We start from the raw sequence: 288,358 nt of genomic DNA on the forward strand, positions 1-288,358 counted from the left end.
TGTCAGGACCTTTGACGTGCTTGAAGCCTTCCCTGGTGGCAGGAATTGCTTCCACACTATTTGTACACTATGTCCATTATGTAGCTCACATCTGGGTTTGTCACTGTGCACAAGATGTGGTCACTTGGTTTTGTATAGGGCTGAAGAGTGTCCTTTCTGTTGCTTGTAGCATGGTCCAGACACATGGCACTGACTGACCAGAGCCTCACAAAATAACCAAATGAATAAATGTTATTTTGGTATTGCTTTATTGCTTTATGGAATAGTCTGGCCATGCCCGTAGTTAGAAGGATTAGCTCATTATCACAAAAATGCTTTCAGTGTGATTATGCCAAAAGATTCATGCCTTGTATCAGTGCTGTAATATGTGCCATAAAATACAGGATACCTTTGCCATCCATCCTTCTATCTTCCTTCAGTCTCTATTCTGCCTGTGTTCCAGGACAATTCTGGAGTCACACTCACATCCAGGATCTGAGTGATGCAGACTGAGAAATAATTGTAAGAGGTTTTGAGGAAGAGAGCAAGTAACTTGCAAGGAGCTGGCAGTGAGAGGTAATGTCACACACAGCACAGCTAAAGGCTGTGCAGAAGGGCTAAAGTACAAACCCTAAGGCACGATGGGGCTCCTAGGAAGAAGGGCTGGGAGACCCTTAGTCATGCTGTCAAGCACAGATCATGCAGGGAAGGTGACCACTAGTGGAGAAGCTGGAAAAAATCTCTGTGGTTATAGTGCTGTGGTCACTGAACTCCTGAAGAGTTGCTGACGCTGGTGGGTGGACAGAGAAAAGGGAGCTGGCTGGAAAGCACGTCTACTTTACAAAGAGCTTTGTGCAATTCTGGGCCCTGTTCTCATTGCATGGTTGGAAAAGAGGAGCACAGCCTTACTTGCTAAAGGACAGAGGCAGGTATGCACATAAGTCTAATGCAAAACTCCCATTCACCCTTGTGCACATCATCCTGAAGTTTTGTATATGCACCCAGGGTAACAGTGAGCAGAACACTGTGACTCCTATGGCTTTGACAGAGTTTCCTGGTGATATTTTCTCGACCTGTCATAACACAGAGATGAAGCCAGATGAAGTCGTGCATCTTTCCCTGTTTGTCCCCGACAATCTGAAATTTCATTTTAATTTCTGTTCAGTGGGCACCTTCCATTAATAATGCGAGGTGTGAATGTGTTCCTCTCTGTATTTCCACTTGGCTCTGTGCAGAAGGAACTTGTCTGTCTGTCTGGCGCATCACGACTGTGCCTGGCTTCGCCCAGCAGCTCACACTATGCTGCTCTCTGGCTGCACCCGCGGATGGCACAGTGCATAGGAACACACAGCAGCAGTTTCCTTGTGTGCCAAATACACATAAGGTTCCTTTGCATTCTTCTGCCTGTGGAAGATGGCAAGGATGATTTCTCTTCATGCAGCTAACTTCAGTTTGTGCTGTGCTTCCTTCTGAACTCTCAGAAATCAATGCTGCTGATAAAACGTGTCTGTAGCCTTTAGTTCCCAAGGACTTATCACATAAGCTATTTCATTTTCTTGCCAGTGGCCAACTAAGATAGCAATATAATGAGACAGATCACATCTGCAGAGTGTATACAGCCAAAGAAATGTGCTCTCACTACAGTCAGTATTGCAGTAACGGACACATTAACTTCTCAAAAGTATTTTCTCTTTTCATATGGTGATTGTAACCAGAGCCATAAATCTGGGGGACACTTTATATGCTGCGTTAGAACTTGACTGAAATTCCATTTAACTCACTGAAAGCTTTCTTATTGACCCTAGTGGGCTGAGTGCTTGTGAATAAGGAAAAGCCAGTCTGTTTTAAAATAAGAATTCTATCTATGTCATCATGGTTAGCAAGAAATAAAACAACCTGCATATTGTTCACCAACAATACCACTTATCTGCTGCTTCCATGCACCCAGCTCTCACATGGAGTGCAGCAACAACTGCTCAGAGATTCCTACTCATCCCAGTGGTGTTTAGAAACACAGGTATAAGAGGAAGAAGAAAATACCCATACCTGAGTGATGTGGCTATTCACATAAAACGGAAATTACACAAAAGTTAAACAGCCAACAGAAGTAAGCATCACAGCCTGCTTCTGAAAGCCTTGATGGAGAAGCTCCCTTGTAGCCTTATTTCTACACAATTCTGCGTAGAAAATACTAATTTTTTTAACGAATCACACTTTCTGTGGATAATGTTAGGAAACCTTGATCTTCGTTTTTAAACTGCAATACAGCCTGCGGCTGTGACCTGATTATAAAAGCACTCAGCCAAAAAATAAAAAAAAAAGGTTATGAAGATTTAACAATTACACTTGTCTAGATAATTAAATATGATTCAGGAGACTGAAACTAATGTGCTGCTGCTGGTCTGCCATCTGCATGTTACTCTGTGGGCTAAAGCATTAGAGTGTACCGATGAGCTCATTGCAAGCCTTCCGACTCCAGGGATTTTATGGAGATGTGAGGACACTCAAGAAGCTCTTGTCAGAACCCTGCATGGCAGTGCCAATTAATACTGAAAATAATTACAGCTGTGCTACTGCAAAATATTATTTTGCAAAGACTGTGTTTAAACATAATTCAGATTTCCACATGCTGACGAGGAAAAGAGGAAACAACGCGGACGGGTCTGTGAAGTGCATGCAGAAACAAGTGCTTCATTAATGATAAAATATTTAATAGTGCCTTTATCGGCATGCAGTCATGTGTTTAAATAGCATGAGCCACAGATGACTGTTTCAGCTTCTCATCTGCCTTATGGGAGGCAAGAAAGGGCTCGTTGTTTGATTTGTAAGATGAGACAGCTTGTTGCACAAGGCAATGGAGGAGACTGCACAGAGAATGCTGCAGCCAAGCATTCCCTGAGCTGCTTTGGACTCCTGCCACAAGGAAGTTCAGTGGGTGCAGCCACCGTGCAGGGAACGTGAAAGGGATTAGAAAGGAAACGTACCTCTAAAGCAAAGAAAATGAATGACCCCACCTGGTCAGTAAACAACAGAGGTGGTAACTACACATGTGTGCAACACAGGGCTCTGAAACAGAAATGAAATCCTAGGATTAAAAAGAAAAAAAAAAAGTGATGGGTTTCTCTTACTTCTTTTTTGCTTGTCTTAGATGTTAACGTAAGAGCTTCTGACATGAATCAAGCATAGATAAATCCCTACTGATAAGTTCCTGATTTCTTCTCAGGTCATGGTGTTCCCAAATGCTGGCAAACAATCTGAGAGCTGCTCTGGGGTCACTGGAAGCACTGAGTGGGAGGCACAGGGGAGCTGCTCTGCAGATGGAAAGCACAAACGTGTCTTTCTGGAAGCCAAGAGATGCAAACCTTATTTATGTTTCCTTGTGATTAACAGAAAATTGCAACACTCAGCTAAACCCAAATTCTGTGTCTGAATGGGCCGTGCTCACCACCCTGGGCAGCTGTTCTGTGCCCACCGCCCTCTGGTGCAGACCCTTTCCCCCAATCCCCACCCACCCCTCCCCTCACACAGCTCTGTTCCCTCGGGCTCTATCGCTGTCACAGAGCAGAGCTCAGCACTGTCCATCTGCTCCCTGTGAGGAGCCGTGGGCTGCCCTCAGCCTGCTCTGCTCTGGGCCCAACAGACCCATGGAGCTCAGCGCTCCTCACACACCTCTTGCCTTCCAGATCCTTCACCATCTTTGCTCCTTTGGACGCTCTCGAGCAGTTTTATGTCCTTTTTGTATTGTGGCACCCAAAGTGCACAGAGTACTCGAGGTGAGGCCACAGCAGCGCAGTGCAGAGCAGGACAACCCCCTCCCTCGACCACCATTCCGTGTGACAGATGGCAGCAGAGGGGCAGTCTGACAGAACGGCGTCCGACATGGAAATGCATTTGAAGCAAGTGTCACTGAATTCCTCTATGCGGAAAAAAAATGGCAAAAAATGTCACTCGTTGATATCCATTGACAGTTACTGAATATTTATAGAAACCAAACAGCGGACGCCAGCACAGCGAGGCAGTGGGCAGTCACTCTTAAAGGAAAGGAGACATTATTCGTTTTGCCGCCCGAGAAGCGGAACCCCGATTCCACCCAGGCGCCCCTCACAGCCCGGCCACGTGCCGCGCGCCACGCGAGCGCAGCCCCGCCCACTTCCTCTCCGTGCTCCAATCACCGCACGGCATCTCCGGAACTACGCTTCCCAGCGTGCCCCGCGGCACGGCTCCCTTGCCTTCTTCCGCTTTCCGCCTGCCGCAAAGTGTCGCGCCACGGCTCGCGGGCTGTGCCGGTGGCTGCGGGCCGTGCCGGGAGCGAGCCGCGGTGGCGGAGCGCGGCCGCCATGGGTGGAGGGCGCTGACCCCGCGCTGCCAGCGGCGGCGGCATGGAGGAGGAGAGCATGGAGGAGGAGGGCGGCGGCGAGGCCATGATGGACGACCAGAACCACAACAACTGGGGCGCCGGCGGCTACGGGCGGCACCTGCTGGGCCCCGCCACCGCCGCTCCTCTCGGCGACCGTCTCCTGCGCGGCCCCGCGGTGCCCCCGGCCGGACCGCTGCTGCCCGTGGAGCCCGAGGCCAACGGCGTGCTGAGGAGCTGCGACCCGGCGGGCGCTGCGGGCAAGGGGGGGCCGGGAGCCATCGCCGCCGCCATCAACATCAACGCCTCCACCTCCAAGTTCCGTGAGTGAGCCCCGGCTGGCGGGGCTGCCCGCTGCCTTCCTCCTTCCCTCGCTCGGAGCTGGGCTGGCCGGGGGTGGGGGCTCGGAGCCTTCGCGAGGCGCTTCATGGAGCGTGGTCGGCGCTCGGCTGGGAGGGAGAAGTGCCTTTCCGAACGCTGCCGCGGCTGATGAGCTGTGTCACGGGCCGGGGGTCGGCACTGCGGGACCGTGTGGCCTGGCCTGGGGCTCGTGACTTGGGGAACTGAGCCCAGTAACAGGGAGTGTTGCAGGATGGTGAGAAACCCGTTGGCTTGCTGGAGAGGAAATGCGTGCAGACCCGTCCCCAAAAGGTTGCATGTGTCTGTAGAGGCCTGGGAAGAGAAGCAGAGAGCTAGATTCAAACCATCGTTTGCAGTATGGTTTTAGCAGCAATGGTAAATGTAGACCTTTTTCTGCCGTCTTGCTGAGCTAAGGCTGAAGGAAGGAAAGGCCTTTCTGCTGTTCTTTTTGATTCTACTTTCATTTCTAGCACTCATATCTCTGGGCAAAGTACACCCTTTTCCCTATTGGCTTTCAGAAAACTTGAGTTTGGTGAATAAATTCCTCGAACTATAGCCATGTAATTGCCATGATGAAATTTTGATGGGAAGTGTACTTCTTTTTTTCCTTCTTCCCTGTGCCAGCTCACCTGCATAGCTCCTCAGAAGCCAGAAGTTCAGGCTCCCTGCAGCCCCAGCTCCGTGGCTCTTGGCACACTGCCAGGGCCGGTTGCTTTGAAGCCGAGGCTCCCAGACTCCCTAAGCTTGCTGGCTCGTTGCCTGCCCAGCTGTCAGGGCCCCAGGTACTTTGGGGTGGCTTGTAAATGCTTGGGAAGGTTGCAGAGAAACGGTACTCGGCTTCGCTAAATGGAGCCCTTCAATTCCCAATTCAGAAGTTGAGAGCTGGAGTTTTTCCTTCTATTTCAGAATGAAAATGCTTGCAAGCTCTGGATCTTACACAAATGGGAAGGTTGTTTCCTAGCTAGTTTGTAGCATGTATGTAAGGGGCAGGAAAGGCAGCTCTGTGTGATTTTGCTTAGTGTGTGCTTTTTGGAGTTCTAGATTTTGCTTCTCCAGCATTAATATCCAACATCCCAATTGTCTTACTGGTATTCAGATATTTTTAAAAAGAAAATGAAGAGTCCTTTAAAATACAAAAACCTGTGAGGTGTTATATCTGGTACAACTTTTCTGCACCTTTACCTACTGTTGGTAATTGTGTATACAATCAGCACAAATCCAGTGAGACAGTGAGGACAGAGAAAGTACAGCAGCTGAGCTGGGGTCCTGCATGTTCCAATCCTCATACTGACGGAGGACTCTTCCATCTCTACTTAATTATCACATATGAATAAAGGGAGAGAAGTTTCCTCAGGGGAAAATGGGCAGTGAATAGGGAGGCAGCTGTGCTCGTTCCCCTCCTGTCTGCTGTGCTTTTGCAGTGGCTGAGCACACGTGCAAAACTGCCTGTCAGTGCTGAGCTTGACAAGAAAGTTGTCTGCTCTGTGCAGCATGAAGGGGTTCTTCAGAGAAGGGCTGTTCTCTGCTTCTGTCAAGAAGCTGAGACTTCCTTTTGGATAGGTTGTCCTGCAGTGACATGAATAGCTTATTTCCTGCAGTGCTCTGGTAAATCAGAGCTCTGGTGACATTCATATTGGTTTATTCCTTTGTATTTTTCCTCTAAAGCAAACAAACAAACAAATCTATCACCTGTGTTTTAGTATGTAATTTATTGCAGCTTATTGCTTTTGTTCATGTTTTTAGTTGCAGACTAATGTGGTCTAATGGTCCCTTTTTGGTCTTATTCATCTTGTAGATAAATGGAAGAAGAAGGTTAGAAAGATTTAGAAGTTTCCATCTGGAGGGTGCAAGTAAATTCTCCTTCCTTTAGATTTGGATAAGGCTGAGAACTGAGATGTGGTAATGTGTTATCTCCTTTAATAGCTTTTATGCAAGTTAGAGCAACGTAAGGAAATCTTCCATGCTGTGGTGGACTTACCAGTAAACCTATTTCCAGTTGATTAGATTCAATCCTTGCTAATGATTTGTAAAGCAATACTGCTATGAAAAATGTTTCCTCATTGTCATAAAGGAGGAAGTAAGAAATTTTATTGCTGTAAGAGAAACTTCTTCCACACTGGTAACTGAGGGCATACCCTGGTTGTGGGGAGAATGTACAGTCTTCTTTTTTCATCCTTTTCAAACGAGGGTGAATATGAATATATGTAATCCCAGTCCCATTTTGGATGGGCACGTGGGGCTGTGTCAGCATATCCAGTAAACCTCTGCCTGCCCTGTTGCATAATGTACAGTGCTTTGCACGTGGCTGCATACACAAATAGTATGATGAGAGGGGGAAAAAGACGTTGAACATTATATTTACTCACCAGTCTTAGTGCAGATAGAGAAACCTGTCATTAAAGACAAACGGATTGAAAGCTGCTGTGATGCAGATCCATGCACTTGCTGTATTCCCTCTCCAAACTGTTGTGCTGTGCTCAGCAAGTCTCTTGTCAGGCTGTGTGAATACAAGAGAGAAGGGAGAAAAAGAAAGACGTGGGTCTACAGCGATGGCTGCAGGTCTGCTCAGCACTCTCAGGTGTCTATCTGATGTTCTTACGCTTGCACAAAATGTTTTTAGAGTTGTAGTGCACATTGCTAGTTAGGCGGTAAGGCTTAACGTATTTCATTTCTGAGATGAAATAATCAAAGCTTCTTAAAGACGTCTTGCTTCTTTCACACTTAAATTTTTATTGACTCAGTAAATGACAGATGATGGACAGACCATGGTGTGCCTAGCTGGCAGCAGGTTGGGTTCCTTTATGCTTTCTTCCCTTCCGTTTTCAGCCATGGCTTTAAAAGAAGGGTGGCTTTTCTGTGTTACTGTAATAAACTTTTGGAGTGCTTTTCAGGTAAAGTTGCCTTGCATAAATAACAATCAACAGGATCATTGATTGTTACTAATATTGTTCTCACTGTTCTGTATTATGGCCTTTCATAGCCCCTTCTTGGGCTATGCAGAAAATTCTTACATTTTTCCTATCACTCGGGTGAGTGATCCATGCCTACTTTTGGATTTTCTTCTTCTTTTTATAATTCTAACTGTTGTTGTTTTGCTTTTTGTTTTTTTTTTTTTTTTTCCATCCTTCTGATAGACAGTTTGGAGAAGGCTGTATTTAGGTTCTGGCTATGGTACCAAACTATTTAGGTTATGCTATGAAGCTCATGCATATTCTTTTTCACTTACTTGATTTCACTGCTGCATTTGACTTGCACAGTTTTTCTTTTGAACTTCTCAGCGCATGGAAAAGCAGCAGTTGCTTTTCTAGCTTTGCTTGTGAAATGTAATTTGCTGGAGAGTATCAGTGTCCATTGAATCAGATTTGGGTGGAGCAGGGAGAGAAATGAAATGTGTGTGTTGTTACAGAAAACACTGCTTCCCACAAACTTGACCAACCTCAAGAAAATCAAGCTCGTCTTCTAGAATCACCCTTACCCTGCAGGTTGGAAATGGAGACAGTTGGATGCATATTCTTTGAAATGTTGGATGCCTGTTGTAGGGATAAACTGTTAAGAACACCATCCTGAAAAGATGTGGGGAAAAAAGGTTACAGATGGTTTTAGAAGGGTTGTTGTAGTTTTTGTAAGGTGAGTGTGGTTCCTTTGCTTCCTGGTCCTGAGGTTGTTCTCGCAGAGCTTGCAGTAGCAGGATACTGCCTTCAAAAAGGCTGTTGCTGACTTGGGACAGTTGCTGAAACCTGACAGTAATCTGGTTTCTGGATTAGAAGAACAAAAAATAGTGATTGTTTGATGGGTTGGCCTTGGGTTCTTAAAGATGTAAATGTTGTGCCTGGCCTGTCTTCAGAACTGAAGTGTGGGAATCAAAGCTTTTAGGAAGTTAGGTGGAACCCATGAATGTTTCTTATGCAAATCTGATGGGGCTTTTGTAGAAAGCATTTTGTGCTTGAGCTGAGTAGTGTTTCTAGGCCTCGCTGCTGCTGCTGCTTTCTCCTTCTGTGTGCATAGGAAATATATAGATTAGGCATATATATTAGGAAAGCATCCTAACTATGACTGAAGACAAAGGAAACTGTATGGTATGAAGGTTTAGGCCAGGTGAGCTGCTGGCCTCGTCTGGGGTGCATAACAGCTGCTGGGAAGGACATTGGAAGAGGCAATCTATCCAGGCACCATTTGGCAGATTTTTTTCTTTTAATTTAAATAAAAAGATGCAAATTGAAGTATGGGCTTTATTTGTAGATGAGGTTATCTTAGCAGAACTGAGTTGTTCCTTATTTTTTTTTCTGCAAGCTCAGAGGTGTGTTTTGAAATTGCACCTCACTCATTTACTCCTGATTGTTTAGCTTAAAGTCACTAAATATAATTTTCCTCTTTTCCTTGTAGTAATGAATGTTATAACAATTGAAGACTATAAGAGCACATATTGGCCAAAGTTGGACAGTGCCATAGATCAGCTTTTAACTCAGAGTCCTGGTGACTACATCCCTATCTCCTATGAACAAATATACAGGTAAGGAAATCTTTCAAGTGTTTCATGATTTCCTTTTTGTATGTTAATGTTCTGTCTTGCAGCCTATGCATGTGTCATATTTTGTATTTATGTGGAAGGAAGAGAAGGTTCAATAATGTAGAACATTGTTTAAATCATTTGAATGGGTAAATATCAGATAAATAACTTTATATTCCATATTGTCAGAAGTAAGTACTGAAGGGGAGAAAATACGTGAAATGTTGATGCAAGAGTAATCTCCACCACAGTTGCTTAGTGTAATGTATTACGAAATGTACTGAAGTCTCAACATCCCTTTCCTCAAAGGGGAAGAGGAGAAAGGCATGGTAGGTGTCTGACTTAGTATTTCAAAAGAATTTTTTGTCAAAGCTAGCAGGAGTTGACCTGGTGCAGTAGAAGTGCAGGAGTAAATTGTGGTGCTGAGGTCCTTTCATATAAGGTGTCACTTGTGTGCTTCACATGAGATTGGGTCTGATTCCTTTTTGACCAGCGATCTTGCTGCTGCATGTGTGGTAGGGGCTGACATGGTTCAGTCCCTTATGCCTGCTTTCCTGTCTGGAGAGCACCTGACTTGTGCCTGGCCTGGAGATTTGCCTTGCTTTGCTCGGAAAGGAATCTTGTCACTCAGCAGTGTGCTGCAGACACAGCTAATGCCCGGTTGGTTACAGCAGGAAGGTTTGCTTCAAAGCCATGCTAGTGCTCCAGACAAAAATACTAAATGCTTTTGAGACCTGTCAGTTTCTTAGGAGATTGACTAAAGTGGACGTTTTTGTTCTGTAGGTGACAAGTATCCAGGTATAGGTAAATAGGGCAGAAACTGGGGGGCTGCTGCTGTTTGCTGGTCCTTGCCTGCAGCACAGCTAGTAGCACAGTGTTGCACGCTGAGGAATAACACAGGCATTTCAGTCAATGCCTGCTCTTTTCAGAAAGTTTCAGCTGTGTCTCCTATTCACTTGTTCTTAGCTGTTGGTCCATCTAGTTTGAAACTCTGGATTGAAGAGCCAGATACCAGATTGGCAGACCTTTGGTCTTCCATCTTAACTCCAGTTAAGAATTTCAGTAAAACTCCTCTTTCCTCTTCAAGCTTCTGGAGCTGCTTTTGTCAGGATTCAGACATCAGCACATGTATAAATAATAATGGTAGTCAATTTGACTTGGGATGGGTTTTGCAACTGTAGTGTGGGTAATGAAGCATGTATTTTTAGTATTATCAAAACAAGTCTGTAACATAGCATTGCTGGGAAAGCTGGCATGCTGCTTTTGGAGTTTTCTTTTAAAGCTGCCTATTTACACTGACACAGCCTTTTCCAGCGTGGAGATTTATTTATTGTGGTGTCCCTTTGCCTGAGTTACAATCTAGACAAGATAGATTGAGGATGGAAGAAAGTTCCTTTTTGTTAAACTTATTGATGATGCTTCCATGGAATATCACAGAAAGTAAGTAGCAGACTTAGGGTGTAGATCCTCTCTGCTTCTCTATGCTAGTTCTTTGCTTTGAAAATTAAGGTGTTTTTTTGTTGTTTGTTTTTTTTGTTTTAGTTTCAAGCAGCGAGATATCTTTTTTTTTCCTCAGTGAGATTGAGCAGAAAATCAGCTTGTCTGCTTTGATCATCTTTGTGCTGAATAAAGGAATTGAGGTTTCTTTATTGCAGACTTGAAATGTCTTATTAGATACACAAGCTAGAGTATTTTCTGTGGTCAGTAACTGTAGGTGAATACTCCACAACAGTGAAAGCTAGGTGATAACTTTAGAGGTGTGTATGCTGATATTTGCTGTGGATCAGTTTAGATATAAGCTACCGAAATGTGATCAGTGACTGTTCTCATCTTTGAGTCCAAAGCTTGCCTGTTTATAGTTGCTTCCTCTTAAAGGAATGAAGTTAACAGAGTTGTAACAAAGTGAGATGAAGAAAATGTGGGCAACCAAGCTGTGTTTTTGACAATCCTTACAAGTGTTTCTTCAGGCTAATGCAAGTAGATCACTGTTCCTCAAGACACCTTACAATCTCAAAACTTCATTCCTCCCACTAACTGTCCTACTTGAGTGGTGCTGAGCTGTGCTAACAGGCTAACAAGTCAGTGGCTTCTTTGGGGGTAATAGAAGGGCAAGGATGATTCACAGAGTCAGCCTACAATCGGGAAGTGAAAACAGGATCTGCAAATGGGGAAGTAACATCTAAATATAAATGTTCAGATAAAGTATAAACATGTCCTACGTGTACTTATTAAAAACTGGTGTTTGACTACAGGATATGTTGCAGAAGTACAGTGATAGTGCATGTAGCAGTAAGCAGACCTGCTTTAAAATTCAGTTTAGTTATGAAGTTATAAATGAAGCTGTCAGCTTGAGGAAGCAGCTGTATGCCCATTGGTGATGCAGCAAACAAACATCAGGCCGTTGTTGCTGTTGGTATGCTGGCTGGTTTGTAAGAGATCACAGTAGTCATTTTGTCTTTTCTTACCAATGTTTCTGTCTTTGATCTAAATTAAATTCATATGCTTGCTGTTGCAATACCGTAATGAAATATCTTCTGCTCCTGATGGTTTCTGGTAGACTTCATGTGAAAGAATTAGGTTTTTTGACTACTTTTTTTAAACAATACCACACTGCACATTATTTTCAAAATATATAAGAGAGGGAGTGGTGTAGGATATCTTTTTTCTTTAAAAAACAACAACAGTGGCTTTACATAAGGGTGAACAAAATATTTTTGGTGCTTTTGAAGTTGTCAAAGGGAATTGTAAAAGATAAAGGAATATTAAATCTGTTACTGGTAGTCTGCATGTCAAACCTTCTTCCAGAAGGATTTAAGAATGGCAGTTACTGAAGTACGTACTGTCTTGGCCCCTGAAGTCACTTGTGTTGGTGCTTTACCTTTTCTTTGCATTACAAAATTAGAGTAGCCCTGAGCTGTGTCAGTGCCACCTTCTCAGTTTTTTTTTTCCTGGAATCACTTGCTCAGTTAGGAATCACATGTGATTATTCCCTTGGAGGGATGTGTTGATTTTCTTTAGCCTGTAGGTATCATTAAAAACATACCAGAATTGTAGTCTGGGTTCTGGACATCTCATTAATTTCTGTGCATGTTCTAAGGAACAGTTTTTGGCCTGAAGTACTTGTTCTTGCAGTACTCCACGTAGTCAGGGAGAGAGGGGCAGGAAAGAGGCATGGGGAGGAGGTTTGGTCTGACCAAGGTCCGGATGAAGGCTTCCTGTGCCTCTTAGGTTTTGGCAGCTATCTTTCAGGGGCTGACTTCAGAGAATGTAAGCACTGTAGTGAAGCAGAAGTTACTTGGTGCTGATAATGCCCTGAAGATGACTGCCCTAATGCTACTTGCTGCTTAAAATTGTGTGTGTGTGTGTCTTATAACCATTGTAAACGTTTTACGTATGTAGACCTACTGCAGATATGCTGTTATTGCAAAATGAGAGCAGTAAAATGTTCTTAAAAAGCAAAAGTGACACTGAAGAGCAGAATTAATACTGCCAATCCATGAAGTGGAGAACAAAAGTTGTGTTTCTCTGTGCACGTCTTTGTTTATTGTGAAATATAGTTGTTGGTTGTTTTTTTGTTTTTAGGTTTTAAGTCACAGAAGATAGAACAACATGCGTAGGGCTTTATTTTCAGAACTTCTGCTGGTCTGTTCAGAAGTGCCCTGTTAGAGTTCATTGTAAGTTAAGCTGTAGTTAGGTGGGGCTGAAGGGTGATGAAGGCATGGCTGACTTAAGAGTCTACTGCAGTAGGGCTGCATTTAGAAGTTCAGCAATCATTCACTTAAGTTTGTTAGCATCTGAATTGAGACTTGAACGAAATATTTTGAAGTCTGTTACCCTTCATTGCAAACTGTTGTAAGTTCATTGTTTGTTCCTATATTTGTTTCTGCAGTTGTGTGTATAAGTGTGTATGCCAGCAGCATTCGGAACAGATGTATAGTGACCTAATAAAAAAGATAACTAACCACTTAGAGAGAGTCTCAAAGGAGCTGCAGGTAAGAAGCTGCACAATCTAATTCTATCTTTCCTGGGATCTGTGCTTATATTGGAGCAGCATGGAGATGGCCTATGGAGGGTGTTTCTGTTAATTCTAATTTATGCCAGTTTACTAAATTGAGGACTGCCTCACGCACTGATAGAATACCAACTACTAGGTCTGATTGGATGGCACCAATTAGCCTTAGGACAGCAGTGCCTAAAACTTAATATAATACAGAATCAAAGACTTGAGAAGGGGAAATCTAAAGTGTAACCTGGTATGTAAACACTTCAGTGAAATATAATCTGAGCATGACTTGGATATCTGCCATTGCTTTGTTAATCTTTATCAACTGCTTTATAGTCTTTGTGCTTCATAAGCAGCGCAAAAATAAATTTAAAGGAAGAAATTAAAGTGAATTAAGTATGCAGTAATGCATAACTGGTATTTCATAATCCATGTGAAGATTGCTGCAGTTTATTCTGCATTTTTCTTGCCTATCTCTAGATGTCAGTGGTTTACAGCAGTCCTAATACAACTTGTATATACCTATCTTTACATCTTATTTGTGCATCCATGTTTGTTTTTGTGTGCGTTCCTCACTGAAAATCCCTTTTGGGTTAGAATCTCCAGGCACATGCTTGACTTTGTTGTCACTGGCAGCAACACGTATTTTCTTAGTTGGTGTCATTTTCTGACTGATTTTTGAGTTCTGTACTGACTTGTGTTGAGTCAAGCAGAGATGCCAAATGCATAGGAAGCCTAAATTATAGCAGTTCTTTCAGTGCTTCTAATAACTGATAGGTAATTTCGGTCCGTCGTGTGCAGTCTTACTGCTAAGTGCATCAGGTACTTCTGGCTAAGCTTGCATATCCATCAAAATATACCTCACTGTAATGGTTCTGATGTTCTGCTCACATGTCATGCTTTTCCTCTTATTGCATTCTTTAAAAACACAAAAACCAAAAGGAGCCAAGACCCCAAATGTAGTGGATGTGATGTCTGGGACAGTCTTTAACTATGAAATATCTAGGTCAACTTGAACTAGATTTCTTGCTGCTTTTCTGTTTTATGATTTCTTTATTCCTCACAAAGAGACAGCCTCAGCTGTTCTGTAACTGCTTGTCAGTGCTGATATTCATAATGTTTAGAATGAAGTCTTCCCTGGGTCCCGCTGAACTGGTGCAGCCTGTATGTTTTTCCTCTGATTGTGAGAAGTAAGAATCATTGCAGCTGTACAGGTTTGGCCAGTTCTTTTGATACATTCCCTAGGAGAGTACTATACTGCTTTGAATTTGGAAATACCCAAATTCTTTTCTTTGTAGCAGTCCTTGATGGCTTCCTCAGTCCTGAAACTGCAGGTTTTGATGTTTCCCTTGGCAAATACGTGCATTCAGTTCTTCTGCCTAAAAACAAGGTAGTCTTCTGAAGCTGAGTAGTGGAAGGAGTAATTGACAACTGTGTAATGCAGCCTTTGTCTTGCAAAAGTTTTCATAGGTAGGGTAGACACACCTTATGGCAGGTGGCAGGAGAGTGCTAATACAACTGTACCATCTTCAGGTGACTGTTTTTGGGTAAATGGTAAATACATCTTTTTGAGCTGCTTGAAGGAAAAACCTGTATGCCTTAAAAAAAAAAAAAAAAAAAAAAAAAATTGTTCTGTAAAGAAACCATGTTAGTTATTGATTGTGATGTTACTACAGTGCATTTTATTATCCTGTGTCTTTGCTCTTTGTTCCTTTTGGTGACATGTAGTCACTTGGGTTTAGGGCTGAAGCATGGTGGTAGATCTTTACCCTACAATCGCCAACAAAAAATCACTTTATAAATGTTGGTCACTTGGAAGTTTCCGGTTCACACAATATAAATAGGATGTATGCAGATCCTTTCAGTGCACAGTATGTGATGTTTCACTTTCTCTGACGTAAGCTCATTCCACCTGCCAACAATATTTAATTGAATTGTGGAATTCTCTTGAGTTGGCGAGGTGTGACTTAATGAGAGGTAATATTTTTATGTATAGAGAGGCCAAGGTTGCTCAGGACAAGCCAGGGTTTTTGTGTGAGAACACAGATCATCACAGCAACTGATATGGCGGGCAGTTGCAGTGTCTTGTTCTGGACAAGCTGAACAGCTTCTTTGCGTAGAAGTGCAATGGTTTCATGGCAGGTGGATTGCAGAATATCTACGTGTAACCAACATGCCAGAGCAAGCCATTCCAATAGTAGGAGTGCTCAGCAGCAGTAAAACTGTCAGATACCAAATGGTGGAAGTGGAGCATCTAAGGAGACCAGTTCGACCTGCTTTTGCTAGTTCCTCGTCATACTGAAGTTTATCCTCTTACCTTGCTGCATTTATTGCAGCACTCTCTATATTGAACTCCCTATGTATTTTTTTTTTTTTTTCCTCTGCTTGTCTGGTAAGCCTGCCTTTGGCTGAAGTTGGTGAAAGGATGGAGGTGGGCAAGGTTGGTCTGGGTGCCCCAGGTACTGCTGAGGATGCAGTGGGATATGCGCACCTTCCCAAGTCGTCATCTGCTCGCTTCTGCTGTCGCTGACTGGGTGTTGTGTTGGGTGGCGCTGGTGTTTGTTCCCCTAGTACACCTGAAGGGCTGCCCCACACATTTTCGGCTTGAGAAATTAATTTGTGGTGGTGAGGGAGGAGTTAGGAAAATATGAGTGGGCTGAATGCACACTCAGCGTGTTCGGCATTGGGTGAAAAGCCATGAACATTGCCTGCTGAGAAGTACATTGAAATGAGGTGAATTTCTTATTGCATCATCACTCCTTTGAGATGGAGACTTATATATCTTGAGACATGTCTTACTCCCTCCTGGCTGTGCAGGTCAATGATCCTCTCCTCCGCCTGTTTCACTTAGGGAGAGGCTATGAGCAAGGGTTGCCTTCCTTTCTCCCAGCTGATGTTGGACCAGCTTTTCTGCATTAGTACGATGTGAGTTTTGTTAGGAAGATGAAGGTTCCCTAACTCCTAGTTGGTCAGAATTCTGGTTTGTGTTTTAAAGAGAGTGATGGCAGAACACACAAATGGATGTACTTGCTGTTGTCCTGAGGCCTATTATGCCTGTATGCCTACTGATGATTTTTTTTTTTTCAAGGTGCTTTATTTGGAAACTTTTTATTGGTAATGGACATAGCCCATTATGCTGTGGTTTAAAATAGTGACAGCTGTTTTTGTGGGTGAGTGCTGAGTCATTCAGATGTATGAGATAGGGTGAATATGTAGACATAAGTTCAATTTAAATACATTTCCTTTTAAAAAATAGTGTAACTATAAGACTGTATTTGCATTAATGATGAGTGTTTGGCCTAAACATGTCGCTTGTGCCTTGGTAAAGTCATTTGAAATTAATTTATCTGTCCATTATGTATCTCTTTAGGAAGTGACGCTGGAAAGGACTTTGAGAATTGGCAATCAAAATGTACCCAGGCATTGAGCAGGCCCATGACAAAGTGCAAGTCCAGTTAACCTATTATTGGTTTGGTTAGAAAAATCTCAGTAAATCGCTTAGGAAATGACAGTGAGGTGAAGAGCAATAGTTTGTTGTGTTACAAGGCTTTTATTTTAGAGCAAAGGAGTAAAAGGGTTCTCTTGATTCTAAGTCTTTATCAGAAACAGTTCTGTTCACTGACTGTAATTCTTGTGTTCAGTGAAGTTACTAAGAGAAGTCCTGTGTTTCTTTAAGTAAATTAACACTAGTTTGCTTGCATGCTGTTTATTTTGAACCAAACAGAGCTAAAATGGCAGAATTTCTTGCTTAGATTCCACCTGTCTAAAAGCACTGTATCGAGTGTGGAGCCAGTTGCTGATAGCTTGTTTACTCTCTTGGATGCTCTAGAGAGCTTGAGGTTTTTCTCCTTTGTTATATGATGAGAGGAGTGTGTTTATTATGAACAACACTATTTTATTATGAACACAAGGGTGCTGAACAGTCTCTGGTGTTGGTGGATGCTGTATGTTGTATAGTCCCCATCACCTGCAGGTTGAGTCTTTGCTGTGCAATGGCAGAGAGCTTTCCTGCCTAATATGAATCCTTGCAGCTTCTGAGCCTTCTTTGTTGCCAGCTTTCAAACCGACTGGGGCTGCATATGAGAAAATCTTTTCTCATCTTCCAATCTATTGATTACTTGGAAGAATATGCATTAGCATCTGGTTACCATCAAGTCATTCTGCTGTCTTAAGAACTGTTCTCTAGGAACTGAGTGCCTTGTATTGTGCTGTTGTCTATCATCTCCTGTCCTTAGAAGTGTGTCAGCAGTTATCCTTTGTGGACAGCCTGTTCCTTCCTTGCCTCTTCCTTTCTTTATCATGTTTGTCTCCTGCTTGTTCCCTGTGGTTTCAGGGAATTTTGTCTTCCATTGATGAGTGGGCTGTCATTTCCTTCCCCAGTTTTTTCTGAAATACTAATCTGATAAACATGGCAAGGCTGTCAGATGCCTGACCTGGAACTTCAAATTACCTTCTGAATTTTGTTTTTGTTTGAGAAACTGTTGTGTAACTTTCAGTATTTCTGCTGATTGCAAGAGTAGATGTGAAGCTTTAGGTGGTTGTGTTTTGCTTATGAACTTTACTATAGTCACCATGGTGTTATAAAGTGCAACCAGGTAGAACTTTCAGTGCATGGTAAAACTGAACTGGGCAGTTCATCAGCACTGCATCATTAGGTACAGCACTGCAGTTCTTCTTAGTATACTTTAAGTTTTAGCCCAAACTGTTTTGTAGATGCTTTGCTTTCTTTCCAAGGTATGTTGAAGGTTACATGTGTCAGAAATTCCATCATACAGCCGGACAACGCCATCTCTGCCTATTTTTTTGTATGGAAGGTCAGGCTGGGCATGCCACCTGTGTGAAGAATCCCATTCTTGTTCCACTGTTTGTATGGGTACTGCTTGGTTTGATGGCTGAATGAGAGGAGGTAGCAAGCCTTGGTGGTTGCTACAAGAGATGAAACATCAGGGAAGTAACACTCAAAGGAGTTCTTACTATTTAAAAATATTTGATTCATTCCCTGGAATACTTACCACAGTTACTGGAGTTTCTCAAGCACTGATTTAAGAAAGAAACTGCCACCACTGTGTTCTGTGTGTAGAAAAGAGCATAAGTTGTGCTGGAAAACAAAGTGAGAACCTTCATTTCTCAAGTCATCTTATGTATGCTGGTATTTCTCAGCATTCTTCTGGGTCAGGTAATATGTACGTATTTTTAAGAGGAAACTCAAACTGGCCATTTTTCTGGTCAGTGATATTTAAGGGGCAGAAGAATATCATTCTGCTGCTGTAGGTGTTCATCCAGCAGTTTTACAAGGGAACATTACTTTAATTGCCTGTAAAACAGGCTGTTAACGCTCTGATCACATGGAACTGAATCAGATCAAATGAGTAGTACTAGAAGTTTCTCAGAAACCAGATGTAGAAATATGTTCATCTTGGTGTGTGGATGTCAAAAAGATGAAGACAGTTATGAGTATTTATGGTGTACAGCTTGAGGGCAGGCTTTTAATGGATGACAGTCTTTGAATAAATTGAACTTTGGCTTAAGTGTTTTTCATAAGAAGTTTTGATAGCGTGTTTGGCTGGTGAGACAGACCTGGGAATCTCCTATATCTGCAGGGCAAAGTAAGCAAATGGTGCTTTACTGAGGAGGAACAAAAGCTGCTTTAAAAGAGTCAGAGTGCTTACACAGATAACGAGTTAGTTCATGTAGTTATAGCTTCACTCTCTTCTCACTTGGCAGGCATGGGAGGGATGCTGCAGCATGTGTGCTGGCATCCTGGCAGTGAGTGTTCCCAAGAAAATGGAACTGTGCAGCAGTGTAAGAATGCAGGCCTTACTGAGCATGTTGCTGATTGTGCCGGATGAGTATTCATAAACAGATGAGTTTTGTGTTCTGAAACAAAGACCTGTTGTCATTGTTTCTCTCTTAATGAGCAGTTTTGTGTTGAGCCAGCAGCCTGCCTTCTGCTGCTTGTTCTTTTGTGTGTTTAGTCCAAGTATGATATTCAGATCGCAGAAAAAAAAGTAACCCATATTCACATATATGTAAGTTCAAATGACTAGATATTATATTAGATGCTAGAGTTTTAGGGAAGGCCACTTTAGTATACTGCATGTCATTGCTTGTTAGGGATGACGTATAAGATGTAGACGTCATCTTTCTCAAATGTGCTTTTAATTCTCATATCTCTTGGTGCTGAGATGTCTGTTATGTGGAAGGAGATTTAACGATGTCCTTAGCATCAATCTTTAAAAACAGCCACAGTATTTTATGCTGGGAAAGTCTTCAAAAACAAGTTGAAGAAGTTAAATGAATGCATCTCCGTCGTTTGAGAAATCTGACCTCATTTAACATCTTCAACTTGTTTTTTAGTACAACTTGATCACAGTTTGAGAAATCTGACCTTGCTTTCTCCTGTGAACAGACACGTTAAATGGTTGCTGCTGGAAATTGTACTTAACTGTGAATGGTAGGTGAGACCTTTTGTAGGAGAAGATTTGAGCTGTTTTTCCATATGGAGCCAACTGAAAGGGGAAATGAGTTCTCAGATTGATGGGTTTCAGAATGAGGAGTGGAGGAATGAGGTTCCTCTTTTGGGAAATCCTTCGGCTGGCAGTACATTTTTCTTTCTTTATATCGGTAGATGCTTTAATACATCCCTCAGGTATGATAGGAATGGTTTTTAAAGACTTAGTATTTTCTAGAGGGTTGTGAGGAATAAATATTCTTATCATTTTTCTCCCTGTGTAATTAAAAGCTGAATGGATGTGTTACTGTTTTTGGACTAAGACCAAGAATAAAAAATCCCAGTTCAAGCAGTTTCTTTATTTTCTTATAAAATCACTGATGGATTTTTTTTTTTAAATGCTGGCCATTTAATAGAACAATCTTAGAACCTCTGTTTGTTCACAAAAGGTTGTTTGGTTGACTTAGTGCAGTGCTTTTTTAAAAATATAAATAAAATTTGTGTTTATATGAAGCTAATCCCAATCCAGTTATTGTCATACTAGCATGAATAGAGAACATGGAGAAAGTTCCTGTGCTCAGACAAATTATTGCTATCAGTATGGCTGTTTTGAGCAGCTGTAACACAGTAAGCAGAAGACATAGAGCTGGTTTTATTTTCCCCACACAGGTTGCAGTGACTGTGAAAATGGATGACCTGTGAAAATACTGTTTTTGAGTTCTTTGGCCTGTGCTTGTGAGTGGTTTTCTTTAAGTTTACAAATCAAGCAATAATTCAGGAGAGTTTGGTTGTTGAGCTCTTGTTTTTTCTTTTGAAACAAGTGGGATGAGGTTGTTGATGCTCTTCTGTTTGCATCTCCAGCGCTGAAATGCTACCAGGAGAATAAGACTCAGTGGTAATGAGATGTTAATGTCATGATTTTGCTTTCTAGAGGTTAAGAACAAAGCTGAATGCTTGCCTAGTGATTGCTTCCCTTGTAGCTCTTAGGGCTTCTCTCACCCTCTTTTGTTTGGACCTAGAGCTCTCATTTTCTGCTTGGTTGTAGGGCAGTGGTAGCCAACAACTTCCTGGTATTTTCTGATTGAAGACTTGAGGTTGTTCTTGGAAGGCAGCTGGGTGTGCATTTGTGATTCCTTCTTAACATTGCTCTCTGTATGACACAGGCTTTGTGTGGTGAGCAAATGGTGTTCTTCAGTGCAGCAAAAAGGTATCAAACTTGATGGCCCCTGTAAACAGGACTGGCAAATTGTCCGGATGCTTTCTGTATTTTGTTTCAAGTGGAAAGTGTGGACTGTCAGTGTGAGAAAAGCATTGCCCTGCGTGAGGCTGTTGTTGCCTGCTGTTTGACATGCTCTTTGAAGTACAATTTTCCTTTTTCTTTAATCTTAGAAGTTGCCTACCAAGCCTTTATAAACCAGAGAGTCTTAACCATATTTAAAGTTGAGGTTAGAAAGGACTGAAGCAGGAATACGTTTTGCTTAGAAATACAGATTTCATTGAATGTTATTTGCCATAAATTATATATCTTCATATACACATACATATGCATACGTATGCACATACATGAAAAGGAGTCCCTGGGGTTAGTTGACACTTCTATACATTGTTGGCATTTTGCACTAAAATTTGTTTGGCTGTCCCTGAGAATGGAATGTGCAATAAGATTAATAACTTCTATATCGTTATTCCTCATTTTGATCATAACCTTTGGCAATGAATGTATAGAATAACACTCTTTATTTCTCTGCCAGGTTTACTTTCCTTCCTGAAATGTGTGTTCTGTATTGGAGTTAGCTGTGAAAATTACTCATGTGTTCATTAAACATATTAAGAAGGGGAGCTAAGGAAGCCAGCATAAAGAAAAAAGGTTTTGTAAATGGAGACCACTTAATAAGCAAAACACCAATGTGAATTCTAACTGTTCTTTGTAGGCCTCTGCTGAATGTTTGTGCAAATGTTGAAAAATCTGCTGCTTAAAGATAAGAGCTGTAAGTTGTGATAAGGTAGTTGTGGTGTAGTCAGTTGTGAGCATTTCTCACATTGCAGATGCTTTGTGTGAGATATTAGAGCGTGTTTTCTTGCAGGCTTTTTGTTGCTGCTGCCTTTTTACACTCTCTTGAATAGAGCAGTAGGAGAGGAAGATGATGCAAGAGAAAAGAAGCTGTGCTGCTTGTAAGCGAGCATCACTTTATCCATGGGCATGTGGCGGCTGAAGCTCAGGCAGCCACTCTACTCTAGTGAAGGGAGCACAGGAGGAGAGCAAGAGGTGGCCAGTGGTGGGGACATTGGGTTTGCATGGTCAGGATGGAGTGCAGATGAGTGGAGGAATGCTTTGTCCCAGCTCTGCAGATATATCCATCCTTGGCTTAGTGCACTCCTAAGTGCTCTGATGTGGCTCCTTGAATCTCAAGTATCTATAAAGCAAGCAGTGCTTAGTACTTCCTATTTTCTTGCTTCCCCTCACAATTTAACTTAGCTAAAAAAAGCCTGTTCTGCAGTGAGCTTCCATGTTTTTCCTTTAGGAAAGAAGGTATTTTGCACAGCAAACAGCAGCTGTCATAGTGGTGCTGCAAGGCCTGTCAGGGAGATGGCACTTCCAGTTTTTGTATGGCAGCTTTGCTTGGGGCTACAAGGTTGTGCAGTAGATTTGTGTAGGTTTCAGATGCAGAGCTCTCTGAAGATATTACTTCAGTCCTTCTGACTCAACACCCTAAATATTAGCCTTGCTCTGTGTGACCCAGCTGAAACGAAAAATGCTTTCTGGGAAGGACAGTGCTCTCAGAAACTGGAGGATATGCTCCGTGCCCACTGAGGAGCCAGGCAGCTGCTCAGCATCACTTTGCTGTCTCAGGGCAGCAGGATCAGTGCACACACTGCAATGCTGTGAAATCTGGTTGTGGATCATAGACTTGATAGAGAGCATTTTCAAAAAGAATATCTACTCTTTAATAAGTGTTTTTATTTGCATATGCTAAATATTATTTTGCCACAGGCATGAGGTATTTCGTACTGAATGCACCTGTTCTCACACACAGCCCTAAGCAAAATCACTTAGTGGTGAAAATCCTTCTTGCCACAGGGAGTGATAGTAGAAACTCTGGAAAGATGTGTGGCTTGCTTTTAGTGGATCACATGCCGTGTAGTTTTTGAGTTGGCTGTGAAAGCATAGCCCATGCTGTTCCAGATCTTTCTCTTGTTCAAATTATAACCTGACTTTTATGGTTTCTTGCAGGCCAGCCCTCCAGATCTCTATATTGAAAGATTTAACGTAGCTCTTGGACAATATATGGGAGCATTGCAGAGCATTGTGCCTCTTTTCATATATATGGTAAGTTTTCTAAAAGTATGTTCAAATAATTTATGTCCATGCACAAGATTGTGACTAAAAGCTGAAAGGAGTAAAATGCACTCTACCAATTTTTCTTGCAGCTTTTACCATTCAGGCCTTGTTTTTCTACCTGTATAGCAGTTCTGATAAAGATGTGTGGGAAGAAGAAGGGAAGCTATGCTGCTTAATGCAGACTTCTGGAATTGATTTTCTGCCATAGTATTGTATTATTGGAAATAGGAGGAATTACTTTTATTTTGACTTGAAAGCAGCCTTACCAAATAGGCCATTATTTATATTTTTTTTTATATGGTCTATTGACTTGTCATGTATTGGCTTGGTAGTTTGGGCTGGTTATAAGGATGATTTTATTGCTTTTAAATTGCACTAATTAAGACAAGATGGACTTCTTGTGCCTGAAAGAAATATCTCTTTCAAATGTTTGTATTGGTTGGTAAAGCAATTCTGACTGCTGACTGGGCATGGGCAAACTTTCATAGTTCTGTCAGGCATGCTTGCAGAGGTTCAGGAGGCATTGACTGTAACTGTTGTGCAGATTGTGTACTTTATGATGTCTTCTATATCTCTGAAAAAGTCTGTAATATGCATAACTTTAGTCAAAATGCCAAGTTTCTTGTTGCTTTTTTTAATGGTAAAGAATAATTAAAGCTTGCCTTCCTCCCAGAAATTATCCTTACATTGATTTGCTTAGAAATAAATTTTTTAGCAAAGAAATGCATTAAAAAAACAAATTGCTTTATATTTCATAACATTGCTTCAAACTCCTCAGAAGTAATTTTCGTTGGTAGCATCCCAATGTTTGGGAAACAAAGACCTACATTGTAGTGGGTGTACCTGAAACAGAATAGTTTGCTATAGTCTTTCGGCATAGGTTCACCATGTAGATTTGTTGCACTACAAGAGGAAATTGTCTTTCTTGAACTAGGTTTCTTCTGATCTACTCTTCTCCTAGTTCATACAAAATGAAATCCTGTTTCTACAGCACCACGTGTAAGCCACGGAGTGTGTTCATGGTGATAACTCTTGTTTTTCTTGCAGTTCTTGTCATGATTTAATATCACAATCTGCTTACAAATGGAGATAAGCTGCTCAGGTTTGTACTTTATTGAATGCTTAGATCTGTCTCAGAGGCTCTTCAATCAGAGGTCAAAATCTTCAAAATTAAGACTGCAGTACCTGTAGCATCCGATTATGTTCATGGTAGACACAGACTGTCTTTATCATGCCTATATAAATAGGCTAGTTATAATTGAATAGATTTCCATATCCTTCTTTGTACACCTTAATTTTTACAGTTTGAGTCTAACTGATAGGTGAACATAGACAAAATCATTAAAGAGTAATAAATCTCTAAAATGATTACTTGCATAGTAATTGTAATATAGAATGTTTAAAAAAAAGTCCACAGTTGATATTTTAAAGGAGCAATATCTTTGAAGCAAGAGTAGAGATTTATTCAGGCAGTAAAACTCTGTTCCTGCAAATGAGAATAGACCTGAGAGCAACTTCTGTGCTTGTTCCTCTATCTGCCAAATGCAGTGCTGTTGTATCAATTATTTAGTTGTTTTGAAGGATAATATCAAGTTAAGACTCATTGTTCCCTGATATCTCAATCAGTTGCACATGATGTGGAAGATGCTGCTAGAAAAGTCAGGATGGAAAACATTCTCTTCTTAGTTTGTGTATATTGGGAGGTATTTATATGTACAGCCTCTTCTGCAGTCTTAAATTATTGCATCTCATTGCGTTTTCTGTCATGCAGCAGCAGTGTCCTTTATTTAGACAAGAAAATAAGATTACGAAACAATTGCAGGAGCTGAAAGCCTAGTTATTCTCCAGTATGAATTACAGCTTTGCAGTTGGTTTAATAGGTACTTCCAAGGAGCATTTAATAGAAGTGGACTAAGTTGTTGGATTCTGCCTTTTTGTTCACAGTGCCACTGCTTTACTTTTTTGATAGCGATGTAATTGTTTTAATCAGGAGTTTCTGAAGTTGCTGATTTGCACTAATAAGCTTTGTTCTAAAGAGATGGTTATATTAATGCTTAGGAAAACTTCAGACATGCATTTACATGTTTAAAAATCTAGGAAGCTAAGGAAAATATGAAGGTTTTTAATACAACTGGAATGTGTTTTTGTCTTTTGTTGGCCACAAGAGATGTAATTAGCCTTAGGGCTCAGTGCTGTGCATTTGAAATCTACAGCAGTAATTCTCTTTGCTGGTCTGTACCAAACCATATTCTTGTGTGAATGGTGGAAACACAGGACGGGAGTTTTCTTAGCGTGCTTTTATGTGGTGACCAAGCCCTTGGGTGACAATTAAGAGGGCTGACTTTGCAACTGGGGAATTGTTCATTCTTTCTTTGCTAGGAACATTAGTGGTTTTCTTCTTCTAATGATGTTGCTACATCCGTTGCTACGTCGAACTTTTCAGGAAAGCATGGAGAACTAACTAAATCACTGTTCTGACTCTAAATTCAGTGGGTTTAATCTCCTTCAGAAATTCTGGTACAGAAATGCAGATGAAGCAAATGAAGCTAGAAGTCGGCTTAGCACAAAGATCTTTATGTCCAAGGATAATACCCAGTAAATAATTGGATTCTGTATGATGAATAAGTCTAAATGAAGTTATTCTAGATGCTTGCAGCCCTTGCATGTGACAGTACACTGCACACATTAATGAATAAAGATATGTATTCAAAGAAAAATTAAAATCAGTGCTTAGAAGATAAGTTCTTGCTGGCTAATTATAGTTATGTAGATAAAAATCTATTATTTTGTGGTATGAGGTGGGCCTAATTCTTGTGAACCCTGTGGATTTGAATTAGTTGAGATTAGAACCTTATTTATCATTTGTCTCTAAAACGTTGTTCTTACTGGGTGGCTTTGCACTTGCTTATTAGCTGGGGGCATCTTGTGCGTGTATACATGAAGAGATGTTTGTATACATACATGAATGAGGTAATAAACACCTATGTACTGTTGGTTTTTTCTTTCTGAAGAGTGTTTTGCTCTCCTGTTAATGATTTCAACAGAATTGTGTCTTCTAATGTTAGTCAGGATGGTTTCTAGAAGAAATGCTTGCATTGTATCTGTGTTTCTCAGGTGCTAGTATCTATTTACTATTTATTTATCTGTCTGCTAAATCACTTTTCAATAAATACTGGTAGAGCCAAAGTAGTGACATCTTATGTGAAAGGTGTTCCTGGTTTTCCACTAACAAGAATGAGACACTTATTCTGCTATCTCCTTTCAGCACTCTGGGCTGGAAATGAAGTACTTGCTCTAGGTTTTTCAAGTGTTGCATAAGAAAATAGCATCACTTTTTTTGCATGTCTTTGTCAGCTGCATTTGTAATGTAAGACAGCTTTGAGGCTGTGAAAATAAAGAAGGTAGCATCTCCTCTGTCGGCTCTTAGGAGAATGTGGTTAGCTTGACATTGCCCTGTGTTGGTTGAGGTCACTGTGTGTTGTAGAGGAGCCTTAAGAAATCAAACTGATAGAAGGCTGAAGTACAGTGTGTAGGTTGGTACTTCCTAGTAGTAGAGCTGCTTCTGTTACTGTGAATTTCTGTTGCTGTTAATGACAGTTAACCATCGGTGGAAAAAAGCAGTATTGTGTAAGTGTTCTACTGTGTACCTTAAGATTAAGTTGATTTTCTAGTAGCATGGCTGCATAATACTATGCAGGTTGTCCAGATGAGTTCAGTTGGCCTATTTCCAAGTTAGTATTGAAGTGATAGGAGATTTTTTCATGGAACAGCTATGCTTTTGGGTGTTTAATGCCCACGCATAAAATACAGTCAGGGTATCTTGCTATGAATTGCAGTTTTGGAACTGGGGAGTAATGCCAAGTGGTACACTGGGTTTAAGGTCCCTCGGGGAAATCACGAGTAGAATTTTTTCTGAGGGCAGAGGAGACAAATTTATTAATGCTGAGTGGGTCAAGATAATTGAATCCTAAAATTTTTAATGTAATTTAGTTTAATACAGGTTTGTATATATCACTTAATTTCACAGTACATTAATTTTGAGTATCTGTCTTCTGAGATTATCAATGAACCTCAGGAGTGAATAGCTCTACTGGTAATTTATTACTATAATATACCTATTTTAATGGCTTAATCACAGTTAGGTATTTTAAATGTGATATCCAGCCTTATTTTACTATTTATGGTGTTTATGATGTTCTAAAACACTGGGTTTTTTTTTCTACAGATTCTCATGTGGATCAATATGTAGATGTATCTGTAGATGCATTTAAAAACCAAGCATCTGTAGATATTTGACTTTATTAATGCTGTAGTACCAAATGCAGACTCAATTTTAAATACATGTCTTTTTGTTGTACAGGGCTGTTCTATGCAATATAAAAGTGGGCACCAAGGAAGCATTTTGCGGGTTAAATATTCTACAGTTTTAAAAATATAAACTATTTTATTCAGGATTAAAAAGGTTTTTATTTCCTATTATGAAAACCAACCACTAATATTTCTGTCTTATTTTCCAGAATAAATTTTACATAGAAACCAAGCTTAACAGAGACTTAAAAGATGACCTTATAAAGCTGTTTACGGAACATGTTGCAGAAAAGCACATTTACAACCTAATGCGTAAGTACCCTTAGTGGCTTTTTCTTGTAATGGGAGTCTGGAAAACTGCAGTGCTTTCAGATATTGCAGAAATCCACAGCAAACAGAAAATGGCAGATGGTTAAGAAGGCTCAAATACAAATTCCATTTGAAGGCATAGGAAGGAATGTTGTTTCTTCTGTGTTAATTTTCAACCATAAATGAAAAACAAGTGTATTAAAATTAGGTTTTTGTTACAAAATTTGTGATTTCTTATATACCACATCAAGGGGTACAAGTCAACAGTTATTTTAAAATGTTTTTGTGTATGAAGTAATGATTGGTCTGGTATTTACCTTGAAGCAATTGGTGTGTGTATGCTGCATCCAGATGATGAGTGGCAAGGGTTGGGTTTTCTTTCTGATTTCTCCTGGTTAGTAATGCCTGTCTCCTTTGACTGAAGGGTTTGAGGTACACCAGAATAGTGGGAGATCATCAGTTTAATTTCATCATTTTCTTGCCGTCTGGAAAAGTCTGTGATGTAAAGCTTTTAGGCATCAGATCAGCTAGGAAATGTGAGGTCAGTGAGGAAGGTCCATCCATCACCTAACATTGTATTTTGGGCCAAAGGCATTTACTGAAGTGTGGTATGATGATTCCTCCAAGGAAATCATGGAAAATTCAACTGCTGTTAGATTTAAGTGTGTGCATGTTTCAGGCAATGAAAATATGAATGTGATTTTTTTTTTTTTCCAATGAGAAAGTAAAGGTCATGCTTTGAATCAAATCTTCAGGATGTAAGTACTGTCAAATTTGTTGCTGTGTAGTTTTCTGTGAATTGATGTAGGAGAATTAAATAGAAGCTACAGATAATGCATTGCAATGAAAGGAGGGAAAAAAAAGCTCTTCCCTTGCTCTGTGGTAGTTACAGAATTGAAATGGAAGGAAAACACTGAAATCATCTGCCACCTGTCTGGCTGCTCTATATGGAGAGTGTTGTTTATGAATACCTTTCTTGGATTTCATTTCAGTCTACTTTCAGCTTAGCAAAGCAAGTCATTTCATTACTGTTTTACTCCTAAGACTTGCATAAACTCTTAACTGATCTGACTGGTTAAACCTTGAGTAGTGGGATCTTTAAATTCAGATAAAGTATGCAAAATAAAATTCCAAACTTATGAACAAATTTTGAAGAAATAACTGAATATGCACAGTATGTGTAATACTGTTGAGGTACAGAGGAAATTCTAGTGTTATATTTTCTCAACTGTTGTAGATTGCTGATTTTCATACCAGAAAGATTGATATTTCCTTAATGTTCAGAAATATGACAGGTCTGAAAATAGGATGTGTATATGGGCTGTGTGACTTTAAAACATCACTTTCAATGTGTGATACTGTTTTTTCTAAAGTTTTATACAGATTTGGTTCAATAGGGAAATGTTGGTGTGTTATGAAGGAAGAAAACAACATTTTGAGCAGGCATACATAAATCAAATTCTATGATTTGTGATCTGTACTGAAAAAATTGAGTTCTGGTTGTGCTCAGCATGAAGAAGTGAGTCCTCCAAGAAAGAAGAACCAAAACATTTGTTGAATCAGCTTGTGATTTAGACTCAAGGAATATAGTAACACCTGCTCTTGAATTTGTTGGTATGTTTTTCATGGGCAGGCATTTCTGTTTGTAGTGCCTTCTTATTCCATCAGAGCCTGGCAGCTGGCTCTTCCATCCAAGGCTATGTTTGGGAGGCGACTGTAGGGAAACTGCAGTTCCATCTACAATTTCCTTCTCTATTTCAAATTAAAAGAGAGAAAAAGAAGTGTCAGGAAGTGAGTGTAACATACATGTGTTTCTCAGTGTTTGATACTGCTCAGGCTGCGAGGGGCTCCTAGTCCTCGTGCTGTGGTTGGAAGCAGGAGGATGCAGAAGGGGCTTCTGACAGAATGGAGAGTGTGTCTGAGAGCTTAGTTGCAGGAAATAAAATACCTCTTATTAGGTAAGAATTCTTTATTTGCAGAAAAAAATGCAGCGTATGTGGACAAGATCTTGCCTGCAAAGCTTGGGCTTCATAGCACTTCTGAGCTAATTTACAATTTATGTAAATTACATGAAAACATGGTTGTGTTTTTGTGAAGTATATTTACACTGGCAGTTGTTTATCAAGTCAGTGCTTTTCAAATTAAAGTGATGCATACAAACTACGTGAAAATAACCTGGTGATTTTCCTTATGAGGCCTAAAGCTGGCTCTTGCTGATAAGGGTGCTTTATAAAATGGCTTAGGAGAAGTTGTCATGTGCAGAACTACTGAAGTGAATGTAACAGAGATACAGCATCTTATTTACAAGAAGCCTCAGAAGTAAATAATGCAGAGGATACCTACTTGTCAGTCGAAGAATGTTGCCTTTATTCATTCTGGGTTCCTGCAGTCGTTGTCACCTCTGGTGGCTTTCTTGGGTTGTAATTGCAGTGTCCTGGAAAACACCCTGAATTGTGTCTTTAAAAAAAAAAAAAAGGTCATTACTGAGGTCTTTAAATGTCTTCAGTTGTGGAAGTGGCTAACAGCTCCTCATGCTCCCCAATTTTACTACTACAAATAGGTAAAAATCAGTGGGGGGGGAGGGTGGTTTTAACTAATTGCTGTGTTATTTCCTTGTAAGAGTTTTGTGAGCTTGATACCAAAAGCAAGGTTGCTCTATAGTAGCTCTTTTTGTTTGTTCCATTTGCAGTGTACTGTTGTTTCTGCTTGGTGGATAGATCAGTTGCTTTTAATTACCCCTGTTCTCCTTAGAGAAGCTAAACAAAGGGAGATTTGGGCTGGAATCCTGCTGTGGAAGTTGACAAGGTCCCAGCTTCTCAGTGTTGAGAGGAAAAGAAATAGTAGCTTAAACAAGTCAGAGAGAAGAAAGTAGCTTTAGAAAGATCTGTCACTTGGATTCAGTGAAGGTGAAGGGATTTTGCTGTTTCATCTCTTTATTTTTTGGTTGTGAAGATGTACTTCAAGAGAGAGGTAATTTGTTACAAAAGATTCTTCCTTTAAAGTGGCAGGAAAGGTATTTCCTGTGTGGGTGGTTTCTGCAAGATACTGGGAAAGCTGACCTGAAATCTGAAGAGGGCTGCTACCAGCTTCTGGTGATGTGCTTATGAAGTCTGCTTTTTGGTTGCAGCAGGTACAAATGTAATAGAAAATGACAGAAAATGAAGCTATGGCTGTTGTTCTCTGCTGCAATTATCAGTGTCTGTGTTTGCCTTGCAGAGATGTGTGTGTTGTGTAGGCTGTGGTTAAGCAGGAAAGGTGTGCTGGCGTGTACAGCCCTACGTTGCTAGCAACTGATTCTTATTGACCTCCAGAGACACCATAATGGCAATGAAGCAAGGGACCATCATCTCTGGCTGCTTACTGCTATGGCATAACTTTAGCAACAGCATTCCAAATCAGACTTTCCTTTGTGAATACTCCAGAAGAACGGTAGTGCAAAAGGTTGAGAGAAAGACTTCGAGCCAGGTTTGTAGCCTGACAGTACAGCTGTGACACATAACATGGGTTTCAGGTTGGTTTTTCCTTTACTCCCCATGCTTCACTCTTTGGTAGTTGGATAAGAAGATGCAGGTTGACTTCTTCCCTCCTTAGGCTGGTGTTCATTTTTTCTCCATTCTAACATTGATCTCAACCTGCTTAAGAGAAGCAGCTAATCATCATCTTGACTCTCAGACAGCAGAGAGAATCCCCTGGGAGGAGAGAAGCACTCTACTTTTCTGTTTTTTTTTTTTGTTTTTTTTTTTTTTCTTTTCCAGAAAGCATTGCCCACAGCCTTTTTATATGCTGTGTGGACTTACTCTGAAGAAGTCTTTCACTGTTTAAGCTACATCTGCATCATCAGGTGATGATCTAGAGTGTAAACAGCCAATATTCTGCTGTTGAAAACCTGGTGTTGGTTCATGTTTATGTGCGTTTTGGGAAGTTTTTACTTCACACTTGGTTATGTCTTCTCCCGTGGATGCAGTGTTATTTGAGGGTGTGAGCACAACTGGTTTAAGTTTACACCAAAAGAATTGCTGTGCTCCAGAGCACCTCTGTCACATGAAGCACAGCGCAGTAAATGATGATCAGCGAGTTTGCTTCGAAAGTATGTTTCTAATCTGAACTAAACCATGAATGTAGAATGGGCCCTTAAGCATTTGAAATCACTGTATTTTTCTTTCAGAGAGACACAGCAACAGCTGTAATGGCAGAAGCAGTGTGGTGCAATAAGGAAAAGGTGCAGCTCCGTTGCTGAGACGCTTTCCTTCTGTAACACTGCATGTTGCTCTGCCCTGTGACACTGCTTTCCTTTTCCTTTGTGTGCAAAAATCAATAGCAAAAGAGAATCTGCACAACTTCACCATCTTCATACAATTGTCTTGTTGTTTTTTTTTTTTAAGTTTGATATGAAAAATAAATGGTAGATTTATTAAAAGGAAACTTCAAAAAAAAAAAAAAAAGGGGGAGAATAAGTCTCTTGTGGTGAGACTTGCTGTGTCTGAAGACTCAGAGTGGGTGTCTCGATAGGTTAAATGAGATGAGAAGATTCCTTTCTAAGGGTCTTAAAAGTAAAGCAAGGTAACACAGTACAAGGAAAAAACACTGACCCTTTCCAGTGTGTTTGATAGTACATTTTATGGGAGTTGCAGTGTTTCTGTTGTATGAAACTGAAGGTCCTTCTCAAAATGTGTTGGCAAGTTCTTTGCTGGAGGTCACAGAACTGTGATTTGGTTTGCAGTGTTTAATTTCTAGGCTAAGATATGTAGGCAAGCAGTATCATCCTATCACCTCAATTTCAAATTTCGATTCTAAACCATAAAACAGTATTTGTTTTATTCAGAGGCAAACTATTTTTGAGTTCTTATTAAAAATCTCATGCTCTTCTTCCCAAATATTGGAAGACACAGGTGATTGCTAATGGCCACCAATTGCAGTTATGTTCTTTTCTAATGCTGGGGCATTGCTATTGCAGGATAGTCAGCCATTCCTTCTTTAAGACATTGAACTGACACATTTATGTCAGTCTGTTCTTATACCTCAGAGGGTACTTCTGCACTCACAATACTCAACAATACTCAACAATAGTTTGTTCAGCAACCAGTATTCTTTGTACTTTGTGCTCCACAGACCTGATGGAATAATCAAGAGCAACACCCACCAGTTTAAGAGTGGTAACAGCAGTGTTGAAATGGTCGTTGTGATTTGGCAGGGCTCAGTAACTGTAGAGTAACCATACTGCTAGCAGTGCTGTTAGCAGGTACTGTGCACTCATTCTCTAAACAACACTTGAACTACTCACAAATTTTGTCAGTGAAGTAAACTTTTAATTAAAAAACAAAGTTCCTTTGGAAAGTTGCAGCTGTTCCTTATTTTTCTTGTTTCATGTTGCAGCACCACAAAGCAAGGAAATTTTCTAATCAGAAATGTTATTCCCAAGTAATGACTGTTGTTTAACCTGGCTCACTGTAAGGGAATAACAAAAATGTTCCCATTTGATAAACCTTCATAAAACTGTAAACATAAAAAAACCTCTTCCCCAGTTCCTGAATTCTCAAAGTCCATATTTTTCCATTTACAGCTTTGTTTTTCATACTTACTTTTTATTAGCACTGAATATTTTCCATGTGATTAAGACTTGAAAGCTTTAGATTGTAGCATTTTTTATTAGATATTCAATAAAGCTTTTGGGCTATACCATGAATACTTTAAAGTAATCTGTGGTCTCATTAGAATGCCTAGTGGCAAATGCTTAGTAATAGATCCAGCTTCTTCATGTTTTTCTCTAACTTAGTTTTAGCTTATTTCAGGCTTCTGAAGAATTTAAATGACCAAAAACTATTTTGATTTAATTTCAGAAAATACAAAGGCAGTATCATGAGAGTTAAGCCAGAAGGAGGGTTGCTTTCATGCTGGAGGCTTTTAAAGACCTAAATCAGCGATTAATGTGTACAAATATATTAATACTGAAGAGATGATAATGCTCTAATATTATTATAAGGGCACGTGACAATGCCCTTAATAGCAGGTTGTAGTATTTGGTTACCCCTGAGGGGGTCTGACAGTTGGACTCTTATCTTTGTGGTCCCTTCCAAGTGAGCTGTTGTATTCAATTATACATGGGTTAAAGTAATGAACAAGTAATACATGCTCAAGCTTCATTAGTTAATTTAATAGCAAAATAGGCAGCAGGCTTGTGAAACAAAACCAAAAATCCAGTCAACCAATAACAAAACAATCTAACAATCCACATTTTGTGGACTCTGTTCATAGCAGTTCTGTTCTGTTTGGTGGGATGCTTTGCATGGACTGGGTTTGAGAGTAAGGACTGAGATTTGAATCCAAGGTGAATGTGACATTGTGAAGGAGAAGAAGGGTGTTTGGGATCAGATGGATCCACTTGGATTCAGCTGAGAGAAGTAATTTGTTATACTGTTGAGTTGACTGTGTGAGAACTGATGAGATTTTGAAAGGGCAAAAGTGCTAGTAAGCTTTGTTTAAACTGCATTGGCAGTAACTCCTTTCTGTTGCTCTGCGTCTCTGTATTTCTCACTGATTTCTCAGAGCAGTGGGAGGGCTCTAACTCTGGGAATATCTGTTACTATTCTGCAGTGTACTGTAAATATTGTATACATTACTAAATTTAAGTACTAAATAGTATACTTTGCTTGATGGAGTAAGAACCTCATTAATATACTTATTTTGTAGCTTAGTTAGGCACTCAGTTCTGTTCCTGTTAAGAATTTATAATTTTTAGGGCACTGTTGAGTAATTACAACTTTGAACACGTCTACCTAAGTCAGACTTAAGCACAATTCATTAGCATATCTTATTAGTGGAAGTTCTAAAGATCTTGTGAGCTAACATACAAAGCCGCACTGTTTTACTAGAAAAATCACATCTGCCAAGCAAAATTAGTATTTTGAAGTAATGTTGAAGGACATAGAGATTTTTTTTCTGAGTGGTTAACTTAGCTTTTTGTAAGTAAATCTTGAACTGCATACAGTTAAGTATGAACTTGCAATGTATCATCTACTACTCATTTAATCCTTGGGTCCTTGGTCTTGCCCCAGGTGCCCCTTGTAATTACAAAGTAACTTGAACCTTTGTTAAGGAACAGGCTGTGTGAGCACTGCTATGAGGGGTGGAGAAACTTGGTCACTGCGGAGTCAGTGAAGGGCTGTGGGATCAGTGACAAAAATCCCAAGGCCCTTACGGGTATTGGCTTCCCTCAGGTTAGCGGTGTTCCAAAGCATCTCATATCTCTCCCTGTACTCAAAGCATTTCATCACGGGAACCCACACTCCACTTCTTTGATTCTGCTGCGAGTCATTTTCAAGACTGTTTGCAGGTTAATTAACTTCTTTACATGTTGGTTACTTAGTCTGTAAGATGCAGTATTAGTTCAAAGGTGCTGCGGAGGTGGTCAGATGGTATCATGGAGTCATTACTGCTGTCAATCACCCAAGGCTTTGCCTCGCCCTGCTCTGTGTGCGTGCCACCTCCTGGCACTGGGTCATAGAATCACAGGTTGGTTTAGGTTGGAAGGGACCTTAAAGACCATTGAGCTCCAACCTGGTGCTGTGAGCTGGTTCCCTCCCACCAGATCAGCTGCCCAGGGCCCCATCCAACCTGGCCTTGAGCACCTCCAGGGATGGAGAATCCCACTTCTCTGGGCAGCTGTGCCAGTGCCAAGGGTTGAAGGAGCCCATGCAGCTCCAGTGTTTTGGATTCTCTTTAACTGCTCCAAAAAGCAGGAGTGAAAGTCTTCATATCTGGAGATTTTTTTTTCTAAGGTCAGTATTGTAAAATAACAGTATAGCATTTTTGGGGTGACTGGCACAGCTGTTTCTGTTAGGTTTAAGTAGTTTTCTTAGGATGTAATACAGGAGTATACGGAGTATACATCCAAATGCTTCTACAGGAAAAATGAAGTTTTAATAAGAACTAAGTTCAAATAGGTGGCTGTTTCCTTTGAGGACATCTGATAACAAAAAGGACGCAGTTGCTGTATTTCTTTCAGACTAAAGTATGTGAGTAAAACCCTGCTTTTTAAATTAGGAAGATGGGTAATTATACTTCTCTTCATTTTATTTCAGCTTTACTTTTGGAAGCTCAGTCAACACCCTTTCAAATAACTCCATCAACCATGGCAAATATTGTGAAAGGCCTGTATACACTAAGACCAGGTAAAAAGAGAAATGCTTCAGTCTCTCAATGCTGTTGTTCTGATATATTTCACTAAATACATACGTTGCTGCTAGCTGTCTTCTATGTTTTTTACCATGCATGTGTGTTGTGTTCTGTCAGTCATAATGCTTTGTTACACTGTGTAAGGAGTCCAAGGACCCACTGGTTCTTGCTGCCCATCTCTGTGTCCTGCACTAAGTGAAATGGTAACCACCTAGGTACTAAAGTTTTGTGTTTTTTTTTTTTGTTTTGTTTTTTGTTAACCCAAATAACACAGCAACAAACACTCTGCTCTGAAGGCTGTAGGAAGATCTTTTTCTTGCATTCTGTAGCAATAAAGAAGTTTTTTTTGTTGATTAAGTTGATTATCACAGAGGTTTTGAAGGTGATGCATTAAAATAATGAGTTACTGACAGCAGCTTTTCAAAAGGTCAGATCTTTGATGTAAAAAGAATGACAGTTTCTTCTCTGAAGCCATTATTTGAATGGTATTGTTTTATGCAGGACCTTAAATTAGTTTCTGACTACATCACAGTCATCTTATGCAACAATAACTATATCTGTATAGGAGTGTGGATAGGAATATCTTACAGAAAAGCCCCTAATTCTGTAGTGCAGTGTTCAGTATTTATACAGACCAGAAACATAGTGGACCCTCTATTTACAAAATGCATGGATAAATCACTTTTAGTAAGCAAGATTTACCTTTATGACAACAGAGTTATTGTAACATTTTAAAAATGAAGAATATAATTTCAGTAAACTGCTCAGTACCACAGAAGAGTATATAAGTGTAAAAGTGACTTATTTTTAAAGCAGTCCCATGTGGTTCTGTTGTATTGCACTTAATAAGATAGATGTTGAGCTTGTGATTTCCTTACTATCCATTTCAGTTGGTTTCTGCCTTGCCTGTTAACTTCTCAGGCTAGCTTGGGCGGTATCACAGGCCTCATCACATTTTGAATAGTTGTCTTACATCTGCATGGCCGTACCTACAACTTGTGAAATTTCCTCTGCACAGCTGGGTAGGAAGAGCTGGGTAAAAGATGCTGTAGTCTTTGAGAGATGCAACAAGAACTGAATCTTGTTTTGATCATATGGTTGACACACAAAAAAATCCTACCATCTACTTGCAAGCATGTGAATATTTATTCTAAGGTTTTGGGTTTTTTAAATTCAAAGTACTAGAAGTTATTTCAGACATGGCAGAAGTCCATACCAGATCTGCTGGTAACTTCTAAAGAGTAGAATTTCACAAATGATCTCATCCATGTATTTTGTTGTTGTTTTCCTTCTTACAGAATGGGTACAGATGGCACCTGCTTTATTTTCTAAATTCATCCCGAACATTCTACCCCCTGCTGTAGAATCTGAGCTTCAGGAGTATGCTGCTCAAGACCAGAAACTTCAAAGAGAACTTATGCAGAATGGGTTTACTAGGTAACGATTGCTAGTCTTCTGTAGTAATTGTGATGGACAGTAAAGGTGAATACAAGTAAAACTACTGAAGGATTAATTTAAGAGTTAATAAAGAACCTTCAAAACTCAGTACCTAAAATACAGCCTAAACTTGCATGTGTTTTGAGGGCTACCAACCCTGCAGATGGGAGCCATAGCCAGAAGATTGGAAATCTTAAAGCATTTTCGTGTCCCCTTGTCCTTTGATTGTACTTCCAATGCACAATCAGGTTCTTTTTCAGGCTTTTATGTTGGTCATTTATTTTCTCTTAGCTGGTGTTTTTTTCCATGGTGCTCCTGAAAATGTCATTTAATGACTTCTCCTTATTCCGCTTCCAGAGCTATTTATACAGCTAAGGTATTTATTTTAAATGAGAATTTCCCTTCTGAGCCTTGAGCTGAGGTGGAGGGGTGAAACAGAAGATGAAACAGTGGAAATTTTTTCTTCTTGTTCAGTCTGAGCTGTGCCAGTTGCTTTATGCTTTCTATCAAACTGGTTTGGTGGAGGTCAGAATGGATATTGTCCACGTAAGGGGCAATGATTTGTCTTGTGATTTTACAAAATTGCACTAGCCTGTGCTTTGATGCAATTGCTCTTTTGGCATAGCTTGCTTTCAATTTAATAAATAAAAAGTGCAAAATACAACTTTGTAGTGGCATAACTGACAGCATTAAGTCTGAAAGTGTTTCGCAAAGTATTCTTTGTGGTGTTGTATTTTCAGGATGCTTGGTGTGTTCTACTAAGAATGAATGGGGCATAGAGTCTGTCATCATTAAGAGATAAAACTGAAGTGCAGTTGATATATTTGCTTCATAACATTTTGCATTGATATTTGATATGCATTTTGCCATGAAACGCATTTCAAGATGTAATATGCTGGTTACTTTCATAAATATAGCTGTATGTGTATGTATGTATTGAAGGGTTGTTTTTTTTGTAATGAAGGAGCATGTCAAGTCTGTTCTATTCTGAGTTCTTTGCTCTCCTCTAATTACATCAAAAAAATGAGGAATGCAGCACCACAAAGAGTCTTGAGCAGCGTTAATGACCTGCCAGGCTGCAGTTGGAATTGTCAGTTGATCAGCACCATTACGTGCTGTTGCTGCAAAAAGTGGGAACACAAACCAATCACTCAGTGGCATTTCTCTTGTGAACGACCTTAATCAAGGTATACTCAGCAAGTCTATCACCCTAGGACTGGCTTTAGAGGAAGAACACTTTGTATTATTAGAACTCCCAATTTCAACCAGTTTCCAGCAATTAAGTGTGGAATTATAACTACTGTGATGAAAACATGTTGCAGTCTCTATTCCTTATATAACAGATTCATCAGCAAGGCTATCATCATGGAAAACTTGGGAAAGCAGCAAGATTTTTCAGCTTTGAAGAGCTTGTGTGCATAAGAACAAAAGGAGGTTTAGAGGGAGATTGTGGGGTTTTCTTTTTTCTCCTTTTTTCCCTACATGGGTGCTAATATTGCTTTTGAGTTTTCAAGGAGGAATGATGTCAATCTGCATTTGTAGAACTCTGCAGTTGTTGCAATATTCTCCTTGGAGAGGGAGTGCTGTCAGCTTGAGCTGACATAAAGTCTGTTTGTTGGGTTTCCAGGCATGCCTTAGTGCCTTAGGTTGATAGGTGGAGATTTCTCAAAGTTTTAAAATTTCTCAGCCAAACCTTCTAGAACTAAAGAAAGCAACTTTATATGTGACTCGAGGAAAGTGCTCACATGCACCATGATATTTATCTACATTTTGTTAAAAAATACTATGAAATTGAACTATTTTTTACTGATTAAGTAAATAAAATTAGCTAATACTTATTGTAGTAATCTGAGAATCCTGAAGTCATTTTGTGTAACTCCTGTGTTTTTGTAGTTAGTTTCTATAAGTCCATAAGAAGTTGATTGTGCTGAGGAATTTTGTTATTGTTTTCATTTTGGCAAATAAACATACCTCTCTTGCTCCTCTTTTCTAGAGGTGACCAGTCACGGAAAAGAGCTGGAGAAGAGTTATCTTACAGTAAGTATGAATTTTCAACTCTGATGACATTACTGAGCTGGGTATAGTTCTTCCCAACAAATAAGAGTAGGGGATATTTACCTGTGTGTATTTCTGTACCTTCTGAACTATGCTGTTTGTACTTTATAACAAATCTTGTTTCCTTTTACAGTAGACTAGTAGGCTTTATAGGCAGCTTAAGAGGTGATAGTTATGGCTTTATTTGGCTTCAGTGAGAGTTGACTGTATTGCCCAACAGTCTTGTAAATATTTTGCCAGGAGATAATTTAGTCCCATATATTCTAGATTAAAGTATGGGGTCCTGATTGCTTATCATTAAACAGCCCTGGAATTTGGTAATAGTATCTATTTCTGATGCTGCTGTTAATTTCAGCCTGTTTTATTGCATTCTTTCCACTAAGATTCTTCATGTCCTTTCAGCAGAGCATGTTTGCTTCCTTTCTGACTGTAAAATGTTATACAGTTCTATTATGATTCTATGATTATGAACACTTACTACAAACTGAAATACATGAGTGTTTATCTAGTGTATCATCTTCAGGTTACACTGTTAATGTTTTGCAGGCACTGCTGTTTTTAGGGTGGTTAGGGAAGGCGGGCAAAGAACCTAACATGGAACCTTAATGTGGGAATATCTTCAACTTTATTTTTATGGTTTCAGATGGCTCATCAGCTTGTGCAAGCTCCAGGGGATACAGATAGTGAATATACTGGATCAGCTTCTATTCCTAGCCACAACAGACACTGGAGGAGCGCAAGTGATATCCGGAGCCTTCTTTGGCAACTGATGATACTTGAGCTCTGACATGAACTATGCCTCGAAGAAGAACTTTGGACTCTCTTCTTCATATAATGTCAGTTGCTGCTACAATTGGGATGACTTTGAAAGACGTATCTCCTTGGTCTAGTCTCTCAACAAGTTCATGCTCTACGATTATTGTGAGGAACGCACCTTGAAAAATAATCCTTTCTAAGTGGGAATGGGCAGCCAAAATCAGCAGCTTCCAAAAACATTAGAATGGAAGAACCTTTTTTGCACTCTTTTCTTAATATTAAGGACGTTCTTAAAACTAGTTAACATGTCAGTGAATTAGTTTTTAAACTTCAAGGTATTTTCTGGAGCTTTTGATTAAATAATAGGAATAAATTTTCATTATTTTGCAGTATTTGTTTGTTAGTATAAAAATCGTCACCTTTTAAGAGTTGGTCCCATATAAATGTATCTTCTGTCAGGGAGTCTTAAATTCCAGGTTTTTTTCTTATTTTGAACTCTGCTTTCCTATATGTTTGTACTCTGTGCCTTCAGCTTGTGCACTTTGCAACTTTATAGACCATATTTTGTTACTGCAAAATGTGTTCTCGAGGAAAAACTTGATGTGAACAAACATGCTGCAAAGTTGCACTTTTCTCTTGCATCAGTAGGAGGTGAATTTAAAGAGGAAGGAAGAAAAGTTGAACGTATTACCATCACTAATCATGACTCAGAAGTTTGTCCCTTTTCATTTTTTGTATGTATTAGTGTTCAGTGCTGGGACCAACTCTTGTAGAACCCCTCTCTAACTCTTCATTGGCCTCTGTAATTGCAGTTGTTTGAGATGTGAATTCCAGACTGAAGGAAATACCATGATGTATTTTAGGCTGTGTCATGTGGAAACAATAGTTGCCACGGCTAAATTTTTTAGAGTGGATCATGGAGAAATTCTCCACTGTAGTAGGTCTGTAAACTACATCTCCGTCAGCACAAACCAGATTTGCACCTGGTCGATCAGTCAATACCACCTTTCCAAGATCACTGTGTGTCTCCTGTGCCATTTCTCCTGGTGCAGGGATGTGATGGGGGTGTGATGGTGGATGTAGTCAGAATCAGGGAGTTCAGAAGTGGTGTAACGCATGCATGTGTACCTGCTTCCAGTCCTGTGTGGGCTCAGCAGGATGTCCAGCTGAGCCCAGTTCTAGGAGGTCAGGACCTATGGTCTGAATCCTAATGATTGTGACGTGAGATTTTATCCATACATGGCTGATGTAATTCCTTTGAGGGGAAAAACATACTTGAAAGAGCAGTTTGACTAAGTTTTTTTTTTTAATTACTATGGATTTATTTTTATCACTTTTAGTTATAAAGGTAAATGAGTTGGTAATATAAAATCTTTCTGAAATGAAACAATTTTTAGTTATGTCTTGCACAACTCTTATTCCTGTTTTTAAAAAAAACAAGGCAGAAACCCCTGTATGCTTGCATGTATTCATTCTGAAACGCAAGAAAAAGATTTAATAATAATATGTGCGGCAGGGATAAACTTTGTTTTTCTTTATGCTTTGTAGCCAGACTTCATGTGAGTTTAATGTTATCAGTTTCACATCAACCATTTTGGCAATACCTTTAGTTTGGAGGGGGGAAGAAAGTGGAGAAGGAAAAGGACACTGTGATTGACACCATGACTGACAGTCTGATTATACCTATGTATGGCTTTGCATGCATGCAAAGAAAATTTAATTATGAGGAAGTTTTAAAATTAAAAATGAGTGCATTAGTGTTTTGTTTCCAGAGAGAGCAATGCCAGCAGTCAGACCCTGTAGCTAACAGTGGAAAAGCAAACCAACCTGAAGAGGGATTTTCAAATGCTTGTAGCATTTGTTTCAACTTTCTACCAGCCACTTAAGTTGAAGCAACATTAAACAGAATCAGGTGTATTTGTTGCTGGTACGTGGTGGAGAAATTAATGAGTGCTAGGAGGGAATAAAAAAAGATTCGTCAGCTTCCTGATTTGTATCAGTTTTGGCTTTAAACAAAAATAAAACCTCTAGTAGTGTCCTTAGCTTTAAAAATCACTCTGCTGAAATGACAGCACTCAAATTCAGAGTAGATGTGTTAACCTAACCTGGTTAAAGTCTGTTTACAACTTCATTCTCATTCACATAGTACGTACAGTAAGTGAGCTCTATCATCTTTGTCATCTGATTACAACTTTTTCTGTTTTTCAAATGTTTTTACTGGTTTAGGTTTGTAAATAACATAGTGCTTTTGCTTCGTTTGAGGCAAGAGTTTTAACATTTTATGTCACATTATGCTTGGGGCACAAACTTGTAGCACGGCAGTTCCTTCAGAACAGAAAGCATTCCTGTCGGCGCGGTTCACTTCATACGCACTACAAGCAGCGCTTGGATGCTTCTCAGTCCTGTGCAGCATTCTCACTCGGCCAACATACAGGAGAAATCTGTTTGTTAATCACTGTATTACGTTGTAAATTTGGCATTAAAAATTGTGTGTTTTGGCATTATTAACATAATGCTGAAATCGTGTTTGTCTAAGAGTTTATCATTGTGACTGAGCATGAAACGGAGTACAGCATACTATACTAAATTATTTGTTTCTCTGTAAACTTGCATTTTACAGTAAAACTAACTCAGCCACCTTGAGCATTGGTACTGTAAAGCCACAGCAACTATGAACAGCATGACCCTAACTGCAGTATTTAATTTAACCAAATAACTTGTGGTAAATCCGTTGCATCTGTAGCTTACTCTGTTAAGATTAAGCAGTAAAGTTGGTTATGCAATGGGTGTCCTCTCTATGTTGCACTGGTTCTATAGCCAAACTTGCTACATTAAAATATTTTTAGATGAATTTCAGTTCTTGATTTTGAAAGTTGAAATATTGAAGTTCATGATGATTGTGATGGTAGGGGATTGCCAATATATATTTAAGATGGACTTTGATACAAATCATAAAAGGGAACCCACGTAGATAAGCGCTAGTCTCTTCTGTAGTTGTATTTCCTTGATGTCTTTCAGCAGTTATTGAGGAAGTATTTGTAAAATGAATGGTTTCAAGCAATAGTGTTTTGACCTCGGGTTTAAAAGCAGAATAACCAGTAACACAAAGATCATGCTCTGAGTGACAGACAAATATCTTTCATGTGTACTGTGGCAGCCCTGGCAAAAGGACTGTTTTATAGAACTACGGAATAGTAAAAGAAACACCCACCTACTTAAATCTCTACTCTTGTCATAACCCCCAGCTCCTGCTGAGAGAAAACCAAAAGTGTTTTGACATCTTGAAATGCACCAGGTGTCATGCAGTAGAGCTCACAATATGTTGGTTTGAGTACCTTTATGACTGGTACATTTTCTGACTGCAACCAAGAAGTACTGCTCGTGAGGAATGGTCTCTGCTTGGGTTGTAAACTTCCTTATCTGTTCTGCTGGGATGGTGTGTGTAGCAAAAATGCTAAGGAGTGGCTTGAAGCAGTGATTGAACACCTGGTGGAAAGGCAGAGCCAACCCCGGGGGGGCTCAGGTGCATGCAGTGCAGCTGAGTGACCGGAACGGATGGAGCCAGGATCCACCCCTTCCCAGCCTCATTTAAGGGTTGGCAGGGGAGGTGAGGAGATCTTGCTGGAGATCCCTGCATACCTGAGGCCTTCTAAGGGTAAGCAAATTTTTCTTCCCTTTGCTTCTTTGTCTACAGCTGCTGTGTTTGGGCTTGTCCTTACTTGCTGCAGCCTAGGACTTTGCTACACTGCTATCATTGCTGTGCTTTCCATCAAGTTATAGCATTACAGGGCAGTAATGTGGGAATATTAGTTGAGTATAGTAAAATGTACCTCACCAGAAGGTGGCTGGGCACTGGAGGAGGCTCTCAGGGTAATGGTTGCAGAGCTGAAATAGTACTTGGATCCTGCTCTCAGCCATGGGATTTGAAGGTAGATTCTCAATCTATAGCTATTATGACTTTTGTGAAAGGAATGAAGGTTATATTTAAAATTTTATCTCTAGCTAAGAGGAGAATTAGTAGGTAATCAGGAATCTTGCCTTCAGAAGGTTTATCTTGAGGTGTTCTCTGGTAGAAAAAGCTATTTTTTTCATGGCAAAGCTATGGGTATTTGCCTATTGGTCTCCAAGGTAATGGTACAAGACAGTAGCACTGAGGGTACTGTGCTTGTAGCACTGCAGCACTTGAATTCTGGGTTTAGGTAAATGATTTTTATTTTTTTTATTTTTTTTTTTTTTTGGCTTACAAGCTTCAGATAAAGTGACAACCAGGGAAGATGTGTACTGGAGTAGATTTCCCAGTAACTGTAGTAGAGGAAGTTTTGTCCAATAGGACATTACTTTTTATGTCATCAGTTGGTGTGATATGGTCCCAACAAAATATTTTTATGCTCCAGTGCCTGTTAACAGAAGTTGTTCAGAGAATCCAATCTTTATTGGTATGTAAATACTCTGCCTTTGGCTTGGGTGCTGAGCCATGTCTGAGGGTAGGTGGTAACTGTTGAGTCTGAGCCTGAACCACTGATTGAGCAGCTGGGGAAAGGACCTGGTCAGCCCTGGGAGCACAGGTGAGGGCAATTCAGCTGTGTGACCAGAAGGGCTGGAGCCTGGCTGCACCTCTCTTAGACCCCATTTAAGGTCTGACTGCCACTGGGGAAGGTTCTCTTCCTGGAGATCCTTCCTTGGTGAAGCTTTCTCATGTGAACCTAGAATCTTTTGATATGGGTGAACAATCTTCTTCCCTTCCTTTATAGCACCTTTCTGGTGTGCTAGTCCTGTCATCACACCTCTGTAGCAATGACTTTCCCATTGTGTTGATCTGTCCAGTTCCTGCAGAGGGGAACCTCAGCTTCTGTCAGGGGATGCAGGAGAATGATGCTCCAGCAGTACAAGGCAGACCACCTTGATGATCTGGCCTCAGTTGAAAGCTCCTTAACAAAGTACTTCACTGGGGGGGGGGGTGGAAGGATTAAATTTGAGTATTTTGACCTAACGTGAGTGACTGGTTTAAGGGGATTCCAAAATTTCATGGGCAATGAGCATTCTGAAACCCCTTCTGGCTCTCCCTCTCTCTCTCGCTGAGGTGCTGTGGTGCATCTGCTTAAGTTGAAATTATTGTCCCATAGAAGCACCTAGTGACTGAAACTAAATTACTCTGAGCATACACCCAGAAAGAGTCTGCAGAGGCAATTACCATGGAACAGCTGTTGTACTACAAATTCGCATCTTATCTTTGCAGTAACTGTGGCAAATAAGGCTGAGCATCACCCTTGAAATGGGTCAAGGTGTGAAACATTAAAATTGCCTATTATAGATGCATGACGTGAATTTCCTCTATGGACAAAGTGAAACAAACAAGAATTTCAGCAGTTCCCACATAGCACTGAATACATATCCTTCATGATTTCAGCTGTTGAATCTGTGCATTGCTAGCCATGGCATGCTGGTACCAGAACCACTCTCATTAAAGGAGCTTGAAGCAAATCTTGCCAGGCAGGACCTGTCTGACCATGCAAGGAAACAGGCCCAGTTGGTTCCTTTTTCATGAGTGGATTCTGTGTTCAGTCTTGAGGAAACACCTACTGCTCCCTGTTGCTTTTTGTAGCACATATTTTTCAAACTACACAACTTTGACTGCTACACACCTGCAGTTCCCTTGAAGTTCCCTTTAAATTTTACTATGTAAAGATAGTGTGGTATATAATCATACCAAGGGCTTTTCCTGCTGTGTCTTGGTAATGGCTGTGGTTGTTTTACTTGTGCCTTGCTTTCATGCTGACGATGGTTTGATCTGTTACAATGAATGTTAGGAAGAATTTCATTCAAGCTATGGAACCATTTTCTTAAAGTAGAGAGATGCATCATACCTAGTGATTATTTGATTATAATACAAATAAACTAATCATTGTATTTGTTCCCTGGGTTACAACGTCTGCAAGCATGTTCGAGTGATTGTATGCCTTCTAGTTATGGCTCCAGTTTTCTGCTTCAGAGGATGTCATATTTAAGTACAGATAAGCAGGGGGGATCCTTGAGCCATGCTTCTGTTCTGAGTATTCCCCCATGCAGGTGTTGTGACTTGAAAAACTGCATGTGCTCTTGTTGATATAAATCCTTTATCTGATTCATGGTTTTATATGGAAGTCTTTCCTAATAATTCCCACCGTAAAATTTGTCTTTCCTTAATAACTGGTGCTAATGTAGTGCTAATGCTTCTTAGAGCTGTCATAGTCCCAAGATCTCATTTCTGGCTAACTGCAACTCAGAGCTCCTCCTTGTGAAAAGAAAACTAGGATTGGGTTTTTCTGATGAGTCATTTTGACATTTGATATAAAAATGAGTGATCTGGATTGCTTACCCTGTTGCTTACTGTAATGTTATCCTATAGCTCTTTGTAGCCAATCTTCTTTACTTCCCTGGGTGCTCGTTTTGCTGTTTCTCTTTTTCAGCTTTTGATGAGCACAGCAGTTGGCACATGGTCTTCTGCTGGTCACCTCTGTCTTGTAAGAGCTGCCTGTGCCTACTGCATGGCTTTCAAATGACAGTTTATTAATACAAGCTTCCCCATTATTGCTATCAAAGGCTCTTGCTGCATGCTTGCTGAATAATTTGCTCTAATGTAACCCAGCTGTGTTTATTGCCACATGAATCCGTGGCCATTCTGTAAACTATAGAATCAAGCCTCTGTCATTTGTGCTCACTGTTTTAGCATATAGGTGTTGCTGGACAGACTCATGTCTGAGCTTGGAGATGACTAATTCAAATGGGAATTTGTGATACCGCGAACTGATCCTGCTGGTGAATTGGGAGTTACCAAGTTGATTTCCTTCAGTAGAAGTAAATAGGAGAGACGTCTAGCATGAGAATACTTCATTTTATTTAGCGAAGAGTTGCTACACTGGAAATTGCACCAACTACTGCAGATTCTCTGAGATCAGACTAACTGATCATCTGGACTTCATGATTATCCATTATAGGATAGCAAGCAAGCTTGTAATCTGCCAAGTCATCTTGCCAGCCCAGCAACTCATCTTCTAAGCACCTGTTTGCATCTGAAGATCCAAACTGAGCAACTTCATTATCTTTAAGGTCCCTTCCAGCTGAAGCCATTCTGTAAGCAGGGCAGTTCAGCAGCAGCTCAGCTGCTGTGGCTAAAGTTTGGTTTTGCAGTTATTGTTGCAGAATGTTCTCCTTCATCTACAGGGTGCTTAATTCCTTGTCATTTAAATTGTTTGTCACCACACTTGCACCTTCACATGTTAAATTAAACCACAGTTGGTGTTCAAGTTTCAGGAGTTGCCTTTGAGGTGAATTTATTTGCCAGGGCTGCTGTGTCTTCCTGGAGTGTGTCGTCTCTAGGCTCTGCTGTAAGAAATCAGTCATGGCTGCTTCTGAAATGTCAGAGAGAGATGGGCACAGCTGCTCTGAGCTCTCCAGTGCAGTATGGGAGGGCAGGGTGAGCAGTGGGACCCACAGCCCCGATGCTGAGCTTTTAATTAATGGTGTAACAGCAGTGTGCATGTAGCCCCTGGCTAACCTTTGGGGTTAGGGGCTCCTCTGCCTTATAAGCAGGGAGACAGAAGATTGTCCTCTGCCCTTGAATTTACTTAACTAAGCAGGTAGGTGTGTACTGGGCACTGGAGGACATTATTAGTTGTACCACCAAATGGTGCCTGTTTCAGTTCAGCAGTTCCCAATGCAGAACAAACCTCTGCTCTTAGGTTGGTTTAGCAGCAAATCTCTGATTGTATTTAAACCATTTCAAGAGCGTTATTGATTTTGGAAAGCATTCTGGAAGATAATGCATGTGAAGCTCATTCTCACTGGAGCTAATTTAACTTGGTTTGGGCTGCATCCTCAGAGTGAGTGACTTCAAGCTTAGCTCAATCTGATGAATTCCTTTTGTGTTCAATACAAATGCTTTAGTGATTATTAAGTTACTTTTCTTCATCCACAAGCTATCTGCGCACAGGAAAGAGGTCAGATCTGGCTGTTTTTAATTAAGCCAGTGTAGCTTTAGTTATGTATCAGTCAAATTGAGGCTTATGAGTGGAATTCTAAACCACAGAATGCAACTGGCTCATGAATACTGATCTCTAAGAATTTTCAGAATTTCAGAGAGATGAAAATACAGCTGCCAGGTCACGTGGAACATGACAGCCCATGAACAGAGGAGGGAGTGCACAAGGTGTGTGCCTTCATAAGCTTAATTTCAGCATCCTTTTCTTCTCCAAAGCATTGCCTGGATTCTGTCCAAAGCTCATAGTTTTCCATGTAATGTCAAATGCCAAGACTGTATTTCAGCTCAGCAGCATCTTCTGAGTTGCAGCTGCTGAGCACCTTCCGAAAGGGCTTAAGGCCAAGTTGGATGGGGCCCTATGCTGTCTGATTTTGTGGGTGGCAACCTTGCCTGCAGCAGGGGATTGGAACTGGACAGGTCTTGAGACCCCTCCCAGCCCAAGCCATTGCATGAGATCCTCCTGCTCCACTTCTGGGTTTGCTGGAGTGGGTGCTCAGGGAAGGGCAACAGTGCAATTGTAGGGCTCTGTCCCTTTATGAGGAGAAAGATTATGACCTGAATTCCCCTGGGCTTAGTAATCTCCCTGCAGTTGCAAAAGCAGGTTTAATTGCTCTCTTCTACATGGATGATGTACTGGCAGTCATTTAGCAGAGTGGCATTTTAATTCCCCTAAATTGTCATGTTGCAGAAAGGATTAAAATGCTGGTAGCTTGATGTTCCAAAACAGATAGAAATCTGTTATGAGGAGTGATGGGAGCGCTGCCTGTGCTATCCCGGAGTGGAACTGCCCCATGAAATCCCAAAGGCTGGGAGTTTGACATAAAGTGTCTGTTCAGTAAGTGCTCAAGTGTGTGACTGCACCCACTGTTGTGCAAAGACGGAAATGGCATTTGTCTGTTCCTTGAATGATAACCAACAGAGTAGGGATGTTGTGTGAAACTGTGACTCGAGTGAAGGGTTCCGCCATGCTGAAACTGGGTTGGACAGTAAGTTAGGCAAGAAAATAGAGTTTGCTGGAGTTGCGGCCCTCAGAGGATTCAGGGCAGATCACTTCCTTCAGCACGAAAGGGTGGTGGAGGTGATATGGGCTCTGAAAGTGGGTGTAAGATGGGAGAAACCAAGAGAGACTTTACATTCCAGTCACAAAATTGTTTTCTTTTCTAAAATTAAATTTTTCTTTGTGTATTTTGTTAAGCTCCATAAAACACAATTTGTTCATGAGCATAAAAATTGATGTGAATGCTAGAGTAATGCAATTTATAAGCAATTTTTAGAAGCATTCGCCCCTAATTTATGATGAAGTTATAAGTTTAAAGAAGCTTACAGCTCTGCTTTTCCTCACTCTGATTGCTGGTATGACAGCCTCTTGCACAACTGTTCCACGCATCCTTCTAGAATAAGCCGTATACCCTGTTTGGTTTTTTTTTGGCAACGATAACATATGTACCTGCTGCACTGTCCATCTCTTTCTCCATTGAGAGAGCCTGGGAGTATCAGAGTACCCCATGCCCCATAATTTGGAATCTGCACTGACTATGGAGATTTGAATGCAATTTTTTTAATTGTTAAATGACAGCGTGATGAGAAGGAGGATGGTGGTGATCTGGGGAATTTGTATTGTACTTCTTGATGCACCTCAGCCAGAGCCAGTCCCTTCGGTACCTGCTTCAGCTTCAGGAAAGAGCATCCTCGTGATGGAGATGTGCCTGGTATTGGGTAATGTTAGCCCTCTTTTGTTTAGTAATGGAGATGCTTTTTGGAGTATTCATAGAATCATAGAATCACCAAGGTTGGAAAAGATCATCCAGTCCAACCGCTCACCTATATTCCCGCTCACCTATATTGAGGTACTTAACTTTAAAAGTACATTTTTTCAGTCATACTATGCCTTCATTTCTCATCTATGAAGAGGCTGTTACTGCTTTTCCTCATCTCCATTTTGAATATTTCACAGACCAGGGTAAAACCTCAGTCCTGCCAGCTCTGATTGCCCTTAAGTGATGCTGCACAGATGAAAAATCTCTTTTTGCCTCATTAAGTATTTTACAAGCTTGAAGTCTTCCATCTGCCTTTGATGTCCTCTGCCTTGCTATATGCCCATTGTCTGGCTTGTCCTGGAAGTTCTCTGATGCACAGCAGGGTTTTGGTGTGGATTGCATCCTGCAGCATGGGTCTGGGGCCACTTGATCGCTAGAAATGACATTTTTGGGACTGAGATAATCATCTATTTCCTTCAAAAGAGCAGTTGCATAGCATGGCTGGTAGAAATCTCTCTATTGTACCCTTGGCCTGTGTTTGCCGTTGTGCCTTGGTATTAAATGAGTTTTCTGAAGGCTGATTGAGCCTTTAGCAAAGATTCCCCATTGGATTTCAGTAGCCAGTAGTGTAAAACCAATAGCAGGCAGCTGGACTTCCAAATGTTGTGGCTCTGTGTTCTTGTTTTATATTAATTCACCTTGTGATATGCGTTTATTCTCCTGTAATGCTCCTGGGCCACCCTAAGGAGCTCTATGTGCATTAACATCCATGAAAGGTGCTTCTTATTCACCACTGACTCTGTAAGCACACGACTGATACGCAGAGTGATGATGATATTGATGCTTTGTATGTTTGGTCCTGGGGTAAGCAGCTTCAAAGACCTAAACCAACAAAGAAACGGGCCAACAACAACAAAAGATTATTTTCTGAATTTTCTAGTTGGATATCAACAGATCAAGACCAGAAGTTTTGTTGTTTTTTAAGTGAAATGGCTTTAGCAAAATGAATCAACATTTACTTTTAATGAACCATTTCTTTTGAGTTCATTTTACCAACTCTCACATTGCTTTCTGATGGTGAAAGGATGATGTAAAATGGCTTGCTGCAAGATCCTAGTCTCAGCAAGCCTTGTTCTCAATTGAAAGTAGGTGAGCAATAGTCTAGAGGATGCGCCATCTTGGTCTGTGATCAGAAATAGTTGATTGGCAGCTGGAGGATTGCCCAGCATGAAGTGGTATCTGTACTCCCATTTTGTTCATGGGGCACTCTGGCTTTTCCTCTGAACTGCCGAAATCGCAAGAAAAAAATTCATGACACGCATTGCCATAAATGCTGTTCCTAATAAATGCACAGCTTTGTCTTGGACCTGCAGCTATGACCTTGTACAAATGGAGATGAGAATCTCTGGACAGGTGTTTTTGTTGGATCAAAGATAAGTAGAATGGTACACTTAAAATCCAGCATGACTTCAGTTCCTATGGAATAGAGCAGTGCCCAAATTTGTGCCTGAAGTGGCAGCCTAAATAGATATAGCAGGTAACCAAAGGCCATTAAGTTTTTCATGATTCAGAAATGTATTGATCTGCTTTAGAGACTTTACAATGAACAGTCATTAGTAATTTCCATGGACTGTCTTTGGTGCAAACATCGTTCCAGTCCAATGTTCTTGATTTTTGTGGTGCTGACTACAAATTCTTCCTCTCTATTTTTGGCATTTATTTAGTATTAACAAACTTCCTGGTCCCATGCTTCTTACTAAAGATGTACTTAAAAAGAGTGACACAAATTGGTATTAGTTCCCCATCGACTGTGAAATAGCTTTTAATTAGTAGTTGCCACAAAAGCAGTACTTGCTTTAATCAACTCTAGTCTCATTGTTTGGAAAGGCTTGCAAGGTTGACTGGCTTTCTCTACTTGAACTGTGTTCACAGTTATGAGGCATCAGGCTAATGAGACCACTACCATTACAATTACCATCTTATTAAACCCTAATTAAGGACCCAATTCTGCTAGGTGCTTAGTGCTCTTTGTAAGTAGCTGAATATCTCTGTATACCCATTTTGTGATCGCTAGTTGAAAGTGATACTTGGAGAAGATTGAAGCTCTCTGTTCGTGCGTAAGGAATCTGTGGTTTGTTTCAGTGCTAATGGGGTAATTGACCCTAATGATGTTGGCTGCTATGTAAAGAACTGCCTTTCCTTCCTCAGAACAGCCCAGCATCAATGTCACTGTTAAATGGGCTGTGATCCACATGGCAGAAGGCTGCATGTCGCTGGATTTTCTATAAAATGCTCAATGGTAGATTGCCTTCTGCACGTTCATGCACTAGTGAAATGAGTTTGTAACTTCATAGTTCATCAGAGCCAATTACATGTGAACTCTACATTAGCCAGACCCGCTTCGTTCTGAATAATTAACTCAATTCTGTGCTTCTGAGCCTGGAAAATGTTAGCTGTAGTGTCTCTTCTTAGAATTTAATTTCAAAATGACCTTTCCGCTGCCTGTTTAGTGTGCATGTTGTTGAGCTGGGCACCTTCCAGAAGTCCAGAAGAACACTGAGGAGAGCGTCTCAATTTTGTCTGAGGCTGGTAGTCTTCTCCTGTTTCTGTTGAGAAGTTTGTATGAACTCTTCTGAAATGATCTTGTGGAAAGTTTTAGGCCTGCCTTTTCTCACCAGAAGAATTGTGCTGTTCGCAGTGATGGAGACAAGCACTTCTTGGCAGGAGCTGGGGGCTCCATTAGCTCTGCTGGCCTTCTCCATGCAACAACCCTTGTGCGTATCTGTGACCTTCTCCATGGAGGATAAGTAAGGCTAAGGATGAGTGTTATTCCCTGTGATACCAAGTGAATGTACAACACCATGTGTCTTGTACTTCAAGCAGCAGCATAAAAACGGCCCTCTTTCATTTCAACCTGGCCTGATTTTAACACTGGTGTATGTTAAGCTGGATATCCTTAACTTGTGCTATGTTTTCTCAGTGGGATCATCTGCACCTCCAAAATTGAGCTCACGTAGGGCTCCCACCAATCCATTGCTCCAAAATGCTGCCCTAATCACTTTCCAAAAGTTAAGAATTAGGCTTATTTTACAGGCTTAAGTGCAGTCATATATATTTTTTTTTTACATTGCTTTTGTGATACAGATGAAAGTTTCCTGAGTTTGGTCTTGATATATCTCTTAGAGGGCTGTCTATGCCTCTGCTGAGGTGCTCTTGAGGGCCTGAGGTGCCTGGAACCAATCCTTGGTTGTGGAGGGTTGTTAACGTCAGATAATAGAGCATTCATAGACTTGGTGTTAATCACTGATTCGTTACTTTCTGTCTTAATTAGAAGAATGATTTCTTTGCTGCGTTGGGTGAACGATGAATTGAATGCTGAATGACAGAGCCAATTTGCATTGCTGCTTAGATTTAGAGATTCATTGCAAATTTTGTCAGCTCACAGTTATTGGCATTTCCTTTGCATATACTTTGTGACCTTCAGAGGCTGAGAATTCTTCCTGCTGGTTGTCTGTTAGCCTTATACTTTGCACCTGGTCCTGCTGAATCTGAAGTTGGGTGGCCCAATATTTCATTTAGCAACCTTGCTAATGAGAAACAAGATCAAGACTAAATGAGCATTTTCCTTCCTGGGGGCAACACATCTATCAAAACTCCCTATAGAAAGTAATAAAAGCTGGTTGGGACTCCTACCAGATCTGGAGAAAACTGCCTGGCTTCTGTTAAGAGCATATCTTAGAAGAGTGCACTTGTACCTTTACATCCTCGGTCTTAACCTTCTTCCTGAGCACTCGCTAAGAGTGCAAAGCAAGTAGAAGTCTCTATCTTAAAAGGCAGTTCCAAGAGGTGATTTCAGCTGTTTATTAATGGAAAAGGTCTTGTCTCTTTGTTTTCTTCTTCCCCTGCAATATGAAATGTGAACAATGCATTTAGCTGTTACGAGGACTGGGTTTTAAAGCCTTTTCAAATACCATTAGTCCTAAAACACCAGATGTCAGAGGAGAGGTTTTGAGGTATATTCCTAAGGAAAATCCAGCTTGCTTCTTAGAATGGCCTGGGTTGAAAAGGACCATGATGATCATCTAGTTTCAACCCCCCTGCTATGTGCAGGGCTGCCAACCACCAGACCAGGCTGCCCAGAGCCACATCCAGCCTGGCCTTGAATGCCTCCAGGGATGGGACATGATCCAGGGGGATGGGTTTCCTGGGATGGTTTCCTGATCTTGCTTTGTAAGTAGAGATGTTCCTGGCATGGTGCTAGTCCTGCTTTCAGATCTCCTTTTGAAAATAGAGCAGAGATCTGATTTCATCCAAGAGAAGTATTGCTGAGTGAAGTCATATGTCTTACAGGATACCAACGTTGCTTTTCTTCTCCTTCACTTACACTTCTTTTACTATTTCAAATTAGCAAAGCTCTAACCTTACATCTACTCTGCACTTGTGTAAAGCCAGTGCAGGAAAAACTGGACTTGATGTACTCATGCTTGTAAAGCTGAAGATCAGAGTTAGAATGGCTTGGGTTGGGAATGGCCTTAATGATCATCCAGTTGTGACATCCCTGCCATGGGCAGGATGCCACCCACCAGATCAGGTTGCCCAGGGGACAGCTGTCCTATTAGGCACTGAACAAATCTCTGGGAGAGATGAATCTGTGATATCAACTTTTTAATCACAGTTGTTCCATCTCCTGAAATCTTTATTCTCTAACATCGGTTTGTTAGAAGGTCTTGGTTGCAATTAACCTTTAAATGTTTAGGCAGTTATAATGACTGCTGAATCCACTTAATGCATTAAGAGATTAAGGATGCCTTTTGATGGTGGGAATTCACCTTCTGGGCTGTCTGGGATGGATCATTTCCATTGTCTCTCTCATATTTAGATTTTCTGCTGTGTGCAGCTCCTTTGTACTTATTAATTTCCTCCAAGTCTCTGCTGTCACACCTTTGTCCACGCCCCTGGGCTTGTTGTTGCAGCCAAGGTAAAGCTATTTAAAATTGTGCATGAGTGGATGCTGCCCGGGATGTGCTTTCGGAAAACCTGTGGGTTTGTTTTTGTCACTGGCAAGGCTCCTTATGTAAAGGGAGATTTCTGGACTCCCAGACAAGGCACTGAACTGGAGGCTGCCAGCTATGTGCATCTGCTTCTATTTGCTCTATGCACAACACGCGCTACAAACCATATCTTTTCTGTGCTCTTAAGTTTATAAAAGAACCCACTTATTACTTGGAAGAAAGCTATTTCCATTCTGCCAAGCTGCAGTGTTCAGAGACAAAATTTATCAAAATTAGCATTCCTAAAGTTTTCCTGTTTTCCAGCAATTTGACTGCAGTTACTATCCCAGAAACACATTTCCTGCACAAGAGCATAGCATAGGTGTTGCATTAATCAAGGAAATAAGTCCTCAGGTGTATTTGTTTCTAGAATGACACATTCTGCCTGCAGCTGGTGCACCCTTGGTTCTATTGGAGTGGGTTCGGTTACCCCTGATCTAATGGGGAAGGAGAGTAATTACTGAGAAGGATAAAAGGGAACAGTTGGGGTGAGGAGGGGAAGGAAGGAAGGATATCAGCTGTTTGCCTTGCATTTTGCTTGGAGGCCTCCAGCACACACTACAATGGAACACAGATGGGCAAAAAGCCCAGGTTTGGCCCCATGTCTCAGGAACTGGTGCTCTGTGTTTGAGCAGATATTCTGCTTGGTTGCCCTCATCATGAAAGCATCGCTTTGAGCCAAGTGGATGTCACACTTCAGAAATTGAAGAGTGGCTCACTATCAGCGTTGTGTTTTTCTCCATGGCAAGTGGTGCTGAGAGAAACTGGAGGGCCCTGAGGTGTTGGATCCAGGTGCTGGGTATGAGGGGATGTGGTGTTAGGTGGAAGCCCTGGGTACTGGGCTGCTCCCTGGTTCTGAGGTGGCCAGGCTCCCAAAGTCTGGCAGAAATGGCTTGCTTGGCAGTTATGCACTTCATGCAAATGCGTGCCTGGCTGTGTCAGCACTGGGAAAACTAGCCTTATTGAAAAACAAACTAATAAAAAGGCACAGCCTTTGGCAGGAATAAATCTTTCAGTGTTTTGGGATGAGCAGGAGACAAACGCTTCTGTAAATTCCCCAAGGCGAAAAAGCTGTGCAGATTTATTTTCTTGTTTTGCACATCCTTTTTGTCTCTTACTCCTGAAAAGCCAGCATCTGGCTCCCTGTGCACCATGCCACGTGTCCATGGGGGTACCTGGATGGGATCTGTCTTGGAGTATGTGTGAATTGGTTCTCTCAGATCCATCCCACTGCTTTTGTCTACATGCTGTGTGCCCTGGCTTGGTTGTGCACACACAACCTGAGGGACCCCGTGTGCAGAGACCCTTTTTCTTCACTTTGACCCCACGCACACTATGAAGCTATGCAAGTTAAGTTATGCAATGGTGCATAATCACCAAGGTGTTTTTCCTGTACTGTGCAGATGGACAATCTTCCACACCCCAGCATGATGCTCTTCTGTGGGTGTTGTCTCTGTGCCCATGCTGGGAGCACCTGGCAGTGGCACAAAGCTGTGGGAGCTCAAGAGGAACAGTTCCTCCTCGGGGCCATCGGGTGTGGGTCATGGGCACTCCCCAGGCCTGCAGGGCCATTGCACAACAGGTGTGCACAAGGGGACGTGCTGCACCATGAGCATCCTCTGCGAGCTCTGTAGTCACAGCCAGCACACACCATCCTTGCTGTACCTCATCTCAAAGCAGGGAGCCAGGTGAACAACCTGAGGATGATGGATGGGCCCCAGCTCTGTGTTCTTGCTGTGACTGGCTCCTGGGAGGGAGGTGGATAAGGCTTGAGATTTGGAAATAGCCAGATAGCAGGGAATGCTGATGAGCAACATGACTTTCCAGATACTGTTTTGTTTCTAATCCTGCGTGGCTGTGGATGGCATTGATTACATCGATCTTGTCTGAACTGGAATTTACAAGGAATCTTGCTTCATAGGACAAGCTGAAAATCCCAACACCCCAAACTTAGGCAAATTCAGTGCAAGATTTGCTTTAATTTTTGTATTATCATTACCATTTGCAAACGCCCTTCTTTGGTCTTGGGTTGTCACAGGGACAAAAAACACATTTATGCTGGCATGTGGATGCAGAACCAATTTTCACGGTGGCAGAAGGCCAGCCGGGGCTTGTCTGGCTGCTGGGAGCCTCTTTGTTGGGAAGCAGAGGACATTGCTGAGTGCCAGGCCTGGGGTCAGGCACAAACGGGTCGTGGGGTGGCTGAGCAGCCGTGTGCAGACTGAGGCCTGTGATCTGTCTTGTTGCTGGCTGATGAGGTGATTGGGGGTGAAAAGTTTGCTCCCCAAGGGACCTCAGCTTTGCTCCCATCCTGTCTGACAGATAACAAATTTCAGCACTAATCCTTTTAGACTGAAAACGTGATTCCAGAAGATATTTGTTAAGTGTACCTCTATTCCATGAGGGAAGTTGTAGCATGTATTTCCCATACGTATTCGCAAAATCATTCTAAATGTATGCATTTACTTTTCCTAGCTTCTTGTCATCACAGAAAGCAGTAATAGACAGCAGTGTACCCCTGTAGACCATCTCTGTAGCAATCTCTTGAGCAGCTTAATGAGTTTATAGCCCAATTAAGGCTTGCAGGAAACTCATCTGATTTCTTTCAGCTGCAAAGGTCTCCACTTGACCAGCCTTCATTTGAGGGCAGAGCCCTTTAGCTTTTGGCTTGTTCTTCTGCCTCTGGTTTCCTCACCCCTGCTGTAGGGAATGTCTCAGATGATGCCCAGCCAAACCCTGGGTACTCTTATTGAATGAGAAACACGCTAGAGTTTGGTAGACATACACAGCCAAGCTCATCTGTTCCATTCAGTTTGGATGGTGTTCAAGCAATGCTGTTGGAAAACTGGTGAGGAAACTCCTTCAAAACAGTTTTAGCTAGAACTGAGTGAAGAGTCCATAACAGAGTGAAGTGATCCAAAAATGAATGTCAGCTGTGAATTTAGAAAAGCATTAGTGAATTGTGTCAACTGAGAGGAAAACGGAATCGTTTCCATTCTTAGTTCCTTATTTGCAGGTGCTGACTTTTCTTATTAGAAAAGAAACCTGACTTTTTTTTCTTTTTCAAACAGCTTTCCCTGTTTAGAAATTGATTCTTTAATAAACAGCTTTAAATGACTTTTTAAGTTAGACAATTTTGTAGATGGACTCCAAGCAAACTACTTCTCTTTGCTTGTCTCAGCAACAGCTTGAGAAGTCTTAGGTTTTATTTATCTGGAGCCAAACCATTTTTCAAAATTCATTATTTATCGAGTTTTAGTCATTCTTCGGAAAACAATGTTATTTTAATTTGACTAATGTTAATTTATTGGGAGTGCAATTTTAAAAATTTGTTACAATTAACCCTGGGTAATTTTTACAATTCCAACCATTTTATAGTGATATTTTGTTAATGGCACACAGTTTCCATTGAACCTATGTATTTTAAATATAGTTTCCAGAGCTGATTGACAAATTTGCCAGCATCCTTCAGTAAGCTTTATGACTTGAAGTTTTCCAGTACTTGAAAAATGAAAGATGAGATCAAATCAGAATGAGTTTAAAAAAAAAAAAAGTCTGGCTTATAATTCTCTATTAAAATACTCTTGAATTACTCAGCTGTTAGAGATGGAATGGAATTTATTGTTAAGTTATTCACTTAGATAATTACCTGTGGCTTTAATTGAAGTAGAAGAGAAAAAAAGGCAGTAGGATGCCATGTGTGACAAGCTGGTTTCCTGGTAGGCTTGTTTAGGATTATTTGCTTGTCCACCCTTTGAGGAGGATCCATTGACCTTCTGCTTTTTATGTTTTAACTCTGTGGAAGACACTGAACTCTGCTCTGTGACAATGAGTCTTGTCCATGCATTCCTGCCTTGCTGTGCACCAAGGACGTTTTCAGGAAGACCCTTCATTGGGTTTCTGTTGCTGTGACTTGTGGCCTCTGTGCCGGAGGAGCCTTTCTGTAGAGGGAATGCGATCAGCTTTGGGCACTTGTAAGCTAGAGGGCATGGCTGAACGAAGGCATAGGCTGTTCAGAATTATTTTCACAACACCTGCTGGATCTGTTCTAAAGTTAATATTGTGAGATGTAGGGAAAGCCTAACTATAGAAAATTCTGGCAAATAAGAGAATGAGAAACTTTCAGCGCTAAGATGTTCTGTCCATTAGTGATGTAGCACATTCTGTAGAAAATAGCTAGATACCTTTGCTCAGTATTAGACTTTCACCTCTTTGCCATTTATAGGCAGCTGCAAATTAGATGCCACGTAAGAAATCCTGATCTGTTTACATTAGGGCGATTTTGAAATGATGTGATCTTTCCTTTGGTTAACAGGACTCATGAAAACAGAAGTTCACAATTTCAGAGCTCTCGCAGGGTACTTCATGATTGAATGTAGCAGTGGTGTTACGGTAGTATGGTTAGGTTGTGGTTGGACTTGATCATCTTTTTTTCCAACCTGAGCAATTCTATGATTCTGTGATCCAAGGCAGGCCCAGAGCTGCATGCCCAGCATTGGCAGTCATCCGCAGAAATCCCAGGCTATACACTAAGCCTGTTTGTTAGCCATGCATGGTGGCACGTGATTATTAATGCCATCTTACTTAATTTTCCATAGGGATTCGGAAGGATTTTTCCCTTAATTATTTTATTCAGCAGTTTTACTGCAAAACATGGGATCTAAGACATTTTTGGGAAGGTGTTTGCTCTGAAATTTGAAATCTGCCCAGGAACAGAATGATTTTAATTACAAATGAAACAAATTAATAAATCCATGAATGTTTCTGATGAGTTTTTATTTACACTACCAAGTCCCCAGCCGGGTGTCTGTTCTTTGGCATTTAGAAAGCAGCAGTTTCTATGTGTTCTAAGCAAAAAAACCAAACGCATGCCCGAATGTATGAAAGGAATGAGATTCACTCCTGTGAGGGAACTGATGGCAGTGCAATGTAATACAGTGTCCTCCTTTGGTTATAGCACGAAAGATTAATGAAATTACAGGGGCTGCTCATGTACAAAATGTACATAACAGCATGTGATGCAAATCATTGTTTTGTTGCCTAAGTGAGAGAGAATAAGCATCTCCATTAGCTTCCTTTTGTTCTCAGAATAGTCAGTGTTTGCTTTTACATAAGGTGTTGCAGCTTGTGTGTGTGTCTGCGCTCCGTAGGAACTTTGTGCTGATCAGCTAAGGCAGTTCCAGGCATGTTCTTGGAGCTGCTGTGATATTATAGGGCTCTGAGGTTCTCAAGTAAAGTACTACGAGAACAATGAAATCACTGTTTGTTCTCTGCTTTATTCCAATTCCAGATTTTCTCCTGTTAAATCAGTGAAAGAGAACTTCAGTTTTCTCCCAGCAGAAATCCTTCATCCTGATGCACGTGTGCAGTGAAACCACCTCTGATGACAGCAGCCAACCTGCTGGCTGTGCAGTCCCACCAGACGCCCCATCCCAGCATGTCTGCCATCCTGCTGGGTGACATCCTCATCTTGGCCAAAGGGGCTCATAGGGGATACAAACCACAGAGGCTGAGCTGTCCCAGCCTGTGGATTCTGGGACACTTCATGATGGAAAGTTGTGACAGAGACATGATTACTGTACTGATTCAACTCTTTGGTATTTATTTGGATGAATTCTGTCTGCTCTTTGAAGGCAAAAATGGCGACATCATCTGCTACAAGTCATCAACATATTGAACAGCCAGCATGTGCCAGCATGGCTATTTTTCAGCAATAAAAAAGAGAGGTGCAAAGTAAATTTTATGAATGATGAGGGAATTCTAAGTCCTACAAACAGTGCAGAACATTGCAGAAGGCTGTGCTCCAGCCAGCTCATATGATTGATGACTTAGTAGCTGTTCTGATCTACCGCATCATCTTAAGCCATTATACTCTGCTTAATGGGGTAGGTTGGAAATTAGATTGTCGCTTTAATGGGTAACTCACAAATCTGATAAAGTGTGGAAGTTTCTGGCAGAAAGAGATTCTTCAAGGAAATTTCAAATTAATGGAAACTTTTAGGTAAAATTGGAAGGTTATGGGTTTTTTTTCTTTTTTTTTTTTTAATGATGGAAACATTCTTGACAATTTCTAGATAAAAGGTCTTTTGGTAAAAAGAATTAAGATGCTTTCTGACAGGGAAGACATTTACAGAATTATTTTGGTTTTTTTTCCTGTTAGTAATTGAATCTGCTGTAAAATTCAATTTCTGAGGATGAGCTACGGATCACTGTGCATGGAACATAAAGAAGAGCAATCTTTACTACCCCACCTCCTTACCATTTTATAAGGGAAAACTTTTTTTTTTTTTCCATGAGGTTGAAGTGTGTTTTCTTTGATTTGTTCCTGTTGGGGACAATAGAACTTTTAATGAAAATGACAGTGAAAATCAGACGTGGCTGCTGGGTTAGCTGTCTTGCTATTTTAGCTGTGTTTATTCTCAATCTCATTCCCATAAACACTGGAGGATGTGAAGTTCCATTTGTGAGATGCACCTAGGCGTACCGGTCCATCTGTTTGTCTTCATTTAGAAATAGAAAGGAGCCATAATAATCTCTTCTATCATGATTGCTTCGAGGTCTCTAGCTGTGCCTGTGAGCTCCAAGTGTGTTACTGTTGTGACAGTTGATTTAAACAACTCGGAAATAATGCTTTCCAGAACAGAGCCCCGTTTCTTGAATCATAGAATACAATATGAAGGGTAAAGGTATAAACTATAAATCCTACATAAATATTCCCTTAGGAAAACATTTTTTCATTATTTAGTGAAGAAAATTACTGTGTTTCTGAGCTGAACTGGTATTTAGCTCACAGCTCAAAGCTTTCAGCACCATAAATTGGGCTGTGAGTTCACAGGTTAAATGACTAGAAATGAGAGCATTAGGTACAAAAATATTTGAGCAAGAAAGATCCCCAGAGAAACATGCTTGTAGCAAAAAGATCCTTCTTAGCTTCAGCTGGTAATGAAAGAAACTGGCTGCACAAGAATGGCCTATGTAAAAACCACATACAGAACAGGAGACCTTGAACAGCAATGTAAATCCCCAAAGGCATAGAATTGTATCCAGGACTTCTACTGCTTTCTTTTTTCTATTACTTGCCTAACTTATGAAAATCCTCCTTCTCATCTCTGTAGAATTGTTCTGTCAGAAAAATCAATATCCTTTGATCTCTAAAAGTAAACCTTGTTAATACAGCCCTGATATGCAAGGAGGCTTGACTGTATTTCTCTGCCTACGTGTGTAGGTTTTCTTCTTATCTGGGGTATTTTATCTCTGGAGCATCATTTCTCATTCAAAGCAGCAATTGCTTTGCTTGAGATGATTTGGCTCTCTGACAGGCAGCATTTCAATGGTTTAACTTTTGCCCAAGTATTGAACGCTCCAGGTGTTACCCCTCTGTTTTGAATCCCTAGACACAGAACTCGACCATGCTGGTTCTGTGGTCCTTTCACATGGCTTCCTGTAGTTGTTAAATGCAGTATTTACTGACTTGGTGTGAAAATATGAACAGTATCAGGTACCTCTGATAGCTGTCTTCTGATTTGTTTTGCATCACCCTCACATTTCTGCTTGTACCCACACCTCTGTACTAAAAGCTTTCAGTAGGAGATACGTGCTTATAGCATAATATAAGGCACAACTGGGACTTAAAAGCATTTTAAGAGGTGTAATGAGTGACCTGAGGGATTAACACTTTGTGTCAAAATAATTTGTTGCAAATCAAATAGCAATCAAACCATTTCATTTGGTCATCTGTGTTGGCTTTCAGCAGATTCTGAGTTTGTTCTAGACTGACACTGAACACTTATTGTAAAGCTAATTGCAGAACAAGTGATGAGAGAAGCCCAGCTCAAAGGCTTTCCTCTTAATGAGTATGCTGGAGTTACTCAGAAAGCTGGGGTGCTGGGATGTTGTTCTGAAGAGAGAGAAAAAATGGTGATGCCCATAAAAGGAGAGCATCTGAGGACCTAGAGTAATGTTCAGCTAAAGAAAGAAGCAAAGAGAGCAACCATGTTCAGAAACACTACTGAACTGTGGATGATGGTGAGGAGCCAGAGCTTCAGCTCTTAGCAAAGAAACATTGTCTCCAGAAGCATAGGCACCCTCTGACCATCAAATCATTGGAAAATGGTAGCTTAGATTTGGTGGCACAGTCCCTACTGATTGTAGCCTCTTTGCTGTTGCATAAATTATATAGAGATACTGATTGGCATTTATTTTTAGTCTATTTCCTTTGGCCAGGGGCATTTTCGAGATAGAGCATGAAAAAAATAAAGGAGTGTTTTGAAGATGGTAGACTTTGCTTTTCCGTCTTATTCTTTTACCATGACCTGCCCTTCTAAATTTATTCATAGCTCTATTGCACTTCATGCAACTCAGTCCTGAAGCAGGGAGTTAGATGTGTGCATAATTTTGACCCCAACATGGACTCCCTGGAGGTGGCAAATGCTATATTATGTCTTCCCGTGAAATCATAGTAAGTGAAAGATTTGGGAATCTGTGGCACAATGACTGTAAGCTCAAAGTCTTGAAGCTCGTATTAGAAAAGTGGCTTATTGTATGAGCCTTTTACCACACCCTAAAATTTGGTATGATATTTTGGGAAGAGTTGCTTTGTGTCTAAAGGTTCTTCACCCACCCTGTGTGGTTTCTAATGCTGCTTTGTAATGGTTATGCTTGTGCTGTTTTTGTTTATGATCCGTCCACGTTTCCATTCAGAAACCTATTATAACCTAACTATAAAAAAGCATAAGAAGTTGAAATTTCTGCATGTGTCTGTTTAGAAATGCATTCCCCATATGCAGAAGAGAATGCCTGTCTGCATGAATTATGAATGTGTACATAAACCAAAGGGCAAACTTTCTTTCTTGTTTTATTTGCATCACAGGTCACTGGGCTTTGAGATGAGTTACTCTCTTCAGTGAATATCAATAGAGTTGACACTGAACTTCCACATGGCTGGTGATGCACCAGACAAAATTTATTGGACTTGTGTTATCTTCTTCAATGCAAGGCCAACTCCTGGCATAGGCAATGCCTAATCTCTTCCCTTCATGATTTGGAGGAGAGTGCGTTGGCTCAAATATGTAGATTAAAATTGATTTTGTAAGAGTTATTTATGGTCTTAGTATTCTGAGGCTGCATAGTCTGTAGTGAGCTATCAGACAATGCTTAGGTCAGGCAAACCTGAAGCTGATAAACTCTGCCTCAAGGAGGATTATTTTACAGATTTATGGTGTTCTCCTAGCAGCCTTGATCACTCAGATTGACTCAGCTGCCTGATCACAAACAGAATTCTAACATCTCTGGTAGCAGGCATAGGTAGCAGTCTCAGTGTGCAATCAGTTTTGGGGTGTGCTGGTGAGACAACTTGATTCCCCAGACCACAGGTGTTTCTTGTATATAATGTATATAATTCTAAAATTTTAGTTGACTACTTGTTAAGGTGCCTTGATATGTAATCAGTCCAGGAGGCACAGCCGATAGCCATCTATCCTTTGCTCTCAAACTCATGCCCATGCAGAAAAATCTTAGCCAAAAGCTCACAGTCTTCTAAGACATCAAAGGTCACCCATCATTGACATGGCTTCTCTTCAGTCTCCAGGAGTCCTCCTTTTCCCATGGTCAGCAGCTTCTTTTTCCTCAGCTGTTCCTGTGGGAAAAGGAACTTCTCTTTTCTCTAAATTCCTGTTTTGCTATGGAAATCCTTCTTGTGTTTTGTGCTTTTTAACAACTATACATTTACTCTATTGCAGGTGGGAGGAGGGGAGACTTTACTTACAGAAATGAGAAGTTAGAAAATGGAATGAAACATGAACTGTGTAGTTTATCTCCCAGGCAGGATTTGTTTAGCTGAAAGCATTCATAGAATCATAAATAGAATGATAGAGTCATCACGATTGGAAAAGATCTCTAAGATCATCAAGTTCAATTGTCAACGCATCACCACCATGTCTCTATTATATACAGGCATGTACGTATCTCTGCATGCATGCACACGTAGAGCCTTCTGTACATTCCTTACCACTCATCTCCAAGGTAATGTGTCATGAGCTGTGCATAGGTTCCTGAGTCACCCAGAAGTGCACGTTAATTGCAATTCAGGGATCCTGTGGTTTGGACTCAATTGCTCAGATAATCAGATAACTGTTACTGCAATGTGTGTTGCTTATTTACTGTCAGCACTTCAATTAAAAGTGAATTAGCATGTCTTTTACACAAGGTTCCTCAATTAAATAAGGGTTTGGGTTTTCTTTAAAGCATATAGCAGTTGCTTCCAAACCAGGGTATTTTTCAGGATATCTCAAGTGAAACAAGAGAGAAAGCCTTGCCTTGCATGTGTGATGACAAAACGGTGGAAGGAAATGTAGCAGAAGAGGCAGCTCCTGGTGTGTGTTCTGGTGTAGCTGCCAGCACTCTAATCTCCAGGGTCACAATTCACCTTCAGATATTAGAACTATTGTTTTGGGTTTCATCAGCTCAAAAGTAACTTCTCTCATGCTCCTTAAAAACTTAACGTTTTAAAATGATTAGTGTAATATAGGCAGGGATTTTCTTGGGCATCCTTTTTTTCTCATGGATTTTTCTGTTTCTCTGAATGTAGTTATAATGCAAAGGTCACCTTCCTTTGTGGGTTACTCCAGGTATCTCAGTTGCTTTTGCTGATGGGAGAGTGGAATTATGAAGAAGACAAGGTTCAACCCTCATATAGCAGCAAGGCAATGTTTCTTTATCAAGTTATTTCAGTTTTATCTTGAAATGATTGTTTATTCCTGGAGGTGCTGACTCCAAGTGCTTCCATGTAATGATATTTCACGTTGATAACAGAGACCTTTTAGTAGCTTATATATAGTACCTTATATAGTCTTATATAGTGGCTTCTTCTACATGGTCCTATCAATTAGGTCTTAATTCTATTGCCTAAATAAGGGGATATAATGTCCTTTTGTGCATCTTTCTTAGCAGCCATCTGGCTCCAGGAGGGTGTGGGTCACCCTTGGTCTTGCATCCTATCTTCTAGCCCCATATGTTTTGTAGTTATGCCATCAGCACTGAGTATTTAGGATCCTAATCACTTGAAGGCAGCAGAGACACTGTGATCCATTTCAGTGAATTTGAAGCAGAGCCATGAAGACTGGCTGAAACAACTGCTGTATTTTATGGAAAAACACAAGTTACGTAGCTGAGCTTTTAAAGCATGTAATTAATTACTGAAATTCAGTACCATATTGCACAATATTTGACGTTTTAAAAAAAAAAAAATTCTATACTCCATTGCAGGACACATTTTAAGTCATTGACATGAAGCAGAAGAATGTCTTTCATTATGTTCACAATTGACTGTTTTGCATCCACATCAGAGAATAATGAAAACAGTTGGAGTTAAATTATTATAACTTAAAACCATTCCCTGGCATATTATTCTCTCAATATGCATGCTGCTGTCTTATGGAAACTTTATAGTGTGGTGAAGACGAAAAGGGAGATGGAAAATCCCTGACCTCCTCTGATCACACAGTTTGTTTCCAAACCACTATACAGTACCCTATTCAATACAGTATTTAGAATCAGCACATAGCAAAAATTTCCATGAAAATTCCCAATTCACTGCTTTAATGAGCACTTAGTAGATGGACAGGATTTCGGTTTGATAATCAGACTAATAAGCTTGCAAAAGCCACAATTACTTCAAGTCCTTGAAAAACTCTTGTCCAGTGGATTTAGCAATATGAATGCTTGAGTGGCAACACATGAGAACGACAGCAAATCTGGTTTATGGCTTGCAGTTGCTCTAAAAAATAAAGTCATAAAATACTCTGAGGAGGTTGGCCTTTTGATCTGCTGAATCCTGGCTTAGTGACTTAGGCAACAATTTTTTAAGGATTATATAGTATGTAACAGTCAATTGCCTCCTGAAAACTTTCTTTGTTTTCCTTTTACAGTCATACATTCATACTGTCATAGTTGTTTGAATTTCATAAAAAATCTTGACCTTATTGCTCACTGCCAAGGTGCTCATCTGCTGAAGGCTGGATAATGGAACGATTTGTAACTTATAATGAAACTGAAAAGGGAGAAAAATAAATAGGACTGTTGTAGTGTTGCTTCCCTTCGACACCTACTTCTGTCTTTCAGTTTTGTTCTTCAGAGTATTCTTGGAACAATGCTTTTTATCTAATCTACGGTCAAGTGTTGAATGAATCACAGTTGGCCCTTGCTGATCAATCATATTAAACATGTATCAGACCTTCTTCCACTGAGTGAAACATTAAGAAAGTAAGACAGACTTGGATAGTGCAGCATTTATTTTTTCCCTAGCTGAAAAGAAATGTTGATCTTTTTCACGTTAAAAAAAATCCTGAGATTTAAAGCTTTTAAAATATCATTTTTTATTCATACCTCCCAGCTCAGATAGTTAAAAAACTAAGCATGCACTTCTGCTAAGGCTGAGGGTATTGGTCCTTCAGCATGCTGTGCTCGTTCCTCAGGGATTTCCTCAAGCCCTGTCAGTCTGTCCTTCAAGCTTTTCCCACAAGGACATCTTTCTCCAGCGTCCTTGCTGAAAATCAGTGAATGAAGTATGGGAAGTAGCCATCTCTTCTCCCATCCAGTGTTATTTTCAAACCAGTTTCTTGGACTAAAGTTTTTATGAACTGACCTTCACCTAATTTTTCATATATTTATGTTCTCTTGTTAGCTCATGGGAGGCTTTTTGTTTTGTTTTGCTTTATAGAATCATAGAATCCTTAAAGTTGAAAGGGGTCTTTTAAAGGCCATCTAGTCTAGCTCTTCTGCAACAGAGACATGCGCAGCTAGATCAGCTTGCCTGGGGCCTGATCCAGCCTCATCTTGCAAGCCTCCAGAGATGAGGCATCAATCACATTTCTGGGCAGACCCTTCCAGTGCATCATCATCCTCACTCTAAAACACTGTTTTCCTATATCCAACCTAAATCTACCCTCTTTAAGTTTGAAGCCATTTCCCCTTCTTCTATCACCACAGAATCTGCAAAAGAAAATGTCTCATTCTTTCCTGTTGCTCCCCTTTAGATACTGAAAGGCTACTATCAGGTTTTTTTTGTTTGTTTGTTTCTTGTGAGTTTCTGTTTTGAGTAAAAGAGTAAAAGCAACCTGCTTTTACTCTTACAATGACAGGTGGTGGATCATGGGATCATCCCAGACTTGGAAGGTCAGTTCCAGCCATAAATTGATGTCCTTCGAAAGTGTACTTTTCAAGCATAAAGCACCATTCTTGTCTTTCTGTTTGTCTGATCTGAGCCAGTATTTGAGTTAATAGAAGGTTTGCCTTCAGGACTGGGTATTTAGGTCTTTCAAAAGTAGCCAACAGGTTTCTGTAACTAAGTCATGAAATCAGTCCAACTTGCTTTCCTTGTGTATGGAATATATTAGGAATCTATGCAAAATTCTTATCTTAATGCTCAACTACCTCTCCACCTATCTCTAAAATGAAATATTTTTTTCATTTGGCAAGGAAAATAAAGCTGTGAAAAATTCTTCGACTGTGTGGTAAATTGCTGAGGAGTTGTTGGAGAGGGCATGGAATTGAAGGGATGGAAAAGGACTGAAAAGAGTTGCTGACTCTGATCATGATAATAAATGCATCTGAATGCACAGCAAACAATAGCACACTGGAATAACTGATAACAAAGCAAAAATGGATCAGATGAAAATAAGACAGAGGAACGGAAATTCAGATCAGAGGAAATGAAATTCAGATCATTTAGATCTGAATTGTTGACTGAAATGTGTACTTTGCAGGTAGATTAGCTTTGGAAACAGTAAGACTCTACAGGAAAAAGAAACATAAAATTTGCTGTGTGCGTACTGGGGGAAGAATACTGGCTTCCAGCATGGAAATGCAAGTTCTAATGTGTAGGTGCTGGGTCACTGAGCAGTGGCTGATAGGCAGCAGCTCATCTGTTCTCCAGGTGTTTTTCCTCTGTACTTAGGTACTGGAGATGACTGTCCCCATGATCTGTTCTGTGTCCATGCTGCAGGTTATTTCTGCTCCAACAAAATGTTTTGTATTGGCCATTTTTTTATACCACACTCTCTTTGTCTCCATTTCTCCAGTTTGACAAGATCCTGTTGCATTCCCTCCCTTCAAGCATTCTTGAAGCCATCTCCAGCTGGTTGCTGAGTTTTAGTATGCATCCTTTCCCATCAATATCCAGGTCCATGCCAGAATTAGTCGATGAAGCAAGATCTGTTTCCTCCAAATCCTACTATATAGGAGGAGTATGTTTGACCATGAGTATTTCTGGTTGAACCTGAGAAGGATTTTGCAACTTTTGATCTAGAGAGATCAGGCTTGTTAGTTTCTTTATGCAAGGTCCCAAAGTTCTCATGAATTTGGCGTGTGTGATATTTTTCACTCCTCCCTGTCTTCTAGGCAGTTCTGAAGTCAGAAAAGGATGTTTAATTGGTTTGCTGGGATTGATTTCAAGGCAATCCTTTGGTGTTATCTGTACTTCCTTTATCTCCTGGTTTAACCGTAGTTCTTTACAAATAGTAAACATTTTGGAGTTATGCTGTTGGGTATAATTCTTTTGCTTTTTATTCAGTCCCTGTGCGTGGCTATGACCATTTTCCAATGTGACAAAAAAGGTTTCTTGTTAGCATGTGTCTGATGGAACACAGTAAACAAGGCAATTAAAATCTCTTCTGGACTTTGATCTCCTGTTCTCTCTGTACTACCAGCAACGACTGTTTTAAAAGATGCTTTTTACCAGAGATTTGCAGTATAATTAATGTTTTCCTGACGTGACTTTCATGTGTACCAGTGACACCTCTCACCTTCAGTGCTGTGGAGGATTGCTGTCTGCCCTTAGACTGCAGAAATCTGGAGTGGCTCATTGTGTGCTGAATAAATCAAGGGATGTCTTCACGTCAGTCCTTGATGCAGTGCAATCTCAGTTCTGCCTGACCTTTTCTCTGTAATCTCAGCCCTTCCTCAACTTCTTTACTGACTTTTCAGCCTCCTCATTAAATCTGAGAAACTGTGCAACTCCTGAGAAAAGGTTATAAATATTGATAAATGCTTGAAACAACAGATCTGTTTCAAAGAGAAACTGGAACTGCTAACGGGCTCTGAGAACAGAGTGGGTTGGGAGCATGCATCCGATTCTCACTTGAGGCTATCATGCAAAAATCCCAGCTAGGGAAATCTCATCACGAGGCTGAAGCTTGGAAAACACTGAGCTGGAAGCTGGAGATTCTGAATTGGACACCTAAATATTTAGAGCTATTAAAAAGATAAATCAGTGACTGGGAACGTCAGGTCTGTGAGCTGGAAAGGGACTCTGAGGCCATCCCAAGTCAGTTACAATCATACTTTTATCAAAATGCAATGGTGCTACAAATATAGGCATTAAGAAATGCTTTATGAAATGCATTTTAGAAAACCATTTAGGTTTCAAGGTGAAACTTCCCCAGAAAAAGAACAGATAGCCCAACAAAAGTGCCACTTGATAGGAATGACATGGGGAACAGGTTGAAAGCCTCTGAACAGTTCTTGGAGACAGCAAAGGCAGAGGAGGGCCATAAATACGTTATTCTAGGACAAAATGTTCTTCTCTTGACAGTAATAAGAATAGGAAAAATAAAATTATTAAGAGATAGGTGGAAAACCATTCTGACAAGTTGTTTTTTGCCAATATCTGGCTTCGTAGTGTTTCCAATTTGGGTATAATGTTTTTATGTCCCTTTGGCAATGGCGAAAAAGTACAGATGATTCATATATAAAGATTTATTAAAGAAAAACGTAGGTGATATTTCATACAGAAAAAAAATCATTTTGATCGTTTGCAATTATGGGTCAAATTAAATTAAGGCAGACCTGCTCTGAAATCAGCATCCAATGAAAGAATTGCAGTCTAGATTTAAGTTTTGAGGCATTGCTTTGAAAATAAGATCTCATTTGATGAAGATGTGAAAAACTCATAGACCTTGCCAAAATTAAACTCTGAGACAGTTAATTCATAGCAGTTAATAAGAATTATTGCATTTTATTGCTTGACTTTTCTCTTTTCCTCTTTTCATCTCTTGAATCATTTAAAGGGAATCTGTGTGAAAATAGCACATTGAAATAAATTGATTAAATCTGATTATCCTCTTGTTCCTTTGGTTGCCAGTAGAAACAAGCACATTTAGAAGGAGCCTCTGCTTATCTTTTTCATTCTGTCTCACAAAGGCCAATAGAGCTGATATATATTCAAAAGCAAGATATGTCCAGCTGTTAGTGTTCATCTGATGAACAGCTTCCTCTTTGTACTTCTTTCTGTCATTATCTTGGAAAAGTCCAGGATATTCTAGCCAGTTTTTAAATTACCTTGGGGATTTTTTTGGTAATTGTCATGCAGGTTAGAAAGCCAGATGATGGGTTGGACCTGGCTGCTTCTTTGCAAATGATTTACAGAACTGAGCTGGTGCTGAGACAATGAAAGGTTCTTCACTTTTCACAACTTTTCCTTTGAAATCTCACTTTACCAGTCAAATACAGACAAATTAACCCTGGGTGCGAAGCATGCACTTAATGTCTCTCTGAATCCATTTATTTAAGGGATTGTATGCTACAAGGCGCCTCTGTCAACTGGAGGCTGTGCCTTTGGTTTCCCTTCAAGTCCTATTTCTTGAATTTTTATTACTAGAGAATAGCCTAGTGTGATATCCTGCAGGATTATTTCAGTTTGGTGTGACTTTCATCTCTTGATCAGAACAGAAATGCTCGTAGAGCAAAGACAGTATGTATTAAAATTGATTTAGGCCTATCTTTTTTGCCAAAAGTTCTGATGACAAATGCAAACAAGCTCCTTGTATTTACTTAGCAACCTCAAGCCCTGGCTAAGAACACTCAGTTCCTTGCTGTGTCGGTGGCAGATGGGTCTGGATGTGAGGCTGATTTAATCTCCCTGGTGCAATAGGGCTATCAGTCACCAAGGGGAGGACAGCTGTGCTTTGCTGCTCATGCGTGCCACTTCAAAGCCAGGGGAGCAGCAGCAGCAGCAGCCTTGGCATCTACTTAACGTCAGGACTGACTGCGCTTGTTGAATGAGGAGACAGGCATTTGTGCTGGCTGTTATATGGTGTTTCTCGACCTCACTTGGCACTACTCAAGCGGTTCTCTGTTGCCCTGCCCTCCCAAGGCTTGTAGAGACTTGTTTGAGCAGAGGGTTTGTGGTGGGAGGAATCTGCTCACCCACAGCTTTCTGATGCTGGAACTGAGGAGAGTACCTTGTCTTAATCTATGCAGGGGAGGGAGTTTGTCTGGTTGTGTTGAGTGGTGGCTGGCTGAGAGTTCTGGTGATGAGCAGGATGGAGGAGGTGCCTCTTAGAGGAGTCATTATTTGAATGATGTTTTAGCTTTGTAGGTATAGCAATGCCAGTGACACTGGAAGTTAACTGAGGGACCCGAGCTCAGAGCACTAAATGCAATGTACTAACTCCTGTGTTAGCATGATTTATTTGTGTACAGTAGAGATATCTGTACAGGTGGACAAAGAGTATGCTTTGCAATCGATGGCTGGCATTTTAAGAGGGGAGATTGCTGTTTTTAGTGGGCACGGTAGAGATGGAGCTTGATTACCTTGATGTTTTTTTCCAAACTTAATTGGAAAAAAAAAATAAAAAAATCTATGAATCTATGACAGTGTCAAGAAGTGTCAGTGGAAAGGACAGAACTTGAATGCATTCTGTTGGGCATCCTTGCATGCATCAGTTTTGGAGTATCAAACTGTTTTCCCCTCATAACTTTGACTTTTTATTCTCACATGGTATATTCTGATAATGGAAGAAATGATGACAACAGCAGTGGGAGTGGGTGCACCCTCAGCAAGTTTGCAGATGACAGCAAGCTGTGTGATGCAGCTGTAATGCCTGAGGGGTGGGATGCCATTCAGAGAGACCTAGACAGGCTGAGCAGTAGGTCCAGCTGAATCTCATGAGATTCAACAAATCCAAGTGCTAGGTCTTACACCTGGGTCATGGCAACCCCTACTATTAGTATAAGTTGGGGATTATAAGGATGAAGCACAGAGCTGCTGAAAAGGACCTGGGGGTACTGATGGATCGTAAACTGGACGTGAACTGGCAATGTGCCTTTGCCCAGAAAGCCAGCCATATCTTGGGCTGCATCAAGCATGGCCATCAGGTCAAGGGAGGTGATCCTGCCTCTCTGCTCCATACTGGTGAGACCTCACCTGGAGTACTGCATCCAGATATGGAGTCCTCAGTGCAGGAGAGACCCGGACCTGTTGGAGTGTGTCCAGAGGAGGGTCCCAAAAATGACCCAGGGAAAACCTATCCTGCTAGGACAGACTGAGAAAGCTGGGCAGTCTGGAGAAGAGAAGGCTCTGGGGAGAGCTGAGAGTGGCCTTTCGGTGTCTAAGGAGTGGCTATAAGGAGGAAAGGAACAGACTCTTCAGCAGTGATAGGTGACTATCTAAGTTTCCTTATTCAAATTAAAGGAAAGGAGATTAAAATTGGATATAGGAAAAAGGTGTTTTTTAGCAATAAGGGTAGTGAGGTACTGGAACAGGTTGCCCGGATATGTGATTGATGTCCCATCCTTGGAGACACTCAAGGTCAGACTGGACCAGACTCTGGGCAACCTGATAAAGCCGTGAGTGTCCCTGTTCATTGCAGAGGATTTGGACTAGATGGCCTTTAAGGGTCCCTTCCTGTACAAATTAGTCTACGATTCAAAGAGGCAAAGCATTGCCCAGAATGATTTTTTTTTTCATTTGTTTTTCTTCAGTCAGTGCCATGTTTTTTGATGTTTAGCCCATCCAAGTTTTTAGAATCCTTTTGTTTTTCTTCCCTCAAACTGCAAAATCCATTATTCATCCAGCAAGCAGGAACAGTCATCCTATCTGACAGTATATTAAGCTACAGCTCTGTTAACATGGTCTGCAGAGAGGCAGTTGATAACTGGCAAAGCAAAACAGTGAAGGGTCATGCCTGCAGAACAGGAGGGGATGGATTTACAAGCACCTGAGAGCACCAGCTTTATGGGCTCAAAGGGCTTTAGTGCTCTGGTGCTCCTTACGCCTACCAAATGCACTGAAAATGAGTTGAAACTACGTCAGGAGTTGAAACTGTGTCGCAGATCAAATCTGCAGTGGTTGGGTGTTTGTATAAGAGGTGCATGGCACCCCGTCTGTCAAACCAGGCACAGTAGAGCTCTCTTGCACCAACTGTTTAAGACAAATAAAAGACACAACAATACATCAAAAGTAGAGCATGTACTAAAGGAGCTTAAAGGAAGGTAACTGAGCGTATGGAGACAAGGCACCATGGTTTTGGTTTCCATGTGCAATGAATGGATCCCTTTGGAAAGACTGAAATGCTGGGATTTGGGAAGGTATTTAACAGGCTGATATTTCGATGGTCCACTTTTGTTATAATAATGGAAAAACACCTGTGTTATTCCAGGAGATTTTTGTTAATTAGGGATTCATTTAAGGATTTCAAACAGCTCCAACTCTCCTGTCTGATGACATACAATAATTAAAATCCAATGGGTAGGAAAGAACATGCCTTTTATTACAACTGTTGTTAAAGCAAAACAATAAACCCCCATACTCTAAACAAACGTGCAGTGATTTCGTAGTTATTTCAGCTATTTTGCACTGTTAGTAGAAAAAAATCTGCAGTGATACGGGTCAACTGCACAGTCTGCTACAACCAGTAGGAGTTTTTCCATTATTACTTGTGGATAAAGGAGTAGGCTCATAAGAAAGTAGAGTCCCTTGGCGCACGATGAAAGAGGAGTGCTGTAATTCTGTGCATTGCCTCATTAACATGGCACGAGGAGTGAGGCACGCGCTCAGTCAGTGCAATGAATGGGCACGGTGCTCTTGAGTTGCTTCTGTTCAGCTTTTAAATGTGTCTGTACTCGTCCCAGTGACAATCTTTTGTTTAGGAATATTCAGCTGTGCTGTCCCCATAATTGAATTTCACTCCTGAGCCTTCCTCATCACAGAGCAATGAAACCCCATAGCCATTTGTTACAGATTTGATCTGAAATTGTGCTTGTGACCCAGGGATGGAGCATGTGGCTCATGAGCATCCTTGGTGATCATTTTAAATAGAAGGCAAGGTGCACAGTCAAATCCCAGGTAAGGAAGAAAGGATGTACAGCACACATAGATGTATACTCTCTTAATGCATAGAGCTATATATATTCTTCTTGTTTCTTCTTGTCTCTAGGAAAGAGGAGAGCTCTCTGTCTAATCAAATGCTGTGTATGGAACAAGGAACCTCATTCATCCATTCACGTAAATTCTATGTGAGTAGCAGGATACCATTTAGAAAGGCAATCAACCTTTAAACCTTTGGAAAGATTTCTAGCAACAGAGAATCTGTATTCTCAAAAAAATCCAATTAACTTTGTAGCTAATATTTTGTGCCTTATTTTTAACATGAATCTATCCAGCACATCTTTGGCCTCCAGCTCTCATTGCTCCCTTGGCAGATTAATAATCCCTGCATTATTAGATGTTCTCCCCACGTCTATATGGATTGGAAGCACTTCACCTTTTAACCTCCTCTTGGATGAATTTATATAGAGCTCCTTTGGGTCTTTCACAAAAGCAACGAACTCTAAGAAATCCAGCCCCAGTGGATTTGTTTTTCTGGTTCTTTCACAACTGTACTGGGAAGCTGAGAAAGAACAAATAACAAAGCAAATGTAAAGCATCTCAGCATGGTGATATAAATGGCAGGACAAGCTAACAGCCTGCTGCAACTGCATTTGTTGGCATTCTTCTCTGAAGGAGCTGAATTATATGAGAGGAGTAGGGAACCAGGGGAGCTAGCTATGTACCTCAATAAACGGGGCATTTCATGTGAGAGCAGTGGGGCCATGCAGAAAGTGAAGACAGGGCTGGAAAAGTGTAGCAGGCAGGGACTGCAGCTGATGATCAGCAAGACCCATGGGAGCTGTCTCTAAACAAGGCTTTGGCTCTGCTTCTGATGAGGCTGGATCAACTGCTGTCAAACATTTCTCTTCCTCTGGGTGGCATTTCTCTGCTTTTATATCCAGGGTTTGGTTTGTACTCTGTCAGCTCAAAGCCATGACTGCCTTTGTTTCTTGCTGTGTAGTAGCTATGCATGTAGACAGCATTATTTAAATGTGGATGCAACAGAGTGCCCTCCAAACAGTACTTACAGGAGAGGTCTGGTGCACAAGCTACTTGTGCATCTTTCAAGTGACAATGTGGGGTCTGTGGTCCTTATGCTCTTAGCCAATGCCTGCACGAAGGTTTAGAGTATGTGAATGTTCACAATTGCAAATATTTCTTTTAAAACAAAGTGTATGGAGCTGATTAGAAAAGCTACAGGAAGGGGGAAGACAGAAACAGAGTGAATGTGCTTTCGTAGAAAATCCTCCCAGGACTTGTGATTGAATCTACATTTGCATAACAATCGCCTTGTCTAACTACTTTCCAGTAATTTGTGTAGATGAAAGGATAATTTTCCTTTCTCTGTTTTCCACCTTACTTAATTTGTTTGGAAATCAATAGAATTACAGTTTTAAAAATGCAAATGATTTTCACTGAAAGTCATTCTACTTCTGTATTTTTTTATATTGATGTTGTTTGCGGGCGTTTTAAATACTTAATCATCTTTTTGCAAAAAAATTCTCTCTTTTGTACCTAATTGTACCTATTACACTTAATTGCTATGCAGAACAAACAAAGCTTAAAAGGAAAAGTGATGACTATCTCATGGGGAAGTTTCAAAGCAAATCTTCCAGTGTAGTTATTGAATCTTCAGATCCAGCTCTTCAAAGGCATCCCGTTTATTGTCCAGGTGTAGTCTACCATATGATAAAGAAAATAGACTCAGTGACCTCAAACAGGACAGCCAGCAGTACCATCAAAAACAAGAAAGCAGAAATGATTCATCACAAATATGCAATAAAATAAAATAAAATTATATATATATATTTCACAATAGGCATGTTAAACATGTGAAAATGAGTTGGTGTCAACAAGTGAGATGAGAAAGTGCCCTATGAGTGACCTTTTGGTTTATTAAGGCCTAATTGCATATTAAATAACATGCCTGTCAGTATGAAGTTGAGGAACACGTGTGACAGCAGCTATCCCCTTCCAGCTAGAATTTCTGACTCTGTAATACACATACTTCAGATTAGTTGAAGTAGAGTAACGGATTGGGTACTGTAAAGAGATGTGGTTTCATAAACAACCAAGTACAAGCAACTGTGCTTTTGTTTGGGGATGTGCTTGCTTTGTGAGTAAAATGCCAAGTACCTGGTTCTGGCCAGAATTAAAGCAGAGATCTTCATGTGGATTCCAACCCTGTGTGCTTATTGGCCATGTGAGGGCACAGCCCGCAATTGGAGTAACAGAGCGATATGTCATTATATCTGACTTTCAGTTTGCCAAACGGGGCTTTTTCCATGGGACTCTGCTAAATGGCCCTTAACAACTGCTCTGTTCTGAGTGTCTGCAAGCTGAGGATCTGCAGAGCTTAAAGGGGCATTACATGGATGAAGGTGAGTGCAGTCCTGCTGACACTGAACACAGTGTGATGCCAGTGGGAGGAAAGTAGTACTGCATGACTGGCTACTCACACTGCAGGTATAAATAGAACCTACATCTGCACAGCTTTGGCGTTGCTAATACCTGTCGTTTCTTTGCTTCTCAGTGGAAGAAACAGAAAGATTTTTTTGTCTGAGGAAGGAGTCCAAAAACCTTGCTTAATAAGGTGCACTTATTTCTAAGTGCAAATTAGCTGGAAGAGAGGGGGAGAAAAAAGCAGTAGAAATGATACTGTGTCACACAGGATAAAAAGAGGATTTGCTCATTCTTGAACTTCTTTTGTTCACCTGTAGATATGGCAGTTTTGTATGGCCTCTGTTAAGCTAATTGCTCCCTTTGGGATGCTTTTAAGACCATATTTGTTAGTCTGCACAGTGAACAGGCACGTGGGGCCAAATTTCAAGGTAATGGATGTTACCATGGAAAATCTGGCTGTTGCATCTGGCCCACTTATTTTTGACACAGATCTCATTCTCCTGTCTGTACCAGTGTATGTGATGGAAAACAAGCAACGTGCCACAAAACGCAACTGAGACGAGCTGGATGAGTCTGTGTCAGCTGTACTGATCCTATCACTGTCATGTGAATGACTGAACCAACCTGTAATGCCACTTCCAAAACGGACTCAGCCAGTGGCATTGGTTGTTACAAGATGACGAGTAACCTGGCTGGACTTCTGTACCAGTAGAGACTTTGTGGGGAAAAAAAGATCATTTCTGAGGATGACTCATTCAGGTCCACCTGAAGGGCACCACTCTGGTGCTGCCTTGAAAGCACCTGTCACTTCTGTGCCACTATCGAGCACTAAGAGCTGTGTCAGCATGATGTCTGCTTCCACGTGGCCATGGGACTGAGTTACAGCATTTGGGGAACAGCCTGTGATCCAGCCTTGGCTATTAATCATTTTGCTGTTTGCTGGGTTATTTTTAAGCCAGATCAGTTCCATAGTGCAGCTTGCCAGCCTGCTGCCTGGATAGTCTTGTTCTGGATTGGGCAGAACAAGGCTGCAGTAGGAAGGAACTGGGAACTACATCAGCTGGCTGTGCTATTTAAATAAGTTCTGCATTTCAGAGCAGAGTAAATAAACTCATCAAGCTGCAACAGCAACCTGCACAAGACACTGCAGTTTCTTGGCTGCTTGAGCACAGACATGTGGAAATGTGGACCTGAATGTGACCGTAAAGGCAAAACAGGAAAGGCTGCTCCAGCTTCTTTAGAGCTCAGTATGTGCTCAGAGCTGGGAGATATGGAAGGAAGGAAGTCATATGCTCGTCACGTTGCCACCAGCACTCCTTGTCTGTCCTTGTCATGAACCCAAAAAGGGGACTGTCAATGAAAAGGAAGATGACATTAAAAAGATGCAGAACTCAAAAGTGTAATCAGTTGAATTCCTTTCCAAGGGAATTTGTCAAGGTGAACACTTTTCAAAGCACGTCCACTGTTTTGGTAGATTTAGACCTGGAACCCCAGGTTTGTAAGCAAAATTTTCACTCCTGTGCATCTTCAGAATGAAATATTAGCAAATCCTTGTCCTTGTAATACTTCAAAATTTAATTCAAAAATTAATCAGTGATAATAGATTCTGTTCGTGTTGAGGCTCAAGCTAAGGTAGAACAAGGACAGTCCATGAATTCCTGGCTCCTAAATGCTGCTCTCTCTACCTGTCTGATGGTCTTCTGTTATCAGAAACCAAATCTCCCTAACAGAGATTCTGAGGAAGTTCCTCCATTTCGATTCGTGAATGTCAGTAACATATTTTAAGAGTTATGTGTAGACTTGTGTAGTACAACTGCCATTCTGGAAGCAGTTTAATTTGGGAAATTAATTGTTGCAATATTATATTTCCAGTCATCCAGTAAATAAGATAATCCGAGAGCTGTTATGAACAGTTTTAAATTATGAACGAGTTCAAATTCTAATGAATTGCTTAACGTGAAATCAGTGACTGTGCTGGGAAATGCATGAGTCTCATGCACGCAGCACTTGAATAAAGAGGTTAATGAAGTGGTTTCTTACTTGGAGAGGGAAGAAGTCTTTTAAAACATATTTTGAATTTATTTCTGGCAATATTTATAGCCATTAGCACTAACTACTCAAAACAAATCTGTATTGATTCCAGATAAAGTGCACAGAATTTTCAAAATTATTGTTTCTTTTAATCCCTGACTAAGCTGCTGGTCTTGCTAAGATGACTAACAGATGCAAGATGTCTTTACTATTTAATTACAGATTATTTAATCTACTGAAGGACAAATGAGAAGTGATGATTGTATGCAGGAGTAAACACTGTAGTTGACTTTGAATGAGGCTCTTGGTACCTTATTGCAGAGCTAACATTGCCAGATAACTTTTTCTGGCTCATTGTGGTTTTGTGACTGCCTTATACCAGGTTTTGTTGAGTCACTGTAATTAGAAGTCAAAATTGCTGAGCTTATTCACAGCTTTGGTTTCCTTACTAAAGGTGCTTAATTGTTTGGAGAAGCTCTGACTAAGAGGTTAATGTGTTTATTCCGCGGCATCCAGCTCCCGTGGAGAGCTCTCTATAGCAACATGGGATTGAAGATGTTTACCAGAAGTTCACCTGAGAATACCCCAACAATATTTGAGGCTCAGCTGTGGGAATATACAGCAAGAGTTTTCAAGGGGATAAAAGGAAACATTTGTAGGTTAAAATAAGTGAACAAATGATCAAAGCTTCTGAGAGTCCCTCAAGTTACTGATTTTCTGGTTGTTTCTTGAACATCACAAGTTTACTGCTCTGGGCAGAAATAATTAACTAATGAACGCAGGAGAGAATTGCTGAGGAAGGATTGGAATACAAAACTTGTTAAAATTTGACAATAAGATATCTCTGTTTCGTGTAATATCTGATATGTTGATCACTTTTAATGTTAAAAGCCCAATGGTAATTTTTTCTAATTATGCAGAAGTACAGCTGCTGCCAGCTATTGCCTCCTGTTTTGAAGTTCAATCTATGCCTTCAGCGGTACTGCAGAAGTTGTTTCATTTTCCATGTTCTGTAGTTAAATACGTCAGGCAGTCAGACACAATCCCTGCCAAAAAAAAACTATCACAGTTTAATTATGTTGCTTTGCTTTTAAAACCTGCTGCCTGATTGATAACTTTATGGGTTTAGCATAGGAAGCAAATTATGTGCAAGAGCACAAGAAAGCAGAAACTGGGAAATAACTCATAAAGTTGTTAGGCAGTAGACTTATAGGCCTAAAAATGAGAGTTACATAATTAAAATCTGGGTTTTTTTTTTTTTTTTTTTTTTTTTTTTTTCTTTTCTTTTTTGGTGGTGAATGGGGATCAGAATATATTTAATTAGATGGACCTGTGCAAGAAAAGCCCACTGAGTTTGTCTATCTGGATTTAACTGTTGGTTTAGATGAACCTAAAATGTTAGGCTCATTTGGAAAGCAGTAGGAGTAGTGAAAGAATCACTGTGCACTGACTCTCTTCTTCCTTTTCTTCTCCCAAGAGACACAAACAGAGACGGCTGTTAGATGGTTTACCCTACTGCTGCTGTTCTTCTGTAATGCAGTTTCAATTCATTTTGTCATGGCTCACCTTGTGACTCAGAAGGTCCCAAATAATATTCAAAGACAAGGAGCAGAAAGGTTTAGTCAGTGTTAAACTCGTCGTTACTTTTCAGTATTCTCATTTTGCTATCCTGATTTGCCCCTTTCATGTTGTTATGTGAATATTTCTCCTGTCTCTCTATGCTGAGGCCTTTTAAATCTTATTTACATTCCTAGATCACATTCCTAATGAGAAATGAGCTCAAACTATGTAGAAGTATCAAAAGAGTGTATAACTTATATATAGTAATGAGTTCTATTAACTACAATTCTTCACTTTCCTTCTGAGACACAAGACCCTGTTTTACATTTTATTGTGCCTCATTGCTGCCCAAAATTATCTTGTCACCTTATTGTTCAAAGACATTCCTATTTTTTTCCTTTAAAATATCTAAATTTGTATTTGTAGCTATTTTGTGGATAGCCACAAATATGTAGATAACTTCTGCATGAAATAATTATGTTTCATAATATTAGCCAGAACGACTAAGCTTTCAATTGCAGTCTTTTATTGCATTGTAAGATCTGGCTGTATGTGTGTGTTGGCAGGGAGAGGGCTCTTGAAATATTACATTATTTTTGGATTATAAAACCCAAGGAACATCTGGTCAACAAATGGGTCCAGCACAAGTAAGTTCTTCAGCTTCTTTTTATGCCAAGCATTAGCTTAACTACTAGATATTCGCAGTGCCAGTCAGTCCTCCTCAATCGGTGACTGTAATGGGAAGCCAAGAGCAATGTGTGCACAAGTAATAAAGGCCATGTGTGTGGGTCAGCCACAGTGATATAGGAGATGTAACATAGATATCTATATGAATCCAGGCTTTGGTGTTCAGGTTTTAAGGAACAACTTGTTAGATCTTTGCAACAAGAGGACCCTGAGTCTTTTTGTATTGTTGTCAGTGATAGAAAGTCTGTTGACTTAGTAAGGTCTCCAAATGCCTCAATTATGTTTGATGACAGTGCAGAAAACTAACTCATTTTCCCCATCCAGTATCTATGAAACCCTATTGGAAGCATGAGTGTTCCTGTATGAATGTTACAGCAAGATGACTATTTCAGCTACTGGAGTTAACATCCTGTGCTTCTAGCTCAGTAATTTTATACTCCTCAGTTGGATGCTTAACACACATTCAGACCCCGAGAGTCTCAGAACTACACACATTTTTGGTTGCTGGCATAAGTCATTTTCAGCTACGTTGTTAAGGTGATAGAGGCTGTCAGATTGATGAAGTGAATTGTGGGGAAATCTAGGAAATCTTTTGCCCTCCATGATGCACCACATACGTACTTCCAGCTGAGCCTTCCAGATCTTCTTGTTCAGTTTATGAACGTGGTGTTGGACTTTGTAAAGACTGATGCTTCAATGGCTTGGATGTATCTTTTACCAAGATAAGAATGTGTAAAAATCCAGCACTTTGTATTTCAGTCTCTCAAAGCTTTGTCTCTGTTTCACATTTAACATATGAACAAACGCTTGCAATTGTCTCCTCTGCAACCTGTCAAGGTGAAGCAAGTTTTTCAGCCAGTCAAAATTTCTGTGATTTTTTTGCTGTCTTGTTTCTTTCTCACTGCTTCTGCAGAATTTCTGTAGCCCTCAAGCAGTGTGCAATTTCAGTCTTGTGAAACAGGTCTCTGTGTTGCAACCAATCAGCTGAACTGGAGTTAGACAACAACTGCTGTAAGTGGCAGAAAATAAAGTAACTCCAAGTGCAGTAAGTGTTTCAAATGGCTTAAAAATTGCTTTATTATGAATTATAAACTACTTATGCTGTCTTGATAATGGGAACATCATCTACTGTGATTCATTGTAGTCAAGCAGCGTTAACTTCAGGAAGAAACGGTACAAAAAGAAAACTGCTCCCTTAGTAAGGTGTTTTTGTTTTTTTTTTTTTGGACAAGTATTTTATTTATTTTACTTTGCTCGTTCACATCCATCCTACTAGATCCTTTGATGTAGAATTTATGCAGTTTGTAGTAAAAAGGTAAGTTTTAAGGTATCTGAGTATCTCTAAAACTGATTAACAGAATAGAAACAACAACAGCGAAAACTAGAAATAGCAGAAAAATCTCATATTTTCACAATCTGTGAAGTCTCTGTAAGTGTGAGACAACTACATATTGGATCATGGGGTGTCCTTTCTGTGAGGGACTTGTAAATTTGGATACTCAACCCTCATGCAAAGTAAACAGATTTTCAGAGAATGCTGAGCTGTTCCACTGCTGACAGCTTGGAAATTGGAAGCTCCTGTACCTTATATGGGTACTGAAAATGTTTCTTAGAAAACACCAAATGCAATGCTTCCCTGTGAGGTCCAGGGGAATGATGGCATGATTAGTGCGGATCCAGCCTTTTACTCTTGTTTTTCAGGTTACTCAGAATGTCTGTAGGTACAGAATGAACACTGAGTTTTGATGATTTTGTCCTTATTTTATGTATTATATAAGGATGCTTTTATACCGCTGACTTTGAATCAAAAGAAAGAGGACTTGAGTGATAACCAGAGACCTAACCCCCCTGGCTCCTTTGTAAAGGATAGGAAGGAGAAAGAGAAAAGGAGAGCAAAAGAGAGATTTGTCCTGTCGCTGATCCATAAGATTAACTCAGCCCCTTTTAAACCAGCCCCTGAGTCTCATGTTCCACTGACCTCACAGGAAGCTGTAGGAGATATATCTCACTAGGCTAAATTTAGTCCCTGTGAATACCTACCTCTGCCATAGACTATCAAACGGTATTAATTGAGACTCTATTTCAGCAGGAATTCTCTCATTATGAAGCATGAATGCTGAGAGGACAGTACAAATTACCTTTTTTTTTTTTTTTTGGATATGCGTGTTCAAGTTTAGTCAGATAATATGGCACACAGTGCCATTTAATTTAAATTGAATTAATCAGTAGATTATTTTAGCCACATCATTTTGACACAGTACTGGTAAAAATCTTGCCCTGTAAAAATCAGCGGCAAAGCTCTTGGACTTGGTGTCAAGATAACGTCATGACAATAGCTCTTCAAAATTAATGCAGCAACATCAATTTCTTCTCTCCTCCTTTATCGTTCATCAAATTCTGACCCATTGCCTTTTGGACAAACATCCTCTGACTTCTGTTTTCTTTTACAGAGCAAAGATATTGCAGGGGTTAGTAATGGAAGTTTAAGATCTCTCTTTTCCTTTATTTTTGCTGTTAGCAAGTTGCTTGGTAACTTCAGATTTCTGTTCACCTTTTGCAAATTGGGGCACAGCAGAACGTGCTCTGAAGATGTATATTTCAAACTTGAGGGACTCATTTTCTTCATGGACCACATTCAAATGTGGGGAAAAAACACTGAATTATTGTGTTTCAATCATTTAATTTTTTATTTTTTTTTTTAATTTGTGCATACCTGCTCTCTTATATGTGTTGCTTTGCTCTTCTGATTCCCCAAGCAAAACAACACAGCTATCTGTCAAGTGTCCTGGGAATGAGTCCACAAGACCACTTCAAGGTGACTGAGTATATTCTCACAAGCAGTGATGTGATCCACTAGGTTCCACCAGAAAATCTTCCATGCAAAGTGGCATAATCTCTGGCAGCAGCACAGTTAGGATCAAGTGTTTCTATCAAGTGTTGTCCTCTAGCAGAGGACAAGTCCCTGACAGGTAGGGTGTGTTAAGTGAGCAGAATAATGACCTGGTCTGAACATTTAGATGAACAAGCCATGAGAAACTGCTGCACTGGTTGTGAGAAGATGCTGAACATAACTGAGCAAGGAGCTAAAGAAAGTTACAGAAAGTACAGGAGGATTGGCCAGCTCAGAGGTGGTGAGAGGGAAGTTAAGTGAGAGATATCCAGTGTGCACCAGTAACTGGAGGACTCTTTCCTAAGATGTGCATTTTCATGTAAAGCTAATGCATGATTATTAATAATGATGGATGTGAGGACAGATTTGGGTTCAGAGAGCTGAAGTCTAGCCTTGCTGGAGCTGAAGTTTACAATTTATTGCTAAATAAATGGGCAGAACTCTCAATTACTTGAACAAATATATTAAAGGAATAAGATGATCACAAAGGATCTTAGGGAAACTAAATTCAGCTTTACTTATCCATAGGAGTTAATTTCAGTCATGGAGAGGAGTCTGTATGGGAGGATTTAGGCATCCCGTGGTCTTTTATTTATGAGATCTGTAGCGTCCTTTATATTACCTTATAATTTCCATTTTGCCTCAGGTCAAATGCAGATTTCTATAGTGCTCAAAGAACTAATAGTGGGAAAAGTTTCTTTCCAGATTAATCGGAGGTGGTCTCACACTAGAGATTGTTTATTTTATATATTTGAAACTATGTTTGTAGAACTTTTCTGTTCTCATTTTCCCTTTTCAGTGTGCTTTATTTCTGATTTTGTACCTGCAATTTTTTTGGGATTATTTTGGGTAAAAACATAAATAATTTGAATGTTCACTTGTTTATATCTGGGCTTTTTAAAAGTTCTTGTAATTTTGATTACCTTATCATAACGTGTACTGCATAGTCTGACCGTACTGATACATAGAGCTATAACTGGGCATTTTGTAAGTACTGTATTTATCTTAATGGGAACATACTATTTTTAAAATATGCTTTCAGAGATAAAAAGAAAATTCTCTGAACAGAAATGTGGCTCCACTGAATAGTCTTTTAAAAAGGAGTGACTGGATAGTGACATGTGTACCCTTTTTTACTTGTATAACATTGAAAGCCTTAGAAATTTTAGCATCATTCATGTTAACACATCAAAGTATTGCTGGTTGAACTCAAATCTCTCTGAAATGCTAATCTGCACCCTTAGCTGTAGTGGAATGAACATACAGATGGTTCTTCTAATTATTTGGAAAAAGAAAGGGGGATGATTTCCTTTAATGATTTCCCCTTCTTTCCAAACTGAAAGCAGTTCCAGCTCTTCCCTCCACCTAATTGGATGATTAAAAGATGCCTTTGTCTGGCTTTCAGCTATTGAGTTTTCACTGCAATTTGTTAAAACTTTCTGTCATGAAGCAAGGTGTGAACCCCAGGCTATAGAGGTTTGGTTCATGAGTATTTAAAGCCAGAAGTGGGAGATACTTTTCTCATCCCATGTTATTGCACTGATAGCAAAGATGGGATTTTTAGTGTTGAAATAGGAGAATGAGTCTTAGATGCAGAAGGTCATTGAACTGGCATGGACTCCAGGTGTTTAGGCTCCAGGCTCAAAGTAGTTCAGTTTTCCTGAGAATGAAAATGAAAGAATTTGTAGAGATATTGTCTTCGCTGCTGCTCTGTGGGGTGAAAAGTGCCCAGAGGAGCTAGAGCAAGATAGCCTATATAATAGATCGTATTATGGTCCATTTCAGGCATTTTACTTTTTGCTAAGGGTAGACCAAGGCTTGAGGCTTTACAAGAACTGTCCTGAAATATGAGACCTGATCACCAGTCTGTTGGCACACTGCTTATCTGCCTCTGGATTGCAGTGGTGTAGATACTATAAAATCTCTTTTCTTTGCAGGATTGCATTCAGAGGTGACCTGCAGATAGGAGCGTCTGTGCCAGATGTTGAAAAGCTTGAGGGATAAGCCTCTTGCTTTCCATATAGTGCTACCAGAGGAATGTCTCTGTCTTGCCTAGGAACACAGCTGAACTGTGTTCAGCTGGCTGAAACGGGATTGTGGCTTTGGGAACCTACATCATACTGCCACTACCTGCCTTCAGTACTTGTAGCCTGGTTACAAGATGTTGCCTTAGTTCAGACCTTAAGCAGTAACAGCAGGAAGGAACTGACTTGATTTATTTATCTCTCTTTTGAGATAACCTTAGCTTTGCATTGAAAACTGCATGCCAGTGTCAGTGACGCTGCACAACTCCTCCAAGTATTTCCTGTTATTCAGCAAGAGAACCTTTATTTCAGGATTTAATAGCTTTTTATAAAATACTGTTGGAGGTGCCTATGAGTATTTTTTAATTAAAATACTTTGTTAAAAACAGCCTAAATGAATATATTTACTCCATCTACTGCATTTCCTCTGAGCTTTGACATGCACATCTCAATCACTCTCCATCTCCATGTATTCTGTTCCATTTTTGAGGATTTCCAGTTCTATGCAGATATTGAAGAGAATGGGACTTGGGTTCTTGACTGTAAAAAGACTACACCAGTGCTCACATTTTGTGCTCAGAAATCAATGTGGTTTTTTTTCTCTTTTCATTTCCTATTAACCAGAATGCTGTATAACTTGTTTGCTAAGTAAAACTCTAATAAGGCTCAAAAGCTTATTTTGCCCCATGCAAACAGCTACTTTTGCTTATTAAAACTAAAAGTAGGAACCTTTACTGATGTAGGATAGATTTTTGGATTTGTTGAAAACGTAATCCTGTAGGCATCTTTAGAAAAGCTTTGGAGAAGTTTGCTGTGTATTTTGAATTTGCCTGCTTGAATCTAGGCTTTAGCAATGCTGGAAAAGAAATAAGGGAAGGAAAAAATGGTTAATTAGAAATTAGAAATCCTCTTGTTCCACTGGAGTGATACTTAATAAAATAACAGGGAACAGTGGTTTGACTAGATAGAATAATCCTTGTCAGTTCTAACATCAAATCAGTACTGCTATAGGGTAAAAATTATCCATCCTCAGCTTCACCCTCTCTAGTGTGGGGCATGACAGAAAGAATTGCTATCAGAAAGACATTCATTATTGTGTATAAAATGCTGTGAGATTCTCGGCTTGTTAAATTTGCAGATATTGAACTGTCTTCTGTTTGGAAAGATCTTTTTTTTTTTCCACAACACATCTCTCTGAACACCCAGAGCCCTACTAGACCACTAGGGGTACACAAGTCCAGTGTAGCACATAATTTCACTTCTACTCTATTGAGGGTATGTTTTGTTGTTGTTATTTTTCACTGTACAGAATAAATTGTGTTTAAAAGAAAAAAAAAAAAGTAAGAAATGTAAACATCTGGTGCATGCTAGACCTCATAGATTTTGTCCAAGTTCTCCTAGTGTGCTCTATAATATCAGAAAGTACCATGCTTGAGTTGTGACTGCCCAGGTACCAGAAAATGTTCTATTTTATTTTTCTTTCTTTTTGAGATGTCATCTCACTCTAAGTGGGACTGTGCTGAAAACATACAGAAGAAGACTTCATTATAAATGTCTCTAGTGTTTTTCTTAGCCAAATATCTCTTTTCCTTCTTTTCTTCAGACTTGAGCTTGTGGAAAAGAGCAGAAAGGTTTATTTCCAAATAGTATTCTTGTGGTATGGTGTTACTATGCAACCATAATCAAACCACATGACAGTCCTCCAGATAAACCTTTAGTATGAAGAGCTTTCAAAGCTCCAGGGCAGATTGCTGCTAATGGGATAATTAATTAATTGGAAAATTGATTTTATTACTTTATATAAACAACTAAGGGCACCTGGAACGGTGCTTGTAGTCTGGTTTTTTTTCCTTTTCTTCTTGAAAAATATGAATTGGACTCGTTTCCCCATGGAAACAGCATGTGGGAATGGCAACGTGGTCAGTGCAGGACAGCAGGTATCAGTGTCTGTGTTGCTGCTGCCCGCCGCTCATTACGGGTATGGGAGCTCTGGGCGGACGCAGCTCCGGGTCGGGCCGCTGTCCGTGGTGCTGAAGCTCCGCGCCCGTCTCCTCTGCCCAGGTAGATGGACGCCCCCTGAAAAGCGTTCAGCCCCCAACAGGCTGGGGGAGCAGGGAGGCAGAGCTTCTCCACGGTACTGTAGGGAAGTGTTAGTGGCCGGGAAATGACTGTCGGCTTTTCTTGTCAGTTCTCTTCTTCACCAGGGCGCGGCTGTGCACGTGCCCCTGGGGGTGTGTAGTGAACCTGACTCCTGGTCGTTTATGTCTGCAGGGAACATTTACAAGCCTAAGTTTCTCCAGAGCTCAACGTTCAATCTACAGGTGTTTCTGGGAGTTAATTCCAACAGTCTTACCTAACTTGGGGCATGTATTGGTATTGCATATCCCTCTAGCTCTTGTAGGAGGAGGAGAAATGCTAGTTTTTCTTGGGGGCTGAGTAGGAATTGTTGGATCTGGTGGATGTGCAAATCTGCTTCCATACTTTTCCAGTTTAATCCTGCTTTGTAACTGAGACCTTTGCTTTCTGTGGGGTTTTTAAAGAAGGATCTGTTATACAAATATTAAACTCCATTGAACTCAATCCAGACAAGTGAGAGATGGTCACAGTTCCTCACCTAGTCCCCACTTTTCTGTAAAATTCTGCTTTAGTATGCTCAGTTAAAAAATTCAGCTTGCTTAACTCTTGAATCGCCATGGAGTTTAGCCTTCTTATCCTGCATTGAGAAATTTAAAAAAATCCAGCACCCTAACATAAACAAACAACAACAAAGCACACACACACACACAAAAACACAAAAAAGCCCCACAAAAGCACAAATGGGTTATCTTCTTAGCTTTCTTGATCATTAATTCCTGAATGGTTTTGGCTGGCAAATAAAATCTTAAGAGGGGTGTGAAGGTGAAGGAATGAAGTTTGTTTGTATCAAGTGTCTGGGTAGGAATCTGCAGTAGAAAGCAAAAGCAGAGAAAGAATTGGTGATTGCACTAATAAAAATACACTGGGGCTTAAATATTTTTATCGAGTGACTCTGCTGGCCCTGTCCTTCTCCTTACTTTGTAGATCATACGCCTTGAACAGAGGTCAAGATCAGCAACAGTGAAAGTTCATCTGACAGATGTTTAAGTGCAGTTCCAGTTTGTGCATTAGTACCTGTGCTGCTCAATCTTCCCATCAAAGAATTACAAATAATACTGAAAACATTTTAGGACTTTGTCTTACTTGTGTCCATATGTGTAGGTGTGCATGTGTAGAAATTTTAATCCTATCTTTTGAACTTTGTCAATGGAAATACTGTTAGTGGTGTTGTTTTCAAGGAAGAATGACTGAAGTTCAAAGTCTAAAACTGCACTAATGTATGCTGGATAGCATCTTCTGAAGCCCAAGCCCCATGCAGGCAATCATATCATATAATAAATGACTCAAGCTTTCTGTTAAAAATAGGTGTTTTTTTTCCCCCATAATACACCATTTGTTCAAAAAGTCAGCATTTCCAAAGGGTACTTTTTTGCCCTACCTCTTAGAAGTGTTCTACTTTTCATCCTAAATTTGTCTGTGGTGAATTTGTCCTTTCATTCGTATTGTTCCCTAGCTAAAATACCTCTTCTCCTGCTCTACAGTTTACCATCCTCCCCTGTGTTTTTAAATAATACGACATTCTGACTAATGAGTAAACACTCACAGCAGGAAAACTGTCCAGAAATTGATGCAATGTAAAGACAAATTCACCTTGGAATCTTTCACAAAGTCATAGATTTTCTCGCACCTCCAAATTAATTGATTACTTCTTTGTACAGAAGCTTCTCCTTCCTAAGCCACAGTGAAAATGTTTACTGCCAGGTGACCTCAATTCTGATCTTTATGACAAGTTTTTCCTCTGTAATACTATCAAACTTCTCTACCTTCACGGTTTCAGAGTTTCTTTGTGTAATATTGCAGTAACCCTTCATATCACCTCTGTTTTCAAATTTGCTGGTGCTAGCTTGCTTTTCATGCTAGCATAAGAAAAAGAGCTATCAAAGTTGTTAAATTGCAAGAAAAGTTCTTAATGGGCATAAACAATTACTGCCTTCTAGACCAATTCCTTTATCAATGTTGTTATTCTTTGTCTACTTTATGGTTCTTAGGAAAATTTTCATTTCCTCTGGTGTAGCTGACAGTTCATCATATGCTAAATCACGTGTTATATAAGTTGAAATTGAGAGGAACTTCTGTATGTCCCAACTAATAAGCAAATAAATAGAATTTAGTAGCTCACAGATGGAAGGCTAACTTAGCAAGAGCTTCCTTTTGTATCCTATTAAAGCACAGAAAAGCAGTGGCCACAAACAAAAAACCTGCAAGTGAGTCAAACAGGCCCCTTAGCTGTAAGCACTCTTTTTAGAGCTTGTGACCTGTCAGCCCACAGCAAAGGCAGATACAATGTGTTCAGATGACTAAATGAGAGTTGGAGGTACAAGCAGCCCTGTCTTGGAATTATTTGACATGCACCCTTGTTCTCTCACTGATCATAAGAAAGTGGCAAAGGAACGTTTGTCTCTGCCTCCTTCAATGCTGGCAAAATTTTAATGGAGACTCAGCAAGAATTATGTGTTCTGCTCTCTACCAGACATGTCTGGAAGAATATGAAAGACTTTATCAAAGAATTCTGGGGATAACAAATAATATTTATTTATGTGTCTCCTTTTTACAGAAAGAGACGCTTATCGCGTGAACACAAGCATAGAAAACTGACACGTAAATGAGGATCAAATGACAGAAGAAATCTTCTGGAAGTCTGTAAAGCTGAAGTAACAGAAGAGGACCTCCTAACTTAAGAAGGACCATTAATTTTGCCAGCGTAGCCGCTAGGACCAGACCTCATGTTTGGATGCTGTTTCGTTCACGAGCTGTGGGGATGATTAAGCACGCACACACAGAGCAGCTTCAGCGCTTCAGGGGGGTTATCACTTTGTGAAAGCTAACAATGTTCTGTGGTCATACAGAGCTGGACAGATTACTGTGAGAGTTCATAGAAGCGCAGCTGTGAAACATTTCTGTGAAGATTTGTTGGTCTGCCTTCAGATCACACATTTTCTCTTGACTCCAGGAAAACAAGGGTTTTGATCAGACGTTGGTCAGCATCAGTACGTGTGACACTCTCATACGCTTGGAATGGCAAAACAGTTCCAATGAGTCATTTTGCAGTTTCTGTGACCTTTCCTCTTTAAGTATATTCTGTGTGAAATAGACTTACACAGCATTCATGAAGGACTCTGCTATCTAATCTTGGAAATTCTAGACAAGATTAATATTTGCAGTTTTGAAAGGAGAAAAGAGGATTTCTTTGGGTTAAAATGCTGAAATACTTCTTCCATTCAGCCCCTTAGTAAAAATTATCATTCCAGGTCTTGGCTTTAGAATACAGCTGAGGACACTTTCTGCCTGAAGCCAAAACAAACAGGAAATCATTAACAGAAATAAGATAGGAGCCTTCAAACAGAGAATGAACTAGTTACTGGCTTCAGAGGTAAAGAAAATACATGTAAAGGTCAGAGAAAATGCATGGAAGTTGCTTTCTGCATCTTGAAATAAAAGAACATTTAAACTTGCTTATAGGTTCCTGTGACTTGAACATTAAGGTGATCTTGAAGGCTACTTTACATATTTTGTTTGATTTCTATTCTCGCATAGCAAGCATAACCTTTTTCTCATAGGAATGCAGTAGGATATTCATTGGATTTGCTCTGCAGCTTTTCAGAAAAAGAAGTTAGTTAAAAATGTGTTTTTCAAGTACTACATGGACACTGACATTATTGTGAGTCTTCTTTCCTAGCATAAGCATCAAAACTCCAGTAGGATGTGGGCAGTATGCAGTCTGTTTAAAAATGCTCCCTGATCATTTTTCCATGTGTTTTGGCTTGTATTAGAGACCCAGTCCAAAGCCTACAGAAGTCACCTAGAAGACTCAGTTCCACCTCAGTAGGACTGAGATCAGTTTTCTCCCACACTAAGTGAAACAAATGTATTTACGAGTGTAAGGAAACAGTTTTGCAGCATCCTGCTTATAAGAAAGTAGTACGGTCACAGGGGATGGTAAAAACAGTAGGATTCCTCTTTGGAATCATTACCCTCAAATCCTCCTGCTATTCTGGGTTGGACTATGTAGAGACAAATAGGTACCATATTCTTCTGGGTCCCCTCTGGCTCAGATGCATGAGATTGGGCTCCAAAGTGGGATGTAGCATCCCATTTTTCGTATGGGTCATGGGTAGGTCACAATGTCTGTGAAGTGAAGGATGGTACTTCTGAGCACCTTAGTTACACATGTACTCTCCCCTCAGGCTGGAACAATGCTCATATTCCAGTCCATAGCATAATCTAATCATACATGTAGTTGCAAAATCTGTTTGAAATGGTTTGAAATGCCCATCCATCAACAAGTATTTATAGCAGAATGGTTCGGGTCTGAGCAAAGGCTACACAAGATTAACTCCTCTTTAAGAATAGAGAAAGGATTATGACATGCTTGAAATCTAAATTTTTTGTTTGTGTAATCACTCTTCCCATCATATTGAGAGAATAATAGCCTTATGGAAAACACTAGGTTAGTATTTTCTGGAGTAGTCAAAGACATTAGGATATAAACTGCCTGTAGTAGTTGTGTCTAAATCCCCTCAGTGCCTTGCAAAACCTTGCGATGTTCCCTACTTTGAAGTATTCAAAAGCTATCAGGCAGCTCCTTTATCCTTTTATTCTATTTTATTATTTTTCAAAAGTTTCTCTAGGGGATGTAAATAGAAACAGTGGAGTTTCACCGTTGTTTTTTTTTCACCAGCAGAGGTCTTGGTCCCAACATGGTTGAAATGGAGGGGAGTAAAGGGAGAATTAGCACAGTAAGTGTCTGTTGCTGATGTTTGCTTAAATGTGTGCTCTCTGCACACCTATCCTGATCTTTTTCTAACGCCTGAACCACACAAAACAAATGTGCTGTTTTAGAGAATAGTTTGCATTTGCTGTTTAGCATGGAAAAAGTTAGCATCTTCTTAAGGTTAATGCCTAATGAAGGAACATCCCAATTATACTTGTGCAGCTGCAGTTTTAGAGACCGTTTGTTGTAATTCACTACAGGTGAGTCGTTATAGCTAAGCTGCTTGGGTGCTGTTATCTCCTTTGAGATCTTTGCATGTTTTTACTCATAAAGATATGTAAAAAGCCACTGAAAATACCAGCAATGGGCAAACATTTTAACCCCATTAGAAAATAAGATTCTTTCTGTTCCATGCACAATGCTCATCTCGACTTAACTCCATTCACCAGGTGCGTAGCTGAGTCCCTCTAGTGGTGTAAGCATTCATCCCATGTCTGCATGTCATTTGAATTTCATTTTACGGTCACGTTGTAGCAGCAAATTTACAGGTAGCTTTTTTGGGCACTCTGAAGACTGTGACAAAGTGGATCTGAGATTAGATGCTGTGTAGGCTCGTGTTAATGAATGCAAATTTAATTTTAGCTGGGAAGGGCAAGTACAGACATACTGCAAAGAAAGGGGAATTCTTGAAAGTATATTCAAGAACTAATTACTATCAGTAAGACACACGCAAAGAGCAACGTAATGCTCAGGGCAGCCAATAGGGATAAAAGCTTATGGACAAATCTGTCATGACCTGGTAGTGAAGACTGTTTAAAAACACTGATCTCCACTTAGCTTGTAAATGCGCATCACTCTCTTTCTCACTCGTATATTCTCTCTCTCTCTCTAACACACACACACACACGCTCCTGGGTTTGCAGAAGCCAGACATCTAGAGCACTTCTTGGCATCCACAGGAAAATCATATGGGATTAGAAAAACACTGCAGTAAGTACTCCCTGCATTAAATGTTTATTAAGTGGCATGCTGTCAGAACCTAGATTTAATGGTAAATACAGGAGGACTTTAATGGAAATTGGCTGTATTTGATTTTTCCTAGGAACTGCTGAAAGCTGCCTCTCGAGGATTACAACTTTACCTTTTGCTTTTACAGATGCTTGTTTACTATCCATGTGGCAACCTCTGCACAGCCAGTAATCCATTCATTATCCTCACTGATTGAGTGTGAGAGCAGTGCAGTGGTAACTACTTCACTTAGCTGATGGCAGACGACAAAAGCAAGGAAATGATGAATTCGGACAATTTAACCTCCCAGAGCTTTCTCTCTGCAATTCATAACAATGCCAGCAATTTATTTTCAGGGCTCCAGTTTGTTCAGTCCTTCAAGCCACTCATCATCCCCTGCTACTCCCTAGTAGTTTTTATTGGTGTCATTGGGAATTATCTTCTTATTTATGTCATCTGCAAAACGAAAAAAATGCACAATGTGACCAACTTTCTGGTTGGCAATCTGGCTTTCTCAGACATGCTCATGTGTGCAACCTGTGTGCCTCTGACTCTCGCATATGCCTTTGAGCCCAGAGGATGGGTGTACGGACGTTTCATGTGCTACTTTGTGTTCCTGATGCAACCCGTCACTGTTTTTGTGTCTGTCTTCACCTTGACTGTCATAGCTGTGGATAGGTATTATGCCATGGTGTACCCATTCCGGAGGAGGCTCACTATCCATATTTGTGCCTATATCCTGGCTGCCATTTGGCTGCTGAGCTGCACCTTGGCTGCCCCAGCCTTGCTCCACACTTATCATGCGGAATTCCCAGAGTTGGACTTCTCCATCTGCGAGGAGTTTTGGTTCCATATGAAAAGAGATCGCTTGGCTTATGCTTACAGCACTCTCATCATCACCTACGTGCTGCCTTTGGCTGTCATCTCCCTGTCCTACCTGCGAATCTCAGTCAAGCTGAAAAACCGAGTGGTCCCAGGCAATGTCACCCAGGGCCAAGCTGAATGGGACCGGGCAAGAAGGAGAAAGACTTTTCGCTTGCTTGTCTTGGTGGTGGCAGCCTTTGGAGTCTGTTGGCTGCCTCTGCACATCTTCAACGTGGTAAAGGATATAGATATCAGTTTAATTGATAAGCAGTACTTCAATTTAATCCAGCTGCTATGCCACTGGTTTGCCATGATGTCTGCTTGCACCAATGCCTTCCTCTACGCCTGGCTCCATGACAGCTTTAGGGGGGAGCTGAAGAAAATGTTTGCCTGGAGAAAGAAGAAAATTGGACCCACTACAAATTGCATTATGGCCAGTGAGGTGCTGTAAACACAAGAGCTGGTGGGAGTGCACTTCCTGCAACACTGTAAGTCATTTCCACTTTTAATCAGTTCTGGTTGCTAATGACTAGGGGCTCAGTCATAACACCACATGTCCCATGGGTGACTTCTCCAGCACTTCCAGCCATACTGGAGAAGGAGAGGCAGAGATCATATCGTCAAATGTCTTTTTTTCTTTGATGGGAGCTGGAGGCCGTGGAGATCGTAGAACAAAAAAATCCCCTTGTGTAAACTGCAGGGATCCTTCCTATCTTGTTTCCATGTCATTGGCAGCATAGATGTGGGAACAGGGAAAAGCAGTGATGAATACAAGATCTGGATACCCCAGTGAGGGGATTAAATCTTTGGACTGGGTGAAAGTTAAGTCTGTTTATCTACCCAGAATACAGTCCCTAGTATAAGTTTCATAGGAAAAGATTGACAGTATTCCTGTAGATCTCCTCCATTAGGGTCATGATGATGAACAGCCTCAGCTCTCTGAAGTGTCCTTTGTGCAGAGCTGACACTGTGATCAGGGATAAGGGCTGCTGGGAGCATTGCTGTGAGATCCCATGGCTGCTGTGTCTTGGGAGCTGTATCAGGGCATATAGTGAGATGAGCTGCATTGCTGGGAGAGGGCAAACTGCAGGAGTGAAGCTGTTTGGTGAGGTGTGGCTGATGCACAGTGACCGACAGCTGATTAGCTAAGTCACCTGGTAAATTTGCTGATGCTGCCATCATGATGGTCAGGCTGGAAAATGTGTGGAAACTCATCAAAATAGGAGGATATTAAGATATGCCACAAGACATTGAGTTGTGTGCTTGCCATTGTCTCATATAACCCCAATTTGCTGACCCTTCAGCAAGGTGACAATGTTTCCAGCCAATGGAGATCAGCATAGCCTTGTCAGACAAGAAGCTTTCTGCTCTTCCCTTGAGGAACAGGATTTGACATGTGTGGTGGGTAATGCTGCCATCAGCTTTGATCTCCAGAGGTAGCCAGAGACCTTGATAGGGCCTTCGAGAACACTTCAAAAGATGGTGGATAGAAGGGGCTGTTGTCACTGAGCTGTGATGAGCACTGTGTGACCAAGAGAAGAAAGGCTTGTCAGAAAGCAGAGTGGTAAGAGCTCTCTTTTGAAGGAGTCTCCTGGGAGGAAACAATTTCCTTTGACATTCACCTTTCAGTAGAAGGAAGGAGTTAAAAGCTATAATTGAACAAATGATTTCTAGTCTCTTCCTCCTGTATGTACTGAAAATATCTGAGATAACTGATAAGAATCAGGGAAAAAGTATTGACACCAGACATCTTTTCTGAAGAGGCTTCTTCCAGCCATAACAGTAAGTGAGGAGCTGTTTGATATCCCAGCTATAGAAAAAGCAGGGACCAGCGGGCAGTTTTGTCCTTTTTCAGCCAGGCTGAACTTACTGTACCGTGTGTGGCCAGAGATGTGTGTGCTGCCAGGCATGGCAAATAGATAAGGTAGGAGAGAGAAGAAATAGGTTATGGTTTCACTGGTTTCTAAATGTATCCCTACTGTGAAACAGTACCATTCTGCTCATCAACCTTCAGTAAACTAATCTAGTTAAAAAAATACACAGATGTCAATGCACACACTGGGAAAAACATTTGAAATCCCTTTTCACAAATTTCCTTGCAATTTCGAGCTGTGCTTTTGCCTGCAATGAGGAATTGAAAATTAGAAGCTGATTACAGCAACACTGAATCAGAGAAGCCTCTCTAAAGTGGGCACTGTTTGCATTTACTCAGTGATTATTGTGGTTTAGACATCTGAGTGTCTTACTGAAAAATGCTTTCACTGAATTTTGGGAGATTGTTCTCTTTCAAGTTCAGTATACAGAATAATTGGAGATTTTGAAAAAGGAAAAAAACAAACAAACAAACAAAACCCACCAACCTTCCAAACAAACCAACCAAATTTAATGAGGTTTTTAGTTTCTGCTTCAGGGCTTTGTAGAAAAGAGCAGTGAGTACAGCACTGAGAGAAAGTGCTGAGCACTGACACGAAAAGCTTTCACAACAAAATCCTGAGTTTTGGAGATTTTTCTTTTATGGAACTGTGCTATTTCAAGTTCTTCATTTGTCATTTTGCAAAGGCTGATTAGCAGTGAGATGGTCCTTAATGTTTACAACCCCATGCACTAAATACAGACAGCATTTTATTACAGTGATCCAAAGCGCAGTGGAGTAACTAGAAAAAAAATTGCTAACCACTGCAGGCCATTATTTCTTTCCCCCACACCACGTTTCTACCCCCATTTCCAGGCACCACAGTTTGGTTATTAATTTTCTCTTACATGCTGGTGACCGTAGATGGCTGCTGCAAAGGGCAGAAGGAAGCAAACTAGAGCTTAAATTTCTCTGTCTTTTATCTTTAACTCTTACAAATGAGCTTTCGCTATCAACAGTCACTACAGCTGTGTTCACAGCAGCACCAAGGGCTGCATGTTGAGGCACTCAGCGTGGTGGGCACTCTCATATAAGGGCAGGTGCACTGCACACATGCCTGGAATTTTCCAGCTCCTGTATTTGCACCTGGGGCTCTGCTGCTAACACTGTGTTTGGACTGTCACCTGCAGGGTTAGGTTTTGCAGAAAGACCCCAAGATGGTGTTGCCTTTAGCTCCTGAGGCTCCTTCTCTCTTCTCAGCAGTCCCATTGGGAGCAGCAGTGACTGTGGATATGCTCACACAGGCTCACTTCTGAACCTTGGCCCAGCAATCTCTGCTAAATGTAATTACTGTTTTCTCTGATATCCAGAGTAATAAACAATAATAAGATTTAGAGGCACACTGGTATACTTCTTTAATCCAGTTATGCAAATAATTACAGTAAAAGCCTTCATGTGGAATGTGTTTTCTAATCTGTACCCCTCTCTGGGGAGCTGCTGTGCTCCTCTGAGGGACCAGGGCTCATCACTACAGTATTTTTGGTTCTATAATTTTTAATTACAATTTAAGAAATCATTACATGCTTTGATTTTATAAAGTAGTACAGTTCTAAACTTGGTGAGCCTATTAAAATTCCCAGCAAGGGTTTTTCTTCTTTCTTGTTTACATTCAAATCCAAGGACTGTCATAGTGAAGGATGGAGCAAGGTCTGTATCTGAGCTGAAGTGAGTGCTCAGTGAGGTGAGCAGAACACTGTGCTCCCTGTCTGCTGGGTTTCATTTGAGTTGTTTCCATATACCAAGAGAGCTTTGGCAGGTAGATACCTGCATCTGCATTTTACAGCAGCAAATACATGCAGCTTATGATGCCTCCTTGGGCTATTTCAAAATGCCAGTCCCTAGGTGTATAGTGGAATTTGTGTACGTGTGGTGTGGTGTTTCCAGGTAGATATCATAAAGCATTTACTGTAAAGTTGGTCGTCAGGGCACAGTGAGGATTTTAGGCAGGAGGGAACATGGAAATGAGAAGATTTTGTTGGGGCTGGACAAGTCAGAAGGCTCTATATATCTTAAACAAGGAGATTAAAGGAGATACAAAAGGAGATGGGGGAAGAGACAGAAGGAGATGAGATGTCTACATTTAGAGTGAGGAGAAGAGATTAAACCAGCAGGAGTGACAGCTTTATAATTTGAAGCTAGATCTTGGAGGGACTCCTAGGGCATCTTCCTAGCAAACATGCTGCTTTTTCAATGAGTGTAGATGCAGAAATTCTTGGTGAGACATAAGCTACTCCCTGTGGTCAAACAGAACTAAAAGGTGATGCACCTATGAGCAACATCAAAATGTAAATCAGTATTTGAGCAGAAACAAAAAGACAGGTTATCAGAACAAAGGGCGCTAAATCTGAAATCATAGAATGATGGAATCATCAAGGTTGGAAAAGACCACTAAGATCTTTCAGTCCAACCCATCCCCATCCTGCCCACTGCCCACATCCCTCACTGCCACATCTCCATGCTTCTTGAACACCTGCAGGGACAGTGACTTCCCCAGCTTCCTGGGCAGCTTCCAGTGCCACTGCATTGCCACTCTTTCTGAGAAGAAATGTTTCCTAGTATCCAACCTGAACTTCCCCTGGTGCAACTTAAAGCCATTAATTCTCATCCTAAATCAAGCCATAAGAACAAAACAACTGTTAAACCTCAGGGTCAGGTAGAGTTGGTCTCTCACAGACCTCCAGAGCAGTCACCAAAGACTAAAATGTTTGTGAGATGCATTGATTTCGTTCCTTGTACCTGGGTGAAGAAAATGATGAGAGCTGTATTTGTATCAAGTTCAGGAGCAGTATTTGGGGGATGGCAGATCACCTAGGATGGACAGAGGTAGGCCCTGCTATACAGGATCACAGTAAATGCCTCTAAGCTGAGAGAGATGAGGAAAGCTGACGTTTTCCATGCCAGCTGAACAGCAGATGCTCTGTGTAGTTTTAATTGAGTGAATCTTGCTTGTTGAGCTGGCAATGGTGATCTATAATTAGAAGTCTAAGAGAATGCAGGGTACAGATAAAAGCAGAAAACAGTACACCTGCAGCTGGGGAAAAATGCCAGTTGGGCAGCACTGTGCAGCACATCCATCAACCTGCCCACCAGATGAGAAAAGCACAGACAGAAATTATGTGCATTTCTGCATGAAGAGCCATAACTCAATTGTTTTCCTCCAGACTTCTCCCTCTCACTGCCCACTTTTTTTTTCTTCTTTTCCTCATAAGAATAGATGTATTCCTCCTTTCAGTAGTTGTATTCCATCTCAGAAAACATACAGAGATCAGAGCTCTAAAATGGGGATTATCTTCTCCTCTTTTCAGGAATTAGACTCAATGATCTTTACGGGTCCCTTCCATTTTGGGATATGCTGTGATTCTATGACTCTCTTTTAAATATCTCTCTGAAGAAAGAAATAGCCAGTTAGATGACACACAGCTCATACATGTAGCTGTTAGCCATGCAGATCTGCAGCTGGCAGGAGTCTTTCTACCATTTGGAGCACTACCTTTAATGGTTGTATCGAGTAAATATCCCTCCCCATAGAGTGCATCCTTGTTCTGGGCCCAAAATGCTGCTGTTTAGGTTAGGCTCATGGTTGCATTTAATGAACCTGAATGTCTTTTCCAACCTAAATGATTCCACAATTCTAAATCCTCCTATGTATTTGATCCTTTGTACCAGCAGAGCTGCACTACTGCATCTAAGGCACCTGCTTGTAGGAATGAGACATTTCCTTCCAAAACCTGTATCATGCTCTCCATCTGAGAAGCTACGAATGAGGACACACCTACAAAAGTAGGTGGGACCAGATGGTTTATTTCACAAGGCTTCCTGTTTTGTACATGTTTCTCTGCTCCCTGCTCTCCCATTCTGCCTTTTGAACACATTGATCAACTGAAAAAAAAAACCACACCAAACACCAAAAACAAAACCAATAACAAAAATATAGGCAAGAGCCTCCAGGATATTCAGCTCCTGGTAGCTGTTTGAAATTAGGAAGCATTGCTTTGGTTCTACCCGGGGAAGGAAATGAGATGTACGTGCTCTCCATTTCAGGACAGTGCCATCTGCAGGGGATGGATTAAATGGTTTACAGCTAGAGATGAGTCCACCAGGCTGCCTCCTTGCAAAGTACTGATGAATTATCCAGAAAGCGAGGTGTCAAGAGCATGAAGCTCAAACAGCCCTCACTGGGAGTTGTGCCTCGCTGGGATCTCTTTGACAAGGAGCTGATTGGGTTGGCTTTCTTGCCTGGTGTTGCTTGCTTTGTCTTTCAGCAGCCTGCTTTGTCAAACTAAGTTAATTAAGATAGTAATTGATATAAATAATAAAACATGCACTCAGGAGCTCCCTGCTTTGTGTCTGGAGCCTCCTGGAAACCAATTTAGGATCATCACTATCGGCAGCTGACTGGCTTTGCATTCTTTGCATCTTATGTTAATTAACACCATTAAGTTGTAATTTTCTTTTATTTTTTATTTTTTCCTCTGCAGGAAACACAAAAGAGTGGGAGGAGATGGCTCTAATTCCAACATCAATATTTCCTACAATTCCTACATTTCCATTTGGCACTGGTGACACTCAGCAGTGAGCAGGGCTGTGGGGAACAGCTTGGAGCTTTGCAAAGGAGCAGCAACATTACCCTCTCTGCCAATTACAACTGTTGATTTCTGGACAGGTTGCTGCAATGGCACCCTGTGTCTCACAACAGCAGGAGGGGTTTTGGCTTTGGTGATGTGCACAATGCTGAGGACTGGTTCTGCAAAGCTGGGATTTCCAGTGTCAGGGGAGCACATCTGGCAGCAGCTGGTGATGTGATGCTGAGCAACAGGAGGGCTTGCACCTATCTGAGGTGGCCCTACTCTCTCTGTGGCTTCTTAGCCACAGGGAGCTGTGTTCAGTTGCCCCATAGCATCTATGACAAGAGAGGTGAACTCTCTAGAGGACATGTGGCAGTGGAATGAAATAGCAGCTTTGGCTTGTGGTCAAAGATCATAGCACATCCTACTTCTCCAGTTTGTGTAACCAGCTGCATTTGGGAGGTAACAGAGAAGCAATGCGCTGCACTGTGCAGCATGTCTTTCTAGGAATTGCAGAGGCAAAAAAAAAAAGAAAAATTAGTATTTTTTTGCACTCAAGTAAAAAATAACCATCCAAAGGTTACATCTGAAATCAGTCAAAGGCTGCATTTCTGCATGAGTGCAGAAAGAACTACTCAAGCCTTTTGATGAGCATGGTCCCTCACTTGCAGCAGGCCAGCTTAGCTCAGCAGCCTTACTGCATTGCTCCTTACATCCCTCAGCAATATGACAAGTCTAAATAAAGGTAAGTCAGGTATAGATGCACAGAAGAACTGCTTGCATTTGGTCCAGAGATGGCTCAGTTGTGAGGGGAATGCATTTGGGAAAGAATCTTTTGTAAAAATGGCTGAAAGGTTGGGAGGAAGTTCTGAGTGTTCAACCAACCCGCTCCTCAGCAATGGCACCTGAGGAAATTGCATACAGATCTGGCAGCATTGAGATGAAAGCCATCCAAATGCCATGTGAAAGAGTTATTTATAAGCTACACTGCTAATTAAAAATTACTTTCTGAGTAACTATTTATGCAACTTATTTTGAATCATTAAGAAGAAAAACCCTCAACATTCAGCTTTGGAACGATTTCCTCTCAATTATTAGATCCATTTAAAATTCAGCATCTGTTGTTAATATGCATAACTTAGAAAAATTAGGACTAGACACAGCATATGGCTGACCTGCTTAATCTTAACAAAATCAATAATATTTTCATTATGAATCATTTCTTCATTAAAACATGTATTCACATCTATTGTATAAAATAATGTTTATTTGTTAAAACCTGTAGTACAACCCTTGCAATTGTTGTCAGTCACAATCAATGGCAAATCAGTTTGATAGTGCTTTTCCTTGGAAGATTGCTACAAACTGAGGACAGAAAATACAAACCATCAATGGCCAAACCAAGTTCTAGCAACATCACCACCAACACGCAGGGAGACTCTTGGAGAGCCCAGTTTTGCTGTTACCTACTGAGTTCCTGGAGGTGTTCGTGAAACACATAGATGTGGCACTGAGGGACATGGTAAAGATATGTTGGCGGTTGGACTAGAAGATCTTAGTGGCCTTTTCCAACCTTTATGATTCTATGATTCTTTGTTTCTGAAACACTATGGAAAGCACTGTTCAAATCCTTTTCATTAAAAAAAAAAAAAAGGAAAAAAAAAGTTTTTTTCCCATGGAGCAGTTTCGAATGGCACTACCTGTATGTGCTGTTGATGAGGGTAAGATGAGAGCAGAAAAGACAGCTCAGACTTCAGAAGAGGAATTAAGGAATTACCTGTGTGACCTGCTGTAGGGAACCTGCTGTAGGGAACCTGCTTTGGCAGGGGGTTGGACTTGGTGATCTCTGGAGGTCCCTTCCAACCCCTATAGTTCTGTGATTCTGTGATTCTGTGAAAAGCCAGACTGCCCACATCCTGAAGTCACTAAATTGTTGGAGGAACGTGGTTATGAATTCAAAATGCATCTTGTAGCTGTTTACTGAGATGATTTACCCCTTTTCCCGCACTTATTCTGCTTGAGTTCCAGGCTATTAATTCTCATACAGAGACATCTCTCTGCACCCAGACTCAGAGATCAACTTTGAAACCACATCTTCACTTTCATCCTCAGTATAGCTGTCAGTTGGCTCAGTTCAGTGAACAACACTTTTTCTGCACATTAGCATTCAACATTTTGGGCAAAATCTTCTCCCAGTGCACTGTACAAACAGCCTTTCTGTTATGCCATTTGTGCTCCTATGCATTGAGCCAATCGGTCTTTAAAGTTTAAATCTAATTTGTGGGTTTAGCTCAGGTCTGCTTTGTAAGAATTTGAACAGAAATAACACATTAACTATTGGCCCTGGGTTAAATAGCTTTTCTAGTTGTGTGAAATGTATTATCAAGTGAAACAAAGCAAAACAATGTACATTAAAGGAATCAATCAGCATTAAAGAATAAACAGTTCTTAAAATGCCACAATTCCTGTAAAAGGGGTAGAAGGTATTTCACTTCCGTGGGTCAAACATTAAGACATTTGATAGCTTTCTAGATCATTACATGTTTGCTGAGGGCAAAAAGAAAAAGCATGAAATTTTCAGTGGGAAAAAAAAAAAAAAAAAAAAAAAATTAGCTTGACCAGTTTTACCAGGAACCTCACATTTAACAAACACAGCCCAATTTGCAGCACTAGCTATGGTGGAAATAGAGACAGTTCAGCAAACATTTTTGCTTCCAGTCATAATGTGAGGTGTTCGAAACCAGAGGTAGAAGGTGGGTTGGAGGAAGGCCAAATTGGTATGACAGTTATGACTTATGACTTATAAGTTATGACACTAGTGAATAGAGGCTGAAGGGAGAGTGCAGATTTAGAAGGCTGCTCACATTCAAATATTGAGACCAGAGAAAGCTTGGTGTCATCTAGAGTTACATCAAACCTGGCAATTCACCTATTTACAATCCTAGCAGGCCTTACAGATTACACTAAATATTAGATATTTGATAAAAAAAATGTGCAGTTTGATTAATTAATTTGATTAATTGCATTACATAAAGCCTAAGCTCTTTGTGCAAGTAAGCTTTGAGCAGGAACTGTGTTCATACCGCCTTTTATTTGTTGTAGTCCAAAGACTAAACTAAGCCTCTCTGATTTTCTGCTGTAGATAACAGCTCCAGACTGAGCTTTGAGGTGCCTATCCACAAGATTTTAATTCAACATTCACAGCATCACCAGAGGATAGAAAACAACAAGCAATGTAAATAGAAACTCTTGCTATTGACCCATTTACAGCAACTAAACATTTTTAAAACCAGAAGAGATGACAGAGGAACGCTGGAAGCTTTGAAGTAGTCTGTTTCATCTCTGGATTGCTAGAGGTGTTTTCTGTGAAACTACAGCTCTTGTGACCAGAAATTTCTGCCTTCTGCATTTGGTCTTGGCAGCCCCAGAGCATAGATGTTTCCAGGGAGAGCAATATTCTTTCAAAAGTATTCTTTCCTCCTGAGCTAGATACTGCTGCTTTTAATCACCCTAACCAGAACTGCTGGAACACAGCAAGCAAGACACTGCTCACAACTCAATACAGCAGAGCCTAGCTATGCAGGTGCATGCTAATTTCCTCCACCAATGGAGGAGCATCCAACAGAAACTTATTATCCAATGAATCTCAACCCCACATGTATATTTACAACTAAGTGCTAATTAGCTTTAGGAGAACTCACCACAGAGAAACAGTTTCACTTAGTTCAGAATAAACAGCAGGGTGAGATAAGCATTCACTGTGGGCTATCAGCTGCAAAGAGCAGCCTGATGGGAAGACATAACCCCTGTGATTCACAGCACTTAAGCACTGTGATGTGGCAAGCTTCAAATGTCTCCTTTTGAAGAATATTTGGTTAGAACTATCTGAACAAAAGGGAAGAAAACACTTGTTATGCTTCAGTGATTGCATGGAGTCACACTGTGGGCTGCTCCCGTGTACCCAAGAAACTGGGCACCAGTCCCACTGAGGTTAGGAACCTTCATGTCAGATTTAAGCAAACAGGTGCTTTACAAGGGGATTTCTCAATATGCAAGACTGGAAACAGTTTCTCCTGAAAGCCACAGCCAGCATAGGACTGTAATCCATGAGCCACATGCAACAAAGCAGAGCGTAAGCAGAGATAATCATCAGCCTAACCCGGAGCTGAAGCAAGTGCTCTAAATCAGAACTAGCCAGTGGATCAAGCTCCACAGGAACTAATACCAAATTGCCTTCATTTCAGTATTCAACACCTTAACATTTAAGAAGATGACTGGGTACCCTCTTAGAGTCTCACATGAAGTTTGCCTCCCTGGAAACTGCTAATGAGTTGTTTTCTCTCAGATTCTTTCTAAATCAGAAAAATAATCAGTGCTCCCCATCCAGCCAGCAGCTTTACATCCTTTCTGCAAGAATTCACCCTCCAACAAGCCCTTCATTCCCTGCCCCAAGCAGCAGCCTTTATAGGGCATGTGGTGATCCTATGGAAAATGCCAGCACCAGCTGAAGGCTGGGTGGTGTGGGAATGCTTTGTAGGGAGTTTCAGCTTTGTGAACAGTATGTTTTACAGGATTGCATTCGTAGTGGGTATGTGAAGACAGATAAAATCCACGTATGCAAAAGGATGTTTAAAATAGCTGACACTAAGAAAGAAACCTATTGAAATAGAAGGAACTCTCCTTATTTGTTAAGAAAATAGATACTGAAAACTTGCAAAAACCAAACCAAAACAAAAATGGGGTGGGGGAGGAGGCAGCAATAAAGGAATCAAATTTCCACTTAATTGTAGACCTGTTTCTACTTGAGTAGCAAAGTGCTGTTCCTAGGCTGTCATGTTCTTTCTAAGAAACTTGATCTCCTAATTATAATTGCTGTCTTTGTGCAGAAGGTATTGACAGCCAATTTTTAGATGCCTGCTGATCCTGGGGCTGCCTAGAGGATGGAGGAGGATGGATCAGTGCCAGACTTGCTCCTCCCTAACTGGCTTTTGCTGTAGAGTTTGTGCCAATGATCAGTAGAATCTCAGTACAACCCTAGGACTGTTCCTCAAGCTTCCTTCTCAGGAAGTACAATGGAAGCAAGAATGACAAGCTGCTGGTGGCAAGCTGTGGTCATCACAGCACCTCTGAAATGAGCTCAACCAAGTGCTCAGAGCCTGACTTCAGTGTCTCTAGGGACATCACACTGACCACCTCTCTAGGCAACATGTGCCAGTGATTTGCCCCTTACTTCTCATTTATTTCCTTTCACTAGATGCTTAGAACAGGTGATCTGAAGATCACCTGTTTCAGTTTCTTCAGTTTGCAAATCTTTTCAACCTGTATGAAAAGCTACGGGATGAAAACAACAGGCTCTGGATGCATTATGAGCTGGCAAGCAGCCTTCTGTCCATATGCCTGTGAAATGTCTGAGCAAGAAGACAAATCAATACTAATTAATGGTCCCCTGGAAAGTAAATGATTTGCTCATGGTGTGCAGCATAGCAAGGAACCCTGTAGGCTATTTCTGCCTTTGATTTATTACACCATACAAACAAAGGTTTATACGAGTAGTTTGGAACCTGGAATCCTTTCCTTGTAAAAGTCACAGCTTCTATTGAGATGAAAGGAGCCAGGGAGAGGAACTGGGGATTTTACATCCGTGGATACAGTAGTTAACAGTAAGCAGTGCCATTCATCTGCTTTCTAACTCACAGCATCTCCTAGGGACTGTTCCAAAGGGAACATACAGGGAAATATTCAAACGCTCAAGTGTTTATCTTTGAAGATCAACATCCCATTTCCTGCAGAATGGATTCTGTTCCAGCATTTGGCCTCTCTGCCTAGCAGGCAGATCTAGAATAAGAGAAAAGAATGTTAAAACCTAAAAATGTCAGCTATTAAAGGTTGTCTATCAAAAGCTAGGGCATAAGTTTATGCTTGCTTGTGCTAAGGGGTTTTAAACAGTGCCGAATCAATGGATATTGCATTTGCTTCACACGCAGCTCTGAGGGAAAGCTCAGGAGTGGCCAATTGCAGGAAAATGTTCTTTAAAATGTGTCAAAACTTTTGATTGCAGATGGCCACTTAGCAATTTCAGGTTTTGGGAAATGACTTAGTGCCATTAGAGATGGGTTCTTCCTTTGTTGCAGTCCCTTCCAGCAAGGTTTGTTCTCACAGCACATAAGCAATTTTGCTTAATTGCCCTGTGAAAGTGCATGATGTTAGTAACTGGACCATTGTACACTGGCTCAACTGCTTTTGAGTGTTGTGCTGTGTGAATATCACTTTATTGTAAGCAAACTTCATGAGTTTTGTTCAGAAAACAGCAACGTGTGGTAGTGAGGATTACCTACATTTGGTCACACCACAGGGAAACCCTGGCTCATGTTTGGCTCATGATTTCCCATGAGCTTGAATTTCTGGACTTTCTATTATTTTTTTCCATCTTGTATTTTTCCATTTTATCACTCTCACTTACTGTACATACATCTGCCTGAAACTGTAAGGGCTCAAACGATGTTTTCATACCATTTCTCCAATTTGTCCAGCTTATTTGATTTTCTACTCCTGTTAATATATTTGCATCTCTTCCCATCTTAGTGTTTTGTAGAGGATTAACAGAACAGATTCCAGTTGCATTTAGCAGGTTGTTCTAAAAACATTTTGAACATATCCAACTCCATAACAGCTGTAGTAGAAATGCTAAGTCACAGCTTGAAGCAGTGATTGAGCACCTGGTGGGAAGGCAGGGCCAACCCAGAGGAGCTCAGGTGCATGCAAAGCAGTTGAGTGACCAGAAGGTCTGGAGCCAGGATCCGCCCCTTCCCAGACCTCATTTAAGGGTTGGCAGTGAAGGTAAGGGGATCTCAATGGAGGTTCCTGTGTACTTGAGGCCTTCTGAAGGTAAGTAGCTTCATTTGTTTTTTTTTTGTGTCTATGGCAGTTGCCTTGGATTTAGTTGCTCTGCTGCTGTTGTTGCTGTGCTTTCTATTGTGTTGCAACAGTTAATTACATGATTTTGACTGTGAGCCACTGATAGCAGCTATGTTTTGCTTAGTGCTGTGAGTTTGTTCAGTTTGTTTGACCTGTGCCACGTCAGCAATTCAGTTAGAACTTATGTTTCTCTCTTTTTCTGCAAAAAGGTCTGTAGCAACTCTATCAAAAGCAATTCTATGATGTCAGATGATGTCTATCACTTTCCATCTACCAGGCCTTCAACTTATTCGTAAAAAGAAATAAGTTTGCTCTGAGAGGATTTGCAGTTGACAAATCCATTCTGGCTCTTAATGACTTCCTTGTTTTCTTTTATGTGCTCACATAGACTTTATTCATTCTAAGGTTTTTCTAGCACTTGAAGGTAAGCTGACTGATATACAAATCCCTGATTAGTCTTTTCCTTCCTTTCTTAAAAACAGAATACATTTGCCCTTTTCCAGCCTTCTGATGCTTATTGACACTCCCTGACTTTCCTTAGATAATGGTTAGAGTTTCTGACATTACTTCTGCCACCTCCTTGTTCAGGTTCCTGGGATAAATCCATCAGACTCAGGCAGCATGAAAACTTTGGAATTCTTTCAGTGTGCTGACATCCCCTTTTGTGCTTTTGCAGGGAAAGCCCAATGCTCTGTCACTGCTACTTACATCAGTTGTCCCCCCCCCCCCCTTTAGCTTTTTGCTTGGAAACACAAAGTAAGACACTGAATGTTTTGTGTTCCTTTTATTTCTTATTTTTGTGCTGATGACTTTCCTCTTATCTGCCAGTAAATCAGTGCTTTGCTTGATCCATTTCTCTCTGTGTATCTTCATAATTGTTTCCTGCTAGTCCTGATGTTAGTTGTTTAATCACATCCCTTGCTGTTTTAAAGTTTTCTCTCTGCATGCTTATGCTGTTTTCTTGCATGCCTGAGCAGTTTGATCTTTCTTGTAGGCACCTTTTCTATATTTTTAAACTGAATGAAGAATTTGTGGCTTCTTCCCACTTTTCCAAACCTTCTCTGATATCTGTGGTTGGCTTGCCAAATAGCTTTTATTTTCACAGTAACTACTCTGTTATCTTCCTGCTAAAAGGATTTAATTATTTTTAGGAACAATATTGCACAGAGTAGGAAAGCAAAGTCAGCTATTCAAAAACTTGAAATTTTATTGTTTCTTAATGATCAGATGCTGCCCTCTTTCGTAGAGAATAAGACAAACATTCATCAAGGGGCAGAGCAGCTGTTGATTCCCCTCCAGTGCTGGCTTTTCTTGAAGCCTGGCTGCAGGAGCAGTACAGACATAACTTGTGACCCTTCCTGTGGAAGGTTTCTCTGGGCTTTCCTATCAGCAAGGGCAAAGAAACAGGGGATACATTAACAAATGCAGAAAATCAATGCTAGGAAAAAACAACATTTTTGCTTATAGTGTGGTCCTTTATGCTTTCAGGCTGTTAAAATGGGTCTGAAATTCAGGTGTTCAAACTTGATTATCCATCTGAGTAACTGAAGTGATTACAGCTGTCTTTTGATTACACAGTGATTACACAGTCTTTTGTGACAACTCTTTAAGAAGAGCTTTTTCTCTCTTGGTTTTACAGAAAACAAATGGGTTCTCCTACCCATCACAGCATTTTGTCACTCCGTGGCAGGAAATACCTATTAAAATTATCCAAAATGCAGCTGTCTATTGCTGTCATCTCAAGTAATCTTTTATTTATTTTTTTTTTCTTTTTCCCCTGCACTCTGTGTTCAATGCATGGGGACCATTTAACGGTGCTCTTCCACTGCTGCCTTCTGGTTGCGGCCAGTGGGATGTCAGCTACAAGACTCAGTGGGGTTAACTGGACATGAGCAGGATAGTAATGAAAGGATGGATGAATCTGAAAAGCTAATAAGGGATTCTATCTTTGCTTCTGCCAGAAGGAAAAGAAAAAGTGCCAAAAAAACCCCCAAACAAAGAAAACAACCAAGCAGCAAAAAAAAGACCAATAAATGTGCCATGCCTGTTCCCAGTTGGCCAGAACTCAGAATGTAGGAGTCAATTTTGTATATACAAAATGAATTTCCCCACTGAATATTTATTTTCATTCATTTCAGAAAATCCTGATGTGTGGAGGAAAAATTGTGTAGATCTCTAACAGTACCTTGCACTTTGAGGCTTTAGATAAAAACGTGATGTTATGACTTAAGTAACATGAGATAACAACAGGAAAGGTGTTTGTGGTCAGACACATCTCACTTCTGAGTTGTTAAAAATGTGTTAACGTTATTTACATGAAACTGGAGGTTCAGGTCTACTATCATGCCCAATGAGAAAATGAAAGTGTTATGCCAACACAAATCTACTTTAATCATCAACTTCAATTGTGATGCTTTTTCTAGTTTGCACTTCTTTAGGATCATGCCTGTAATTTTAGGGTCATACAATCCTATGGTCTGTGCTGCACTGTGCCATGGGCTGTACCAAGACTTTGCAGAGAGCATTTGGCTGCTTTATGACCTACAGGCAGAGCAGTTTCATACCCATCAACTACCTGTTTTGCTCTTTCTTAGTTAGAGAAGAACACATTTAAGTATCTCTGTGCTGTTCTCATTGGAACCATCTTCATTTGTGAGGGTTTAATTGTCGTTTCTCAGAGCTCTGTGCCTGCAGCTGCTGGGAGCCAGTCTGAGCCATCAGTCTGTCTGTAATGCTGACTCTAGCAGAGCTGCACTGAGTGACCTCGGCAGTGACAACAGATGTGTGCAGTGTTCTCCAGCAATTTTTGCCAGCCAGGATGCAAGGGCACTCAGAGCTGGGCCTGCTGACCTCACTGTCTCCTCTGCTTCTGTGTGGGGCTGTTGTACAAGAGAAAGGAGTTCTGCCCACTACTGTCAGCTCCTTCCTCTGTTTTGCTGGGGGCAGCAGGGCAGACCTTCCTTCCTCCCTGCTCTTCTCCAAACCCCTCTCTATTTGGAGCAGAACTGCGCTCCAAATTCCACCCCTTTGTTTTACAGACCTATTTTTTCTTGGGCTGTGGATACGTGGTGTATACATAGCTGTAATTTGGGTGTGTTTTTCAGACAAAGCCGGGTTTATTCTGTGAACTCAGACATGAAAGCAGACAAGCTTTGTAGGTAATGACAGCTCTTCACTGTTATCAACATAGAATATTTCTGATTGGTAAATGAGGGAATGATGTATATAGTGCCTAAATCCCTCCTGCTCTTTTTTGACACTAAATTTAAAACGAGCATCCAAGAAATGTCCGGCGTTTAAATTCTGTCTCCAGCAGATGTCAGTAGAAGCTTCAGAAAAGAAGAATGCACCGAAGCCAGGTGTCACTCACCCCTTGCTTTACTTTTTTGCTCAGGGAGAGGATGAGTGCTCCGTTCTACAAATAAATGGTATTTCAAGCCAGGTTACTTCATTACTTTCTTTTTTTCCTTGCTTGAAGCAGAGCTCGAAGATTGTTTAGGTGGAATGCTGTTCCCAAGCTCTCAGCAATAGGCATTTGAGCCAATCTGTCAATGACAGGCATTTGGCGCTACAGGATGTCTGTGGTGAGTGGTGAGTAAGAGAAATTCAACAAGATTCTTTCTAAGGTCAATTTTTCTGTTTTCCAGCATGTAACAAATGAATAGTCTAATCTTAGTACTAACATGGTAATGAATGACCTGTGCTGTCCTGCTGTCTGTGATGTCCTTTGGACTTCTGCTGAGTGTGCCCATGCATACACAACATACACACCTACTATGAAGTTTTCAATTGATATCCCAGTCAGTTTAAAGGAATCGGAGCCTCCAGTGCCTGCAGTCGATGGTGCTGAGCAGATCTTTAACATCCTGCCAGAGAAGTTGGAGCTGGAGCTTCCTGAGCCTTGGTGTAGCTGGAGGCAAAATTTCTAAAACTGTGGTGTAACTTTGAGTTGCTGAATACTCAGTTCTGAAGCACCAGGTGTGACTTGTACTGGGTTCCAGCAGTTGTTAGGCTTCTCAGTAGTCTTTGAAGATTGGTGCCTAAATCCCCTAATGCGGCTGGATGCATTTACTGCTGCAGTTCTGGTTCTCGTGCAAATGAAACATTGTGTGACATTTTATTCACAGGTTTATCAGCAGACATTTGCAAAGGTTTTCATGATTCTTTATCAGATAATCCATTTAGCTATTCAGAAAAGCAAATTTATAAAAATAGGGATCCATTCTTGAATACTGGCTCTGTAAGTCCTTAAAAATACATTGGCTAATACAGAAAATCCTTTTTTATTAACATTAAGTACTGAAAAAAGGCTAACGTTTATATTCATTACCTGAATGTACAATTGCCTATGAAGAAAACTCTATCTTCATTTATTCCTAGATGTATAATTAAAAGTTCTGCCATAAATTCCCAGTATCTTTTTTTGTTTTGCTATATTATATTGCACTGAGATTCACAGTAAGAAGTTATAAAGGATTCTTGATGCATTGCACAAGCTTCTATCTTGAAATGGATTCAATGAGCAACAAAATCTATCCATGGATAGATTTCCTCAAAAATTATATGAGGGAAATAATTTGGAGCTCACAATAAGTAAGAGTCGTTCTTACTTTCACACAGGAAATTACTGAGATCTGTTGGCATCACCAGTTTGCATCAAATGTAGGAGATCATATTGGTGTTTTGCATTTAGCATTGTCTCTGTACTTCCAGTGCCAGCCTTTACATGAAGAAGACTTCAAGTTTTGTTAAAAATACAGATGTGTCTCTTCCAACATACTAGGGTTTCCTTATTTGCTCCCTTCCAGCAATGAGAGGGCTAGGGCTTGCTACCTGGGTGAGCAGTGAAGTGCTGTAGAGCCCCACAACAATTCCTTTGGGCCCTGGGAAACAGCACTTATCTAAAGGCTGATAGGTGACAAGTGTGATCCTATCAGTTATGGATAGAGAGCTTCCTTGTGAAGTGACAAATGTAGGACTGATGTGCTGTGAGTTGGTGGCCAGCATCTGGTTGACAAATTCCTTCCTCAAGGAGGGTTTTTCATGAAGGACTTACACCTGAATGCAGAGTCTTGCATTGCCAGGGTGGCTGGCCCTGAGATTAGGCCCTGGGATGCTTCTGTGGTGCTGGGGATTCTTAGAAATTGAAGTGCTCATCCACTTTTCATACAGTGGAGCTTTGTGGACATCCCTGGGGGGGATGGCAGTTCTGTAACAGCAGTTGCATGAAACACTGATTAAAGGCAATAGCGTGTTTGAGAATGTATTTTCCCAGCGCTGTGCTTACAAAGGTCTCTTAGTGTCTGTGGGATGGGGAGGAACATGACTCACCCAGGGAGGAACTTTTAAGTGTTTTGTGTTTTGTACTCGGCTAACAACGATACCACAGCTGCCAACACCAAGCAATTATGTTATACAAGATACCAGAGGTAGTCACCTGCCTGGAGCTGCTTGCAGAAGTCTGCACGTGGCCAAGAGCCACAACACATGCTGCAGGGAGTGATCAATGGGAAACTGAAGGATGCGTTGGATGTGGGAGGGAAGACTCATGCCCCAAAATCTCCTTGTCATGGGGTGGGATGGGGTTGGGTTAATGAGCAACTGAATCTGAGCTGTCTGGTGGGAACAGCCCCAGTCAGGCACTGGGATTAGCTCATGGCCACCCTGTAGGCCAGGAGATGTAGCCCTTGGCCCCGCGACCTGCACTAGAACTGCTCGTGATCAAAGGATACAGGGTGACATCCCAGCAGTGAGGAGAGAAAATAGGCACAGAAAAAATTCTAGCTACTGGCAACATTTTATTATGAAGTTGTACCAATCTGGGTTATGAATGTCACATCGTAAAGTGATCTACTGCTCTAATTTTTCTAGCATTTAATTGTGCTTTCATCTACATCGGTGAGGTAATCAAACCATGTTGTGAGAATAAAATCTAGCCAGGCACTGTGTGTATCCACATGTTTAGGAAAAAAAAGAAATAATTTTCCCTAAACATGTGACACTGATTATCTGCAGATACTTGATGTGCTTGTGATTTCAATCAGCATTTTGTTCATTCATTGCCTCTCAGTTCATTGATTTATAAGCCCTTTAGAATGGTATGATTAGTGCTAGCATTTTATTCTCAGTGGGGGTAAAATGGTATTTCATTATTAGTGTGTTAGAAGCTATTTCAAACTGACAGTTTGTTTTGAACCTGAGTAAGAGAAGTGACATTTATATTTGGAAGCAGAAGATTGACACAGAAATTATTCTGAAACATAATTACAGTCAAGGCAAATGCATAATAGAGAAATTCCGGCTAGAGTTTCTCTGGGCTCCTCCTCCATCAGTAACTAATTCTTGCTCTTTTCTCAGCTCTGAGTGGTGAGACATAGCAGCTTTCCCTGAAGGCATTTATAGTAGATGTAGGATAAAGATTTTTACCCATTAAGGCAATACAGCACTCAGCCACAAGTTGGGATATGAGCAAATGCTGGTCCTGCAACAGCCAGTTCAAGATATAATGGACGTTTGCAGTGTTAGGGTGTAGTGGAAATGCTAAGTCATGGCTTAAAGCAGTGATTGAGCACCTGGTGGGAAGGCAGGACCAACCCAGGGGAGCTCAGGTGCATGCAATGCAGCTGAGTGACTGGAAGGGCTGGAGCCAGGATCCACCCCTTCCAAGACCTCAGTTAAGGGTTGGCAGTGGAAGCAAAGTTATCTTGCTGGATGTCCCTGCCCACCCAAGGCCTTCTAAAGGTAAGCAGATTTTTTTTCTGCTGCAGTGTTTGGGCTTGTTCTCATTTCCTGCAGCCTAGGATTGTGTCACTGCTATTATTGCTATACTTTCCATCATGTTACAGCGTAACATATGGTAAGATCCTGAAAAAAGCATCCTGCAGAGAAGGCTTGCGTCAGTGTGGCAGCTGATGTCCTGGGGCACTTACAGTGAGAAGCACCCTTGCACTTGGGCTGATTTGGAAACTGATGCTCGGCTTGGTACTGGGGTGCCTGCATGCTCCACCAGCCCTGGGGGGATGTAGACTCACTGCCACAGGGCCCTCCATTGCTGCTCTATGATTTTCCTGTGTTCTCCAGGCTCAGGTCAGGATTTTCCAGCAACCATCTGAGTCACTGTGTCCCCTAGGATTGTTCATGTAAATGCTTCCAATTTTCCCTCATCTTAACATTTACCTTATATTGAAAAGGTGTCTTTTCTTGCCAGTGTTAATTCTCCCATATTCTAAGAGAACTCAAGATCATATGAAAGACTGAGTTGCTGGATTTTAACTATAGGTTCTAGTAGGGCACATTTTTTTTCCCCAAAGGATCTAGTGCCTGATCCTCCATTACTGAGGTCTAAGGAAATTTCCCATTGATTCAAGTAGGAGTAGAGCCCAGGGCCTTTGTGAAATGCTAAGAATTTCCATCTCATCACTGGAGCACTAGAACACATTGCAGCTTTCATGTAGGAGTTATATAGAGCCTATTAGGCAGAGTACATGAAATAAATAGAACCAGAGAGTAGAAGTGAGTCAACGTATTACATGAAAGCAGTTGCTAAACATGACCTTATTTGTTGCTGTCTTCTCTGGAGCAGAATGAAAAAGAATGCAAATTTGCCACTACCATGCTTTTTGGGGGGGAGTGTTTTTTATAGTTATTTCTTAATGATGTACAGAATATATTATGGTGTAGCATTTAATATGTTGTAAGTAGATTGAATGCATAAAATGTAGACACTCAAAAATTCTTTGTCTTATGGGACAAAGATTTTAGACTTCTGTGGGGTGCACTATTACTCCATCCCTTTTGAGCTGCTCTGTTCTGGTGGCCAGTTTCAGTTTGTTATAGCATTTCATTCACTTCTAGAGAATGAAATAAAGTGTGCATCCATTATCCATACATATTCCCTTCATAATACAGGAGGGCAGCAAAAAGCAATCATTATAAATAGTATGTCCGGTTTGATTTAAATAACACAGAGAAGGCAGCTCAGTGACTAGACAGATGGAAAAACATGAATATATTTGAGACTAGAGTTATTCAGCTCCAGACAAAGAAAAGCTAAAGGAAGCAGTATGCAATTAGACACAATTATGAAAGATACACAGGAAATTAGAGCTGTTCGTGGATATTTTTCCCATTAGCATTTGTCTGTCACTGGAGGAAAACCTTTAACTGGAAATATCTACACAAATTCTGCCTTGTCAAGCAAAAGGCTGATTTCTGCTCTAATGGAAAAGGGAACAAGAAAAACCCACAAAACACACCCTGAAGTGTTTTTGGAGGGTGAAAGATTTGAAGACTGAAAAATGTTTGTAGTTTCAATGAGAAAAATCAAAATTTCCATGAATAAGTTTCTGGATGAAATAGAAGAACTTGTCTTTATCCTAACAATGACATCTGTTTGCAATAACACTCCATGCCAGTAAACGATGTTATTTTAACTAATCTATTGGCGTGGTGATGAAAGTGACAGTAAAATGTTGATATGGAAGCTAATTTCTGTGTTTGGCCTTGGGATCCATCTTCACAGACGCAGAGTGAGTGCAGAAACTATTTTTGGCAACATCACAGCAATCCAGATTTAATTCTGACACTTCTTTGCCTTTCTGAAATCCAAGTAAGACATCTGGCTGTCTTTTCTGTGTATGTTTGTGAAGTGCTATTGAAATAATTTGTATTAGTGATGAATTTGGAGATGGAAATGTGACTAGAAGGTGTGTATGAGGAGGAGGAGACCAAAAGCCTGGATTATGAGGAAAATATAAATGGCAACTCTTCAATGTACAATGTGCTTACTGAAAGATGGGAATAAGATGTCATTCTGAATGTACTTCTGTGAACTTATGACTTTCTGCAGTACTATGTTGTTCAAAGACATGATTAATATGGAACTATGCATACACAAGACATGCGAGAAATGAGAGGTGATGGCTCTACCCAATTCACAGAGGAGTCCCTGCTAAAGGCACTTGTTTTGCTTGCTATGGGTGTGCTTCCAGCAGCCCCTTGGAGGAATAGCTGACTTACGAGTTTGTGAATTATCAGTTAATTTAATATAATTAGGGTGGCCACAGACTTCTCATCATTTTCTGGAAGCTAGAAATATTTATTTAACCAAAAATAGCTGCACAGAGTTTTGTTTGCAGTTGCTCGGCTCAATGCACCACTGTCTTACTGCATCATGCCAGAAGTCATGCTTTTCAGATACAGTACGAGCTGCAAACTCTATTCTATAAAGAAAAGGGGGGGGAGGAATTCTTTATTTGTCATCTGTTGAGATGGTTACGTGTTAACCTCATTTAGCACCAACCCAACCAAGGGATGTGAATGTGCCTGCTGTTGGCTGAGGAGGGCCCAAAGTGCCAGGGTTCAGGCAGTAGGGCTGCGAGGCATGGCACGGCCGAGCAGGAGCACATGGAGACCCAGGCAGCCCCTGCGTGTTGAGGCACACATGGCGCGGGAGCCGGCCGCCAGACGTGATCGCAGAGCCTGTCTGCAGGCTGCCCACAAGGCAGCCATGTGGGTGGAAGGCAGGCGAGCGGCAGAGAGAACTGGCTGATGGCTGTTTCGTTTTGGAGACCGCTTTTTCCAAACGTCCTAAACATGGGCCTTAATCATCAGCACTTCTGAAGCACTCATCGTTCTTGTATCCAGGCAAGGAGCCTTGTTATTACCCTCTGAGAGATACCACATTCCCTCATTTCCGACGGAAGGGGGCCTGCCAGCGGTATCAATACGGCACTGCTCAGTTTGTTTCAGATTAAAAATGTCCCCAGGGAAGATCTGTACTTGTCTTTGGTGGGATCCAGTCGTGGGCATCAACTTCTACTCTGGGTCACTGGTGGTAATGCGTGGCTCTGCCTTTGCTAAGAGGGTAAAATACTCCTTGTTCAGCTTGAGAAACCTTGCCCCTCAGGCTCCTTGTCATTGTAAGGATGGTTACCTTCATGCATCCTACCTATGCTGCATAGCCATACCTATGCTCCGCTGCAACCTAGTGGTTACCTATGAGTTTGAGAACTCATATATGGAGCTACTATGAAAGCTGTAGATGTAGCTCAGGTCCCAGTGGCAGGATTTAATGGTAGCCCTCAAAAATGGGCTCTTCCTTCACAGCTGGAAGCGAGCAGGGGAGCAGCACTGGTGTCATCTCCAGCCAGCATGGGGCCTCTGTGAGGCCTTTGATGCCTTGCTGCATGCGTTTCCACCTACTTTTGCCCCGCAGCTCCCAGCAACAAAGAGTGCAGGAGGAAGTGATTGAAAAAGCCATGTTTTCAGCAAAGTTTAAGGTTGTCTTGTACAATTCAGAGAGTTATGAGATGCACTTACTGTAACTACGTATGCTTTGTGGAGGGGTCTGCACAGGGAAGCCATGGGATGTTACAGTCCAGTGTGTGTATGGAAAGGCTGGTTGTTGAGGGTGAAGTAAGTACTGTGGAGATGTGATATCACAAGTTATATAATATCATGGCCAAATATCTGCAGCTGGATATCATCAAATCAAAATTAGAAACTCATTGGAAGCAAAGGACAGTCTTTGCACAGATTGCCTATAAATCTGCAATAACTAGTTCTCCCTGGGCGTAACATCAAAAACATTTTTTAGTGTCTCATTAGTAAGAAAATTTATTGCTCAACTATTGAACTATGTCGATTTTTGAAAACATTGTGTGAATAATTCCAGAAAGCATGTGTTTGATTTGTATTCATTTTGTGCCGCTGGATACAAAAAGTGGCTTTTCCCCTATGATAAAATGACACTAATCATGAAATTAAAAGGTGAATCATGTCTACAGTTTCAGAACAAGGTAAATTTTTATAAGCATACTAATGCCCTCCCTTTCCCATAAGTGAAGCTAACATTAAGGCTTTCATAATCCAGCTTAAAAATAAATAAATAATAATAAAAAAAATACAAGCCTCAATTACAGTTCTATATTTTGGAAAAAGGAAAAAAAAAACAAAAAACAAAAAAAACCCCACTCCTCCCAATCCTTATTATTTTTCTTTGTGCTGCAGTGTGTTTCCCAGCTGTGTCTGTTGGCCGTTTCTGTGGCTCAAATAGCCTGGAAAAAGACTGAGAATTATGGGGAATGTTTAAATAAAACAGCATCATCCGCATAGGATGCAAGGGAAGAGTTTAGAAGTACCTGCTCTGCTATGGGGATTTATTGACAGTAAGGTGTGTGCACTAGGGAGATTAATGCTGCTAACTGCAGGCAGGGTGCTATTGTCTTTCATGTTTATTTTACCCTCCTGTTGCTAAAAGAGCTCTAGGGGCTCAACTGGTATGAGCCCAAGTGTGTAAACATCCTTTGGACCCATGGGGATTTGTGGGTGCAGCCTGGGTGAAGGCAGAGGTGAAGGGGCTCCCCAGCTCTTGTTTTGGCAAGCCCAGATGAGAACTGGACAGAGGTTTGGCTTGTGTTCCAACTTGGCTTTAGCTAGTGAACAAAGTGAGATCAGATAAGTGGTGCAGTTTGCTTTTGGAAGCATAGCTGGTTGGTCATTTGGTCAGGGCTGCTTGTAGCTCAGCAGCTGAGTCAGAAATCAAACAGGCTGGACAATCAGAGCCCACCAGGCCGTGTAAAATGCAGCTACATTTCTAGCTGTTTCTGCAAATATTTTTTTTCTTCCCCAGAAGTGAAATATAAAAGAAATAACTGCATCTATATATTGTTTGTAGTTCATAAAATGGTTTCAGTCAGGAAAAAATGAAATGTTGCAGCTGTTTGCCAGCCCTGTCCCATCACTGCCTACAATGCCATTACCGATGCAGAGCTGACAACCATAGGGAAGGGCTATGGGATAGGGGACAGGTGAGGCACAGGCCTTGAGGAGCACTGGGGTTTCTCCCTAGAGGCTTTCTGCTCCATTTACTTGAAGGTTCCAGGTGCAGCTTGGATGTAGCCCAGACCAAGGACCTCACAGAGGCCCCGTGCCGGCTGGAGATGACACCAGTGCTGCTCCCCTGCTTGCTTCCAGCTGTGTAGGGAGAGCCTGTTCCCAAACACACATGGGAAATGAGAAAATGCAGGCATAGCCCTGGCCTTTGCTGAAAGCGACGGGCGGCAGCATGAGCTCCCCCACAACTCTGCTCTCCATGTCAGGCCTCCCAAGCCTAGCTTTATGGGTGAGAAGGATCAAAGTGTTCAAACAGCCCACATATGGGAATTGGCCCTATATGTTGCATATAATAACACCCAAGCATCTCTGCATCCATGTTGTGTGTATATTAAAGAGTGGTGCGTGAGAGCCAATGTAGTCTGCATCAGGGATGCATGCAGGAGCATCTCTGGGTGTCAGTGTGCAGCAGGCTCCATGCACATCCTTCCATGGGGCCAGCTCTGCCATGGTGCTGAGCAGAGATCTCACCTCTAGTCAGGTTGGGAGCAGAGTTCCTCAGTCATAGATTGAGATGTGATGGACAGTTGATGCTGCTCCAATGTCTTCCAATCTGGCTTTTTAAAAAATTAATTTTCCTTCCTTAATAGAATTCCCCAAAGGGTTTTTTGTGCTTTGTGTTAAGGCTGGGCAGAAACAGGAAGAAAATCAACACTTCAGTCACTTATTTTAGCCTCTGCAGTAATTTTTTTGAAGCAAAAAGTTGTGAAATGACTGCATGGGGCCATGTTCCCCTCTGTGTCACAGCCCAGGGCAGGACTGTGGCCTCTTCCTGTGTACCATTCCCAGCAAAGATACAATGTGGAGCAGGCCATAGGAAACTGCAGATCTGCTTGGCTTTTGCAGTGTGAAACTGAATTTGCTCTCAGGAATGCAACCCTGCTTCACCAGCCTGAAAACTGTCTTATACCATATCATCAGAAGCAACACTTTCAAACCTCTTGTCTTCTGCCAGAGAAAAGACAGCAAAACCCACTTACATGGTAATCGGTGATGGGAAGGCTTCTTATGGCACGATGTGTATTGGTTGGGACAGAGCCAGGCAGTGTGGCATGGCATGGAGTGAGCAAGGTGAGCAGCAAGCCTGATTAGAGCCCACTGAGGTTGTACTTAGAAAGGAAGAAGCTGTATTCTGACACCGAGGTGGAGAGGAAGTGAGAGAGAACTTGATTAAAGAGAGAATGAAGGAGTACTGAAGCTGAAGCACACACATTTACTTTTTTCATACAGCAGATTATGAAGCAACTTGGACAACCAGAGCAAAGCACCCCATGGTGATGGTAAGTATTACTAGACTAAGCTGGTGGGAGTAGGAAGTCTGTGTTCCCATTTTCAATTTTACAGCAAGTCTGTGTGAAGCTGTGTGACAGCCTAGGGTGCAGCCTGGCCACACACCACCCATGGAGTTCTGTCCATGATTTCCAAGGCCAGTGTTTGCCCAATGTTGGAAAGAAAGCTTGTTTTAGCACAGCTAACTTGCTCAGACAGGACTCTCCTGGAGAAGCCGGTAATAGACCTTGATGGGAAGATGTCTTCAACAAAATATTTTCAAAGGGAAAAAGTACTGGCTAAGGAAAGCCTGTGTGTTACGGTGCTCTAAGGAGATAAAGCAAGCATGCAGATTTTTCTTTAGGAAGATTCCACTAGTTTTCAAAGGGGAGCCTGAGGTCACAACTGACTTATGGTTTGAGTCACTGGTGGAGTTCTGCAGAGGTCTTTCTCTGAGTTGCCTTGGCTTTCTACAGGGACGGGTAGTAAAGGACGTTTTCCTTCCTTGTTCACTGCTTTCTCCTATTGTCTATTTGCCTGCTGATGTGGCTTGGAGAGACGGTGCTGAACAGAAATGTTGATACCTGGTTTGTGTCCAATCAGTGTTTTCTTTCCTCAAGTAATTAGCTTGGGAAGTAAAAAGCCTATGGAACTGTGCTTTTTCAGGGACAGATGGGTTAGGTTACCTGCTGAGATGGAGAGGTTACCTGTTTTTATTTATTTATTTTTTTTTTCTTTTTTTTGATAGCCTGGGAAAAAAAAAATGCCTTTATAGAAGAGCCCTTTAAAAACAACCACCAGAGCCCCTACCTTTCTCTGTTCCGGAGCCCAAGGGCAGACTTAATTAAAAGTTCCTTCAAAATATACTCCCTACTGCTCTAAGCTACTGTGTTTCAAAAACTCTGGTGCTGCGCCAAAGTGGGAGCAGGCATATATTAAAGTGACAGGTACAAAAGATATTGTTATTCTTTGTGCTTCTTTCTCCACTGATCCCTCTGCACTGAAGTCCCAATGTAAACATTAGTTAAGAGAAGAAATAATAGCCTCTCCTCTCATCTGCCCGTCTAACGAGCAGATTATGACTATCTGTTTGTCTTCTGCCAGCTGCCTCCTCCGGCAGAGGTTTCCCACTCCCTGTAGAAGTTCAGCCCTGAAGTCTCACGAATGTTTTGCTGGAAACAGCAGCTTTGTCACACCGCACTTCTGCTGACGGTATTTCCTGTGGAAACCCGCTCCAGGAAGATCAGGTTAGAGTGCTTGAATATCCATCAGCTACTTGTAGCTGAGATAATGAAAGCCGCCTTGTTACCGGCATGCTTTGAATTTTCTGAGTGTGTTCAGAGCCATTGCCTTATTTAACGCAGCTCCTTGTTACCTGAAGTATGACCTTGCTCACATTTCTGAAGCTCCCACCATCCATCACTTGTGCTGCCCAGTTTATGCCTCTCTCAGCACCTGAAGTCCCTTTATCTTCTCTCTGTGCCTAATTCTGGTAATGACATGTCCAGGCACCCCTGGCCGCAGCCCCTGTGGCAGCCAGTGACGAGCCACTGCTGGCTGAGTGACAATGATTTCAGTGAGAAAGGTGGAATCATCACTTTTCCAGCCTATGACAGCAGGACAATGACAGCCATCACGAGGCAGTGGGAAGAGATAAGCATCCTTCCCTAAAGACTGATGAGAGAGAAGAAGCGTGAGTAGGAGCATATTAAGTTAATCTAACAGCTTGGCATGGACTAGCTTCCCATTTTCACAGTAAGTGGGAGCCTTATTCTATCAATGTGCTGAGGATTTTATTTCTAGCGATTTATAGCCACAGGTTCTGGAGTACTCTGTAATTACATGAGTTTACACTTACAGGGACAAAGGCTGAGTAAATATTTTATTAGGCAATTTTTTATCTTATTGAAACTGAATACACATGTGATAATTTGCCTGGTGAATGGGGGAAGGATAGTGAAATAAATATGCTGGTTTACACAGAGCCTTGTTTGTGGGCTGCGTGTGGAATCAGTGCTTCATGCTGCATTGCTTTCAGTGCCGGTCTGACAAGGAACACAGTCTGCGTTGGAGCAGAGACTTGATGCAATGCATGCCAACATCAAATTATTTCTAAAAGGTTAGAAATGAGTGTGACCTGTTCAGTGGTGCAGCCAGCATAGAGGTTGTGTGTCTGCATGAGGACTGCTGGTCTGTCAGGTTGAAGATAGGAGGAGCAGCCCCAGTTCAGCCCTGCATATGTCCCTCCTCTCCCCATTCTCTTTCTCTCTGACTTTCCATGGATCTGTTATCTTCCTGTGGCATCTGAAAGCTGCCTGGATAGACGTCTCTTTTCTCAGTAGATAGATAGCAACTGTAGTTGACTTAGGAAATCGCCATGACCCAGAAATATGTGGTGAAAAATGATCCCTCTTTAGAACCTGTTGTTTTACTGATCAGTTTCTCAGGACAATGCAGGGCTGGCTGTTCACAGGGAAGCGATGACTTTTCAGTCTAACTTCAGGACTTTTCCAGCTTCTACCTGCAGCCTCTGGATCAGGTCTCAAGCAGCATTATGGATGTGATCCAAGTCCCACTGCTGCCAGCAGCCAGCTGCTGTTTGTTTTTGCACTGTGTTTACATGAATGTGGCAAGGGCAGAATGTGACCTGCTTGGGAAGATGTCCATTCATTTTAAGGAGTCTTTGCTTGAGCCTGCAGTGAAGAGTGAACTTCCAGCAGCTCATAGCACACAGAGCTTACCGTATGCGCTATGTAGTACATAGGCAAGAAACTTTTGGATATGGGAGATGTCAAATGCAGCTTTGAACGGAAGATTTGTTGAAGAATAGATGTATGATATACAGGAGGGCAGTTATTAAATATTTCTTCAGGTATACATACAGCTGATAAAATCCAAAGGTCCTTATTTATTTCAGAGATTTGTTATTATTCGGCTTGCAAGCAACCGTAACCCATTATAAGTCCCAAGGCACCGAAATATCTCAGAATAGTCAAGGAAACTTAGAATTAATTTATAAATTTTTGTAATCATTCACAACTCCATTAAACACTCAGATGCCTAATAAGACATTCTTCTTATCTTGATTTAAAATTTTAATTGCATGAAGTTTGGTCCCTCTGTAATTAACACATTGTATATCCCACCTAATTCACGGACTAATTGTCATTTCCTAGTTCTTAATGTTACTTGCTAATTCTGCCAGTGATAAAGAATTTTATGTCCAAACTCCACAGTAAGTGACATTCTGCATGCACAGTAATGACAAAACAAGTTAATTTAATGCAAAGTTGCTGAAAGTCAGAGGTTTTTTAATTGCGTATTTGTTACCTTCATTAAAAGGTAAGTGGCTCTTCAGTTATGTATTTGCCCATTTCTTACACATTAAAAAAGTGCTAATGAACCTGATTAAAATTAATTGAAAAGGTCCAAGATCTGTAAAGAGATCCTAACATCAACAGACTTCTAATTGCTGCTGAAAGATGGACTTAAATAGGGTTTAGTGGTAGTTAGAAATTCATTCTCTCTCTCTCTGTTGTATGGGATGATTTGGGGAATGCAAAATCACTCCAGAACTGTGACTCTTGGTTATGGATACAGCACGCGCTGAGTGTCTGGACATTATTTCCTCTCACTCAACTCTGCTGATAGCTGCTCTTCCTGCCTCTGTCCCCTCTGCTGGGTAGGCTGTGTTCCAGCTGCAAGGGGATGGACAGGCACTGGAATGAAAAGCAGGGGAGGGAGAGTCCAGGCTCCCCCAGCCTGGGTGTTTGCTTAGCAGGCAGGGAAGGAGGCAGGAAGAGCTCTGAACCCTACAGAAAGCTTGTTTTATCCCACCCTGTGCTTTCACAGAAAGCATCCTGATGCTGTCCTAGTGTGAGTATCAACAGTATCTTAAAACTAACAGACTTCTATTACTTTAACCCTACCATTGCCTGGAGCAGCTGTGGATGCCTTATCCCTGGAGGCACTCAAGGCCAGGTTGGATGGGATGCTGGGCAGCTGATCTAGTGGGGGACGCCCTGCCTACGGCAGTGGGTTGGAGCTGGATGATCTTTAAGGTCCCTTCCAACCTAGAAGCCATCCTGTGAGTCTATGATTCATAGTTGTCCTTTTCTTCTATGACTCCTGCTATCCATTCCCACTGTTCCAGGATACTCTACTATTATTGGAATTATTTTCTTCACCTCTGTTAATGGCATATACCACTTATCTTTCTACCAATACATAAATTTAAAAGAAGAGGGAAACATGAGGTTTTTTTGTTTTGATTTGATTTAATTTAAATTGCTGAATGAAAAAATAGCTTCCTCTAGTAATTCTGCTGTAACTAACTCAGTTTGATATTGGTTCTATTAGCCTTCTAATAGCATGAAAGCTAAAAAATTAAATCGTTCCACTTTCACATTCATAATTATGTGCAATTAAAATCTTTACATACCCAAAAGTCTTATATGGAGCCCTGAACCCTTCAACTGTCACTCTTCATTATCTCTAAGCCTAACAATTTTACAGTGACACACTGTACACAATGAGATGTGCTAAAGAGGAAATATTATATTTTACTGATGTATGTGTTCTTTAATTTCTCTGAATTAGCTTTTTGATATGGATGCTAATTGTTTTCTTTGAAAGGAGTCGCCACAGATATGTGATTTCTCTATGCCTGTTGCGCTTCAAAAAAAATACAGTTAATTGCAGGAAACAGGAATTTCTCTCTTTTTTTATATATAAAAAAAATAATCAGCTGCATATCAAAGGATTGAATCTTAATCCAACTTTCTGATTGTACATTAAAAAGAAACCTTCAGTGTTTCTGACCAGCACAGAGTATTTGGCTACTTTTGATGTTTCCCTTTTTCATTTATTCATAAGGAGAGATGAATAATTAAAACAGGACGTTTGGCAAAACCAGCTCACACATAAAAAAATATTTCCATATGAACTTCCAGCTTCAGCCCAGGATAGTTGCAGAGACATTGCTACAGAACTGTCCATATGGCAAGTGTGCATGTTGCTCTGAAACTGTAGACCTGGTCGAGACTTGGGATCCTGCCATCAGTGGCTGACAGCTGTTGCTGTTGTTTAATGTAAATATTGTGAGTAAGGCCAATGTGGCAGTCCTGAAAGGCTGAATTTAGTGCCAGTCCTGAGTGCCATTAAGGCCATTGGTAATGCATGAGCCTTGCTCACAGGGCAGGGGGCAGGTCTGTGCACAGGTCTGTGCAGGTCTGCTCTACAGGGGAGGGAGGAGAGAGTGATGCTGCTAGAGCCACATCCCAGCACAGCTACACAGGAAAAACATGAATTGCAGTGTAAAAATATCCTCCTTGGTGGAGGAGGATATTTTGTATGTGTTCAAGAGCAGACCCTTGGGATGGAGACAGAAGGTCTGTATATTTGGTCTGTACTTTTTCTGCAGACTGCTCACCTGCTTGTTTTAACATTCATTCCTAGTGCCATTGCTGCAGGAAGTGCTGTTTTTCATCCCAAATCTCATAAAACTCTAATTTCACTTACCTCTTACCTTCATTATGAAGATATATAAAGAAGAGATCATACATCAGGCATGTTGAAAAGCCTGTATCAGTTTGAACCGGTCCTTTTGTCTTGCAAGTCTTCAAAGGAGCTCATGGGTCTTAATTGTCCTATCCAGTTCTATTGTGCATCTTGGAGGATTCTGTTGTTCCTTACTTAGCTCTCAAATACCCCAGCAAGGGCCTACTTTCTTGTTTTTAACAATACTAACTTGACTTTTTAAGATTTCTAAGGCAATTTCCAGTCTCCTATGGACTTGTGCACTGGTGTTCAAAAGATGAAGAAAGGTACTCTGTTAATGCACAGCCACTGTGTACAGCTATTTATAACATTTCCTACAAATCTTTCTTGTCTGGGCAAATTATGTATATGTTGTTTATGTACCTGAAGGCATTACAATGGAATAACTTTATACAGACAAAAAAGGCTTCCAAAACTTGTTTGGTTTCTGCTTGTGTGTACACTGTCAGGGTATGCCTCTTCAAAAGTCACTCTAGTTATGCCCTGTCTCCTCTTGTAATTTCACCTTTGCCTCTGCATTTTCTGAAGTGGAGACTGTGGTTTATGAATCATTTTACTATGACTTTGTCTTGTTTTCTCTCCAGATCTGTGGTCTTTGCTTACATTCTCAGAATGGCAAAGCCCATTTGTTTCTTTTTAAACTTCTGTCAGCTTAAACTTCTATCAGTCCTCTTCTCTGCTTGGGGTCTCTGATCCCTGCTCAGACCTTATCATAAATGAGGGATTCCACAAGCTTCTGTAAAACGAGGATAAACTTAAATTCTCAGATTAATAAGATGAATAATAATAAAAAAATCTGCCTCTATTTTGCTTTTCCTCACCTAATGTGAGGATCATCTCCTATTTCTGATCTGAAAAACTAATATTAACAGCTAGCTTTATTCACTGGAATTTTCGGTAGCTTGCCTGCATAGATTTCTTCCTTGAACATTTTCCTGAGGCCCATTGGCCTCAGTTGTTTTCTTTTTTCCAGGCTCCACTTGCATGTTCTCCCAAAAAATTAAAGCCATGGCTTTGAGCAGATAAACATTCTGCTGAAATCAGAAGGCAAATTCAGCAGGGTGCTCCCAGATGGTGTATGGGGCAAGGGATGGGGTCTGTAAAAGCTCATACACAAGTGTTGCCAGACCTTTGGAGATCTAAAAGGCACCAAACCTGGTGACAGTGTGAACCCCAAAGCCATGAGCTCCCGTTCTGGGCAAGAGGACACAGGTCCATCATCCAGCAGAGAAATATTTTGAGGGAATCTGTATGTGAATGATCTTGGGATGTTTTGTTTTCCAGAGAGATTTTCCTATGTGCTTCTGTGTGAAAGACTCAATCTCTCTGCTTATATTGTTATCTAATATAAATAAGTTTATTAAGTGGCTTGTTTAAATTGCATTTATCACATTCCATCCTTGTTGAAAAACCCTCTTCAAAAATCTAAGTGGCTGGAGCATTTACAGAGAAGTGTTATGCTCACAAGAGTGATAATGAGTGAGATGCAGCTGGGAATCAGGTATATGAGAATCACTGAACACTTGGCAGAGGCTGTTAGTCCCTTTCTCCCCCTTGTTTCCTTCTCACAATTAAAAATAAATCAGGAAAGATGTTTGTACAACACCACCAGCAGCTTGATGGTATTGCTTTGGGTTTCTTTTGTTTTGTTTTGTTTTACAGAGTTCTTACAGCATGTAGGCCCTCATTAATTTACTTTTCTGCCTCATTAAATCACTGAGAAGTATCAGCTAGTTCTTCATTCCGTTCTTTTTTGGGTAAGTTGCTTATCTTTGACCCTCTGCTTCCACACAGAAATCTCACGTACTGCTAAGAAAGATTTCCTTTTCTTTTTTTTAAATTGTTTGGTCTGTATTTATTTTTTTTTTTTTTCAACCTTCTGAGCAGATGAAGAACAGAATAGCAATCATGGAATTCCCCAGAACAAGCTTGTGCTTTGGGCAGGGCGTATCTTCAGTGCCATTTTGATACTAGAGCAGGTTCTGGCAGTCTTCTGAAACGCCTTTGCTTGGAGAAGGGGATGAATTAGTTTCCAGCAGACCCTGAATTCCCAATATGACATATCTGAGAATCATGATTCCTCTTGCAGATCCATTGATTCACACACATGTTGAGGAAAATAAAGGATGATTTCCTTGTAAACCTGTCATTACTGAGTTTTAACCACCTGGTGCAGGAAAAACTGCTCCATGAGTCACAGCCATTGTGTGCCAATGCTCAGGGTAACCACATCCCTTGATTGCACAAGTGCCATTTAGTACTACACCTTTTCATGTGATTGCTTTCTTTCTTTTCTTCCTGTAGATGAAAATACAAGAAAAAAACACTGTACCATAGAGATCTTTCCTCTTTCTTGTTACTCTTTGTACATTGATCATGTCATCAGCTAAGTAAAGTCCAAGTGGATGGCTGCTGTTGTTTGTTTGTTTGTTTTGCTGAAACTGAACTGAATTCAGTGCAAAATCATTCCTACTTTGGAAAGGAAGGAAATTAATCAGGAGACTGAAGCAGAGCAGATGCTGTGAAACAGAAGGTGTCAGTCAGCAGACAGGTGGAGCAGGACTTCTGACACACTTTGTGACTAAATTTGTTCTTTCCCTGATATTAAGTCAGAAGAGAATTCCGTGTAGCTCAAATAAAGCACCAGACCTTTAGATTTTGAAATGAAGTGTTTGTAGATCGTTGAAGATCCAAATTATGCCAAAATTATGTTATTATAGTGTAATCATCTTGTTAGCTGCTTAGAACATTTTCTTCATTATCACTTCATTTATACTTATGATGATGAGCAGATGGTACCAAAGACATAACACAGTGCAAATCATTCCCAAATGTTGTTTGAAAACACAGTCAGAAGGTGGTAGGGACACACTCGCCTACTGATGAGCCTGGTTCACTCCTGGTACTGTAAGAGGAATTACTGAAAGCTGTCTTGCTACTTAACATATGTTCTGGCTGCTGGCAGCAAAACATTGCTAGTCTTGTATTAACAGGAGTTGTATGATCATTTACAACAAGATTTTTATTTTTTTTCTCCAGCAAAACTGATAAACTTAAGGCATTTCAAGGCAGTCACAGGCATTGGGTGATGGTTGGACTATATGATCTTACTGGACTTTCCAAACTTAATGATTCTATCCTGATTCTGATTCTGATACTATTGGGTGGGTGCCGTTTCTGGCAATACAAATAAGTCATAAAGAAGCTCCATGTGTTTAGCAGGTACCTGAGTCTGACTGTTAGGGAAGCAGTGTGCTAAAGAGGGGCCATGGGAATCGCACTTGTTCTGTGATGGTCATGCACTGGGCTGAGGTCCTCCATAGGTAAAGGAGGGCTGCAATAAAAGCAGCTCATTGCAGCTCCAGCCAGCACTGCAGTTGGTCCTGAGGAGAAGGCAGTGTGAGTATAGCCAAGGGACAGCTGCAGCCTAGCTCAGAATCACAGTGACTGAGGTGGAAAGGGACCTCTGGAGGCCACTTGGTCCAATCTCCTGCTCAAGCAGGGACACCTAGAGCAGGTTGCCCACCTGTGGTCTATGTGTGCTAGGGTAAATTCAAGCTTTAGGTCTACAGGGTGCCAGTATCCTTTCATAAAAGAATAGTGATGCCTAAAGGCTCCACCAGAGCCTGATGGACACTCAGGCCCTCTCTTCAGCATGCAGACAGAGAGTCACGCAGCATGTTTGTGACTTCTGCCTGTTTGCTCCTTTCCCCAGTTTGGGAATGTGCACCACATCAATCAACAAGAGAACCAAGTGTGCTCAGAGCAAACACACTGTAATTTTACTCAGAACCAGAGCAAATACACTCCAGACCCCAATCCCCAAATCCAGGAGACACAGATGGAAACCCAGAGCACCTCAGAAAGAAGGATGTACACACAGACACACACACAAAAACAATAACATGAAAGCAAAATAGCAGCTACCATGAAGCTACTCATCCATATTCAGAACAAAGTATAATAATTTTAAAATCAGAACAAATAAGGACGAAAAAATGCAAATAGTTTTCTAACTTAACCAAAACAATTTTCTCAGATTTCTCAACCCTGTCATCATTCCCACAGCAAACTGCAGTAACCGTGCTGTTCAGCCTTTCATTTCTAGATGTAATCACCCTCAGTCTGGCCAAAAGAGCTATTTGATTTTTACCTGCGGCACACTCAGGGTGAATTTTGTCACTGCATGATGTAAAGACTCCCTGTGTAGGTTGTGTGAAGTATTTCCATGCCTAAATTCCTCTTGATTTCCCTGAAATTAACGCAGTTCTAACTCTCAGAGGAAATTCATCCCATAAATCTTTTACTAGCCACTAGAGGGGAATATGCAACAGCAAGGAGGAAGAATGACACCACATTCAAGTTGTAGCCAGTTTGCTCACTCAAAGGAAGAAATAGTTGGTGTCATGTCAGATCTTTACAGTTTTTGCTTAATATTACAGCAAGCCCATAAATCATGCACTTGAGAATATGATCTCCATTAAAACAGTTTCCTATCTGAAATTATTTACAGACCATAGCAAGTACAGCATTTCTATCCCAGGAGTAATGTTGACATTTCAGCCTTTCTCTCACTTAAAACAGGATTAAAAAGTAAGATGCAGATTTTTTTTTCATTGTTGTAGGATGGAAACTGCACAAAATTTCCAGTTAGGAAATGACAAACATTCATTTGGATGTTCTTCTAACAAAAACTTTCAGCAGCTTTGGAATTATTTTTCTTCCTTCAGTCACTGATACGACAACTCCAATTGTCCTGCCATCAAAAATCTATTTCCTGAAGCATACAACAGCCAGGCACTGCTGTGATGGAACTATAGCTGAGATCATCTTCCCCACAGCCCAGATATCCCAGTCAGGCCACAGCTTCTATGATGCCTCCAAGTCCACTGGTTCCCTGATGTATATCAATCCAAGTTAGGAATAGATCAGCACGTTGGCTTACAGTCACCTTGGGAATCAGGGCGGCAGTATCCTGTGTGGGTTTGTTTGTGCAGTAGGGCAATGAGTGACTGTCACTCCCCTTATTTCACACCTATGTGAAACCTACATTCTGGATCATGCTGTGAGAAGCTCTGAATGTCAGGATCATGGATGCCAGCAGTCTTTAACTCTGGATGCTGTTTAACTCTGGAACTGTTCCTGTTTTGTGGCACTGAATCATGGGGAAACTCACCCCAGAAATATATCAGTAAGCGATTTAAAAATGTTTTATGTATTTTATTTATCATCCTGATAAAAAGATTCCCAATCAGCTCTGATTATTTGCATCAGAGATTTGCATTTTAAGTATGTCTTGTTCATGAGCCAAATTTTTGGCAGATAGGAATTAGCAGATTCAAGTCAATAGAAACACATAGCTTGACATAAAAAGGACAATATATCTCTGTTTTTTGGTGTTCTCTCCTAATGTTACATAGATGAATGTCAAATTAAGCTGTCTGCACAGCAAAGGCATTCATCAGAACATCCAAAGGTCATACTGTCCCTTCAGTCTCCTCTCTCTCCATACACATCCTGTAGAGCTCCTATGCACCGCTGAAGTTGACTCCTACCTACAGCCCTCCTAGACATAAACCTTATGCTTATCCCAGCAGCGACTGAAACACACAGCCAAGTTACTGTGGGCAGGATGCTGATGAGAATTGCCTCATTCTCGCAAGCCTTACTGGTGACATTTTGCAATGTAAATAAAAGCAGAATGTTGACTTTGGGCACATATCTTTTATGTTCAGAGAAAAGCTTGTGAAGAGATGAAGGCAGAAAATACAGATGATTCTCTTTAAATGAGCAGCTGAAACGCACTCATTGCAATTAATCCCATTCTTCTGCTAGTGATCTGACAGCATTACTACTGTGTTTGTTGGATAGCCTCAAAGTTACACTGATGTTCTTCATTCATATTCTATGGATGCTGGGAAAGCACAATTAGAAGTTGATGCAACAGCAAACATACACTTCACTAAAATTATCGCATTTGGTGTGATTCCCATAATAAAAGCATGAGCCAGCATGGGGAGCCTTTTTCAATTTACACAGAGAGACTTGAGGTCTCTTGACAGTCAGAACAGAGCCAAGGTTTCTGTGTAAACTTTGTTAGGAAAACAGAATAAAAACTCCAGAGGTTTAGCTAAACCTTATACAAGAAAACACCTTGTTACCCCCATGATTTCAAATTATAATTTAGCACCAGTGAATAATAAATATGAAGTGCTAGTGAATGTGTCTTTGCAAAAAAACTTCACATAATTTTCTTTCTTTTGTCAGAAATATACAAAATTAGCTGTTCTGATTATTATCATTGTGACTAGTTCTACAACAGTTATTAGAATCAACTCATATAAACTGTTATTGAGTCAAATAGCCAAGTCTTGCTATGAAAATTCTATTGGCTTTCAGCTTTGATCTTGTCATATTGATGTGCCTCTGACTGAAGATTTATCACATCTAGAACTAGGTTCCAGATTTTGAAACCGTATAAATAAGCTTCCTCTCACCCCATTCCAATTGCTTTATGAAGACACAGGGGGATATCTCTTTAAGATCTACTCTTCATTTAAAATCTGTTCTAAAATCTACTCAGACAGTGATGATTTATAGATGACTATAAAAGGAGAAAGACACCAACATTCTATCTGCCCAGGTATTTCTCTCCATTACTATGTGCAAGTACCTGTGTTAGCCTGCAGGTAGCCTTGCCCCTTTGAAGTGATGGATTGGGGCCGTTCAGCTCAGGAACTGATGGACACACAGAAGACCAGTGCTCTAAGAGCTATCCAGAGAGATGGTTTTCCCTTGGTTCATCCCATGGCTGCCATCAATTTGTGGCTTCCTTGACCTGTTAGCAGGATCAATGGGACCAGGGAAGTACAATTCTGAGATACCAGACCTGGAGGCCAGGTTTCACAGTACTTTAGAAGCTGGAATTCCTCATGCTTATATGGCAGGCAGTCTGAGACTCTCACCTAAACACGACACATGGCTCTTATCCTGACAGTCACCTACCCACCTGTTCATGAACAGTAGACTAAAGTCAAAGCTCTTTCTCTGATATGCTTCCGAAGCTTATGCTTCCTCCTGAATGTCGTGCTTTGTGGGTTTCCACTTCCCCCTTGCTGTCCCAAACAACATGGGCACTCCTCACTCTGGGTCTTGCTTTGCGTAATCGTCTTCACCTGGCGTGAATTACTACATGTGAATTCTGTGTGGGCTGAAAGTGAAAATCTAAGCCACAGTCCCCTCACTCTTCAAAAAATAAAAACCAAAGAGAAAAAAGCACCCAAAAAAACCCAGATTCTTACAAATTGTCTTAAAGAGATTATTTTACCTTTTTAGAACTTCCTTTTACTTTGGACACACGTTACTATTTTTCACCATTAAACTTTCCAGTCTGCTTGTTCCATATATTTTAATATTGTCTTATATTTGGTAGAGAAGAGCAAAAATATTGTGCCAGATACTGATGATGATTTTTGATTAGATTTTTTCAAAGTTTGCTTTAGAAATGTAAATCATTACCTCTATCGTCAGCAACTCAACATTTCTAAGTGCCTACTGGAAACAGAAAGTTAAGAAAAAAAATTGCAAAACAAAACTGTACAGCCCCCATCCAAACTCACCCTCCCCTTTCATCTACCCAGAAAATGCAGATTTCTTATGAGGAGCTCTCTCTGAGGGGCTGCATCAGTAATTGGTGATAAAACCTGGCATCTGTGACGTGGTTGCCCCGCACAATATGCTGGGTGATGTTGTGAGGCTTCTACCCTCCAAAGGACAGGGTTAAACACAGGCTTTAAGACAGCTGTGTCAAGAGGGCTGAGGAAGGAGTAGATCTTAGTATGTAGCTGATGGCAATCTTGGCTTATTCTTTGGAAGTAATACAATCTGTACAGGCTGAAGCCATTATTGTACAGGCAGGTAGAGAGCGATTTGCCACGCTTTCAAGTCAAATACATAATGCTCAATATTTCCCATGCAGCAACAGAAAAAAAACCCCATACGATTTCCTGAATAAGTTTTTAGGATGTTTCACAGACAGTGTTAGAAAGGAGACATTGAAATAATTTGCCTAATGTAATTTCATTACTCGAAATTTTAGGAACATCCCATCTCAATTTACTCCTTCCTCTCAGATACAACTCTTCATTTTGTTATTTGAAACTGGTTTATTTAAGTATGCAAGTATGTGTCTGGGACATTAGTAAGGCAATGTCAGATGCTATCTGGGAAATAATAATATATTTCCAGGCTCTGAAAGTAATTTTTGATGACACCCTTAAATCAACTTCATGGTCAGTTTTCTCATTTTGAGCAAGAACTGGGATTCCATTGTGATAACCAAGGGCTGCATGTTACTTGATCTACGGTAATGTAGAATAATTACTAGTCCATTGCATTTCATTACACTACTGTAATAGGCAGCAGGTCAGTGTTTGAGCTACAGCTGCTCTGAAAATTGAGCTGACACTGATACTATGATAGAAGTGATAGCATAAGGCTCTCATGCAAATTGTTGAAATTAGCTTCTGTTCAGTGGGTTTTGAAATGCAATACAGGACTCAGATCAGGACACCTGTTTTTTAACTGACATTTTTTCTTGGATACAATGAGATGGCCATGAAATAAATTAATAGTTCAATGCTGTACACCTTATAAAAGGTCACTGAAATGCCAGAGGATTCGAAATACCACAGGACTGCTGGACTAGTTGGCTAATAACAGTCTATAACATATCATCAAGGACTATCTGATGGTCGTTTTTATGTTATTTAGATTCTTGCAGTCCTTCGCAGGCATTCTGCTCCTGTATTCACAGGGCATTTTATTGCATTAGAAACCCCTATGCTGTATCAATGCTCTTAATTTATCAGCCCTTCTGATGAGAGTGGAAGGTAAAGACTAGGAATAATGAAATGCTTTCCTTTACCAGCTGGCTGGAATTTCATCCCAGGGCTGCTGCACTGAGACATGGGACGATTCTTGTTTCATGTCAGAACTTTGCTATAGTCACCATTGAGGTTAACATACTACCAGTAATACTAGCAGAGCAGTTTGAAATACTACTTATTTCCATTAAAATGTAGGTGTGGGTATTTTCAAGGAAAACGGAAGGTTTTTCCTCTGGATCATTCAATTAATCAAACTACTCGTTTCAATGAAATTAGTTCTGCTGGAAAAAGCTGACCAAGCTAGAACATGACCTCTTCACCACTTATCAATACTCACTTACAAGCAAAGAAAGACTTGATGCATGTAGAGAAACATTGCCATACCTTAAAAGTAAAGCAAAATGTATTATAGCAACACCCATGTTAACTGCCCTAGCTACTCCTCTATAGAAGTTTTCTGCATTGAAATTTGCCTCACTCTGGGGGCTTGCATCCCCTAGCAGAAATGGTCCAGTACCTCCACACCTCTGAGGTGAAACAAACTTCATCTTGGCATTCCCCTCTGCCCCTGAACAGCCTTGAATAAGGACGAGGCTGCCATTAGACAGCTTCCTTCACTCTGAGCTAAGGCAGTAAATTAACTATTCTGTTTCTGCCTGTGGTGTTTGGTATTTAGTGGGATTTAAACTGAGCTCTTTTTCTCAAAAGGTGCATAAGCTCAGGAGGAGTCCTTTGACACCTGACAGCACACACTTAATGAATGACTGTGTAGCTTTTTATATGACTTTGATTCATTTTAAATAGTGCCTTCACTGAAAATATTCTCCTGACGTTTGTACTTACCAGCTTTAATGCACAGATAGACAAAGCATTATTGTGAGAATATGCAAAGACATCTGAAACCTGATTCCTTAATGCACAGTGCTTTGCCTATAGCTAGTGTAGCTTTGATTGTGTCTTTCCTTGCCTCTTGGGGGATTACTACTAGAATTGGCTACCACTATTTGTTTGAACTCTTTATAAAATAATTAAAAAATTCAATATGTTTGTAAATGGCAGCTAATCACATGTAGCTTTGTACAAATTAGAGTGGGGTTATGAGAAGAAAGTAAATGGACAATGTCTGTGAGGGTGAAAAAGTCAACATGCAAAGTTCATCTGCTACCTGAATGATTCCAGATACACTCAGTCTCTTCCTCTGGTTTTGTTATTCATGAGAGATGAAGGAAGAGAGCAAAGCAAACATAGCCCATGCTTGATGGGCAATGAATACAAAGAGCCACTAAGCCATGAAAGTAGGAACTCTATAAGGGAAAAAAGAAATGGAGGAAGAATCATCATCTGAATTTCAAAAACAAAGCAAAAGATACCTTAAAAGAAACCAATCTGGGAAGGAATTATCTGTCAGATCCAGACTTGCTGCTTTTCTACCTCAGATAACACTGTTTTCTGGTTTAGCTATAAATTAATTGTGTCCAAAAGCACCCACAGAGAGGGTGTCACAGTTAGTATACTGTACAGTTAGAAGATTGACCTATCCCCGTGTTCGTGACACACGAAAACATTTCTTTTTCTATGTATAAAGCAATTCTTCATGAAGGAATATTCTCCAGTCTTATCATGTTCAAAGAATAATAACTAAAGAGAAAGTGGAAATGTGTCACAACATCAGCTGGTAATCATCAGTTTTACTTCATCTAATTCAGTGAGAGCTGGCAGTAGCTCTTCTGCCAAGTGTCAATTCCTTTTCAGAAAAGGTCAGTTTGTATGCAGTCACTCCAGCAAGGCTCAGGGTGAGGAAGCAACCCAAACAGTAGGGACCTATGCATTATTCAGACTGACCATCATGCACGAAGGTTGAACTGTATTCCTGGAACTCAAGTGGGAAGCAAGGGGTCACACAAAGGAGTCCTGCATCTTCTGCACTCAAGCTGTTTTGGATAAACTGCTATTCTCATGTACTCCTTTTTCTCACAGTAGCCATCCTTTCAGTGTGTTTGTTCTCATTTCAAATTACCAATTGAGTCTTTCATCTAAAATATGAGGGACATTACAGAGGTATTAGTAGCTAAGCTGCTTTGTTAATTACGGGCAGGCTTCTCTTTCTGCTCATCACTTCAGCAGCAGTGGTGGTGCCAAGCAGCTCCCTGCTCATTTTGGGTCACTGGGTGTGCATTCACACCAAAGTCTATTCCCTCCAAGGTTTCTATGCGATATCCCAACCACAGGATTGGCAGAAGACCTGTGAAGGTGATAAACACATGGCCATACATGGTCACACAAGTGCCAGTGTCTGCCTGGGAAGAGAGTAAGAGCAGGACAAGCTTTGTCCAGAGCTCTGTCTTAGGCTCTCATTGCATCCTGTAGCAGAGATATAGGTTTTTTCCACAAATTTAATGAAGATGTGGCTCTTTGCATGTTTCCAGCTCACAGTTTGTCTCTCTAAGTGTGCATCCTGATGCCTAAATTGTAGCAGACACTGGACAATCACATTCTGTTTTTGGGATATTATATTCCTTCTCTTCCAATGCCTTTCCAAGCTGAACTCACCATCTATTCAAGCAGGAACTGTCGCAAAGCTCTGACCATCCATGGTGCCTTTCTCATGCTTTCTCCAGGCCTACATACTTCCCTTGATACAAGAGGATTCTACATTTACGCCATTCTCAAGATTTCATCCTGAATTTATAAAAGAAAATAACTGCTTCCTCTGATCTCGATTTCTTTTCTAGCAATATCTACCTTCCTATTTGTTTTTACTCTTATCTGGCACCAATCTGGTATCTCATTGTAATCCCAGCTCTCTGCTCCTTACGCTTGTAGACAAGCAAGACTACATTTAAATATACACAAAATTCAGTATTTTTTCCATCTTCATTGTGTTGCATTTACCTACACTGAATTTCGGATTCCATTTTCTTGCCTTTTCACTTTACAGACTGCTAAGCTTCAACAGCTTCTCACAGCCAACCTGCATCTTTACTGTCTTGAATAAGCTAAATGACTTCAGCAGATTTCCTTGAGACAGAATTGCTTTTTAGTTGCTTACAGTGGCTGAAGCAGTGCCGTCACTAGTAGAGTGTCTCTAGACACTCTAACTTGGTTGGGGAACCAAGGAGCCCTTTGAATTATGATCAAGCAACCCTGAAGACACTTCTGGCTCTGTAAGTGCTGAAGTTTGGCCAGCTTAGAAATCTGCCAAAGCTTAGGGTAGCACATTCACTGAAGTATCCATATGCAAGTGACTGGGAATTTTTGGATGGTTCTGTCATCTCCAGTATTTAGATTTGCGACTGTGAACAGTTCACTTCAGAGCCTGCAGTGCTTATATGAAGAAGTCTTTTCAGTGCTTTGAGGAGTTTTTTTTCCTTACAAGGATTCCAAGAAGCTCAATACAAAGTCTACCTTCATAATGAGGGTTCTGGGTTATTGCTTTTACCAATTATAAACACTTCTTACAACGCAATTTTCTGCAGAGTGCATCTGGTCTTTCATAGGAGACTCTTTTAGTGATTTCAATATTATACATAATTGCATTTCTTTATTTTTTGTTTATAATTTTAAGAAATGCTCACACACACACACACAAAATTGAACAAATGCTAAGCTTTCAGGGCCAAGAGATAGCTAAGGAAAAAAAACAAAAAACAAAAAACAAAAAACGAGCCAATATATTTTTCCCTTCTGTAATTCTGTTTGTGAATAGAATGTAAATCAAGTTAGCTAGATAATTTGCTAAAGCCCACGGATGCAATAATTCTTATGTTGTTCTAACAGAGAAAGAAAGTAGAAAATGTTACAGGGAGAGACAATGTGCAATTATGTATGAATACTAACACCCTAAGGGACAAATTACCAACAATGACAGTAAAATACTGCAGATTTCTTTTTGTGCTACAGCATAATTGACTTATAGTCTGACGAGAAGAAAAAGCTTAGCTCTAGAGAAGAATTTAAAAACACAAGCTATGTATTTGCTGAAAAGTCTATAGGCACTTTCTCTTCCACTTTCCTTTACCTGTTATATTGATTACATTCTTTTGTTTTTACTTACATATGTAACTTGTTTGAGAAGACATCAGTTTTTGTATCTTTTCAAGAAATTGTTTATTGTTCTTAATGGTATTAATTATGTGACTTTAATTATTTAATCAAACAGTCAATGCATTCAATGTAAACACTTTTAAAATTGCATGTGGGAAACCTCTTTGTTGTTTAAGTGAAGGAGAAATAAATCTTTCTCTAATGACTCACATGAGCTGAGCCTCAAGGGGCCGTTCATCCATCAGTGCTGCACCTCGTAGAATCTGCTGCCTGGCACAGGAGAGCAGTAGCTGATGTAATGTGAGCAGCAGTAATCTGCAGACACCGATCTTGGGGCAGAATCAGGACCTTAATTTGAATTTTAGTGTGAGCCGCAAGGAAGATTAAAAAGAAAGAAACACAGTCAAGGCAGGCTGCCCAGATGCAGCGTATTTTTAGAGTTATGCTTGCAAAATCTACGATTAGTTTTCAGATTGCTCCCTACCCTTCAAGTAAATTCTCTGATCATTCTGTCATTGTAGGGTGGCTAAGGAATTGAGACAGATGTGCACAGAAACTCTCATGCTATACTTTTATAGACATGATGCTTTTATAGATGCAGCAAATCTGGATATGACTAAAAGTAAGATGTCTGAACACTTACAAACCAGCAATCTAAAAATAACATTATTTTGCTTGCAAAATCGTTTTGAAGTTGTCCAGCCACACTGGAGAGCTACAGCAGGGTTTTTGGAGAACAAGACAGCAGATTCACACAAGAATGGTAAAAATGGGTTTGCCTGTTGGGCTCCTTGATATTTTCAAGAACACTATCTTCCAAAGATGAAAGAAGAAAGGTAAACATGTATTTCATGCTCTTCTCTCAGGCATAGAAAGGGAGGGATGCCAAATATCTATGAATGATCTGAACACAAAAATAGCTTACCTGCTCTCTGAATGAAATTTCAGTTTGGCCAATCTTACTAGTCTCATTCTTTCTCTTTATTTCACCACTGTTTAGACTTGTATTGGGCTAAGGAGGCTAGAAAGAGTTATACAGAGTCAAGGACTAAACAAACTTGCAACTACTATTGTCTCTGAAGACACTGAGCATTCCTCCTTTGGTTTTCCTCTCCAGTTTTAGTCAATATGCTCTCTGCCTCTGGCATGGAGAAAGATACAGATGTTGGCCTGATAGCAGCAGGCACAGCATCTGAGAGTGGATTAGAGTGAAGGAGAAAGTGATACTGGTGGCTTCTTCAGAACATAAGTAATTCCCCTGTACCACTTAAGCCCTTATCAGATTCCGGTGCCTTCTCTATGTCTTTGACCTTAAGCCCCAAAGAGATAAAGTCTGATGAGTGTCTTCATGGCTAAGCAAGATATTTCTGTCTGTTATACTACATGCACGTGCGTATGTACTCTCTGGAGTTCAAAATGATTATACAAATGCTAATAATCAATTAAAGTCACACAACTTCTGAGATTGGCAAGGGTTATTATCTTCATTTTAGAGATAGGAAGAGAAAGGTTGTGAAAGGCTAAGTGATTTTTTTCCAGAGGTCACTTAGGTTGTGATACAAAAAGGGTTCCTCAGTGTCAAGGCTATTCATAAGGACTCCTATACTTAGTGCTAAGGCCTGGAAGAAACTGATCAAGAGCCACAGTGAAACTTTGAAAGTGAACTTATCCTGAGCCCCTAGCTATAAGTCAGAAGATTAATGCTTAGTTATATCCAACATGCTTAGCACTATTTCATAGTCTAACACTGATGATGAGTGTCTGAAACTTCTGTTTTTCCATCCTCTTATTTTTTGGTGACGTTCAAATCTCCTTACCACCTGGTTAAACTGGCAAATATCAGCTTAAGCACCTGTGTTTCCATTACATCTGTTAATATCACAGCATGCAGCACATGGCAGGTGCATTTCTTCAAGAGGCTTGCTATAGGGATTCAGTCTAAAGTGATGCTGCTCTCATTAAGAACCATGTTTTCCTCTTTCTCACTGTGTTCCTCTAATCTTCTTACAAGGCAAACAAGCCAGGTGTTTTCCGTGTACTTGTGAGAATACTGTACATTGAATTCAGCTCCAGATGTTTATGCACTGACTTGTGAAATTACCATATTGTTTGCATGATGCATAACTGAAGAGGGCCAGATGAGAATAAAATACTTCTTCCCTTTTGCATGCCCAGAGAGTAATAAGGACTTTGTGAAGGTTAGTAAATCATTTTGAGCAATCTCTGAGACTGTCAGTGTAGCCATTAATAATTCTCAGTTATACTTTGAGACAAGAAAACCATTTCCATAGTCTGCACCTACACATAAAGACTACTACTAGGGAGAACGTGCAAAGAATTTGAGGTGAGAAAGGGTTACATAGGAAACAAAACTTATGTGAGCGATTTGTCCCTCCAGAATGAAGTTAAAGGCTGTCCAAAAGTTATGTGAATCCACTGCTAAGACTCTCATTTTAGAAACATTGTTGGATAACACGAGCAGATTCCAGGCTAATACAGCTGCACACCCCTCTATCACACAGCGGCCAATTCCTAGTGAATTCTGCAATATAGTGACAGTAATGGAAAGCAAAATGATCTCTAAATAATGGTTTAAGATGGTTACTTGATAAAGGGCACTGCAATAATTATGATCAATGGAGCATGGCTTCAATATATATTGCCCATTTAGATGTGCCAGATTAGTCTAACAGCTTTCTTTAATGTTCTGAGTATTTTGTGTGTGTGTGTGTGTGTGCGTGGTTGTGCATGTGTATATGAGAAGGAAAGGACTGCACATTTTGGTGTATTCCTCATTACTTAATATTTACCAGTGCAGATGAGCATCGTGCTGCACAGGGAAAGTCAAATGTAAAAGACTGGCAGTTGCAAAAGCAAAGCTTAAAGAAATATTTCGTTTTTTTCTGTATATAACTGTTTAATACTCTTAGTGCCAATGATTATGGAAAGGTTTAATATCTTTAAAGAATAATATACACAGAGAAGCAGATAGAAAACAGCAGGATACTTCTTCGTTTCTCCACTCACACTGAAGCACAAGGAAGCCTTGAGGAGAAGTGGAGGCAGCAAGGATTTCCACTTGCCTCTGGACAATCTAGAGATGCCTTGTGATCTTCCAAGTTTCTGGTTTGCTTCTCAGGATGAAAAGACAAGTTTAGGAAGAACAACTTTGTGCTAACTTTAATACACCCAGAAGTAGTGGTTCAATAACCACCTCTATGACAACACCACCTAGATACTTCTCCCACTGAATCCCATGGAAAATCATCCAGTAGTTCCAACATTACATGAGATAACAGTGAGGTTGTATCATGAAGCTGTGTAATTTGCTTTGCTCAAAACATATTAACACAGACGTGGTGCATGAGTTCTTTTTGCTCCTCAATGGCCTTGCTAGTGCATCATGAATGCATGCCAGATTCTAAAAAGAGGCTGAACATCATTATTCCAAATTTAGCCTGAGAAATTGAGGCATGAGACACTTTGGCACCGGTTGGGCTGGGAACAGATGGATGAGTCCCTGCTCTCAGTCTCTTGCCTAATATTGGCCCATGCATCCTCTTATTATGCAATGACATAACAAGCAGTTGCAGTTTTGCTGCAGACTGAGAGAGGATGTGATTTTTGTGTTTTAGCTTTGACAAATTTAGGACTATGTTTTGACAGGACACAGAAAAGCAATTGCAGTTGTCACAGACAGGATTTGTCTGAGCATGTAGAGAAACAAGGCTATTGTGAATGTAAAATCTCAATATAAAGATTTCTAAATGTATATACAAAAAAAAAAAAAAAAAAAAGAGAGAATACTGTTTTCTCTGCACAGATTCTTTTTCTATTTATTTTGTATTAAAAAAGTGCTGTGTCAAACTTTGACTGCTTAAGACATCAAGCTTGGAGAGAATCTGTACAATGTTTTTTTGTTTTTATTTATTGTAATGCACACAAAGGGAAACCCCATGAGCTGTCACTGAGCAAGTGAGCACCCCTGCTGGGATGCACTGCAGCAATGTTTGCTAAAGCTGGAGTCATCCACGCAGTGTACTGCTGACTAGGAAAAACAGCTCTGTAAGGGTAGAGAATGGAGAGAGTGCTGCCTTGAGATGACGTAGTTCCTCATGCAGATCAGTTCAGGCATCATGGCAGAGAACCAGCCTAATGATCTCATTCCAGAGCTTCCACAGGACAGGATTTATGTGAAATCGAACACTATGTTTAGGAGATGCAGTGAGGCACGAGGTGATGAAGGTATTCCCTCCAAAGTAATGGGCAAGCTAAATGAATATTAAATGCAGAGCTTGATCTGGAGCCTGCTCTGCTTCACGAGAAACGACGATGATTTGTGGAAAGATAATAATGTGTGATACACAAATATTTTGGGTGAAATACATAATCAGTTAATTGGTTTATTACATTATAAAACCTTTGTTTGCTTGAAAGAGCAATAAAACTAACTGACAAAATGAATATTCGCCCCTTTGAAGACTTCTTACGTTAATTATGTTTATGCATCACTTGCAGCGGTAATGTTAGACAAAGGAAGCTTTATCTTTATATGCCATAGCTACATTGTATTGTGGTACAAATGATGGCACCGACTTTGTGTCTACATAATTACTGAAATCTTATCCCTTTTGTGTTTGCACATCATTTTCAGTTTTTTGGAATAGTTAAACTCCATTTTACTTTTTAATAACATTTTAGAAATCATTCTGATTCAGGTAAACAGAATTTGATTGCTTTGATGGATTGAAAACGGTTAGCTCAGCCAGAGCTTATTTGATTTGTTTCTTCAGGGATTACAAAGAATAGGATTTTATCTACGAACTGACAAAAGAGGCAATCTCTGCATTTTTGCCTATGAAATAGCAGATCCACTAAGCCATTGCTCCTTCACATAGTGAATGTATTAGTCACGGGGTTGCTTTTTATTCATTTTCAAAGTTTTTATTCCACACTGTACAGGGTGTCTAGCTTCTTTGTTCTTAAAAAAATTAATCTGAAAAAATAATACTGTCAAATGGAGTTTGGGGAGATTCAGTAGCCCATTAGATTTAAAGGAGATTTTGAAAACAAACAAACTCTTTCTCACCCATAATGGACATCTTAGACAAATGCTCTTCAGCTAATGCAAAGGATTTAGAAGCCTGAAGTACCCAAATGCTAATTCCCTGCCAGAGTTCAGGCTGAGACTTCTCCTGTGGCTTCTCTGGGAGCTCAGTCCCTGACCCAGACAGATTGCATGGTTTCCTGGTACCGCTCTTCATTTCACTCCGTGTGACATGACATTTGTAGAGTAGATAGAGTTAAGAAAATGTCAATACGCAGTATAGAGATTATACAAGACACCCCAAATAACATGTTTGCAATTGTTCTTACACTTGCAATCACATATGCTGAGTCCTCTTCAGAGATGCAGCCCACCACCCAGGGCTTGGCCTTACTGGGTTGCTTTCATAGGTGAGTAGATTGCAGCACAGCACTTAGAAAAGCAGTGAACAATTTTTGAGTGACTTCATAATACATAAGATCAGCATTTGTCTCACACAGCCTCAGGGGAAAAAAATCCAATACAGAAATGGAAAGTAAGCTGGTCCTCACTCACACTCTCTTGTAGCCAAGTACTGGGCAATGTGCACTAAAATCATTTCTGGACAGTAATCTTCCTATTTTCGTTTTTCCCTCCGTTTTGCTTTGGAGTAATAAATATGAGAAATTTAGACAGAAACTGGAAAATGTTTAACTGGGCATTCTATTTTCAAGAAGTACCCACTTGCTTGAAACAAAAGATTTTGTAGGCTAGGACTTTGTGTCCTCACAGTTCCCAGATTTCAACCCCGTGCTCCAGCTGTTAGAATACAGCAGGATATCCAGCTTGTGCCTTAAAACTCAATTCAGCTTGATATCTTATGCAGTCTATTCACAGAAAAATCCTTTAGTGGAAATAACTGATCATTTCTTGCAATTAACATTCATGGACAGATACGATGGGAAACATAATATGCTCTACTTTTGTTTGTGTTTGTTCTATTAAATTTAACAGGCAGTTTTCATGTGCCTCAGATTGAAAGATCAGCTGGTAGAAAACAGGGCCAGCCCATTTTCTCCTTTGCTCTGTACCACCTGAAGTTCTGGTGCAGCATAGCATTGTTTGTTTCTCCTCTAATTCAGGAGCATATAAGAAGCAATTGATTTGGTTAAATTAGGTTCTGGAAGACACCTTTGACAAGGTTTATGGCTTAAGAGGTTGCCCTGGGAGGTAGTGGAGTCACTGTTCATAGAGGCATTCAAGGAAAGGGTAAGTGTGGCACTAGGATTATGCTTTGGGATGGATTAGACTAGGTGATCTTAGTAGCCTTTTCTAATCTTTATGATTTTAAGTTTTTTTTTTTTCTTTTCAGCCATAGTGGCAATGGAAATACATAATGGTTAAGTATTATCAAATGCTAGTACTAGCTCTAAAGATATTCATGTGCTCCTAGTTTCCCACTTCAGCTGAAAGAAGAAGGAATGACTAGTGCATGCCTGGTTTGATAGAACCAGTGCTAACATCCAAGCTTGAACGATAAGCTTTCAAATTTTATAATATCCTTTCTGTACTAGAGTATGCAACTCTAGAAGAAGTCAGTTATACTGAAAAGTGAGTTAAAGCTTCTGCCTTAAAATTGCAGTGCATCATAATACAACTTCAGATGACACAGGATGGTGTATGACTGCTGAGAAGTGCGTGTTGCAGCTGGGGCTCTTGGTCTGTTGATTCTGTTTCATTTTAGTTAAGAATGAATGCTGTCTTTCCAAGGTTATACCTACGTGAGATATCTTTTCAAAATATTACTCATTCTTGTGGTTACACAAGAGAAAAATGCTTTATATGCCTTCCTTTAGCAATTAGATGTCCTTTTTATGCTGATCTATAATGTTAGAGCAAGCACAGACAAAAACCCAGCTTTAGCCTTAACTGGGCTAAGACTGATGATCTGAAGGCAAAAATGATGATCCATACCCCTGTGTAAGCTCCAAAGCAATACTGCTAATCTGCTGTGTCTGGCAGCGGCAGACTGGGGGAGAAAGCCACGTGCTAAGCATCTGCAGCATCAAATTTTTCCCCAAACTGTTGCTTAAATTTTGTTCATCTTCCCCACTGTTAACATGTTCAGATTTTTGTTAGAGGTGTGAATGCTCACTGCACTATGCCTGCCTCATGTATGAACCTGCTGGTAGGGACTGAAAGGTTCACCAGGAAAGAGTTAAACCCACTTGCCTTGCCAAAAATAACAAGTTCCATCAGGCACTTCTGGTGTTTTACAAGGCCAGGTGAGCTCATTCATGAGCACAGTCAGCTCACTGCCAGTGCACTGAACTCCCTCTGCTTTGACCTGAGATTTGAGTTGCATACTTCTGGGGCTTAATCCTGTATTTAATTAAGTGAAGGTCAGGCTGAGGGTCAGCTAGAGTAGTGAACTTAATCCAAGACCCACAGGTTATACAATAGCTGCTTTGGGGAAGTATAATTGCCGATAGGAATCAAGAGAAGAAAAGACAATATAATTGAACAAGTTATATGATAAAGGAGGAGAGGAAAGCAGGGTATTTTTCAGACTGTGGCATGAGATGCACTGTACAAGAGTAGCCACTAGATAGCAGAACTGGCACGATGCTATGACATATTGATGGGCCAAATGAAAGGCAAGTAGTGCTTTAGTGCTGGCAAACAATATCTGTGGCTGCATGCAGTTGATACCTGCACTCTGCAGCAGAGAGGGGCTTTTAAGATGCAATTTGGCATGTTGCTTCTTGCTTCTCTTATAGTTTGAGCACTTTTATCCAGCATACTGACAGAGGAGCTTATCTTCTAAACTGGCAGTCAGCTCTGAGTTTTGTCACAGGGAAACTTTCCTAATGAGAGAGCTGCTCATTAGCTCAGCTACAGGGAGATCCAGGCCACTGCAGCCCAGCCCTGCTCAGTGCCCAAGTAGAGCCCTAGGTGCCCCCAATGAGCTGTACTGAGGTGACCTGGGCATCCCAAGGGCTGCTGCTGCTGTGGCCCTGGCAGCACAACACCATGCAGCATCCTCAGTGCAGACCAGTTAGTGAGCACCTACTGGGCTGAGCAGCTCTGCTTCTGGGTTTGGCTCAAGGTGACTTTTCTTCAGAGGAAAGGGGGTAATTCATACCACTCAACTGTATGTGGTGGTGGTGGTGTTGTTTTCCCTGACAGCCCTGGATTGTGAACTAGTCTGTCTCCAAAGCACAAATGATCTGATCAATTGTAATATTGAATAATCAGAAATTGTCAGGAAAAGCCCTTTATCCGATACTCTGGAGTCATCTCTGTACACATTTCTGTAAGAGAAAATCATAAGTGTCTCTTTCACAGAGGAGACAAAAAAAAAAGCAACACATTTTGGAGCTCTGATTGATGGATTCATCCAGACCCCAGTAAGATATGCTTTGAAAGCCTAGACCTTAATTTCAAAACTTTGTAAAATCCCAATAGTGCTTGATTCTCTTTAGATATTCAATTTGTCTGCAATTGTTGCAAGTAAATTAAACAATGGGGCTGTATTTCAGTTATAGCAAGTGAGGGAAGGGGAGGGTGTAGCCTTAAACCAGAATGTACTTTTACACCTTCTAACTCATTCCCTCGAGGGGGAAAATAAGTTTTAAAATAATTAGCTTCTGGGCTGAGATATTTCCAGCCTGCTGTGAATTGACAGCACTGAAAACAAGGTTTCCCTGTGTATCTTGCAGAATTTAAAATATGACATGCAAGTAACTTTGCAGGATAGTAATTATGTATCCATAGCTATGTATGTGTGCACATATGCATCCCCAGAAGTTGCATCCTATGTCTTGCAATAAGTGAACCTCTTGTGCTAAGTGAAAGAATGAACTACATTGCACTGCCTGGTTCTTCATCGTTGGTTCTTTATCATTGCACTGCCTAAAAAATGCAATAGAAAACAATTATTCCTATTTTAAGCGTGTTGCTGAGTGAAAAAGGTACCTGATGATCTAGATAATTACTTTTCAATGACATCTCATTGTTTGACTCTGAGGCATATTTCCTGTCTAAACCTCACCCTAGTGCTTTGCAAACTGGAATTAATGATGCCAGATTCATATGCAAGCTTCTTGAAAGCAGAGCCAGAGTAAGACCCAATTCTTCTAGTTGATATAAATCAGGTGATACTGCTTAACAACAACAACAAAAAAATTCAGCCATGTTGGACCCTTTGTGGCACACATGGCATCCTGTACTAAATCAGGATGCACCTGGCACTCCAACATGGCATCTCAATGTGACAATTGTCTACTGCCCTCTGCCAGAAGGTCACTATGGCCTGCACGGAGTCCAACACAGTTGAGACTTCCTCCTGCTAGGAAAATAGCTTTAACATACTATCCACACATACTAGCTCATGTGCACTACCAGCCTGGCAGTGACACCAAGCATCTCCAGCCTACCTGAGAGAGCTGAAAGAAAGAAATAATACTGTCCTGCTTGTGTAATTAGAGAAGCTGACGTGTAAATCGTTGTTATAACGAGTTTAATTATAAACATGATTAAATAGGCAATTAGTGCATATTCTGCCCCAGATAAACAAAATTAAATTCCTGCAATATTAACATCTTCCACAAGGTTTATTATTAGCTTACTGTATGTTGTGGTACAGGAATATTTTCATGTCCCATATTTGTTGCAAATGAACAAACATTTTTTACCTCTGTTTAACTAAATGTAAAGGACAAAATTTTCTGCTGGTCTAAAGAGATCCAGAACCTCTTGAAAAACAGCATCCCGTGCATTAAAAAAAAAAAAAGTTTTATAGTGCAAGCTACAGACAATGCAGAGCTGCCACGTTTAGCTAGTGACAGCTCATCCAGACAGGACTGGCAACTGGCAGGAATGCAGGGATCCAAACAGTGCTCCTGAAGTGTCAAAATAAGGTCATGGCAGGGGTAAAGTGCTAAGGAATAAATGCTTTGGACAGAGGAATGGAACAGCTCAATTACAAGTTAGATGCACAGAATTCTTTATAGAGGAATCAAAAGGCTTTTTAGCAGGTGTTTTTTTTTCTTCCTGGTGTGCGAATCTCCAGTGACAGCCTTCGAATAAAAGCAGTAATACCTTCCATATACAGGCTGGCTTTTATGCGAGCAAGCTGCATAAATATTAAATAGGTATAAGCAGCCTTTTAGATTTAGTGAAGAGCAACTTGAAGGGTGTCTCCTGCTTAAGGAGACAGAGAAATTGCTGAATGTCCATCTCTCTTCCCAGCAGGTCCCTGTGGGAAGCCTCAGGAGTGTATGACCAGTAATTTGTTTTAGGAAACCCCGTAGCTCAAGTTTTCAGGTACTGGTATTGAGAAACTGGTTGAAACTATTTATGAACTTCAAAAAAGGTTAAGATTTTGTTTGCAGCACAGTTGCCACCCACTAGGAGAAAGTCAAAGTCAAGATTGTGACCTTCCTTGAGCACATAATTCGTATTTTCACATGGGTTTAAGGAATTTAAAGATCCACGCTTTTCCAGTGTTTCCTAGCCAATTGGGTTGTGATTCCTCATCAGTTACTTATTTAAAGGTCTTCAGAACTATGTGTATTCTCTGTTTGTCCTCTTCCAAGCCTACATAATCATTATACAAGAAGCTTTTGAGGAAAATTGATACAAGAGAGGGAACTAATAGCTTTTAGTTGTAGTATCACCTCCAGTGACATTACTCCTGACTACTGTGATAATCTGGACTTTGTCTCTTTTTATTGACCTATGAATCCAGAATGGACTCAGTGAAAATTGAAAAAATTTTCTATAGTACAGAAGTCTACCCCACTGCTGCTATATGTTGTTCGTTGTGCAGTGAACTTATGGGAAATAAGCAGTGTTTATATAAGGCAGAATTCTGACTTGCAGTGAACATCTTCTGCAGCGTTGGAATGAGCAAACAGCTGGGTCATAGAGTCCAGGGAAAATCACAATTTGGATAAGTAACTGCTGTGGTCCTGTGACAATCTTTATCTTTTACAGCATGGCATTCGAATCTCATAGGATACATGATGTTCATAGCTTAAAAATTGTTATGTCTCTGCCTACAGCTGCTGGTGACATGGCAGTCTGTAAATTCTCAGATGGAAGATATAGATAGGTAAATTCTGTCTTCCAGTGAAAGCATGGGCCAGATGCAACTTTACTGATGAATGGATATAGGTATTAGCATGTGATCATGACATACTGCACAGGGATGAACCAGCGGCCTTGCTGACCATGACTGGCATTGATGCAAGTGGCATTTACTGATTGAACAGTTCTGCATGATTTATATGTTAATATTTATGCCAGTCAGTAATGGTTGTAGGATCAGGCACTTTATGTCGTGCAAAGAAATAGATGATAAGATGGAGATATGCCTCCAAAGATGTAGCAGACAGACAAGCATAGCTCTTACACATTAGAAAAACTGCTGCTCTATGAACCACTTAGGCTTAGTGAGCACTTTATCACATTGTCAAAATCAACAAAATCTTGAGTTTTCTGATATCAATATTATGCTCACTTGTCTTGGGTTAACACTGCCTATTAAAGAGCAGACAGGAATTTCACAATTCTTCAAGACAAGCATACTGAAAAGCCAATTGCATTCCCCAAGTATGCTATTCTTCAAAAGCAACTGATGTAGTTTACTTTATTTGATATCTAATTAAGCTTCTAGGCATTCTAGTCAATGCTCTGTAGTGCATTTCAGGAAACAGTACATCCCAGTGACATGAGACCTTGTCACAGTATTTCACTTTTACACCCTTGCTTAGATTTGGGAGGAGTGTATCGGAGTTTGTGTGTTGAATTGTGGAGCGTGTGGGTTAATGATTTTTCCCTTTGCCTTTCACAGCACAAAATCAGCACACAGTTAAAAATCTTAAAAGTCAGATTCCTACTGTGTCTGTGTTTGGGTGGTATAGGACAGAATTCATTTCAAATCGATGTTAACCTTTCTTTGAAAGTAAATTATTATTTTCTGGGGCTGAATATGGCTGTCTTATTTCATAGGCTAACCGATACTTGATTAGCTTCAAAATGTAATTTGACAACAACATGATAATTTCAGTTTCAGTTCAAAAGAAAAGGATTTTTTGTTGTAAAAAAGTTCTGTTTATATTTAAATCCATCTTTCCAACACCATATGTAACTTTTGAAAAACAAATTTTATATGAAGCTGTTTTTCATTTTAAAGAAAAGTCATTTTCACTGGAAATGTTTAGAAGTGTTTATGTTGAAATGTTTTTGTTTCCCATTCTTTGCTGTTTTCTATCTTTACATCTGAGTATTTATGTCTTTATTACATCTTTGCTCCTATGACTTCCTGGAAAGCAGTGACTATTTCTGACATAATTGAGCATTCAGAAATTTCCTTTAATTGCCTCACAGGACAGGTTAATGAAAAGCCTTTGGGGAGAAAAAAAAACCAGCACACGCAAAAGAACAACCTGAGAAGTTTCAAAGTATCATATATATTTCTTAAAGACCTACTAAGCCACTTTTTGTATGATGGTGGCTAAAATGTTATTGAGGTCTTAATCTAATAAAGGCTTAATGAGACAGCAGAAAGTTACTGGCACTCTGCATTAGCAGTGATTAAAAACTGTGAAATTGTATTTAATAGTTTATAGTTTAAATTTTAACTGTAAGATCATGAAAAATAATTATTTTTGATTAATTTTTCCAATTTAACATCACTATTCTTCAAGGACCAGGGAAGTATAACTCTAGTGATTTTTTTTTTCTTTCTATTTCTGAGACTATCAGTATGGTGTTTTAAGAAAATGTCCTGAGTGAATATAATACTTTGTCACACACTTTAAATGCTGTACAAACTTTGTACCCCAAGCTGACCTACAAATCAACTGTAAGTTTCAGCTCTGCTGTAAGAAATGGGAAGACACTATTCTGCTTTTTGGCGTTACATTGTCAAGGGCAGTGATAGCAATAATATGAGTTCTGTTTTATCCTAAGTACTCACTGGCAATTTGTAAGATCCTTCACGTTCGATCATTAATATAGGAGCTTGATCATAGCACAGACAGTTGTGCACAATACTACTGGGAAATCAGCATGCATTCTTTCTAAATCCATACCCCATACCTTAGTTTCATGTATTCAATGACATTTGAAGAAAATATTGGAATACATAAAAAAAAAAATCTTTTTTTTTTTCTTTATTCTTATAAATCATGCAAAAAGTACCTTCCATATGAATGGCCCAGCAGGCCAGTTGCCAGTTGTAATATAAAGAAGGATACTACAGAAACTGAGAACTGGTTATGGCAGATACCCTGTCAAAGGAATGATTTATCATCTGGAAATACAAGCAGTAAGAGAGGCCCACCAGCTAGACCTGTATCATCTAAAGCAATCAAATCCTGCAAATACAAAGCAATTTAGTATTACCATTTCCAAGTGCTCCCCACAATAAGGACTCTTGTATGCCAAAGTTTAATATTCAGAGCAGAAACCACAAACTCTAACTGCCACTCTTGGTCAAGATAGCTAATAACAGTTCCCAGGCAATGGCACTGTTGTAATAGTATTGCACAAAGCAGCTGGGGATTTACTTGTATGTCAGCTACTGCATCTGAGAGCTAGAAAACGATGGTGGGTCAGACATCCATTTGCTTTATATATTGATATAATTTCATCAGAATTTATGATGTGGGAATTACTGCACTGGCAAGAAATGTAATCTAACCTTCATCTCGCACAATGTAGTACAGATATTATGTTTTTGAGAGAAATATACTGACTCGTTGAATCAGATTACTCCAAGTGGATTCCTAATGGATTTCTATATTCCCCTGGATAAAGCAATGCTATTTGCTTTGTATTTATTAAATTTTTAAAAATATATATACAGAAGATAAAACCTCTTCTGGCACCATATATTCTTTCATTTTGCAAACTACAAATATACTTGTTCATCAATTTTAATGCCTAAACTTTTCCCTGAGTAACAGTCTCTACATTTATTCAACTGCCTTTTTTTCAACTATGAAACTTCTACTGTTTAAAGAGTTTTAAGTCTAAGTATTGACAACTATATTCTTCTCTTTCCAGTCCCGGATTAGACAGCTTGACTTTGCACATCTGGACCACATTATTTTTAGTTCAAGGACGTTCCCAAATGCCTTGGTAAAGGGTGAAATACTTAGGGTGCTCTTTATTATGATATTTCTCACATAACAGAACTCCATGAACCTGTATCAAGAGATAATAGTTGGAGCTTTATATCATGAGTTAAAAATGGGGGGGAAGAATAATAGTAAAAAGGAATCTTGACTCTTGAGACATATTCCTGAGTAGTTCTGAAAAGACCTTAAGACAAAACCACAGACTCCATTGCCTTCTCCATGCATAAGTATTTAATTACTTTCAGTCCCATCAATATCATGCATTTGTCCACTGCTAGGCCACATTCTCACATAGGCTCTTGCTTGCCTATGTAAAAAAAAAAAATAAAAAAATTGGCAAATGTTTGCCAAAGGTGATTTGTCTCTGCTGGGTGTAGCATGCAGCTCTTGAGAGCCCTGAAATATCTCCTGAGCAGGATGCTCTCCAGGTGAAGAAGGGCTGTTCAGGAACAGAGCAATCTGTACCTGTCATCTGCCTTCAGAACCATGCTCGTTGTGTTGTGAGTCTCGGAGGGGCACAATCACTTCATGCAAGTAAAGGGTGAAGCAGCAGGTTGTGAAATTGAAAATGATCTCCAAGGAAGTAAAGCATGGAAACCATCCCTCATTGTGTCTCTATTATTAGAAATACCAAGCACTGTGTGTATCATATCACGTAAATACTAACATTGTGGATGGATGGACTGAATTAATATCACCTCATGCTGTTGGTTCTAGGATACTTAGACATGGCTTATTGTCAGTGGCTTTATGTCCAGGTGGAGGCTGGTCAGGAATGGTGTCCCTCAGGGATCTGTCTCGGAGCTGATGCTATTCAACATCTTTATCAACAACATAGACACTGGGACTGAATGTACCCTCAGCAAATTTTCTGTTGACACCAACCTGAGTGTTGCAGTAGACACAAAAGGAAGGGATGCCATCCAGAGGGACCTGGATATGCTTGAGAAGTGGGCAGACAAGAATTTAATGAGTTTTAACAAGGCCAAGTGCAAGGTGTTGCACTTGGGTTGGGGCAATCTCATATCTGAGTGCAGACCGGGAAGGCAATCCTGAAAGCAGCCCTGCTGAGAAAGACTTTGGAGTCTTGGTGGATGAAAAGCTGGATGTGAGCCAGGAGCGTGCATGTTTAGCCTCGAAGGCAAACTGCATCCTGGGTTGCATCAAAAGAAGGGTGGCCAGCAGGGAGAGGGAGGTGGTTTGTCACCGTTTGCTCTGCCCTTGTGAGACTCCATCTAGAGTACCGTGTCCAGGCCCGAGGCCAATAGCACAGTAGGAATGTAGAGCTGCTGAAGTGGGCCCAGAGGAGGATCATGAAGGCAATCAAAGGGCTGGAACACCTCTTCTATGAAGACAGCTTGAAGGAGTTAGGCTTGTTTAGCTTGGACAAGGCTCTGGGGAGACCTCATTGTGGTCTTCCAGTACTCGAAGGGAGTTTACAAGCAGGAGAGGGACTAACTTTTTATACAGTCTTATGGTGCTACAGCAAGGGGGAATATCTTTGAACTAAAAGAGGGAAGTTAGGCATTAGGAAGAAATCTTTTTCTTAGTAAGTGGTGACGCACTGGAACAGGTTGCCAAGAGAAGTTGTGGATGCTCCATCGCTGGAGGCATTCAAGACCAGCTTGGTTGGGATCGTGGGCAGTGTGATCTAGTGGTTGGCAACCCTGCTTGCGGCAGGCAGGTAGAAACTAGATGATGGTCTTTAAGGTCCTCTCCAATCTAATTCGTTCTATGATTCTGTCTGGGCAGTTCTATAAAAAAAGCACATGAACTAAAGCCAAGATATTCAGACTAAAATCCTATTCCATACTTGTTTATCCTTGTGCATAATTAGCATCAGAAGACCAAAACTAGATAATACAGAGTAGTGAAACGGTATTTAAGTTGGAAAGCTAAATTTTTCTAAAAGGATTCATATCTTCTCTGTCTATTGAAGCCAAAGTCAAGGTTAGCATTAATACTCAAGATTTTTTTAAAGTGTCAGACAAAATAAAACATTACTGCCAGAACATTCATTAGCATGCTTGTGAAAAATTCTTCTTTTGAGATCAGAAGATTGTGGTCCTCCTTGTTACTCTCAAGTTCCAATGCAGTCACCGAGCTGATTTGGTGATTCATGATCTCCACATTGAGGAACTTTGAGATGTAGCGCTCATCACAGTTCAAAAATTAAATAGAAATTGCACAAATGCTTGTTTTGCTTGTTTTTCTTTGAAATCTTCAATAATGAAGGTCTGATCTCTCCAGGCACTCTGATATATTCCTAGCATAGTTTTCCTAATGAAGCTAAAAAGGACATACAGCTATGCATTAAGTCCATTAGATCTTGAATGGTCTGATGTGGTGAAATATATGCTTTCTATAGAGCTTGATTTCTTTTGCTGTACAGATTGCACTTGACAGAAGTTGGTATGTAAAATAAGCTACTGTCACTTATTACTGAGACTTCTTTTAGGGTTTTGGAAGAAATGGTTTTTCGCTGTGATAGAAAGGCACATACCAGTGATTTCTTCTGGCTAGGCTCATACAAAATGACCACTCTGTGGTCACTGCAGAGTACCATCAAACTGAAATAAAAGCTTTAAACAAGTTCCTTTGTGTTGCAGCATCATAAAATATTCCTCCACCTTCCTTGGTTTATTGCTTATGCTGAGGCACATGCTGCCATGCATGTGCATGAGCATGCATTTAATGCCAGCTCTAGCTCCATACAGAACGACCTTTTGCTTTAACACTTTAACAAGAACTTATAGGAGGTGTGTGTGAGAGTTCCAGGCTTAGGGTTTCTACTGAATAGATATGCTGTGCTAATGGCCAAGAAGGATATATTCACTTCATGTTTTATCATTATTAAGTGGCAGAGACATTATTACAGAGGCAGAAAATGAGTTGGAGGATGCGTATAAGCACAGCATTCCCTGGGCACAGGTGGGAGTGCTTCAGAATAAATGTGTTGAGTCCCTTGAGGTGGTCATCACTGTTTCATTCACCTATTTGTTTACCATCATTTGATGTTCATTGGAAAGAAGCAGTATTTAATGATGCATTGTAACACACTGAAGCCTTCTAATGTTGAACGTGGTAATTCCCTGCTTTCTTCACCACAGTCTTCACATCTTTGTACTCGAAATACCTGTACCTAGCAAATATCAACGTCCAGTACAAAGCAATTCTGTTTTGAGAAGATTTTCCCTGTGAAGTAAGAAGCTCTAGGTTGTGATGCTGACAGCCTAAAATACGGCTATAATTAAATAATGCACACAGAAAAAGATTCAGTCCAAAATGAAGGGGAGAAACTTAACAGTAGAGTCTGATCATGAAGTGATGTGTGTGCATCTATCTGTGTTTTATAGAGGCAAGCTTGAGGTTTTACCTAAAAGCATTCATTTCAAAACAGTGTAGTGAAGCCTGAAGAGCAGTATTTTAAAACAAATCAGTCAGCATTTTATTGGTGTCGGCCCAGCTTTGTACTAAACACTCAGATTAATGTTAAATCGCAGCTCAGGAATAATTCATGAGATCTCACACAATGTAATTGCTGATTTTGGCATCAATAGTCTATATCCCTTTATTTCCTAGATTAGCTTCCCTTTCTGAACTACTGGATGTCATGCTAGAGACAATGATTTTATTTGACATATTTAGGAAAGAGAGACCCACCTATTTTACATAAAGCAATGTCTGAGGAATGCGCCTGTACTTCTGATATGCCTGTCTGTCCTGACGCATTGCTGCAAAAGGCAGAGCCTGTTGGGATAGCAGGGAGCACTGCACTAAATGCCTCCTTTCAAACTGTTGACTGAACGGTTAGTTTTCTTCCAAATCTTCATAAAAACTAATGAAATTACCCTTCACCTATCTTTGAGGATTAGCATTAATGCTCAGAACAAACTGCATGACTACTAATCTCTTAATGTCCCTTAAGATATGTACAAAATGAAATTTATAAATAATAAATGAATTCCAACTTTTTCTAGAAATCGAGTTGTTCTCTGTCTCTCTCCCTCTCCCTCCACCCCCAAGGGTTGTGTGCTCCTGTGTGAGACCAGGCTGATATAGCGAGCTGGAGGAAGATGGCTTTGAAGCAGTAATGTGCCCTCGTGCCCATGAAGGCTAGTGGATCTGAATACCTCCAACCTCTCCCCTCTGAACTGAAGAGAAGAAGCTGTTAACATTTGTCAGATTTCACTGCATGCACTACAAGCACAAGTGTTCCCAACTGAAAAATCAAACTGTTGTTCTCTTAGTTTGAATGCAAAGCCAGTATTTTTCCAAATGGTGATACTAGAGGGAGTAGTCACACAGAGTTTAGAGACTCACAGTTGAGTACTTGAAGATTTTGGTATCTACTTTTAAAGATGTCCTTTTTAGACTGTAGAAAATCACAGACTTTGAATTTAATAGTTAAAATTTCTCAGGAGAGCTGGTCTCTGACCTCCATGCCCTGGGGTGTTTGCTTACTAAGCATACCTGAAGCATATTTATCTCACTTGCACATATTTTAGAGTACAGCAGACACTGAAAATATAAACATTTATCTCTTTCCTTACATAAATAATTATTTCTGAAAGAGAGTGGCAGCATCAACTTGAACTGATGGTAACGATACATTTTGAAACAGACTTGGATCTGTTGAAATTTGCTCATATATTCAAACTGCTGTCATTGTGGGCCTGACATAGTCTGTCCAAGAGCTCTTCCCAGGTCATTCTTTAGATTTGCATTTTCTCTATTCTCAAGAAATCTTCATGCAGAGAAAAGATTCTGAACTCTACTGAGTCACAGATATTAAAATCCAGAAATATCCTTTGTTAGTAACTTGCCTAAGATACATGCAGTTATTTTTTAATCATGAGAAACCTGGAAACCTAAAATATTTAGGCTTTTTATCTGATGCATAAATGAAATTGCATACCTTGTGGTGGGAATATACAAAAACAGCAAGCCCCCAGAGTTGGCGAAAGAGGCCTGAGTTTATCCTAAGTCCTCCCCTTGCCAAGGGAGAAGGATGCTTTGACATGACTACCAGAGAAATTGATGCAATCATTGCTTCATCCTGGGAAGACTGCTCTAAGCAGGTAAGAGCAGGCTGTCCTTACCATCTTGCTCCTTCTAAAATCAGGAGCGCTGGTTATGTTTGTATGGACCTGACTTGACATTTGGTCTCCTGGATTAATTCTGTTAGACAACAGAGATGAAGAATCACCTAACTTGTGGATCCTAACAGGATAATAATTGAGATCTGGTAGAAATCACTATTCTGTGTACGTAGTAAAGCAGAATTTTTTTAGGACAGGCAATTGACACATTGGCACCAACACAAGCTGACCTTACAGGGAATTTAGGCAATAGTGATATTTTGGCACAAGATTGTTTCCTCAAGAAAATTTGGTCCCCTGGATTCTGCAGGCATAGCACTAGTGCTACTGGTTCAGATTTAGGTTTCCAAAAATACCTATCCCAAAATCTCATTTGCTTTCAGCTGCAATTGGGCACAAATTCAGGCTCTGGAAGTCTCTAACTCCTTTGAATATGGTTTGTAAGAACTTTTATAAAATAATTATATTTATTCATAGTAAAAGAACATATTTGGTGGATAACACTGTTTGCAAATAGAAAATAGATGTATCAGAAATGTATGAAACATCTTTAAAACATTGTTCTCAAGCAATCATTACTGTTTGAAACCCAAAAAGGAATTTGGTTGGAATAAAACAGATCTATTTCTTAAAGTCATAAGATTCCCATTGGTTTCGAATGGAGTTTTGAGTACTCAGAACCCAGAAAAGAAACATCTTTTACATTTATGCTTATAATTTTATATTGGCCAAATGTACAGTTTCCTAACTTTACAAAAAATGCATAAATTAATAATGCAAAATAAAAATAGTATGACCCAAATTACCTCAAGGCTGAGATACTATGTGCCTAATTTCAGCCCAATTTTCATGGCTGTGTTATCAGAGCCTGCATATTTATAATGAAATTACTGACAACCCTTTTTTCACAAGGAGATTCTCTTGCTTTAAGACCAGCATAAATATAGCTAGACAAATTTACTATGCAGAAAAACAAACATTAATAAGGATTTTGATACACAGAATAATATAGAATGACAACATATTTTTGACTCTGTACAAAGACATTCATTCATCTGTAAATGATTACATTTATATCTGTGGCAGAATGGTAGTGTGGGGCATATGAATCTCACCTTCAAAAGATATTCTTTCATTCTACAAAAAAAACCCAGCAAGCACAGGAAACTTCAATCAATGTCTTATATACGAAAACTATGACACTGTCAAACTGGTGTCATTAAAGCTAACTAACCATATTAAACGAATATTAAAATATAGGTTTCTTTGCATAACATAATGAGTAAAACTGCTTTTAAGTTTTTCCCTATGCTTTGAGGTGTAGGTGGCATTTTCATTCCAAAACTTTGAAGTCAGAACAAAATGTACAGGTAGAGGGTACTAGATCAAATAATAATCAACTTCAAAAAGCATTTTGGCTGTTAGATGTCCCAAGGCTAATTTCCTCTAGACATTTTAAATGTAAATGTCTAAACTCATTTAAAAATTGTAAATTGGTCTAGGTTCAATCAAAAACCATCCTGACACAGAACAGGGAGACTGGGCTAATTGTCATTTGTTTGTCAAATGAATTCCATTTGGAAAGCAATGAAACCTCCAAGCTAATTCTTTTAAGGTGAGCTGGTAGTTGTATTATCAGTTAAATGCAGTAAAATGGATAATCACATGATGATAATGAAAACTGAACCTATGTTAGCACTCAGGCTTAGTCTGCCACAGGGCATATAGTGATGGAACTTAAGTACTGTAATGTTCCATTGGGCACAATGGCACCAAGTCTGCTCTTTAGCCTTACAGACACTTTCTTTGCATTTTAAAAAACTTTATCAAAGCACCGTGGCAATGTAGAAAATGTCAAAGTGAAATGCACTGTAGGCAAATTGAGATTTCATTAAGTTTAAATTTATTGCTTTTGACTGATGTATTACCATGCTTGTTAAGAACCAGTAATTTGGAATATCTGCCTGCCTGGTAAAACAGCTTTGTCTCCTTGCGTAATACTTTATATGGACTTTGAAAGACCACAGTAATTCAAAAAAAAAAAAAAAAAAGTGTGGGTTATTTTATTTTTCTAAAGAACAATTTCAAATATTTTGAGGTCCCTGACCTAATGGATCAACAGACTTATACACGGGTCCCAAGTGTGTTCTTGGTGCACTTGGTAGAAAATTACAGCGCTAATGTGTTATTTTTCTGAGTTGGTATAACACTGCATTCACTGACAACAGAACCTTGGGAAGCACTTACCAATTCTACTTGTTCTGCCACTCTCTGAACATTTATGTTGGAAATAAAGTGTTTGTGAGAGATAAGGAATCCAACCAACTAGCTGAAGACGGCATGCAGATGCATACTTTTAAAATGAATGCATATGGACATGAATAAATTGTGTGCCTATGTGAGTTTGAGGATAGGTATATAAACAGACAAAGCAGAGATACAGCTATATCTGCATTATGGTACAACATAGGCAGGTATTCTTTGTCTTGCACAGTATCTATAGGTTGTTTTGTCTTCAGACTCTATGGCAAAAGCCAGATTTGAGTTGTTGACATACAGTCTCTTAAAGTACTCTGGTGTTTTATTCCCCTTCAAGAAAGGATTGAAGAAATAGTGTAGAACTCACAAAATTTCTGGCTGATGAGAAAGGTTAGGCTTTCAGGAACAGATTACTGCCCTTTGAGAGAGACCTGGATTGAATTTGCTATATTCCAGATATATTTATTTACACTTGGTGCCGGGGTTTTATGGCAGAAGTGACAAAGTTTGTGAAACTCAGGAATGCATTATCGTGTTATCTGGTATCTTAGATGGACAGACAGTATGAACAGACTGTAGTCACACCTGTCCCTGTATCCAGTTCACCAACTAATGAAATGGAAACAATAAAAGTCTTTGAACAAAAAAACAGACATTTGAGTCTTCGGGTTTAAACAAGAGGACTGCAAAACTCAAATGGGTTTCCTCCAGCGCTGCCAAAGCAGCCATATCTATGCTGGTGCTAGTGTTGAAAGTCACGTAACAAAGCTTGATTTGTGCCCACCCATGTGCTTTCACTTCACAGAGTATTAGAAATACTACATTCTTCTTCTTGGGGTGAGGGTAAGGGGTGAGGGAAAGAGCAGAGTTTTAAATTATATCTCTTTTAATAACATTTTAAGTCAAACTGCCAACTGAAAACAGAAGAAAAATGTGTGTGTGGAATTTTATTAATTTAAGTGCATTTTGTTTTTATGATTTAAAATAAATATTGTGAAGATCTGGGTATTTTACATATGGCACAACAATTTGTGACTGGAGAATTTTACCCCCCTTTCTTACAGTGAAATAACCTGCTTCCCTCTGTCTCTCTACAGACATTACCTCAAACACTGCCTGGCTTTGTCTGTAGATACCAAAGCAGGACATGCATCTGCATAACCATAGCCCAGATTCATCTACAATATAGTTTTCAGTGGGGATGCTCACCCCCCTTTCTCATGGAAACTCTAAAGGCTGTTCATTCATGAAAATTTCCTATTTCCTCAGGAAAATTTGCCATGGGAGTCGTAGAAGAGCAGTGTTCCCTCAGGAGGGCTTTCTGCCACAACAGGAACCCAGCCTGACAGAAATAAGACAGACAGTAGAGGGGATCTGTGTGCACCATAGAGTCCTGAGAGAAATGGGATGCAACCAAGGATTACTTGCCTGGTTCCTTCCTCAGCTCTAGATAAATTTCTTAAGACTAAATGATTCTTCACGTGAACACATTTATCTCCGCTGAATGAAAAATGAAAGGGACCAGGGAAAAATATTTTTTAATGACCTAATAATTTCTAATTTATGCTGAGATAACCTTTCAATAAAGGAAGAATGCATGCACATATACATAAATGGCCAATTAAGAATCACAGAACATACACAGCGCCTTCTTCCTGGTGACTGCAGCACTAACAGAGGCTCAGTCTGAAGCTTTACGTCCGAGGAACAGGAATACTTTCTTCCCTGAGAAAATGAATAGGAACTTGCTGCCCGTGTTTCAGGTTGCAAACCTCAAACTCTATTTAAAAACGAAGGCTTTCTAGTTTTGCATTTGGACATCACAGAAACGCTCCAATACTCAATAAGAAGGGTGCGGAGTCAAAGTAGGAGCTAAGGTAAAACATTTTATTCGATAAAACATCAGTTTTTTTGCTTTAAGACACATATATGCAGCTCCCTTTGAAGTCCAGAAGAGCTATAGAAGTCTACACTTGAGGGCAGAATTTGGCCCAGTGTGATAACACTGGAGCTTGTAATCTGAAAACGGAGTGTATTTATTACATTTTGAAGAATGTGTGGGTTAACTTAAATTAGCCAAGAAGGACAAATGCCTCTGAATAATTCTCCTTCACAACACGCACTTCAGAACACTGTAAGAATTACAAGTAAACTCCAGCTTTCTGTTTTCTTTTTAAAGCATTGGTCAAAATTTGCGTTTTGGAGTAAACCACTAGCTGGAGCTAAAGGCCTGTAGAGCAAATTCAAAGGAAAAAAAAAAAAAAGGAAAGGGGGAAATTTGCAAGCTTTATTTCTCTTGAGGAAAAATCCAGAGTTTTTTGGGCAGGCCTGGAACAAATTTTTGACTAAGTTTTGGATACTGGTTATCATCAGTTAAAATCATGGAAAGACCAGCGTAAAATATGATAGCCTCTGTATGTCAGAGTTCATGGTTAGCTGAACTAAACTGGAGCAAGATCTGGAAAGAAATCAATAACATAATTAAAGGCAGAAATTATTTGTTGGGTAGTGTTTTGAAATGAAAGTTCCTAACAAAGTGTCTGACACATTTTCTTATAATTACAGATATTACAAAGGCTATTCAATATGTGTTCTGTTAAACATTTCCTAGGAAGACATTTTCATGTAGATAAGAATCAATTCACCTGTGGCAATCAAATACAGCATATCAGGTGGGAATTTAGCACTGCCTGATTCTGAAGGGTCAAAGTATAGCAGAAACCTCCTAAAAGAAATCTGTATTCCATTTAGGCAAGTGTTTTGAAAACCTCAGCCAGGAAAACGTGCAATGTTCTTGAAATTGTGACTATTGTATGGCACACCCATTTCAGAAAGTCTTGAATTAGAATGAAGTAGAATCTAGAATGGAGGCAAGAATCAGGCTTACTGAGGCCAAAGCTTACTCTAGAAATGAAGTTTAAAGATCTGAGTTGCAAGCTGAGAATTTTCTAGAGAAGATTTTTGGAGAGGAAGGAACCTTGCCTAGAAGAACAAGGAAAACACGCAGTGACTCCATTTCTCAATGCCACCCTGGGCCCCCCAACTATTTCATACACTGCCACAGTAATTTCCCAGAAAGAAAGGTGTGTTTCCTATATGCTTTCCCCTTGTGAACTACTCACACTCATTCCACAGCCTTAGGGATCTTTGCAGCACGCTGAGAGATGATACAACAAAAGAAGAGAGTTGTGCTGCATGGAAAAACAGCATATTGTGCATGAAAAGCAGGTGAGGAGCATAGTAGTAATGTTTGTTTTGGGATGGAGAAGCAGCAGAGGATTCAAAGGCGCCTGGCACAGCACACAAACGAGCACAGAAGGTTGGCTGGCTGGGGAGGGCCTCTTGGTATCGCGTGTATCCGTAAGAAATAGCACCTATGGTACAAAGACATTTGAGTCATTTACATAGCCTCATCAGCAGTGCAAAATGGCTCCTCGTGGAGTCAGACATTTGGAAACAGATAAAGCCTGTAAAGAATGCTTCTTTTCTCCCTAAGAGATTAATGTAGATGTGAACACATTAGCGCTGTTTAAGGGAGAGTATTCTCTTTGACAGATAACTGGGATTGGGAATATTAGATTACCAAATAATGGACCTTTTAAATTCTGTCATCATTACTTATCGGGTACATTAGTTTAAAACCTGCAATTTTGAACTTAGCATTATTGAGCTTTTGAAAGATTAAATTACAGAGCTTTTGTTTGTGAATGGCTCAGTGAAATTTCCTGAAAAGGATAGTCCTCATACTCATTGTGTAAAAGTGAATGCCAAATAACATACTTTATTGATATTTACAGACATACAAATGATAGGACTAATGCACCTTAATGTCTGTCTACTTGAGTGAAAAGGCAGAGAGTTGTTAGATAATATGGTGCACTGTATCTCTTTTGTAAACCTGCTTGGAAGAGTTTGTCTTTGCCTCCCCCCTTCCCTGCCTGAAAACCTTATTCTCACAAGTAGCTTCTCATAGGTAGGATTGCAGTACAGGCCTTCTTTCTTTTAACCACGGGTCAGATCAGAATATGTCAAAATTTGCAGAGACCTGCAAGTATAGGTGAGAAAGATAGCCACCCATGTCTGATAAACTCAAAAATTTGCTATTCATAAAGCCTCACATTTGGCAAGAGATCAGCTTCGGTAAAAGGTTTAGGAACAAACTGCCCTGCTGTGTTGTTAGTGCATTACTCTGAGTGCCTTCTCACAGCAAGTCTGTGAGATCTGCTCCAACATTCAAATTCTTTGAGAATGTTCCAACATTTCGATTCTGTGAGATCTGTTCCAAAAGCCATCCCAACCAGGCACCCAACCGTGGATGATACAGCTCCCATCCAAATCTTGGACATGGGAATCTTTGACTTTCTTCCTCTTCGTCATACTGGACTGGAAGATTGAGTCTGCAAGGCAGGATTTTGAAAGCTGAATAAGAAAGTTAATCTCACAAAACCCTTAGACATATAATGCAAATTGGGCAATTTTCTTGTACCAACACTTTTGAAAATTCCCACTGAGTTTCTCAAAGTTGTTTGATGAGAGCTGAGCAAGACATTATTTTTTATTCAAACTTTTCCAACTTTTTAAGAAGTGGATGAATTAGTGAGCCAGCGAATAAGAAGAGTGATAAGCTACAACCATGAAATGCAAAGGGAACATGTTTGTGAGAATATGTTTGTTTTGTGAGGTAGATACAAATTACACTCATAAAACAAAACCAGAGAAAAAGAAAAGATACAGTTTTAATATACTTGACTCTCCATTTGACCCCAAATGTAGGTACCGCCTATGCCCAAACAGCTCAAAACACTTGGAAACAGTTTAAAATGTATTTTGTTTTGGTTGTTCAGTTTTTATGTGTTTTATTTATTTATTTGTTTGTTTTTAAATTACCATGTTTTTTTTTTCTTGCCTCTGAGATAAAACCTGTTATGTTCTGGAACCAGACTTCAAATAAATGAATGTTCTGTATACGTTAAAAGAAAGAGAATGATTTCAAAAACAAAGTCTCTTCTTCTGAATGATGCTTTCTTCCCTCTTTCCCAAACAAATGAAGTTTACTTTCAATTCAGATGCATAAAACTGGACATCTGTTCAACAAATCAACTCAGCTAACGGTGAGGAGCATACTCTAGATACAATATTCATGAATTGCTTATCAGACCAAGTTTAAAAGCCTACCAAACTCTTGCATGTTCTTAGGTGTCTTTGACACACAGAAGCTTTATTGCTACACTTGGGTATTTGTAAGACTCGTAAAGTGTCACGCAATCATTAAAAACACCAAGCAGAAAAATGAGTTCAATTCTCTCTTTAAATGGTGTCACTATTATTAGCACTCACTGAGACAGCGGAAGATGAAAACTAATATACTTTGCACGTAGTTTGTAATTTGGAGAAATTATGTTGAATCTCACCTACATTGCTACAAGAATGACTCGGGATGCATAAAAAATACATTGTTTTCTACAGATTTAAACTACGCTGGCTATTCTTTGGGTTCTTAAGTCATTGCTGTACTGGTAAAAAGTACTACTTGAAAAAGTAGTAAGCATGTGCAAAGACAAAATGAATATACTGATTTATTGATGACAAATTAACAAAGCCATTGATAAGAAGAACACAAGACTATGAGATTCATGGAAACATGAGTTCTTTGGTGCTTTAGCACATTTGTACCAAATTAAATGAATCTATGTGGCTCATTCCTTCCTAGGCTAATACCTGGTTATCTATCAGGCGGGTGATGTGGCTTGGAGACCCACAAATGCTTTTTGCTGCCTTTCTGAGCTCTTTTCTATAAATTTTCTTAGTTTACTGTCATGTGAAAGGATCGTTAGCATTTTGATTTCTAGATAATGATTCTCATTAGTTTCCACTGAAAAAAAGCTTCAGTTTTGAGCTGGGTTTAGTGCTAGGTAGTTTGTATAAGTACCAAAACATGTTTTTTCTTGGTATATTGGAAAGTGTACTACCTGATTAGTGTACTAGACTGCAAAGATCCCGAAAATAAGAGGTTTCACTTCCTCACAGAAAGGCTTGAAATTTTTTGCACTTGCTGTTAAATATACGTATAGAGATTGCATGATACACCATAAGATCATAGACCTATTAGCTGAAACCAGTTTTCTCTATTCTCCTCAGAGGCATAAGATCTCAAGTCCACAGGTGATGAATGTCTTTTGCTTGCAATCAAGTGAAGCTTTCTTTAATATGAAACATTTTATTTTCAAGAAGAAAGGGAAAATACACAAGGTCCTCAATTGGAACTTATTCTAATTGAAAGAAAACTATTTAAAGACCACATGTAAATAAACATTCTTTTACCTTACCAAAATTGGTTTGTTATGAAGCATTTTCAATCAATATTTTGCTGCCATGTGCAACACAAGTATCCAGTACCACTTACACTGTATAAAAGTCAAAATCATCTCCTATCCAGCTGAATTTCACAGCAACCCACTGAAGAGGGAAAATCAGACATTTCTAGCAGCTGCTCCTTTGGCTCCTTGTCTTTCATTTCTGTAAATCTTTACATAAGGAATTGATCTAACTCTACAACCTGAGGTCAGCTGTACATTGGCCTCTCGATGCCCAGTTGCAAGAGCCTTTGGCTGTAGAGAATGTTTTATATTGTGTGGTGGGCACCTCATACAAACAATACTTACACACCTATGCACTAGCAATGTTATTTATGTTTATTATCAAAGTGTCTTTCTGATAATTAATCACAAATGGGCTTCACAATAGGACACAGAATAGAAAGACTGCACATTAATAGAACTGGGAAGACAGAAACGTGATATGCAGGGACAAAGGAGAGTAAACAAGACAGACAATTTAAAAATAGCAAAGATGCAAGTAAATATTTGATCAGGCTAGCTAATGTCAACCTAGCCCTGCAATGCCTAGGGCATGTGGTGCTTCAGAAAGACTCTGAGCCCCCACAGGCTTCTTTCTCAAGGAGAGCAGACTAAGTACCTAGAAAGTTGCCCAGGACTTCAGGAAAGAGGAGCTATTTCTAAAAGCTTGGTTTAGAGTGGGGTCATCCAAGAAACATATGAAGAACTTGAGGTTTTACAGTACTAAAAAGCAAAAGTACAGATGCTAAGGTGCTGTGCTGGGCAGAAGGCTCAGTGGGGAAATTTAAGAGAGGAAAACTGTATACGCGTCTTTCATGAAGTGTTGATACTTGGTTAAGCATAGAATTAAAATGCAGCAAAATAGAAGTATTGCACTTGACAAAATAAAGATTGTGTAAGTTCAGGCCTCACTTAACTATGCTTAAAGCTCAGGTAAATGGGAAGGCAGTAATGGAGCAAATGTTACTGGAAGACAAGATGCAAATTACAGAGACCCATCTCTCTGTAGTGATCAGCACACTCACCTTATCTGGTTTCCATCTGTCATCTGAGCTTCAAGTTTACAGGCAAAGTACTGTCTGACCTGAAATCTACACAGCCTACGAGGCAGTCAGTTTTCTGTAGCAGAGTGTCTCCTCCATTGAGATAACTGGTCCTTTTATTTAGGAAATTGGTAAGAAAATTTACTAACACACATGCTGGAGAATGGTAAGCTTTTCTGTCTTACCTTCCTTTTAAAAAAATGTGGCATTTTCTAAGTTTTCTTCTTAAAATTGTCTGAAAATACAAGTTTCAAGTTCAGAAAAAATATTCTAGACTAATGGCCACAAGAGTTAAATAGAATTAAGAAGACGCATAGACACAATGTTTTCCAACTAGCTCTCCAAGAAGGCTTATTTTTTTTCCTAGTAGGTTATAAAATTCACTTTTAAAGAGCCTGCTGAACTGTTGAATAAACAGAAGTGGAGCTGCTTGGGTGTTGTGCTGGATAGAAGCCTCAGCATTGAATTTTGAGGGAGCAGAGATGCTGGCATGCTTTCTGAGTTATGAAAGCGAATCTCACTTTTCGTGATTTTACTTGGGATTCAATTCGGACAAGAGTGATGTTATATGCTTGCAACAGAGTGTCAAGTGTAGCAAATCTGGAGCCAGTCACTACATGAGATGCAAAGATATAAACCCATGCTGCCTACCCTGTGGGTATCAGGTATTTCTACCTATCTTCATTTAGAGGTCATCCCAAAGGCTGGAGAAAGGCTCATGTGTTTAAATGCTTTACCCCTAAAATCAATTCTGTGTGGAAACCAAGCTGGCCTTGTGATTTTCGGATAAGGATAGCCACAGGCAACTTGGGTATTATCTCCAACATGAAAACCTGGATTTATAAATATCTGTAAAACGTGTGAACCTTTTCATTTGTGCATTTATACTTTCGCAATAAGAGCCATCACTTCTGGAGCACAGCACCCCTGACTACAAACCTGAATCACCACTACACAAACTTTCTGCTGTTCTTTGTCCACTAATTAAACTGCTCTAAAAAAAAAAAAAAAAAAAAAAAAAGTGCCCAAAACATTAATACAACAGATTAAATCTCCTCAACCCTAAGTGAAGCAGGTGTTAAATCTAGATGCCACGTGCATTATGTTACCACCTGTGCTAATCTTATTCTGGCCAAAACAACATCCTCTGCAGTTGTTGTTTGCTTTAGAGTATGCAACAGTGCTTTAGAGTAAAGGGAGAAAGTGGTAGCTTTGACTGAGGCCTTCACACCAAGTCTGCAGTCAAAGAACATTCAGCTGTGTGCCAAAGGATGAACAGATCTGTGTGCAGAAATTCCTGGGAACGACTTGCAGGTGTGCACATTGAGAAGCACAGCCTGCTAGTTAGATCTCTGTATGCTGCTGCTGTTCCGTCTGGGAATGATGGCTCAAGCCAGTTGCAGTACTTCTCAGGATTAATAAAAGGATCAATTAGGCAAACAAAGTCTTTAACGCATTCTATTTTGAGCTGATTCTGTGACATCTCTTTTTCTTTTCAATTTTTCTTTTCTTTTTTTTTTTCCTGCTTCATTAGTGGGTGAAAAATGCAGATGAGATATTAATTACAGTAATTCAATCCTTTGCTGCTCCTGGTGGATAAATTTCAAATTGAGATCGAAGAGTTTTGAATGGAGAAACAGTACATTTCACCACTGACTCTGGTCTCTTGACATTTCTGGAGCACCAGGTCTATCAGGAAAGTGCTCCTTGCTCCATGAAAACAATGTATTCTTTATTCATCCATCCAGTGTTCATTCAAACTACGAGTAAGGCCCTAGAAAACTTTGTTCAAATTTGCTGTGTTATTCCCTGTATGGAGAATGTGCCATTTATATACCTGTTGTTCAGCTGAGGTAGGTTCTCAGCAATACTCCTGCACACTGACCTGCATCACTTCCCCACAGCTATTTGGAAGGTAGGGCATCCCAGCCAGGGGGAGAGACATTGAGCATTTGCAAGACTTTGTTATTCAAAACACAGTTTGAAAATGGCTGTAGGAATTTAATTAGAAACTTCCATTAGGAGATTAGATGACTAGAACAAAGAAAACCAGTGAAAAGGCTTCTTATTAAAACCAGTAGCACTGCAGAATATTGATAATATAACAAAAGAATGAGTGGATACGCATAGCAAATTATTAAAGGTTACAGATAAATGTCCAAAATTTGCTTAGTTTCTGGTTATCCTCATATATACAGAAGCCACTGACACAAGATATCACATAGTCCCTGCGCTGCAGAATACAGTGGCTGAGGACTGCTAGAGGTATTACACTGAAAAGCTCAGCAAAGCTGTACATTATCTGTCTGCATTTTTTAGCCATATTGCATAAATGAAGTGCAATCAAACCCATACAAGTCCACAGGCTGCAGCATCAATTCAAGCCACAAAGATTAGTAAATATAAACACATCCAAAGAGGAATCACATCTGGTAAAAAGGAAGTTTATGCCTGAAAAAGGACTGGTGTGAGAAGAGTCTCAGGGCTTTGCGACAATCAGTGGGCGTCATCCTGGGAGAGCCTATGCACTGGGAGAAACTGTTTTGATGGAGTCAGCAACTTTCAGTGGAAATAAAAAAATCAGCTAATGATTTAAGATCAAAGTTGGATGCGATTCAAATAAGGCCACCTTCCTGAAATTCAGATGAGATGAGTTATTGACAGTTCTGATGAGAACTTAGCTCTTAATTTGACAGAGATCTACATTGTCCATGCTGCATGGCTCATACTCACATCAGCCATCAATCCCTAACTCCTTGAGGTTCTCTCTACACAACTCTGATCAGTGCCTGGCTTTACAGTTTATACAACAAGGAGCCCAGCTTTACAGAAATCGCTCTTTCTGATACAGTCTGGCCAAGTTTTGAATCTGCACCTCAGTTTTTCAAGATCCAGTCAAGAGCAGTCAATGTTTGTAGTACGTATGGGACAAATAGCAATAACTGACATATAACATGTCTCTTTCTTTTCAAAACAGAAGTGTTAGATTTTTGAAATTATCAGATTTAAGACTATTGATTATGCCTGCCCAACACTGCAGTATCAAGCTAGAACAGGGCTAATTAGTCAGCAAAAGATTCTGTTGTTGTAGATGTGTTGCTATCAGAATCCAAAATGGACCATGCAGAATTTGATCAGATATCTTTGCACAAAACTTCAGAAAATATAGGATGATGAACGGTGATTTTAAAAAATACCTTGCATGCCAGGGATCTATAGAGTATATAACTCAGGACAGGGAAGCGAAACAATCTCACTTTTCAGTTCCAAACCCCCTCAAAGCACTTCTTAATGAGACTGATGTGACTATTCAAACAAAGAGCTTTGCTGGAGATTAATAGGTCTACAGTTCCCTAGCTACTCTAATACTAGGTAATGTGTATCATCCTTCAAATGTGGTAGTCAAAGTAGTTCAGATGGCAAAAACAACAATATTTTTGTTACAAGAAAAAGGAAGGAGAATTAACATACAAAGATGTAAAGAGACAAATTTTCTAATTACAAATACAGGAAAGAATTTTAATGGTTACCAGTTAATAAAAGGTTAATATATTTGAATATTTCCAAGAAAAACTAAGGGTATTACAAGATGAATAGATAGCTAGATGGATGACTGTAAAATACTAGAAAATTGCTGATTGCTTTGCTGAAGGGCAGAGGCAAATTACAATCATTGCCTTTTGTTCTTATGAACCCAAGGCTTTTTCTTTCTTATTTCTTTCTTTTTTTTTTTAAAGTCTAGTTATTTTAAAATGAACCATACAAGAAACTATGATGTCCTGCAAAAACGGAATATAACGTAGGACATATAAATGGGTCATGAAGAACTCTTGAACTGTTACTGAAACACCCCAATATATTTGCCTGCTTCATAGGCTTCCACAACCTGGAAAAGGCTAGAGATGTGTCTTTTAAACAATACCACAGTATCTTAAGGCCATTTTTTTACAGTAACACAAGCTTCCTATGAAAAAAAATTATATGGATATTGCAAGATAAACCCAATCCAGCTCAGTAGTACAAAACTAGCAAAATTCATTTTTTACACTCCTTGCTGATGAAACTAGAAGGGGTTACCTACTTATAAAAACAAAATGGAAGTAGGAGAAGCATGTAATGATGGCAGAACAGCTCCAAAAAGACCTTGCTTGATATTGATAATGTCTCCGTAACAATCCTTTCTACACTGTTAAAGAAACGAGAAATTAAACAACACTTCACAACTCTTTTATTGTCTCAAAAGCTTGTCATGGTTCCTGAGAAATTCTTTTAATAATATTATGATCATTCTTTTTAGAAATTCAGCAGATGTTTTCTCTGAAGAAGAGTAAAAATCCATTAACAGAAAGCACTGTTGTGTTAGCAGGATTTACAGAGTGGCTATATCTTCTTGTCTAGTGATAGAATGCCTTTTTGTTTTTCTTATGTCTTTGTGTGATCATGAACAAGTACAATAACATCAGGCAAGAGTATAATAATGCCTTGGACCACCACCCCACGTTGACTGTGGGTCCCCTTGCCTTGCAGCTCAGCAAAGGAAAGCTAGCTTTGTGCAGTGCTCTCTGAAATCCACTCCTCTGGCAGAGCCAGAGGTAACACAGAGATGGGCTGGGACAGCATCCCAGAGGGATCTGCTGGCACTGTTTCCACAGGTGACAGCCTGACAAAGGGCCCGGCAGCCTGGCTCAGAAGCAAGGAGACCTTGGGGACAACCATGATCTTTGAAAGACAGCAGATTTTGGGGCTTCTTTTTTTGTTTAGGGAAGAACTTCCTGAAATTCCAGTCAAAATAACTCTCTATTCCCCCAACCACACAGTATCTGTCCTAAACTTATGTTTATATGGTAATATTTAAATTACAAAGCTCTAGCCTTTCACCTTTAGGTTCCTGACTGGATTCAAACTCTCCTCCTATGGGAAATGAGTTTGGTGGCCTAAGCTCAGTCTCGAGTAGACAAAAGTCCTTATCTGCAAACTCCAAACATAATTCAGCACAACATGGCGTGATTGGAAGTCCCTGCTCAGGAAAAGACAAGGAATGAGCTTGTGTCAAAAGTAAATTACCTACGTAATCAAATCAATACTGAATTCAAAGTGGAAATATCAAAATTATCAGGTGGTACTGCGGAGGCTATAAAATTGCTGTTTAGCACAATGTTTTCCAGCTATATTCAAAATGAGAAATGTCATTTAGAGCAGATAAACTACAAAAAAATGAGGGCAAAGCTGCAAAGAAGCAGAAGCTGAGAACCTTAATAAATTAAAAAATTTCCTTGAATAGCACCTTATCTCCCTTGGAAAAATGCATGCAGTATGGAACTGTGTATCTTCCCCTCTCCCAAGTACGAGGCAAAGAATGCCCTCAATCTGCATCTCAGATACATTTGAAGATGGCTGAGTGTGTTGTAGAAATATCATTTCAAGATGAATCCTTACTAAAATTTGATGAGTTTAAAATCAGACACTGTAAGTCATTGCAAAATAACCACAAATGAACTAAAATGTCTTTAAGTTGAAAGAAATTTGAGAAAATACAGAAAAGTATAGTTTTCTTCTTAAGTCGGAGGTGATAAAAAGATCTAACAGGCTGTGAGCATCTTCACCTGATGATGAAAGAAGCAAAAAAACCTGTCTCTTACTGGAAAAAATGTGATGTTATGATACTTAAGCCATTTCCCGATCAAGTTAACATGACATTAGATATTCACTTCTTCCCTGCTTGCTTCCTTTACAGCCCCTGCTCTTTTCTTACAGCAAAATGGATGACAGTGTCATTACAGAATGGCATCACTTGTCAAACTTTGAATTACTGATCATAAAAATATCAGTTATTCTTTGAAGGGTTGTTTGAGCACTCTTTTTTTTTTTATTATTTTTTATCAGCATCACTGTTTAGTGCAACACACACAAGGGGCTGAGGGGGGAAGTGATGGTGGAAAGAAATCAAACCTGGCTGAAGAGCTATGAGTTTGCAATACCCTACCCATACAAACAAGCTTCTATCGCAGTTATAGACAGCAGAAATAAAAGGCAGCTTTTTGGCTCACAGCTATAAAAAAAAATTATCATAGTGATGAAGTTCCTCAGCCATCAACAGAGCTGTGATAACGCTGTTTGATGATGATTTTCCCATGAATGTTAAACAGCCGCCACTGCGGAGGAAAAGGAGCTTATCTGCACCTAATACTGATCTCTAATTCCTGCCCTTCTTGAACCATCCATTTTCTAACAGCATTAACTGGCAAATTTACATCCCATCTTAATGCTGCTAAAGAGGACAGGAGATGAAGAGTAAATGACAGCAGTGTAATGAGGATGGCTTTTTTCTCCTTTCTCTTTAATGGCTGAAGATTTACACAATTGTCTGTAAGCTTATATAGAGAGCTTACCTGAACCTTTTGCCAGCATGGATTCAACTTACAGGAGCTTTTGTTAACTAAATACACATAAATATTTTTAAGGAGGTTTAATATTGTGACTTCAAAGAAAGCTAAAAGACAGGATGAGTAAAAATATTTTTTAGCATTTTGATGATGGATAAAAATTGCTAATATTTCTTTCCTAAGCAGATGCAGTTGTATTTCCAAAATACAAAAATCTGATTTTAATAAAAACTCTTTCTGCTTTTTTTTATTTTTCGCTTTCTTCTTTTTCTTCTTCTTCTTATTGAAGAAGAATCTTTTTTAAGGTTTCTGAATTTTAGTAAAGAATTATCTCCAAAACTCAGAAATCAATGGTTATCCAAATGCATTATGTAGAACTGTGTTTCACATGTCACACACAATATGGATTGCTTTCTGATCATGTAGCTTCCATCCAAACAGAAGGCATTACATTCTACAGCAGAAAGGAGAGTAAGAATGGAATGTTCTAATATGGGAAACCACAGCAACAGTACTTGGCCAGATTCAGTCAGAGTATTTCCATATATCCAGATGATAGTTTCAATGGAAATTAGAACCAGTTCAAGATGTGTTGCTGATGCTCTAAAGGTTCTTGGTCTGGCTCAGGTTTTTGCTTAGATATAAAAGACTAAATTTAATTAGCAAGAATATTTTTTAATATAGACAGCATTGTTTTCCAATTTTTAATTTAGATCATGTACATCATTTCTCCAGAGTGTATGAGAAAGCTGCACTTGGAAGGATATATACAAAATTTTGCTTAGAAATGCAAGGGTTCAGCTCCTCCCTCCATTTCTATAACCAGGGCAGCACTGGTGTCTGAAAGACACACAAGACAGGGCACTTGTTGTTTTTCAAAGGCTTTTACTATAATCTATTAGTTTTCCTCTTCAGAAATATCAGTGTTAGTTTAATATATATTGCCACTATTTTCATTTCATGCATGCATATCCAAGAACCTCACAAGTATTAAATATGTACAAGATAAATATTTATTTATTCATGTACACATATCTACACTCACGTAATATTGTAACAAATATCTATGAAAAACATTAATGCCTAGCATAATAAAATATTCAAAATGAATTTTTATTCTTCTTACACCCAAATTGTATATATTTACTCTTTTTTTCTCAATGGAAAAACTCTAAATGTACCTTGTGAGAGTTCCTCAGCAGTGTACTACTGCATGTCTGTCCATACACCAATCATTACTCATCTAACAAAGTTTCATGAGTCCTGGATGTGTTTTGTAATGGTAAAAGCCAGGAGCTCCAGGCTAACCACTATTGCTATGCTGAACACGGTGATTATGCTCCTGAAAGCACATGTATCTCAAAGAACAATTTGTTCTTTACACTTCAGATAACAATTAACATTTACATATAAAAAATGTACTCACCTAAGACTTCCAAGGTCTGGATTTTGAAATATGTTTGAACTTTGTTTGACTACCACTGACTATCTAGGCTATTTGGGAGACATATTGTAGATAGAAGCCAAGACATCCAAAACACAAGTTAGAGCCTTCGTTACTGAACTATACCCATTGCCACTGTCTAAATGGAAACTTGGGTTGCTGTCTTCTGCTCCTCTACAGGAATCTCTTGACTCTGAGAGGCTCATCAAATAAGTAAGCTACTTTAGAAGCTGTCATTACAGTCCAAAACAACCTAAATAATTTGTGCTTCATTTCAATCTAGCCAGCCATCAATAGCAGGGAGTTGGCTGAATCTTAGGCACTGTAATTCCCTGCTGTAACTAGATTTCAGAGAGTCAAATGAAAGTAGCATATATCCACATTAAATAATGAATTATTTTGAGTGTTTCTGTTTATTAATCAATTCTGACCATAAAACAAATTCCCTCTTCCCTCCACCTGAGGTAAATTCAATATGATGTTGCCATTACCCAATGTCACTTAGATTCCATAATCACTAAAGAAGCTGTCACAAAGACGTGTCCACAGGTTCACAGAAGAAACACAGAAGGCTACATTTTGTGATTGATCAGATGAGTTTCAGAGGCTAGGAGGATGCATATGGTGGTTTTTTGTGTTTAATTGACCTTTGAGCATCCAAGTTTTCAATAGAGTTGTTTTTTCTGGCAGATAGAAGTATTCTGTTGCTGACCAGTTTGCTCCTCTCAAATAGATCTGTGTAGTTTAACAAAAGTTCACCCAACAGAATCACTTTCCTCATTTTCCAGATCTGAAATAACTACATCCTTATTAATCCAGCTAACTGCGTGCCATTTTGGTACTCTCCAATCTATCTTTCCTGGTAGTCCATCCTTTGAGGTTACACATGTGCCTGGAGCGCCAAAACTGTCTCTTACTTTAAACTGAAGACTTTTTGTGCATACATTTTAGCATCACAGGACTGAGTTAAGATGCTGCTTCAACAGTACATTGCAAAGTATTTTCTACGGTGCTGCATATTTTGAAAGAGAAGGGGGAGGAAATAATGGAGAAGAAAATACAGACAAATTAGAGGTTGTAAAGAAGGTGCAGACTTACAGTAAAACAAGATTTTTAAAAGCCTCAACTGTTGTACAAATTGCTTGAATAACTCATGATGCCCCAGATTCAGTTATCACTTAGCCTTACAAAGAGAGATGGGAAAAATGATGTAGGAAATATAAGTTTGCCTTTAATCAAGGTGAATCCCTCTCTGCTGGGTCGAGTGAGGATAGATTTCCTGCTCCTCTCTCTATGCTTATACAAGAAGAATGATACTGTGATCAATAGCATTTAAAACCATAACAGGGAAAAGAGATTATATTAACTATTGCTTAAGAAGTTTCTTTGTGCCAAAGAAACAAACAAATTGAAGGCTTTAAAAACCAAAGGGCAATTTAATGTTGCAGCTCTACACAAACACAAAAGGACTAATGAAGAGCTGCCTCCCTTGTTGCAGGTAGATCACAGAACTCTCACTTTTTTGAACATGTCAACAGTGGCTTCCTACTATCACCATCTTACATCAATAGTGGGGATACGTGGCCAGAGAGCTTCATTTTCAAAAAAATGGATTATAGAGTTTCAATGTTACATTTATTATTTCACCTGAGGGGAGAAAAGTGCAAGGCCGTGATTTTGGAAAAATAGCATTTAACATATCTGAATAAGTTAGGTTTTTCATTGGTAATGTTGTTCTTTGTGCACTACTACCTACCTGGAATACTGAGCCAGAGTTGTGCCTGAAGTTGTACTGGTACCAGAATGTATAAAGGAAATATATTATATTTGGAAGAAAAAATAATCTAAATACAGACAGTCTGCATCAGAGACCCCTAAGTCAGGATACAGAATTCCAGTATGTTTGAATGAACTGAAAATCACTTCTCACAGAAACATAGAAACTGTTCTAAGGAAAGTGTAAGTTATGATACTGCTCACTTGAGAAAGTCCACGAACAACTGAATCCTGCAGCAAGAGATGTTTCTTACTGTAACGTATCTAGAAAGTGATTTGCATTTGAGAGATACAGGTGTCTGTTCGGGAGTCTCACAAGATGAGACAAAGTTATTGCAATATTGCAAGGACCAAGTTGAGCAGTTCACCTCCGTTGATCCCCTTGACCTTTCCCTCCCACGTGCTGACACACGAAAAGGGAACCATGTGCCCAGAAAGTCCAGTATCATCAGCTTTACTTTTGTCATGGCAATGCCATTCCCTGGAAATTTTCACACATCTCTGTAGTGTGTTAAGCTATTGTCTGGCTTTAAGTCACTTAATCACTGGCTTTAAAGCAGTATTTTTTATTGCAGTCAATGTAATGAGAAAAGAAGAAGAAAAAAGAAAAAAGAAGAAAGAAGGAGTCATACCAACAAGTGAGAATATGTCTAACCACTCAACTCTGGACATCCACACCTGATCGGGTATAAGGAAATTGTAGGCAGTTGTGGAAGAGCTAAAGAGTAAATCTTAACTAGCATCTCTAACTTCTTACAAAAACCACATTGTTTTGTTGGTATCAGCAGACTTACATTTATTTCTTTCATTGTGTCAAATTATGATGCTTACAATGCAATTTTGTGATTTCAGCCTGTGCAAAATATTAACAATCACATTTTTAAGTGGTCCAGTTTAAAAATGTGACCCTTAGAGACATGGCAAATAAAATTAGTCAACTCTGTAACTTTAAAATAGCTCTTTTCTAATTAAAGTGTGATGAAGCTTTCAGTCTATCTAGCTTGGGATGCAGAGTGCACAAGCAAGCCAATTAGAGATAGTGGCAAAAACAAAATGGTGTCACAAAAAGATTTACCACATCAGTCCCTCCAGTAGCTGTACCATTTATGCTGATAAAGGTGAAACAACAGCTACTGCTGCAGCTAAGGCTGAAGCTAATGTTAAGCTGACAAATCAACTTCTAGAGTCTTGGGAGATTCAGCAGAGCTATCAAGAGGCACAAAGGCTACTAATGCTTATGTCATACTCTTCAACTCTCACATTTTACCCAGGAGACGCCAGATTTTTTTGGCTTAAAAAATTTTTGATTTTTGTATTCTCCTGGGCAAAAATCAAAGAGACCCATTAATTCAATGAGAATTTCACATATCTTTCTGCTTGAATATTTTTTTTTCCACAAGACTCACACTGTTCGAGGTTGAGAAGTATGTTCTACTTTGATAATGACACCCTGAAGGATAGAACTGGTAGAAAGATGAACTCGCAACAAAATCCCAGCTGCTGCTGTTCACTGTGAACATTCAGTACATGTCAATGCTTGAATTTAGGTGGAGAGACCACCATATATCATTACATTGCTAGTCAGGGTAGCCTACATAATAAGACACAAAGAACAATGCAGCTAGTATTTGAACCTACATAGCACAGAAAAAAGAACAGATTGGTCTGACTCTTGTATGCAAGCACGCAGCAAGTAATAATCTGTCAAACATTTGCATGCCTTGTGATAATCTGGTTCACCACTTCTTAGAGGACGTGATTACATGCTTACTTGAACAAATCTCCCTGGCTGTCTAGCAGTGAGCATTAGTACAAATGGAACAAGACAAACAAATATGATGTCTGAAAAAGAAAAACAATGAGATTTTGACAGTCTTTTCCCCATGTTGTTCTAATCTTTCATACCTAAAAACGCTTTAGGAAAAAACTTAAGCTGTTCAAATTTTTGCAAATATTAAAGCTCTAGATGAAAAAGCAGAGCTAGTGGTAAAGGGCAGATCAAGTTCTTGCAGGTAAATTACTTCTTATGTTAGATTCAAAACAAGTTACAAACAACAGGAGTAGAACTCCTTTTGCATCAAAAGCACGTGTTTGGTTACCTGAGGGCAAAATTACTAGATCTTCTGCATGCTATGTGTTACCAAAGCAACTCAATGTGCTCTATGTTTACATTCAGTCATATCCCAGGTGGCAGATCTTAGTAGCATGAGATGACTGGTAAAAATCTAGGAAAAGTATACAGCTCAGATTTTATAAACCTATATACAGCTTCAAAGGAACCTATTCTCTTCTTTGACTCAGTTACAGATAATTTTGTAAAGAAACAATATGTGCCTAATACAATATCATTCAGAAATGGTGAGCTATATAAAACCAGATGTAAAGTTTCAGGACTCAGTATCTCAGTGTAGAAGGCTTTCCTACAGATTTGAGTAGGAGTTCAGATTTGAAACTAAACTCAAATTGTAAGTGTATGACTCTTCAAATCCACAGATTTAATTCAAGCTTAGCTGAAACATTATTAAAAAGAAGAAATAATAATTAAAAGACTAAGCTTGCCAGAGGAATTGGGAAGAGTTGTAAGAAAAAGAGAATTTTAGAATATAGGTAAATGTGGAAGAATGACATCTAATTAATTAAATGTAATGGAGAATGGAAGTAATATGGGCCAGGGACTTGTTATTATTGAAGGCAGTATCACTCAGTAATATATTACAGATTATATGAGATAAGTCGAAAAAAGAATAGACTTTTTACAGATGCAGTCAGAAAAGGTTGCAAGTAACCACTGTACATCTACCACCTATGGAAGTGATATGAAAACTGGCCTTACCTTAGGAAATAGTATATGGATGGTGGTTGAAGTCTTGCATAATTATCACTCTGTTTTTCAGAGGAGACAGAACAAAGGTTGACCAATTTTCAGACTCATTGGATTTGCAATACTTGCAAAAAAATACTGAAAGCCTCTTCATTTGGAGTACAGCAGTGTAGTCAGAGAGGAAGAGGCCTTTGGAAAGAGAATCTTGGCGATGGAAATGGGAAAAGAAAGAAGGAGAATTCTGACAGTTCTGAAGTCTTAGGATTAAAAAAAAAAAAGATAAATTCCCAAGATTAATGTTTGGTTTTTAGTCTTCAAATAACAGAGAAAAGATGTTCAAAGAAATGTTACTCAACCTCCAACAGAAATACATTTCTAATTGACTGAGGCTGTTCCACCATTATAATGCTGATATCTGTATTTCTGATTTTGTCTTACCAAAAATGTTTTCTAAAACTGTCAGTTTAAGCAGCACATGCAAAATACAATCTTTTTTTTCCCGGGGCCAGCTTTTTTTCCTGGACTCTGAAAGCATTGCTCTGATACAAATCTACATCTATGTGTGCCTGCTGCATTAGTGATCATACGCAATGGCCTGTCTGCTGTGGGAGATTATGGGGATATTGCAGGCAGGGGGCACGGGATCAGCCAGGATGTGTACAAACTTCAAATTGCTGGCTACACCCCTGACTGAAGTCTACATAAATTATGTCCACCACGTTCCCATCATTTATTTCTTTTGTCATTCCTTCAAAGAAATCAGTCGTATTCTGTCTGACAGGATTTATTCTTGGTAAAACCATTGCTGATCTTCTTTTAATAACTCTTTCTCCTATAAATACCCGGCGCTTTCATCCCTAATGATTGATTCTCATATCTTAACTTTCAGCAATATATCTGAGGATAGCTATTGAAAAGCAAGTTTCATCTGCCAAAGCAGGTATAAAGATGAACTCAGGTGGCCCTGTGCTTAAATGTCTGTGTATCTATTTATCATCTGCTAAGGTACAAACAGCTCATCATTACAAGAACCACTGAAGACGAAAACAGTATCCTTCACTCTGTCAATTCTAAACAGGGATCCAGTGTCTGGAAATACCGGTTAAACTTTGTTGAACATAAAAAGGAAAAACCAATCTTTTATCACAGATGTTTTTTTTCTGTCAGAAAATCTTTTCCCACCCTTTCCATCAATGCATGTCCTCTACAGCTAACAATCGTACTAATAATTGTCATGCATTTGTCCTAATATGGACTCCCAACTTATCTAGTTTAAAGCTCCATAATATTCTGTTTTGCCATGCACTCTATAGGTGAGTTATGATAAAATGGCATACAATAATTAAGGTTTTCTACCTTAAATTGTTTTATCCACCTTTTAAAATGCTAGTTATTAAGTATCTTATTTCCACTTATTTTGAAACATAGATTAAAAGCATGGTATCTGCCCTTGCTAGTATCCACTGTATCCACTCCAGAACCAGGAAAGGCAATTTCACATTGGCATTTTGAGGTCTTGCTATTGCACTGATGAAGAAACTTCAGTTAGTCTGGAACTCAGCAGCTGAATTTTGACTGACACTATGCATGAAAATCACATTACCCTGGTTGTAAAAAACCTTCTCTGGCTACCTGTAAAGTACAGGATTATGTGTAAAGTCCTAGTTATTAACTTACAAGTCCTTAAATTGACTTGATTTTGAATACCTCAGAGACATTCTGGAACCATACATCCTCAGTCGTTTTCTTTGGTCTCAGTCAATTGGATTAGTTCTTTTTGGCTGAAGACATTGAGCTACAGGGCATTTTTAGTGTTTGCTCTCTCCTTATGGAATTCATTAACCATGGAGGTCAGAATAGCTGACTCTCTAACATGCTCTATATCTGAACTTAAGGAACGCATTTTCAGATTGCTTATTTGGATGTATAAAGTTATATGATTCTCATAGGTTTCTTTAGTCTTTTCACAGAGGTAGGAGCCAGTGTCAGTATTTTGGAGCTAGAATTAGTCTTGACTTAAGGCTATTTTCCCTCTAGGTGCTTCAAGAAAAAAGTGCTTTCTATTATTGAAGATTTTTCCAATAACTTGCAGAGTAGATACTTGGCAGATGGAAGTGCAATGCTCAACATTACTATTTTTAAAGCATGATCTAGATTGATGTTTCCAGGAAGTACAGGAGGTGAAATAGAGAGTAAAATTCTTCTTAATTTTTTTGAAGTCTTTTGTTCTAATTGTGTGAGTATTCGCTTTCAAGACGTTAATTACTGTCTTCCTTTTTCTCACCTGTACTCAGCTGAAGCTCCCTTACTTTTTGCTGGTCTGCAGAACAGTAAACAAGCATTGAAGCCAGGCGTTAGATTAAATTAAGCTCTAAACTAAATAATGAATAAGACTAGATCAAATCATAATTTTACTGTACTAGCAGGCATTCTTATGAATCTCTGTGCGATGTGATGCTATTTACATTCCGCAGAGGTGCTGCAGGTGGACATATTCTAAATTATAAAAGCATAACAAATTTAAAAGCTTGATTAATGAGATATGTAGTCTAACGCTACTTGATTTGGCCCTCCCATCATGTCCTGGGCAAAATTGTTCCCTATTCTCAGTGAGGAGGATGCAATCAAAAGAGAAAGGCATGGATGCATATAATCCACAAATGTGCTTCTTATATTGGTATATCATATAGAGATCAATTCCCTATCAGCAGTGTATGAATAACTGCCTTGAGCTTGCATGCCAATAGTTATGGGTAGATGTCATCACTTCAAAAATAAAAGCTGTTTCTGTAGACTTGCAAGACAGATTGGTGAATTTACCTGGTTTAAATTAGGCTGAGTGGTTCATGATGGTATAAGGAGGGGAAAGATATTTTAATAAAAACAGCCAAATCAAACCTTCCCTGCCCAATCGACTTTTCACAGAACAGGTTGACAGGGTATTAAAAGCTGTTCCATTGCATTCTGCATGTGAAAAGGGTGCCTAGCATCTAGATTTAATAGAGCCCTAAATAGCTATAGATAATTTATTCTAGTTATAGCTTTAAGTTCTGTTTTTCAGAGAATATGAGTCTTACAGAAATGGTTTCCATGCAAATCAAAACCAGCTGAAAGCTTGCCAAGGCCAAGATGTAATTTAAGATGGCATTTAAGCTGCTCTGTCTTTTCTGTCTCTAGAGATATCATCATAAAATAAAAGAATTCATCAGGTAATGTTTTCTTCATTATTCAACCACACAATTCTGAAGTGAAAAGATAATTAGACATACAGTGCTGTCGACACATAGTTTATGAGGAGATTCTGATTAATTAGCCATGGTAAAAGGTTTTTATATAGTCATAATTAATTTATATTTCAAGAAAAGAAGCAAATATTCAGTATACTGATTGTAATATTTTTTCCTCTGACAGATTTATCAAAGTAATTCTGAAGTTCTGTTGAACTTACTGCACTTCATTGTTACTCTATAAAACAAGAATAAGATCAAACACCACAATTAATGTTGACTTTCCGGGAAGTCAGAGAGTTTAACACATCACTTTGAAAAATGCTTGTTTTCTCTTCCAAATCAACAAATGAAACTACTGTGACTGATCAACGTGATACACCTTGATCAGATGTTGAATTTACATTGAATCAGAAATGAAAAATTTGGATGCATCACATAAGTTGCTTTATATGTTTTACCACACTTTCTTCTTCTGATCTGACCAAAGTCAAAAGGTCAGAAGACTTTTCCAATTATTCTGTATCTCTTTTAGCTTTGTATATTTGTATATTTTGTATATTGAGTTTGTATATTGAGTTTGAAAAGAACAGACACACTGTCTTGAAATATGGTGTAGTGGAAATGCTGTCACAGCCTAAAACAGTGATTGAGAACCTGGTGGAAGGCAGGGCCACCAGGGGAGCTCAGGTGCATGCAATGCAGCTGAGTGACTGGAAGGGGTGAAGCCAGGATCCACCCCTTCCCAGACCTCATTTAAGGGTTGGCAGGGGAAGGTAAGGATATTTTGCTGGAGATCTCTGCATACCTGAGGCCCTTCTGAAGGTAAGCAGCTTTTTTCTCTTTTTTTTTTTTTTTTTTTTTTTTTTGTGCCCACTGTTGTATTTCAGTAAATTCTCATTTGCTGAGGCCTGGAATTCTGCTGCTCTGCTGTCTTTATTATGCTTTTCATGGTGGTACTTATGGTCACATTAGCTTTCTACTTGTGATCGGTCCCAAATCCAACCTCACAGCCCATGTGTTGCCTTACACTTTAGTTAATTTTGAAGTGAGCAGGCAAAGAGATGGATTGATGCAAGCTCGGTACTTTATCCTGGGTATAGAAGAAACTCAACTTGTTCAAACTGCACAGAAAAGATGAGCCTACATACTCAAGCACAGCTAAGAGAGTCAAAGCCAGAAGCCTAACTTGTGCATCTTCAGTGAATTAGTACAGAAATTAAAGCAAATCTGATCTTTGAGACAATCTTCAAACTGCACTGCAGCCTTTTCAAGTACACTAACCACAGCATCTATGCAGTTTAGCAAAGCACTGATATACAGTAATATAACTCCAAGACTCTGAAACAATGGGATTATGAATTAATGTTATGATATGAGGCATGTACATGCAGTCACCAGATACTGATTGGGAACTGCCATTTGCTCCTCTGAATCAATTCTTCTAAGGGAGATTTAGAAGTAAAGCCTTCTCTTGGAACCCACATCAACAGCCACTGGAGACAACAGAATTTTTTCCAATGTAATTCAGTGCTGTCCTTTGAAAATATTCAGGTAGGACTTCTTCTGTTTGCAGAATCCAAAGGGCTGTCAAAAAAAGCTCTTTCTCCTCTTGTTTCAGAAAGAACTTTAGGATTTTAAGGCTAACTCTTATCATTAAGCTGTAGTATCCCACATGCTGTCCATCCATTTTTTTTGGTTAAGCTTATTTGATGCAGTATATTACTCAAAATGATTTGGAGCTGTAAGAAGTGTTACAATAGTGAAGATTCCTGAATAAATAATTCTCAATTAAGTGTTAGCACCTAATTATATTAACTTACAGTAATTACTAATTCAATTATGAATTGAAGATTAACCTGAAAATACAGACTGGCTAATTTATTTTTATGATAACTATACACTAATAGCACATGCAGTTGGACTTCTTTGTGTGCAAGCAAGGTAAGGGCTATTTTAACACTCATTTAGGAAGCTAGATAATCTTGCAACACTTGAAGAAAATATGATGAGAATATGTACTGAAATGTGTCTGAAACAACATTGTTTGATTATTTTAAAGTCTCAAATATGTTGTACAGCTGTAGCAGAAGAAATAGACAGGACTTGCTGTTATCTGTTATTATGGTTGTATATATTTTTTTCCCAGTAAAATTTGAATGGGGTGTTTCATGTCAGAATCTGACTTCTATAGTAAGTAGAAAACACAAATATCCACAAACACACTTGTATTTTGTTTTGGCAAAAGGGAGCTAGAACATTTTACGATTCAAGTTTGGGTAGAAGAGAAAACAGATTCAATTGTTAGTTTAAAGGATTTTAGTGAAGTAGTTAGGGAAAGCTTCTGAATATTAACAGTGAGGTAGGGAAATAGGTTGTCTGACTGCTGTGAAACCTTGAAGATCTTTAAAAGCAGTGCAGAAGGTGAAGGTGACACAGCTAAAGCTTGCTGTGGGTCAGAGAAGATCAACAAGATAAGCTCCTGAGTTCCCTCTGGACCTCAGATTTTATGTGAAATCAGAATTGCAGTGTCTGACTTCTCTTGTAATCCCATGATCATGTATATTCCTGAAGGTAATAAAAGAAGTTAAAAGCAAACACTCATTTTAGTACATTGTGCATAGCAGAATAACTCTTCTAACTTCCATATTCTGTGACTAACAAGAGTTTTGTCAGGGATTTGTCCAATCGTATGACTAAAAATCTAACAGCTTGCCTTAGAATTTTAAACAGGTAATTTCTCCCCAGTCAAAATTTCAGGGATCAATTACTTATTGTATTACTTACAATAAATATCACGATTCTAAACTACAAAGGTAATTGTATTTGTGAGTGGTGTGTGTAGCACATTTAAAAAGTAACAAAGCAGTAAAGATTACTTCACGTGTACAGATTATGTATTATTTGTTAGTGTGTCACTTCCAGTATTCTTTCTTCTCCAAGTGAAAGTATAAAAAACATGTGATTAGCTATGACATCTTACGTGTTAGCTTTTACCCAGATAAATGTCAGATTTAGATAATCCTATGGGATCTATGCTTCAAATGCTTAGAAACCAGATTCTGGAAGTTTAAGAAAATATATACATACATATTATTGAGATTAGTAGGCCCAATACCACAGTCCTGCAATAATAATGTATGGAGCAGGATTGAGTGTAGCAACCATCTCCAAAAACCTCCTATGTGAATTACTCAAAGCCAAGTGTATGGTAAAGGGGAATGGATTATTTAGGGAAGACTGTTAAATAGATCACTTCTCCCTAATCCATCTTGCTCCTGGCATGTATATTTATTTCAGTATCACAAGAAAGGAAATTTGTAACTAAAGTTTCCATGCGAATACCAATGGTTTATAAGCCCAGACACTTCTCTGTACTAAGAGGAGTTCCTACAACAGATGAACTTCCATGGCTCATTGTGGGCTAAATCTCAGCTTCTGTTCTGCAGGCCTTATGAAGTGTCACATTTATTTGATAGACCATTCTTGGAACCTGAAGTTTGCAGGAGACTTTTGTAATTAATCTTTAGGCATTCTATTTATTTTACAAAATTACTTTGCCTTTTGAATTCTGTCTTTTTAAGGCACAACTGAAGTCAGTGCATTATGACACTGCCGTAAATGGAGAATTATAGGTCTTGTGGAGCACCACAAGAGATATGGTTTTATCTGCAAACCTGCTCAGAGAGCTGCTCTATACCCAGAATTTTTTTTATCACATCTCACTTTGTTGTATAAGAAAGTGGTAAAAGTCCAGACCCTGTCAGTTTGTTCTTTTTGCCTTTCCTCATCAGTTCAGATCTAGGAAAGTATGAAGAATTCAAAGATAATTAAAAAAATAATAATAATAAAAAAATGAAGAAGCAAAATTCCTTGTACAACCCCAGAAAATTTCACAGGAGTTTTAGAGCTTTGAATGTAGATGGATTGTTTCTCATTTAAAGAGAAACATGAGATTACTCATCATAATACAGTTAGGAGTTTACATGAGAGCTCACTCTCAGCACTACTTTCATCCTGCTGCTCTTGCTTCATGTGACCCATTACTCTCCTCATAAACACAAAATATTTTAAGAAATGTGTGAGAAATGCAAGAAATCGTGTATGAAATAAGTGTAGGAGTGGAAATCAAGCTTTACAATATGGAATAGAACTTGATATAGCATTTGCTGAAGAAGTAGCAGCAGCAAACTTAGTGTTGTAGTTGAACCCTTCTTTTCCCATTGCTGATGATTAACTTGCAAAAGACACCTGTTTGCTAACTAAGCACAGCTGCACAGATCTCCCTTCTGATCCCATCATCTGCAGAATGCAGAAGCCAGCTGAACAAAACCTTTGCACGCTCAGGAAACAATACTTACTTTGCCAAGTACTGCCTGCAACTCAAAAGAAGCATTGATCCTTTGGTCTTGACTGGCAGCACTGGATTCAATTTGGGACCCTAAATGGACAGGCCAAACAGTTTTGGTTTTTCTGAGGTTCATCAAGGACCTGATGCAAACCAGACTGTTTTATTCACACACCAAAACAGTCAACTCTGGGAGAATCAACCCTGCTTTCATAATGAAAGAGTGGGCATCAAGGAAGGTGCAAATCTTGAAAACAAACACTGAGAAATCCACATCAGATATAAAGCTGTGCTGCGCTTAGTGTTCAATATAAAGAAAGCATGTGATTAGAGATTTTGTACACTTTGAAACATATGTAACTAGATATAGTAAGAATTTACAGTGGGAACACTGAATTTAGAATTTAGAGTGCTCAGCACTGATTCAAATAGGCCCTTATCAAAACATTCATTTCCTCAGCAAAAAAGAAACAGACCCATGTTGCACAGCTTTAAAGAAAAAGGAGATGAAAGTATACTGAGCTCTTCAACTATATTCACTGTTAAGAGATAAGGGAAAATATAGTTGATATCTCCAACTCTTGAACCGTATCCTTCTCTTAAACTGACTCGGGTAAACTGCAAAGAGGCAAGTAACTTTTAATGAGAAGGGAACAGGATTCTGCATGTTGCAGCACATCTATTTTTTTCTAGCAACATTCCAAAGCCAGAGCTGTTGGAAAAAGTTACTGTTGAAAAATAAGGAGATACAATAAAACTATGCTAAAATCTGATAAGTTATGATGATCTGCCTGACACTGTGTACAAACAAGAGGAAAACTTTCCCAAAATGCTTCTTGATTTGCATCCATTAATTCCTGTTTTATTTAAAGTAGTGTTTTTCTCAATGAATTGTTTATTTCTAATAAAAGACCGGCTAGGATCTTTTTTTTTTTTTTTCTTAAATGCACATTGTTAACAATATTCAGTAGCCTCTTCATCTCCCAATACATGCTCTGATCACCTTATCTATTCCAAAGAATCTCAGTGTTATTTGGAAATTTAATTGAAAACAGGGCATGTCAGCTTACACTGCAACCTTTGTTTTTGAAACCATCTGTACATGCCAACATGGTGCAAGTGTTTAAAACAGAAGTGAAGGTTTGGTTGTATGCCTACGGGCAAACAAAATTGCCTAACATGGAATTTGGCCAAGATTGAAAACTAGGTTTACTGTCCAGCTCTTATTATTGCATTCCCATGTTAGCTTGAATGCATGATAATGTTTTATTAGGCATCAAAATGAAAGGAGCTACAAAACAATTGTGTGGTGTCTTTAAGAGTTTAAGTACTCTAAAATATTCATTTGATGTAGTTAAACACAAAGAAATAAGGGTAGGTACCCAGTTCCAGCATCACGTTATTATTTTACTGATTTTTAGCTTTTAAGGGATCATCTCATCAGATGCCTAGCTATAGGCAGTCCTCTGAGTATAACCTGGCGTATTCCTAATGCATTGCCCAGGGTAAAATGAGTTGACAGTTGTAGCTGCAGAGTCCCAGGATATTGGAAGAATCCCAAGCTGGTCACTCAGCTTACCTGTATGGCCTGTTACAACAGAGACTATTGCAGAGTACATTAAGGCATCTTAAACACAGCATGAGGCATTACAGATAGAATTCATAATGATGCTGTGGTTTAATAATTTTTTTTTAAATGAAACAATGAATTGTGTTTACTTTCCCTAGTTATAAAGGGGGAAGAGAGAATTCCTGAGTTGCTCCAAAAATGTAAAGCTGGATCAGCAGTAAAAGATGTTGAAGCAGCAGCATTTCCCTGAGAAGCAGCCAACTTAGAAGTGGAATATGGATTAGTGTCATCAGGAGCAGCAGCAAGAGCTGCACAGGCAGTCTGATGGGGGTACTTTCCTAGCACATCATACTGCAGTTGAACAGCTGAGCCACTCAGAATACCACAGCTGAAAAATTTTGTCCAGAATCATCAAACAGATTTGCACCCTCTACACTCTGAATTTATACAGGTTACTGAATAAAGATGAATGAATATCTTACATAGTTGGTATAATTTTGATCTTCATAAAATAAAAATGTAGTTCTACTACTGTATGCAGCAATGGCATGAACTACAGTTTGATATTCCATAGAGTATCTCTGTAGAAGTCTAATCTCTTGTTGGGAAAGGAAAATAAAAGCTCCTCTTAAACAGTCCTGTCAATCTTTTCTTCAAATTCTGCTGTAATTGGGAAAACTGTAGCTGGAAAGTCTCTAATGTATTCAGATACAAATGGGAAACACTCAATTAATTTTCTCTTTTAACATGTAATCTAGTGATTACCTAAATAGCATCATTAATTGTAAACTAACATGAAATGTGCTAGAAATTAGTCTTCAACCATAAATTCTGTGGTCATATTCATTTCTGTCTCTGTGTTTAAATGGCGGCATTCAGCAAAACTGCAGGGAGTTCCACGTATCCACCTCTCTCAGTGGAAACTGGGGAGCAAATCTAAAAGTTATGAAGGCTCTGATTACAGAATGACTGATAGTCCGACTGCAAAGACTATTTGTCTTCAGAAATATGAAACATCAACTAACATTTGTACCTTATGATTTCGAAGTGGCTGAAGATGTTTAAGTTGCACGTACTCACTAATGTATGTTGTCAGTTTAAAAATGCTCTGGGTAAGTATAGGGCAAAGTGACATCCCTTTAGTAGGCTCAGTTTAAAAAAAAAAAAAAAAGCTCAACATCTCAGTTTGCCTTCTGTGATGTCTCAAGGAAGGCAAATGAAATCATGAGGACCAAAAGTGATGGCATACTTTTGAAAACATAAGCTTCTATTTCCAAAGCACAGGATATTATTCCTGCTGATTTCAGACACAAAAAAGCCTTAGTTATTCACCACATATACTCAGAACCACATGTATTGTTTCTTTGCTCTCATTTAGATTAGTTTCTCACCATCTCTTTATTTCTATCACTTGAGTTTGCTCCTTTTGTGTTGTTACAACCATTCTAAAAAAGTTGAAGAATTCAAAATAAAGAGTTTTCCAATATGAAAATCTACATTATTTACCATTATCAAAAGACTTCCATGCTACCTAAGGAGGTGGTGGTTCTTCTTTTTGTAAAAGAGCATTGAGGACTTCCTTGTGTTCTCCTTCAGCTTAAAGTGAAATAGTTTTCTAGACAACAATGAAGAGCATAGCTGTGTGAGATTTTAAGGTGGAGGTGCAGTAAATGCCTTATTATTCACTGAATGTCCATTCCGGGGTTTACAATTATTACTATACTACTATCTAGCATGTCCTGTGAGTAGATGAAAAATAACACAATTCCTAATTTTAATACTAAAGAATAGCTCTGACTGGAGCTCATTTACCCAGTGGATTATTCCTTTACAAAACTAGGAGGCATGTCAAATTTTTTATCCCCACCCTACAAAAGGAAAGACTGAGGAACCAAGACTATACAACCTACATGATCTCTAGGTGGTATCAATAACACAAGCAAGATTTCATAACTTCTAAAAGTTCTTACACTACCTGGCCAGTCATCTCAAATTGTGACCTCAGCTACTTGTAAATAGTCGAATTGACCATACAGTCCTAATAACTATGTATTTTAATTAGTCAATTTGTTATGCTAATTACAATCTTAATCTGAATTCTGTGTGTGTAATAAAATTTAGGCCTACCCCAAATATGTTTTTCAGAGCAGAATGCAATTTTTAATTTCCTGACACTGTGCAAATGTCAGAAGAGTGTTACTGTGATCCCCATGTCTTTTAATATGCCCTAAAGATAACTGAATCAAGATGAAAAAATCCTTGACCCATAGGCAACCTCATTACCCATACTGTGTGCCGTTCATTTCCTAAAGACTGTTCCATATGAGTCAAATTATCTATATTCTATGTATACCATAGAAAAATGTCTATTTTCCATCCGCTATGTTTCCCCCACCTCTAAATGGTACTCCCCCTGTTGGTATAATCAAAAGATGGCCACTTGTCCACCAAAGTATAATAAACACCTGCCTTCACGTATTTCATTCAATACTTTTAGCAAAGCACACAAAAACTGAACACAGTTGTTATATACTCTTAAAAAGGAATTAGGACTTAACAGTTAGCTACCTATTTTGTTCTAAAATTCAACAAACTCTGAGAAAATCTCTTTTTATACAATCTCCTGGATATGTCATTTGCCATTTATATTTGATGGCCTTAAGGAAAAAAAAGTTACAAAAAGGTATTAATGCAAGTAGATAATAAAGCTGCATTCTATAAATCTATAGCAGCTTACAGTAATCATTAAAGCATGCAAAACTCTTTCATCTATTCAAAAATATGCAGTGCACAGAATGCCTGCTAAGGTGCATGACAAGTCAGAGTTAAATATATATTAATAAATGAATTAGCTTCATAAATAATAGCCATAATGACATTTTAGGAGACAATAAGTCTGAGGATTGTCAGAAAATGGTTGATGTATGAGCTTCACGTCTCAGTGATTCTTCAAAATGAATAGGCTTTGCGAGATAGTTCAGACCCACGACCAGCCTATTTCCTTGAATAATTTACTTGTTGTCAATTTGTACAGCCACATTACACATGCAAATTGTGCTGCCTGTGCAAACACCACTTGGAGATGATAAAAACAAATTTACGAAGGCTATAGAGGAAGGATTTATTTCACTTTCTCGCCCAGGTCAAGCAATACATGTATCTGACGATTGTGTGTACCCAATTTTGTTGTAATTATATCAGCAAATTATTCTTTATAATCTTATTATTTTTAGCAGTCTCCTTGTGCTTGGGATAATTAGCTTTCTTCACTCAGTGTAAAAACAATTCAACTTGCCAGCTAGGCAGGGCACAGCTCCATTATCTGTTTTGGGTTTAAATTTATTCCCTATATTCTTGGACACTTTGTGTAAATTAAAAATTTCATAGTCCCTAATACTGTACACGCTGTTCATTCAGTGATGAATTAAGGTCCCTAAACCTCTACGTTTGCTATTAGATATCTCACCCACTTTATATGTTAATCTGTGCTAATGAATTCCACAACCCCTAGCCACAGCGAGATGACTAAAATTATTACCACTTACAGAGATATGCCTTTTTCATTTAAAGTTCAATTCAAATTGCTCCCATAAACAGTCTGCCACACAAAGATACCTCCTTTAAAGAAGAGTTACTTACCTGTAAGTAGAGTTCTCTGAAGGTAGTATTATCTTTGGATACACATTCCTCAGGCACATGACCTCTGGTTTGTGGCACGGGGGAGTGGATCCACCCCTTGATAGTTAAGACTTTTTCCTTAACGCACTTCATTAGCTTGATGGCTCCCGTGCCTCAAGGGTTATTTGTGCCATATCCTGGCAACACAACTGCCCACTGTCTTCCCAGGTAGGCCCTCAGCCAGCTCAAAGAGCAAAGATGCTCCTTAGTGAGGTGGCTGCCATGCCAACAGAGCATCTGCACTGGAAGCCTGGTACTCAACAAGTTTCAAGAAAGTGTTTTCCCTCACAAGACTGCTACCTTGAAGCCTGTCATTCAAGGTAAGTATTCCAAATCAATGAAAATGAAGCATGCAGAAGGCAACAAAAAACTTACCTGTGTAGCACAGCTCAGCTGCCAGCTTGCCCACAGTACAGCTACCTGACCTTCAGAGAGCCTGGATACACAGCTGCAATTCTGCTGCTCTGAAAAGAAAACAATTTCAATACGACAGTTTCCCCAATAACGGAAAACAGCAATACCCTCTACTGAGCAATTGTGTTTCAAACCAGTAGAGGGCATTGGTACACATAGAGCCTATACAGATTCATTTCAATAGCTTGAAAAGTCAGACGCTGTTTATATAAAGGAAACAATAGCACGTTTCAGACAGTGTACACAGCAGCAAAACTAACCTCTCCATGTAAATTTCACACAGAATAACATAATAAAGATAAAGATTCTCAAAAAGATTTCTAATTATATAGATCTTTATTGAAGTACAAATAGTAAACTAATTGATTTGTAATCAATAGCCCTGAAAAGTAGTTAAAATAGAGTTGTTTGCTTCACAAACTAAAATAAGAAAGACTTGTTCTAATGCTATATCTGTGGGTCACAGAAAGGAACTCCTTGCTGTAATTCTCACCGTTGTGCTTCTTAATGCCATCTAAACCAATACGCAAAGAAAAACTCTGCAAAATGTTTGGAAAACTGCTCTGTGACTTCCCTTGGGTCGATAATATTTAGCATTTAGTGCAGACAGGTATTTCTCTTCTTTTGCTGCAGCAGAGCAAATTTCACCAGGACCCCAGTACAGCATATGGAGTTTGTGTCCACAACAACAAAACCTGGAGTAATCTGAGTAATGAATAGAAAACCTTGCAGCAAGGGTGATATCTTCGTTGTGATGAAATATATGATGCAGATTTCATATAAACTTATGCTGTACTCAAGATAGCATGCAGCTGGTCATCCGTTGTCTGGTTATACGCTGCTCTCAAACAAGCAAATTTAGAAATATCTCAAATTTAGAAATACCTGGTCTCATCCAAAACCAAATGAAGCCAGTGGAGATCTTTCCACTGACTTTAAAGGGCTTTGGATCAGGGCTCAGGAAAGGGCCTGCCTGGATTACTGTCATACTTTCAAGGAGGTAAAGAGAGCTCATATTACAAAACATCATTACTACTTACAATATATACTGTAGAATATTTACTAATATACTTTAATGTACTGTCTTAGATAATGTTCTTTGGAGATTTCCATTAATTTTCTCTATGATGGTTCTTGTAATGTTTGTTTAGCAAGAATTAATTTGGTTCTTATATGGCACAGTATGTGGAAAAAAAAAAAAGAGACACTATAATCCTTTTAACTGACTTTAAATGCTCATTTGAATATAATTATTTTAAAGGATTAATAAAAAGTATTTTTAAGTTAGCAATGAATTAAAAGTTTAGGAAAAAAACAGAGGTTATTTTATTGTCTTTGCATCTCACTTTAAAATCATATTAATTTTCCTTTCCAATACTATTTTACTGTATTAAAATATAATCATGCTGGAAAAAATTCTCATTATGTTAGCAAAAATGAATACAAGGTAGATAGTATACTAACACAATGACTGTAATCTGCTAATACAATAAGGCCTTCCTATTATGATTAAGCAAGAATTCAGTTCTTGATCATTTTGACATATTTCCAAAACACTGTCTCAAAAGGATAAAATGCAGCATATTTTCATGCTTAAGGAAAAGGTCCTGATGTCCTCATTTCTTGCTAAAAACAAGAAACAGCTAATAGTGCATAATTTATCTTGTAGCAGATTCTATTTCTGTATTAGGAAACCATTTGCATATATTTTGTGGAAATAAGCATGTATATGATTACTTGTGATTAGCTAATCATGGCTTCAAGCATGCAGCTGAGAAAATAGTTTAGTTGCTTCCACTATGTTCTGAAGTCCAAAGATCTGAGCTTCAACCAGTGCTTTGGAGAGAATTCAACCTGAGAACTTGGCCCTGGGGGCTAGAATGCACATGGGCATCATCTGTTCTGATGTTGGACAAATTTGATCACTCTTGTTAAAGTTAGTAATTATGAGAGTGTTTCAAAAAGAACCCAAGGAATACTTTCCAGTATGGTCAGATGTATTACCTTGAGACAACAGGAATATGAGGTTCCTGCTGCATTTCAAACAGTCAAATTACACTTGATGTTACACTTAATTGCAATAGGTCTTCCTTCAAGTAATTTTTAATTATAGCACCAAAAATACTGAACCTAGGAGTCAGACTAGTTTGATGTTCCATAGGATTTTCAGAGGCATGACTTATTTCATTCATAATAGTCATTATTGGCAGGTCCCCAGAGCAGAAATTGAAGTGAAAAAGGAAGCTGGATCAGTTAATCAAAAGGAAATAAATCGTATAATTTGAAAATTCATTAAAGGAGGAGTAGAAAACTGGCTTGAGAAGAATTCAACATTGAAGCAAGTTTTGGATACAATCAGCCCTAGGGAAGTGTCAGTGTTGGTTACAAGGCTGCCTTCCCTGCTTGTTTTTCCTCATAAAAGGATTCTGCACACATTGTTTCAACAGCAGCAGCAACAACAGTACCAAAATAAAATTGGGTAAGTTGCAAATTCTTGTAAATAACCAACCTTGTGAACTGTAGCTTCAGCAGTCACCGACCCTTTGAAGGCAAGTGCTTCTGGGGCACAGAAAGCAAAGGAGGAATTCTATCAATGTTTTTTTTATCTGTTTCTTCTGTGAGAAGTCAGAATCTGCTCAGCTTTTTAAATTATAAGAATTGCAGGTGAACAGATCTTTAAAGGTCACTTCCAACTCCAAGGATTCTCTGATTCTATGATCTTAGTACTGCATTTGTGTGATCTACCTGTGCCAACATGTACCAGAAACAGACTGTGGATGCTAAATCAAGATCACAGCCTTTGGATACAAACTGTGACATGAGATGAAACTTGCTCTTTCCAAATGTGTCCCTTAAAATCAATATACAGTAGCAATATATTTATCAGTTAACAATTATCTGTATACCAAATGCAACCAAGTATTAAACGTAAATAAAATAAATCTCTTAAAAATTGATTTCCCAGATGAGAGGAAAAACTAGTTAGCAAGCTGAGTGTGAAATTTACATGTAGTTCATGAAAAAGTGATTACTTACGGAATTAATTGATTTCAGAAATGAAACTGAGGATGTAATATCATAGCATAGAAAGGAAGTGAATTGGGAGATCTGTTTTACATCTACGAGAAAGGTGTTTGTCTTTCCTTCTATGCACAGCCAGTCCCAGAAGGTGACCACGCAGCATCCTACTCACCTTGGTGATCCGAGGTGATCCTACTCGAAGTTCCTGCTGTCTGCCTTTATCCCTCCTAACACTGGAATTCACGCCCCTTTCTCACCCCCCTCACATCTGAATGTTTGTCCACAAGTAAGCTGTGTCTTGGTGCCAGTAATTTCTTTCTCAGAGGCCTCACGGCTGAGATAACTGGTCAGCTGCAAGCCCTCCTCTCTTTCAGACACATTTCAGTGCCAGTGATCTCTTCATCTTCGTTGTATCTTTTTCTTGTTATTTCTCTATGCCACCTTTCCTGACACTCCCTGCACATGAGGCTTCATGCCAAACCACATACCAGCTGCTGCTAAGCACTTGTTTCATGTCTCACCTACATACACTGAAAGGACAAAGAATAGAAACTTCCATATGAGCTATGTGCTTTACTGAGTGCTCTCCAAACAGTCGGCGTTTGCCTCTGAGACATCTCACATGCTGTTAATCGGTTCATAGTGACTGGTTTCCAGGCACAGAGGCATTTTTTTCACATTCTTGGTGCTGTTTAAGGGAAATTCAAACTTTGCTGGAACGAGGTGGTTTGAGACTTTCCATTTACCATGTAAATATGAGACAAGTCAGGGAATTTTAAAAAGATTTCTCATCCATGAAGAAAAGGTTTGCAACCTTAGTCACTGTCCCACTCCAAACATTTGGTTATTGTGCAAATGAGAAGGTTTAGCTTTGAATACCTTCCATACTCCTCTATCACAACTAGGAACACCGGAAAGTGACTTGTTTTTCTCTTGAGTGCACGGCTGTTATTCCGAGAAGTACATTTAAATTGCATATGTGGGGATATGAGACCAATCTGCATCTGTCCCGGCTGCAGCAATGTCACCCCACCACCTCAGCGTTGCACGGCACTGCACTGCCGCGCGCCCAGCCCCGTCGCAATGAAGCACATGGCGGCCGGGAGCAGGGCAGCAAAGCGCCCGCTGATTGGCTGCGGGGCAGAGCCCAATCAACGGGCGGAGTGTTCCGGGGTGCCAAGATGGCGGCCAGGTAAACACGGGCTGCTTCCGCAGCTGGCGTTGGGGTAGCGGTGAGGGCTGTGCTGCGAGGCGTCTGTTTTTCCTGTAGTCCTTTTGTCTCTCTGCTCTGGAGCAGCGCTGCGCCCCTCCTGGCTCCTTTATTGAGCGGGCTTTTCTCCCCGTCCTCCCGCTTTCGAGATTCGGCCCTTCCCGCTCGGTGGTGCCGTGGGAGGTTTGCGGATGCTCGTCTGCTGTCCCGGAGAGGCGTTGCTGCTGTGTTCTGCTTAAAGCTGGGAAGCTTCTGTAAACAAGCCTGAAGTGAGAAAACTTTAAGGAATAAGAAAGGCGAAAAAGAAAAAAAGAAAGGCGTACTATCTTTAATCTGTGTATGTCAGTCCTCTTCTTAACTTGCCTCTGAAGTTGTAAGTACTAACAGCTTTATAAAGAGCTTGTGTAAAGCGCCTCGGGAGAAGTGTTTCTGTTATTACATTCTGGTGTTTCTGACTCTGTTGGCTGATGGTGGTTTTGTCTCAGAACAGGTGTGCTCACATGACTCCCAGTACCTTGGCCTTGCGTGAAGATGTGGAGCGGTCTGTTACCTCCAGGACTGAATGAAAGTGATGTTGACTTGAGCTCTGAGAATGAAGAGGAGTCATGCATTTCCTGTTTGAAGGAAGAACATATAAAGGAAGATGCAGAAAGAGTTCAGCTTCCTGAATTGCAGGAGGGTGGACCTGAAAGTAATGCCATCACTAAATCAGTTTTGATATCCGTGACAGATGGAGAAAACACATCTGAAACATGCCCTGCTGGAATTCCTTTAACTATATGGAATGTGGGTATCGTAGCATGGCTTTAAATACTCAGAGCTTTTTTTTAAATTTAAGCAACTCAAATTTGGGTATTTTAGGTATACCAATGTAAAATGAAATGCTGTCACAATAATATACATTAGATTACGTCAGGTAGAATGAATTTAAATGGGAAGGAAGACAAAGCTTGCTTTTTTTTTTTTTTTTTTTTTTTTTCTTCTGTGCAGCAGTGATTAAAAGCACAGCAAGGAAATGTTTGGGTAGCTACTTAATTGCACAAATACTTGTGTTTGTGGTAGTATGTGAGTTCTGAGCTTCCTCATAATTGGTTTTTGTATGTTTATAGCTAAGCATGTTAGTCACTGTACTGCTGATTTATACCTGTGAAGTAGAGCTATACCTTTCTGCTTTGTACAGGGTTTAGGTGTAGGTATCCGTACACATAACTTCTTATAGCCTCTCTTTATTTTTCTTGTTGCATGTAAAAACTTGCCTGATGTGCAAGGAATATGCTGTCAGTAATTTTGGATTCTAAACTGCTGTTTGTGCAATTTCAAGCTGTTACATAGCCTAGGAGTGCACATAAGCATATTCAGCATTGTGCTCCTTGAGAAAACTATTTTGAATACTTCTGGGACTTAGAGAGGGCAGAAAGTCAATGATATTGGTGATAAAGTGATAGAGCTGATGCCAGTTTAACTCCATCAGGGTTGGATGCTCTCTGCATAAGTTTGAATGTAATAAATACAGGAAGCTACAGTGGATAAGTGAGATATTGGGACAACGTTTATCAGCGTTCTATGTAACTTTTTTTTTTCTAAAGAAAATTAGAAAATACCGATCTTTGCTTTTTCTTAATCTTGTAGAAGTTTTTGGAGCTTCAGAAGAAAAACCGTGAAATGAAAGTGGAAGCAAATCAGGGGAGCAGAGGCCGAAAAAGAAAGCGGCGCAGAAAAGGTGTTTTGCATGATTCCTGACCTTATTTTTTGTAAATGAAATTAGTATTAAGTACATTGGAAGTATGTTTTTAGCTTTCACCAATACTTGAATGCCTGAATAGGTGTCATCTGATATCTAGGATTTTCTCTTTCTAGTTGTTACACATCCATTCTAGACCTAGACTGTAAATTGCTACTTAAAATATAAGTTCTTTTTAAAGAGGGGGCAGAATTTATTCAGTCAGTACTGACTTTGAAAGGCTGGGCATGTTTTCAGTACATTATTTCATACGTTACTTTGTCTGTTCTGATCAATGCTTTTTGATAAATATTGTAGGAGGTTCTTCAAATGAAAAGCCTCACAGCAGAGTAGTTTAAATCCCCCATGAGCATTCAGTACAGGTCCTCCTGTGACAGTCTTTCAATGGGAACATACTCTATTAGTGATCTGTTAACTGTATTGGATGCAATAGGGCATTGCTGTGTAACTCTGGACTTTTTTTTTTTCTTTTTTAGAAAAACTTGAGAAGGACAAAAAAGAAGTGACTAAGAGGTATAACCAATATATATGTCAATGTGATTATATCAGGTCTGTTTTTAATATCAAGCAAAACTTGTAAGAAGTGTAGCCAAAGACTGGCTTTGAACGTTGTCATGGTAAATATGTACTGAAGTTGTTTGGTGTCTGTCATGCAGACTGAATTGAATTCTAGTGATAGCTTATTGCTTGATTTAAAATAACAGAATGGTATTATTTAATGCAACTTAATATTAATTTATTGTTATTCTTAATGGTGTTTGTCATGTAATTGCATACGAGCTCGCTTTCAAGATAATGGCATTGTGGTTACAGAGGAAAAGGAATAACTTGCATCAGAAAATGTCAGGTGAAAAGAGTGCATCTGCCAAATAGAAGAGTTTATTTTAGTTCTGAAAAGAACATTGCAAGCTGTGGGAAACAAATTGGTTATATTAATGAGTTTTATTTTTTGGTTTTTAGTAGTCAGCAGTTGACCAATGAAGACCACTGGAAAGAACTTACACAGTACTTTGGAATCAATGATAGATTTGAATCACCTGTGGATAGCAGAGCTCCACAAAAGGTGATTGTCATTACAAAAGCCATGTCATCTTTTTTTTGATAGTAAAAAAAGGCAATGTTAACTGAGAGAGCAGTAAAACTGAGTCTAATCAGAAGTAAGCGTATGACCAAGTCACTCTGAGGAAGAATAATTTTGTGCATATTTTTAAATGAAATTTCCTTTTTGGTGTCATGTAAGTATTACTTGAATTGAAAGATTTCCAGATGGTATCCGTGCCTCTTTCCTTTCTTGGTTTTGTATTCTATTGTGTTGAGGAACAAAAGGTTTGATGTGTACTGTTTGATTACAGTGACCTTTCATTGTGTTTTAACTCTAGTGTTCCAAATCAGTCCATTAGTTGAAACCAGTAGCTCTTTGAATCAGGGGACTGAATCTACCATGAAGTTTTACTAAATTTACAACACAGTTGATAACTGTTGCTTTATAACACGCCATATTTGATGTTACTGATAGATCATGATAGATGTGTCAGGAGCTTTAAATATGATGAGCTTGTTCTGTAGTTTTACTGTAATGGTAACTACAGTTAACAAGGTTACTACAGTAACCTTGTTACTTTTAAGACATCAAATATTCAGTTGGCATCCTTTATCACAAACTTTCTGTTTTTCATTTGTTTAAAGTAAACTTCTGCATTGACAGTGATGATATTAATCAGTTCTGTCTGAGTTCTGACTTTTGGTGGGCATTTACTTGTCATTAAACTGCTCAGTATAGATCTGGACTGAGGCCCGACGTGCTACAGCTGTTCTCCATTTAAGTTGTGATTTAATTTCTAGAGGAACATGTCTCATTAATTTCAGAGAAGGCATTTAAGAGTTGGCTTTTCATTTGTGCACTCTGTTAACTTTCATCTGAATAATTAAGTGTTCTGTTTCTCAATAATTGTTTGCTTTTCTATTTGTTAAAGTATTTATTATGAAACCAACAGAATTGTTTTCTTTAGCATCGCTAACGCTTAAAAGCAGTGAGTCTGTAAAATGTCTCTTGTGATTGATGAATGAGTTTTTTGTGAAGTTCCAAAGTCAGTGCCAACTGCTATGCTATCCTTTTGGATCCTTTCAGAAACTTCCAACTATGATTTCCATTAAATGTTTTATTGTTCTGTTAATTGTAAATGTCATGAAGTGAGTTATGTTGATCGTAAAGGTTGAGTTTTGAACTGTTTTCATTGTTTTCCACAGGATAACTAGAATTCTGAATTTATTGGTGTAGTGGAGTGGCATCATGCCAGAACTCAGTTTTTGGATAAAGATAAGATCTTAGAACTGTAACAATACAGTGGTAATTGCCATTCTTTGTGTTACCTGACACATACACTTCACATTTTGTTTAGAAAGCTCCAGGGATGGAAGAGATAAGCCAGATCTTCAGATGATTTTTATTGTGACAGGCATAAACTAGTCCGTGTAATTTTTTTAACCTACAGTATTATCCTGCACATAAGGTGGAACTAATGCAATGATTTGTGCTCAGGCAGTCTTTCAGTGAATTCTTAATTATACTGTCCATTACAATACATAGACAAAGTGATTTGTGTTTCAAAGAAATTACAGGTTCATGCAGTGTCTTCATTTTAAGACTTCTGTTGAAATTATTTTTTAAAAGGAGATGCTTCCTTTAGATGTATTGCTTTTCTGTTTATTTGCTCTAAAGGTATTTGCTTTTTTCTTTCTAGTCTGGCCTGGAACTTAGCATAGAGAAGTCTGTGGCTGAAGGTGACATTGATAAAGCTGAGGAGCTGAGTGACAGATTAGCAACTCGTGAGGTAAGTGGTCTATTAAAAGCTTTTAGGGGAAAAAAAAAGTTTTGGACATCTATGTGTTTTTTTATTATAAAAAAGTTGCAGATAAAGTAGCATTGAAGATTGCTTGGGACATCCTTTCTGTTTCCTAATTAGATTTATCAATGATTGAAGGATTTAGCTGCTGATCCAATAATATTTGGACAAGTGTAGCCGTGTGTAAGAATTGAAAATACAGCCATGGATGTTCCCAAGTAACCTTGCCTTGAAATCCTCATACTGGCTCCACAGGTCAGTCATTAGTAACTGAAGTGATTCTTTTTTATATTTTTGCCTGGTGTTTAGGATGGTTTAGCTGTTTGCTTCAATAATCTGGTCTTTCGGACTTGTATTAAGTGCTGAGGATCTGGTAGGGGATCTCTCACATACCTTTATCTCATATGAAACAGCAATTCATTGTGAGTAATGGCTCAGTTGCCACCACCTACCACATATGCACCAACAACAGTACTTCACTGAAACCCACGTAGGCTGTTGTGCCTATTGGAGTGTGGGCATGGGGAGAAAGTGCAAAAGAAGAAGGATTAAGGTAAAAATAGAATAATTTTGAAGTAAAGAAGAAAAACCTGAATACAATGCTATTTTAGGTGATTCTAGGAGCTAGCCTTTCAAAAACTCATCTAATTTATATAATTTCAGGAAGGGCTTTGCTTTCTTTATCTGTCTTGTGTGCTCACCTACCTTCAGATGTAATGGGAATTTTCTGTTCACTGCATGTACTAGTAGAATTCAAAGGTGTTTGAAGATATAGAAGGCATTTAAATAAAAAAGAATCCAGAACATTCTGGTTGCTTCTCATTCTCTTACAAATATTTAGCGTTTCCTAAGTACAGCAAAGCTTTAACGCAAAATTGCAGGTCTGAGTTTGTTTTAATGGCATATAATGTGGGATTGCAAAGACTGAAAAATCTAGATGATTTTTGGGACAGGAAATACAGTTCTTTCATAAATATGGTGAGGTGAAGCTAATTCTTCAGTGCGTGTTCTTACGCATTCAGTAGGAACTCCTACACGTGGTCACTCAGGGCACTTTCTAGTTACTAAACAGCCTTTTTCCACTTAGGACCACAGAACCTCCCTGCACAAGGATAACAGCTTCTGACAGTGACAGAAATGTAGCCTGATATTCCCAGCCAGCTTCTCGCTGTGATACTGTTATATCACCTTTTATGTTCGGAATTCAAAACACTCTAAAGCTTCTCCTTCACAAATTCCATCTACTCTAAAGTGGTTAGAGTATCATAATCAATAAAACATACTAAGGTTCTATTGCAAGTTGTTTGACTATAAAAACAAATTAGTGTAAGAAGTTTTAAGGTTTTGTAATATTTATGATAAACTATTATCTGATTTTGGTAACCATGGGATTGTGCAACATCTAGCATATCACAGGTGTTACAGCAATATAATGTCTGTGGAACATTAGCTCCAAATTGTTGACTTTCAAATATTAGCGTGTTGTAATTCTGAGAACAAAATGCTTGAAGTATTATTAGTATTCACAGCCTTGATTTGGTTTTGGTTAAGTGAGTTTATCTGAATAAATAGCATGCTGAAAGAAGGAAGACTCAAATGACTGTCTTGATCTCAAGAGGAGTTCTGTGAAGGCAGAACTGCAGTGAATTCGCTTGGGTTCTGCAGTGGTTCAAAGATTTGCTGTGTAACCTACTGCAAAATTTTGTTTTTCTTTGTAATCTTAACAGCTTACATTTATTTTTTTCTCTCTATCATTTAAAGTATTTCTTATTCCGAGAATGCCCTTCTAGCAGTGACTAATTCTGATTCAGTGAAGGGCTATAGCAAAGGATTTAGTTATGGGAGAGGCTGGCTGAAAACAACATTGCATTGTGCAAAGTACAGTAAATACTGCTTTCATGTTGTGTAGTAGTGATTCAGTCACAACTTTCCTCCTGTCTTTGCAATATTTTTACGTAATAATTGTAAGGGCTGACTTAATTTTCAGAGTATGGGGTTGTTTTTTGTCTTAGCTTCCAAATTCAACGCAACATCGTGAGCAAGTCAGGCATGTATTGAAGTGCAACACTTCTGAAGTCTAGAGAAATAAGTGGATGAATTATTGTTCTGTTATCTCAACCTCATCTTTTCATGTATAGCTTTTATTTTTCTTGAGCAATGTCGCAGGGCTGTGCATGTGAAAAGCAGCTGCCTTCCATTCGGGGTGCAGGGGGTGCAGCCCCCTTGTAGCCATGTGAAAAATGTTCAATGGGTAGGTGTTCTTTTTGAAATCAGGTGTACGGGTTTTTAATCGGCACCATTTTCTTTTGCAAGAAGCAGTGACTGGAACCTGCTGATAAAGCTTTTGCTTTGAGGCACAGATCCCAGAGTTCTTAAAGCCGTTTTCTGCCTTAATAAGTGAAACTAATTTTTGATGTATAACATTTATAAGCCTGTGAAACTGATAGGGCAGCTTCAGTATTTAGAAAAATGAAGCCAAAAATAAACAGATGACTGAGAATGGGCAGTAGAAATATGTCCTAAAAAGCAAAGGAATGCTGAAGTGATGCTGTCAATATGCTATCGTCGTGACACAGTGAGGTTTTTTAAAATCACATTTCCTTAAAATCAGTGATGATTTGGCCAATATGCATAATCTAGCAGCTGTGAGAGAATCACTGAAATGCATATCCTTAACACCTAAACGATAATGCTTCAAGGTTTTGGATGTTTTGGTTTCCATATGGTACTTGTTGCAGGCTCTTTAAGGAAAATGTTGCTGTACTGCTCTAAACGAGGCTTTGGGCTGTATGTTAGCTGTTGCTTTCTGTTTGGCAAACACATGTGCTGATTTTGAAATAAACTGAGATAATTGAATAGAGTTCTCAAGGTTTTTAACTGTGGTGGTTACAACTTGGATACCTTGTGGAAGAAGCTCTACAATTGCTGGTGATTGTACAGGTGGATTTGCATGTAGCTTTTGGGACTGTGGCTAAAAATGTATGAAAATATATTTCAAGTAAGAATGGATTGTACACCTATGATGATGATAACCTAATCTCCTGGCTCACCTCACTAGTAAGTGTTACCCCTTGTCTTCTGTTGTCCCTGAAGCATGTCTTATGGGGGGTTCTGCTTCTCCAGGGAGTTACGGTTATCCCAAAATAATTATTATGTGAAATAATTTATGTGAAATTCTTCCTGAAACAATATGGCCATGTCTGGATTGTGCTGTCAGAATGACGTGGTCCATCAGTAACTGTCTGCTTCTTCAGCTATACTGTTTTTAGAACCCAGTCTAGCTTGAGCATCTCTATGCTGCAGTGCAGTCATGGCATAAAAGATCAGCACTGCTTTTGCTTGATGAACTTTTGTTGAATGTTTGCAGAGTGCAGGTGTCTCATATTGCTTAATTGTCGTAATTCACTGTGGATTTTCAACGTAGTGCAAGAGTAGAAGTTCTTCAGTACTAAGAGTAACCTGATACAGGCTTTACAAGAACAACTACTAAATCAGAATATGGTGGTACCCTGTAAGCAGTCAAGGTTCACTATTGTAATCCAGTTGCTTTCTTTGTTGCATGGTGTATCTTAGGTTTTCAGCACTGGCAGCTCCTCATGTTTTGAAATTCTGCATTCAAAATGTGGAATGGCATACCTGAAGCTATGGTTTGAACACTGCATTTGATTGTTTAATTTGGTACATGTCAAGATAAATGCTAGTGTTAGTGTGGGAGTCCTGAATCTTTTAGAATGAATTTTTTAGTGAGAATGAAGTTTGAGGATGTTTAACTGAATTACAATGGTGATTTTCTTGGGGATGCTCTGGGGTGACTGAGAGGAAATGGAAGCAGTACTTGGGTCTGTATACAGCAGAGGACTGACGCTTAGAATTGTGTCAACTTTTCTAGCAGTTTCAAAGAAACCTTTTTAGTGTAATACCTTGAAGTGTACTTCAGCTGTTACTGTTTGTGGGGCTCTGTCTGGAATGTTGAGTAGTTAGAGCACTGTGTCTGTGCGTTGTTGGAGGTGAGTATCCATTTGAGTAGGGATAGTGTGTGGAATTGTCTGGGAACTTCACTTTGCTAAGAACTGATTTCAGTTTGGAGTGATACTTTAAAGGTTCAATGACATAAGTCCAAAAGATTTTCCCCTACACCTTCAAATTGTCAGCCTGAAAATATTTTCTGGGCTTCTTTTTTCCTTTCGCAGTGAGAATTTTTCGTAGTACTTTTTCTTCCTGAGATCAGTTTGAATCCAGACTTTTTGGCTCTAACATTCTGAGAAGTGATCTGTCTAAACCTCAAACTTTGCATTTGCCTTGTTGTTTTCCTGCTACTGCCTGGTAAGTAGGTGCCACGTTGTCTAAGAGCACGTTAGCCTGGGGACTGAAACTTGAACACAGTAAAACCATGTTAGATTTACCTGTCAGAATGGAAGTTCAGAAATACTTTGTGATTTAGTACACCAAATTACTGAAATAGTTGTCAATCTCTGAGTAGTGCAGACTTCTTGACAGCGCTGTTTCTGTGTGCTTCGTGGCTTCTGGCATTTTGGTGAGATTTTCTTGTTTTGAAGCTGCAGTTTACACGAAAATGATGCTATTGTGATCAAGCTTAAATGAAAGATCTGCATCGTAATGGACCAAATTAATTATCTGCTCACTGGGATATCCTTTTCATTTCACAGAATTACTGGTTTTGCCCTCGTCATCACATTTTGTGTTACATCATTTTTGACCATTTTACAGTGTTCAAGTTAGTGTTCATTGTAAGTAACTTCTAGCTATATCATGGGATGAGCAAGATTGTATGTTTTCACAAATTAAGAACCTTTCTCTTAGTGTTTTTTTTGTCTTGTGAAGCTGGGTAGGTCATACATCATAATTTCAGATAGGCTGTAGTGTCTTGAATTGCTTGCTCTTCCATAATAGAGCTTCATTTCTAAATTCTGTGCAAAATTCATGATTTTATTGTAGTACTTTTAGCTACCTGAGGAGATTGATGCAGTCTAATACAGAATGTAACTTAGGCACCAATTAACTTGGAAGTGTTGCCTGCTCAAGGACTCTGGGGGTGGGGGAAAAGAAGAATTTATTTTTTTTAATCTGTGAAGGTTCTTTCTAACACTTAGCAGAGATGCTTCCAAATATCACTCTTCATTGAGGTTGTTTTCTTTTAACCTTTGGAACATGGCAGGGTTATCACCTAGAATTACATTCTTCTGCTCCCTTAATTATGTATATCTTTTCCTTAACAAACCTTAAAAAAAGATTTCAGATGTTACAAGTCTAATTAAAGAGACAGACAAAGCACAGTTTATACTGTAGATTTTTTCTGCAGTTCAATTAATCAGCATGTTTTCTCTTTTAATTAAAACCATTTTAGTAAATTAAAGCCCACAGCAAAACACATATATAATTTGTTTGTAATTAGCTCTTAATTGGTGGTAGTTGAAGCTTAGCACCCTTGGTTTCTTTCTTCATGATTGCCATTTTATTAGCAGCCAGTCATTAATTAATCTTTTTTTCTAATTAGCTTATAAAACTGTTGATGGCACATTATTGTAAATGTGATTTTAAGTTCAAAGCTTGTTAATAAGCTTTCTTACTTAGAAGAACAGAGATAAAGAAATTGCTGAAAACAGTACTACAGTTCTTTTTTTAAAACTGCCTTTCTTATGAGGGGGCTGTGTAAAGCATCTAACAGCTTACAGTTAATTTTTTAATGCTGTATTTCCTCATGAATGGAAGAAGTTACTGGCATTTCAGTGTTTAAATCGAGAGAAGAGCTTAATGTTACGACAGTTTTCTGTCCTTGCTCCATTACTGTGCCATCCAAATATAATTTGATGTTGTAATACACAGCATAAAAATACAACAAAGGTATTACAAAGTATTTTACAGTGGAAGCTGAGCACATCATTGAAAGGGGACAATTTTCACTGCAAAATCCACTCGGTATTCTTGTTTGCTTTATATATTTTATATACGTCAGCAATGGATAACATTCCATAACATAAAAGGAGAAAATCATCGCTAAAGGCAAGCCTGAAATAACTAGATTCATATTTGATGAGAAACTGTAACACTGTATTAAAAGGCTGTTTGGTTTCACTCCTATGATCATAGGATATTTCAGGACCTGTTTGAATATAGATGTTTTGTTAGAGCCTCTGCGGGTTCAGCACTTTGTGTATCATACCTAAATATTTCTGGAGCAATTCTTGAAGCTGTTGTCTCGTGCCTATGCCATTCAGCATTTACATTGTGCAGTCTTATTTAATGAAACCTGCTTCCTGTATGGAACCCAAGTGTTAAATGTCCTGGTTTTTTGCAGGGAAGTTTTCTGGAAGATGCTGGTGCAACTTAATACAAATGTTTACTCTTCTGCCTGAACTATTTCAACTTCATCCATTTCTTTGCTTGTTTTAAAAGTGTTTTATGATGCTGTGCAAGAAACACTAGAAAGGGATAGCTGACAAGGAAAAAATTAAAAATTGGATAAAAAGTAAATGAATAATGTCATATTACTAAAAAGATGAGAGGCTAATTTGTGCCGACTTTTTGCTAATTTTGTTCAAGCCTCAAAATGAGGAGCTGTCACCCGTTCTGTGTAGCACTGATGACAGTGCCAATGATCCATGAAATAAGCTGCCGCTGGCTTTGTTCTGATAAGAATGAACAAATCTGCACAATGTACGGCTCCCAGAATCTCATTTTCATACTTGCATGCAGGCTAAAAGAAATAAGCTGTTTGCAGGCTTGATTAATCAGACATTTGAGGGTTTTTTGTCTCTTTGATCTCTTTCGTCTCCTAGGTAACTTGCTTGACATTAATGTTGAGCTTGAGTAAAGACAATCAGGAATTGTAGACCAAACTGATATAAAAATTAAAGACCTTAACACTTTAAGTACTCCAGTAATGGTTCTGCTTTACTTCAGAAAACATCTGTTTTCATTTAATTAAAGAACAAAAGAGAATGGCATAAATATTTTTTCATAGAGACCTGTTATTCCATAAAAAGTGAAAGTTTGGTAATTGCTATTTTTGAAGGTGTTTGTTTTGGAAGAAGTAAAGCTTCAGCAATTTGTTGCAAGGTAACACTTTCAGATGAGTAGAAACATCTATTGTTTTTCACGATAAGGAATTTTTCACTTATGCTACGTTCAGCATCTACAGGAAGATACTTGCCATCGTTATTGGTAAACTTCCAAATGGAGAGGTCTCTGACCTGCTAGAAGCCAAGTTGTTCTGTTCAGTGAGTCTTAAATACGTAGATATTTTGTTGTGGGGTGACCCGCCGTATCGACTTGACTATCCGATGCGGCTTCCAGACTTTAAACCTGTAAAATTGAAAGGAATTTAAAAAAATAAAAAATAAATAAAAAAAATGTCGCAGTGCGTTTGCTGGAGGTTATGCAGACGCTTTTACAAATCTTCCAAGTGGCTGTAAAGATGAATGCCTCAAGGGTCTAGCCAGGGCCCTGCTTTTCCAACCAGCTAAAGCCCTTATCTTAAATCCAAGCAAAGTACCATTAATCTTTTTGAAAGACCTTTTATGGCTTTTAATATATCCCAAATTAGAACATTTTACACCCTTGGTTCCTGAAATATGGTGATAAAAAGCCTTTAGAGCTTAATTTTCCTTACTGCGTGCTCTGACCAATTTGCAGTTCTTTGTGATAATGTTTAGACACCTTAATTAAAATGCAGCAAAATATTGGATGTTCTATATGGAAAATGCTGATACTTTGACTACACAAGAAATTGTTGTATATATTTTTATTCATGCTTTCTTACTTCTTTTAACAGTGTATTTTATTGAGTTATCTGATGACCTGAAATTTTTTTTTATGTAAAACCCATTGACCAAGCTTTCATGGATTTCGTTTGGGAGGGGCGGTGTGGATGTATGTGTGGGTGTGGGTAGGAGCAAAAGGCATTTAATCTGACTGCAGTGTTTGTGTGTATTTATATGCGGCACATTTGTTTTCATGTCTTGCAAATTTGTCTCTATGTAGCCTAGAAATGATAACACTGCAAAACATTTCTGCTTTTACTTCCACATACGCTATGGAGGATCTTATTATCCCATTTTTCTGTGTTTTGCAAAGATGGGAGAACTCGTTCTGTCTTCCAAGAAACACAGATCAGTGTTTTTTTTCCTCTTGCACTTGTATGGACCTCGGTAGTGAATGTCTGCACGTGTGTAAGTGTTCACTAGATTCCTAGAATGTGTTTTTAGGAAGAAACCGTTATTCATCACCTATTACCAGCTGATCTTTTTTTAGCATGTTAGGATGGAAGATGCGATTCAGACTAATGATGGTGGTGTGATTCTGGTGGATTTAAAGCTTCAGGTTAGCTCTAAATATAGAGCAGTTTTTGATCCTTTCTTATTCATTTTAGTATTTCGTGAATTTTCATAAATGCATTTATAATTCAAGCATATGAATAACTTAAATAAAGTGACAGTGTGGTAAGAATGTTATCCTTTGGTAGCCTTCCACATGAGATTTGGCTGTTGAGACACTGACAGTGTATTATGATTTATATGAAATGTTCATGCTCATTACAGAAATTATGCACCTAATAGGAGAGTTTGGAAATGTCACGACTTGTGCATTGAGATGATTGCACAGGTGTGTATTTATGACCCTGTAATAATCCTGTGCAAAAGCTAGGTTCAAAAATTATTTAGTGTTAGTAATTTTGCACAGTTTCATTTGGGGGGGAAAAAAATCATATGCTTACCTATTAGGTACATATATTGGCAGTGCTTAGAGTTTGTTATGGTGTACAAGCTGATGTTTAGTTTAGCCTGATATGTATGCAGATTCTCTTCTGCAGAAAGATTATTTTTTTGTTCATGAATAGTGAAAGAATCTTAAGGTAAATAACTTGTAGTGATGAGTGAGAAGGCTTTTCTTTTTCTTTTGCAAATCTGGGTATCAACCTGCCTTCAGGGAAGATGTTAAACAGGAGAAAGGTAGAAGATACACCCATGCATCCTCTCATCTTATTTGGATAAAAAGTTTTTCAGAGTAAATAATTGCCTGTATAGGTGCAGCAGGTTGTTCATGGTAGTACACTTCAATAATGGAACCCTAACCAAAGTGTTGGGAGTATTCTTTTGGGTGGATCTCCTATTCCTCTTTTTTTTTAATGTGGTCCTGTGACTATTTGGGGGAATGCAGAATGTCATGTCATCTTATTGGTAGGTTTTTGGATAGAAAAAAGCCTGTTTGTCCACATCACAGCTTGTAGCAGTTCAGGCTAAACTGCTTGTTTTTATTGGGGAAAAGCTTCTGACACCAAACTCTTTCATAGTTCAGTTACAAATAATGTCAAGTCATGACAGCACAGTCACAAAATGCAACAACAGTGAACGAATTCTGAATGCTTATAAGCACAGAAACGGTCATAGTTCATGGTACCTTCTTCAACCTTTTCTCCTTTTCTCTGTTCTTTTTCTGCCCTCTTGATATGCAGCAATGTGAACTTGAACTTATTCACTTATTGAGAATTGTGAAGGTAAAGTAGTATTCACCCACAGCCAGTAAGATCTTATTTTGAAAGGCATGCATATGATAGCACCACTGAATGCCAGGTGCATTCTAAGGACACTGCTTCATTTACTTTCCGAACAGACTGGTTAAAACATGACTACAGATACTACTGGAGAAGCAGTTGTAGTAGCAGTTCATCCAAACAAAGAGTTTCATGCAGGAAATTCTTGCTATCAGTGGGACCTGTCAGTGTTTCAGTATAGTTGAGGTTATAGGGTGGCTGTAATAATTGAAAGAGAGAGGGAGGGAGTGTATGTCTATCTGTATTTATTTAAAAAAAAAACAAAACAAAACAAAAAAAAAAAACAGAAACCATAAAAAAGGGTATAGTGGTATAGTGGGAGAGGCACAGCTATTGCCCTTTGCTTTTATCCTTCAAAATGAAGGAGTTGAGTGGAAGGGTTGCTTGCTACGGGATCCCACTACTTTGTATGTTTCTCAAGAGACGTTCTTTCCCATCCAATCTTACAGTATAGCATCAGCTTAATATTGGAAAGATATTTTAGTATTTACTGACTTTTGGGAAACAATACCACACCACGTAATTTGTGAGGCTTACATTTCACATGAGCCATTTGCTTCTATTCAGTTTTTCTTTGTTCCCTTTTATGTCTTAGCTTGGTGTGAAAATTGCCAAAGCTGCTGCTTGCCGCAACTTTGTAAAAGCCAAACAAGAAGCAGAGGCTGTCCAAGAAGCTCGAAAGAAAAAGAAGCTTGCTTGGGGGTAAGTCATTTGAGAATGGAATTAAACGTTTGTCATTTCAATGGCACTCAGTATATGCAACAGAATATCAGTTCAGTATTTTCCTTTCTGTTTCCTTGGCTGAAATAAGCTTGTGTTGATCTTATTTGTTTAGTTTAATTTAGTTTAACCTTCTGTTTTTGTTAGTTTTTTTTCCTGAGCAGTCTATGAGACTAAGGACACGTTACCAGGATTAATATGTTTGTCATATAGTAAAAATTGCCTTCATCTTCATTGCAGTAGTAAAAATAAGTTTTGATTTTTATTGTTACTGCTAAGAAATAATAGAGTTAAATATCTGAAGTATGTATGTTCATGGGTCCTCATGTGAAACTGTACTCTTTTTCAGGTTTGAAGCTAAGAAAAGATGGGAAACAAAAAGCAACATGGGATACATGTAGTCCATCCTGTTTTCCTGGGGAGTCAAATTCCCACTGTTACTTGAAGTTTTGTGGGTGACTAAAAACACACATAAGCACACATAAAATCATTCAAAGAAAGCTTGAAACGTGAAGAAAATCAGCTAAAACAAACGGAAAAAAAGCAACACAGCAAATCCTTGTTTCCTCCTAATCCTGTGAGATTACACTAGGTTGGTTTGTCGTTCTTCCAGTGTAGCAAAAATGCTTTCTAAAAATCAGTACTGTGTTAAAGACACTGTGTTTCTCCAAAATGTAAATATTAGTGTAATGCATTGCAGAATGCATTTGAAGTCTGGTAGAGGGTTGACTAAAGATGGAATAAAATACTCGTTCCAGATGTGTTCTCTGTGCTGTATTGTTATATGTCCTTTTGTGGGTACAAGGAAAGAGATAAGTTTTACCTTTTTTTTTTTTTTTTTTTTTTTTTTCTCTACTGTCCTGTATTTAAATAAGTACTTTATTTTTTGTCAGCTCGAGAGTTTTGCGTGGTGTGTGGGCTGAATAAGAGGGGACAAAGAAGAAACAGAACCAAAAATACTCTACTTGTTTAAAGCTATTATTATTTATGTATTCTTGGGCTTAGTAAATGTAAAGGTGGCCCAAAAAGTCCATTTTCCCTCTACTAGGAGAGTCTGATGCTATTCATCATGTCCAGGTGCCACGTTCTTCTGAATGCTTCAAAATTCCTTTGATTTTTTTTATTTTTTTTTTTCTCCCTTCTGAAGAACTCAAGTTTTTAAAGTCATTGAGTCTTTGAGGAGATCAAGAATGTAAATACTTATCTTGAAAAATGTCTGGATCTGTTATGTTTTACAGTAAGCTGCACCCAATAAACAAGGAGTTTACTTCAAGTCAAATGTTTTCACAGATAAATTAGGATTTGAATGCTTAAAAGAATTATAACAAGAACGCATGACTGTGTTTTCTCAAAACTGTTCTCAGTGAAAAGGACCCATTTGAAACAAGCAAGTTCTCTCCCTGGAGCTTTTGCATGTGTGTGCATTCACTGCAATGCCTGAATTGAATTGGTAAAATAAACGTCACTTATTTTTAACCAAGATTAATATGTTTCAGGCCAAAGGTATGGTATTAGTGTAATGGTGATTTACTGTGTAAGTACTTGAGGCTAAAACAACTTGCCAATAAATAGTAATCTGAAGTTTTATGGCACTGATTTGAAGAGTTTAGATTCGCAGTCTGACATGGAATAGTGCATTTTTGTTCATTAGCCTTCAGGATGTTTGGTGGGCTTTCTAGGTTTAACTCTTTTTTTAGGCAGGACATCATATTTCTTTCAGGAAGATGTTTGCAATATGGTAATCTGCAGTTAGTTGTAATTTGTTGTGATGATGGAGTTGCATGCAATCGCCAGGACTGTAAATCAGAGACTAAACAGGTTTCTGCAATATAACATCATGAATCTCACACTATGGTTTCCAAATGTATCAGCTGTAGAAACTCTTCTGTGGATAGAAGCAAATGGTATCCTGGCGTTTGCAAAGGTAGGTTGCACATGGTTACTGTTATAACCAAAGTAGATGACACCTTGAATGTTCATCTAGAATTTTTCAGTCATGGTGTAGGTTTGTGCAAAATGTTCTTGTCCCAGACTCACAGGGTGCAAGTTTCCACAGTTTTATACTATTTTTAAGCATCTGTAGATGAGTCTTAGATACAGTGAACCTTTCTGCTGTTTGTATACTGAGAAGGAGAATGATGCTAATACTTTTTCATTGAAATTATCAGCATTTGAACATCCGTTATTTATACACATGAAAGCAGTGTAGATTAAGTACACTATGCATCTGCTCATAATAAGAATTTTGAATAGTGACATTTAACATTTATTGTTCAAATAAAGATGCTTATCTAATCATAAGGATCAGCACTGTTTCATTTGAAAACACGAAAGAAATCCAAATCCACAGAAAACTCCCACTGTCTGGGAATTCAACACTTTGTATTTGTCACAGCATTGCAAACCCTTATGTAATGGTTTTCACTTTCAGTTAACTAATTAGTTTTATGTTAGACTATTAATAATGTAATTATTAGGAAGTATGCAAAACATTTGCTTTGAATTACTTAGGTGATTAATGGAGAATGATTGCATTCCAAGCGTTTTGGTATACCTAAACTGCTCTCTTAGAATGTTACTTAATTCCCAGATATACTGTGTTCAAAAGAAAGCTGATTACTAGGGAAAACATAAAAGCCTAATGCAGCTGTATAGAGATAATCTAAATGCATAATAAATGAACAAATAATTATACCTTTTATAAATGCTCTAAATTACTCATCTAAGACGTTTTACATTCCTGACTTCTTTTTGCAGAGTACTGTTGCTCTGTGCTGTGAATTTTGACCAAGTAAAACTTCCATCTGAGATCTAACTTTTCCTGGTTTTGAGCTGTTAAAGCAGTCCAAATGCTTGTTTCAGTTAACTGAAACCCTTCTAATCAGCTTAACTATATAATCTACTGAACGAAATTGGAGATTCTTTCAGTAAATGAAAAGCTTTGGCGCTATCTCCCAGCCTGACTGAAATTATATATCCATAGGTATGTACTTAAATTATTAATTTCTGTGCAAGCATGTTGTGTTGACAAAGCCAAATATTGCTTACATCAGTTGATGATATCTTGGGATGGGCAGTAGATAAGGAGACTTGTCTATACTTCTTCCTATATCAGAAGCCTCAGGGAAACCTAAATCTACGCACCAATTCCTTACCCACTAATTTTGTTGTTCTTCAAACTCCAGTCTTGATATCCTCTAGTGGCTTGCATCCTTTAAAGGGAAAAGCTTGTAGCTTCACAAGTGCAATTTTATTGTGAGCTACCTGACCTGATCAGAGCTGTATTAGCTGTCCAACTTTGCCAGCAAGGCTTCTGAACTAACTTACTATTGCAGATGCCATAATACTGTGAGGTAGTTTGAGTTTTACAGCACATTTGGTCAATGCCAACTTAATGACTCCCCGCACTTTCTCTCAGCAGTGTCAGATGTTCTTCATTGTAAGTTTCTCACTTGTCCACAGTCATGTTCTTACAACTCTATTGTGTTCAAAGGCCTGAACAATTAAGAAATTCTTTATCAACTCCTATGAGAAAATACAGCCTAAAATTTGACAACAGCATGTTAATAAAATAATTAATATCTCTAAATACCACATTCCTAAGCTCCTAAACCAAAGAGTGGCTGCAGGGACAGTTTGACAGATAAAAACATATATATAGTTGTTAGTTTTAATAGTTTTTTTGCCTGCAACCATAATCTGTATCATTATTTTTCAGTTTAATTCTGCTGGACAAGTTTCAAAGATAAATATGGTGTGTAATAAGCCTTTGCAACCTCTAATTTGTGAAGGAGTGTCTGTCCAGTTAATACTTGTTCATTGAAGCAAGGGGTTTTGAAATAGCTGAAGTACAAACTGTAATTACTGATGTCTGTTTCCTATACACCTATGGTTCTGGCATTTGGTCAAAAAATGTAATTATTGCTTAATCTCGGAGCATTTCCCATTTAAAAAAAAATAAAACTTTATGAGAATTGCACAGAGCTGAACACCCTCAGCAAGACCAGGGCAGGTTTTTATTTGGTATTGATCATATGAAGTTAATCCAACAGAGTCTTTTTCCCAGTTATTTCCGAATGTTGTTCAGAAATAGGCATCTATTTTTAATGTACCTCCAGTGCAAGATCAGAACATTTTAAAAATAATTAAATATCGTAGTGGGGTGTTTTACTTTACAAAAGGGATTTCTGAAAAAGAGGAATGAAAATCTTAATTTATTCAAAGACAAACTGCAGCTGGCAGTAAAGGAGCAAATGGACACTCTTCCATCTTTTGTCCTGAGTTTGTCATAGCTGGAGATAACTTGAAAGAAGTCTTCCGAAAATGAGGAGGGTGCCTAAATCTCTGAAAGTTGATGGGAATTAGGTACCTCATTGCCATCTGAGCTACAGAGAGAGCAAGAAACTGGAACACTGGATGTGAATGTTCCAGATGTCCCAAGAATTAAAGGAAGCACCTATTTCCTTCAAGGAAACTTGTCATCATTGTCTGAAAATGACTGCATTGCTTTGTATCTGTCTACAGCTGTATTTATTTCACCGTCAAATCTTGTATTTCTGGTTTCCTTAGAAATGGATAACAAAGTTGAAAGTTTATTTCCTTGCTTACGATCAGATTTGGAATATAACACTTTATTCTTAAAAAGCATAGAAATTGGCTGTTTGCGTTTATCAGCTTCTAACTGTCATTATGAAATGAGCTGTACGGGTTCTGCACATGATGGCTCTTACCAAGTTCATTCTTGGATTATAATTGATAAATACGGACACTGCTTGAGTAGAAGAAAGCTGTCTGAAAAGAGCCTCAAGCCATGATGGTGGTTGAGTTCCGACTCACAGAGAAGTGTGTCAGTTATTGAATAATCGTCTAACTTACATACAGTGTTCATTGCTCTTGACTGCAGATGAAGTGACTTCAGATCAATATTAAGTGACTACAGAATGAATTGAGCAGTTTTATTTCTCTTTTATGTTTCAGAATGAACTGGCCTCTCACAACTTAATTTTTGCAGTAACCGAGTGTAATTTCACGTGATGCAAGAGAAAAGTTAGGCAGGAAAATAAGGATTGTTACTCAAATGAGAACCATGTGCAGTCTTTAAAAGGAAGTTTTGCTCATCCTTTTTGATGAGCTACTTAAAATAACCGATATATCTAGATGTGCTGCTTGAGGAATATTGACTAAAACATAGTGCTGTCTGTAGAGTCACTTAGCCAGAAGGAATGTGTATTTTAAGTCCTTCTGTTTAGAGAGTTGACTGATGACGATGTGGGATCGTGCTTAATGCTGAAATACTAGTTAGCTTTTACCAGTGGAGGCCAGTTAACTCCAAACTAATAGTCCTTTGAATTAATGAGACCTGTTCCATTAGATGAGGAAAAGATGCCTGTATCTTCTAAGATAAATGTAGTGATTCTGTCATAAATCAGCATAACTGGAGTGATTCAGATTGTTTTTAATATATTCCTCTTCTATATAATTTATTAAAATACCTACTCCACGGTTACATTCTGAGCATGTCATCAACTCTCTAGACTTCTCTCTCTTATAATACTATAGGTTTCCAAGAGAGCTCTAAATAAAACCACATATAATATGCCAGTATAAACCAAACATCCAAAGAACGTTGGCATGTTGGCGCAGTGCATGATTCAGCTCGCAAAGAATTAAGGAAGGAGCTTTTATTTTTCCTATAGTTAATGAAGAGAACACTGAGAGCAGCCTGCTAGCAAGAACTGTCCTCTATTGTCTGCTGATGGAGAACACGAGCTGCAAACAAGTGAGTCAGCCAAATGGACATTTCCACTTTGAATACTTCGCTCTTTATAGAAATAGATTTTGAAAATGTCCATAGCAGTGCAAAGGGCCTTTCTTGTGGAAATATGTACATCACGGGTTGGTTTGTTGCTAAGAATTATTTCCTTTGCTTCTCTGGCTCTGCTATTTGTTTATTCAAACAGACATCATTTTAAAATATGCTTTGCTTCAGATTGCTTTAATTTTTAAAGAAAACTCAAGGAAGGGAATTGGGTGCATTCTACTGCAGAAAAGCACGTTTTTCTGAGCTCCATGGGACTGCTGTTTCATCCGGTACCTTAAGCAGTCTTTCTAAAAGTTCTCACTTCCCACCTCAACGCACACTTTGATGCCACTCTGGCTTTGCTCACCCGCTTCTGAGTCAGATCGCAGCCTGCAGCAGGCTGCTGGCCATTTGGGTTGGGACTTCACGTTCCCTGTCTCTGGTGTGCTTAGCAGTTTCTGCTGCCTTTTCAATCTCATTTTAAAGGAAAAGGTGTCTTGGTTTTAAATCTTCTTCCCTTTCTGTTCAGAGTGTGACTCCAAAAAAGAGAGTGACAGCACAAATGGAATGTCAGACTAGAATGGTAATCTTTCTAGAAGAGGAAAGAGGGAGGGATACATGTCTTGTCTTGATGTTACCTCAAAATGTGCTGCACTCAGGAGCCCCGTGCTTAGTCTGACAATGCTCTCATGGAATCAACCTTCATGGGTTTTGATAGTTGATAATGCTGGATATTGTCAAATCTGATTGTGGGTTGGAGGGTGGAATGATTTGGTATATTTAATTTTTTATTTTCTGGTTCATTCATGCTCTAGGATCTTTCATTGTGCAAGTGGCACAGCTTAGCCACAGACAGGGCTGTGTAAAATCACCAGGGATTGTATTCCCAGCATTATGCTGCCCTCAGTCAAAAAGAGCAGTGCCCTTACTTCAAAACTTGTCACACTGGAACAAATAAAGATGACAAAATTTGAATGAAAGCACACTAGGCTGGGAGTGAGTGCCTGCATTCGTTAAGGGGAACAGATATTAGCTCCTATTTCTGTGCCGAGTGGAGAAGGGTTTATAAATCTTTAATCTCTGAGGGAAAACTGTTAGGTGGAGAAAATGAAGCAGGCACTGCAACATTTGGTGCTGCTAAACCTACTGTAGCACTGAAACAGCCCTCCAACATGTTAGCTGCCTTGCATTTACCTGAGCTCCATTATTCAGCATTAACATCATTGATTCTAGCGTGTGCGTGTTGCCAGAGTTCTATTGGGTATTTTCAGAATCTCAGAATGTAATTCCCATTGGAATTAAAGGGCTCCATAAAATCTCTGCATCTTGGTCTGAGAGTGTTTGGAATATTCTCTTAAGTAAGGTGAAGTGGAAAAGATGATGGAATTTTTAACTAATGGCTATAAGAAAATGCTATTAATGTCCAGACCTGATTTCTCTGCAAGGAAAAGGGTACACTGAATCATTACAAAAGTAACAGAGAGCAAATTAGGCTGAAGGAACAGAGATACAGCAGGGCTGGTGGAAATGCTTCCAGATCCACTGCTGTCAATGTTGAGATAGTTTCTGTGTATTAACAAACAAACAAATACGGATGCCTTACATACCAAGTGACACATTCTTAAGGTAGGTGCAAGGATATGTTGAATACTCAAGGCTATCTGGATACTGTTTGTCCTTCAGCACAAGAGATCTGTAAAATTCATCACGCCTACTACTTGTAGCAATGAAAAAGACCTTTCCAGAAATGTTTTTGTGTTGTTTAATTGCAGCTGGCGTTTCCCTTTCATCACCCTCTCACTGGAGTATGTATACCAGGTCACCATCACTAGCACTGTAGGTAGACTGGTAAGAACCAACATGAGAAACAAGAAGACCACATAAGACAAATTTTCAGTGCCATTTGGAAGCACATGCACCTTCATCGTTAGTTTCTTAGCTTAAAAGGCAAGAGGAAGCTCCTGGACAATAGGAGCAGAGACATCAGCAAGTATATTTTAGGGAGAATATTTCTGTAATACTGAATGGCTTTTCAAAGTATCTCTCTCTGGTCATGCAATGGGGAAATTAAAGCCACACTGTAATTTCTTCTTGTCATATCTGAGCTCCCTCTGGGGTAGATTGAACATGTACTGCTTGCTGAGATGTGAACAAAATATGGCTCGGGAAGCAATTTTACTTCCACTACCACTTGGTCAAATGTTCATTCCTATTGCACTGGCTGTTTGCAATAGCCTCAGTTAGCAGTGCTGACTTGTAAGGGCCCAAGCATAAGCATAAACACACTTTTCCCCCCTGCCCCAGTAAAAGCATAAGCAAGTTAGTATTGGCTGAGGCTATGGAGAGTATGACTCACAGAATATAGAGATCGGATCTCAAGTGAATCGTAACAAGAACAGGCAACCTGACACTTGACTTTTATGCAGTAAACCTGGCAGCAACCTTTGTGATTCACAAGTAATCTGTTGTAAGTCCCTGCTTTCTGCTGTTCATAACCTTCAGGCCTTCCATGTTTCGAGTTTGTCCCAGACTGAGTACTTTCAACTCAGTTACTGTCACAAGTAAATATCAACTGGAAATTTAGATGTGACAGTTGTACCCATGCAGGATTTTAGAAATAATTGTTAGAAAATTGACATCTTCCGTATTATTTGTTGTGAAATTTATCCATGTTGTTGATATTTCAAGGGCTGTCTCTTCAGGGTGCTGATTTACTAGTGTGATGCGCCGTAGACTAAAGATCTTCGGTAAAAATCTGAACAGAAGTTTTGTTTTATTTATTTTTTATTTCCATTTGTTTAATTTATTTGTTTCAGTATTTCAGTAGTATTTCATATTTAGCTGAATGACACTACAAATGTCAATGTACCTCACTTGATATTTTACAGCGCTGCTCAGCAGTGCAATTCATCATGTAAGCATAGTTTTTTACTAGAAGAGGAGTGTAAGTGCTTAGATCACATACGTGCCAACTGAAAAAAAGATGTCCATCTAATAACACACTTTAAAAAGTGAGTTTATCCTGGGGATAAGTGTGTACAGCTCTATTGAAGCAAGTGGTCTTTTCATATAAGTGGAGCTGCACATGTTTTCTCCAGGGATCACTTCAGTCTACTTTGTCTTTGTTTTCTGCACTGAAATTCTTTAAGATAGGAAAAACTTGCATGGTATTTGCATGTACTAAGTGCCTGGCATAGATCAGAGTCTTTATTTCTCACTTTTGCTAGCAGTACAGTCATTTAAAATTAAAGAAAAATTAAAACAAGTAATTAATCCTGTATGAATGTTCAAACATTCTGTTACTAAGAGTTATTTTCTCCCCCTAGACCTAGGACTTCCTCTGTGTATGATCCAAGTAGGCTAGTAAAAGTCCTTTCCAGGAAAATACAATTTTCAAGCATTGTGACTGTGCTATGATACTTACTGTACCTGAATCTTTTCAGATAACAGGCATCATGCTGTCTTTGCTTTATTTATTTCCGATTGAAGAGCAGGGGAACACAGAAGCAGCAGTCAAGGAGCATATTAGGGGTGTACATACTGTTTGTGATAGTAAGATCAAGCAGAACTTGTGAGAATGAGAATTTTCTTCATCTAGAAATTTGGCTGCACTCATTATAAGATCCACCCTCACAAAGGGAAAAGAGCAACCTGGAAAATCTCTCTTCTTCCCAGAAGGGCAGCCTGATGCTGGTTTAAAGGTGTGGGATGGGACTCTGGATACTTTTCCATGATCTTTTTGGACCAGTCTAAGTAATCACACTATTCACATTCTGTGCTGGCTAGCAACCAGCTAGTTCCAATCCCAAATCTGTGCAGGTCTATCAGTGCAGAGCTGAGTCCACTCTATTGAGCCTTCTAAGAGTCCTTAAGCCTTGTTTGCAAATGTCTGGATGGACGTTCCTCAGAAGATAGTAGTTCAGTATGCAGCACTGGCACCATTTCACTGTGAGACCCTGGAAATATGCCTTGAGCCAGATTTTTAAACACAGGGAGACATCCCAGAACCTACTGCTGAAATGCTACTGATCTTTTAAAAGACGCTGCTCAATTGCAATCTATGTTTTTGCCAGAGGATATATATAAAGCCACTCAAACTTTGACACTGCCTCTCGGGGAGGCTGTGAATGTATTTGTGCATTAACCCCAAAGTACAGGCACGCTCTTTCTGATCCAGTGGAAATGTAATTATTTATACAAACTGACATGATACAATTAGGGAGGATGAATCAAGCTAAGTATACTCAGTGTCTCAGTGGCTGAGATTCTTCCCCAGTAGTGGGAAAGGTGTCCTCCCTTCCAAAAGAGTTTTCAATGCAGTAGCCTCCCCTGGCTGCAATATATCTTTGAATATGGCTTCAACCAACACCTAAGCTCTCAACTCTTTCTGTTTCAAAGTACTCGTGGACAGAACCCTGAGCTGTTAGAAGAATAAAGGCTTTCACTACAGTGAAAGCAATTGTAGCTGCTTCTACCTCCTCCCACTGGACAATTCTCCTCTTAGAGATTTGTTTCTTTTGTTTTATTTTTCCAGACTAGCTCTCTGAACCTGGCTCTTTAAGTCTGGCCAAACCAAGCAGCCCAGTTTCTTTGGCAGATATCGTTTGTTGGTGCCTGCTACTGATTACTTTTCCCAAGACAGTAAGTAGACTTCATCTTCTTTCTTTCAGGTTTCTCAAATGGTGGGCAGCAGCCTCACTTGTGTTTAGTATACTGAAAGCAGCCATAAGGGATTTTTTGCTCAGAGATATGATTTAACAGAGGGCTGTTAGGGTAGTTTGGTTAGGTTGTGGTTGAGCTCAATGATCTTTACGGTCTTTTCCAACATGAGTGATTTTGTGATTCCATAAAGCCAAAAGAGATGAAGATACATGGGGAATTGGCCATGAGTTACATAGAACTGGGGATACGCAGTAGTTTTATATGGGCAGGTAATTAAAGGTAGATGGAAAGCTCTATTTTGGATTTCTTTTTGAATGAAATCTAAGAAGGCTTCTTCCAAAACCCAACTTCTTTTACTTTAACTTGTAAATTTATCCCAATTAATTTTTTTTCTTTCGTCATGTGAGAAAGATGAATTTTGTTAACCTCTCACATGTCATTGTACAAGGAATACCTCTGCAATGGGTTTAAAGAAGCATGCGTATATTCATAGGGAATACTTCCAAATGGTGTTACGAACTGCATGTGAAGTTTGCACTGATTCTAAGTGAAAAACCAACAAGATAATTGTTTACAGGAGATGTTGGACACAGTCTCACTCAGAAGTATTCACCGGATCTCGGTATACTTCTCTAACAAAAGGTATACACACAGTTTAAGGAGATGAAGAAGACTTTGGGATGACTTGCTGTTGTGAAAGGAAGGAAATGCTACGATTTGGCTTTTCTTCTGCAAGGTAGCTGTTGTATTTTCTGTAGAAAGAGACACCTCACAGCAAATAGCAGGGAGGCTGTATATGCTAGAGGGAGGCTGGGATGGAGAAACAGCCAAATTTTTTGTTTCAGCATAGCCTGGAAAGCAGCTATGCAATTAGAAACAACTGCTGTGGCTGGCCACACTGTATGAAGACAGCAGCACCCCGTGAGCCACGAAGCTCCAGCTGCCCCCAGTGCCGGTGCAGAGCGCCTTGCCTGGCTTCCCCCAGCTCATTGCAGCTCTGATATTGTAATTCTGCTACAGTCGAGCGTGCCATTTGAATTCATTTGTCATATTCTGTGAGCTGGAATTCATCAAAGCATATTCACTAGCCTTTTAATTAGTGTTAGATTAGCATTTAAAGATATGGATAAATTCCCAAGTCTAACTTTGTTTAAAGGTGCATATTCAATACAGTAGCCAGGAAATCATGTATTCTCATGTACTTATTACCTTAGTAATGTAATGCTGTGAGGGAAAAAGGCAGATAATACATCCGACAAATATTAAATGTTATTTGTATAGATACTGCCTGTGAATTTAAAGAGAATCCTTCCTCATGTCTTGCAGTGAAACACACACAAATTTCTTTTGTGTCTTCCATGTTTCATTAAAGCTTTGTGTGTGGGGAAGAGGAAAATCTAAATTGCTACTTAATTAATGGGATACCGTCAGATTAAACATATTTTGAAGAAATGAACTTTGTTTTTTACCTGGGTTGTCAGTAACACGTAGGTATATTAAAAATGATATATATTTTTTAATAATATCTAACATACTTCTCACCATTTGTCAAACCAAGTCTTTTCTTCTCTTTGGCTGGTGAAACTGAAACAAGCTATTGCCCCAGCTTCATTGTCTGGATCCTATTAACTAACCCAGTGCTGAAGGACTTGAGATTGTAAATAGCAGGAGATGATGCTTATATATAAACAAGCAAACAAAAAACAAAAAAAAAAACAACCAAAAACCAACCCCCTCCAAAAAAAAGCAAACAAACAAACAAAAAAAACCCTCAAAAAATAACAGATGTAGAGGTCTGATTCTTCCAGACTTGTTTTGTTGTTGATTTTACAGGAGTTGCAGAAAGGGTAGAAGAGGTGTGTATTACGTGTTAATGTTGCTGTACTTGGAAACAGCAACATATTCTGCAATATCAGAGAGTGCATTATTTACTAACTGGCTCTTATTTATGTATAGCAGTGAAGGCCCTTTCTGGAGGTTCATATTAATGCACTTAGCATCCTCATGAACCTATCTGATAATACTTTTATATGGAGAGTTAAGCTCCTTAAGCATTGTTCACACCTCCAAGAAAAATAATAGTTAAGTTCTTCCTTCAAATAAACTTTCTAAGGAAGTCTATTAATAGTTATCTGCTATCTCCCATGAGGGGAAACATGTAGACAGTTCTGTACCAAGTTATAAATCTTGGGCTGCTGAGTATTAGGTAGTAAATTAAACAAGGAGTGAGAGCTGCTTTCAGTGGATCCTCCTCTTTCATTTTACCACGCGGGAACGTTTAAGTTGAATGCTGTGGAAAAAATCTGTGCCTCTGAGATATGTTCCTGCGTGCTGAAAAATAAACCTGCCATGTAAAAGGCACTTCAGAATGCTTTTGTGGTCAAGATTTACCACGTCCTAGAAATATAAAAGCTCGCCTTGGTGTCAAACACAGTTGTATCATTTTAACATGGGTATGTGCGTAGCAAGTCTGCTCGTAAAATCTGACTTCAAGTATCTGGGGATGTCCACAGGCTTCAATAGCAAACAATAGCCTGCGGTTTGGCTGCTGCCAGAGAGTTGAGCAATTGGAACTCAGTTCCCAGGTCAGCGATTTCCTCTTACTGTGAGCAATTCACTCGTCGTTCTCTGCTCCACAGTTCCCTCTCATGAGGGATGGTGAGAGGAGTGAAGGAGCACAATCCCACCCTTGTGATGGCCAGAGGTTCCATGGTGCAAACCACACGAGTCCCTCAGTGGACAGAGATTCTGGACAGGACCATGGAATCGAACAGGAAATTCTGTCTGCTCTGAAATACCAGCAGCTCATTAAAACAACAGAAACAAAACACTCTAAATAAGAAATGTAATTGTAAATGAAATTCCATAGATGTGCACATTGTCTTACCATTTTCATCCTGTTTCTTGCTGTATGAATTTCCCATAGCGCAGTTGAATTTCGTTTGGACAACAACAAAATAATAGTAATGATAATAATAATAATGATAAACTGAAGGATTTGGATCCTAATCATAACAGTTAAGCTAGCTGCATTTATACTACAGCATAATCAAGGAAAAAGACATAAATAGGGGATCAGAGATGTGCAGACAACACAGAACACAGATAAGTCCTTTTTGGGTGAAGCATATGGCCAGCAGCTGGCAGAACTCTGCAGATCTCTATGAAACCAAATGATAATGTAGACATCCTTTGCTGCATGTTCCTGGATGACAGTAACTGGTAGGAAGGAAAAGACAGGCCATTCTAAATCTTTCTTTTATTTAGTGAGACTTTTACCACTTTTGCTTCTCTTTTGAGAAGAGTAAAGAAGAAATGTAAACTCAAAGCTTCCTGGAAAGTATAAGCCTGTATAAAGGACGGTAGTGGTAAAACAGGCTTTTATTTTCTTTTAAAGACTCTAAATTAACTTTCAGCATATGTTAGCATGCATACGAAAGACTTGTGATGATTATGAGTTCTTTGTGTCGTGGTAGGTCCCAGAGATCAGGGTGCTATTATGCTGATTGTTGGTAATTAGTGATTGTGTACTCCCTGGAGTGACGTCTATCTCAATGAACAAGACAAAGGATGAGAACAAGGAAGTAGTATTGTTCTCCTTTTCCAAACAGCGAAATGAGAAACTGGAAAATTAGGTTATTTGCCCAAGTTCATGCAAGAAATCTTTGGCAGAATGTGGTAAATAAAGGTTTGTATTCCGTTTGTCTTGTAGGGAGATGTCTATCATTTAGCTATTGAAGAGAACACTTTAAAATGTCAAAATAACATCAGGCTGTAAAAAGAAATGATTTTTAAATCATTTTAAATCACCTTTAAATCTGTTACAGCCATGTGCATGTGCCAGTTGTTGGGTTTTTTTGGCATATTGTTTTTCTTTTCAGCTTATTTCCATCAATATTTCTATGTAAAAACAGGTTAGCAGGAAAGCTAGGAGAGGAAAGAGCTGAGATATCGAGTGGGAAACAGAACTGTGATGAGGCTGCGTGTGACAGACAGCCCAGGATGTACTGCTCTGTTCATGGCCAACCCTCTGCCACCTCTGGGCTGAGCTCCAGTGCTCCCCTGCCTGTGCTGACAAGAGGTGCTGGAGTCAGGATGGAGCCATAACTCAGGGTGCATTTAGAGATGGCAGAGGCTTTGCTGGGGTGTAGGTTTATGTTAAGGAAGCAAGGGCCTTCAGAGCTGGAACTGACATCACTGGGCTGTTTCTGGTTGTGAATGGCACGTGACAATCTGTGATCCTGAGCTCTTGTCTGGCTCTTTTTAAACTCACAGTTCTCTTCCCTACCCATGTTGTAGCATCTAAAATGGACTCCTTGTAAGAATTTCCTGAATCTGACAAACCTGCCCTATGTTTGCTGAGCTCTCATGTGTCCATTTTACTTTTCCAGTACTTCATGCGATGTGAAGAGTCCAGAATACAAATCAGGATCTTATTCTTGTTGCTTTTCCACGTGAACATATGAAAAAGAGATGCTGAATGCAGAACTGGAAGGTCTCTTTTTCCACCCTTTGATCCATCCTCTCTCTCCTTTACTAAACTGTGGTGATTATACATCATGAACTAGTTTGTTTCATCTGCCCTTATTTCTTAGTGCCAAGAGCACCATGGTATGACTGCTGGGCTCATATTGAGGTCAGGAGGTTCCCCTCAAAGGCAGTGATGAGGATCCTTGGACATCACCTTGGAATTTTTGGCTGCATCATAAACAAGCTCTAAACACATTTTGAGACATTCTGGCATGGCATGGAGCCTAACTGGTGCAACATTTTGTAACACCATACAAAGTGGAAGGAAAAGTAACCAAATTAACAAAACAAAAAACTAAACACTATTTGGAACACGGAGTTGCCATAACAACTTGATGCAGAAGTCTTTGGCAGCAACTTTGTGCTCGGTGCTATTGAGGCTAAAATAAACTTACTCTTGTGTTAATACTTAGCCAGCATAGTAAATACTGTTGGTTACAGAAAATTAAAACTTTTAAATAGTGAAACTACTTTTACTGAAGTAAAAGAAACCTCTTAAATCTAAGTGTTTTGCTCCTTTTAAAAAAGCATAATTTGTCAGACATTAAAATAACAAAAGCTCTTTGAAAAAGGATTATGGTTTCTGATGTTTCACTACTAGAATGGATTTACTTTATATCCCACTGATGTTGTAATCTTGAATTCTGAGGTAATGTTTTAGCCCTTTCTTTTCATATAAATAAAGATTTCAATGATAGCACTTCATTTCTTCTGTAGACCTTTCCTTTATTTTTCAAACTACTCATTTTCTCTTGCTTAAACCATTTCATCCGAATAACATACAAATTGGATGCGGCGCTTATTAGGAGGAGGGGAACGGTTAGAAAGGCAAAGCATTTCAAATCAACGCACTGCTGGCTGCTAGGTGGATTTTAAATGGAGAGTTTCCATATGGTGTGTTTTCCTTTATGGTTTGCTTCTTAAAAAGTCTTGTTTTGAAAATTTCCCATTAAAACATATATATGTGTATTTTTTGAGTACAGGGTGTTGTGCTTACATATACGTATATAATATACTACAGGTATAATTTTTACACTCATTTGAACACATTACTCTTTATAGCACAATTATTTCCCATCAGTATGAAGCACTGATTTTAAAGAATGAAAAGGCATATTTTAATGCTGCTAATCATCCCTCCCTGATAAACAGCACCCTATATATCTTTTTGGATAGCATACATTTTAACTAACACTGAATTTCTTTAGAAAGTCAAAAATTCCACACCTACTCTGAAAGTAAATTTGCTTTTTACACTCTTTTTTTTTCTTTTTGTGAAACGTGCCCTCAGTGAGAGGAGTTGCTTATAAGAGGGATTTATGGACATGAGAAGCATCAAGGAGGTTTCTCATTTGAAAACTCATGGCAGGAAAACTGGGTTTTTGTTCAAGGCTGTCAGAATTGTTGTCTGGAGGAGAGCTGCTCAGTCAGTCATCTTTTTTTCTTTCTTTCTTTCTGAATGAGGTACAGATTAGAGGATGAGGCGCTCATGGGTCTCCAGCAGGACACCACTCTATGAGCTGAAGGAGAGCGAGGAAACCAGCCAGGCTCACAGCGGAGGGTGTTGAGGAGCTGCAGGCAAGCTGCACATGGGATGGTGCAGGTGAGGTGGGATGGTGCAGGTGAGATGGGATGGTGCAGATGAGGTGGGATGGTGCAGGTGAGATGGGATGGTGCAGGTGAGGTGGGATGGTGCAGGTGAGGTGGGATGGTACAGCTGAGGTGGGATGGTGCAGGTGAGGTGGGATGGTGCAGTTGAGGTGGGTTGGTGCAGGTGAATTGGGATGGTGCAGGTGAGGTGGGATGGTGCAGGTGAGGTGGGATGGTGCAGGTGAGGTGGGATGGTGCAGTTGAGGTGGGTTGGTGCAGGTGAATTGGGATGGTGCAGGTGAGGTGGGATGATGCAGGTAAGGTGGGTTGGTTCAGGTGAGGTGGGATGGTGCAGATGAGGTGGGATGGTGCAGGTGAGATGGGTTGGTGCAGGTGAGGTGGGATGGTGCAGGTGAGGTGGGATGATGCAGGTGAGTTGGGATGGTGCAGGTGAGATGGGATGGTGCAGGTGAGGTGGGATGGTGCAGGTGAGTTGGGATGGTGCAGGTGAGATGAGTTGGTGCAGGTGAGGTGGGATGGTACAGGTGAGTTGGGATGGTGCAGGTGAGTTGGGATGGTGCAGGTGAGGTGGGTTGGTGCAGGTGAGGTGGGATGGTACAGGTGAGATGGGATGGTGCTCTGAGGGGACGGAACAGAGGGCGGCCGTCCCCAGCCCTCAGGTTGCGATGCCCGCATTCGGCCAGCAGGGGGCGCGCTCCCCGCGGCGCTGTGGGTAATACAGCGCTGCCTACGGGCACCTCTCGGGCTCTGCGCGGAGCGGAGCTGCGCTGGTGCCCGTCCTGGAGCCGCGCTCCGGCCCTGCAGGGCAGAGCTGTCCCACTGCAGGAGTCGTTTGAAGGGTCTCACCCCGCTCAGCCAGATCTTCGTGCCCTCTTGAGATCTGTGGCAGATTTATTTCTACTAATTTTTAAATACCAAGTGTATCTAGTGTACTCCTAATTAGTGTGAGAATAAAGAATCAAAGAGGGTATTCCTCCAATGACTTGTTTTTGAAGAGGGACAAATTAATCCCTTTGGATGTGGCTGAAGCCAGGAAAGATCTGTTTGTTCCTCAAACCGACTGCAGCCATTAAACGATCAAAACTCCTCTCGTGATAAACAGATGTAACAGCTCCTTATTTCCTTGTGTACCCCTGGGCCCAGAGGCTCTCCTCCCAGAGCCAGACCTTCCCCAGCTAACGAAGGCTGAGGAATGTACTTCGGCTGGCACTTGACTGGGATGTCACACACCGTGAGATATCTGCCTCGGAGCTCTGTGCCTCCCTGACCTGCTGCATCCATTTGTTTTTTTTTCTCTTATGTTCTTGTGAGCTCTGGATGAAGCCCTCGATGGTTTGCTTGCTTGTTAGCACGGCCCAGCTTCCCTGAAACGATATTTGGAGGATGATAAGGGAAAATCTTATGGCTCAGTGTTTTTTTTTCAGTGGTTCTCCCTGTAAATGCATCATAACATTTCAAGGGGATGCTTGTAATCTGTTTTAATAGGGATCAGGTGGCATTTATGAGAACGATGCCAACTTCAAGGGCACAACTTTAAATCTTCCCCCATTTGCTTTAGCTAGAAAGCATGAGCGATGCTGAGGCGATAAGCCAGAGTTGAGATTTTGACAGATGCCTTTTCCAATGGGATCCTGAGATAAGTGACAGGGAGATTTCCAGCCTGAATTACTCTCCAGGTCCCAGCGCTGGGCTAGGAATGAGTGCGACGGGGAAGGCGTGGAAGCCACCTTTGTGCTCAAGTGATCAAAGCAGAGCACTGACGGCTGTTTAAATGCTATCAGCCCATGACAGACCCCCACGGGACCGCTGCACCTGCCTTCCATGCTCCTTTATGGCTGTGCCACGTCCCGCCGTGTGCTTCTCTTACCCTGGGGTGATGCCGAGCCGACCTCACCAGCGGGTGTGTGCTTAAAGCAGGGTAATCCTTAGCTGTTTGTTCCAGCAGCTCAGAGGGAACAGCAGCTGCTGGCCCAGTGTGGATAAAAGGTGTACAGCTGCAGGCAGCCACGCTTAGGTCGGATGGGGTTAGAAGGTGGTTTTCCCCCACACGCTGTCCCTGCCATGGGCCTCATGCAATGCACCCACTGCAGGACAAGATAGATGGAGTAACTGGAGACTCTGATGTCTAAAACTCATCCCAACCCTTGCACACCAGAATTTGTGGTTAGCTGAATATGATAACGTAACAAAATATGCTTTCCAAGGGAACGTACAGGTCTCTTGCACACTTAAGGTAAGGAAGATAATGCTTCTATTTCACTTCAGGCAGGACAAAATATAGTGTAATAAAATCCCTTCGCTGTGCTCAACTTCAGAAAAAATGATGTTTTCACATGCTTTTTCTCTTGGATATCAGACCTTTTTCAAATAGAACCAAGCTGTAAATAGCAGTAAAAATCACTGAGAGGGGGAATTTCTATGAAACAGTGTGTGTGCCACAGAATGCTGAATGAATGCATACAAAGATGTACGGATTTGATTATTTTTATCTCATATGATACACTTTCAGTGACTTTTTTTCATACCCACAATTAGTAAGAAGTTTTTCAATTGAATTCCATAAAGCAATTTCCAGAATTACTAGAAAGAACAAAGAGGAAAAGAGCAGTTCAGGCAAGGAGGAAAGCGATGCAATTTTAAAATAAATGATAATGCCATGGAGCATTAGGATTGTTTTCAGCAGGAAGATTTGCAATGAAGAGAATAAATTGTCATGGCAGCTTGAGTTAAGGGTGTATCATATTCAGTGCTGCTGAGCCAGACCTGAGATCTCTTCCCTGGAAACCAAGGTGAGGTTTGAGGATAGGTGAAATGGCCATGGGATGGGGGATATGGCCACGGTTCTCAAAAGCTCAAAAGCTCAAAAGCTGTGTAAGTGGGAGCTTGAGAGCCCAGAAGAGAAGGAAACTGCTTTTCAGACCCAAAGAAATGGATGATGCTCAGATGGAAGGTCCAGTGTTGAGCACTGCTGGGGGAGCAGTGAGAGACAATGGAGACAGACAGATGGTGGGTGGGATACACGTGGAAGGGAGAGTAAGCCCTTTTTTTTCCTAGGGAACCATATTTAAAGAAAATAAACTTCAAGACGTATGGAAGCAGATCTTTAAGTGAAACTCCAAAACATTCAAACTTGCTGTACAGTCTCTGAAGGAGAGAGTGCTCTTGTTGCAGGATCTGAGGCCAAACAGAGCTGGCTGTAATCTGCTCTCTGCTTTTTCTACTCTGGCTATCCCAGATCCACATCAATTTTCACCCAGATATTATATAGAGAAGGTTGCCCAGATGAATATATTTCTTACTTCTTTCTACTTCTTCCCACCTGTGGCTGCTGTAGTTCACACCGACCTTGCCTTTCTCTCAGCACAAAATCTTGCTGCTGAAGAACACGGCTAGACTGCAGCGCAGACACTTATCACTTTATTTTCTCCTATGAGCAAGGAGTGGAAATGTCTCATCTGGTGTGTTGAACTCGGATCTAAGTGCTAAAATGTTTACTGCTTTCAGTCCGCCCAGCAGGAGGCTCTGAGTAAAAGTGATGGTTGGCAGCCTGCTGCCGTTGGTACCATCCAAGTCAGAGAGGCTCACAGCAAAACTTGCATGGTGTTTGAACTTCAGGCTTCTAATTATTTTAGGGGGGCTGTTCCACAAGCCATCTAGATGATTGTCTATTAACATTTGATGACACCTCAGCGTTTGAAATACGCTTAGCAAGATTGCAGCGTTCGTATCAAGGAACTCCTGATCGTCTTCCACCTTCCCTAATTAATGCATTCCTGCACTTAATGGCATTCATACCAACAAATAATCCTGTTCTCCCCTAATGATATGCAACTGCACCTCAGTACTACAACGCAACGTGGATAAATACATATATGTTTTTGTAATTTTAGAAGAAAAATCCATGTGCTGTGAGTAATGAATTGAAGGTTAAGTGACAATTTTTCTTTATAACCCCTCATGTCTTACAGTCTGTGAACTGAAAACTGGATTAACCTTTAATTACCCCCTGTGATCTCTCAACCCTGAAACAACATTACCACTCCTCCTAGTGTTATTTGCATACAGCATTTAATGAGAGAAACATCTGTTTGCATATTTGGTATCATTAATATTATGTAGATGAGCTGAGTATTCATGTTGCAGTGGGCAATTGTGCGGAAATCCCCTTTTCTCTCATTTTTACTCTATTTCCCCCCTCCTAACAATTCTGACTTGTATTAATTAGAAAAAGAGCTGCCTGGTGCCAGTAGTCCTGCATATGTAATGCACAGCTGCTGTGTGATCTGAGTGGCAGCACGGCAATATCCTGATGAATTCATAAAATACAGGATACTCGTTTTGATGCTGGTAGGAAAACCTGTTGATATTTTTTGAGGTAAACTTACCCATCAATAAAATATATCCCTGAAAATTGAATTAATACAAGTGAGATAGATAACAGATATTTTTTTTCCTCCAAACTTTGCTTATTATTTCTGTCTAATACAATAAAGCATTAAGCACCTAATCCAGCAGCCATTTTGTTGGCTAGGCTTTAGTTTACCTGTTTCAGTTCTGACAAACAGAAATGTTTCTTATGGCCATACAATGAAATCTTTATTCTGTGCTGATCCACAGTCATTGAAAACTGATGGGCCACTGCATATGGTAAGAGCATGAAGCTGAGGTGTGGAAGAAGATCCTGTTTGGTTGGTTGGTTCTTCTCTTGAGAAATGGGGGGGGGGAGGAGGATTTTTTCCTTTTGTTCAGCTTGAAAACTGTTTTCTTGAAGTTGCTCATCAGAAAAGCCTAAGTCATTGCTTTTATATATATATGTGAAAGAGGGACTGATATATATGTCAGGGAGAGGCACAGAGTGACAGAACTACTGAGGAGAATTCTAGGGAGAAATAGAAAATTGATTTTTGACTCCCTAAGTCCCAGGTGTTACCATTTGATGGATGTTTAGCCAACTTGAAATGTATATAATATCCTAGGTTAGAAACAAAGACAAAGTCCAGTATGTTTAAAATTCTGCTTTTAGAAGAGAAGCTAAGGATTTGGTTTGACTTTTTTTCCTGTGCTATTTTTTTTCTGCTGTCTTTTGAATTTCCACTAATTCGGATGTAGAAAATGTTTCCCACAGTGAGATTTGTTACGTTTTCTGTATATCCTGAGTTCTCATCACAAATGACATCAGTTTGCCCTTTTCTGCTTGAGTTGAGCCACTGAATCTATGTCAGTGACTACTGAAAGTTTGCACAGCCCTAAGTGATTCTTTATCTAGAGTTCCATGTGGATAAAGAAGAGTCTCATTGCCAAGATTTACACCTGAGCTGCATTTATCTGTCCAACCACTCCTTTGTTGAAGGCAAATGAGTAGAATGGCTCCGTGGTGGCCTTTGTTTATTTTGGTTTTGATAGACAGAGAATTCCTGCTAACTGCTTGGCTTAACCTGCAGAAATGTAACAGTTTGACACACATTAAGAATTTCAGGCAAGAATGGTATTTACATTCTCTGCCTGAATATATTTCTTCCCTGCCGGACTTCAGCTAAAATCAAAACTGTCTTGTGGTGATGCTGTCCATCAGAATCACTGCTCCTGAGCAGCTGCTTACCAGTATCACTCCTCCTTCCTCTGGCTAGCTTAGAAAAAGGGAAATCAAGTTGTTTTTTTTTATGTTTGGAAGTAACTTTTTATGTTTGGAAGTGATTCAGATTGTTGCAGACTTGCTAACATTCAGTGAAGAACAAAATAGAAACTTGAAAAAATCAGGTTCCCTTGCATACCAAAATTCAGTGTATTATGGATGGATGAGGTTATTCTTTAAGATGGGTGTTTCCATCTGGATGTGTTCCTTCCAAAGTTTCTTTCCAGCTTTTCCCAAAATGGGAGGAATCCTAGATACAAACAAACTCAAAATTGATGATGGCTTATCAGATGAATGCTCCAGTACCACTTCTTTCCAGATCTGCTGCAAAATAATGACATTGCTCTTTTTTAACTAATGATTTAAATTTTACATGAGTTTGTTAGTTGTTGGTTTTTGTTTTGTTTTCGTTTTGTTTTTTTTTGTTTTTTTTTTTTTTTTTTTGCAATGCAAATCATTTTCATGATCAGTTGCACAAACATTTTGTGAGAACATACATTCCTTGAAAGCAGATTTTCATAGTTTAAGAGTTGCTTTTTGTAAGCCAAGCTTGTATACCTAAAGGTCTGACTTGCAGGTAGGATTACCGTGGTTTTGTACACAAGTCATTATGTTGGCATCTAGCAGGCAAAAAAATCCTTAATGTATGCAAACTGTTGTGCATGCAAATTATAGTCCTATGCATGGAATTTAGGCATGCAGCAAGCACAGTTCTTCTCCCATGTAATTGCCTGACTCCTCTGCAAAGTGTCTGCCTCCTGAATACCTGCAGTACTCTGGCCAGGTTCTGTTTCTGGAACTTGGGTTTGTTTGAGTGAACAGGCAGTCTTGGTGGGGTTTGGGCTTTATGTTGGCATAACAGTTTATTTCTTAAGTCTTTATATTTTAGGAACTGCTATGTATGAGGAGGGATATCTCCACTGATCAGAGTCCTGGAGAGGTAAATGAAATCTGGGAGAAGGTCATATAAATCTTATCAGAGTTGGGGAATAGAGTGCTATTATTCCAAAGTTGTGTTTTGTATTTCAGCTACGCCAGCAAATTGTAGGTTGCCAGTAATTTTTGGATGAAAAGAATTTGAGCCTATCGTGACAAGTTTTGCTGATGTGATGTTATCTGTATTTCAGATGTAAAACACATGGACTTAATTTACTAAAGGGTCCATTTTTGGGGTGAGAACTATTTTGGGGAGGAACTAGGAAAGCAGTAGGGCCTTTTTTGCATTTAGCACAAACTCCTTACACGTTCCCAAGGCTCTGACATCCCAAGGCAATGTTTCTATTAGCACTGAACGCAATGCAGTGACATCTAGAGTGAACTAAAAGTTGTCAACTGAGCTGGTTAAAAAAGAATATCCTTGATTGTTCAAGGGCTTTTGTCAGCACAAAGTTATATAAACTTTGGTTGGCATGGATGTTGTTTTACGCACTGTGGCCAAGAAAAACAAAACCTGTATGAGGTGAGGCCTTTGACTGCGCTCAGCACTGACTGAACTATTCTGGCTAAAATAAGTGTCTTTTGCACCAGAATTTAACTGAATGCTTGTGTAATTTTAGTGAAATTTATTTTGCTGGCAGTTCAGCACACCAATGCTCTCTCCTGCTATTTAATGGAGACATTTGCTCTGCCTGTCCTTGGAGTGATATCACACTAATGTCGGTACTCCAATATGAATGAAATTGTTTTGGAATCAGTGAAACATGCCTCCAGTGCACCACTTTCTTTGCTTCATTCAGCTGTTTGCCTCCATGAAGCAGCTCTGCAGGTTCTGTTTGCATAAGTGTTCAGAAAACTGCTAAACAAGAAAAGCAGGAATAAGATCAGTGTTGTGACTGAGTTTAAATGCAGTGCAATTTGTATTAATGGAGGCTTTTATAGGCACTATTATATAGTAAATTAAATTATATCTTTATTCTTATATCTAAAATAAATAGTAAGTATGCAATATATCAGTAATAGAAAACCCTTGGCATTTAAGAAAGAATTGTGCTTTAATGTAAGGACGTTTTTATACCTCAGTAATAAATTAACATTTCAAAAGTACTTTAGCCTGCTGAGATGGATCATTCTATGAGTATGGGTAACACCATGGACTCCAATAATTAGTGTAAATTGCCTTTGAATAATACAGAGCTGGGAACAACTTTCAGTGCTTAATGCCCCTTGCAGTACATGATGAAGAGTCCTTAATGGATCTTGGAAAAACAAGTAATACCTATAAATCAAAGAAGAAAAGCCGTTTTTGATGCATTTGTCTGAGAGTGTGAGTTTTAAACCAAATTGTTAACACTCCTCCCTGCTGAGGGTCATGGATTAGCTAGGGTGGGAGTTTCTTATAGGATCTTTCACACTAACCAGCAGAGGTAGGGGGTTTCAAATACAAGTGTTTTCTTAACCCTAATCCCTGCCTCCCTGACCAGTAGAGCTCTGAATTTCTCTCTAATTAGGTGGAGAATTAGTAGGTGGATAAATGTGTTAGTGGATGAGGATGAAGTGATTAACGTGCCCCAGACTATGATAGTGAGTTCAAGGCGCTACTGAATTCATTTTGTTTCTAATAACTTTCTCCCCATATTCCAGTGTCACTACAACAAAGTACATGAATTTATATCTCTCTAATCTTACAGCACTGCGTTCCGTTGCCTCCTTGCCATATCTTTATCTCCCATACCTAGGCAGCAGAGCAGTATATTTCCCAATGTGTCAGTCACATTTATGCATGATGCTTAATTAACTGAACAGCTTTGTAACCTAACTGAGATACTGAGTTATAGTAAGACTGTATATATGAAGGAAGTGTGACATTTCTTGCAAGAAAATGAGAATGAATTCTTCAGGTACTTGCCAGTTGTGCTTTAAACACAAACAAAACCTGCTTCCTTGCTGCTGCTCTCTGTTCCATGTGTGGGATACTGCTGTAGTCCAGGATGCACAGTTTTGTGGCACTGTGGCTTTACTAGACTCTGCTCACCTGCAGCAATGACATTTTCTGTATCTTTGCTGATGTGTTCCTGCTTATAGGGTTGAAAGTGATTTGTTGTGACAGAGGGCAGAGACAGGGCCTGGCTGCACCCTGGGATCTTGGTGGGAATCCCTGCTCATTCACAGAAGCTGAATCATTCCTGCTCACCTTTATTCCTCTTATTCACTCCAGCAACAGTGTCTCGGCTACCTCAGCATGTTCCTGGTTGTGGTCATTGACTTTCAGTGGCTTATACAAGCCTGCAAATTCAATTGACTGGATAGAACAAAGCATGCTGTTTGCAGAACAGCAGACCTGGCAGCCAGAGGGCAGGTTTCCCAAGGTAGCTCATGGTTTGCTATGATACAGCTAACTCCAGGCTTTCAAAGAAAATAACACAATTCAAGCAAGCTGCCATACAGAAAAGACCTTTCCTGGAATGAGTCAGTAAGTTTTTCAGATCAATTCAGAACTAGAGAGGGTGCTAGCAGGTGCCACAAGTAAGACTAGACTGGGAAAACAAACTTAGGGCTTAAACTACTGGATTCTGATATTAACTAATTATTAAAACTACTCAGCATCTTTCAGAAAAGGATCTGGAGTTTCCTCAGCTTATGTGTTGAGGATGAATCAAAAATGCCATGTGACAAAGCCAAACACTGTGGCTTTTCTAATGGTTTTCTAATCAGAAAAAAAAAGAGCCAGCTGTACATGAGAAGAAACACTTCATGTTTGTACAAGATTGATAAAGGCTCGGCTGAAGCACCATGTTCAGAGGCTGCACACTTCTAAAAACAGAGAAAGGAAGCAAGAAAGAGTAGAAGCTCAGAAAAAGCGATTAAAGAGGCAGTGCTGAAGAGAAAGAAAAAAGTTCTGGTTTGTCTGTAGGAAGAGAGGTGAGGTAGTGCTTATGTGAGCATGCATGTACAAAGCAGAGGGGTGTGTGTAAAGAGATAGGTAGTAACTTACCCCCCATGTCCATGGTGTCTAAGACAAGGAGTGGATTTCCCTTGAAACCCACTCCTTCCTGCCATGTGCATCACAGATGTTCAGCTGAATCAGGGAAGACTCAGTGCTGATAGTAGCTGGAACTTGCTAACAGGAAGATAATGAAGTAATGGACTAATATGCCAGGAGAGGATAAGAAGACAAAGAATAAGAGCAACTTAGAGAACTCTGGTGTTTTAGAATCTCACGTGATATTTCAGAAAATGGTTATTTTCTTTGAAAGCCTGGGGTCAGCTGTACCATAGCAAACCATGTTCTGTGAGAAGCCAGGTCAGAGAGGCTTGGTGGGTCAGCCTGGGTAGCTCGGCTTGCATGATTGAGTCATTAGACCAGGTATTGTGTGTGTATCCAATAACTCAAGCAGGCAGGAAATTTAAAGGGAAGTATACTTTCTATGCAGAGCAATCAAAGTTGATTTTATCCTTATCTCAGTTGCTTGCTCCACTGAGCATCAAACGCCTGATTTGATACTTGAGGAGGCCGCTGGGAAAGCTGAAGTCTAAAAGGGACACAGGGCTGGTTCCATGGTAGCAGAAAGCAGCCCCATGACAGACAGGCACTGCCCTGGGGCTGGGGGGGTGCTGCTTCCTCAATAAGGCAAGAAATCTGGGCTTGAAACATGAGGCTGACCTTTAGAGTAAGAACCCAGTTATCTCTATCCTAAATGCCTTCAGACATCTTCACAGTCTGCCTACATCCAGGAGTTGACAGAAGTAGCATTAGCTTCAGAGATCCTCAGCAACGTGTCTTGAATGGACTGCTCTTCTGTGCTTCTCTTTATTTTAGTGCTTTTAGTCTGTAGAAGCCTTTGCCTAAATGTCTGACTAACAAAACTCACTCAAAAATAACATTGTTTTGATGTACTTGTGACTGTGCTTTGCACCTGGTGCTGTGACAGTTTCTGCTGAGTGGGTAATGGTGAGAGTTGTATGATTCCAGTATGCAGCTCCCTGAAATGTGTGTAAAATGCCTCCTGCCATTTAAGCAATGACTTGCAATGCTCAACATGTCCAGTAGGCAAAGCCCAAGAATGTCATTTAGGGGCAGGATTAGCAGCATAGAGGACATTCCCCAGCCCAAGCCTCCTCAGCTGTCAGAATTGTCTTCTTGATGCTCAGCTGCATCACATGTAGCATAGAAAAAGTCATTCTGTATTAGTCAAGATCACGTTGTTTCTCCATTTTATCAGATTTTGCTCTGCTCTCTAATTACAAACTAATCCTGCCTGATGTATGCAACAAGCCAGGTATCTCTGCTGAAAGGAAGTGCGTCAGTGGCTAAAGTGTGAAGTGACTAACTCTATCTATGGAATTTATCTTCTTCTTTTTTTTTTTAAGTACAGCTTCATTAACATATTGAAAGCCAGCTTTTTGTTGGAAAGATAACTTTTTTTTTTTTTTTTTTTTTTCCACTAAAAATGTGAAAGCAGCACTCAGAGAATTATTTTGTTTTTTGGTTGTTTTATTTTTTTTTTCTAAAATGCTATGCTACCCCTTGAAATAGTTTTATGTATTTAAATGATCGAGGATGTAAATTGTACTTCCAAACTATTAAAACCAATAGCACACATTATAATATGCTGTGAAAAGAAGATAGCTTCGGCCAGTAACTCTTAAGCCTAAATGAGTTTCTCCTAAGAGGAGAACAGCTGCTTAAAGTACATATATTTAAAATTAAATTTCTTTATTACAAGTTACTTAGCGTATTTTGGACTTATATATTCTCTAGCTTAATTTTTTTTTTTAATTGCACGAAGCTGTGGAAAATAATCAGAAGCTCAGTTAGCATTACAAATTGAAAATCAGAAATTATACCAATGTTTTTTTCAGGTTCTCAAGTTACACAGGTGTATTAACCCTCATTAGTCATTTTGTGGCAGTGAGAGATTTGAAAACAGAATTCCATTACAGTATTTATGGTCAAAATCTGATATGATCAAATAATAGGTTTCCCAATAGAAATGTCTATGTGCCATGTAGTAAACTTGATAATTTTAAGAATACATTTAGTGCAGTAGAACTGAATACCGAACCAGGAGATTAACATTTCTGTTATATAATTACAAGTTCAAGGAGTTCAGCTTCTTATCATGCTACAGTAAGTATAGAAAGTAGAAGTGATCCTCTTTAATTTGTAATTATTTAACTGAAATAGAATGTCTCCCAGTCTTATTCCTACTCTTCTACACTGAAGACATTGGTATGCAGAAACCATGCACTAAGGAATAGTACACTATCAGAGTAGGACATGTTTGAGTATTCTTTAAAACCAACTAAGAGAAGTTAATCTCATTGAACTTCTTTTTATTCAACAAAAGAGTTAGATGTTTCCAAGTCTAATGTGACTATAATGTTCATTAAATGGACTTCTTTACACCTTTAAATGGATTAACTGTACATCTTCACACTCTAATTATTATACACGTCGCTCACAAATCACAGATCTAATTTAAAGCACTGGAAGAGCTGTTTATGAACATTAGAAAAGGAGATACAGTGAGAATTGAGTGTGATTTTCATCTGGGTCATATGAAAGAATAAGCGTCATCCACAATGAAGTAGAAAAATGCACGTACCTTCACTTGTTGTCTTTTTCTTTAACAATGGTCATGTAATGGCCTTTTGTAAAAGTTCAGCTGTAGGTTTACACTGGCACTTACAGTGGCACCTATACTCCCTCATTTGTCTGTAACCCCAGTGACCCTGACAGAGATAGCCCCACGTCAGCTCAGCTGTTAATAATGCCCAAAAGATAGCGGTCAGTCAGATAAAGGATGATATACAATTCTTCTGGTATAGTTGGGATATTTGGGGATCACTGTGATTTAGTTTGTTGTCTTAAGCTAGGTTTGCTTATCAGAAGATATTTGGAGCAGGGTTCTAACGGGCAGATTGGTAAAAGGAGCTTGGTGCTTTACATCACAGTGCAATCCATACGTAAATCCTTTCAGTTTAAGAAGTTACTGCTTGATGTTCTTGCCTCATGAGAATGATTGTCAGTCCATATAAATCAGTGGAGCTAGACAAGGTTATACGGGCATGGAGGTCGGGGTGACAATTTAGCTGTTAAAAAATCTTCATTTTCTCTATGGGCAGCAAGAGATTATCACAGGGCTAGAGTACATGCATGTACAACACAGACCTAGGTGAAAACGTTACATCTGTAGAATGAACCAAAAGATTTTTGTTTGACTATATCTATAGAAGAAAAAGGATCTCAAAATAATATCAAAGATGTTTTCAGGTTGACCTTAAAGGTTTTACTATGAAGTACCGTGATAACAAAAGTACAGCTATTATGCAGCTGTAGTATGAGGTATATTTTCACAGAAATCCAACTGGGCAAAAATATTGCTCACTGCTTCCAGGTCTGGCAGCAGCTGCAAGTCAGTTTGTGTTTAAAATGTAATAAATACTTTGCTTTTTGTCTTAGCCTGAAAACCTTGGATATTCCTGTCACATCTCTTTGTAAAACGTTACAGATTTCTGTTTAGATGATTACAATTCCAAACCTGAAAACCATCTAGATAATAGCTCCCTGGGGAGGCTGGCAGGGCCTCAGAGCTCTAAGGGGGTGAGCAGAAGAAGCATCTATGCAAGAAGAATGGGGCAGCTTTCATTGGAGGAGGGAATGACAAAAAGTGCAGTTCCTTCCTCAGTCTTCTGTGCGATAAGATGGAAAGTGGCACTTCTCTCTGTCTCCTGCTTGGCTTCCCTTATACACGTACCCAGGATAGCTACAGCCAACTGAAATGGATCATTGCAGTTCAGTCCAAAACAAATGACTAGAAACAAAACACTGCACCCCTGCCTGGCCCAACCACCTGCTTCTATTCCGTTCTCTTTCTTATGAAAGCATTTTACTTCATAAATACCGGTCTTCAGGACTTCCTGCACCACAGGCTTCCTTTCCCCCAGATATTTTCATGCTTTCTAAATAAATGTTTGTTCTGCTTTCCTCTGTGTCCTAAGTATGCTGGGTGTTACAAAAACTAAGTGTTCATTCACAAGTATTTCCTCATTGCAGACGTGATGACAGCAACATCTGCCACAGCACCTTGACAGTGATTTACCCGCCAGCCACCAGATGCTCACAGAAGCTGAGTTTTTCTGGCTCCTGGGGACAGCACTGGAGTATCCAGTAGTATTACAGGCAGCTCTGAGATTTTGGTAAAAGCCATCCACTTTCTGCAAATGCCATATCTAAATCTATCACACAGATTTAGTCAGCAGAGTCTCCAACAAGTTTGTCTGCCTGTGGTCTGAAGATAGAATTTCAAAAGATTTCACACCTCCATAGATTTACACTGTAAGGATTCATGATTCATCTGAACATGAGACATTTGTCCCATCATGGTACAGTAACATGTTAGCGTGGTATATTTTAGAGTGGCCAAATGTGCTCCCAGAGGTAAATTCTACGTAGCAGCATGCAGCGTATTTGAAAAGTTTTTAGGATCAGGATAAAAACAGGACCCTGACCAAAACAGATAAAATAGAACAAAATCTTTGTAAGCAGGATCTCAGTATAGGTTGGAAAGGATTTTTTCATTTAACTACTGTCTATGTGAACAAATGGCTGGACACAATTCTGGCCTATTGGCTGTACCCTTGACACCTTCATTGAGGTAAATCCATTTGTTGCTCACTGTGCTCCCCCAGATGCATGGTGCGTGGTTGGGATTGGTGTAATTGCAGTGGATTGAATTTGAAATGCATGGGGTTTTGGTATCAGGCACACAAGGCAGGAAAGCAAGCAGCAGAAGGAATTAACATTTAGTACTTTCTGTTTCTCTCTGCCAGTTTTCTTGACTGCAACCACTTTGAACAGATGGGTTTAGTTTAGTTTTGTTCAGATTTTTTTATGTTAAGGATTCTTTAAAAAAAAAAAATTGTATACATATATATATATGCGTAAAGTTTCCTACCAGAGCAAACCAAGTTGGAAAAAATTTACCCTCCTCAGTCTGCTGCCTGATTTTTTTATCCTTTTTTTCTCCATGAGGCATTTTCACCTAGAGAGCTAAGTAAGCAAAACAATTCTCAGGTGAGTAATTTTACTCTCTGTGACTAAGCTTTCACACAGGGAGTGGAACTGGCCTTTGCAGTAGTACGATGGGTACCCAAGCAGAGTATGCTCCTGTTGCCATTTTATTTTCATGGCTTTGTAAGCATTCCTGGTGTAGCAGAAATGTTAAGTCACTGCCTGAACCAGTGATTAAGCACCTGGTGGGAAGGCAGGGCCAACCCAGGGGAGCTCAGGTGCAAGCAATGCAGCTGAGTGACCAGAAGGGCTGGAGCCAGGATCCACCCCTTCCCAGACCTCATTTAAGTGCTGGCAGTGGAAGCAAGGGTATGTTGTTAGAGATCCCTGCATATCTGAAGCTTTCTGAAGGTAAGTAATTTTTTTTTCCTTTATTTCTGTATCCCTGGCTGTTGTATTTGATCAGATCTTCATTTGCTGCAGCCTGGGGTTTTACTCTTCTCTCATCATTGCTGTGTTTTTCATCGTGTTGATGGCATTACACTGGGAAAACTGGTCCTCAGTTGAAAGTGTAATTTCTTCCAGAAACCAAGGTGTAGGAGTACAGAGCAGAGGGCTTAGTGTAACCTGGGGTAGGTAGAGGTTCTCAAATTTTTTGTTAAAATATAAGTGAAAGTAAATGTCTGTGTTTGTCCAGGTTTTGTTTTGGGGAGGGAGACAAAAATGAGTTAGCAGGTAGAGGATATTCTGTGATGTTTTTTTCCTCTTTGTAGTTCTTGGTCTTCTAGAAAGTCAAATAAGGGTCAACTTAAGATGAAATGCTGACTATGTGACGTGTTTATTGTTATAAGACAATACCTATTCTGGAACAATATATGGGAGTAGTCTGTATTCTCTGCTGTGTAGATCATACTATATAAACATGAGTCCCAAATCTTTTCTGCTCTATGTGACTCTGTCTCTGGCCACGTTAACCCAGCTTGCCTTTATGATCATAATTCAACTATAGTTGCACACAAACTTCTAAACAAACTCAATCCTGCATTTGTGACTGATATCAACAGAGATGTCAGTTCTATTAATACTACGCTGGGCTACCTACAACACTATGTTAGCACAGAGCTGGTGCTCCAAGTCAAGCCTGGTCTTGTGGTTTGCTACCTGACAAGGCTGAAAAAAGATGAATACTAAGTGCAAGGTAACTTCCTTAACTCTTTCTTTCCCTGAAGGCATATTAAAATATATTGAATATTGTGAGTCCTGCTGGTGAACTCCATGAGTATTTCAGCTTGACTTGGTGTTTCAGAAGTAGTTAGAAGTTTTTAGATATCTTTAATTGCTCCTCAATCACTGGGCGCTCTGGGAAATTTGGACCTCTTTATTTGTACTGGAGTTTTATATGTTTCACTTGAAGTTTCCTATAGCCCTGAAAGTGAAGGGGAGAAAGGGAAGCTACTCTTCTTCCAGACTCTGATATTGACTGATAAAGACTGATAGAGCTATGGGGGTAGAGAAAGGGCAGTGTATGGAGGAAAACTGCAGAGAGAAGAGCACGTCTTCCTCTGTACTGGCTAAAACAGGTCCCAGAGCATTTGGCATTCCTGAGCCACCTGCTCCTGGCAGGGCTTTGCTCCAAGAATTTTTTTCACCCATCGTACTGATTGTATGGGAGCAATCTATTGGACCCAACTGTAAATACTGGATGTTTTCTTCTCATGGTATCTGACAAGCAGAAGAACAACTGGTTCTCCCATTGTGAATTACAGTCTGTGGATCTCAAATTGACTTTTCTTGCTTGTTGACAAGCCCTACAGTCTCTGAGTTTGTCTTACAGATGCTGATGTGAGTCATTTATTTGACTGTGCAATGTCAGTCCTCGTACTGGCCTACACGACAAAAGAAAAAGCTGGGAAAGTGGAATGAATGTTCCTAGTTTAGGAGACTGGCAGCAGGAAATGAAGTCCTTCAATTTTGAAGTTATTGCTCACTGCTGTAATTTCTTAAGTTTTGTTTAAATCCTTGTAAATGTGGCTGGCTTACGGTAAGAGTGCTGCTTGAATGTGGCATTAAATATGACCATGTTAACAAACAAACAAAAACTAGGAACTAATATTATTGTTTACATCCAACATAATGTTGTTCCTATCACCCTTGGCTTTTGTTTTGCAAGTGTAACTGAGGATTGTCAAAAACCCTGTGTATCTTGGTCTCTATGGCCTCTCTCCAACACAGTGACTGGTTAGATACAAGTTGTTGGGTTCTGGTTTTCTTGTTTTTCTTCCATTTTCTGAATTATGATGATGAATCCCTTCTAGCTGTTTTGTTAATGGGGCCTGTTTCAATAAGGATTTGCATTTTGATACACTAATTATGTTGATTAAAATGTTTTATTTTTGGTTGTAACTCCAATATAAAAGAATTGTAAAATGACTTATGTTGAAAGAGATCTTGTAGATCATGTGGTTCCCTCTCCTGCCAGAGGAACTTTCATGAAGGATGGAGAACTCTCTTCAGGTGAGAAGAGTTGATAAAGTCCCGGAAAAAAAAAAAAATATATTAAAAAAATTGACTCATAAATTTCTGGAATAAATAAAGTTCTTACTGCCTGTTGGACCAATGTTGTAAGATTTGAATGGCAGGTAGGTCATGGATCTGAAAACCAGTATTTTTGAGTTTGTTTGAAAAGCCCCAAACACCTGGCAGGCACGGTTACTGGGGACTCCAGTTTAGGAGTGATTTAAAATGTCTGGCTTTGGATTTCCTTGTTTAATAACTTTCCTGTTTTGTAGCGAGTAGGAAGTAAATCTTCTAGTGACTTATGTGTGCCTTAAAAAAGCTTAAGGTTTTGTTTCAGTGCTGCACAGCAGCTTCCTCTGAGCCTGTGCTTGCTCGCTTCTTGGAGTTTCATATATTTTTGGAAAGGGTTTGGGACACTTCAGATTCTCCTACTAGTCCATAGTGTATTTTTTTCAAACAACCTCTGAGTGCCTGCAGATACACAGAGGCTTTGGTGAATTTACCTTCTGGATTGTCTGGGCATTTTAGGCAGTTTGATTTATGGACCCTTTGCTGAGTTAAGCTCCTGAGATAATCTGGGGGGTGGAAGAACAGCAGGAGGCACAGGAATACAGTGCTGGGGACTTTTGGAGACCTGGGACCTGCCTACCTGGGGTTATGGAGGCAGCTCCAGAGCATTCCTGCTCCCCTCTGGACAGCTCTGCTGTGACTGGGGGGATCAAATGGTGTAAGAAAGGTTGTAGCACTGGAAGGACTATAAAGAAAGTTGATGTCTCTCAAGTTTTGGTCCATTAAAGTAATCCTACACTCTGCAACTGAAGCTATGGGTCAGTGAAAACATATTGCAGTTTGCTCCCCCAACAGAAAGATTAAGGCACAGGAAGCTACTGAGTTCTATAGGCACTGGCCTTGACTTTGCCACCTAGCCAATTTGTGCTGTCTGTGGGGCTGCACAGCTGTCAGTGAGAAAACAAATCTTATACAGAGACTCCTGTTTTACATCATGCTTCTTTCTTTTCACCTTTGTTACTGGGGCTGTAAGGGCAGGAAGAAATAAGCCCCAAACTCTTTAACGTATCCAAAATACAGAGTCAATACATATGCTGTATTAATATGGTCTCAGCTGTGAATCCATTTGTTTGTAATTGTTCCTGAGTGTCGAAGAAAGCCAAGGTTAAAAACATCTGAAATGAGGAGATTAGGAAAATATTGAATATTTTTGATGACAGGAGGTAAAAAGCTCACCTGGAGGCTAGACCACCTAATGTCAGCCTTTCTTCTTTAGCATTGATACTCTCAGTATCGATGAGTGACAATAGCAGGCTGATGTGTGGGATTTTTCAAAGGGAAAATCTAATTTGTAAACAATCAACTTCTTAACAAGCTATAAACAGCTGTTTTAACTTCCAGCAGACCTGCTGGCTGATACTTGAAGGGCTAAAAATCACCATGTTTTCCTAAAACCTTCATTAATTTGTAGCCTGGTATTCATTAGGACAACAAGCCTCAGGGGGCTATTTACTGCTTATCTCCCCCCCCCCCAGCAGCCCAGGTTTTGCTGTTAGGAGAAGGGGTGCTCAGCTTTAGAAATGTGAAGTTTAGATATGTTCCCAACACATGGCTGTGGGGCAAGGTGGGCATGAGTGCCTAAAGCAAAAAGTAAAAGAAATAAGAGCACCAGAAGGTTTGTTCTGCCTTCCTCAAGAAACAGACTGATTATGATGTTACCAGAAGCCCTTTTTGTTAGGAAACCACACTGATGCTTCTGTCCCATCCATGCGGGAAATCAAGGAAGACAAGGCTTGCCCAAATCTAGAGAGAATTTGTGGAATGTCTGAGCTGATCCCAGGAAGTGACAGCAATAGGTAAAACCTTTACTGAAAAACAGGCTGGTCCTTGGAGTGGAAGATGATGATGAAATAATTGGGCAGAGAGCAACAAACACCTGTGACAGTGGCATAAGCCCATTGCTCACATGGCTTTGAGAGTGGCAGCACATATCCTGAAGTTGCAGATAGCATAAGGTTTGTTGCAAAGTGCTGTGAGAGAGCTTTAGGATGCCTAGAGTTTTCCCCAAGAGGTTGATTTAGTAAATTATAGAGGGAAAGGAGGCAATCCTGTGTGTGAGTGCTGAAAGGTGAAAACAAAAAGACTGTGGAATGAAATATGGGATCATTTGTTTTTCCAGCAAGCCTTAGGTAAACAGAAGTTTTCTCAATTAGATTTCTTCTTTCCAATCCATTAGGGTTAATGCAGTTTTAATTAGCACTTCATGTGTATGCAGCCTGTGAGGTATGGTTTAATATGCCTGTTAGAGATTCCCAACCAAAGTACTGTGAGGAAGTGAACACAAATGAGCAACTTTAAGTTTTCTCATATACACTTTTGTTTGTAAGTGCCTTCCCTGCCAGCTGTCCCTTATACAAAGGTGATCCTACCACAGAGATCTCAGCTTCTTTGTGGAAGAGACACTCAGTACAAAATACTCCTTAAAAACTTGCTGAAAATCTTTAGGTCTGCACTCATGCACAAGCCTGGTCACGAGCCCCTAACAGCAGGTGTGCTGTTTGGTCTTACTGCTATGGCCACTTATCTTTCTGCGTTGGAGCTGAAGGTAGCTTGTTCAGCAGCAGTGACCTTGCACTTGTGTTGAATAATTCCTTTCCCCAACTATGCTGTAATTATCAACTTTGCAATTGAATACAGGATTACAGTCCAAGAATTCCTCATGAATGCAAAACACAAGGAATCCAGCATTTGTAATGAGTAAGTCTAAAGTAATCTGCACAGGTGGTTCTTATATTGCACCTGTCATCGCGGTATCTGAGCTCCTGCAAAGGTCTGTGATCACATCAGTGTTTCAAGTTTGGATAAACAGACTCCTGCATTCCTTCTGTACTTCTCAAATATGTGGAAATAACAACATCCAGGGGGAGCATTTAAAAGGCAAAAGAAAAGCTGTTAAGAAGCAAGGATGCTCTGTCCCAAATTATCTTATCTAATTTGTTTTGAATAGGTGTGAATTCATAGACGAAAGTGATCATGGTAAAAATAACTTAAAAAACCAAAATGAGGGGTTTTTTTTGGCACAGGAAAACCCAGGAAACTATTGCCTTCAGGGCAAGAGGCAATTTGAAAGTGGAGTACAAAGTGTCAGTGTTATGTCTGAAGCCCTACAGTCCCTCCATAGGATTTGTGGGTATCTCAGATCTTTGCAACCTCAGCTCTGTCCATCTATCCTCATCAACCCTGTTGATCCACCCCTGTGAACCCCTACTCACATCAACCAGTGAGGTCTCCTAATAGAAAGAAGCTCTTCCCCTCTATGTTCTTGGCACAGGAGCATGTCGTGCAGGTGGAGGACTGAGTGCTTTGCTCCTGCCAGATGGCTGCTTGGCTTTCATGTTGATTAGACTTTACTATGGATTATTGATGTAATGCTGCTGCTTGGCCTGCACAACAGGATCTCATTAATGTCACTGGAACTCTGCACAGGCCCAAGGGTCTATCCACAGGGGTCTTGCTGGCTGCAAGATCAGGTCCTATATTTGTAAATAGTAGAAAAAGATGAGTGAGGTTAAATGTGATGGGGAATAGCTTCAGGCAAGTAGTTCAGCTGAGTACTTGGCTAGATATGTCTTGGTCTAACAGGAAACAATGCATTGGTTTAGGAAAGAGTGCTAGCAGACTGAAAAAATAGATGAAGTGATTCTGAGAATGTCATGCTCACGTTCCTGGTGGGCATGAGAGCCTCTTAGTCCATGCAAACACAGCGAGTAGCCCAAGTCAGCCCTCTGAGCTGGTGTGTTAGCGTTGAAATTTGCCACCAATTGTCAGGCGTGAGCTGGTCCCTGCAAATGCATAGCTGGGCAAGGAGGTGATGTTAATCCCTTCCTGAGCACATGCAGCTCACTGCTAGAGTGAAGAAGGGCTAAGAAAGCAAGGACTCTACTCCTCAGCCCCAGGACAAGGCAGACCTGGCCATCTTTCTCTGTACCCTCACCCTGTAAAGCCATATCTGAGTGTAGCTGCAGCTCCTGCACAGGGATATTTCAGTCTTCTATCTCCTAGCACTGTGCTGCCCTCCTACTGAGAACCAGCCCTCAGCCTCCTAGTGGCCTTCTGAATTCCCTGTGCTTTGTTTTCTGGTGGCTTCAGTGACTTTCTCACGGACCCCACTCACAGCTGCCCCAAGGAAACCTGTTCCTGAGCACCTAACCTGCCTTTCTTTGGTTGTCCCTTTCGCACAGAACCTAGGGATGCACCTTCACGCTGGGTTTGAGCTCTAGGAAAGCTGCTTTGTAAATGGGGTAAGCTAAAATTTGGGAACCTCCTTGTCAAATTATTGCCTGACTCCAACTTAGACGCAACAGCAATTTAGCTAACTGGTTGGCACTGTTTGTCGCGTCACTCCCTCCTTTCCCAATATAGAAGACTTGCAGCGAAAACAAAAGCAAGGCGTTGGGGTTAGTCAGCGTGCAGGCTTGCTCATCATGCTGGCAGTGCCGCTGCACGTTGCTACAGCTGCCCGCAGGAGCAAAGCCCTCCTTGCTGCACGCCGGCAGGACCTTTGCGGCGTGTCACCGCCACCCTCGATTCTGAAGCAGAAACAGGGTGTAGGCAACGCGTTTTTGCGTCTGCCTTTAACGAGTCGCCTTTCCCTGCGTGCCACCGGGACCGCGTTCGGTTTCGTGTCCGCGGCTGCCGGCCACCGCGCAGGACGGACCGCGGGCCGCCCCGTTGCGCAGCGGCGGAGCTCCGCGCTCCCGGGTCGAGAGCCGCCTGCACTGCGCTTCGCAGCCACTAGATGGTATTTGGTAACCGCTGCAAAAGCCGCGCCCGGCTCCCTAACCGGCTGCTTCGCCCGACTGCCAGGAAGAAAACTCTTTTCCATCATTTCTGGCTTTTTTTTATTATGTTTTTATATCGCGCAGGTGAACAAAGCTGCCGTTGTGGTAAGCAGCTGAAAAAAAAGGAAAAGGTTTGGGCAGATTAAATGTGACAGTGGTTGATCTCACTTGAAAAGCACAGAGCATCTTCCCTTTGGCTTGCTGATGTATTTTCCCTCCGACGTTTTGGTTTGGTCTTCTCTGTCCGAGACAGGAAAGCAGGTCCTACTGCACCCAGGGCTTCCAGCACTTCCCAGCATTCCACCACTGATGTTAAAAAGGGATGTGAGCACGGCTCGGGGTTGTTGGGCAGCACAACACATCCCAGTGAGGGGATGTTGAGGGGATTTAGTAGGGAGGCCTAATGAGGCAGCCCTGCTGCTGGGGTAGAGATGATTCCCACCTCTGGGAATGAACGTAGACATCTCAAACCACAGCCTTTGGGATCCAGCTCTTCGTACCTCTGTTTAAGATGAGCCTTTCAAGCTCTTTCTTGGGTTGTTGTCACTATAGAAGATGGACAGCAATCTGCCTCGAGCGGTCAGACTCTGATCTTTCCTACTTTAATTGGGTGGTTAGTTGTATCTTTTCTTCCCTAAATTATTGGCAGGAAATTGCGATTTAATCCATTCTGCGCTTAAGAAATTTAATCAATCATTAGAAATAACTGCCAATGATAGGAAGGTATGGTAATTCATGTTATTCCTGCAGACAAAGCACTGATATAAACAAAACATAATTAAACATGCCCTCTTTATACACTTCATAAAAAGCCAGAGTCCTTGGGTATTATAAATCTAAACTTATTTCTCTGATCTTGGGGCATAAAATGTGTTCTGTGAATTGTGTTACTCCTTGTAGGAAAACACTGATAATATTTGCCTCGCAGGCAGCATAAAACACAAAATGTAAAATAAAAATAAGTTATTAATCAGACTAACGGGCAACTTAAATGGAGAGCTGTCTTCTATGTCACATTAAAAATGATAATGAGCAACATTTCACAAGGCAATATTATTCAAGAAAAAAAAAATAAATCCACATTGCACACAGCCTTCTCAATCCATATCTGTGCTGTCTCCAGGAAGCAAACAAGAAGGACAAGTTTTGTTGCTGGTTACCATGGGTATGTTGCCTGAGGAATACCTGCCTTTCAACATGGCCATACCTAAAACAGGTGTTGCTTTTTTATTTTATCTTGCAGCTAACATAGCCCGTGGCAGCTGTGATCTTGTTTTTCCAAATTTGCATCTTAGTAGAAACAAAGTTTTAGCTCAATTAAATACCTGTCACAGAGGGGAGGAAGGAGTGGGAGTATGTTGTGACGCATGAGAACATGTTGTGTTTATGAAAGTGGGCTGGTAAGAGTTGTGTTTTGTTTTGTTTTTTAAATGGTGTGTGACAAAAAACAATACAGGAAGAAAAATCCTGCCCTAAAGGCCTCTATGTAGCTCACTAACTGTGTTGCTTCTAACTTGGAAACAGAGAAACAGAATTTTAGGGAGAATATAAAAGTGAAGTCATGATTAAAAATAATAATAAAAACACACTAGGTCCCCTAATTCATCTCAAAGTTATTTTTTCCTATTTCTGCAAGATATGGGCCAATTTCCCATCCCTTTGCAGCACAGTTTGAGCTGAAGATTGGATTACTGGTCTTACCCAGAAATGCTTTGGGTGCCCCACTTGTAGAGGTGCTGAAAGCCAGGCTGCATGGGGCCTTGGGCTGCCTGGTCTGGTGGAGGCTTCTCATGTGTTTCCATCTCCTTGTATGGCTCTGTGTGCTTTTTCATTTGCATTCTCAACTCACTTCTAAGCTGAGGTTGTAATGCATCACAGTTTAGGTGTGTATTTTCCTGCAGGAGTAGAGTTTGGAGAGCATGTTTGCTGTGCACAGGGGCATAGCTGTGATACAGTCCTGATGGAATTAAGACTGGAAGCACGTGGAAAGTGGTGGGAAATCCATGCATGAAGGTTAGTATTTCAGTATTACTCAGTGTTGTTGCACAAACCACTAGAAGTTTGTCAGCTGAATGTTCTTGCAAGGATGCATGTGGAGTCTGAAATGCCTCTCGCTGCTGCTGAGTTACCTCTGCAGCCCCACAATGTCTTTTGTTCTACCTTATGTTTGAGGTTTCTTGGGTGACAATGAAGGTAATAAATGCCGCCCAAAAGCTGCTAAAGACATTCTCAATAAGAGGGTTTATTGCCCTTTCATAAACTGACTATGATTGGTGCACAGTAAGATTATTTGGGAGCAGGAGAGTCACAGAGCATGGCTTCTAGAGCTGGACATTAGCTAGGAACAGGCTTATGCCTGTACAACAAACCTGGATCCGGGCAGGCTGGGTGCCTGCAGATCAGCCACCACTGCAGCTCTGACCAGGTGGTCTGGAGGTCCAGAAATTTGAGGCGACCTTCTTATTTCTACTAGGAAAAATAAATAATAAAGGAATCTCAGGGAAACCAGACAGGAGAAAGAAAAAAGAGTTTTGTTGAGTGCCTGGGAGGGAGACAGGATCTGTCTGTGACTCTGCTCATCAACAAAGTAGTTTCTTGTCTCCACCGGTACATTGCAGCAGATATTATATATCATGCAAGCCACTAGTTATCTTTGGGGGAAGGTATGTGAGGAGAACGAGTAGCTATTTGGGTGCTGGGTCTGTAAGTGAATGTGATGGCAGGTATAAATTAAGCGTCTCAGGCTGAATGTTGATTTACACAGTCCTTGAAGGGAATCACTCTGAACACAGTCTTGTAAGAGACATGCCTCAAATCTGCATTCTATTTTGTGTCTCAGACAGGAAGAGAAATTCTTTGTTTTGCTGCTGATCCTACAGCCAGACAGGACTTGAATTGACAAAAATGTGTTCTCCGAAATCTTCTTCTAAATTGTGATGTATCTTAATGGGCCACGTTTTTAATCAATTAAAAGTATGTATGTTGTAATGAAGAAATACAGTTGCCTAATCGATCTTTCCCATCCCCCACTCCCTGAAATCTGTTTTCATTTGGGAGATTTGAAATGTGGATTTATATATATGTATACACACAGGTGTGTGTGTGTGTATATATATGCATATAAAATAAGCATACACAAAAGCACGGCACAGAATGTTGCAAACTAAAAGTGTTTGAGATGAGGTGGTAAAAGTGTTCAGCTTGTTTTTTTGACAATCACTCTTGACACAGTAGTCATCTTGGGGGATATATCCTCCCTGTGTCTTTTTCTTAGGTTTAGAACTCACATTTTCCAGGCAAATGTAGTGGAAGCTGGTTCTCCTTCCTTTGATACAGACTCCTATATGAGCAATTCTGGAATCAGCTGAACTGAACACTGAAGAAACTGGCACATAATATCAAGTATCTACTTCAGACTTAGTGAATAGTCTTTTCACATACATGAATTTGTAGAGAAATAAGTAAGGATGGTCTGGCTTTAAAAGGGAAAGGGGGAGGCAGAAGAAGAGCGTGAGCTATTCATGAAATATAGGCTCGCCAGTGATGTACCCAATAAAAGGCTCAGGCCTGACTGATCCACTGCTTCTTGAAGATGAAAGAACTGAAGAAACAGGAAGGACATAAGTCCTCAATTAGTTAGTGATTAAGATGCTCAAGTAAGCCCAGAGAACTCTGTGGCAATGTAACATAAATAATTTTGAAGCAGTATTTATAATTAATGTTGTTCATGTTTTACTGTGTCGTCTTCCAGGCCCTCTTCTTTACTGCTTATGTGTGAAAATAGCTGGTACTTGTGAGAATAATCTTTTGTGTTTAATAGAAAGCAAAAGCAGATAATCTGAAACCAGAAGAAGAAAATCTGAGCCACGTGCTTCCTATTAACGCTGTTTGTAAAGCTGCATTTGCATGACTAGAAGCGTAAATTTTCTTTATATCAAATTTTCTACCTTGAGTACTACTAAAGCATTTCAGTTTCTCCTCCTTTTTTGCCTGTTACCAGCCCGCCTAGAGCCCACTTAAGTGGAGGAAAAGCCAAAGTTTTCATTTATAGTTATTTGTTATTGCTATTGGTGAGGAGTGGAGGCGGTTGCTGTGGGAGCTGTAAGGAGATACTTGGGGCAAACGTACAGCTAACTCCTGTGTTACAGGGCATAGGACATAAGGCTAGGTCTTGAGAAGGGGTAAAGAGAAAACTGGAATAGGGACATGACATTCGTTTCCAGAAATGGAAACTATCCATATACCAATCAGAACATAGTGAATTTCTGTCTCCTACTACAAAAGACTGTATAAATGGACTATAAAAGCGTTCCCTTGTGCAATGCATGCATTGCTGTGTTAGTGCTGCTTGCATGCATCAATATTCCACGTAGTTGTGCTGATATAATGAAGTGGCAAAGAGGAGTGAGACTGGAGGCAGAGGTGAAAGAAGAAATGAGGTAAGTCAGGTGTACACTTTCGGGACAGAATTTTGCCAGTATCGCTATTTCTTATAGCCTTCAACATTGCAAAGAATGGAAGAGTATCTCTGAGACCACAGTTACCTAAACTTGATCATGTCTCCTGTTCTAATCTTATGTTAGGTTAGAAAGAGCTTAATTCTACTCAGACCAAGATTTTGTTGCCTTGGTTCGGCTAGTTCGTGTATCTTGCAAGGCCTGCATGGCTCCTATCTACAATTGCATAAAGAACTAGACAACCATAATCTCAGTTAGGAATGATGAGGTATCACAGCTGAAACTTTGTGGTTCTTTGTAAAGGTTTTGGATTTTGTTATTTTGGGAGTTTCAGTCAATTGAAAGCAGTAGGTTTATGGCAGCAAAATTGGAGTAGTTTTGAGTTGAAGATTTGGAAGTTTTGCTTTAAAAATTTCTTGCCAAATATTTCCCAACAGCTAGTGTAGAAAGTTGAGGCAGTTGTTTACAAGTAGTTGGGAGGATGTAAAGCCAAACTTACAAAGGTTTGTGTTTTACAGGAGGCAGCTCATCTAGCTCAAAGTCATTCTGACAAAAGAAAAGTAATTGTCCGAGTTGCTGTAATTAAACAAATGATCAGTGGTGGTTCCTGCTGAACAAATGCTCCTGCAATGGGCATGCTTGCTCAGGGTTTACTGGTGTAATCCCCATTTTCCCTCTGGGAAACCAGAAGGATTTTTGAAAACACAGAAGAAATCTTTCAAGTAAAGCTACTTCACATCATATTGGTATAAAAAGCTCTCTTATTGTACAAAAGGTAATATTGTTGTATTGTGCTTTGGAGAGCTGAATAGCTTAAGGACATAGGACTTCTTTCTTCTTCCCTCACTGGTGTAATTCTATTGTCAAGCATAATTCTGTCTGATTTCCACCACTCAGACCCAGATTTGTCTGCAGTGAATCATTTAAGTCTCCCCCCACTTGTCTATGTGGGGCTGAGGAAAAGACCCTTCAGTGTTGTCAGCTGCTGGGTCCAACCAGAGCCACCCACTCATCCTCCAAAGCAAGCCCTGGAGACAGGAGCACTGCCAGCACTTCCCACAGCTATGTCCCATTGAACAATAAAGGGCCCTGCGCTCTAATGATAACTAATTACATTTTCTCATATCTTTCTATCAATTAACTGGAAATGTTTCTTTGTTTAAATAATTGTCTTTTGGTAAATAAATGCGTAAACACTACTTAAAGCATTTTGGGGTCTAATTATACTTATCTGAAAGTTAACAGATTCAAGATGCGATTTGTGTTCTAATTGTTTTAATTTATGGTAAAACATGGTGTTGGGTGCTGATTTCCTCAACAAGCTGATCTCTAACACAAGCAAATGAGAAACTACAAATGACTCTATATCAAGCTCAACTGCTTACTGTACTGGGGCTGTGCTTGTGTGTGGGCATGTTTGCTTTTCAACCTGGCTAAACCAACAATGCAGTGAGAGGAACAGTTCATTCAAATGTTAAAAACAGCTTAAAAATGCCCAGATCTGGCTGTGATGCTAAGCATTGTGGACCCAGCATCTCTACACTGTCATCTGAGCTTCAAGCTGGACTCATGGGACTGCTTTGCTCTGTGGAGATGTCCCCTTCCATCCAGTTTTCCATCCCATTTGCAGCCTCAGAGATCACAGCTCATTCTCAGTAACTGACCCTGAGGCAGGAGAGATCCCATCTAAACCCTGAGATCTGAATGCACCAGGCTTTTGGGACTACTTACCTTAGTCTCTTTCATCTGCCTGCCCTCTCTGATGGCAGAGGAGCAGGATGTCAGTGTGCTTTGTTATTCTCATTAGTTTCATTAACACCAGGGCACGTGTGGTTCAGGCAGAGCCTCTGGCCAGTCCTCACAAAGATAAAGTGAATTGTCTCAGCTCAGCTTCAGTGCATGTAGAGCAACAGGGAAGACCCAGATAAAGAGACTTGGTGGTTTCCTGGAAGGAGGCACCTGAAGAACCATGTGCCAGGGAATGCTCTGAGGAACACTCCTCTGTGTACAAGTGAGTTTGGTCTATTCACACAATTGCTCCTGCCTCTGGGGGCTGAGTTGACTGAGGAGCATCTCAGTTCCAAAGAAGCACCCTGAGTACTGTTGAGGGCATCTCCCCCCCTCTCTTGACTTCCCTCTAACACCAAAGTAATGTCTTTGCAGTTCAGAGTGGTGTTAGGAGGTGAAAGTTGCAAATCTTGGAAGAGGATCAGGCAGCACGGAGTAAGGACAGCCATATAAAGAAAGAAAACAGTTTTCTGCTGGTTTTTTTTTTTTTTTCCTTCCATGAAACATATCTGTGGGATTTTCTGTCAGGCTTTTTTCAAGATAAGGGGAAAAGAAGAAAAATCCTCCCACACATTCAAACAGAATTTGCATTCTACTGCATTAAAATTTTTCTTAAATTGCAATTAAGCAATAAATCTTCACCAGTTGCAAAAATAGAGAGAGTGGGGTGGGGGAAATTTATTAGATAATGTAATCTTTCAGGCATTTTTTAATTTCCTTTTAAGATCTAGAATATCAGCCAGAGTCCCAGGTAAAATAGGATTCTAGTTTTCAGCCACAAGTTGCGACTCAACATGCTTAGCTAAATTAAACAGAACAGATGTGAAAAATAAGATGAGAGCTATGCATACGGCTCCCAAGTGCTCTCCCACTGCTCCCATTGAAGAGCCCTGGCTAATTCCCCTGTGTTGACCAAAGCCTGCAATTCGATCCTAAAAGCTTGTCAGAATTAAGTACAACGCTTAATATAAGTTTACATTTTAACTGTTTTTCTTTGATATTTGACAAGGACGTGGGAAGTAGCTCCAGAACTTTCTCCTGGACCAATTTGCTCAAGGTTGCAGTGAATCGCGCTTCCCTTAGGGCTGCTTGCCCTAAGGACTGAGCTTGAGACCCAGCACCTGTTAGCAGCCAGAGCAATTAATAATTAATTAAACAAATAGCCCCCTTTATGTGGCACCGTGAAATCAAAGCCTCAGCGTAAAAATAGAATTTTAGCTTTTAGGTTTCCAGGAGTAACCTCTGCCCCAGCACTTGTGTGGGAGGTGGAGGGACAGACTTCTGCTTTTCCATCAAAGAGCAGTGACTTTTATAAAAGATATTTAAAAAATAAAAAAAGAGGAGGATGGGGAAGGTCGGTCTTGTTACATCCTTGCTGGAAAACACCACTCCACTGCAATGCCAGCAGCCAGTGTCTGAATATTTAACAGCCACAGAGAAAAAGAAATGCTATACATTCTTCTGGGGAGTGGAAGCTTTCAGCTCGTGTTGCTTTGTGCACCTTCAGAGATGGAGCACAGGATGTCTTCCTGCTGATATTTTGGTTTCATAGGTGACAAGTGTATTGTGCCTTTTTTTTTTTTTTTTCCCCAAAAAGTAGCTGCACATTAAGGAGATAAGTGGACTTCAAAGGGCTAAATACAAATCAGAAAATGGAAGATGGCCACACATAAAGCTATGCTACTTCTGCAAACCCCTTTAGTAGCCAGACAAGGTCACTGATCAGGGTAATTTGCAGGAAAAGTCAATTTCTCAAGTACCCAAGGCAGGTGTTGTGCCATTCTGTGACAATTTACTGAAACTAAATTGAGGAAGTTGAAAAAAGCAAAGGTCATGAACCAGGGGAGAAACGAGGGAAGCAAATCTCTTTGACTGTAGTTTTAACTCCTTTTCAACCGAAGGGTATTTACAAACTACTGAGCCTGTTTCCACTTTATCTAAAATCACACTTGTGTAACTCAGACGTTCTAATGAAGAACTGCTGAAATCTGTGTGCATGACAAGGGCTCCTTGTAGCCAACTCTTAGCAGAAAAAAGGCAAAAATGAAGAAGCAAACCCTTTCGTATTGAAACATGTCTTAGTCTTCATGGCAACAAAAACCTGTATGAAAGTAGGTGGCGTGGAAGTGAAGAGACTAAAATACTATTAATAGAAGGAAGACCTCAAAATGACTGCAGAAAGGAGTTAAGGTCTCAGAAGGCATCTGATTGCATCCATGCTTTAATTGCACCCTATAACGCACTTCTCAGACTTGGTAATTCATTAGAGAATGTAGAATTATAGAATCATTAAGGTCAGAAAAGGCTACTAAGATCATCTAGTCCAACCATAAACCCACCCCCACTATGCCCTCTTGAAAGGGAGACAGACCCAAACAGAATCTCCTCACTTGAACCCTTTCAGACTCGGAGGAGCTAGATAATCTCAAACTGTTAGGTGTTTTAACTTGAAGAAATGCACAAATGATGAGGAACAGCAAAGTCAACATCTGACAGCCTAATTAAGGTGTTTAGTAATTGTGCCACCTTAGTCTCTTGATGTCAGTGGGTTGATACAGCTGTCAAAATAAGGTAGCATAGAGGTGAACAAGGACCGGTTCCTACTTCATTTGAACTCTAAGATCATGCACAGGTGTGAGTCAGGAACAGTTCACCACGACTGTAAAAATCCAAAAGATTTTGGAGTTACAGATCAAAATCAGATGATTTGTTCCCACTTCCTCAGAAAAGCCTTAATGTTTCCAGGTTTCCTCATATATGAACTCTCCTCAGTCAGGAAAATATTTAAAGCCATATTTACCTTTAGGTATGTCTTAATCCCAGTATATCTTTCCAGCTGAGTCTGGATTTTCATCTGCACCCGGATCTTGCCTTGAGCTTTAGTTGGGATGCACTCTGCAAGAACATTTGTTTTATGCTATAATTTCACAGCTCATTGCTGATGCTTAGCTATGCCTCCTACTATGTAGCCTAGGAATTTTATGGGGTAGCAAAAGACTGTTCTCTCTACTTGTCTTCAGTGGGCAGGCATCCAAATCTAATGAGGATAAACTTCCCCCAATCCTTCCTCGAAGGGAATATTTCAAACTATTTAAAATTATTTCAATTATCAGGTCCTGCTTTGAATAGGTAGACAAGGAGTTGTTGACATACTCGTGTCAGACCAGTGCAGGCTGAAAAGCCAGGTAAGCATTGTTGGCAAACTTGCTTGAGTTTGTATGAGTACACACAAGAGACTGTCCATGTGAACAGCAATGAACAGAAAGTAATTCTGAATGTGATTTCAGTGCTCTTTTTTGTGTTTGCAGAGGTGAAAACAGGAGTCAAGGCAATGCTTGGCTCTGTGAAGTGTGGGTGTGAGCTCAGATGTTCAACTGCTAACACTCCAAAAAGGGTCCAGAAGCATTTACCCAGTATCTTGGTGGGATGTGCACAGTCCAGGAAAACCATAAATGAGGAGAAAGCTAATTCCACCAGAAACAACCCACAGAGATGAAACTCAAATGCCAAAGAATGTATTATTGCAGGAGCTGGGCATTGAGCGGGTGCACACAATTATTTATCATAGGGTACAGTAGCAACTCTGCACTGTGGATACCTGGTGACAATATGAATTTGTAACAGCTGTGGAAATAGCCATGAGAATTTGGGAGATGTCTGTATTCTGCCAGATCTGTAGTCAAGACAGAGGGCTAAGAAAAGACAGTGAAAACTCTAGGTGCTAGCTGACAGCTGCAAGACTTTGGCAATAAAAACTGTTGAGCAAAGATTTAGCAACCACACCACAGCAGTTCCTGAAATGGAACTCGATTATTCCAGCTTCTGCATTTTTAACTGCTTTTTGCTCCTTTCCTTATCTGCGGTGACCAGCACGGACCAGCAACGTTGAGCTCCCCGCACATTCAGTAGAGCCCAGTAAAAATCAACTTCTTTTTATCTGTGGCTCTGCTCAGAAACAATCTGCAGTTAGGAGCGCACGGAGCTGGGAGCGATTGGCCCGTTTCCTGACTTTGTTTCTCTTCCACAGTACAGAGGTCTTAGTAGAAAGATTCGTTTAAATACCAAGAGGATGTAATTAACCTCCCAAATGACTCCAGCCCCGCTGCTGCATCACTTCGGCTGGCTAAAGATCTCTTTATGACAGAGCAGGTAACCGCTTTGTGCGCGCTGGCTATTCCCAAGTGCTGCCGGTCATATCAGCTTCTCGGTCAGACCTTCTAGAAATACAATCTGTGAATTCCTTGTAAGTGCAAGACTATTTTTATTTAGCTATTTCAGGGCCCCACTGCCTGAAAACCAATACAGTTGTTTAACTTTTAGGAAAAGAGCCCTAATCTCTCTAGCTTCTATCCCATGTCTTTTACATCCTGAGACTGGAAACAATCTATATCCTAAACAGTCAGAGTTTCAGGAATGTTAAATCAGAAGGCTCTATCTCCAGTGGGCAAGGGGACATGAGTTAGTTAGTCAGGCAAATAAACAAACACAGTAAAACACACAAATAAAGCCACCACACCTGCAGGAATGTTAGATATGTTAAAAGGGGTTGCATCCCTAGGCGAGCTACACTGGTTCACTTTTCATCACCAATGACCATGTTACACATGCAGCTGGTGACATTACTTAGCCTCCAGCAAGGTCAGAGCACACCGCAGAGTGAACAGAGGAAGAACTGTTCCCCTGTTTGTAGCAAAAACATGGTCAGAAGTGATTTGAACTCCAGCTGCAGCCTGGTCTGCCTAATGATATCTAAGCAATCCCGCTGCTGAGGGCTGGCTTCCCTTTCTTGTGGAAGCATCCCACTTCCACAAGGCCACCTTTAAAACAAAGATACGTTTAAAACATCTTTTTATCTCCCCAGATTTGTTTTTATAGGTCTTCCTGAAGTGGACTACAGCAAAATCATTATTTGGTGATGGGTTACAATAGAGGTCCCTGTTACACTTTGCAGAATAAAGTCGCCAGGCTGTGTGGCAGACTGGATTGAAAGGGGTGGGTTATGAAGATGCTTAGCAGAACGTGGTTTGCTCTCTGAAATGTCTGCAAACCCACGATGAGCCCATCTGAACAGCTGCCTGACTCTTGAATACAGTCATAGCATGGCCTGGGTTGAAAAGGACCATAATGATCATCCGGTTTCAACCCTCCTGCTGTGTGCAGGGTTCACATCTAAGCATGCTCTATATCTGGACAGAGATCTTCTGGAATGCCACGTTAACAATCAAAGTGAATCTCCAGAAGCAAGAGAACTAAATGAGGAATTGAAACATAGGCTGATGTCTTCAAACTGTTTGTGTGAAATGAAGTACAATGCCCACAGCATACCCTTAGCACAGAGGTTATTTGTTTGACTTCCACTAGTGGTGATGCATAAGAATTGTTTAATCGGTTGGTTGGTGTGCCTGAATCTGAGAGTTAATCAAAGGCACTTCCTGAAAAACTTTGCTCCTTCAGACAAACTCTAAGTTTTGACAATCGCTAGAGGGGTTAAAAGAGGCTGTGCACGGGGAAGATAACCTAGGTTTAAAAAAACTATAGTCATCATTGTTCATTTATTCTCTTTATTGAGGTAATTTAATTATCATATAGACACAAACATTTGCTCCCATGCTGGGCTCTTCACATCTGTTAGTAGAGATTTGATTAGGTCTACACAAATGTGCTAGATTATACCATCTAGTTGGTGAAATTCAAGCCACCTGGATATTTTAGCAACATCAATAAGAATAATTCTCTTTTTCCAAATCAGTAAATCCAAGATATATTAAAAAGAATTAATTAATGAGTACCAGATAGGCAAAACAAACATTTGACAATGAATCATATTATCAAAGGTTTTGTGGGAGATCCCTCTCAGCTTATGTTTAGATGTCAAATTATATTACCAAAACTAAACAATCTGTTAAACCGATCTCTTAATGCAATAAGTCTCAGCACCATACTCTCTTTTTCCTGAAGTCCTCCATGATAACCAGCAGTGCAGCATTTAAGGACAACAGTAGCACTAGCGATAATGATGCCTTAGCAAGTCAGTACTATGAAATAGCTGACTCCTAATATTTTTAGTGTTATTATGCTTGCTTTTTTTTTTCTTTTTTTTTTTTGGCTGGTGGGATCTGATGATGGAAAATGCTGATCACTCAAGGAGCCATTAGGCAAGAAGAAGCCAGAGAGAACTAACAACCTAAGTGTGCATTTCATGGTTATGCTTTCAGAAAGTGAATGACCAAAAAAAGAAAAACTCACATGGAATTTGTAGTAAATGTAGCTTTTAAGATTACACAAAAATGATATTAAAAAGAGGAGAGAGAAAGCAGTGATTGTTCACTGGAGGACTTCTCTCAAAAAAACTTACACAGATGTGCCTTTTTTCTTTATTCTTTCTTTGGAAACAAACTTCAGAAATTAAGTTAGGTGGAGTATTTGTTTGGAAAAGAGAACTTTCAGCTCAAGTTGGAGAGAAGCAGCCTTCGGTCTGGAAGCATTTATGAAAACTTTAAGCACTTATGCAACCACAGAAGCCTTTGCATTAATTTTTAGCAATTTCTTCAGAATGAGAAAGGTGAAATGCATGGCAGTCAAACTGACAACCGGGAGCAGGAATGCTGACTGCAGTACATGTGATACCTGGTGGCTCCTGGGCACGCATACATTGATTCTGCTTCCAATGGTCCTGTTACAAAATGTCTAGATGAGCACATATGCCACTGGTTTGTTTTCATCTTTGCCTGACCAAAACTGATCACACTGAGCAACGTTCAGCTTTCTGGATGATGACCTCTCTGACTTGAAGGCTCGTGGCCATGACCAGCTTGGGCTGTTTGTCTAGGCACAGTCTTGTCAGAAGTGGTGTTAAGGCTTATGCTATAACTTGTCACTGCAAGAGTGAGTTGGAGTAAAAGCTTTCTAAATCCATATAATCGTACTTAATTGTTTTCTTAATGAAATTATTTTTAAAAGAGAACAATTGAGTGATGATGATTCAGTCTCAAGAATTTGCTTCTAAATCTCGAAAGTAGCCTCTTTAGGAGGATTTATTATCAGATGGATGTGTTTTTACTCTCAGGTACTTAGAATTATGCTTATGAAATGTGCCCAGTATATAATCATACCTAATGCAGAGAACAGCAACCATGTGGCAAATCCATCTTCTCACAGCCTTGAGAACCCATAAAAAGTCACAAGGCTTCCCTTGGCCTAATATTCCAAATTAATATGAGATAAATTGGAGTTACCTTTGTGAATGCATGGGTTTTAACCAATACTAGAGACACTCACAGGGCTGAAAGCTTTGGCAGAAACTGTTTTTGTTGATGATCAAATTGAACTTAGGGAAGATTTATGGACAATGACTTATGCTCTTGGTCTTCTGGTGATAACAGACTGGAGTAGAGTCTAACCAGATAGCTGCTTTCTGCTGGTTTTCTATGAAGTTTCTAGAAGGTCAGTGGATTCTTGTTTTTCTTTAAAAAAAAAAAAAAAAGCAGGATTTTTAGAAATACTTGGGTAACGTAAGCAAATTTTTCTATTTGGAGGATGCTTCAGAAACCTTTTTCCAAGTCAATATTAAAATGGGAAGAAATTTTTATATCCATGACTGCTTAATTCCAGTATCAAAAGCGACCCAAAGAATTATTAGTTTGATTCATGTATTGCACGCTGAATTGTGTTCCAACACAGCGAGCTGGGTTTAAGGTCCACAAAACTGCTGGAGCTTTATGGCACCATTTCAGTTTCTTTTTCCAACTTCATTACAGACTGGAAATGACTTGAAATCATATCTTATTAACCTGAGTGCAAATTACATGGGGAGCAGCGTTAGAGCAGGACTGGGCAATGGAAAGGCAGACCCTCCAGGGCGCTTACAGAGTCTTGCTTTGCTATGTATGGTCGCAAATTCTTCCCACCCAGTTCAAAACAACAGTCTGCAAGCGTTGAGTGTGATCACACACATTTCTTGCCTATAGGTGTGTCCCACTGTAGTATTACTCTAATTCCAGTAATAACCATAATACAAAAATCTACAGTTTAAAGCTTTTTTTTTTTTTTTTTTTTTTCCAAGTAAAACTAAAAAAAAAACTGCAGGACCTTTTTATCTGTAGGATTCTTCTCTATGTTCTGACAATAATTACACCCATGTTCCTCCCTTCTCCACTTGAACACATCCATGGACAGCCTAGGGAGTAAAACACTGGTGCAGATGCAGTGTCTCTTGTGAAACGAGACACTGCATCTGCACCAATGTTTTAGTCCCTAGCCTTGCTTCAGGCTCATTGTATGGGTTGCATTTTATTAATATATGCAATATTTTATAGGGCTGGAGATTACCTCATTTGCTAAAGAAAGATAAGGATCAGTAGTCACTAGGCCACTGAGAGTAAAAGAAGCTGAGAAGTACAATCTACAGCAGAGAAAATAAAATGTGAATGGGTTTGGAGAGGAGCAGCTTTAAAGGATTTGATTGAGAAATTGATCGATTGCTCACTTGCTCACCAAAAATATTACAGAAGTATTAATTGGAGTTTCTCCAGGGTTTGAACCCAGAAATGAATGGGTATGATCTGCAGATGTATCAGGTGTCTGTTCTGCTTCCACAGGCAAAAACTAAGCTGTGGACACACATGGGTGAGCAGTGCAGCAGTCAGCTGGGTGGCTCTGGGGCTGGGCAGACCTGGATGCTCCCAAGCAGCCATAAAGTGACCACTGTGACACCAGGGATGGGGCTGGGACGCATAAGAGATAGTGGAGGCTGCTGCACAGGGAAGGGCTCAGTGCCTGTGCTTTAACAAAGTATTGCTAATCAGAGTTGCTGCACAAATACTGAAATGCAAATGGCCCAGTGGGAATGCTTACTTTTCTAGATCTGCCTCTCCTGAATCTCTCAGAGGCACTGCCCTGAGCTTGCCTTCTGTGCTGATAAAGCATTCTGTTAATAAAAAGCTGCAGATTGTCCATAGCAAATAGGTGGTTGATGGGAGCTGAAAAAAAGTCTAGAATATCTTTAAATGCGCTGCATATTGAATTCTATAAATATTGGGCTCTCTGATTACAGAGGATCAAAGGCAAAAAGAACTGATTGATACTGAGTCCTTAAAAATCAATTCTTTAGGAAAATGCCTGCCCTTATTTAGTCTTTTGGAATAATAACTGATGAAGTGATTTCAGCTGCAGGAGACACATTGCAGACAGCTGCTGCTTGTGGGTTCAGAAGTGTTATTGTTAAGGGGTAACAACAGCACAGATTTTACAAAATAAAAAGAGTTAAACATTTTTATGAGAAACAACAGCTAGGCACAGTCTGTTCACCGAACAGGACGCATCTAACCAGGATTGGGGGTTCACTCTCTATTCCAATTGTATGGGATGGTTTGTGAAGCATGTCCACAGAATGATTCATATTAAATATCTTTTATTGTATTCTTAACTGTTTTTAAAAGCAAGCTTGAGAAAGGCTTAGCTAACTTGATAGCAATCTAGAAAGACAGAAATCAGGCCTTCTTGCCAGTTTGTGGTTAATTATGGTAAACCTCTATCTATAATTTACTCCTGCCTATAATGGAAAAGAAAGTTTTGTTTGAATGTGCATTATATTACATGGGGTTACATCCCACGTGGTGACATGGCATGGTGTAACTTCATACACGCAGATAAAATGGGGCATATTTTTTCCATGTAACAGAATAGAATTGAGAGATATGCTCCGATATAAAAGATGTTTAGAGAGAACCCATTTCTACAAGCCTGCTTTGTGCTAAATAGCAGTCTCTAATGGAAATGCTAATCACCATGTTTTTCTGCAACTCTTGCAGAAGTAAATCCAGAGTATCTTTTAATTGGGAGCCTTTCTTTATGGTCTTCAGATGTTTATAAATATGCACAACCTAATCTGATTAGGGCCAGACTCTACATGCTGCCTGCCTTAACAAAACAGGAGAAAGTTCTTGCCTGCAGCCTCTGAATCCTGTTCCTCTCTAAGTCTCCTGCATTCTGGTATTTCAGCATTTGAATGCTTGTAATACAGTATTAAACAACAGCTAATCCTTTGTTCACTCCTCTTCTGTTGGAGAAAGAAGGAAATGCACAAGTAAGTGGGTAAAGGTAATAAGAACATTTTTGAGGGACCTATTTTTCTTGTTGCAAAATACACTTTAGTTGAAATGAAAATATTTCATGCAATGGTATCATTTTTAATGAGAATATAGATCAGAAGGAAAAAGTAGAATGGGACTCTTACAAAGCTTGCAACGCATAAGCTTTCATTTCTGAAGCCGAGTTCTTTAAAATTTATGCTGCTTTAAGTATTGCAATGACCAAGCTGAAATTTTTCAGTGTAGGTGAATATAATATTTCAGTTGCTTAAAGAAAAGTCATGGGGAACTTCTAAATTTTCTGTCTTTCATTCCACATCTGAATTCAATCATATTTTAAGGCAGCATATTGCTTCAAGGAAAAGAAGGTCTATCCTTCTCACAGGTTCAGCTTGGGGAATTTCACTTACTGCTAAGCAGCTCTGGGCAATATTAAAATTGCCTAACTAACTTTCACTTAGGTGTCGGATCTGTTCTTGGCTCTGTGCCTTCCAAAGTGGCTTGCTGGTAGAAAACAGTAGACTTTGAACATGAGCTGAAATCTGGACTGTCTGAATACATCCTTCCATTCCTTTCATGAGTTTCATTTTGTGGCTCACTTACATTGACTGTGATTAAGTCTGCTAACAGCTTCCAAGTTAAATTTCAGCTCATCTGGCTCAATGGGATTTTATGAAACAAAAAAGGACAGATTTTTAGGTGTCTATATGTGGTCTGGGACCTCTTTCCACCTCCTCACTTCTCCTCCCCAAGGGGTACATATTATGACCAAGTGTTGGTGGTGAAATCATAAAAATTCATCACTTGTTCACAGTGTGCAAGCCGTGATCAGGAAGACAATTTTTTAGTGTAAGGTAATGTTGACCTTAGCAGGAATAATTTGTGCCCTTCAGCATCTGCAGATGTGTAATAGTCTCCAGGGTGTTGTCTGACTGAATATATATATAATATTTTTTAAAAAGTGTCAGCCAAGTCCGAGGTCCAAATGCAAAATCTATTGCTCATGATCACTAGGAGGATTTGTGTTCCTGAAGGATTGTGGCACAGAGAGCAGCAAGAGATACAGATGGAACTGGAACATTTTCAGTTCCTGATGAGGAGAGTCAAATACTGCTCAAACCGGGGAAGAGAAAATTGCTCTCCTTCTCCTGGACCTGCATCTGCAAATTCACAAGAAGGAACATATCTCTAAACAGAAATACGCTCAGAAGTTTCTATAGGAAACATGTGAGTTTCCATTCATGATAAAGGAATTCTGGAGAAATACGTGATGCTATTGTATGATATAATGTATAATGGAATTGTCTTGTAAACTTTTATTAGGCAGATAAAATGGCCTTTATGGTATTATGTATAAAAAGAAACACCTGTTTATGAAACAGTGTAGTGTTTCTCCGTGCGCCCAGTGATGGAAGCCTTGTCTGTGCCTTGGAATGTCCTCATCTGTGGCTTTCAAATCTGTAGCCCAAACTGAGTCTTGGCATGGCTACGCTGGCTTTCGCTGCTGAGTTTGGTACCTGGATGCACAGGAACCACAGAAGATCTAGAACAGAACGTAATTACTAGATAGCACATATAATGAGATGTCTGTCTTTCCAAATACAGATGTTTTCTCTCCTGAAATCCACATGTCTGCGGAAAGCTGACAGAAGTCTGTGTGATTGAAATGTCCCTTAAGCCTTGTGACAGTATTAGTGAGACTTAAGAAGAACATAAAAACGATGAAGTGGCTGGCTGCACAAAGCTGCCTCTTCAATCCAAGAACTGCAATACCATTCCCAAGAGAAAAGTAGGTAACAAAGCAGTCCTTTTTGGGGGAGCTTGGTGCAAGATGCAAGAGATCTGGAAGATGTAGGTGCAGAACTGGTAGAGACACAAGAAATAGCAGAAGTGGTAGTTGTTCATCAAGTACAGTGCTGTGCTTCTTCTGCTCTACACAGAAGAACCCATGAGACATCAAAGTGTCATTCATTTATCACCTGTGTAATCCAGGCTTGTTGAACTTCCTATCGACTCCATACAGATAACTCTGGGAGGATGCCAGTTCGTGACTGTGCTTGCCTTTGTGCAAACATCCCATGTGTGAACCACTGATGCTTTCTGAAACTTAGCCTTACTTCTTACTCACACTTATGACCCATTTGCTAAATATGTCCAGCTTATCCAACAAAAATTAGTGGGTTATATCAGCACAGCTAGTTTACACACAGGCTGTTTTGAAAAAAAAAAAAAAAAAAGCAATATATCCTTTTTGCAAATGTGAATATTGAAAAAAATTAACGCATAAATATTTGCATATATCCTTATAAAGGCAGCATGATTATTCAGGATTGTGACAGGTCACAGTCATGGCTTTTGAAAGAGTATCAGCTATGTATTTAAAGCAGATTTGTAGCTGCTGTAATTGAGATTTTGCTGAAATTAATAACAATCATTTTTCTCTTTCTGCAGCCATAAAATACCCATATCCTCGTGCAAGACAAAAATTAATGGCAAAATACCTTCAGATGAAACCGAGTCTCCAGTGTTCACAGGCAAAGCTGTACATCCATGTCAAGGCAAATTCTACCACCCTGTATAAGCACAATCCAATATAAATATGAAATCGCTTCTTTCTCTTCCCTTAGTCGTTCTGCTGAGACAGAAATTCATCAAGAGGTGAATCACTCTTGCAGCTGATACTTGCCAAGACATGAAGAAATGGGGATGGCCTGTGAAATAAGAGGCAAGAGGGAATAAGAGTGAAAACAAAGGAATTGCTCAAAAAATACTAGATGCTATTTCATGATAATGGAAAATAATTATCAAAACCTACGAATGTTGCATCTGAATTGCTGTCTGCCCTTGCGTGGAAATCATATGTGTCTAAAGTGTTGTGTTAGAAATTAATGAAGATAAAATTAAAACACTTGTAATGTAAAATATTACATGCTTTCTCACAGGATTGAGACATAACACTCAAGAGGATTAGCTTATAAAAGTCAGATAATCCTCACTGGCAGGATAAATATAACTTATAGAAATTCCTGAAGCATGCTGTCCAGAAGCGTTTCACTAAAATTAATTTAGCAATAAAATTACAATTCCTTTAGACCTTTTTCAGAAGTTGTTAAAGACTGAGCAAAATATTATTACATTATTTTCTACTGTACCCAATTTCTTTCTCCCTCTCAGCAGCATTGGGTCACTGCTTACAGCTCTGCTTATCCCAGCAATTATAAGAAAGGAGAAGAAATGAGATTTTGTGCTAGAATTTTTCCTTGTGGTATTTCACAAGGAAATTTCACAATACTGCATGGGTAGAAGAGAGAGGTAAGTACGTGCATTCATTGTTTGGTGTGGAAAAAGGAGTCAAACTGTGGGAAAGGGGTTTGGGTTAAGTTTGCTGTCTTTATGGGATTCCCCAGTTGTGTGTGAATGATTCTTAGCTGGAGAAGGAGGGATAGCTGATAGGATTTCACCAGTTATCCATTTAGGCTAAGCGATTAGGTAGGCTGAGCAGATTATATCTAGGGAACCCTAAGAACTAAATAATGAAATAGGAAAACATCTGGAGAAACTTGTGAAAGAGAGAGAGATAAGTTCTTTTCCTTAAAAGCTTCCCTAGAAGAACTGATATGATGGCTACAAAGAACAGAATGAAGGTGAATTCAGGTTAAAGAGTGAATACACAAACTGGGTGACATAGTACCTATGGGTGGCTTATGGCTATGACAACCAAGTTCTATGTCAAGTGTCATTTGATGGGACTGGTCAAAGAAGAATTAAAGAAAACAGATCACAGGAGCAGAGGTGATGCAAGATACAGTGATGGATTTCAGTAAAATGATGGTAAAGAAGGTTTTTAAAAAAGAGGTCTCCGAACAGCATTAAATTTGCAGATAACTGTGAAAAGGCTGAAGATACATGGAAACATGTAAGCCAAAATTTAAGATGAAAAAAAAAACTGGCTATTGATGAGGCTATTGATATGAGGGGATGTTTTGATGGTCAACTTTTCTTTCCTAATAAGAGGTAAGAGAAATGAAGAGAAAGATAAGCGAGAGTAATGAAACAGCATCACAGAAAAGGAAGATGGAAGAAAGACAAAAGGAACCTAGAACTGGAGGAATGCTGAGGTGAGATAAGGCAACTGTTAGAGATATTTAAGCAGAGACAGAAGGAAAAGAAGGAGGTATATTTCAGCCTCTCAAGGAATGTTTTGTGCCAGATTATGTCTTTGGAAGGTACATGCAGATGACCCAACATGATAATTCCAGGGTATCACAGAATCACAGAATAACAGAATTGTAGGGGTTGGAAGGGACCTCCAGAGATCATCGAGTCCAACTCCCCTGCCAAAGCAGGTTCCCTACAGTAGGTCGCACAGGTCGGCATCCAGGCAGGTCTTGAACATCTCCAGAGAAGGAGACTCCACCACCTCCCTGGGCAGCCTGTTCCAGTGCTCTGTCACCTCACTGTAAAGAAGTTCTTGTGCACATTTGTGCAGAACTTCCTATGCTGCAGTTTCTGGCCGTTTCCCCTTGTCCTGTCTCCACTCACCACTGAAAACAGTCTGACCTCACCATTCTGCCCCCCACACCTTAGATACTTATAGACCTGGATCAGGTCCCCTCTCAGTCTTCTTTTCTCAAGGCTGAACAAACCCAGTTCACTCAGCCTTTCCTCATAGGAGAGATGCTCCAGGCCCTTCACCATCTTCGTGGCCCTCCGCTGGACTCTTTCCAAGAGATCCTTGTCTTTTTTGTCCTGGGGAGCCCAGAACTGGACACAGTACTCCAGATGAGGCCTTACCAGGGCAGAGTAGAGGGGGAGGATCACCTCCCTCGACCTGCTGGACACGTTCTTCTTAATGCACCCCAGGATGCCATTGGCCCTCTTGGCCACAAGGGCACACTGCTGGCTCATGGCCAACCTGTCGTCCACCAGGACACCCAGGTCCCTCTCCGCAGAGCTCCTCTCCAGCAGGTCATCCCCCAACCTGTACTGGTGCATGGAATTATTCCTCCCCAGATGCAAGACTCTACACTTGCTTTTGTTAAACCTCATCTGGGTTTTTTTTGCCCAGCTCTCCAGCCTGTCCAGGTCTTGCTGAATGGCAACACAGCCTTCAGGCATGTCAGCCAATCCTCCCAACTTCGTATCATCAGCAAACTTGCTGAGGGTGGCCACTATCCCCTCATCAAGGTCATTGATGAAGATGTTGAACAAGACCGGACCCAGCACCGACCCCTGAGGAACACCGCTGCTTACAGGCCTCCAACCGGACTCTGCACCACCAACAATGACCCTCTGTGCTCTGCCAGTCAGCCAGTTCTCAACCCAGGGTAGAGGCTGACCTAATTGATAAGACCATTAAATTGAAAGCTGGAGAAAGAAGACACAGATGACAATGCTGTTAAAGGGAGTACTGATTGTTTTAAAAGACCGCTGTAACTCCCTAGTACATGGCTAAAGAACTGGGTTTGAGCCAATACTAACTTCAGTTAATACTAACTGTATTGCTGGAGAAATACTGTGGCTACTGTGGCTAGAATTAGATTGAGTTCTAACAATTTTCCTCATCAATTGTAAAAATGCTGTATTGGCAATATACTGGAGACTGACTTTAGAACTCTTCTTTGTATCTGAGTATGGAGGAAGTTCTTTGTCATGCTGAAAAGACATATGTTGTCAGAAGTGGCCACTGAGAGAATGTTTAACCCAAATTTGTACCGAAGAAGAAGCACTCCTTATTGCGGCTGCTAAATGGCTCCTGTGGGGGCAGCAGCTGCATTCCCTCCTTGTTGGGTCAATGAAAAAATGTGATTCTATTTTAATGATGGTTTTGACAGATGGAGAGGACTTTGAACTGTGTTTGGAAGATGATCATAGGGAATAAACCCAAATCCAGTTATGAGTTTATGGAGTTTTGAGGTAAAAATTAAGCAACTAGGCATTTCTATCTCAAAAACACCAACATTAACATACCTGCTTAATAAAGAACACACAATTGCAGGTCGATGTGAGTCCAGAGAAAACTTTAGTTTGTTCACATAAAAGTGGAAAACCGTCTGGAATTTGTTTTCAAGGAAGAAAATGTTACAGGGAACTGCTGTGGATATGCTTGGTTGGATGATGAGTAGTCTGGAAAATGTGGTTTATACAAACCAGTTTAATACCTGCTCTCAAAAACCAATATTTTAGCAGAAAAGAAGTGCAGTATCATTGAAGGTGTTCTTGGAGAATTTAATACTAGAAGTTAATACTAGAATGTGTGACTTTTTAAGCATTGAAGAAAATAATCACTTTGAACAATTTACCTCACATAAAAATTACACCTAAGTGTATTATGGACCTAATCTTTATTTTTCAGTTAAGGGTGCAATCACTCTTTATTGTTTGTAAACTGATTTTAAAGGGTACAAGAGTATGAAATTATAACATGCACAAAATCATTTTATTTCTTTTTAAAATGTGCTCACCATTTTTATAAGATAAGAATTATTTTCTTTTACATGTCCTGAGCAATGGACTCTTTAATATACTACTAGCATGGTAGGAATGCTTTAAACAGAATCAGGTCAGAAAAACAGGGTAGATGTGAAGCTGTGGCTGCACTAAACCCACACGTGAAGGTTATGCATTGTTATTTTCTGTGACACCAATCTTTGCAGCAAGTTTATCACTGACATTCATATGCATTCACTGCAAGCCCATGGCCCAGTTTTCTCAGTTGTCAGTTTAATATAGATATCCCAAACAACGGCAAAATAAAATTATTTATAATGACTCCCATCTGTCCCATACAATTATTTTATGATCTCTCTGCTTGCTTACATCATGACCACCTCACCACTGGGGAGTGTCAGTGGGATATCTCTTACGCAGGGCTGAATAATTTCATATAAGCAACGGATTCGTGTATATTTTCCCTACTTATAATAACACTCTATTCAGACAGTAAAAGCTTGCAGACTCTTTTTAGGCAAGCCTGCTTCCCAAGCTGAGGAGTGAAACCCATAACTGAGTAAATATTTTATTTTCATATATCACCCCCAGCACCACTATAATACAAACTTTTCAGAGTAAACAACTTCAGCAATTGCAATTGTGATACGTGAATGGGTGCCTTGCCTTTGAAGTCAGCCTGTGCAGTGCAGAATAGAAAGTAAACAGTGAAACCTAATGTGCTTTGGGTTTTTCCTGTCCCTGCAATTTTGGTTTGACAACCCTGGCTGAGCAGCAACCAGAGACAGCCTTCCCTGGCACAGAGCTCATGTACTGCAGCCCTAATGGGGACAATAGCCTCTCAGATATGTGACACTGTTTTATGAAGGAGATGTTTGGTGATCTTATATTTAATGTAAAAAAAAAAAAAAAGCCCAGTTTTTACTTTCAGAATTGGAAGGAGTAAAATCCCAGAACAGAGTTTAAATGTGTGCAAACACTGTGATTTGGTCACTAAATATACTTGATACTTGGATAACTTGGATAAACACCTGAATTTTCCGAGCTGGTGGAATACCTGATTTTTGTCACTCCATTTTGTTTTTTGTTTGTTTGTTTGTTTTCTTTTTTTTTTTTTTCTTTCCTACAGCTTCTTGCTTTTCCCTTGAACTTGAGTCATTGATGACCTCCCAGCACCTGGGAGAGCTGCACTGCAATCCTATGGATGTCCACCTTGCCCAAGGGATGGTGCAGGAGCTGTGGCACTGGAAGTCTGTGCCCCAACAGGTGTCATTGTTGAAACTGGTTTTAAAATTGCCATTGATTTGAATAAGAGACATCAGAGCACATGGTGCCCCAATGGAAGACAGTTGGTGTTGCAACACTGCAAGAGCAGAATCAGCCTGATTCTCAGAGATTCACCACAGTACATGAAACATAAAAACAGCCCAGCATGCAATGACTAAACCTTTAATTATCTCTCTGAATGATGGAGAGAGGCTACAATCTGATAAATGTGTTTAATTGCTGGCAATTACAAAAAAAAAAAAAAAAAAGACAATCTTTTTGAAATACAACAGGTATTTTGAAACATCATTTCAACATGGTAATGACAACTGCGCTACTCTTAGGAAGAGGGTGACAGGAAATTTCTTCCATTAAATTTAATGGAGCAGGATTAGGCTCAGTGTTGCAAGGAATGGACACCTGCAGCAAAATCATGATGGGGGATTGGTGCGAGCCTCATGCTTGGAGGTGTTTAGTTCACCCCCCTCTTTTGGAAAGGATAACTGTGTAAGTTGTTGCTGTTCTTTTGAAATGATTGAAATGTCATTCGTGGTCTGTGTTTAAGGACAAAAGGAGCCCCATCTACTATCTGCAGAATTTCTCATAGGTGAGCAAATACTCAAAACTGTTTATCTCTGCTTAATTTTGTATGAGACAGTTCATGGAAGTCTGTGTATGGGAACTGTTGAATCACGGCCTGAGCCACTGATTGATCATCTGAGGCAAGGACTGAATTAGCCCTGGGAGCACAGGTGAAAGCAATTCAGCTGTGTGACCTGAAGGGGTGGAGTCTGGGTGCAACTCTTTTAAACCTCCCCCCTATTTAAGGGCTGATTGCTACTGGGGGAGATTCTTTCTCTGGAGATTCTTCCTGGTGGAGTTTTTTGCTGTGAGCCTAGGATGTGGGTGAGCACTTCATTTTTGATTGTCTCTTTCTGCCATGATTATTTTTCTAACTATAAATCTGTAAAATACCATCCTAACCATGCTGCTCTTCTAACATTTGTTAATTGTACAGTCTGCTCCATAATGACGGTTGGAATCGGTGGTCTTGAAGGTCTTTTCTAACCTAGGTGGTTCTGTGATTTTATGGAAGTATTCATAATCTGTGAAGATTGTTGGCAGAACTTGAAAAAAGTCTTCACTAATTTCTGCATGGTGGTGTTTCCTTTAAACCTGCCAAAGCAGAAAAAAAACCAAACTCTTACCTGATTAAATCATGCTGCCAAGATGTTGATTTAGTGTCCCATAGTCTCAACTGGTAATGTAACCTACCAAAATCTCATAGTATGCTGTCCAAAAGCACCACTAATTTTAAAAGATGGCTGAGGTGTCTAGGGACTTACAGAAGGGGAGAAGAAGCCTTGGTGAGTGCTGTGACTTCAGGCTGCATTCAAGAGGAGAGGTTTGTTAGGGACTCAAGCAGTTCCATGCCTGATTATGTGAAAAATAGATGTAGTAATAGACATGTAATCAGCCTGTCTTAGGTGTTTTCTATATCTCAGTGCTCAAGCATCATCTGAGAACCTCATCATCTCCTATATATTTAGTATTTCAATGAAGTGGGAAAGCACTGTTATCTCCAGATGAGGATGGGGGAAAAGGTTCTGAAACAATGAATTTGCAGGTGGGGAGGAAGGGTATGGAAAGAATAAGGCAGGAGAAAGAAGTGAATCCAGGTGTTCCTACTCTCTCACCTCTCCCTCCTTGACACTGTCAGTCAGCTAGGAGGTGAAATTCACCCAGCACCAGAGCTCTGCATCCCCAAGACTCTGGGAATTCAGAGCCTGATGATTGTCCAGCATTGCTTCCTTTTCCCTCAGGTCACTTTCGGCAAAAATGTGATGTTTGGGAAAGATCTTTTTGGATGTTGTGTCACATGAAGGACGATACAGACTCTGCTCTCAGATGCAATTAGTTAAACCATCCCAGGTGAAGTTAGGTGGGTCATTTGGTTTCTAGCACTGCTCACTTGGTTGTGGAGGTTGCCAAGTCTTTAAAATCTACAAGCAGTGCCATGCTGGTGGCTGGGAACAGTTATTAGGAGAGTGATGCTGAAAGCTTGAGTAGTTGAGATATTTTGTGCCAGGTGTTGCATTAGAGGGTCTGCAAAACCCTCAGCAAGTGGATAAAAGATGATGTGGTTGGTGAAATAACTTTGTTTTATACATTTCTTTCTATGATAAAATAAAGCTGAAAGCCTGAGGAGAATGGAGTTGAAACCTTCAAGGAGAGCTTGTCTCTGGGCATGAGCCATGATGATATTGGCTGCTCCAGTTTTAGGTTTGGCTGCTCTTGTACCAGGAGAATCTGAGAGTCTGGAGCGGTGGGATTTCTTTCTGCCAACTGATATTTCCATCTGGGAGGTCTGTGCACCCCCACCAAGCAAATGCAGCAAAAGAAAAGCATAAACAAGCACTGAGACTTGTATCTCAACGCTTTAGAGAGTTCTCATCTACCTGCTTGGCTTTTGTTTTACTTTTTTTTTTTTCTCAAAAAGTGATTTTTGGGGGGTACCTGTGTGCCTGTGTCACTTCAAGGTCTTATTAGAAACATCAGCCAACAGTCAAACTGTCGGTGCCCTTCCTTGACACAATGCATACAGCTGTTTCATTTATTCTGGGGCTACCCTTATGTGCCTATTTAGTCAATGGTGTGTTTGTTATTGACTTTGTTAAGAGAGGTACCACTATTCCTTCTTTTCCATCGCATACATCTGGGTGTAGGTATGTATGTGTTCTATAAGCTGCCTCAGCTCACAAGGTCATGAGAGAAGCGATGAAAAGTAACTTCAGAATGAGGGATGATCTTTTTTTTTTTTTTTAAATTACATTTGATTTTATTTAATTTTTTTACTTTTTTTTTTTTACAAGTTGCCACAGATTACTTCTGGAGTCTTTCTTATTATATACAATAATAAATATTTACCTGACATCAACCGTGCCACACGTGATACTGTAACCCATGCAATAGAAATATCAAGTGTCTTGGATTTAACCACAGTAAACTCTATATCCATGAGATATTTTTATTTCCCTACATGCTGTGGAAGGTCTTGTATTTCTTTTAGGACCATAATGGAAAGAACAGATTCACAGCTTTGGAATTCATTCTCTCTTGATCTGAAACTGCCTGAATTTCATGACATTCAGACATGCAGAAAGTTCACCTTTTCTCCCCCAGGCATTTGAGAATGACGAATAACTGTGGTGGTGGTGGGGAAATCAATTTTTACTGTTATTATTATTACCTGTCTTACCAGTAATGGTTTATATTAAATTCTGCTGCTTTTCTTAAGTTATTACTTGAGATTAAGGCTGTGGGGGGAAAAAAATGTCTGAAAATATGGTTTAGATAGAACCAAAAGCATTTAAATGAAAACCAAGTAATACTAATACTGGTCAAAGAAAACTTTTTACTACACTAGTAACAAATTAGTTTCCTCCCATGATAGGCATATGTAATGAAAGTAAAACAATGCAAACCAAACCCCAGATTTAAACACCTTTCCTTGAATGATGGAGCAATAATGTCTTCTGCCATTGAAACAGTCCAGCTCACCAACCATTCTGCAAAACTAGGTCACAAAGACATGGATGGAAGGATGGATAGGAGTCCTTAGTACCTCTGGTCATGTTAAATTTTTCCCCTCAAAAAAGATTTGGACAAATTTTAGGCTTATTGGTATGTAGGGTACTGCCTATTAATTAGAGTAATTATAAGGAAAAAATCAGAATTCTAAGGTGATTAATCTTTAAATTGCCAATTGATTAGGTCCATATGGTTGGGTGCTGCCACTAAGTTTCATATAAATCAAATAAAAACATACAGCTGTGTTCAGAAGCTATCATTAATACTGCAGTAATGGTAAGGAAGCCCTAGTTATAGACAGAAACCGTTATGCTCTGCACTGTGCAAATACAGAACAAAGATTCAGTTTCTGCCCTTAGATGCTTGTAGTCTAAGACAAAAAAAAAAAATAAATAAAATCAAGTAATCTTACCAGATAGGGAAATGCAAGGAAATAATTAGGTAAGAGTAATTAGAATAAAAAAAAAAGTCCTTGCACTTACTATCAGGTGTTTTCCTATTGCTATCAGAGGAAAGGAGGTGTTTTTGGAGGCACTTCAGAGAGAACAATGATCTGGGTTTGCTGATGTTTATGGGAGCTTCTTCCATGTGTGAAGGCTGGCATGGGAGAAAGGGCAAAGGTGCTCCCTGGTAAACATAAGGAATAGGTGATGATGGCAGGCATCGCTGCCTGATCAGCAGAGGGAGTTGACATGTTGATAACATAGGAAAAAAATGATAGGTGGAGTGTGGATAGGTCATGAAGGGCCCTTAGAGTGAAGATAAATAGTGTATGCTTGATGCAGTGCCAAGTTCATGGATGATTCACTGCTCTTTTTTGAAAGTCTAAATTTCCACATTATTTTTGTGTGATTAATGTTATCGAGTACTTTTGACTTGTTTTCTCGTAACAACAAACATTCCATTCATTTTACAAGGCATCTATTCAATGTAATTGATGGATTCATTGAGCTCAACGAAGCTGATGTCATGACATGTTGGTACATTACTATCAGTTACAATAGTTCAGTGCACAGTAAGAGTCAATTAAATAAATTGCTATAAATTGATATAAATTGCTTGATTGTTTCTAGGTAAAAAGCATCAGGCAGATTGTGATAGTCTTGAGACAGGCATTATTAATTGCCTGGAGAAAGTATTAAAAGCTGTAGTTAAATATTGAATGCTGCCCAAATGTAACATCTGGTAGTGAAGTTGTTTGTGTGGATGTGTTTAGCTTTTTATCTCTATGATTATACATAGTGATTTCTTTTTATGCCTTTCCAAAAATTGAAATTTAGAGTAAGGCAACTGATCCCAAGGTGCATTTTCAATGATAATGAATATACTGAAGGAAACACCAAGTACGCTTTCAGTGTCATCACCCATTCCACCTTCATTGTGGAAGCATGGGCAGATACCTACATACCAAAATGATCTTTTTCCCATGCACTGCTTGAGAGCATTCAAAGTAGCTAGTCACATTATGCCTGCATACTTCTACAGAATAACTGTACTTCCAACCTCTCTTCAGACCCTCTTGCAACCTGAGTTGTCTCTAGCCTATCTATATTCACAGATCCTCAAGCAATGTATCTTTGGCAGAAACATCTCATTGGTACCCAGTAACAAAGCATCTAAGAATCTCAGTTTGATCGTATAGGATGTACTTCCTTGTATAAGCAGCAGACAACACTCATAAAGAAACATCTTTAAAAATGGGTGACCTCCCTTTTTTAAGAATAGTGGAGCTTTGGCTTCCTAGAGCAATCTTTTAACCATCCTACTTAGGTTCCAATTGCTGATAAAGTCAAAGAAAATGTTAAATGTCTTCATCTGTGGGGGATGAAGCCTGTAATCCTGAATGAAAACTTATGCAAATCTTGGTGAAAATGTGCTTGCCAGCATTTTTGTTGCATTTGCTTTGTTCAGGGCATTGCAATCAATTGGAATTCATCCATGAACTGTGCTTATTAGAAGAATGGGAAAAACATGTCTGTGAAGAGAAATTGGATAGTGGGTCACTGAAGTGCTGTATCCGTGCATGTATATTACATGAAAAATCTTCATGTCATTCATTCTCATCAAAAACGCCTGTAGACCCTTAGCTGTACTGGTTGCAGACAGCTCAATTCCACTTCCCTACACATCCACAACATGTGCCTTCCGGCAAGGGAAATCAGGGGCATGGTGCATTTCAAAAATCCATGAGAAAGAAATGACAAGATTGTGACGTCCAGAAACAGACAAAAAAAAATGTAGTGGGGAAGGAATGCTCTCTACTGTAGGAATATGGATGAATGCAGAACAAAACCAAGCTTTTCCTTTAAAACCAGTGCATTGTCCTCTGCTACTACTGTAAGTGATGGGGTGCTGCTGATTTACTCAGAGCTAAGGTGGAGAGCCTTTTGGAAAGTTGAATTCATGCCCCTTCCTGGAAAACAAGATCTAAATACCAGAGAGAGGACACCCAGATCCAATGGCTTTGGCATAAATTTTCTTCTCTCTGAACAGCCGCACCACCGCAGAAGGAGGGAAGCTTCTTCAAGGAATGTTTTTGAAGTATTTCAACAGTGAAAGTATGTAAAGTGGGTGCTTTTTTTTTTTTTAAATATTTGCTTTTAGAGGGACTTTATAATTCCTTTTAAATTACTGTGCCTATGGAAACTTCCATGATAAGAGACACAAATTAGACTGGGTTGTACTGTACTGAAAGTGGAAATACGAAGCTATATAGGCTAGCTGGTATCTTCTATTAGAGGTTGGTTTCACCATCTAAGTGAATGTGTTGACTGTATTTCAGCATAGCAGTACTGCTCTTTGCTTAATGTTCATCCCCAAGTAAATCCCTGGATCTTAACACTCCTTGTGTTCCTAGGTAAAGTTTCTACTATGCAGTATTTGAAATTTATCCCTTTATTTTTATGCAAATCAAGGCTGAACGTTAAATTAAATGCAAGATGTTAAGAAATGGGGGACCTGAAGTTAGTTTTTTGAGTGTATGTGTATAGTCTTATACAGAAGAGCTGGATGTTATGTGATGCCTTTAGATACTGGGGAACTGGTTCACTTTGTTGTTTAAAAATGTGCACAAAGATGATCAATACTGGCAACTGAATGGTTCACCTGCATAAAAGTGAATGTTTCCAATCAAAGTTCTGTCCATCTGCAAGACATTTTGACACCTTTTCTTTTTGTAAGATTTCAATGTAATTATATATTCACGTATAATGGGCCACTGCCAGGTTTAATATCTGACCAGCCTCAGCTGAGTCTTTATAAAACACAGCTAGAGATCAGCACAAGTATGAAGGAAGGAAGAATACTTAATGAAGAATGAAAAATAGTAGAGGATTTTGAAGGCCACAGATGTCCATTCTCATGCAAAGTGGAACCAGTTTTGAAACTGGGTTAACTTAATAGGCTGTGAATTATACAAGCTCTTTAAGTTAATCTGATTTCATAGCCACCTTAGCGTATCTGCACTTAACTGTCTGAGGACCAGAGCACAAGTCCTTTGAAGTGTCAGATGAGGTGGATATTTCTGCAAATTTCCTTGCCACTGGGGGATGTTGCTGGTGGGATCTGCTACCGAAAGGTATTTGAGCCTCAAACTATGACATGAATTGGTTGGTGCAGAAAACGTCACTGCCAGCACTTGTTTGCTTGGAGTGATGACAAATAATTATGCTGTTTCTTTCCATTGTGTGCACAGCTCTCTGATGTTATTCCATCCTCTTTGCTATATCACAAAGATCATTCAGTTTCTGATTGAAGTCCCTGGCATCTTACTTCCAATGCCCTGCGGCATTAACACATTGCATGATTCTGTTTCAACATCCTTTGCTTCTTGGCAGAGATTTCCTTCTATATTCCAAGCCTAGACAGTGCATGAAAGGATTTCTGAGCCTTTATACAACAATCTTGGCTGTTTCTGGTTTTTTTTGCTTTTTTTTTTTTTTCCCCTGCTTTTTAAAATTTGTTATTCTTGAGGTAGAGACTAGTGAGTCTATCTCCCATTAGCTGTAATGAAGACATGAATTACACTGAGGTTACGTGAAGGTAAATATCCCTATGAGACTCAACACAGCTGCTGCCAAAAGTGAAGCTTTTTGGTAGCAGATTTTCTTGATAAATGGAAAATATAAAACCTTGGATTTGTTTTATCCTAAATCAGTTGCAAAACATATATACATGTGTGTGCATATTCCTGTGCAGGAATGTATATATAACCCCCCATGCACTTCTGCGATTGAACTTTTCATCAAAGGCAACATTACTACTTAAAGCAAATGTTACTGTGAGGTGGAATTTTCCTTGGAAAAACTGGTTCTTCAAAGCTTTTCCTACCTGTCTGGAGCAGAACAACAACAGTCTGATCCTTTTCTTGGAACTGCTTGGGAGGCATTTTATGGCAGTGCATCTCAAATGCTGTGTTATGAACGTGCAGTACGTTTGGTTCTTCTGTCAGGAAGGACTAATAAATTTACATGTGCTTAAAAATCTCCCAAATAACTGATTCTGTCTTCCCCAGCTTAATGCAGAGCACATTAGGTAATGAAAGTAAACAGCAAACACGCTCACCAATATTTCCTGTAGCACATAGCTTCATCCTCACCTAAATGCTAATCACAAGCTGATACTTGCCTGTGTAAATCTAATCAGCTCTTTCAGCATTGCATGAGGAGTGATTCCTTTCATCCACATGGGAAAACATCCAAATCAAGCATCACATTTGTGTCCTTAATAGTGCTGTTTTCTCTGAAATACACAGGACCGGGCTCTCCACTTCTCAGAAGTGTCCTGATGGCAATATGCTCAGGCTCATTTTAATTTCCCAGGCACCAGATCTAAGGGCAGGAGGGTTTGTGAGTGCTGAGACACATATCCTGCCAGGTACTGAGCAATTCACGTCAAGGAAGGTGTTTTGTCACATGTGATTGGGCTGCGTGCTGATGTTGGGTGTGATGAGGTAGAGGAGCGGGACTCTGAGTTGATGCAAGCTGGTGCAGCTCTGCCAGAAGGAATAATTCTGCTGAATGCTAACTATAACAGCTGTGTTGATTGCTTGGGGATTACTTTTAATGCAGGAAAAGTAGAGAAACACTGACTTGACTAGGGAGTTAAGAGTGATCAGTTTTGTTAAACTTCTGCTCCCTGTTTGCTGAGTCCTTCCTGATGACCTTTGATCTTTAGGGTCCCTTCCAACCTAAGCCATTCAGTGATTTCCCAAGAGGGTGTCCCCACCTGTGGGGATACCTCCTGCCATGCTCAGCCTTTCCTGAGAATGCAGGCACAGAGTAGGAAAGGTGCAACCTTATAACCAATAGGTTCTATAAGTGGTGTGGGTCTCAGCATGAATGTATGCAGTGTGCATCTGGAAACTTTGGTGACCTATAGGTTTTAGGACGAGCATCTCAGATTCTGACCTGCTTTCATCTCAAATGAATCCAAAACTGAGCTTCAGTGCCTTGGCATGACCAAGCCCCGCAGCAGCCAGTGTCTCCATCCTGCATCTAGCTTTGAGTCTCTGCCTCAATTCTCCCAACCAGGGGAGCTCAGGCTCAAAGAGGGGAACACTAAGGAGAAATACCAGCACACTCTGATCTCGTGGCTGTGGAAGCTGTGAAGGGTCTATAGAAAAAACGTGAATGATATTTTGTTGGTTTTGTACTTTTATATCAAATGTTTTCCAGTGCTATTTCACCTCCTTCAGGTACGCAGAAACAAAGCTAGCAATTTTACATTAAACCCAGGAGGAAATTTAGTAGAGGATTAAAACTGAAATAGAATTAAATGTGCTTTTGTATCTTTTGTTAAATAGTTTTAAAAGTTGTGTGGTGGATTGGCTGCTGCACATTTTTTCTTGTCAAACTCCCAAAAAAGCAATTATGCAAGTCCTCATTACAAATGAGTCACTGGCATTGTTTTGTTTTATGAAATGGAAATTCTTCAGCACTGAATTGCCTCTGAGAGTGCAAAAGAGCATATACGAAACTCAAGCTGTTTATGCTTTACTCCTTCATGACTCAAAAGCAGTGAAGTACAGATTATAAAACTGGTTTTAGTTTTAGAAGAAACGTAAGGTTAAGGCTTATTCATGTGTAGCTAAAACGGTGTTCTTGAGTGAGCTTTAATACAGCACTGAAGGTAAAGTGAAACTTGAATGAAAAATTGTTTTACTTAATATTTACCAGATAAAGTTATTCCTAGCATCCTTAAAGCTAAAGTGCCTGAAATCTAAACTGCAAATTTCTGCTCTAAGAGAACTTGGAAGAGGTCATGTTTTGAGCATATGTGTAAAACAGCATTCCAAAATTGATTTATTAACATATGAGGTCATATTTTTGATTTTCTTTTTGATATATATGAAAGCAAGCTATAACTATATAATCCTGTATGATCTATTCGACAAAAATCTGCTTCGAAAGTCCAAGAAAACAGTGAAAGAGGGGAAAAAGAGGCAAGAAAGCCAGTGGAGCATATTTTATAATATTTAAAGGTTATTCTCTAAAGGACAAATTAATAAAATTTGCATTTGGTAAAGATCATATTGGATACTTTTAATTGCATTCTTTCACATCCCAGGAGATGTGTTGCAAAATACATCCAAATAGGATAAAAAGTGTGTGTGTGTATATATATATATTTAATTGTGAACACTGCAGTTTTCAGGCTGCAATGTCTTAGTGTCTGTGGGGTTCCAAAATGCTACCTTAAAAAGAGCTGAGATGCCCAGGATCTCTGTAGGCTGCTTTTTTTTTTTTTTTTTTCCCCCCCCCTCTTCCCTCCCATCCCTTTTTCATCTGTGGAGTCGTTTTCTGCATATCATTTCTGAAATGTGAAGCACATGCTGGCTTGTTCTGCAGCACAGGTCCCTCTCCAGCAGCCCCTTCTCGCTCTCTATCAAAGTCAAAGTTCTCTTTGAAGTGCTGAGTTTTGCCTGAGCCCCGTATTCTGCAGAGCCAGTGACTCTTCCACTGCACCTTCTGCTGGGCAGGGACACGTTGTGGCACATGTGCATGGGGCCGGTCATGCTGGGGACTCACCCTTGGACTGCTCTTGTCCTAAGTGCAGGTTAATTAGTATTAAATGTCATAAATGGGCAATTCAGTCCAACAGGTTCTCCCATTTCTGGCTTCATTATAGTGGCTATTTCTAGGTTCAGGTCTGAGGCATGCTGGGTCCACACAAGATGTGACCTCTAAGATCACCCAAACTCACATCAGTCGTTTACATGTGCTTTTCCAAGGCTCTGCATGATTGTTGAATGGCTCGGGTTGGAAGGAACGTTAAAGATCATCTAGTTTCAACTCCATTGCTGTGGGCTGGTTGCTAGCTACCAGATCTAGTTGCAGTGGGCTCCATCCAACAACACCTCCAGGGATGGGACATCCACCCACATGATCTGGTCTTCTACTTTATTCTGGTTTAATAGGACAGTAAGACAATTAATTGTGTGTGTGTGTGTATATATATTATATACATGTATGTATATATGGATATATATATATGTATATATATATATATACATATATATATATATAGCAAGCTTAGCATATGACCCTTCTAACTGCAGGGTGGCTTGAAATCATTCAAGTATTAAACATGGTAGCAATCATGTTAGCAAACATGGAAACATCCTGGTAGACACTGCTTCCTACACTGAGCAGACCCTGAGAATCCTAAATTGATGAGTTTACCCCACCTGTGCTCCAGAAAGGGCAGATGGAGCGAAGCCAACTGCTGGTAGCTCATGCTGACTCCTCATCACCTGCTCTGGTAGCAGCCTCTGATCTCATTCACCTGCTCAGTGTTTCTGGTACTCAGAGACCATTTTCCACAGGGCGGCACCACCTGTGTCCCACTGGTAGTCCTCCAAGGGACTGACAAGTGTCTCCCTTGGGCAGAGCTGCTGTCTGGAATGTTATTTAATAGGTTTATCTTGGGCAAGTTTAGGCATGAGTCAAGCACATAATATGAGTCAGAGCTAGTAATTTCATACAAACAGCCCTCTCTCGGTTACAATCTACTCTCAGAGACTGCTGATGGATTGAACTTGATAAAACAAAAGAGGGAAGGACGGCATTATGCGAAGGACAAAAACTGATTTACTCTG

At 39.8% G+C, this 288,358-nt stretch overlaps 3 protein-coding genes across 7 annotated transcripts; all 3 read left to right on the forward strand.

Annotated features, from left to right (window-relative positions):
• Positions 1-4,235: 4,235 nt before the first annotated feature.
• CACUL1 (CDK2 associated cullin domain 1) lies at positions 4,236-191,502 on the forward strand. The gene is made up of 10 exons (XM_052677318.1): positions 4,236-4,656; positions 9,077-9,203; positions 13,090-13,192; positions 22,887-22,982; positions 27,512-27,614; positions 35,690-35,779; positions 37,082-37,220; positions 39,214-39,257; positions 39,919-43,686; positions 191,026-191,502. Exons 1-9 carry the CDS (start codon positions 4,359-4,361, stop codon positions 39,957-39,959), a joined length of 1,041 nt encoding a protein of 346 aa, XP_052533278.1. The 5' UTR covers positions 4,236-4,358; the 3' UTR covers positions 39,960-43,686; positions 191,026-191,502.
• On the forward strand, positions 93,414-103,368 carry PRLHR (prolactin releasing hormone receptor). The gene is made up of 3 exons (XM_052677317.1): positions 93,414-94,431; positions 94,544-95,801; positions 101,704-103,368. The coding sequence occupies exon 2, from the start codon at positions 94,706-94,708 to the stop codon at positions 95,762-95,764; it is 1,059 nt and encodes a 352-aa protein (XP_052533277.1). The 5' UTR covers positions 93,414-94,431; positions 94,544-94,705; the 3' UTR covers positions 95,765-95,801; positions 101,704-103,368.
• A 7,633-nt stretch (positions 191,503-199,135) lies between the features above and the next one.
• Positions 199,136-214,824, forward strand: FAM204A (family with sequence similarity 204 member A). Of its 5 annotated transcripts, none has more exons than XM_052677322.1 (8): positions 199,136-199,172; positions 199,676-199,976; positions 200,820-200,910; positions 201,408-201,444; positions 201,892-201,994; positions 203,673-203,762; positions 213,941-214,047; positions 214,415-214,824. In XM_052677322.1, exons 2-8 carry the CDS (start codon positions 199,722-199,724, stop codon positions 214,464-214,466), a joined length of 735 nt encoding a protein of 244 aa, XP_052533282.1. In that variant the 5' UTR covers positions 199,136-199,172; positions 199,676-199,721; the 3' UTR covers positions 214,467-214,824. The 5 variants fall into 5 exon arrangements, with proteins under 5 accessions (XP_052533282.1, XP_052533284.1, XP_052533281.1 ...); XM_052677324.1 differs by having other exon boundaries at positions 199,140-199,172; positions 199,681-199,976; XM_052677321.1 differs by lacking the exon at positions 199,136-199,172 and adding an exon at positions 199,179-199,563.
• The last annotated feature ends 73,534 nt before the right edge of the window (positions 214,825-288,358 follow it).

This window comes from Tympanuchus pallidicinctus, unplaced genomic scaffold (assembly GCF_026119805.1).
Source record: "Tympanuchus pallidicinctus isolate F22 unplaced genomic scaffold, pur_lepc_1.0 scaffold16, whole genome shotgun sequence".
NCBI lineage: Eukaryota > Metazoa > Chordata > Aves > Galliformes > Phasianidae > Tympanuchus > Tympanuchus pallidicinctus.

What these genes read in the sequence shown, in the direction of transcription:
- CACUL1 (XM_052677318.1), top strand. Translation starts at nt 4,359, where the DNA reads ATGGAGGAGGAGAGCATGGAGGAGGAGGGCGGCGGCGAGGCCATGATG. An exon ending in CCTGTATACACTAAGACCAG is followed by an intron (nt 35,780 to 37,081) that starts GTAAAAAGAGAA and finishes TCCTTCTTACAG; the next exon opens with AATGGGTACAGATGGCACCT. An exon ending in TGGAGAAGAGTTATCTTACA is followed by an intron (nt 39,258 to 39,918) that starts GTAAGTATGAAT and finishes TTATGGTTTCAG; the next exon opens with ATGGCTCATCAGCTTGTGCA.
- FAM204A (XM_052677322.1), top strand. Translation starts at nt 199,722, where the DNA reads ATGTGGAGCGGTCTGTTACCTCCAGGACTGAATGAAAGTGATGTTGAC. An exon ending in AAGAAAGCGGCGCAGAAAAG is followed by an intron (nt 200,911 to 201,407) that starts GTGTTTTGCATG and finishes TTTCTTTTTTAG; the next exon opens with AAAAACTTGAGAAGGACAAA. An exon ending in AAAAAAGAAGTGACTAAGAG is followed by an intron (nt 201,445 to 201,891) that starts GTATAACCAATA and finishes TTTGGTTTTTAG; the next exon opens with TAGTCAGCAGTTGACCAATG.
- PRLHR (XM_052677317.1), top strand. Translation starts at nt 94,706, where the DNA reads ATGGCAGACGACAAAAGCAAGGAAATGATGAATTCGGACAATTTAACC.